This window comes from Heterocephalus glaber, unplaced genomic scaffold (genome assembly GCF_053883595.1).
Source record: "Heterocephalus glaber isolate CG9 unplaced genomic scaffold, H.glaber_assembly_v1.0 deba00000474, whole genome shotgun sequence".
Lineage (NCBI taxonomy): Eukaryota > Metazoa > Chordata > Mammalia > Rodentia > Bathyergidae > Heterocephalus > Heterocephalus glaber.
In genome coordinates this window covers 3,097,023-3,356,838 of record NW_028258146.1, presented here as the reverse complement: position 1 = coordinate 3,356,838, position 259,816 = coordinate 3,097,023, and the positions used below count along the sequence as shown (strand labels likewise).

The 259,816-nt window shown below is 40.3% G+C and overlaps 3 protein-coding genes and 1 pseudogene across 17 annotated transcripts; 3 read left to right on the top strand and 1 right to left on the bottom strand.

The window, feature by feature from the left end:
- The first annotated feature begins 6 nt into the window (after window positions 1-6).
- On the top strand, window positions 7-18,521 carry LOC101711312 (myocardin). Of its 2 annotated transcripts, XM_087204401.1 has the most exons (5): window positions 7-5,781; window positions 7,829-7,972; window positions 9,011-9,139; window positions 12,400-12,457; window positions 14,451-18,521. In XM_087204401.1, exons 1-5 carry the CDS (start codon window positions 4,915-4,917, stop codon window positions 15,020-15,022), a joined length of 1,770 nt encoding a protein of 589 aa, XP_087060527.1. In that variant the 5' UTR covers window positions 7-4,914; the 3' UTR covers window positions 15,023-18,521. The 2 variants fall into 2 exon arrangements, with proteins under 2 accessions (XP_087060527.1, XP_087060528.1); XM_087204402.1 differs by lacking the exon at window positions 9,011-9,139.
- Window positions 18,522-35,767: 17,246 nt separating this feature from the next.
- Arhgap44 (Rho GTPase activating protein 44) lies at window positions 35,768-224,661 on the top strand. 14 transcript variants are annotated; one of them, XM_004870741.3, is made up of 22 exons: window positions 35,768-36,203; window positions 140,533-140,572; window positions 141,276-141,380; window positions 150,969-151,045; window positions 157,393-157,504; window positions 159,877-159,953; window positions 167,590-167,707; window positions 181,967-182,035; window positions 183,918-183,999; window positions 184,434-184,561; window positions 188,729-188,840; window positions 189,256-189,337; window positions 194,665-194,745; window positions 197,483-197,596; window positions 198,159-198,250; window positions 200,101-200,281; window positions 208,835-208,852; window positions 209,679-209,906; window positions 213,741-213,898; window positions 217,365-217,742; window positions 220,760-220,810; window positions 223,191-224,661. In XM_004870741.3, exons 1-21 carry the CDS (start codon window positions 36,151-36,153, stop codon window positions 220,765-220,767), a joined length of 2,313 nt encoding a protein of 770 aa, XP_004870798.1. In that variant the 5' UTR covers window positions 35,768-36,150; the 3' UTR covers window positions 220,768-220,810; window positions 223,191-224,661. The 14 variants fall into 14 exon arrangements, with proteins under 14 accessions (XP_004870798.1, XP_004870799.1, XP_087060525.1 ...); XM_004870742.4 differs by having other exon boundaries at window positions 223,227-223,414; XM_087204399.1 differs by lacking the exon at window positions 208,835-208,852 and having other exon boundaries at window positions 223,227-224,661.
- On the top strand, window positions 61,868-63,058 carry LOC110346934 (phytanoyl-CoA dioxygenase, peroxisomal pseudogene; annotated as a pseudogene).
- Window positions 224,662-225,320: 659 nt separating the features above from the next.
- On the bottom strand, window positions 225,321-247,676 carry Elac2 (elaC ribonuclease Z 2). Its single transcript, XM_013067812.3, has 24 exons — window positions 247,255-247,676; window positions 246,636-246,686; window positions 246,439-246,509; window positions 245,525-245,589; window positions 244,347-244,404; window positions 242,770-242,838; window positions 241,134-241,283; window positions 239,690-239,748; window positions 236,533-236,591; window positions 236,364-236,436; window positions 235,387-235,499; window positions 234,667-234,762; window positions 233,584-233,722; window positions 233,421-233,506; window positions 231,846-231,964; window positions 230,376-230,472; window positions 229,199-229,337; window positions 228,640-228,678; window positions 228,396-228,505; window positions 227,738-227,837; window positions 227,545-227,665; window positions 227,211-227,289; window positions 226,522-226,666; window positions 225,321-225,987 (listed from the first exon to the last, which is right to left on the bottom strand). The coding sequence occupies exons 1-24, from the start codon at window positions 247,479-247,481 to the stop codon at window positions 225,754-225,756; spliced, it is 2,499 nt and encodes an 832-aa protein (XP_012923266.1). The 5' UTR covers window positions 247,482-247,676; the 3' UTR covers window positions 225,321-225,753.
- Between the last annotated feature and the right edge of the window lie 12,140 nt (window positions 247,677-259,816).

Genomic DNA, 259,816 nt, shown 5'->3' with positions numbered 1-259,816 from the left:
TGCAAGCCAACCATTCTATATAAATCTATTCCCTACAAGGTCTATTTTATCACCAAAATTTTTAAAATAAAACTAAACATCAGAATCTGAAAGAGGTTAAATGACAGGCAAGTTAACCAGTATATAAATGGCAAAGGTGAAGCTTGAACCTAGGTGACTGATTTCAAGTCCTTTACATTGTCCTGAGAGATGAGAGGGAAAGGGGAGAGAGATATGCAGTGTGGGGGCCAGGCATCTCCTGAGTCCTAGGAGAGTCACCAAGGGCAGAGATAGGGAGCTTAAAGAAGGAGCAGATGTGAAGCACAGCAGCAAATTCATACTGTTTGCTCTCACTGAATGACAAGATAACAGCAGGACAACTGGGAGAAAAGGTCTACCCAGTTTCTACCAGTAAGAAATTCCATGACATAGTTCAGCCCAGTGTGTTGTCAAGGATGGGGACAGAAACTTGAGTTGTGGTCAATACCAAGAGAGTGAAAACTAGAAAACTGTAGAAGGAGAGTAAAAGGAAGAGTGAGAGGGAAGAAAGGCAGGGAGAAGGGAACAGAGAAGGGGAATAAAGAAAGCACAGGGCCACGCGTGGAGGTGCAGCCCTATAATCCCGGCTACTCAGAGGCTGAAACAGGAGGGTCACATGTTCAAACCCAGCCTGGGCAATTTAGTGACTTACCAAGACTTTGTCTCAAAATAAAAAAATACAAAAGTCTCAGGATGTAGCTCAGTGGTAGAGCACTTGCCTAGCACATGCAAAGCCTAGACTTCAATATGTAGTACTGAAAAAAATATATTTAAAAACATTAAATAATTTTTAAAAATAAAAGAAATGCAGGGTGCAGTTGCACTGGGGGAAAGAAATGAGGAATATATGAAGGTAACTCCCCTAAAAAGTAATTACAAAGGTAAAATAATGAAAGCGATATTTTCAAGAAATAGGCATGTTTTGCCACATTAGGTTAAAAGGGAAGGAGCATAGAGAAAAGAGATTGAGCTTTCATTAAAAATTTATTAATGGTTATCACAGCAGAACTTATTTTTTGCATCCTGTTTCTAAAAAACTGGAGAGCAAGGGAGAGAGAGAGAGAGCAAGGGAAAAGGATGGAAAGCCTGAAAACTGGGAAAAAGTATAACGGATATTAAGAAACAACTGTTCACTTTTTAAAGGTGTGATAATGCTGTTGCACTGTATGTATGCTTTTATAAGAGTTCTTCTTTTTCAGAGATAGATGCTCAAAATTTGAAATTACGTGACTGCTTCAAAATAATCTGGGACAGGTAGGGGAAGAAATATGCTAGGGCATAAGAGAACCAAGATGGGGCATAGGTTGATAATTCTTGAAGTTGGTTGATGAGTATATGAGGTTCATTATACTTTTCTATGTACTCTTATGTATAATAAATGATTTTAAAAGTTATGAATGATTAAGACATCACTGAGTGTAGGACATAGATGTAAATAAGCCCACACAGCAAAATATTCTGAAATTTAAGGTAAGTTGAACTCAACAAGTACTCATTTTATTTTAGAATATGAGCTGCATTATTTAATAATGTAGCTTAAATTATTCAGTGCCAGAACGGATTCTAAAAATAAATGTAGAACTCATTAATTTTACATAATTCAAAATTAGAACAACAATAAGTTGTCATCTTGCACTTTTTGAAACCATCAAATCTAAAAAAAATAGGTAAAACATTATGAGGATTTCCTATTATTGAGGAAATGCATAGTTATTGCTAGTGTAAGTTGATACAATCTTCTGATAGATTTTAGCTTATTATAAAGTAACATATTCACAGTTGGAATATGATAGTGTGTAGAAAAGTAAACAGTATTTTAGAAAACAAGAGTCACAGACTAAGACAGGTTATACTTCCTTATAGATTTAAAATGCAAATGAACATATATTGTTTCACAATAACTATTTTTAAATAATTATGTATCTGTAAATTTCTGACATGTTTTATTTCTTTAATGCATCATGAACATTTTTCATAACTTTTATTAGGTTTTATTTTTAATAGCAGCATATCACTCCACCACCTCGTTAACATTCCAGTGTTGGACATTTAACTAGCTGCCAAATTTTTGTTAGGCAAAATGTGATTTCAGTGACCTTTGTACATACATTAATCTCTCTGATTATTCCTCCAAGCTAACTACAGAGGAGTAAGATTCCTGAGCTAAAATATGTTAACATTTTTTATAGTCCTTGATGCGTATTATCAAAATTCTGTCCTCAAAATTTGTTCCATTCTGTTCCCAGAAACAGCATGCAAATGCAGCACTACTTAAAGGCTGCTGTCCAGTGAATCACCTAGACCTCCACTGAAATGCAGATTCCCATTCTGCAGGCCCAGGGTTAGGACAGAGGTGCTGCATTTCTAACTGGCTCTGAGATATTGTTCACACCCCTAGTCCCAGGATTATACTTTGAGTATGATGATAATAAAGACTTTTCTCTTTTTAAGATATTTATTTATTTGTTTGTTTATTTATTTATTTATTTATTTTGCTACCTAGGATTGAACTCAGGACCTTGTGATTGCTAGGCAGGCAGCAGCACCACTGAGCTAAGTGCATGGCCCTAACATTTTTAATTTTTGCTGCTACTCTACTAACACAAAGGGTACTAATTCATTTGACAATTTGATGAATACAAATATTATGTGTATTTATTTTATTTGAATTTCTTGCATTATTAATGATATACATACATTACTGGCCATTATTTACATTTTATTTTTGTTTATGAAAAGCTAGATCATAACTTTTGCCCACCTTTATATTATCAACCTTTTACTTTTTTATTATTAAGTATACTTAATGCATTGAACTTTTTAACACTATATTATTTGTGCTGCAATTTTTTGCAAGATTTTTATTTGGATTTGCATTTTGTTTATGGTTGCTTGACTTATAGAAGCTTTACATTTTGGTTGTCAATATTTTTATTACTATTTCATTTGCTTTTGTATTCATAAGATCTTTCCCTTAAAAAGCTGAGGATATTTCCCTATTCTTCTGTCTTATACAATTATTAATGCTTAGCTATTCAGTATATTTCCTGTTTTAATAACAAGAGCAATATGTTTATGTGGAATATTTAGAAAACAGAGGTAACCAAAACCATTATTAACATGTTACCGTATATTTGTCCAGATTTTCCATATAGAAACACAAGTTTAAATATTTATGCATATTATTTATGTAGCTTGTGTAAAAAATAGAATCAATTCAAACTTTCTTTTGCTAAATATTATACCATGAACAATTATTCATTACCCAGTGTCAACAGTTATTTAATATCTGTAGTATTCCATCATGTGCATGCTCTATCATTTATTTGGCCAGTTCCCATATTTGTGTATATTTTATAATTTGTAATATGCAAACATTATAAAATACAGATGAATTAAATATATATGAATTAATATAATAATAATAAGCCCATACATTGTGCAACCATCTTCCAAGCTCTGCACCAAGTGTTTTACAAGTTTTAAGCCATTTGTCACAGAAGCAGGTAGATACGTAGGTAATAGTAACCTGTTTCACGGAACAGGCTCAGAGGACCACTGAGGTAATACAAGCAGGGCCAGGGTATGGACGGATGCTCTTATCACCACATTATCTCTCAGTATTTGACTATCACTCAGTCAGTCATTAAAACCAAGACATAAGGGGCTGGGGATTTAGCTCAATGGTTTCGCCGCCTGCTGCGCAGGAGCAAGGACCCGAGTTCGATCACCAGTACCAAAAAAAGAAAACTAAGACATAAATTTTAATGTGGAGCTGTGGCTTTCAAAGTCTGGTCAGGGACCAGCAGCATTACATTCCCTGGGAACTTGTCAGATATTCAAATTCTGTGTCTCGTCCAGAGACCTCCTGACCCTCAACTCCATGGCGGGACCTGTAGTGTGTGTTGCCTCCCAAACCTTCAGGCGCATGCGCAGGTTTGAGAACGAGAACACAGTGGGAAGAAACTTCACTCTGGAAGCCGGGAACCCTGCAAGGTTTAGCTGTGCTTAGAGACTGTTGTTTGAGGGCTTGGGTCTAAACTCAGGCGGAGATCGGTTTTCTCATCTATAAAATGGGAACTGGGGCCAACATGGGGCTTGAAGGGCAGTAAATTAGGACATTTCACTTAACATTTTCTTTTTTTTTTTTCCTTTTCTTTTCTTTTTTTTTTGGTACTGGGGATCGAACTCAGGTCCTTGGGCTTGCGAGGCAGGCACTGGAACCACTGAGCTAAATCCCCAGCCCTTCACTTGACATTTTCTATGACCCTGAGCCCATGAATGAGTGGTGGAGATTCCCCCCTTACAATGGCTCCTCCCCTGGGTTTTGATTTTATGAAGGTATGAAAATCATACGCATTCTGCAAAAATTATATTTCAAATTTTGAATTTTGATCGTCTCCTAGGCTGGTAACGTGCTGTCTGGTCCTCTCTCAGGATGGCAGGCAGCGTCCGTGGTTGTAGCGCCCAGTCAGCCCTGTGTCTGTGAGAACAGTAGGGTGGTCTCCAGCATACTGTGCTGCTGAGCCAGGGTGCTGGGAGGCCTAAACGCTTTTGCAACTTACGATACACTCAGTGTGTGATGGGCTTATCAGTACCTTACCCCACAGTAAGTCAAGGAGCATCTGTATGTGAGAAAGTAAGAAAGAATTGTTAAAATTGTGCAAAACTGATTTATATCAGGGTTAGGAGAAGAAATTAGAAACGTAAAGAATGAGGAATAGGTACCGTAAACTTCCACATGTGATATTTTCAAGCTAATTTAATAATAAATAAGCATTTAAAAATATTAGTATTTGATACACACTCACAGCATCCTTGTTCCTTTAGGTCTCTGAATTAAGACAACAGCTTCGAATACGGGGCCTACCGGTATCAGGCACCAAAACAGCTCTCATGGACCGGCTTCGACCCTTCCAGGACTGTTCTGGCAACCCCATGCCCAACTTCGGGGACATCACGACTGTCACTTTTCCTGTTACACCCAACACGCTGCCCAGTTACCAGTCCTCCCCTTCCACCAGTGCCTTATCCAATGGCCTGTACCACTTCGGCAGCACCAGCTCCAGCCCCCCGATCTCGCCTGCCTCATCTGACCTGTCGGTGGCCGGGTCCCTGCCTGACACCTTCAATGAGGCGTCCCCGTCCTTCGGCCTGCACCCATCCCCAGTGCACGTCTGCACGGAGGAGAGTCTCATGAGCAGCCTGAATGGGGGCTCGGGTCCTTCCGAGCTCGACGGGCTGGACTCCGAGAAGGACAAGATGTTGGTGGAGAAGCAGAAGGTGATCAATGAGCTCACCTGGAAACTTCAGCAAGAGCAACGGCAGGTGGAAGAGCTGAGGATGCAGCTGCAGAAACAGAAGAGCAGTAACTGTGCTGAGAAGAAGCCGCTGCCATTCTTGGCTGCCCCCATTAAGCAGGAAGATGCCATTTCCAGCTGCCCTTTCACCTCACAACAAATACACGCCAAAGGACAAAACCACAGCACGGAGATTCAACCACAGGCCTGCGAAGCTGCTCAACTCCTGCCCCTTGGCAACACCCACTGTGGGGAATCCTCAGGTCAAACCAATGTACTTTCTTCCACATTTCTCAGCCCCCAGTGCTCCCCGCAGCACTCGCCACTTGGAGCTGTGAAGAGCCCACAACACATCAGTCTGCCCCCATCACCCAACAGCCATTACTTCCTGCCCTCTTCCTCCGGGGCTCAGGGAGAAGGACCCGGGATGTCCTCACCCAGCAGCCAGGTGTGCGCCACGAAGGTAAGAGCACCTTGCACCAGCCCCAGTGTTTCCCTTAAGGGAAACAGGAGATGGATTGCCAGCCACTAAAGAGCTGATGTTGGAACTTGCCACGTGAAAGGCTTACTAGAAGCCCAGCAACTAAAATCTGCCAAACTCTCTGATCTAGGATGGAGTGGTGAACTTGTTCTAAAAAGGACCAGGTGGTAAATATTTGGGGCTTCATAGATCATACTGCCTGTGTCAGGGTCACAACTACTCAGCTTTGCCCTTGTATCACATAAGCAACCATAGACATCTGGCAAATGAATACATGATTCCAATAAAACTTTATTTGCAAGAACAGGCAGAGAGCAAAATTTAGCTTGTGAGCTATAGTTTGCTGACCACCACTTTCAGGACTCCTTGATATCAAATCACTTTATCAAGAAAGCCAAAGGGGAGGTTCCCAGACCTTATTCTTCTCTCTATGAAGTAGTATTCACTAAGTATCTATTATGTGCCATGCTCTGTTCTGCCCAATAGGAATTAGTGCTGAACTAACCAAACAAAAGTTTCTCTTCTCTTGGGAAGACAGATAGTAAGCAAAATTTTAACATTAAATTAATGTGTTAGAAGATGATGCATCTTACGGAAGGTCAGAAAAAGGATTGCATTTGTGGGAGAAATTTGCAACCTCAAATCTTGAAACACCAGGGTCATTTAAACAAAACCTTTAAAGAGATAAAGGAGAAAACTTTGTGATGTTTATAGTTAAGGCATTGAAAGCAAAGAAGGAACAGTAAATGCAAAGGTTCTGGGGTCAGAGTATGTGAAGTATTTGAGTATCAGAAAGAAGCCCAGCATTGCTGGAGCAGGAGAGAAAAGTTGTAGGAGATGGCTTAGAGGAGTAACTCAAAGACAGGAGCAACATGATCAGCAAAGATTGTTGTCCACAAAGCTGAAGAATTTATAAAGAAAGTCTAGATAAGTATATCCAAGAAAGACAATTATATTACCAAGGATTCTGAAATCTGTCTTATCAGAAGGAATAGAAAGAAGCCCTATATTAATTGGATACCTGTCAAGTACCAGGTATGCATAGCATGTCAGTAATCTCATGCATTGTACCACAACCCTATGAACTCCAATTTATGATTCTTTATTTGCCATTGAGGAAAATGAGGCTCATTTTAAAATGAGATTCTAGTTAAACTCATTAACCAGAAGTTCACACTTTTTTCTCTTTGAATATAGAAACCCTGGAAATATGAGGTGTGGCTAAAGTAATGAGAATACACTTTTGCCAGCCTACCAGAACAACACATTCAAATGAATGATAACCCCCACCTGAGGGGGCACTCCAGAAGGAATGTGAACTAAAATGAATTATTATCATTAATAAACATTGAATGCCTAGTGTCCTAGGCAACAAAGATAAAAATAGCTGTTAAGACATAGCTCTGGGACATAATTTTCATGATATTGGTGGTATGAAGTAACATTTTATAGTGATTTATTGCTTATAAAACTCTTTGAAGTCATTAACAATTTCACAATGAGAAGAGAACAATATAGATAACATGAGTTGCCTGTGCCTCTGATGTTAAATGCCACACAAAGTAGGTGGTGATGGAAGTAGAAAGATTGATAATAAATGAGTAGAAAAGTCCAGGAAGTTTCTGTAAAGGTTTTGTTGGACTTTATGGAAAGTGTAGTGTTAAAATGAAAAAAGAAGCAAGGACATTCCACATTTACAGACAGTGAGGTAGAACATAGGGAGAGTGTTGTTTGTGGAGGGAATGGCAGAATTTGGGCTTACAAATGCAAACCTCACCAGAGTCCTGATCATTCATCCAGGTCAGATGTGAAGTTCCTGTGCTGTGGATGTGAGAACCACTGGAAGTTTGTGAACCATAAGTGATAGGTATAAAGCTAGGTTTTAGTTGAGTTCATCTGCTAATGGAATTTAGGAAAGTTTGTAAAGTTAGAACACCAGAAATCACAGGGCAAGGACTAGAAGTGTTGGGAAAAGCCACACTCAAGTATGCTGCTGGCCGTTCAACTTGTCACTTCTTACTCTCTACAGAATTCAGGAGCACATGATGGCCAAACTCCAAACTTCTCTCCCCGGTCTTCTGGCCTCCACACCACTTTCTCTGGAGCCCAGACAGACAGTAGTCAAGGTGCTGGGAGCAACGTTTGTCCCCAAAGCCCAGGTGTACAGCCAAAGGTGAGTATTCCAAAAAAGATTTAAACCTAGGGCTCACATCTCCTCTTCTTTCTTCAGTGGTCTTTGTCCTGCAGTGTAAATGATGAAGTTCAAATTGAAGGAGAATAACATTTCATTTCAAAGAGGTACAAGTCCACTTGGAATGCCTTAAAATGGATGTATAGTTATGAGCTAGGAAATATCCTCAGGAATCATTTCTGGGTGTCATCCCAGATGTCTTGGTGACTGAAATGACCATGATATATTTGCAAAACAACATGGACAACAAACCAGTTTCTGTGAAGTTGAAGATTGGAATAAAGGTATATGAAAAAATAATGTTATGGGGAAAAAAGAGTTATTGGGATTCATGGAAAGGACTGGAGAAGCGCAGAAAGTTTGAGTCTGCCATACCTCTGAAGACAAGGGGTGAGATGACATGTTTTCAGCTGGTGTAAGAATCAGGATGTGAAGGTCCAGGATATAAGGAGTTCTTAGGAGCAATGAGATGGTGATAGAAAAGAGACAAAAATAAGACAACCGTGACATAAAACAGCCACATGTCACAAATCAGAGAAGGAACAGAGATCCTGATATGGGCCAGGCAACCTACAGGAAAACACACTCACAATAAACAAAGTGAGTTCAGGACAAGAGAGCCCAGCAGTGCCTCCAATTCTGCAGATATAACCAATTTGGAATGAAATGATCTGAGGAATGAATTACCCTGGAAATTCCTGGACTAACTTCTTTGTTTTGGATTAGACTAATTTTATTTCCTTTTATCATCTTGTTTTCTCCTAAGAAGGAGCATCTTAGAGAAAGAAATAAATCTGTAAGTTTTCCAGTCTAAGATGGTACAAGCCATAAATCCACAGTGATAAGTATCATTGTTAATATATTTTATTAGTTATTTTCGCATCTCTGGTAAATTATCACCAGTATTATTATGTCTTGGGTCAATTTTTCTGAATGTAGTATGTAATTTCTAAAACAAAGGCAGCGACACTTATGGCCCACAAATTGAATGCTCTTCTCTGTGTTTTACCCACATTACAGAGAGCTGGTTTACATTCTTCTGATAAGGTGGGGCCAAAGTTTTCAATTCCATCCCCAACTTTTTCTAAATCAAGTTCAACAGTTTTAGAGATAACACAGCCTCCATCCTATGAAGATGCATTAAAGCAGGTAACTGTGTGATTTTTTTCTTTATGGAAGACTATATGGACTCAATGGACATTGTTTAATATTATTAAACTTCATGCAGTTTATAAATTCTGATACTGAGTGTCAAGTACTTTCCCAACAGAATGAGCAAAGTATCTACACAGTAATTGTGGGAGGTATTGCTTTTGTAGACAGATGGTGCCAACTTAGGCTGTACAAATTACAAGTTGTTCAACTTTATGGTGGCATGAAACAATACACATTCAGCTAAAACTGTACTTGGAACTGTGAACTGTGAACTGGATCTTTTTCTGGGCCAGTGATAGTACAGTAGTGTAGTACAGTCCTGTCTCAATACAAGGCAGTGGCAGTGAGCGTAGCTTCAAGGCAACTCTCCAAACTTGAAGAAACAATCGGTGCTCTACAGTGCGCTGTGTTGCAGAGCTGAATGCTCAGTAGGTTAGGAGTATTAAACGTATTGTCCATTGCCATAGTAGATTTACAGTGTCTCTATCTGGATGTGACCCCAGCATCAGTCCAGGAGCATATGTAGAAGCTAAGTGATGCAGGGAGAAGGAGCTGGGATGGCATTCAGGATACTTGGCCTTAGTGCCAGCTCTGCCACCTGTCACCTGCCCCTGTCACTAGGGTTGGGCACATACTCAACTTCCCTTCTATAAAATAGGGACTGTATTTACTTTGTATGGACTTTAGGTCATCTGGCACTAACTACATTGTTGGGGTTGTTGGGGTACATGATAGGTACTTTAATATATGAAAGCAATTGTCAAGTCAATACTTTTTAAGATTCCTCCTAATTTTAAAATTCAATGATCCTAGAAGAATATTGATGCTTGTTGAAGCTGAGTAATGAATGCAAGGAGATTCATTGTATCCTCTAGCCTCATTTGTACTTGGAAAGCTCTAATGGAGAAGTAAGGAAAAAAAACAATGAATGATATTATATAGTCAGGCCTCAGTGTCCATGAATTCAACCAGCCATGGTTCAAAAATATTAGGGAAAAATTCCTGAAAGTTCCAAAAACCAAATCTTGAATATGCAGCATGCTGAACACTATGCTGATCCCACATGAAAGAGGCCTCCTTCTACATTGGCCTCCTGCCATTTCACCTGCCTTCCATCTCTCTCCAGCTCTGCTTGTTTGAGTTTTGTTAGCCTCACACCTGGTTCATAGATTATGTGAGGCCTACGGAGCCACATCAGTACTTCATATACACAGACTTTTTCGTCATCATTCCTCAAACAGACAAGTGTCCTGAGCCTCTCAGCCCCCTACCCACACAGCAGGAGGCGAGTGGTAGGCAAACCAGTGAACCTTCATCTATATTTACAGTTGCTCCCCATTGCTCACATTATAGCCTGCATCAAGCTTCTCATGGGAGCTTGAACCCTATTGTGAAATGCACGTGCAGGGATTTAGGTCACTTGGTCCTAATTAGAATTTAATAATAGAAATAAAATATACAATGTTATAATAATAAAAACACAATAAATAAACGTGCACAATAAATGTAATGTCCTTTAATCATCCTGAGGCCACCCTTTACCCCTGTCCATGGAAAAATTGCCCTCCAGAAAACCAGTTCCTGGTGCCAAAAAGATAATGGACCAGACCACTCCAATGAAGTGTAACAACTTGTACCAGGTAGCATAAGTAATCTAGAGATCATTTAAAACATACAAGATGATGTGCCTAGGTTATATTTCATATAAAGGACTTGCACAGTCAAGAATGTTGGTATTTCAGTGGAACTGGAAACTCATCCCTTGAGGATACTGAGCAATGACTCTATTTCAAATGGCCTGAGCATTGATATCAGATAGCCCTACATAGATGCTAAGAGCAGAAAAGAAAATCTTGATCAGTTGCTACCTGCCAGCTGGTATCCCAAGTTCAAAGCCAACCAATAGTAAGGTATAAAGATTAAGTTAAATGTTAGGAGATATTATGAAAAATGGGATTTATCATTTCTGAAAAAAATTGGGGATCTGGAAATATGGGAGCCACATTTCTACCAAACAGAAGTGGAATGTGCCTAATGCAAAGCAACACTGCTTCTTTGGAGCACAGCTATTTTTCTACATTCTGCCTCTCTTCTTCTATATTTGGCTCTTTGACATTATCTGCCAGACCTTGTGGGCATATAGTGGCAAATAACTCATTCTCTGAGCAGTGTCCCCATCCACATTGATTACTAATCCCCATGTATATTAGCTCTGGGCTTTCAGAAGAATAAAATGGATAAACACCTTTGCTATCTTTGTAAGGAATTTAGATAGTCTGGCACTACTGCACATGATAGGTACTCAGATATATGAGAGCAATTGTCAGGGCAATACTGTTTGCCTCCGATGCATCCACACTCATGTTAAGTCAATAGAAAAGAAAACACTCCAGGCAATGTAGACTTCCAGAAAGAAGACTCTACTTACCTCAGATGAGCAGAGAAGAGAAGGGATACTCTACAGGAGTTTACAGGTTCCACAAGCACCAAGTAACCAAGGAAATATGAGCCAAGTTCCTGAACCACTTCTACAGAAGCCAAATAAGAGGTAGATTCAAGTCAAAGTGAGAAAATGATATTTTCTGTATATTCTTTTCTGTATATTCTTTATTTTCTGTATATTTCCTAGAATGGAAACCACTTGACTCAACTTACTCTTATTCTGTGCTGGGAATCATTCTGTCTTCTTTTCTCCTTCTCTTTTCATGGATTATTTCATTAAAATTTACACTGAGGTTTAATCAAATGTAGTTCAAAATCCTTCAGCCAGTATATTCAAGTTCATAACAGTGTTATTCACTACAGCCAAGAGATGGAACCAGCCTTTCCTCTTCATGTACGGATGGATAAACAAAATGTGATAGATCCATACAATGAAATATTATTAAATTTTTTAAAAAGGAAATTCTAACACATGCTTCAACAGAAAGTAGAATGGCGGTTGCTAGGAGTTGGGGAAGGGGCAGGTTGGGAAGTTATTACCTGATAGGTACAGAGTTTTAGTTATGCAAGATAAAGAGTTCTGGAGGTGGAAATTAATGATGGCAGCACAAAAATGTGACTGTACTTAATCTCACTGAAGTATATGCTTCAAAAGGGTTAAAATATTGTATTTTCTGTTATATGTATTTTATAATTACTTAAGAGTCCTTGATCAAATCTAGTTCAAAAACTTATAGTGTTATTTCCAATGATTTCCTGCAGAAATAACCACTTTCTAAACTCTCTGTTCTTCTTTCATTAACTTGCAACAGCAAATGACCCGGAGTCAACAGATGGATGAACTCCTGGATGTCCTCATTGAAAGTGGAGGTAAGGCAGCCTAGAGTTTTGTCTATCTGGACCCTCTGCACTTGTGCATACTCCAGAGAATTAATGCTTAGAACTAAGGTCAGAGGTACTCTGAGTCCGGTGCCCCAAGTGGTCTGCGGGTACAGAGTCATTTCCTCTGAGCTTCAGGTACACATTTGACACTGATAAAAGAAACATGTAGATAATTCCTCCTGGTCTTTATCCTAAAAACACTTTTCACTGAATAATGTTAACAGCTTTCATTCTTCAACTCAATCCTTGTTTCCCAAAATGTGTTCTCCTGCTACATCATTCTTTCTACAGTTCTTATCTCAATGCCTCTGTCTTCTTAATTATAAGAAAAAACAACCAAGCAGATAATGAAAGTTCTGTGCTACTTCTTTAAAATTCTATTAGTAGTCTTCCACTGGATGGCCCACTCATGTTTAAATGTTATTCAAGTTAGCAATAAAATGTTCTCCCCCCCCATTAACTCATTCATTTATTTTTTTAAAAATATAAAGTATGTACCTAGAATTTGAAGACATACAAATGAATAAGAGGACCTAAGGCAGATGTGTATAAGTAAAAAGAAGAGCTCAGGGCTGAACATTAAGGTAAGCCACAGCATTTTAAGTTTCAGAGAAGGCAGAAAAGGATGCAGAGAAGGAGTGGCCAGTCATCACAATAGGCTCAGGGCTGCACTGAAGTCCTCACCTTTGTGTGTTTCACAGTCCTGTCAGGGAAATAGACAACAAGGGAGATGGACCACTTACAAAAGAATACGGTTCTTTCATTGTAACAAGAAGGCAGAAGAAAGATATGTGTTGAGATATATGTAGGTGTATATGTTTCATGATGGTAAAATGAATTATGTAGCAACATCAGTGAAGAGTAAGTGTGCAGAAGGGAGTGTGGAAGAGTCCAGGAAAGAACAATCATGAGATAATTACAAATGAGTTGAGCTTTCTAGAGACACACAGTAGGATTGTCAGGCAGTATTAAATGCCAGTGGTGGGCTTGACATTGCAAATTCTAAATGAAACCAGTCAACTTTGTCAAGTCTTTCAATGTTCAGATAATTCAGAGCAGGCTAAGAGAATGCAGAGGCAAGGCTCACTGAGGTGTGGAGTTTTGCTAGGGTCATACTGGGAAAAGAGAGAAGAGTGAGGGGGCTGAGAGTATTTGTAAAAGAGTAACCCTAAGTGTGGATCTGAGAATATGGGCAAGAAAAGGGCAAAAATGATGCAGAAGGAGCTGATGGTCAGTAGAGAACTGGAGTGAGTAAGAGGGATAGGAGGGATAGAACAGTGAGTGGGAAATTTCGCTTGAAATGGAGCTTTCAGAATGATCAAATATTTGAGGATAACAAGACCCAGGGTGTATCCAACAGAGTGGGAATGCAGAATGAAGGAGTTACTGGAGTTGAGGAAGACAAGGAGCTTAGAGGCCAGCATGAACAGTGTATGACTTCTGAGGTAGCTGAAGTCACAGAGTATGAGAAACACAGAAAGGGTAAAAAGGCAATGAACCATGGAACAGAGCTTTTAGCGATAAGAGGGAGAGACCAAGAAACTCAGGGAGGAGGGAGGGATGTGCACCTCAGAACTCTGAGGAATAGCAAGTAATAAATAGGAGGGGAGTGATAAATAGAAAGGGAACAGCTGGATTGCACTGATCCCTCAGCTGCTGGCCCCCATGGAGAGTAGGATGGAGGATACAGTGTGCTCTGGGACAGCCAGCAAAGGAGTAGGCAAAAGAACCGTCAGAGAAGAGAGTTGAATCATCACAAAGCTGAAGCTCCAGAACAAAAGGGTCAGTGCAAGACCTGAGGGAGAAGAATTGGGGATCTCAAGAGTGCTGGGAGAATAAGACTCTGATAAGCGATGAGCAGGGAAGTGTGGCCTTTCCTGTGTCTGCCTAAAGTATAGCTCACTCATTCCAAAGACTCCTCTTATAAAGCAGGGTCAGTTTGAAGTGTTTTTAGCAATTTGCATTGTGCTTTTTCCAACAGAAATGCCAGCTGATGCCAGAGGAGATCATTCATGTCTTCAGAAAGTCCCAAAGACACCGGGACCCTCTCAAAGCCCTACCATCATCCTCCCCAAGCCCTCAGGTTCCTTTGAGCAAGCATCTTCTGGAGGCCAGCTCGCCTTTGATCACTATGTCACTGACAGTGACGAGCACCTGGAAGTCTTATTAAATTCCCACAGCCCCTTAGGAAAGGTGAGTGATGTCACCCTTCTCAAAACTGGGGGTGAGGAGCCTCCTTTCGATGGGATCATGGATGGCTTTTCTGGGAAGGCAGCAGAAGACATCTTCAACACACATGAGATCCTGCCAGGCCCCCTCTCCCCAATGCAGACACAGTTCTCACCCTCTTCTGTGGACAGCAGTGGGCTGCAATTAAGCTTCACTGAGTCTCCTTGGGAAACCATGGAGTGGCTAGACCTCACCCCACCAAGTTCCATGCCAAGCTTTAGCTCCCTTGCCACCAGTGGCCCCAGCATCTTCAACATTGACTTCCTGGATGTCACCGATCTCAATTTGAATTCCCCAATGGACCTTCACTTACAGCAGTGGTAGAATGCCTGACAAATAAGTGCTAAGGAAAACCAATAGGAATTCCACGGGGAAGAACACACAGCCATAAATACTTATGTTATCAAAGAAGAAGATTCAAAAGAAGCAATGCAGACTTCTGTGACAATCAACAAGAACAAATAGGAGTCATTTTAAAAAAAAAATATATATATATATATATATATATAATGTGATATTTACCAACATTCGGTAACTGTTAATCATTTCAACAATGCATTCAAAACTATGCTTTCTCAGATTAGGGATGCCAAAGAAAATTCTTTCACTGCCTTTTCAAATACCAACATTTTTTTCTAGCCCATAATTTTTCTCAGGCATTGGTGTGGCATAAGTTCACACTGTAAGCTTTTGGCATGACTCTATTAGACATACTGTGGGAAGAAAACATTAAAAGTCTTTGGAGAATACAGGGAAGGTTGTTCTTCAAAGGTTACAGGGAACATAGCCACAGTGGATCTTACTTCCCATATCTCTATTATCTAGTTTTCAGAAGAGCAGTCAGGTCCAGCTTCAGATTAGGGACTCCTCAAGGCAGAAGAGAGGGGCAGAACCAATGCATTCCTAGAAAAGTAAATTCAATTCGATGTCCCTCACCGCCCTACTAGAGTGGTTCAAATCCAGGACTTTGTGGACACTCATAACAACTAATTTGCATTGAGTCTAGAGAACTCCAGCTCGAATTTTTCTCTTTTTCATCCAGTCACCCAGAAATTCCCACCATCTCCATTCTAATAAACATTATGTAATAGGTGAGAACCTTGGACAGGAAAACCTCCTGCCATGGAAAGAGGTTCCTTACGTTCTCTAACATAACCCCCTTTGATTCCAAAGACTAGAGATAAGCAGACAGAAGGATGTCTCTAGGCAGAGGAAGCTGAATCAGGGATAATTTAGATAGGACTAGAGAACAGTATTGTTTTTCATATTCTGGTAAGAAATACCACATATTACTATTTCGAGAATGTTACTTAGAGAGGTCCAACTTCTTTTGTTTCTTAATTATGGGAAGAGGGGGTCCACCTCAATTTATCTTTCTTCTACTCTACTTTGCTTTCAAAATAGCAATCCTTTCTTGCTCCTCTTTTGACATTTTTTTTTGTCCCAACATTGAGAGGGGAGGACTGCTCAGTTCTAATAAGCTGCCATACTTCTGATAAAGCCATTTTTTTAGAAAGTTAAAAGTCCAAGTTCTCCTGCAGAACTCATTCCTCACATCCACAGTTCTCTGCAAAAGGAAGTCACAAGAAATTCCTTAGGAAGAAACTGGTGACTTGACTCCAGAGTCACAAACCTTGTTCTACTCTCATTTGACTTATGAGCAATCTTTGATTTTTGCTCCTCTGGGGAAATTGGAAATCATTATATTATGGTATTGTGGTGTTGGAAATCATTATAAATATGGATGACATTTACTGGAGAGAGTATTTCAGGTCTGAGTTTCTGAAAGAAAGTACAACTGTACATTGAAAATAGTAGAAGAGAAAACAGACCATGGTTTAATGAGAATTCCTCATTACCTCGTGTGCTTTGGCAGGGAGTGGGGAAAAAACTCAAATTGCAGGACAGTCTCTCTAAGGCTCACTGTGGCTCCAGTTCACCATTTTATAGTGTTGCATGTGTAGAACATAGCTGTTGCTGTTTTTGTTTTTAATTTAAGTCACTGAGGCACTGTTTTCTTCTTTTGTAAAAATGAAGTTGTTCACTGTGCACTTATAGAGAAAATAATCAAAAATGTTGTGATTTTAGAAGTTCTTTTTTTGATAAACCAGAAATTTAGAAGTCATTCCATTGTTATTGTTAGCTTGTAAAAATGTGTGAACATAGAGTGGTTTTGGTGACTGCTACTCTAAAAGCTGCCAGATCTTATTCAGGGGATGGGTGCATCTATCTATAGACATGTGCATGTTGTAAGTGCGTGTACCTGTACACGCACATATGTATGCATACCTACCCATGTGTGTGTGTGCATATGTCTTGAAATCAGTGTTACAGAGTTCTGTACCAAAAACCTTTATCCCTCAAACTGCTGTGAATGATACCTGGCCTTTCTCACTATGAATTCTGATTAACCAACCAGACTACACATTGCCTCTCTGTGTATGACTAAGGGCTCCAGCCCAATGACCCACAGCCACTTGCTTACCGTGGACAGGCTCCTCTTGGCAATGAGATGGATATGAAAAGACAGAATGGCTCCACCATTAGTTGCTGCCAATGGTAATACAGTCTTTTTTAGAAGAGCATAAAAAAGAATATGAAAATTGCTTTACATTCCTTGATCTGAACTGAGCTTGAAATGATTTGCATGGTAGATTATTTATTTTGCTTCTATGTCAGTCATCAGAACCAAAAATCTAGAGGAAAAAACTACCATGAAGATTAAGTGATGGGGGAGACCTTATTGACACATTCCATGCATTGGTTTATTCCTCAGATGTGATGTTGGATTTTAGTCTTGACAAAGCTTGCTATCAGCACACTTACCAGGTGCCACATTGTGCTATTTGTGTGTTATTTTCTCCTCTTACTTCCTTTGGAAAACAAACTCACATGGCTTCCCTATTCTGAGATCTTGGTCTCAGTGGTAATAATTTTTTCCCCTTGGGAATTTCTATCTGAGGGATTAGACCCAGTTTGGAAGCCTCTGTACTTGGCTAGACTGTGCCTTTTCATTGGGATATTTTTGGGCTATTGCCCAAGTCTAATATACAAGCCTCACAGCAGACAGAAGATAGGATGATTAATCTTTGCTACTGCAAGCCAACAGAGTTAAAAGAGCAGATCCCTGGGTAATTGGTCTTAGGCTTCTCCCTCAGTCTCTATGCACCATAGTCACCCTGTGCCTTCATAGCTCTGATGAGAGGCTGAGGGAGAAAACTGGAGATACTTTGGAGGGAATCAATGAAGATGCCTGTTCCCTGTAGTTCAGATAATTGGTAATTCATTTTAATTCATCTGTCTGCTGCTGGAGATTTTTACTTTAAATTTTTATAGACAGTTGTGAGCTCTTTTGTAGTAACAAATTGGGCATGACTAAAAGGTAAACAAAAAGATGGCCACATGCAAGTTTAATGTTCCTTGAGCCTAAAGATGACCACATGTAGTTAAGGCCCCTGAAGACCTCATGATGATGCAGATATGCAGGCCTGTGCAGCCATTCCTAATGTTGCTACAGCCTAGTAGATTCATCAGTATCCAACGCATCCTGAAAATTCATCTGTGCAAGCATACTCTGTAAGCCGGTGCTCATTAGTAGCTTCTAGCAACATTATTGACATAGTACATGTTCTATCATGGGGAGAGAGGGTGGAAGAGAGAAGAAAGGTCAAAGAGAGAGAGGAAGAAAAGAAAAAAGAAAGGAAGTTGGAAAGGAGGAAGGAAGGAACAAAGGAAGGAAGGGAGGGAGGAAGGAAGGAACGAAGGGAAGGAAGGAAGGAATGAAGGGAGGAAATAAGGAAGGAAGGAAGGGAAGAAGGAAAAAGAAGGGGAGGGAAAGAAGGAAAGAATAGAAGGACCCAAATTCCTAATCTATTCTTAGTTCAGCTAAGAGAGTGAGGGCGAACCTTTTCGAGACCAAGTGCCAAACTGCAGCCCCAAATCCACTTCTTTATCACAAAGTGCCAACACTGCAACTAAACCTGAATACTGAGGTTATAGTTTAGAAAAATAACTCATACATTAACATGTTTTGTCTTAAAAGAAGAACAGTAACACACATGCATAGGCTTGCCATCACTGAGCTAAAATGCAACATTATAAAAAATGAATGGCAAACTTGTAAATGTGAAGTCATTCTTAACAGTGCAATGACTGCAGTAGTACATGTGGAAATCAAAACAGCCTATACCCAAGCAGGCAATGGGTTGTGAACTGACAATTATTCTGTTTTAAATCATTTATTTCCAATGTTGTGAAAAACCAAAAATCCTATCCTAAGCACTCAAAACAGTTCTTTTCAGCTGGGGATTTAGTTCAGTGGCGTCATGCCTGCCTTGCAAGGGCAAGGTCCTGAGTTTGATCCCCCGGTACCAAAACAAAACAAAAAACAACAACAAAAATATTTCTTTTCAAAAATTACTTTAAATTCTCTCAGCTCTTCTAGAGCTGCTCTGGCTGTATACTCCCACATCAAATTTCCTCACCCAGTGGATAATTTTTTGATGCCTACCATATGCAATGCACACATATCATCAGATCTCCAGTACAAAATTGATTCAGCACAGATTGTTCAGATGTAGAATGATAAAGGAGTTGTAATCCCTAAAAGCAAGAACCCTGGGAATCTCCTGATCCTTAGACTAGAAACCTTTCAGCTAATATAAAAATGGGCCTGGTTTTTCTGGAAGGGAGAACTGAGGGTCGCTTTTAGCTGAAAGTTGTCTCCTGTGAAAGGATTATTGTCTTTTTTCTTACAGTCAAATAGTAGCAGTTTATCACTTGGAATTCTGTATCTCCCACCATTTAAAACATGTGAGAACATTTGTTTTGATTTCCAGATACAAAAGTCCCTTGAAAAATAAGAGAAAGGTGGAGAAAACATTTTTTTGTCCTACCCTAGCCTCAGTCATCATAACTGGCTCTCTAGACAAAAGGAACACTTCTGGGGGTGGAGGGAAATGAGGTATCCATAGTGAGCCTGCAACCCTTAAGAGAAAAGCTCCAGAGCGTGAAGACAATTTGGCCTCCCTCCTCCTTTTCAGGCTTTTGTTGCATTCCTCACAGAAGAAGTTCACAAATGCTGGAACATGGTTTGCTATCAGAATGAGAAAACCTGAAGTGAAAGGAATCTAGGGTTTTCCTTTTTCCATGATTCTAATTATAAACCTGCAGGTTGCTCAGATGCTGATATTGCTGATGTTTGATTGGACAGACAATAGACACACAGAGTGCAGGTCCTGGAACAGATGGTCCTATAGTGCCAAGAGCTAGTTGTGTTAAGAAGCCCTGATTAGGTTGAGATTATCCATGGGGAAATGATTTCAAATATGGAGGGATTTGGGAAGAATTTGTTGTCATCCACCAGGCATATTGGACTAGGACACATTGCATTCAGTAATATATGAGTAAATTTCTTTCTGATCCTAGGACTTGGTGATTTCCCCTATGGATTAGGACAAACAACCCCCTAGAGGTCTCCTGTACTTACATTAACAAGCTACTTTCATCATGGACACTGGTGGGATGCATTTCCTATAGATGGTTTAACTACTTTGGGTGTCTATGGAACAGTAATATAGCAATGAGGATTCTGGAAGCTATTTAAATGTTTTCCAAAGGAACAAGACCCACACTGCTCCCCAGAGTTCAGTTCCTGTGGCCTTACAGTGAGGAGCCAGGGCAATAGATTGCTGGGTGCTTAAAATCCTCCCTCAACAAAACCTTATAGGCACTTTATAAAGAACTGAGGAGTGAGCATGCACTCTCGGTGGGACCCTGTGTGGTGTGTGTTCATGCTGGACTCATTGCTCAACTCTACATAAAAAGTACTAAATGTGGGGTACTGGGAAAACCAAAGAAGCAGTGGCTGCGATACCAAAGTTGGCATGTGTTCATTTTTTTAAAAAAAGAAAATGCATATATTTTTAAATAAAATGTTTATTTTAAACAGATGTAAAACTTTCTTTTTCTTAACTGTATGATGTATTTGGGCCCTGAGCTATGTTCTTTAGATGCATTATAGCATTATTTCCTTTTATGTCACAAAGTGGTGCCAGTATTATCCTTGTTTTGCAAATGAAGAAATAGGCTCAGAGCCAAAGTCAGTTGCTTAAGTTTCCCTAACTGGCAAAGCAGCAGAGCCAAGGCTGATTTCCAACCTCCAAATCCCCTGATCTTAAGCACTGTACACTTTGCTTGTGCTTAGTACTCATCACACTAATACAATAAAGCACCTTTGCAAAACTGATTTTACAAGCTACATTAAAATGCACAAACATGGGTCTGGGGGTTTAGCTCAGAGGTGCCCTTTCTGCCACCCAAGCGCAAGGTCCTGAGTTCGATCTCTGGTACCAAAAAAAGAAAAAAAAATGCACACACAGGCGCAAACCTTAGCCAACCCAATGTTTTCATCAGTGTAGCAAGTGAACAAACTAAATAATATGTAGAATAAATTGGGCACCAACATGGTCTATTAGACATGAGCAGCTTCCCCAAAAAGAACCTAGTTCTTACTTGCTTTTCTGTCCTAAATGTAATGTTGCTTATCATTTTCTTTTTGGTGAATATGTAATCCACAAGGAAACACTATGATACCACGACATAACCACTGGACTAGGGACCCAAGCCTTATTTTAGATGGGAGTTAATCTTTCATGGTTTTGCCTTCCTTGGGTCTTACTGTGTGGTGGGCTCATCCCATGGTCACAGTTGCCAGAAGTCCCAAGTGTAGTACAAATAGGTCTCCTATCTCTAAAGGTCTCAGTAGGAAAGGCATACTAGCTTTCAGCGGTCTGCACAGGTTGTCACCATCCCTGAACACATCTCTGAGGTTGTGAAAGCAAGGTGCCAACTCATTCACAGTGCCTGGATCCCCCCGCATGGCTCTGAGCTAAGTAGTGTGATTGATGAATTTTATGCACTACCAGAAGAGAAGGTAAGTTTTCATAAGGAAAAATAAGGGTGCTATTACCAGAGGAGGAAGTGGCTCCTGAAAAGTCAGAAACAAATTTCTACTACATAATCCATGCTTTCAAAAAGTTTGTCCTAGGGCCAGAGATTTATCTCAGTGGTTTCACACCCTGCCTCGCAAGCACAGAGTCCCGAATTCAATCCCCAGTACCAAAAAAAAAAAAAAAAAATAGTTTGCCCTCTAAGAAAGACAGAGACAAATAAATAGGAAATGCAACCGCATCTGATAAGTACATGCTGCTTGGTAGCAGAAGGCCATTTAATAGTCTTATAGAGATAGGAAGACTCTTCAAAGAAGAAGACCATGGAGCCAAGAAATTAATGACAAGAGACTTAGGCACACAGACTGTCAAGGAAAAGAGTATTCCAGGTGAGGGATCCACCTTTGCAGAAAACACAGGTTAACAGAACTGACCCAGATCAGGGAATGTCAGAAGCTCAGGATAGTTGGAATAGAACAAGGGCAGGGATGTTGGGGTAGAAATGTAGGAGGGAAAAGAGAAAAAGTTGGGAGCTATGTTAGTCTGCCAGGGCCATCATAACAAAGTACTGTAATAAAACTGGTGACTGAAGCAACAGAAATTTATTATCTCATGGGTCTGGAGGCTGGAAATTCGAAAACTATGTGTTGCAGGATTGCTCCCCTCTGAGGGTGGTGAGGGAAGGATCTGTCCCAGGCCTCTCGTAGGAGGCTGCCCTCCAGTATAACCTCCCTGTTTTCACATCATCTTCCTTCTGCGCATGCCTGTCCCTGAGCCCAAATTTCCCGTTTGTAAGGATGCCAATCATATTGGATTAGGGCTCACCTAAAGACTGCATTTTGATTAATCCTGTAAAGCCTAGCTTCAAATAAGGCCACATTCTGAGGTGCTGAGGATCAAAGCTTCAATGTATGCATTTTAAGGGGAAAAAGTTCAACACATAGCTGAAGACCAGATCATGAAGGATTCATACATTACGTTGAAAAGTAGGAACTCTCTTTATTTTTATTTTATTTTATTTTTTTTGGTACCAGGGATTGAACTCGGGTCCTTGTACTTGCGCAGCAGGTGGTGAAACCACTGAGCTAAATCCCCGGCCCTAGGAATTCTCTTTAAAACAGTGGAGCATTGCTGAAGACTTCTTAAGCTAGGAAGTGCTGCATTAATCTTCACACTTTAGGAACATGACTCTGGCTAAGATGTACAGTAAGTGGCAAGGACAAGGGTAGAGCAGCCCAGTAAATTTCTATGAATTAGTTCGGTGAGTCATTCTATTGTGTTCTTCTTCTATTGACATGAGAACATAAAGGAAAATGATGAGTGACCAAACACACAGGATTTGGTATATGCAGATGGATAGGGGAGATGGAGGGGCAAGAGTGAAGGTAGCGACTTGAGAGTTGGTTACACCAACCCAGACAAGAGGCCGACACTGGCCTCTGCTAAGAGAGTGGGGGCAGAGGTAGAGAGATTAAGGGAGGTATATTAACATTCCATCCACACTCCCTAGGGTTTTCTAGGAGAATACAATCTATACTATACAATTATGTAATACCTATAATTATGAAAGGGGATTTACATGACAAGATTACAGGATCAGAGGGGAAATAGTCCGTGATAGCCATCTGCACACTGCAGTACCAGAGGATCCAGTAGTTGCTCAGTCCAAGAAGCTGGAAGCCTCCGACAAACAAGAGGAATCAAGGATGAAGCACTAGTTTGAGACAAAAGAACTAGAACCTCCCTGAAGAGTCCGTGGTGTGACTCTGCATGGAAAGGCTGAGGAAGTTGGAATTTAATGTCCACAGGCAATTGCAGCAGCAAGAGACACATCCACTCAGTTGAATTGAGCTCCTCTTTCTTCCCCCTTTTGTTCCATCCAGGCAGCAAGCCTATTGGATGATGCCACCCACATAATCAGGGTGGGTCTTCCTTCCCCTCTTCAGTTTACTAGCCTATGTGCCAGACATTTCTGCAAAACCTCCACAGACACACCCAGATGTGTGCTTTACTAATCTTCTAGGTGCATCTTAATCTAGTCAAGTTGGCAATCAACATTAACTATCAAACCATCACTATAACAAAATACCTGAAACAGGCTATGTATGAAAAGAAAAAGTTTGATTTAGCTCAGTTTTGGAAGTTCAAAGTACAAACCACAAACAACATAGCACAGGCTTGCCAGCTGCACAGCAATTGTATCACCTTATGGCATGGATAGCTGGTGATCATACCTTAAGCTAGGGAGGAGGAATGGAGGGAGGGAGGGAAGGAGGAAAGGAGGGAGGAGGGAAAGGAGGGAGAAGGAGGAAGAGGCAAGAGGGAGGAGAGGGGAGGGAAAAGGAGGAGAGGAGAGAAGAAGAGAGGAGAGGAGGACTAGAGCCCCACAATCCTCACTGAGATCACTTCCTCAGTGACTTAAAGACTTTTCACAAAGGACAGTGGTAAAACAGAATGGTGGCTTTTCAGGAAGAAAAGCATGAGAAAATTTCATTTCTGAGTTCGACTAAGACAAGGACCAAAAATATGTTCTTTTGGTTTAATAAAAAGGAAATGGACGGTAATCTAGATGAAAGCAACTTGGACATAGAAGTGCGGTCAGATGAGTGCAGACTAAAGAACCAAAAGCCGGTGAAGAAGTGGGGGCAAAGAATCCACGGATGTCTTTCAAGGAGTATGACAATGTAGGAGGAAGATTCAAAGCCAGAGCAGAGAGCCAAACATTTAAAAACTGATTTTCAAGAGGCCAGAAATCTGAGCTGGTTTAAATGCTAATGAGAATTAAGTAATATAAAAAGAGATAAAATGATAGAGAATAAGTTCTAGGTTGGTTTGCCTTTAGGAAGAAGAAGACTATTGTGGTGGGAAAGAAGGAAGAAGGTGAGTGTAAATTCAGGTGAGTGTAAATTCAGGTGAGTGTATGGGTGGTCTAGATGTAATGGAAGGACAGTGACAGGGTTCTCAGTTGGTACCTTCTGATTTATGCTTAAAACAAGATACAGATGGTGCCCAACTATGGGGTAGAAGATGTGTGTGCTGGAAATTTTAATAAAAGCAGGAAAAAGCTAAAGCAAGAGCTGTGGCTAACAGGGAAGAGGACTGATTGGGAAACATGCCTGTGCAGAGTTGGAAAAATGGCTGGAGATCAAGTCTTCTACACAATTGGTGGGTTTAGCATTAACAACACCAATAACTCAGTTGCGGAGACACAGAAGGCGGTAGTGGTGGAGATTAGAGGCAAGTGTGCAGGATGTTGCAGAAATAGTGTAAAAGCAAGAGAACAGAATTAAGTGACTCGGGATATGACTAAAGAGGAGGTAAAAGGATAAATTATGAGATATACATTGTATTATTTCAGGGAAAGAAGTAAAGTTTGGACAAAGAAATCAGGCAAATCAAGAAACCAGAAGTGGACCAAGTATTGATATAATACTACTAATAATCTGATCATATTGTCCTTGTTATCACAATAATGTAAATGAGTATCCATGTTTGCAATTTAGTGGAGATGAACAGTAATCTCTCAGTAATGGTTCAAAGTTTCCCACGTGCATAGATTAACCAAAATCCACCTTATGTGGAAACACACTATCACCCTCAAATGTCAAGGATAGGGCTGAGGATTTAGCTCGTGGCACTGTGCCTGCCTTGCAAGTGCAGGGTCCTGAGTTCAATCCCCAGTACCCCCACCCCAAATGTCAAGGATACCCTTGTGTCCAGTAAAGGGAAGAGAGATCCACTGTTCCTGTCTTTTGTAGTGAAACTGAAATAGAAATATATATTCTTGGAGACAAGAGAATTCCATTAGTCAACAAATCGAGCTGTTTGGAAAGGGGCCTTGGTGCCTCCTGAACTCCAGGTTGGGAAATTGGTATCACAGCTACAAAGAGGGAATGAGAACTTTCTGCCTATTACAGCTAGAAGATGAAGGGGTTCTTCAGAAGGTGGGGGTCTCTCGCTCCCTGGTTATCCTGCTCAAGCAAATAGCTTTCTACCAGAGTAAGCATGGACCCTTGGGTTGGAAAAGACAAATGGTCTATTTGGGGTGACCATGTAATTCATCATTTGGAGCACAACATTTTTGTGTGGGACAAGTGCTAAAACCAACAGGTGGCAAAGACAGCAGGCATACCCAGGACCTTGCTAGGTACACTAATGCTGTGACCTCACAAAATGTAAGCTAACTGAAGGTCTTGGAACTCTCTTCTGCTTTTGTATATCTTCAAATATTGAACTGATATGGAGAAGGGGCCTAAGTCACTAGTTGCATCACTTTCTGGCTTTAGGATAATTTAAGTGGCAACTTCATTCCTTGCCTGACACCAGATCTTCTTTACAACCTACCTCCCCCAGAAAGGCCTCTTTTACTTTAAATCTTAAGTCAAGAGCTTGCCTCTTCTCAAAGTCTCTGGAATCTATATTCAAATAGATCCACCCTTCTTCAACATTGACTGTAATGAGAGAGATTTGGAGAAAAAACCTATACTGATCTGGGCAGTTGGGAACAAGTGTTCTCTGGACAATGGAGAACTATTTACCTTGCCTCTACATAATGGAGGGAGTCATGAAATTAAGAAAACTCCATAATAATAAAAATCTCCAAAACAGAACATTAGCACAGAAGGCTTATCATGAGGCACCTTCCTACAGTTGCTAACTTTTATCTAATGTACACTATGTTACTTACCCAATGCTAAATAAATAAGTTCTACATACAATTTCTCATTTAACTTTCTAAATTCTGAGAATTAGATTCTATTGTAATGTACTAAGTGGGGAAAGTCAAACAATTTCCCCAAGGACAAACAGTGAATGGAAAAGCCAAGTTTGCGTAACTTTGGTACATATACTACTGTCTCTTCCATGTTCCACTGGTTGGTGGGGCAAGAATATCTCCAAGCCAGAAGGCAGTTTCAGAGGACTATGTCTGAATTTCAGATTCTGCAGAAAAAGAACTCCATATGAAGACCCAGGGGTGCTTTTGAGATGATTAGCTAAAATGATACAGAGGTGAAAATCACTGGAGTGAACAAGGCTTTACACCAGCATGTTGGGTGCCCAGCCATGCAGACACCAATATAGTCCAATATGGCACCAGGATGTAGAGTGCCAAAGGAGAATAAGCCAAGCCCAAAATTTATCAAGAGTGACAAAGAACTGGAAAATAGGAAGATGACAAGAAGAAGAAAGGAGGAATGTTCTAGGGCCTCACAGTCCCACAGCCCAATTGCCATTTGAGACTGCTATAGAGGTGATTGAAACCAGTTGCAGATGTTGCAGCTGCAGGAATTTTGGTCTACCGTGAGGCAAAGAGGAAGTTTGGAGTGGAGGGAGCTGTGAGAGTTTGGACCAGTAGAGAGGGACCACAGAGCAGTATTTGGATGAAGGTACTGGAGACAATGTAGGATCTGTTGAAGCTGTAGCTTGGGAAGGAACTGAGAATATCAGAGATAATTTTATCTTGTCACAGGGCTACAGAAAGAATTAGTCCCTGCCATCTCTTAGCTGATAGTGAAGGAGAAGTTGCTCATTGAGAATTAATCACAGCCTGGGTAGATTTTGTTCCTGAGGAAGTCCTATTCTGGTGGGCAGTGAATGGAAAAGAGAGAGAGCAAGAGTTTGGGGATGAAAGAAACATGAACTTGATATCTATTGCTACTACTTAGACAACTTACAACAAATTAAGCAAACATTCTAGACTTTAGTTTCATCACTGGAAAAGTTGAGTGAATAATCATGACTATCTCTCAGAATTATGGTACAGATCACTTGGATAATATTTCAAAGGACTTATCCCAGTTCTTGACACATAATAAACACTTGAAGATCTTATCTCTTATTATTTGCAATTTGCAACTAGAAAGTGATAAAGGCTATGTTAGAAGAAATACATGGTGACATTGGGAAATACAGTGGGGGTGATAACATATTTGGGGAAGTGTGGTAGGGAAAATTTCCTAGCTGTTTAACACAAGAAAGATGAGAAGTAAAAAACTTCCATCAGAGGACTTCACATGTGTGAAGACAAAGACATAAGCTATGTTGCAAAAAGCTGAAAGAATTTCAAGACAGCTGGAGAAGAGGACAGTGGCTCAGCCAGGCTTGAGGGAGGCAAGAACTGGTGTGAGCTGGGGCGATCTCTAGACACAGTGGTGACCACACAGTGGAGGAAGATGGGCAGATTCAGAGACAGTCAATAGGTATTAATAGAAAAAAAAATGGCTTAGCCACTGATAGAACTGGAGAGATTGGGACCCATCTTATCCCCACCACAAAACTCCTAAGGGAAGACACCTAAGGGAAGGAAAGTTTAGCATGCTAGTAAGGCACGAGCATTTATAATGGAAAAGAGTACTATAGGTTCAGGCAAATATACAGACCCGAGCCAGTCTTAGAGAGTCTGCTCAATATTTACTGTAGGAGATTTCTGCACTGCCCAAAGTCGACCTACTAGAGGATCTTTGACAAGTACAGATGGGTTGCCTATTGCCTACAATGGCTTGGAACCTATCGAACTATCTCCTACATAGCACTGTGAGAAGCATACACTGGAATTAGGTGGAAGAGAAAGATTGATGAAAAAACCCTGTGGTCTGTAATGAGGATACATACAAAAGCGACCCGCAGAAATTGCATGGGTACCCAGGCTTTGGAGCAGAGAATGGCAAAGAAGAAAGATGCACTTTGCGAGTCTCCAGCCATCCTAGCCCCCTGAGAAAACTGAGTCTCAACCAGGGAAAAGGAAGTGACCCTCAAATGCCCAAAATCACGTTTCTGTTGCTCAAGAGAATTGTTCTCAAAATGCAAAGTTATGAAAAATACATCTGAGGTTGTAGACCGAGATCTGAAACTAAAATTTCTTCTTACTTCTAATGTTACCTGTCTGCCTTCTCTCTTGAACTTGTCCTATATTTGTCCCTTTTATTGTACCTTTTTACTGTACCTTTTTATCAATACATTGTTATATTTTCTTTCCATATTATTCTACTACCTGCATTAATTTATTCCTCCATATTTTTGCCATTGATTTGATACTTCTGCTCCTTATAAACATCTTTAGGTGAAAGCTTAATTTCTTTATTTCTGACAACATTGAAAATGTTTAGGTCTATGAATTTTCTTCTGAGTGCAGTATTAAGATAAAACTATGAGATTCTAAATGTTCTTTAGTTATACTTTTGATTTTCTCTTTGATCTAAAAGATAACTTAGAAGACTGCTTTATAATTTCCAAATGTTTAAATATTTATTTATTTATTTAATTTATATGTAAACACGAATTTTATTTATTTATTTATTTATTTATTTATTGGTACCAGGGATCAAACTCGGGACCTTGCGCTTGCGAAGCAGGCAGCAGAACTACTGAGCTAAATCCCTGGCCCATAAACACTAATTTTAAATTATAATATGTGTGCAGAAAAGTATACAGATTATAAGTGTAGAGTCTGGTTGAATTTTTACACAGTGAATATATTCAGTGTGACCTCCACTTAGATAAAGAATTAGAATATTTCTATTACCAGAGCCATGAAAACTCCCTGAGAGTCCCACCCAGTACTACCGTACCTTCCAAATCCCCTTCCAGGTAAGCCCTACCCTGACTTCTATTACTGTTAATTTGTTGTGTTTGTGTTTAAGCTTTATGTAAATAAAATCACATACTGTACACTCATAGGTATCTGGCTTTTTTATTTCATCTTGTTCATGAGATTCACCCATATTTTTATTCACTAATTAAGTGAACAGTAATGCATTCATTTTCCTTGCAGTGTTGGATTCCATTGTATAAATATACCACCATGTATTTATCCACTCTATTGTCAATAAACATTTCCATTGCTTCCATTTTTTTGGTATTAAAATATTACCAACATAAACACTGTGGCCCGTACCTTTGTGGCAGATATGCACACATTTCTGTTTAACATGTAAAAATGTCTGGATCATGAAATGTGCATATTGCCCAGCCTTAGCAGATACTAGAAATTGTTCTCTAAAGTGTCCTTATACTGATTTCACTCCCACCACAATGTATGTGTTTCATTTTCTCTACGTTGTCACCGACTTGGTTTAACCAGTCTTTTTCAATTTTAAACATTCTGTGTGTGTGAGATGGTATTTTATTGTAATATCACCTCATATATATTGAGTGGTTAAAGGGGTTAAACAACTTTTCATATTTTTAGGACCATTTACATAGACTCTGGAAAAGTGCCTGTTTAAGTCTCATGTTCATTTTTCTTTTGGATTTCCTTCCATTTTTCTATTGATTTGTCAGATTTCTTCTATATTCTATTAAGTTCTTGACAGTTACATGCTTGCAAATAACTTCTATGTTGAGGAGAGTTTTTATATTCTCATGATAGCATCATCTGGCAAACCAAAGTTCCTAACTGTTAAGTAGTTCAGTTCATAAATATTTCCTTTAAAGTTAGCTTTTGTTTTAAGAAATCACTTTCTGCAGTATGAAGTTGAAGAAATATCCCCCCTTTTTGCTTTGTTTTGTTTTTAGTGACAAGGTCTAGCTTTGCAATGCAGGCTGGTCTTGAACTCACTATGTAATCAAGGCTGGCCTCAAACTTGAAGAGATCCTCCTGTCTCTGCCTCCCGACTGCTGGGATTACAGGTATATGCCCATTTAAAATTTTTATTTCATTTAGACAAAAATAATTTTTCACTAGTACTTTTTTCAGAAACAATGGTGGTTGATAAATCTTTCCAGTTATTACATGTCTAGAAACTTCCTTTTTCCCTTATTGGTGAATGTTAGGTTACATGTAGGTTTTTTGAGTTGCACTTAAGTTACAATCTATTTCCATTGAGCTTTGTGAATATTGCTCCAACTTTAATTGTCACTGGGCATTGCAGAAATGAAGTATAAGACAAGTCACCTTCCCTTTTCCAGAGACAAACTTCTTTCTCAAAAAAAAAAAATATGTATATATGGACCTATCTTTGTATTTCAGATGTTTAACGAAGATATAGTTAAGGTTCTCCCCTCAACAATATTTTCTGGCACTTGGTAAACTAATTTTGATTTGGGCCTTTCTTCAGCTCAGCAAAATATTTTTCTAGTATTTTTATGCTTATTTCTTCTTCACCATCTGCTCTGGAAATTCTATTACATGTTTTTTTGGAATGTCCTGAAGAAAAAGATTCCATGTCTCTCTTCCCTTTCTTCATCATTTCATTGCATGAGCTACTTTTTCCTTTTGAATTTTGGAAGCACTCTTCCAACCCATCTTTTAATGCATTAATTCCATTCTGAGCAGTGCAAAATCTGTGATTTCCTGCCTCCGTTGAGTTTCATTAGTTTGGAAGTCATGTGTTTCTTATCCAAGAGCTCTTTCTTGTTTAATACGGCTCTTTTTCATGGCAACAATCTCCTCTTATATTAAAACAATGTTCTCTCAGTTCTCACTAAGAATACAAAGTAGAATGAAAAAATATATTTCTTTTACTTCCTGTAGAATTTTTTGGCTGGAGGCCATCTTTTCTTAATTCTCAGGTTAGTTTACCTATTTCATGTGGGGAATACCCTGTAACAAAAGCATAGGCACATACACATATATATGTGTGTGTGTGTGTGTGTGTATGTGTGTGTATACATATATACACATTAAATAAATCTCCATATATACATATGTACCTATGTAAAATTTTTTTCATTTATTATTAATTTTTAAATTAAATTTACTTTTAAATAGTATATAAAAACATAAAAATTGTACATTTAATGGGAAAACATATGATGTTTTGATACATGTATACATTGTATATAAGTACAGGCATTTGAACTAGAACCACGTAGGTTTAAATCCAGTTCTGCCTCTTGCAAGAGTATTCACCTAAATTGTCTGAGCTTTGTTTTGTGAGATGGATATAATAAAACCCTCATCCAAGAGTTTAAGAATTCAGTAAGGAAATGTCCATCGAGGCACTTATAGTTGTTCTTGGCTATATGATTTATTATTACCACCACTGTTAGCATCATCATTGATCATCATCACTATTATATTGAACTATTGAATGTTTTTCTGTTTGTTCAGTCTCACTTGGAGAAGTTTGATTAGCCCAAATCTGGTGACTGAGATAGTGAGAGAGGTCATTTGTTAGCAATGGTGTAGGTCTCCATTTAATTTCCCCCAGCGGGTTACCACATATAGAAAAACCTGCCTGGCCAGTCCTCCCTTCATTCAGAAACCACCTGTACCATTATTTGCCAAGATTGTGAATGGGATTCACTCATTTCCATGAGTGACACAGAATTTATCTATTATATTTGAGGAGTTATTGCAAATTAAAATTGCAGAAAGTAATGAGCCCAAACTACTGGATTTGGTTATCATCCTGGCACCAAAAACTGAATGTAAAGTTTACTGTATATAAAAGAAATGAACAGATAAACATTTTGGGTAAAAAGATAGTTGAATATTTGTAATCTTTGGGGACAAAGGGTAGTTTCTAAGCATTAAACCTAAGACATAAAATATAGAGAAAAGATGGATGGATTTGCCCACATTAAAATGGCAAAATTCCTGGAACATAAAAATCAACACTACAGATTTTAAAATGGAAATGCCAAACTAGAGAAAATGTGTACTACAAGATACAATAATACTGCTATAATTAACGTGACTAAAGAGCTTTTCAATGTCAATAAGAAAATGTGGAGCCTCACAACAGAAAAATGAGCTGAGGACACAAAGAAGTAAATAAGCAAAGAAAAAGTACTAATGGCCATGAAATGTGGGGGATGTTAATGTGAGAAAAAAACAAATGCAAATTAAAATACCACTATATTGCATTTCCCATCTATTTAGCCAGCAAGATTATGAAAGTGTTAATCCCCGTGTAGGTCAGGGTGTGGGGACAATGGCACATTTAAACACTGCAAAGTATTTCCATATTTTATCCAGAGGATAATTTGGCAGTAGAAACAAAAAGGTTGGAAACATACACTTTAATGCAGAAATTCTAACTCAATTTGGATCTTAAGTAAATAAGTATACTTGTGAAGTTTTAACCACTAACATGTTGATCACAGAGATATTTAGACTAACAGAAGACAAGAAAGAACACATTGACCTAACAAGAGTGTGATCCCAGTTTTGAAATCTATTAATAAATTCAGAGTTATCTTGGTTAGTGTGAATATGAGTGGCTTTCATTTTTAAAAATTGTCTGAAATTTCCAAATATTTCCTTGGTATTATTAAAATGCATGCACATTTATATCTAAACACATACACTGTTCTGTTAGATTTTTATTTAAACTTTATTAATAATTTTTACACTTGTTCCTGTAAGTGATAATGATGTATAGGTGTGTGTGCATGCGTGCACATGTGCTGTCTTCATCAGTTTTGATAACTGGGTTAGGGCAATTTCATGAGTTGGGATGCTTTCCTTTATTTCTGTACTTTGGAACACTTTAAACAGCAGAAAAATGTTCAGTTTCTGGAAGCTTTGACCAGAACTTCCCATAAAACCCTTTGGAAGCCAGGCATGGTAGTGCATATCTGTAATCCCAGCAGTCATTCAGGAGGCTGAGGCAGGAGATCATCATGAGTTCCAGGCCAGCCTGGATTACATAGCAAGACCCTATCTCACAAACAAACAAACAAACAAACAAAGAAACCCATACCCTTTGGACCTGACAGCAGTTTTGGTGGGGGCTGACTACTGTTTTTCAACTTTTGTTTATCTTTGCCAACTTTTCAAGGTTCTTCAGTGTTCTTGGTCTACTCAGACTTCCTACTTATTTTTGAAACACCTGTACCAATTTATATTTCCCTAAGAATAAAGAGTTTATTTCAAAATAAGTAAACATAAAATTGCAAATATATTCTAATATTTTTGCATCTATGTTTAAATTCTTTTCTTCATTTCTGAAACATTTTATGTTTCAGTTTTTCTTTTTCCCTTTCTTTAGATGTATTAATTTTTTTCCCTTTTAAAAATACCCAGTATCTTTCTGCCTTTGCATCCTGAGTGCTGAAAGCACAGGCACACACCACCATGCCTGGCTAACAAAATGACTCTTAAAATTTTGTACTCAGAAGTGGCACAAATCATTTCTGTGGATAGTTGCTGAACAAAGAAAATCACATGACTGATCTTGACCTCAGTGTGAAAGTGCAGTGTGATCCCTTTCCATAGAAATAGGCATTGAAACTTATGGACGATGATATCTACACATGCATCATATACGTTCCTTCTGTCTCTCTCCCTTCCATCTCACCCGTCAGCATCTTTAACACCACACTGTGGACCTTTTAGATTAAGCAGGATAGTATATCCTTCACCATCTACATTAAAGCTCCAAAGCCCATATTCTTCCAACTCAAACTCTTCTTCAAAATCTCTACTCTCCAACATATGTTTCTGAAGTCTGGTTAGAAAGATTGAAAGAGGATATTTAACATCTCTTTGTTTTTCTGCACTCTTATCCATTACCTGGGATAGGAAGCAAAAATGTACTGGTGACTGACTATTAAGCCTATAAGTTGTGACTAAGGCACTACATTTTAAATTTTACTTAATTTCAATTAATTTAAATTTCAAGAGCCACATGTGGTCAGAGCTTACTTATAATGGATAATGTAACTCTAAATATTATCATAGTGTTGCTAAAAGTCAAATAGTGGGCATAGTGTCTCACTACTATTAATGCAGATAAAAGTCATGCATGCTGGCCAGGGATTTAGCTCAGTGGTTTCGCTGTCTGCTGTGCAAGTGCAAGGACCCGAGTTCGATCCCCTGTACCAAAAACAAACAAACAAACAAAATCATGCCTGCCACGATTTTTGAAATTTTAAAATAAAAATAATTTCAGTTTATATAAACATTATATATAGCATATGCAGCTAGTTAAAAGCAAATAATGCCTTCACTTGTTAATTGGCTGGAGCTGCCTGACCTAATAAGCAGAGGCTAAATTCACAATTAATTAAGAATTTCATGTTCATTCAGCCAAGACATGCCTCAAACCATCTTTTGTTCAGCTTGCCAGCAAGATACTTAGAGCCATATTTAGGACATCTTGTGACTATAGTCAACATATGCAAAATATCTAATGTTGAAAAAGTACTTTCATTTATCAGAATAGGAATTCTATCATAGAATAAGATCTTTCATACTAATTATCATCACATTTGCTGTAAATGAACATGACATATTGTACTACAGAGTGATGTATATGTCACTTGGTTATTGGTAATTTAACAGTTTTTTTCTTTGCTATCAGACAGCATTATTTCTCTATTTGAAAAGAGGGAACAGAAGCATAGAGAGGTTAAGTAATTTTCCTAAGTTTATATAACAGGTATGTGGAATTATAGTACAGGAACTGATATCTACTTGATTCAAAGCCTCAACCACCCATAATACTGCTCTTATTTGATATACAGTGACAACTTCTAACTGCAATCACCTACCTTTTCCTAAGGATAGCACTGAACAAATCCACAGCTCCTGTCAAGAAGGAAACCAATGCCAATGGAATGGTGTCGTATAGAAAGCCTGGGGATGCCACAGCTCATGTTCTTGGTCTTCTGGTGGTGGATGAGAAATGGAAATCGCTGAGACTGGAATCTAAGCAATTCAAGAAAGCTGCCCCAGTCAGCATGAGCTGGCAGACACGAAGCCGCTATGATTCGATTCTTTTATGTTGGCTTCTGCTTACTTACCAAGTTTGGCAAAAATTTAGAATAGCACATCTGGCACGCATGCTCTGCCTGGTTCCAAATCTGCTGTCAATCCCTGTGCCTGCCCCACGCTTAACTTTGCACCTCAACATGAATCAGATGACTTTATACAATTTAAAGACCCACCAGCATATATCTGCCTGCCGTGAATTCAGAATAGTTGTGCCTCACATTCCACTTGAAAGCAATAGGAGACAGATGCTCACTCGTTTTATTTGCTGTTGCATTCTTCTTTTCATTTTGTTATTTTTTAAAACAGGAAAATATTTTCTTTCCTAGAATAATGCTAAAGTGCAAAGCCAGGGGCGAAGACGCTGCCTTCTCTCACCACTGTCCTTGCAAACTTTGGACACAGGGAAGGTGGGCACGGAGTGGAGAACTACAAGTCCCAGGATGCACGGCGTTTTCCGCACAGGCGCACGGGGACCCCTGGCCAGCCAGCCAGCAAGCCTGCAGAGACTCCCCAGTCCGCGAGTGGGGCTGGGGCTGGGGTTGGAGCTTGGGGCTGCAGCCCTGGGGGGCCGGGCTGGCGCCGAGGCGGCCGGAGGCATTGCTATGAGGAGTCTGCGGCGTGTGTGAGAAGTATGGACTAGGAGGCAGAGCGGCAGCTGGAGGAGTAGGCGGTGGTGCACTAGGGAGGGAGCCGCGCGCGGGCCAGACGGCTCCCAGAGGCACCGCAGTGCCGCCGCCGTCGCCCGGGAGGCTCCGCGCGGGAGCCATGTAACCCTGCGGCGGGCTCCGGGCTGCTCCGTCCTTCCCCAGCCCCCTGGCTAGCGCGGCAGCGGGGCCACGATGAAGAAGCAGTTTAATCGCATGCGTCAGCTGGCCAACCAGACGGTGGGCAGGTAGGTCACCCCCTGGAAGCCGCGGCCGGTGCGCGCTTGCGAGGTTGCGTCCGCGCCGGGCGCAGGTGATGGAGCCCGCCCGGCCTCCCTGCCCTCTTCGCATCCCTTCCCCTGCTCTGGCCCCATCTGGGCTCCGCTCGCCGGCGCGACCCCTCTATCTGAAGTTCCTAGACCCCGGAGCTCTTTTCTGAAGCTGCCTGCTCCGGGGCCCTGGTTGCCAAGCGCAGTCTGTGACGCATCCTTTACCTGCGTCCCCAGCTGCCCCTTCACCTCGTCCTCCCTGCCTTTTCCCTGGACTCCCTGCTCCCTCTGGCCTCATATCTTCCTGGAAACAGGTGTTTGCTCCAATTGTGCTGCAGGCAGCCGAGCCGCAGTCGGTCTCTGGAGATCGCTCCCTTACCAGCCCCTTTGCCGAGTTCAGGGCTGCTTCGGAGTCCAGGAGAAGTGTTGGGCCTGTTCGGCCTGCCCCTCCCGCCGTGTTTGTTTTCAGGGACCGTGACTGTACTGTACGAGATTCTGGATCACTTTCCTGGCCGGGTTCCTCAAAGCGTTTGGCGATGGGGAGAGGCTGGCCGGTTTGGGGGGTGGGGGGGAGTAGTGGGGAGAGTAGAAGGGAAAGGAAGGTGCTGGTGGCCTGGCGCTGCTTTAGACTAATTTCAGCGGAGGGAGGGAGGCTGCAAAAAGGAGGTCCCACTCCTTTGGAAGATGAGATAAGCGGAGGGTCAAAGCCAGGTGGGGAAGGGGACAGAGACGCCAGGCCCCAGGAAGCTGGACGACCCAGCCTGCGCTCATCATGGTGAAAATGGGCTATATTTGGGCCAGAATTTCCAGGAGTGGCTACGCGAGGTGCCAGTATCTTTTAAGGTTACATAAGGATTCTGGTGGGTCTTTCTCAAAGCTAGACATTCTCTGAACACAGATTTGTTAGGTAGAGGGGATTTTTCATAGCTTCTGCCCCAGGGCAAGGATTTCACACCCCTGCTGTGGCAAAGGAATTCAAGTGTGCAGTTCTAAAGCAGCCCTAAAGCAAAGAGCCCAGCCCTGAGTGCAATTCAAGTACAAGCTCAACACATTGAATCAAGTGGAGTGTTCTCCACTAGGTTTACTGAGAAACCCAATACCTTTCTTGGGTGGGGAGTGGAGTGTGAACAGGCATCTGGTAGGGTGGGAGTGGGGACTTCCTTGGGGAGTAAGTGCCGTCTAAACTCCCCTCTAAGCACACTGCCCCAGTTAAGGTGGGCATTTGAGGGCATGGGATGCGGTGACTTCTCATGCTTCCAGGCAGTCCAGATGGTTTCCAAGTAACAATGTCTAAAATTGACTCGAATTCGTTTTTCCTTCCCAAACACATGTGCTTTAACATGAGGGGGAATTTATGAATAGCAGAGTCAGATTAGCCCAGATTTCTGGTATGATATTGCCATAAATATAGCCTCACGTGGACTCCCTTTGGTATATTGGATACTGACATAGTGTTTTCATGGTATTGGTTGTTTAGCTAATGACAGGCTGACCAGTCTTTAATATCTTGGCTTTTGCATCACCCTGCAGGCTGGTATCAGTCATCACATCAGACCAACCAAGTGATCAGGAGGTCCCTGACTCTACACATAGGGCTCTGGTATGTTGTGGTCCTGAGGTTTCAGTGCAAGGCTATAGACTCTAAATGTTCAGAAGTCTTTATGCTACCTCCCTGAAACATAATTCTGGCTGTTTTCAGGACTTATTTTTAAGTGGTAACATTTTTGAACTAGGAGCATAGTACTTTATTTTTCACCTTCATTCACAGAGGGAATGAAGAAAGGTAAGGGGAAACTAAGTTTCAGCAAAAGTGATCTTACTTATTGAAGGCACATTCTTAGTAGTACAAATAGCTGTTCATTTATCGATGCTTACTAATTGTTGAGACTCGGCTAGATATTGCTGTGTGGATGAATTCTGTCTCTATCAGATGGCACCCATTCTGTCATTCCCCAGGTAAAGTGACAGCCAGACTATCTATTTTGGTGAAATCTCCAGTGAACCTTTTAAAGAACAAATCACTGTATGTTGCCCTGCTGCTTAAAAGCTTCCAATGGCATTTTGTTCCTCTTAGCATTCTTAAAATTGCCAGTGGTCTACAAGCCCATACCTGATTTGATCTCTGTCTCCCTGTATGTATTCTTTTCCACCCTCAGAAATGAGCTGTGGCCACAGGTTCTTCCTTGCCCCAAATCAAGCTCATTTCCATCTCAGGGCTTTTGCTTTTGCTGTTTTCCCATTTTCCCTGCCTGTTTGAGGATGTGCTCCTCCTAGATTCTCTTCCTCATCATTCAGGACTTAGCCCTCCCTCCCCATTTACTCTAGCACATCATCTTTTTCAGTTTTGCAGTGCTCATCACTGAAATGCTCTTATATTTTATGTTTTTTCTTGCCTATCTGCCTCCAGTAGAATGTATTGATTACCCTTGCTTGCCCAGTGTCTCTAGTGCAATGTCTTGTAGATAGTTGATTCTCACTTGATATTTATTGCCAAGATTAAAAGTTTATTCTTGATTTGTGAGAGTAAACCAAAGGGGTAGCATTTCCTTTATCCTATCGAGAAGGTTGTGAGTCATGATCCTGTATTTAAGCGAGTAGAAGGGCCAGGATTTGGTTCTCATTTTCTTAAGTTAGTAGAAACACATAGGATTGGAAGTTTGGACTTTTTGAGATTAGATGTAGAATTATAAAGCATTTGTAGAGTTGCTTCAGCAAGCCACTTATTTCTTGTCCTTGTGTGTTTTGAAAGTGACAGCTTCCCTTTCCCCGGGGGACGACTAAGAGGTAAGGTTAAAAGTTGTTCTTCCTTGTGGCTCTTCACTCTGCTTTGCTGTGAGGGAATAGCTCAGGTCAGTTAAGCAATATCAGGATTGTCCAACTTAAATGTGTTCTGTTTAGTTACTAGTACTTTCCACTGAAGTGCTCCCAACCAAGGAGTTGAGAAGATTTCCACAACTATAAAAAGAGTTGATAAAACCCATTATATTTAACTGGGAAAGGTTTTATCTCTTCCTTGGTCTATTTCTCCAGGTTTTGGACATTTCTTCTGCTCTGAACTTTCCCTTATCTCTCCCTTCATTTCCATTTGATTTATAGAAAGCACTCCTTGGCCACTGTGTGCACCTAATGGTAAGGAGCACAGGCTGTTGAATGACACATTTGGTTTGCTCCTTGGTAATCTGGAGCTTACCTCTTTACACGTTACTTTCCTTATCTGTAAAATGGGCACAGTAAGGGTTATATTGTGGTAATGTGGGAATTGTGGGGTAATGATAATGAGGTTGCCTCTGAAGAGTGTTGCACACAGCCATCTGCACAAGGAAATGCTTACACTAATACTACCTACAGATACCTTTGGGCAAGTGTAAGAACTATTATTGGATTATATGTACCATGCCATGCTTATGTTCATTCATTCCATAAGTATTTATTGAATGCTTACTATGTGTCAGTAGGCATTGCTCTGGTTCACAGAACATTGTAGTATGAACAAACTCCTTGCTCTCTTGGAACCTGCATTCTGAAATTGTGTTTATAATGGCAATTATGTTGAGATTTCAGATTTGTGAAATTGTGTGAATTGTGTTGGAATTTTTACACCTTTCCATTCATTTTTTTCCTGCTAGACTTTAATCTCCTTGGGAGCAAGGACATCTGGCCCAATGCTTATCTTATAGTATATTCCCTGAAATCCTTTGTCAACTGAATGAGTGTTAGCAAACGATCCACATGTTATAGATAGAAGGATCATGGGAAGTAGTGCAAAGATGAGAAAAACTCCTAATGCCGTGCCTCTTCAATTTTGTGATGGGAATGGATATCCAGAGAAATGAAGAACAAGAGTACTGCTGGATTTCGGAAGGATAGAGCAAGATTTTAAAAAGGGTTGAATTCATGCCTGATACAGTGCTTTTTTAACCTTCTAGTAGTTGTGGTGAGATGCATCCTGAAAGATATAGGCTATTTTTCTTAGAAGTGGATTTAGTTTCTGTTGGGTGGAAAAAAGCCCTAAGGTGAAATCGAGCAACTAAGAGACCTACAAAGTGAAAGAGAAAAATGGAGGAAGAAAAATTGGCACCTTGAACTGGTGAGTAGGATCGTTACTTAGTCTGTACCACAGAGGTCCCAGTAGTCCTCACCTCAGAGGGCTGTCAGAAAGTTAGAGGGAGCCTAGCTCAAGGAAGGGCTTAACAAATACAATAGTTGATGAAGTTCATTGTCATTTTTCTCATCTACTTGCCTATTCATTCTTCCAAAATTGTTAGTCTCATAAATATAAAGGGCTTCTTAGAAATGGATCCCAATAGCCACTGCCCAGCAATGGATTCAGATGGGTCTGCACTCTTGTGTGAGAATCAATGAAATTCAAGGTGTCTGAGAGTAGGCAAGTAGTGGCACGTGTGGGAGGGAGCAAGGCTGGTTGGGTTGGTTGGAATGTGTGGTTTCAGGGGCTATGAGTTGGAGGTGGGAGACCCAGTTTTGTTTCCAGAGCCCTGTTTTCTGTTCCTAGACTGTTCAGCATGCAAGGAACTGAGCAGGCTTGTCTGGAGCACATCTTTGCCAAGCATCATTACCGTGATGCGGCTCTCAGAATTAAGCTGCAGTGGTCCAGGCATCAGTCAGTGGTCCCAAGCTGGATGCTGAGAACCCTGGGAGCACCAGCACTGCAGACATTGTGCTCAGGCCAAAGCCAGTAAGGATCTTTCCTTGAAGGTTTCTTGGAGCCACTGCTCTGCCCTTCAGGGGGCCTCCTAAGAGCCAGAATCCAATCAATAGGACATAGGGAAAAGTCAGCACCAAGTCTGAATCAGTCATCAGTCATCTTCATTTCCCTGCTGCTACTTCCCTGACTGTGATTTGGAATTGTCAAAAAAAACACACAAGCCCTGCTGTAGGCTTCCTGTTAGCCTACCAGGGCTTCCCAAACCCAAGCCTGTCCCCCAAAGTTCTTTAGAGTTTTGCAAGCACAGGCTTTTTCTCCTGCTGAGGTCTCTCTATGTGACAGGTAGCAGACCGTAGTAACCCACGGATGGCCATGTTAGCAAATCTGGAAAGAACAGCTTTCACTCTTGTCTTCTAAGCTCCTTTCCATGCAGGTCCTCTGGGATTCACCTTCTGCTGGGCTGCTCTCTAGCAGTCTTTGTGAGGCTTCCTTGATTTCTTGCAGAATTTTCTTGTTCCGAACCTGCAAGTCATTGTAGGACGCCATCCTCTTAAATAAGAATTAATCATTTTCCCTCTCATTTTGCCTCCATCAAAGGAATTCATCAACATCAATTCATAAATTTTTTTATGATGGATGATAAGGAGCATTTTTTTCTCTTTAGAGAAAGTATGTCAGTAGCCATGTGGATAAAACAGTATTATGTGGTTGTTCATTTTACAGAGGATTAGTACTAACATCCCTTTTATTAGTAATCAAGAGCAGATTATTTCAAATGCCATTTCAATAGGGAAGTAAATAATAAAATTATGCTTCTGCTCTACTTTGAAGTGTTTGTAGGTCAGAGGAGGAGGAAAGAGCGGGAAAGTTAGGGCTCCCCTTAGGCACAGGAACCTGGAACCCCACTGCCTTAGGCAAGCTTGTGGATGCCTAGTGATTTATGCTTTCTGTCCAGGAAGCAGATGTTTTTGCTTTCATTTTCCAACTTTAGAGCATATTTTTAGAGTAAATGTTTATTTTCCCACAGAATCCAATTTACTTATTTTAACTTTTTTGGGGTTACATAAGTAGTATTTGTTCATCCTAGAAACATTATAAACTTATGGATGGGCAAAAGGGAAAGGTCATCAATAATCCCAGTATTGGAGACAACAGGCAATATTTTGGATTTAGTCCTCTATGTTTTTAATGGGTGTATGCACAGTCGTGTCACTTAACAGGGATATCATTGGGTGATTTCTTGGTTGTGTGAGCATCTTAGAGTTTACTCACACAAACTAGGATGGCTGTGACCTCACAGATGATGTAATCTTATGGGGCCATCATTGTATATGCACCGTGTCATGGACCCAAGCATCATTGTGGAGTGCATCACTATATATTCCTAAAAAAACCAGAGTAGTGATTATATTATATATATGGGTTCAAACTGTTTTCTCCCTTCATGTTATATTTTGAATGTGATCTCATATCAATACTATATACAGCATGTTTTTCCAGGCTATGTAATATTCTAGTACTATAGTTAACTGGTGTCCTTTTGTTGATCCCTTGACAAAATTTCTCACTGATATACTTGCCTAGTTGAAGTCTTAGCAGTGAGATTGCTGGGTCAAAGAGTGTGAGTTTTAAAAAGTATATGGGTGTTTATGTTTTATATATACAGATACACATGCACATTATTTTTCTGACATTGGTAGAATTGTCAATTTCCCTTCCCTCACCCTATCAGCAGCTAACTTTACAGCTTTGTTAATTATGTGGGTGAAAACAGAAACCTTTTCTTTCATCTCTTTTAATTTTTGGTGGGGTTGACCATTTTTTATGTTTTCTAAACATTCGTGTCTTTTCTGAATTGCCTATAATTGTATTTGCCTTCATAGTTCAGACTGGCCTCAAACTCATGCTGATCTTCTTGACGTAGCCTCCCAGGTGCTGGAAATACAGGTGTGTCCCACCAAGCCGGGCTTGCCTTCTTTTTCTAAAGTCATGCTTATAACTACTTTCTCATTGATTTTTACATAAATTTTAATACTGTATATTACGCACATATGTGCTTTGTCAGGTGCATACACATTTCCCTGTAGTGTTTTTTCTTTTAGATATTCCTTAGATCTTTTTTCCCCCCATCTAGAATCTAATATTTGTAATCTTAGGGTCTATCTATTTATGACTTGTGCCTCAATATTATGTCTGGGAATCCTTTTCTCAGCCTGAGATTATATAAATATTAATATATTTTCATTATTACCTATAATAATGTTATTTTATGATGAAATCTTCAAAGAGTCAGTCATAAATTTTGATGCATGAGTGAGATGTTGCACTTAGTTTTCCTTTGTTTAAAAAAATGGTGTCATTCATATATACTGTATTGAAGTATCGTCATTATAATGCACTAAAAGATTTCATCTACTTGTCTGTTTCTAGGATTTCTAGTTTGTTCCTTGACTTGTGTTGTCAGTTCTGGCAGGAATTGCCACGGGCTCAGCTGCCCAGATGTGCAGTGGTGGGATTAGCCTGCAAGCACTGGATGGGAGGCATAGCAGAGGCCAGCTGGCTCCCATCCCAGCTCCAGTGAGAGCTGCTCCTTAGCTTGGTCATTAAGACTCAAAGCCTTTGCCTGAGGATTTTCTGCGCCTTGACCACAGATAATCTCTGTCTTTACCCCTTATGAAAGGAAGTTAATCATATTTTCTTGGTCATGTTCACTTGTGTATTCTCTTGGTATTTTCTTGAGTGTATACATTAAGATAGAGAAAACTGATATTTTTGCAGTATTGAGTATAATGACAATTCTTTATTGGGGAACAGGGCATATTTTTATTCAAGTATGTTTCTGTTCCTATAAAGAAACTTTTGTCTATTTAGGTCATACACAATTCATGTTTAGATAATTCATCTCTGTTGTTACTGTAGCTTTGGTGATTAGAATCATTTTTTTTTATACTCTTTATTGCTAAAATATAGGAAAGTAATTGATTTTTATGTAATTAGCAGGTGCCTTTATGGACTATCTCATTTCTTTTAAATACATTTTTAAAATTGAGATAAGGGATTTCCTGTGAATAGTTATATCTTCTGCAAATAATACTTTTGTATTTTTCTTTGTTGTGTTTATTTTCTCTAATTACAGTATCTAGGACTTGTAGCACAGTATTAAAATATTGTAGTGATGTGCAGGTATCCACATTTTACTGACCTCAAAGGGCCATGATGATTAGAGTGATTTTGTTTTTTAATCATGTTACATATTACATAATTTTGTTATTTTACCTTGAGTTTTTTTCTTTGCCATCAAAATTAGATTATCATCATGCCTTTACTGATAGTCAAAATAATCATAATGTGTGTTTTTCCTTTAATTTATTGATATTTTCACAGTTATTCCATACAGGTTTACTGAGATTTACATGTTCCATGTATTGTTCTCTGTGCTGGGAATGTATCATTGCTGCTACCGATAAGTCCTACAGTGTGTTTTGGGTGCTTAAGTCTTGATGGGTTCTCTAATATTGAACTCTTCTTGCCTTCCTGTGATCCATCTTGACTATAGTTTGAATTTTTTTCTATATGGCTAGATTTAATTGTTTTATTTAGGATTTTGGTATTCCATATTCATAAATGAGAGCAATGTGCAGTTTTTCTTTTGCTATACCTGCCATGTTTTGATAATAGTCTAAAACTGAATTGTTCAACAGTCTTCTACTATGGAATGATGAGATAGGAATTGCTCATTCTTTGAAAGTTGGGAATAGCTTTCCAAGGACATTTTTAAGATGCAATTCTTTGACAGTTTTCCAGATTTCTGCACTGAACATTGGACTAATCATGTTTTCTCTCTTTTCTTGAGTCACATTGAGTAATATATTTTACAGGAAAGCATCTATTTTATTACGATTTTGAAGTTTTATAAAAATATTTTCTTCTTGAATTTAATTCTAATGTCTTTTCTAACTTGCTTTCTCTCCCTTTTTTCCCATTGACTAACTTTACCCCAGAGTCTCCTCACCACCCAAATTAGCATTTAGGTTTAATCTTGTTAATTAATGGTCAGCCTGAGGTCTAGGGGATGCCCAGACTCATCCTCGCTAGGCTTGTCTCTCCAATGTAGAAAGAAGAGGAGTCAGAGAAGACCAGTGGAAAGCAAAAGTAATTTTATTATAGGTTTTGCAAGAAGTGGTAAAGAGCCACTCTGGAGGAGTGGCAGGGCCCAGAGCTGGGACACAGCTGAATCCGGGTCTGTGGCCCTGTTTTGTGGGGTAGGGGTCCCATCTCCACCCGCTAAGGGTTGACACTTGATTGATTGGTTATTGGGCTTGTTGCTAGGGATTTGGTCTTGTGGGCTATCAGGAGGATGTGGGTAGGCATAGAAACCTGCACTAGGAGGGACAGTGCTGCCGGCACAGAGGCAGGGGTCACAACCACACCCTGGCAGCTTCAACCCACAAAGCTGCTTGAAAACTGCTTGCTGCTCATAGCCACATAGAAGCTGCTTTTCTTACCCTCTAAAAAGGGCCCTGGTCTTTATTCTAACCCTACTAAGGGTCCCTTCTGTCCTTACAATCTGTTCTCATTTGGATTTCTTTCTCATTAGCTCTTAGGTAGAAGGTTTTGTTGTTGTTTGTTTATTTTTTTCTAGTAAATTCTGCCGGGGGGGGTGCAGGTGTTGAACCTAGGGCCTTCTCATAAGCTATATCCCTAGCCCTTTTTAAATTTTTTGAGACAGGGTTTTATTGTCACTGATTTGCCCAGGCGAGGCTTTAACTTGCTACCCTCCTGCCTAAGTTTCCCAGAGTGCTAGGATTTTAAGTATGTACCAACACATCCAATTAAACTCTGCTGTTTATAGTGTTCAGGTTCCTTTCTTTTGATTTCCTTGGGCTTATTTTGTCCTTTCTGTATTCTTCAGTCTGCTGTGTTGTATGTCAGAATAAGTCAGTTTCTGCTATGGTAACACGAGTTCTGCAACTTCAGTGGTTCACCATAGCAAAGTTTATTTTAGACTATGCACAGTGTGTTATGATTCCAAGAGACTCCCAAGAGCAGCTTCCTTCATGTGGGATTTGGGAATCTAGTCTGTATCCATTTTCCCCTCCTTCTCCTTCCTCCTTCAGTGCCGCTAAAGGTGAAGAGAGAATATAGAAATGGCATTCTGACTCTTAAATGCCGTTGGAATTTACAAAGTTCACTTCTGTTCACATTGCATTGGATGGAACTAGTCACAAATCTCCCCTGGATATGACTGGAGACAGGGAGCCTCCATACAGTTGAATCACCAGGAGCATTTTCTCCCCCTCTTCCATGGTCTATTTATCTTTTCATTCCTTCTACACACTCCATGGTCCCCTTTGCCTTGCAGGTGTGAGAAGGTCATTCTCTGCCTGCATTCTAGGAGGTTGATTGTAGATTCTCATCATATTCCCCGGGAACTGGTCACATCTGTCAGAGAGGAGCAACATTAGGCAAACAGACTTCTCTTGCTACCATTCACTGCTACACACACACACACACACACACACACACACACACAGTGGGAAGAATAGTGAAAAGGACAGAAATTGAAACCCTCTTTCTACTACACTGAAATGACACCTACTTCGTAAATGAGATTATTGCTGATGTTAAATAAGATAAGTATAATATGTTTAGAATAACTTCTGATTATAATGAGCACTGAAAAAAATTATAGTTATTATCACTATTCCTTGCTGTAAGCCTCTTTGACATGAAGCATTTATTTTGACCTTATTCATATTCCTGAGTACCTGAAAATTATAATTTGAAATTAACATCCATTTGTCTTTTTCCAAATCAAGCCTAGTTTTTTCTCTGGTTAGCCAAGAGCATGACTGGATCAAGTACCTTGAGGTCTTAGTAATGGTAAAGGCCTCTCTCATTAACACCCAAGCATTTTATCACTGTAGTTAGTTTTAGGTTAAGCTACTGCCCCAAATCTGAGTGTCACAGGGTAGGGCACTCCTTCTTTGCCCAAGACTGCCATGGATTCTGTTCCACTTGTGTCTCTGTGATGGTACAGGCAGGAAATTAGGATGTGATAAGTCTCACTCTGGCTGCTAATATTTTTTCATTGGTCAAAGAAAGTCAGCTGGCTACACCCACTCCAAATGGGGCTAGGGAAGGCAATCCTGCCTTGGTCATGGAAGGAGAGTCACAAAGCCTCATCTCTGCCCTCAGTTGCAGGAACTGGGCTATGTACTTTATGGGATTATTTTAGTTTCCTTACTGCAACAGCTATATGAATTGGGTACAGTTTACAGCCCCATTTCACAGCTGGGGAAAGGGAGGCTAAATGAGGCAGAATCAAATCTGGAGCATTTTAGGTAGGCCGAGGGAAGCAAAGGCTCCCCTACTCAACTCCTCCTAGCATTGTTTTCTCTGTAGCCCTGATGTCCTTCAGGTTATTCTGCTTTAGGTAGCTTTTAGAAATGCTAATTAACTGCTGCTGACTTGAATAAAAAGAAAAATGTCACATTCCTTTAAGATAATGGAGTATCTTGTATGTAGCCTTAACCACAAAAAGCATAAAATAAAATTTCTGTCAGAATATTCTTGACTTTGTTTCCTTATTGCAAAAAGCAGACGAAAGCGCCCTTCAAGGGCTCTTTTTCCTCTTTATGTTGAAAGAAAGCAGTTTCCTATCTGTAGAAGCCTCTATAGACTCCTGCACAGTGTGAGACTCCGACCAGGACCTGAGAAAATACAGTCTAAGAAAGGACTGTAGCAAGTGCCATGGAGCTTTTGGGTAGAACAATCTCATGCACACTGTGTGTGCACCCTCCCTTCAGTTTCATAACTGTTTAAGCATGTCCCACAACAAAGGTTGTGCAATACTTTACAGACCTCCTGTGTAGTCCTTGGAACCACACAAAGTGTAGATTCTCATGCTCCCTCCCCCATTTTCTGTACCAGGCTCAGGGTGGGTGAGCCTGCTTCTACTGCTGGTTGCACAGTTGATAAGCGGAAGTTTTGGGATTTGCTTGTAGATCTCAGGGCTTCAACATCATTGGTGCTTCTGCTGTTATTTAACATTTGATATGAGTGGAATAAGTAAGTAAATTTGTACGTATACACAATTGTACTTATTTTAGTGTTTTCTTAACATTAAAAAAATGTCAGGGTGTAGAGAAATGTTTAAGATAAGGAAACAGGATGCAGAAGTGTGTACAGAGTTGAGATCGTGTACTATTAAAACAAACCAAATAAAAAAGACTGGAAGGAAATCAGCAAAGACTGGAAGGGTAAGCCTGTGGTGTTTATCTCTAGGTAGGATTATGGTGATTTGCTTTCCCTGCTTGCACTTTAACTTCCCAATTCTTTAAAATAAACATGCATCTTATTTAAAAAAATGAAAGTTCTCAGGACTCGAAACAAAGTGGACAACAGAAGTGAGAATTTTTTTATAATAATTTAATGTTGTGGCCTTTAAAAGTCTTAATTATCTGAATATGTTTAACATTCACTTGAGGCTTAGTTTGAAACACAGGAAATCTCTTATCAGTGCTTTGCAAAGGATATGCTGTCAAATCTCAGGTTATGGGATAAATAGTCTGGTATTAGGAAATGGTATGTCAGTATATTTTTAGATCATTTCTGCTATTTTTTGAGGGCTTGTAGATTTTTATTTTGTCATTTTTGTTGGTCTCTATTTTTTTGTAAATGATATATATTTATGAGGTACAATATGATAATTCAGTTACATGCATAATAATCCAATCAGAATAATTAGCATTTTCATCTCATACATTGTTTCTTTTTAATTGATGCATAAAAGTGATACAAATTTATGGGGTACCATGTGATGTTTCGATATATGTGTAGATTATATGTAATGTCCAAATCAGAGTAAGCATACAATTTTAAGTGTTTATCACTTCTTTGTAGTGAAAATATTTCAAAATTCTGTCTTGTAGTTGTTTTTGAAATATATAATGCATATGGTTATCTATAGTCACTGTACTGTGGAATAGAACAACAAGTCCTGTGCAATAGGACACCAGGGAATTAGTTCTAGAGTTCCTCTGCTGGAAGTTGTAAAGATATCACATTGAGGAACATGGTCTGTGTGACATGCAGCTGAAGACAGTGATTCTTCCATGACAAGTTAGGCTTCTCTGGTCACAGCAGCAGAAATAGACTCTGACTAATTTAAGCAAAAAAAAGGAGTTTTGGAGAGAGATACTGCAGCCTACAAGTGATGCAACATGACAGAACAGCCAAAGGGGACTTCCCAATTGTTTTCTGTCACTGGGCCATGCATATGACTCACAGATGAGAATCTAGTTGTTCAAGTTTGGATCACAACACCTAACCATCCCTTAGGCACAATGGGAGAATAGAAAGTTTTCCTGATGGACAGTCCAGAGAGTTAGCAATGGGGGAGAGGTGTTTTGCAAAAGGAAACATGATGGGAAAGATATGATGCCATCCAGTATACCCAGACCCCTAATCAACTACCTCTGCCTCCTATCTTGATCAGTTTATCAGAGATCTACTGATGAATGTTTCCTGGAATTCAAGGAAGTCATTTTTTTGTACCTGCATTTCTAGTTAGTTACTATGAAGCAATCCCTGAATTATATTTTAATGAATTTCTTCTTTTTTGTTTCTGTATGTTAATTATAGTCTCTGTCTCTAACCTTAAGTATTGTATTAGCACCCTTATTCTTGCCTTGAATCTCTGCTTTTCCTGCAGTACAGGTTAAACCATAGTTTTGAATATGTGGGTTGAAAATGGCAACTTTCTTCTTTTTTGTTCTGTGGAAAAATATTCTGGAAGGACTGCGTGAAGAACAATCCAAAGACTGAGAAATTCTGTGTACTATAAATTTCTCTTAGAAACCGATAAATAAATTGTACAATAAAAAAAACCTGTCACGTCATTTGTGTTTCTTAGAATGTTTTAAGTTTGTGTCTTCAGAATGGATTAGACTATAAGGAAATCTTTCATTTTCTTTTTAAATTTATTTTTAATTGACACATAAAATTGTACATATTTAGGGGATGCCATGTGATGTTTTGATCCATCTGTACATTATGTATGTTCAAGTAACAATAAAGAAACTTTATTTCAGATGAGAGGACATCCACAGGTAAACAGAGTTCAAGTACCTTGTGATTTAAAGCACTTGCTGTCTTTCCATTTTTCTTTGCTCTCATTGGCATCTTGGCCTTCTCAGATTAACTTTTTCATGGTCAAAATACAGCTGTTTGCAGTAACTAAAGTGCTTTGCTTTTGTTTTTACAACCAAAGAGGAGTCAAGAGAAAGAGAAACATCCCAAGATCATGGGTTAAGAGACTTTTCCTCTAGTCTAAGTTGGTCTGTTTCACTCACGTGTTTACCCTTCACCATTAACACATGCCAGAGGGAGGGGATGTGGTAGACTGATTGGGCTGAAGCCTGCATCTTTGAACTAGTCACTGACAAGAAAGGTAGGATTATGACTGGCTTAGAGCCATCAAGACTTCATCTGGAATTAGAGGTAGGTAGTTTCCTCTAACTCAAGGGACTATGGGAGAGGGATGGATACTTGGACAAAATTAGATTTGCTTTAGAAAGGAAGAAGAGAGCATTCTGATAAATAGCCAACAATGTACTGTGTAACTTGGCTTAACAAGCATTTTGAGTGTGAAAACCATTTTTCATGGGGCATTCAGTCCTCAAACTTTAGTTTATAGACTGTATCATGGGGTGTGTTTTGTCATTCATTGTTCCCACCATTAAGCTATTTGCTCTCCTTTCTATTTATTTTACTATTCTTTTATATTTCAAAGCAGTGGTTCATACTAATGTATTGAGTAATGTGTTGTGTTATGTTGTGTGGCTAGAGTTCTACATTTATCTGTCTCTTGTATTAATCTGTACATCTCCAGCACAGTGTCTGAAACAGAATAACAAGCGACTCATTTGTCAAATTCATTCTCAGAATTCAATTCACATGTCATCCCTTCTAGTCTTTCCCCACAATTGTTCTTCCTTTGTCTTTCCACCGTACTCTCCTTGTTTTCTTATGTGATTTCCTTGATCCTGCTTTGATTTCTCCTTCCTGTTTTTGTTTTGCTCACTAAGCTGGAAGCTTTACATCTTTGCAAGGATAAGGACTTACTCTTCTCTGTATCCTGTTTGTGTTGTTGTTAGTGTTTTGCAAACAGTAGTAGTAGATCTCATTCGGAGTATGGCAGTGAGGCTGTACATGCTGCTCTGAAAGGTGTCAAAATTGGAATTTTTTTTCCCTTTTTTAAATCACCACTTAAATTGGGATTTCCCGTGCAGCATATGTAGCTATAGATTTGTAATCATGTCTTCATAATCTCCAAGATTTTTCTGTTAGCAAAAATCTGACATGGCTTTAGAGTAAGTCCTTGGTAATTTATCTTTAACTCCAAACTATGATCATTCTTGGTATGGTCATAAGTATCAAGATCAATGTAGAAGGCATGGCACCTTATAAAGTAAAGATATCATTCATTTAGCAGATATTTATTGATCACCGCTGTCATAGGCTGGGTCCCTGGAAAGCAGATATTGACAGTGTCAAGCAGACTACTTATAGGAGGCACTCTTAGCATTGGCACATATGAAAGGCAGTGGAAGGAACAGGACTAAGAAGGGGGAGTCGATGCATTTCCCATGGAGACTTCAGCTGGTTCTGCTTTGGGCTCTGGAACTAAGGTGGATTCAGAGCTGTCCTGAGGTGAGAAGAAAGGGGTGAGTGAGCCTTTATACTTTTGCATTGATCTGTCATTTGAATTGGGCTTCTGTTGAGAAATGGTGTGCGCTTCAGCTGAGGCATTGTCAAGAGGAAAATAGTCTAGGGAGGTTCCAGACTCTTGCTAGCAGCTGGGAATAAATCCTTTATTCCTACGGGGAATCTGGTGTCCACTACACCTACTAAGTGCCAGGCCCTCTGCTACATATATGAGGTTAGGTAGGAAAGCAATTAGGCTGTTACAGTAAAATTGGTATCTCTGATAGTAGATGAGGTGTTCGTAGTGTTCTGAGAGCATAAGTAAGTTTGGCTATAGCTGGAGTTGGAGGAAGTCATAAGAGCCAAACCTACAGAGTAAGGAATTGTTAGCAAGCTAAGGAAAGTAGGAATGGCATGTGTGATTGCCAAGATTAATATCAGTGTGGCACTTTCAAGGAAGTAAAATAAGTTGTCAGTGTCATCGTATCATTGGGAGTTATCACTGGGAGAGGGGATGAGGCTTGTAAATAGGGTGGCCATGTGATTTATTGCCCATACTATGATATTCCTGACAGTAATTACAGAATTCATAATGCTGGGAACAGCAAATAAAGCATCAGTGTAAATTACCAAGTGAACTCTTCCCATAGTTTTTGAGTTATAAGTGTGGATTTAGGTGCTAGATTTATTTATATTCATATGTTGGCTTTCATTTACTAGTTGTTAAATCTTGAACGAGTAATTTAGGTTTTTTAAGCCTCAATTTTCTTATCTGCAAAATGGGGACAATAATAATTCCTACTTTATGATGTTATTTTAATGAATTAATACATGTACTTAATGTAGTTACTGGGACAGAGTAAATCCTCAGAAAGTATGAGCTGCTGTTGTTATTATTATTATTATTTTTTAATAGCATGGGTTTTAGAGTGATCACTCAGGATTCAAAGTAGAGAACCAAATGAAGGCCAGCAAAACTGGGTGAGAGACTAGTTAGTGTATGAAACTATTAACTAGGAAACTAAGTAGGCACTGTGATTTTAATGAATGTCCTCAAAAGTTTCATGTGTGATTTGTTCCCAGGGTGGTGATATGGGAAGTGCTGTGGACTTTTAAGAAGTGGGACCTGATTGGAGGTCCTTAGGTCAGGGGAGGGGTTCTTTGAAGGGGAATGTAGGGCCATGGTTCTTTGTCTGCTTTCTGGCTCAAGATGTGAGCCCTCCCTCTGACTTATGCTCCTGCTATGATGTCCCCAAAACAGTGGGGCTGTCTGATCTTGGACTTGAACCTCCAAATCTGTGAGCTCAATAAACCTTTTGTTCATAAGTAGCCTGCTTCTGGTATTTCACTATAGTGATGTGAAACTGGCCAATACATGAGGAAATCCTAGTGAGATGATAGTCATTTGGATTAACTTGTAGCTATGAGACTGGGAGATACGGAAAAATCCCAGATTATGAAAATGTTGAGTCGGGGGCCTTGGTTGAATGTTAAAAGCCACAGGAGGGAAAGCTCATTATTGCTGAGGTTTAGACTTGAGCAAGAGTAGGTGATTGTGCCAATCACTGAAAAGTAGCCTGTGAGAAATGCAAGGGGAGAAGCCCAGTAGGCAGCTGGGGTAAGTGTTTAAAGCTTAGGAGAGAGATCTAGGAATGATAGAGTTAGGAATCATTAACAGGTAGGTGAAATTGAAATGGGGAGTGTTCTATGAAGAAAAGAGGTCTGAGGATATCCCAGTGGGTGTTGGATGGCATGGAAAAAGGGAATGAGTAGGGCACTCCTATTTTAACTTGGAGTGTTACCCGTAAGAGAAATCCACTGTGCTAGTTTTCAAGTGCTGCCCTAACAAATCATCCTAAGCTGAGTGGCTTAAAACAATATAAATTTATTTTTCCCTAGCTCTGGATCCTAGAAGTCTTAAATCAAGATGCCAGGAGAGCCTTACTCTCTAAAGGCTTTAGGAAAGAATCTGTTCCATTGTAGTATAATAAAGAATATCCTGAGTTTTTCTCCAGTTACTAGAACAGAACTTCAAAAAATCCTTGAAATTTCTTTGGCAAAGGGAATGTCTTTCTTACACTAATAGGGTGTTCATGGTGGGCATCCCTCAGAGGCTTCAAGATGGAACTGTTCACCAAGAAGACCAACTCTGTGATTAAAGGGTTGAAAGTTTGGGCCAACCCAACCTTGAAGAGGGGAGAGGTTGAGTGGACAGCTAGAGATTGGGCTCAGTCCTGTGGTCCAGGATCTAATCAGCCATGCTTATATAATAAAACCCCAAATAAAAACTCTAGCCACCCAAGTTCAATGAGGCTTCCTAGTTGGGGACCGTATGATATGCTTGGTAGGTGATGTACCCCAGTTCCACAGGGAGAGGGCATGGAAGCTCCTGCATCTCTCCCTACTCTAGACTTTACCCTACCTTGTTCTTCCACTCAGGAGTCACTGAGTTGTATCTTTTACAATCATATACCTTAGTGCTTTATTGCTTTGAAGCTTGTCATATTTGGTACTCAGTGCATTTTGATGTGAAAATTTGTACTAGTACTTGTCCTTTGTTTGGTAATCCTCACAAAGTCTAAAACTTGTGGATGTTGATTGTCTCATGGGTCACTACCCTTTCCAGCCAAAACAATTTGTTTGATGCACCGAGATAACATTAAGAATTTAAAAATAATAATTTTGTATTTTTAAATTAAAAAGCTTCTGTACAGGAAAGGAAACAACAGAGTGAAGAGACAACCTAGAGGATGGGGAAAAATTTTGTCAGTTATTCCTAGGACAGAGGACTAATGTCAGGAATATATAAAGAACTCAAAACAATTAGAGTCACAAAATAAAAGAGCCAGTCAAAAAATGAGCTCCTGAAATGAACAGACACTTCTCAGAAGAAGAAATACAAATGGCCAATAAATAGATGAAAAAATGTTGAACATCTCTGGCTCTTAGAGAAATGCAAATTAAAACAACACTGAGGTTCCATCTGACTCCAGAAAGAATGGCTATCATCAAGGACTCAAAAACACCAAATGCTGGCAAGGCTGCAGGGCAGAAAAAGGAACCCTTTTTCGTTGTTGGTGAGCATGTTAACTAGTACAACCATTGTGGAAATCAGTATGGGGATTCCTTAAAAAAACTAAAACAAGAAATTCCATTTTACTCAGCTATTTCCTTTGTATGTATCTTCCTGAAAGAGTTAAAGACATCATATTACAGTGATACATGTATACCCATGTTTATGGCAGGACAATTCATAATAGCTAAATCTTTGAAGCAGCCTATATGTCCATCAACAGATGAACAGATAGAGCAAATGTGATATTATACACAACAGGGTATTACTGTGCCCTAAAGAAGGATAAACTTGAGTCATTTGTAGCAATATGGATGCCCTTTAGGACTATAATGTTAAGTGAAATTGGACAAAGAAGCTTAAATATCACATGGTTTCTCTTATATGAGAAACTCTAAATAAAGAGCAAAATAAGAGATAGATGATAGAAAAAAAATAAAAAAGATTGAGGGAGGGGAAGAATAGGGGGAAAAATTTTAACCAGGAAGGAAGGGAGGGAAAGGGGATGTAAAAAGAATTAAGATGTGTTATGCATATTTACCAGCTCCTCACAATGAATGTAATCATTCTATACTGCAAATATATACTAATAAGAAAAATGAAAAAAAATTGGTACTCAGCTTGCCTCCTGGAACCAATTAACTATGGGTGTCAGGTACCACTGTATATAGTTATATCCTTTACGTAGTTACGGCCGAGTATATAGCCTATCTCTGTCTCTCTTCCTCCCTCTCTCTTCTTCTCTCTCCCCCTTTCCTCCTTCCTCCACGCCCTTTCTCCCTCTCTCTCCTCACCTTCCCTATCCTCTCTCCTCTGTGTATACATATTTACATGTGTATATAGTTATTATATAGTATGGTTATATCCTATTATTATGATTTCACATATGTGATTATAATTGTAAATGCAGTGCTTTCAGTGAGTTTGAGTCATTCCAGTGAATTATCAAGCCTGCTGAATTTCTACCCGTGGAGCCGATTTCTGAGTAGCTTGGGGATACCCAAAACTTATGACTAGGATCTGAAGTGGGGGCAGTCACATGAAGCCCTCTGTCCTGAACTTGTTAGAGCTACAGTCACTTGTATAGTTAGTGTCAGAATTAAATTGTAGGACACCCAGTTGGTGTTTGAGAACAGTGTCAGAACAGATATGCTTTTCTCTTAGCCTCTAGTGTGACTCTCAGTCCTTGGTGTTCTTTGGCACATCCCTCCTGCCTCTGTCTCCAGTGTCACTTGGTGTCTCCTTGTGTGTCTTGTTATAAGGACACTAGTTACGTTGGGTGTGAGAGTCTACCTTATCCCTGTACAACCTTTTCTTAACTGATATATATCTGCAACATCCCTATTTCCAACTATGGGCACTTTTTGAAGTTCCTGTGGTTAGGACTTCATGCTTTTGTGGGGATTGCAGTTCACATCACAACACTCTTGATCCACACATTTCTCATTCACCAAACAGTATTTGTCTTGCCTTTTTTGAGCCCACCTCTGTGTTCGGGGCCTTAGAAAAACCAGAGGAGTCAGTCAGAGTCTTCCCCTCCTTCTCTAGGAGAGAAATTGAGACTGAAACACACTGTAGATATTTGAGGCTGGTTTTTACTTATGCTACAAGATAATATAAAACACTAGAATAATTGAGAGGACAGAACAATCATGTCTGACTTCAGTAATCAGTCAGGATTCAAGGAACAAAAGGTGATTGGAGTTAGTTTATAAGGAAGCATGAGATTTTGACAGCTGGAGATGAGGGAAAAATACAAATGAAGATTTTATGATAGCAAAATGTACAATAGCAAAGGGGCCTTCAGGTCTTTGCATCTGTATTTGCATAGAGTTTATCCTTTAAAAGAGTAGCTCATTAAGTAGACTGAGACATAGAGAGGTGAGACAGTATCTGAATCCAGTCTAAATTCAAAAACACGCACCCATCCCCAAGATATGCTGACAGGGTGAAGAGCAAGGTGCAGAACACTGTCGATTGTATTTGACCTGATTTCTGTAAAAAGCATGAGGTGAACGGGTTCCCAAGCATACATAGTTAACATGCATGTAAATAAATAGAGCACCTCTGGAAGAATATAAAACATTGTCCACAGTGTCTCTGGATAACGAACAGGGATGAGCAGGAGCCTACATTTCTCACTGTACAAGTTACTGGGGAACAGGGGCAAAAAAAAGAAGCAAGATATATCATGTACAGGTACAAATTTCCTGTGGAGAATGTTATTGTTATGTATATCTAAAGTGTACCAATAAAATTAAAATGCAAAAAACCCCTACAAGATCAATAAAACTCAAGTTACTGACATTAAAAAAAACACAAGTTACTAGTCTAACTGACCTGACTTTTACATTTTGAATTTATTTTTCTTAATAAAAACAGTAGACTTGAAGAATCACAGTCATACTATGTCCTGTAAAAGTCCCTGTTTATGGAGAGTACTGCTTTTATCAGTCTACTTACTGAACAACGGTAGGTCCCATATAAATGTGCCATGGTCCTTGGTTAATGGTCCCTAGTTGCCCCAGACTTCTCACTGTTGGCCAAAGTTGCAATCAAGCCATTGTCCTAGGATCTGCTCTAGTCTTGCCCATGCTAGGTTGCCTGATATGAATTTGCTCTGGGTGCAGAGGAGCTGTAGGAGTCATCATTCATGGTTCAGCATGCACAAATGCATGGCCACATGAAGATTTGGCACCCACCACCAAGAAGACCCACCCTCTTATCCCTAGAGTGATGCATGAAAGCTGATATCTGTCCTGACTGATGCTGAGAACTAGTGTGGAAATGGAACTCACGCCAATTCATTCTTTCAGTGGATCACTAGCCTTTGGTGTTAGATTTTGGGATTTCTTCTTAACATTCAGAAAAATAGTTACTTCTTTCTCTATCAGGGTATCAATGATGTTTTATCCTTTATTGCTGATCTACAGCAGTGTTTTCCAGGCTTTCTTAGTCAGTGTTTCTTTTTGGTAAACCTGAGATGATGTGCTCTTCTCAGTGGACTCTTTGAGGGACACACCAGGTCACACACCCATTATTGTCATTGTGCCTGCATCTATTGCCATTGTTTTTGTAACTTTTCTGTATCCTGAGCAGATAGGGCTAGATTTTGTACTTGAATTAAAACTGCAATGAGAGACGAGGAAGCTTATATATAAGTATAAATATGAGCATAAATATATGTATGTGTGCATATATGAGTGTTATTACACGGTTACAAGTAATATACCCCTATGTATTCCTTTTTGTCTACTGCTCTTGCCTTATTTTTACTTCTGATGTGTTCTTTCTCTGTACCTTAAAAAATAGCAAACCTCATTTGCATCTTAAAGAGGTAGATACTCTGACTTATGCCTCACTATTAGGGTCAGGTTATTGTGTGGAAACCATTAAGCTTCCCCACTCCTCACACCCCATCCCATCCACACAGTGCATAGGAAACACCGGTTCCATTTCCGGTGAAATCCCTCCTACCTGCCTTTCCTACAGCTGTCTCGTAGTTTTCCAGAAAAGTGAGGGCAAAGGGACTCTACTGCAAGTTCTTCTGATTTTAAAAAAGGTCCTGGTCTTGCCTTTTTTGATTTTTCCCTGCCTCCTGAGATTATGTAGACTATAATAGAGGAGGGAGGGGAAGCAGGGTCCCTGATGGGTTATGCTGCAGTGTAGGCATATACAGCGTACAAGTTTATTTACAGGTGCCTTTTGTATGTTCTTACTAACATAACCCCTTACTAAAGTGAGGAAAATAAGCAGTTTCTCTTCAGAGTCAGTGAATGTGTATTGTGTTCAATACTGAGAGAAATACAGAAATAGTGGAGTAGAAAAGCCTAGAATAGTGAACAAGACAACATAGCATATAACAATGAGGCAGTGACTTAAACAATCAGAAAGATTCCTGATGGGAGAGTAGAATGACCCCTGGGAACTACATGGAATAGATAGATTAATGGCAGATTGCATATAGCATGGTAGTCCTATGATATTATATCACCTAGCAATGTCATAGTCCAGCGATGGCGAACCTTTTAGAGACACATGCCCAAAGTCCAACCCAAAACCCACTTATTTATTGCAAAGTGCCAACACTGCAATTCAACTTGAATACTGGGGTTTTGGTTTAGGAAAAACAACCCATACATTAACATCTTTTGTCTTAAAAACAAATAACATCTGTGCCTTAGGTACAGCACAACTAGTCACAGTCTTGTCATTTTCATTTATGTAAGCACATTTTGTGATGCTTGCACAACAACAAAATCACTCAAGGACACATTCGAGAGAGTGTATCCCTATGGTTAAGCAACACATGACTATATAAACTATGATGCAATTAGAAACTCTATATGCATTTTTAAGGAAAGGGAATGAGCCAGGAGAACATAAGAAATTTGCCTGAAATCAAAGCATGTAAGTGTCAGACTAGAACTTATTTGAATCCAAGTCCTGCCCAGGTCCCAAATTGACCATGGTTACATATAGATAAATAGTGCAAAAATGTGGAAAACACCCTTCCACCTTTTCTTATTTGCGAAACTTCATGGAAGAGGTAGAACTTGAAAGTGTGCCATTAAGAATAGTGCAGAGTTAAATAAGGAGACAAGCAGGCAGTCTGACAAGCAGGAAGGGAACCAAGTACAGACAGGTGAGAATAGTTGCTGTATTTCATGGGCAATGGGGACCTCTTTGGGAGGAAGTGGGTGTGGCAGTTAAGCTTAATTGTCAACTTGCTTGGCTTGAGAGCCACCTAAGGGATTCATAAAACATACGTCTGGGAATGTCTTGGTGGGTCTTGGAGGTGTGACTGTGGGTACTCTGTCTGGTCTCTGGCCCCTTCCATTTGTGCACTGTTCCCCTGCCCTCTTTCCCAGCTGCCTTAAGCTAAGCAGCTTTGTTCTACCACACTCCTTGGCCATGATGTTCCTGTCTTGGAGCCAGCCTATCATGGACTGAAAAACTCTGAAACTGCGAGCCAAAAATAAACCTCTCCTCCTTTAAATTGTGTGTGTCAGGTAATTTGTTGCAGTACTGGGAGAGTTGACTAATATAGTGGCTACTGTAGGGGTTGGCACAAGATATGTTGTAAAGGCTAGAGACTTTGGAGAGCTGGAGACTGCAATGTGTTCTGTTAGACAGTGGGAGGAACTAAAGGCAGTTGAAAAGGGAATGAGATTACTGGTGTGGTTGTTTTGCAGCAGTACTTTAGCTGCACTATAATAGGTAGATGACAAAAGAGGAGTCCAGGATGAAAGAAGTCAACAAAGAGAATATCCAGTCAGGATGAAAGACGCCAACAAAGAGAATATCCAGTAGAAGACAGATCTGGTTGAGCCTCTAGATTCTTGGGCATATTTGGGCTCTAGGTAATGGTTTTCTTTGTTCTTCACTTTTATTCCTTTTTTCATCTTGAAGCTGTGAGCTTGAACACGGAAAATGACCTTTCTCAATTAAGAAAGTATAAAAGTAACTGTACAAAGCCAAGCATGGTGACACATGCCTATAATCCCAGCACTTGGGAGGATGAGACAGGAGGATGGAGAGTTTGAAGCTAAATGGACTATATAGACAGGTCTGTCATAAAAAAAAAAAAAAAAAGAAAAAGAAAAGTAGAAGAAATTTAAAAAGTAACTGTACACCTTTTGTGAAAATTGCTGCACATGTTTTAGACTAAGAAGTTAATGAATTCATTTGACTAGAATGTGATGAGGGATTAGGGTAGGAATGTGATGTATCTCTCCCCATCATTCTAAGAATAAACAAATCATGAAGTTTTTGAGTATGACTTTTCAAAAGATATGAAAATTGGAAAGGTGCTCTAAACTGTCATTATTTTTAGATATAATTATATATGCAGAAAACCCTCAAATTCGTGCAAATTAATAATTAGAATTATTATGAGTTTATCAAGTTCGCTCAATTCAAAAGAAAGGTAGATTGACTTTATTCATATCAGATACCCTAGACTTCATGCTGAGGACCATAACAGGAATAAAGGAAGACATTGCATAATGATAAAAGACTCAATTCTCTGGGCCAGGGATTTAGCTCAGTGGTACTGCTCCTGCCTCGCAAGTGCAAAGTTCGATCCCGGTACCGGGGGAAAAAATTCATCAAAAAGACATAATAATCCTATGTACATACATCTGAGAACAGAGTTCAAAAATACATAAAACAGAATGTGGGTGAAACTAAAAGGAGAAGTAGACCAAGTCACACTTTGAGATGAGGACTTCAACACTCTTCCCAGTGATTGATAGAATTAGTACACAAAATCAGTAGGGACAAAGAAGTGAACAGAGAAGTAAACTAACTGGGTCTATGACATTTATGGAACACTTCACCCAACAATAAGAGGACACATTCTTTTCAAGTGCTTGGGAATCATTCACCAAAGTTGACCATTATCTTTAGTGATAAAATGAGCCTTAACCAATCTAAGTTTAAAATCATATGAAGTATGTTGTCTGACCATAGTGGAATTCACCTAGAAATCAGTAACAGAAGATTAGGAACCTGCAAATGTTAAACAATGTATTTATAAATAATCTGTAGGTCAAAGGAAATTTCTTGGGAAACTGAAGAACATTTTAACTGAATTAAAATAAAACATAAAATTTGTGGGATGTAGCTGAAACCATAGAGAGAACTTACTGGCATCAAATGTTTTTATTAGAAAAAAAGAATTGTGCTGAACCAATAATCTCAGCTTTTACTTTAAGAAAATAGAAAAATAAAATTACTCAAATCAAGCAGAAAAAAAGAAGTAATAGGGAAAAGTGAAAATCATGAAGTAGAGCACAGAAAACCAGTGGAAAGAATAAATGAAACCAAAAATTGTTGTTCTGAATAAAGGTCAATAAAGTTAATCTAGCTAGACTATGGAAAAATAGAAGTTACAAATTGTGAATATCAGAAATAAAATAGGGGGATAGATAATCACTGCTGACTCACAAGTAACTAAAATAATTTTTTTAAAATACTACAAAGCCCTCTGGGGCCTGAGATTTAGCTCAGTGGTTCCAGCGCCTGCCTTGCAAGCTCAAGGTTCCGAGTTCGATCCCTGGTACCAAAAAAAAAAAGCACTCTGTATATGAATTGAATAACTTGCTTAAAATATAGCAATCTTTTGAAGCCCACAAATTACCAAAACTCACCATAGAAGAGACAAAAAACTGGGATAGTTTTGTATTTGTAAAGAAATAGAGGCACTGGCCCCTCTGGGTCCTTTGGGGACCAGCAGGTGGGGCTGGTTTGGTTAAGTGAGAGGCTGATCGAGCAGGGCGCTGTAGCTCACCCCACTTCAGGGACCATTTCCCTGGCCAGTCTTCATGATCAGCAATTGGATAATGATGTCCTAACCATGGAACAGAGAAAATTTTATGAAAATAATTGGTTTCTTGTCATTAAAAATCTGGTATCTGATGCTGGTATTCAGTGCTTTGGGGATAAGTTTGAAAAAAAATCTGCAGACAGGAAGTGAAAGCACCAGGATTAATGGCAGTGAGAGATGTGTCTATTGTGAAGTCACATTATACTCCAAGTGAGAAAATGATTTCAAGGACCCAGTGTTTCAAAGATGAAGAGCTCTTTAGATACTGGACTTATCTTCTGATTCTGAAATGTGTGGAGTGCTTTACTTGGCCTAATATCATGGCCATCCACACAATGCTGATAAACAAACCTCTAGACACTGGCAAGAAGACTCTGTGTCACTCTTTGCTGGACCATGAAGAGCACACTAACTGGGATAGTGGTTGTCTAGTTCTGCTCCCAGGCACCTGTAAAGGCCTCTTGAAGCTACATAGTTACCCACAGTGGGAGGGAGGACTTAAGCTAATGTTCCCTGGGATCCAGGACTATGAGCAGGGCAATGTCCATGTGCACCTTGTGATGGAGAAAGGAGACACCGTTTTGTTTCATCCTTTGCTCATCCGTGGATCTGGGCAGAACAGAACTGAAGGATTCTGGAAAACAATTTCCTACTGTTATGCCAGTGCCAGTTGGCACTACATTGATGTGAAGGGCACCAGTCAAGAAGGCATTGAAAAAGAAATGGCAAATAGACTAGAAAAGTTCAGTATAACTGCAGATGACATTGACATGAAGGATATTTGGAAATTTCGACTCTGGCTTGTGAAGGAGAAAGAATTAGCCTTTGAAATAGCTCTTCACTATAATTCTTTTAAAGGAAATCAAAAGAAAACAAGGAGTGCAAGGAAAATGTTTTCTTATTGGGATAATGTTATCTTTTCTATCACTTTTTAACAAAATAAGAAACATGTTTTGGGGGTTTAATTGCATAGAGTTAATTTTAAAGTACAATGTTGTGGGTTTAATGGAAGTAAAACTGGTGAAAGTGAAATATTACTGTTTTAAGAGGAACAAATTTGGGGTTACAAATAATAAAAGTGATTGTGTATAATAATAATAATAAAAAGAAATGAGAAAAAATGTCAAGTCTATAGAGTTTCACTAGTGAATTCAGTCAAATATTTAAATAAATAATATCAATTCTGTACAATCTCTTTCAAAAATAGAATACTTCCCACTTATCTTGTGAGGCCTATTTTATTAGCTCTGATAATAAAACTAGGTAAAGACACAGCAAGAAATGTATAGACCAGTAGCCCTCACGAACATAGATGCAATAGTTCTCAAAAATATCACCAAATTAAACACATCAGTATGTAAAACCTCACTATGACCAAGTAGAGTTTACCCTAGGAATGTATGGTTGGTTCAACAGTCACAAATTAAACAATGTAATTTCCTATACTAAACGACTGAGGAAGAAACCTCATATGGTCATATAAGCTAGTATAGAAAATGCATATGGCAAAATTCAAAATCAACTAATGATAAAATATCAAACTAGAAATATTAGGGAATTTAATTTGATAAAGGGCACCTAAAAAAACCCCTCACAACTAACATATTTAATGGTAAAATACTAAATGCTTTTCCCCTAAGATTGAAATCAAAGAGGAATGTCCTCCTTTGCTACTTCTACTTTAGCTTGTATTGGAAATTCCCATGACAGTGCAAGAAGACAAAAAATAAAAAATAAAAATAAAAAGACATACAGATTGGAAAGGAATTAGTCAGTCTCCCATTTGTAGATGACATGATTGTGTATGAAATGTTGAAGTACCTGTGAAAAAGCTCCTAGAACTAATAAGTGAATATATCAAAGTCTTAAGATGCAGAAATATATAAAAGTTTATTGTATTTTTGTGTACTTGTAGTGAACAACTGAAAACTGAAATTGAGTAAACACTACTTAGAAATAAATTGAACAAAGTATATGTAGGATTCATATACTGAAAAATGCAAAACATTGATGAAAGAAATTTTTAAAGATCTTTAATCTCATTGTCAGTAACTCAATCTGATTGTCAGTTCTCTCCATGTTAACCTGTAGGTTTAATGCAATTCCAATCAATATTTCAGCAAGGTACTTTTGTATATAGACAAACTATATTAAAATTTACATTAAAAGGCAAAAAAACTAGAGTATCCAGAACAGTTTTGAGAGAGGATATAGTTGGAAGAACCACACTATCCAATTAAAAAAAATTGCTATAAACGTATTATAATCAAGATATTGTGGTATTGACAGACATATATATTTAGATTGATCTCTAGTAGAATAGAGAGTCTAAAATATCTACACAAATATGGTCATTAGATTTTGGACAGAGGTGCAAAAGCTATTCAGTGGAGAAAGGATTGTCTTGCTAACAAATAGTATTGGAAAAATTAGACTTCACCTACATCAAATCATACAGCTAGATATGTGTACCTGTAGTCTCAGCTGCTTGGGAGGCTGAGGGTAGAGGATCACTTGAGACTAGGAGTTCGAGACCAGTCTGGGTCACAATGAGATCCTATCTCTTTTTTTTGGTGGCGGTGGCAGGTGTACTGGGCATTGAACTCAGGACCTTGCACTTGGGAGGCATGCAACAGCATTACTGAGCTAAATCTCCGGCCTGAGACCCTATCTCTTGAAAAGATAGAGGAAAATGGGGAGAGGGCAAGGAGAAAAAGAGGGGGAGAGGGAGGATACAGGGAAACAGAGAGACAGAGACAGAGATAGCCTGACTAGGAACCAAATCATAAAGCATGTAGTCTTTTGTGTCTGGCTTCTTCAACATGTTATTCTTGAGATTCATGTATGTTGTTGCATATAGCAATACAGTAGCTTATTCTTATTCTTCTTTAGTGGCTCCAGGATACCATGATTGTGTTTATCCATTCACCTTTTTGTGGACACTTAGATTGTTTCTAGTTTTGGACTTCTTTGAAAAATATACTATCAACATTTTCAAGACTCTTTGCAAACCTATATTTTTATTTTTTGGTAGGTACCCAGGAGAATATTTGCTAGATAAATTTTATGAAAAACTGCCAAGCAGTTTTCTGAAGTGTTTGTGTCATTTTATACTCCCACTAGCTGTATCTCTTTGTTTTGTAACCTTGTCAGTACTTGATATGGTCAGTCCTTTTTGTTTTTGTCACTGTAAGTGGGTGGGTTTGGAATCTCATTATGGCTTTAATAAGCATTTCCTTAATAGTTAATTATGATGAACAACTTTTTATGAGTTTATTAGCCCTTCTGATATCTTCTTTTGTGAAATGCCTGGTCAGTGATTTACTCATACTTAATTGGCTCCTTTGTATCATCATTATTGATTTGTAGGAGTTCTATATATATATTTCAGATATGTCGTTTTCTAGTTATGTTACAAATGCTTTCTTAATTACCACCCTATTATTATTACCCCATTGTCACTTGCCTTTTCACTTTCTTAGTATCTTTTGGTGCACAGAAGTTTTAAATTTTGATATAGCCCAAGTTACCATTTTTTTCCTTTCTGATTAGTAGTTTTCAATATTCTGTTGAAGAAATCATTACCTCCCTCATAGAAGATGTTCTCCTCTGTTTTCTTCTGGAGATTTTTATTTTATATTTAGGTTTATAGCTCACCTCAAATTAGTTGTAATACAGGAGTCAATTTCATTCTTGTTCCTGAAGAAAATCCAGTTTTTCCAGCACCATTTATTGAAAACCCATCTTTCCTCCACTGTATTGCAGTAGACTGTTTGTCACAAATTAGTTGACAGTGGTTCTATTTCTGTGTTTCTGTTCAGTTTTACCCATCTTTTGAATGCTTTGGATGTTCTTTTGAAATTACTTAATATTTAATATAGTTTTTAAAAGAAAATAAAAAAGGAAAATAAATAAAAGTTACTGGCCATGGTAGGTGGCAAGTATTTACTTCATTTTTGAGTAAATTAAGGTTCAGATTTACTTCCAGGTTATGACCATGGAAATGGATTTGGTAGACTGTGTTTGGCATTTTTAAGGGAATATATAAATAAATAAATAAATAAGATGAGTCCACTCCTCGAAGAATATAGGGACTAGTAAGAGAGATGCTAGTTTATTGTAAGTCTGTGTTTATAGAAAATCTCTATTTTCTCCCCAGAAGAGCAAAAGCAGTTTGGGGTAACGAGCAAAGCGGAAGGCATACCAATACCTGACTTCAACCTATACTATAAAGCAATAGTGATTTAAAAAAAAAAGGCATGGTACTGGAACAAAAATAATTACATGGAACAGAATTGAGGGTACAGAAACTTCCCCAGACACATTCAACTATTTGATCTTCGACAAAGGGGCCAAAAGCGTATGTTGAAGGAAAGGTAGCCTATTCATCAAGTGGTGCTGGGAAAACTGGTTATCTGTTTGCAGAAGATTGAAACTGGAGCCTTATTTCTCACCATGTACTAAATTACAATCAAAATGAATCAAAGATCTAAACATTAAAACAGAAACATAAAACCTGCTGGAAGGTAAAATAGATAAAACACTTGAAGACACAGGTGTAGGAAACTATTTTCTAAACAAAACCTCAGTTGCACAAGAAATAGCAACAAGAATCAACAAATGGAATTATATCAGACTAAAAAGCTTCTGTAGCGCAAAAGAATCAATTAGTAGAGGGAAGAGACAACCTGCAGAACATGAGAAAATTTTGCCAGCCACTCCCCAGAGGACTCATATCTCAAATGTAAAAAGAACTAAAAAAAAAAGAAATCCATCTAAAAGACCAAATCAAGAAACCAGCAAGAGAAAAGAAGAGAAATGACTTCACAGAAAAAGAAATACAAATGGTTAACAAATACATTAAAAAATGTTCAACATCTCTGGCCATTAGAAAAATGTAAATTAAAATAACACTAAGATTCCATCTTACTCCAGAAAGGGTGGCTATTGGTAAGAAACAAACAATAGCAAATGTTAGCTTGGCTGTGGTGAAAAGGGAACGCTTCTTCATCTTTGCATGTTAACTAGTACAACTAATATGGAAGTCAGTATGGAGATTTCTCAGAGAACTGAATTAGAAATTCCATATGACTCAGTTATCCTCCTGCTAGGTATCTTCCCCAAAGAGCTTAAGTCATCATACTACAGCGATATATGCATACCAATGTTAATAGCAGTACAATTTGTAATAGTTAAATACTGGAAGTAGCCTATGTGCCCATCAACAGATGATTGAATAAAGAAAATGTGGTATGGATCTGGACTCAATATGGCTGAATAGAGAAGGAGCCACATTGGAGCTACTCAGAAAAAATCAACTAAAAACACAGATAATTGGAAGAAAGGGAAGGACATATGTCCTGATGGCAAAATCAATCTGAAATAAGAGACTTGTAGATCAAACAAAACATAGGCACAAGAACAGAGCAGCCTTAGCTAAGCTGTATCTGAGACAGCACCCACTCTCCCTTCACCCTGCAACAAGCAACAATAGAGATGTGCCAATGGGGATGGAGCAGAGGAGTCTGTGCAATGACTGGGAGAAGCCAGCTATACATGGGACTGGGAGCAGTCTGGGCTGTCCCTGACTGATGGCACCACAGCAACTAGAAGAACAAGGTAGAGACAATCACCATAAGGAGACATGGAGGTGGGGAGCCAAGGGACACACAGAAAGTTGCTGGCTGAAGACCTGCCCCAGCCCCCACATCCCGAGGCCAAGATCAGCACCATACTCAGCACTACTACTGCAGACTTGGTGGGGTTACACAACACAGTTTGGGGACACTACCCACCTTAGACACTGACACAGAACTGTGGGAACTAGAGGATTTTTTTTTCTTTCATTTTCCTTTTTATATCTGCTTTATTTTTAGGTTGTTGAGGTTTTAATTTTTATTTTTGTTTTGTTCAACTTGTCTTCTTTCTCTCTTTCCTCGACTATCTCTTTTGATTTTATGATATTCTCATGTGAGTGAACATTGTCTCTTGTGCTTCTCGTTCACTTCTGTATTCTCTTTCTTTCTCCTTCATTCTTTCTCTCCTGCCATCTTCCTCAGTTTCCCAAAGCTTGGGTGATTGTTCTTTATTCTGCAGCCTTGCCTCTACTATATTTCTCTTCATTGATCTCTCTCCTTTGTCCCCCACCCCTTTTAAATCCCTCCCCCATAGGGTAAAATCACTCACTAAAGGGAAACTCATTTTATACAAGTTCCTGGTTTATGTTGAATTTAGTTGTATAACTGTAGATCTTGCTCCTGTCATTAAAGATACCAAATTAATAGTTACCACAGTTTGTCATCTTCTAGGCTGTGCTTGATGCTATTGATGTTGCTAGTTGTGCCACTTTAGCCAGGACAGCCTAACTGTTGTAATCAGTTGTTCTCCCTTGTGTGACAGTGTAATTATCTGCAGTCACAAAGCTTCCATACTAGTGATAAAGCTGTCTGCCATAACAATTTTACAAACATCAACACAGGAAAAAAAATAAAACAAAAAATAGAAAATGAAAAGACACAGAAGCAGATTGCAACCCCAGACCTCCAGCCCACCCAGGACAAGTCCAGGGGACAACAAGATAGAGGAAATTGGGAACCACACACCTGGATTTTCTGATATGAGAGCAGCAGGAGTAAACAAACAAACAAAAAACAGATGAATTAGGCTATAGAAAAAAATCTCAGGTAAAAAAAGAAATGATGATCAAAATGAAGGGTATGTTCAATGAATCTAGAGTAGACACAGATAAAAAATAGAGGAGCTCAGTGGAAACCATGAATCCCCAACATAGGAAAGAAATGGAGTCCATAAAACAGTTTAAAACAGATATCCAGGAGATTAAAAATTCCATTAAAGTATATGCAATTGATTGAATGACGGCAAGGACAGAATATCAGATCTAGAGGACAGGATTGCTGTTAATGACCATGAAAAGAAAGCTATCTTAAAAATAGCAAGGGAGCATGAAAAATCAATCTAACAGCTGCAAGATGATTCAAAGAATAACAACAGAAGATTGGTCAGAGTCAATGAGATAGCTGGAGACAGTGCAAACACTGTAAAAAAGCTGGTCACAGGAGTAATGGTAGAAAACTTCCCAAACATGAAAAAAGAATTTGACATTCAAATAAGTGAGGCATTTGGAACCCCAGTTAGCTATGACCAATATAAATCTACACTAAGGCATATAATAATCAAGATTCCAGAAATTAACATAAGAACGGGATATTAGAAGCTGTTAGAGAAAAGAAATGAATCACCTATAAAGGAAAGCCCATCTGAATCATAGCAGACTTCTCAATACAAACCCTTAAGTCAAGGAGAACTTGGAGTGAAGAATTTCAGGTCCTGAAAGAAAACCTCCAACTCAGATTGATGTACCCTGCAAAACCATCTTTGAAATTCAATGGAGAAATAAGATACTTCCATGACAAAGAAAAACTGAAGAAATTCATAACCACCAAACCAGCTCTACAAAATGTTCTGAAGGACATTTCGAAAGAGATAACAAAGCCCACAACTCCAAGAACACCAGTAGAAAGAAGCCACAAGGCAGAGAAAGGAGTTAAACAGAAAGGAAAGACAGGGACCAACAGCAGGAAAATAATATGACAAAGATAAGCCAATACATATCAGTTATAATCATCAATGAAATGGTCTCAATTCACTAATCAAAAGAAACAGACTGGCAGAATGGATCAAGAAACAAGACTCAACAATATGCTGCATACAAGAGACACATTTAATGCAAAAAGAAATTCATAGATGGAGAAGTCAAAGGATGGAAAACAATACTTCATGCAACAAGTATCTGGAAAAAAGCAGAGGTAGCTATTCTATTTGCAGAAAATGTGAACTTGAAGGCAAGACTGATCAAAAGAGACAAAGAAGGTCACTACATACTTGTTAAGGGAAAACTCCAAGAAAAAGAAATAACAATCATAAATATATATGCACCAAATACCAGCAAACCCAATTATAAAAAACAAATATTAATGAACATGAACAATCTAATAATTACTAACACAATTGTAATGGGGGACCTTAATACCTCACTGTTGCAAATAGATTAACTATACAAAAAGATCAAAAAAGAAATATCAGAACTGAACCAAACCTGTGAACAAATGGACTTAGTAGATATCTACAAAGTGTTCCACACCACAGCATCATTCTTCTATAAAGTACACATTCTTCTCAGTTGCACATGGAACACTTTGCAAAATAGACCACATACTAGCCCATGGAACATGCTTAAGTAAATGCAAAGGAATTAAAATTATCCCATGCATATTATCTGACCATAGTGCAATGAAATTGGAAATCAATAGCAAAAGAAACCACAAAAACTCCAGAAACACATGGAAATTAAATAACACCCTCCTGAACAACTAATAGGTCACACATGAAATTAAAGAAGAAATTAAACAGTATGTACAATTAAATGATAATCCAGTGCAACATACCAGAAATTACGGGATACAGTGAAAGCAGTCCTAAGAGGGAAATTTATAGCAGTGAATTCTCACATCAGGAAAACAGAACCAGCTCAAACAACCTAATGTTGAACCTTAGGCTTCTAGAAAAAGAACAAGTCAAGCCCAAAACACATATGAAGGAGGAAATTATTAAGATCAGATAAGAAATTAATGCAATTGAGATTTTAAAAAATACAAAAGAATCAATGAATGGAAGAGTTGGTTCTTTGAAAGATTAAATAAAATTGATAAACTCTTAGCCAACCTGATTAAAAAAAGGAAAGAAAAGACTCTAATTCATGTAATTAGAAATGAAAAGGGTGAAATCACAACAGATCCTGCAGAGATCCAGAAGATTATGAATACCTCCTTTGGGAACCTGCACTCTATTAAGATGGAAAACACAGAAGCAGTAGACAGATTCCTAGATACATATGCATTACCGAAGCTGAATGAAAAAGATATAAAAATTCTAAATAACTCAATATTGATCAATGAAATTGAAAATGTAATTAAAAACTTACCAGCAAAGAAAAGCCCAGGCTCTGATGGATTCATTGCTGAATTCTATAAGAAATTTAGAGAAGATCTAATGCCATTATGCTTCAAACTTAATGAAATAGAAAGGGAAGCAATACTCCCAAAATCATTCCTGGAAGCAAGTATTACCCTGACACCAAAACCAGAGAAAGATCTAACCACAAAAGAGAACTATAAGCCAATCTCCCTAATGAACATAGACATAAATATCCTCAGTAAGATACTGGCAAATAAAGTGCAGCAAATCATCAAGAAGGCTATACACCATGACAACATGGGATTCATCCCAGGGATGCAAGGATGGTTCAACACATGCAAGTCAATAAGTGTAATTCACCATGTCAACAGAGCCAAAGACAAAAATCACATGATCATCTCAATAGACGCAGAAAAACCACAAAATCCAACACCCATTCATGCTAAGAACCCTGAAGAAAATTGGAATAGATGATAGTTATCTCAATCTGATAAAAAGCCATCTATGACAAACCAACAAGCCAACATCATACTAAATGGACAGAAAATGAAAGCATTCACTCTAAAATCTGGAACAAGACAAGGATATCCACTATCACCACTCTTTTTTTTTTTTTTTTTGGTCCAGGGATTGAACTCAGGACCTTGCACATGCAAGGCAGGCACAGTGCCACTGAGCTAAATCCCCGGCCCTCCACTATCACCATTTTTATTCAAGATAGTTCTGGAAGCATTAGCCAGAGCAATTAGGCAAGAGAAAGAAAATAAAGATAGGAAAGGAAGAATTTAAATTATCATTATTTGCAGATGACATGATATTCTACATAAAGGACCCCAGAAACTCCACCAAAAGACTTCTAGACTTAATAACTAAATTAGTAGCATATCTGGATACAAAGTCAACACTCAGAAATCAATAGCTTTCCTCTACACAAATAACAGACTCACTGAGGGAGAAATTGGGGAAACAACACCTTTCGTAATAGCGTCAAAAAAATGAAATACTTAGACATTCCTCTAACAAAGGAAGTAAAATCTTTACATTGAAAATTACCGTACTCTGAAAAGGGAGATCAAAGAGGATATGAGAAAATGGAAAGATACCCCTTGCTCTTGGGTAGTGAGGACCAAAATAGTGAAAATAGCTGTATTCCCAAAATTGTTATACAGATTTAGTGCAATCCAAATCAAAATACCATTAGCATGCCTCACAGAACTAGAGGAAATATTCCTAAAATTCATTTGAAACCTGAAAAGACCTAGAATGGCAAAGGCAAACCTGGGCAACAAAAGCGCAAGGCAGGGGGAATCACAGTCCCTGACTTGAAATTATACTACAGCGCTACTGTGATAAAAACAGCATGGTACTTGCAAAAATACAGACCTGAGGGTCAGTGGAACAGATTAGAAGATGTAAAAACAACTCCAAACACACTGAGCTACCTTTTCTTTGACAAGCCAAACATGTTCACTGGAAGAAAGATATCCTCTTTAATAAATAGTGCTGGAAAAAGTGGCTTTCTACATGCTGAAGACTAAAACTCATCCCATATCTCTCACCATGCACTAAACTAAAATCAAAATGTATCAAAACCTAAATATTAAAACAGAAACACTAAATCTGCTGGAAGACAGAATTGGTAGAACTCTTGAAGACATATGTGTAGGCAAAGACTTCATGAACCAAACCCCAATCTCATGGGAAATACTACAAAGAATCAACAATTGAGATCTCATCTTATTAAAAAGCTTTTGCAGAGCAAAAGAAATCACTAACAGAGTGAAAAGACAACCCACAGAGTATGAAAAAGTTTAGCCAGTTTTTCCTCAAATGACTGATATCTAGAACATAAAAAGAATTGAAAATAATCAGGACCCCCCCCCCCAGTTTAAAGACCCAGTCCAAAACTGAGCATCTGAGATGAATACACATCTCAAATGAAGAAGTACAAACAGCAAATAAATATATGAAAAAAGGTTCAATGTCACTGGTTGTTTGAGAGATGCAAATTAAACCAATGCTGAGATTCCTTCTCACTACAGAAATAATGGCTGTTATCAAGAAATCAACCAACAATAGGGCGGGGGATTTAGTTCAGTGGTTCTGCCACCTGCCTCGAAAGTGCAAGGTCCTGAGTTCGATCCCTGGTACCAAAAAAAAAAAAAAAGAAAAAAGAAATCAACCAACAACAAATGGCAGGGCTGTGGAGAAAAAGGAACTCTTTCCCACTGTTGGTGAGAGTGTAGACTGGTGCAACCACTGTGAAAATCAGATTGGAGATTCCTCAAAAAACTAGGATTAGAGATCCTATTTGACCCAGCTAATCCCCTTCTGGATATCTTCCCAAAAGAATCAAAAGCATCATACCACAGTGATATATGCACACCCATGTTTATAGCTGCACAGTTTGTAATAGCTACATGTTGGAAATAACCCAAATGCCCATCAACCAATGAATGGATAAAAAAGATGTGTTTTTTTATACAGTGGAGTACTACTCAGCCATAAAGAAGGATAAACTTGAGACATTTCTAGGTAACTGGATGCAACTTGAGACCATACTCTTAAGTGAAATAAATGGGACACATGTGTGTAAATATTGCATTGTCTCTCTGGTATGAGAAACTGAAAGTGTAAATAAGGACCAAAATGTATAATGATATTATGAAATAGGAAGAAATGTTCAAAAGGAAAGGGGAACTAGGGAGGGGTGAGAAGGTATGGAAAGAAAAGAAAAAACAGAAAAGAAGGATAAAATGGAGTTAAAGCTTTGTAAATAAAGAAGGGAAGAGGGGTTGAAGGGAGGGGAGGGAAATGGGAAAAAAAGAGGAATCAAGATATATCATGTACAGGTACAAATTCCTTATGATGAATGAGATCAATCATGTATATCTAAATGGTACCAATAAACTTAATTTTAAAAAGAGAAAATGTGGTATAAAGAGTAACAAATTTGACACATTTGTAAGAAAATGGATTTACTTGGAAAATATAATATTGAGTTAAATCACACACAAGCTTAAGTAGCGTATAGTATCTCTCATTTGATTTTGTTTTTTGTATTTTTGGTACTGGGGATCAAACTTGGGACCTTGTGCTTGCAAGGCAGGCACCGGAACCACTGAGCTAAATCCCCAGCCCTAGTATCTCTCACTTGAGTGAGGCAAAATACAAAGAAAGTGATAAAGAATGGATAGAAGGGGACAAGGGGATGGATCTCTTACAATAGGGAAGTGATCCAAGGGAGCAAAGGATGAGGAATGAGGAAGAGGGGAAGGGGAAATAAGAATAAAGATATGCCATGTATAGTACCCTAATAACCTAAATTAATATAAACATTATATGCCGTAACATGAGCTATGATTAATAATATCAACAATGAAAAATGGGATAGGGAACTGGAGGAAGGGGAAGGGGATCAAAATAAAAGAAGCAAGCTGTAGTATGTACATGTAACCACTCCCCAAGCGATTGTAAACTGCATGAATGGCAAACGTACAAAATGTTCTCTCCATGTGACATAGTGAGTTCACTGAGTCACTGTAGTGTGGTAAGTCATGTGACTGCAGAATTTCCAAGTAGATATCGCTGCCAGGCAGTTTGAATTAAAAGATAGAGCTTGGAAGTCAAATGTAGTGGCACATGCCAGTAATCCCAGCACTCCAGGAGGCTGAGGCAGGAGGACTGAAAGTTCAAATTCAGTCTGGGAATTTAAGCCACTTAGTGAGACCCTGTCTGAAAATTAAAAAATAAAAAGCTCGAGATGTAGTTCAGTGCAAAGACTCTGGGTTCAATTCATAGTACTGCAAATAAAGAAAAAAAAAACAGGAGTGATAATGAGGGAGGGAGAGTGAGGAAAGAAGGAAGGGAATGGGAAGAGAAGGGACACTTGGGAGAGAAGATTGAATGAGAGAGATTTTATGTTATCCTGAGGTGGTAGTTATAGAAGACATGAGAATGTAGGCATCTGAGAAGCAATATCTTTTGTTTCTTTTCTCTGTTCTCGCAGTTGGAGGCTCTGAAGACCAAACCTAAAGCCCTTGAAAAGCGATCAGTTTCTCTTGGCTGTGTGACAGAGGAAGAAGTGGAATGTTTAAATGTGGTTAATTGCCTTAATCTCCATGCTCTTCCCACATGTGCCCATTAGATTTTAGCGAGGCATTTGGGAAGATGTTTGGCATTGACGGTGAGCTCACTGATTCAGAGGATTTAGAATCTGTGTGAACAGCTGAGTTAGAAGAGGCCACCGGGAGGTACTGGCCAAGTCAGAATAAAATCAAAATAGGACACTTGTGCAACCCAACAGGGATGAAAATGTGTAGGCATGGTGATAAGTAAGGGCTGTGTTGACTTTAGGTGTTTTCATTTACCCAGATATTAATGAGAGACAGCAGTGTTTGGAGTATAAGTGAGGATTTGAGACCAGACTATTTTGTGTGGTTTGGTTTTTTTGTTGTTGTTTTTGGTACCAGGGATTGAACTAGGGTCTTTGAGTTTGCGAGGCAGATGGCGGAACCACTGAGCTAAATCCCCGGCTCCTGGTTTGCTTTTGTTAACAGCTTAGTAAGATTGTTCCCAAAGAATTCTAAGTGTTCCTTGAGCTTAGTAATTTATGTGGCCACACATAAAGCAGCCATCTCAGCCTTAATGTGCTTATGGCAAACAAAATGCAAAATCCATTGCAGTTACAATATTAGAAAATTAGTCTTGTTACTTCATGAAGAGTTTCACGAGTTGGACAGAAAACTTTAATGGGGCAAAAAGGCTTCCCTGGGCATCCATGAACTAAGAGTGCCATCCCACTGGGTATCCAACCACTGATCTCAAACTTTGATCTCTAAACACCAACTACAGAAAATAGAAAAGCCAGAGATAGGGTTGCATGTTTTATCTCAATTTCAGCTTAACTGAATTGAGAAGTCCTGCAGATCAGTAAAGTACATACCTGGGTGTGTCTGAGGGGGTGTTTCCAGAGATGCTGACATGTAGGCCATCAAACTGAGGTAGGGGGAGACATGTCCTAGTTGTAGATGGCATCTCCAATGTGCTTTCAGCCCAGATGGGATAGAAAGGGGAAAGAAGAGGAAGTCTGCCTATGCTTGCAAGCTCCATTCAACTTGAATGGATGTGTATCTTGCTACTGCCGTCACCTGTGAACATCAGACTCCATCTTCTTCAGCCTTCCAACACCTACTCATACCAGCACCTTTCTGGGGAAATTCCAGGCCTTTAGTCTCTTGATTCCTCTTGTTCTGATGCTTCCAGTTTCTTGGATTGAGCAATTTACTGTCCTCTCTATCATGAAGATAACCACCATGGACTGTCCCACCTCAGATCTTGTAAACCTAGTAAATCCTCTTTCATATATATTCAGATACAGATATCCATTCATTCTCATTGATTCTGTTCTTCTAGAAGACCCTTACAATACAGAAGCAGAGAATTATGGTTCTTTAGAATGTTTTCTGGGCAATATGAGTAAACTATTTGGATTTCACTTTCACAGTGTTGCTTATATAAACAAAGGAAAATACTTCGCTTATTACAAGTCAGTTGACTTGCCATAGGGAAAGGTAAATGAAACCCAATATTTGCTTTACTTTTGCTTGACACTTTCCAGGATTCTTTTGATAATTCCAAAAGATTTTTAAATCATGTTACCAACTTAGAAAAAAGACCTGGTCCTGATAATGTGATGGCCTTAGGATTTTGTTAGCTGTAGGTGCCAATTCCAATTGACTGGTACATTGCTGGGGCACTGTTATGTCTTATATATAGCTGTCTCACCAAAGCCTCATGTGCTCATAGGTATAGCTTTTAGGAGTGGCTGGGTCATGGGTGTGTGATACTGGATTAAGAATATGATAAATGGATTAGTCCCTTAATTGGATTAGCATAGTTCTAGGGGTAGCTGAATGGATTTACTGAAGAGGGAAGCCCCACTCTGGGTGTGGGTGGCCCCAACTAATAAACTTGTACCCTGGATGGAATATAAAAGGACAGAAAGAAGGTAGGCTTACTGCTTCTTGTCTACTGCCTGCTCTGCCATGGACTCTTTCTCTTCTGCAGTGACCCTCTACCATGCCACCCTGGTGCAGAGGCAGCCAAGTACAGACTGAAACCTCTACAAACCGTGAACCAAAATAAATCTTTTCTCTTTTAACTTGTGGATGTCAGGTATTTTTCTCCCAGCTATGAGAAAGTACGACAACCACTGTCTCTAAAAGTATTGAATCTGAACTTGGATTTGGTTAGGAACGGCTACAGTAAATAAACTTTTCTCTACAGAGCCAGATCTCCTAGGCTTTGAGGAAAACTACTCAACTCTGTTGTTTTAGTTTGAAAAAAAAAGTAATAGATAATGCAAAAATAACAGCATTTCTAAGTTGTAATAAAACTAGTTGCAGGCACTGATATTTGAGTTTATCACAATTTACATATTCATTTACCTTTCCCCTATGGTAAAAATCAAAACTACTTTTGATTTTTTTCAACTATTTAAAAATGTAAAATTTATTCTTAGCTTGAGGAACATACGAAAACAGACCAGGAGCTGGATTTGGCCTGCAGGCCATAGTTTGCCAGTCTATTTGCAATAGATCCTCATCCTGCTATTTACCTGGCTTAAAATTCTGATACCTTAGGGAGTTCAGTACCAAGAGGTCCATGAAGTATAAGTAAGCCCTTAATCTGTTGAATAAACCATTGCTGTTAATTATTCAGGGAAAAAGGAGTGTAAAATGCAAGCCATTTGCAAAAACCAGGATAGAATTGTCTCATTGCCTTAGGTTTTGAGTGGAGGATGAAAGCTGAAGAAAGTCAATTCTGTATCGTGACAGAGCCAGGAAAAAGATGCATTGAATACTGCAAAGATGACTTTCCTGCCTGTCCTCACTACCTGTTCCTCCACTGTCCTCCCTGACTCTGAGGCTGGATGTAGGTGATTACATACTAAGTCTAGAAAGAGGGTAGTTATTCTGCCTATACAAGTTGATTACAAAGCCAACTGGAGGTGTTAAGTCAGACTGTTAAGTATCAAGACAATGATAGTGCTGTACAGATTGTTTTTTATCATCTTTTGTCCATAGAGAGACTTTTGTTTAAAATAGGGGCTTGCTATGAGGCTCCTGGTGGCCTCAAACTCAATGATGTTCCAGCCTTAGCATCTGAGTACTAGGATTACAGGCAAGCACTACCACATCCAGCTCATGAATTCTTAACTCAGAAATCTGCCTCGGTAAAATCTTCAACTTACAGTAGACTCTATAGTATAATGTTCTGTCTGCCAAATCTCTCTTTACAGTGAATATCACCAGCAGCCTGTTTCTTGGGGCAGTCTGATTGTCTTTAGGATAAAATAAATCTTCAGTATGCCAGGAGCCTTCATATTTCTAATCAACTTGCTAATGATCAAATGTCCTGAACTACTTCCTATGATCTTTGTGATTACATTCCACAGATCAACCAAGGTGGAGAAAATGACTCAACAGGACAGGTTGGTCCTGTAGTGGCTGTCCATTGGCAAAAAAAAGGGTTAAAACCCTTAGCAAAACTCCATCAAAGCCATTCTGCCCACCTCTTACCAGGTGGTCTTAAAATGATATATAGCAGTACTGACCAAAACTACACAAAATTAAAACAAACCTTTGATACAAAAGGCATTCATTCCTCCCAAAGAGCCCTGACCCAAGTTCTCTAAAATTTAATGTGTATGGACCCCCTTATCTAAAGCTAAAAGACATTCTGTAAGCCACAGGAAATGGTCTTGTCAAATTGCAATTTAAACATATAATTTTAGGCACAATGCAGGTGCTCCTGGAAGATCTATAAGGCGCTAGATGATACAGGAAAAGACATTCTTTATATAATCTCATTTGCTGCCTAAATCCTTTTCCACATCCTCAAATTCTTTTAAAAGACCCCAGTCTCTCACCTAGATGGTATGATTTTTCTCTTGGAAACTCGCCCATTGTCTCTCTTGACAGTATACTCAGGCCTGATACATTTATTTTTACTTTTATCCTTCTCTGGGTAAATTATTTTTACCACTTTTGTCACCAGCACTCTCTGTTCATCATCCCACCTAGCAGGTACCACTCTGAATTCTTTACCACTAACTCAGATGGGCCCCACTTGCTGCCTCCAGGCCCTTCTTTGGTCATGTTCTTTCATTTCCTAAAACATGACTCTTTCCTTTTCCTGATTTCCTCATACTCCTCCCTGTTCATCCCTTTCCCACATAGCTAAGCTCACCTTCTGCCTCCTAAAGAAGATTGAAGCTGTCTCTGTCAGATGGATGATGTTATGTTTCACTTTAGGTGTTAACTTGATCAGATTATGGGATACATGGATAGCTGGGAAAGCATTCCTTCTGAGTGTCTGTGAGGATATTCTGGAAGAGATTGGCACCTGAACTAGTGAACTTAATAGAAAAGATCTACCCTCACTCAGTGTTGCCTACCGTGCACTACTCGGAGGACCTGAATGAAACAGAAAAAAACCAGGAAAGTTGAACTTCTTTTCTCTCCTTGAGGTGGGCTACACTTCTCCTTCCCTCAGATAACAGAACTGCAGATTCTCTGGCCTTTGGACCCTAGGACTTGTACCAGGAGGACCCTCAAACCCCGCTCCTGGGACCTCAGGCCCTTAGGCTTGGACTGAGAGTTGTATCTTTGGCCTCCTTTGTTGAGAGGATTTCAGACTCAGACTGACTTGATTTCCTTGGTTCTCAAGTTTGCAGATGGCTTTTAGGGGGTGCATCTCAGTCTCCATAGTCACATGAGTCAATTCCTCAATCCCCTCTTGCTGGGTGTGGTGGCACACACCTGTAATCACAGACTCTGAAGGCCCAGGCAGGAGGATCACCATGAGTTTGAGGCCAACCTGGGCTACACAGCAAGATGCTGTCTCAAACAAAACAAAATGAAAAAGTCTCCTGTCATATCCACCCCTCCGCCATATCCTATTGGTTCTCTCTATAGAGCTCTGATACAGATGGAAATTTCTAGTATGAAGCCAAAGACCACCTGTATCTGTAACTGTAACCATTTTCATATTCAAACCTGCTGTAACTTAGAAGGTATTTTTTCTAGTCTTTCTATCCTTCTATTTGTGCTCTGGTTCTTATCTCCTCCTGAACCTGGTACCTTATGCTATCATCTATCACTTCTCCCATCATTTATCTAATCTTTCAAATAGTTTGTTCCATCAGTGTTTGAACACATTTAATCTTTTCTAATTCAACAACATATGGGCCATTACCACCCCTACTTACTTCTCCTCCCTTTTATAGACAAACTTTGGGAAGACTTGTTTGTATTCACTCTCCGTTTCTTTGCTTTACACTCATTGTGCATTCTCTCTAACCCTGTTGCTCTACCCAGATCCCTCTGCCCAAACTTAGGAAAGTAGCAGGCAGTAAGTGCCATATTGCTGGATGCAATAGATGGCTTTGCATCTTTTGTATTTGATGATTTAACAGCAGTTGGCACTGTGGATCATTTTTTTCTTGAAGTACACCCCCCCCCCCCCCGCCCCAACTTTAGTGATTCCATGTTCTTTGGGAGTTTTCATGTTTTTTGGCCATTCTTTATCTGTCTGCATTGCAGGAAATAATGAATTTCCTCATGGATTATTGTATAATCTATCTATGCAATTTCCTTCATGCTTTTGGATTCAGTGACAGTTCCATGCAAATTTATGTCTCCTCATTCCCTTTTGGGCTGCAGATGGGCCTTATGCACTGTAGGAAAGAGTTTGAATTTGAGCAAAGGAGTGATATGATTAGGCTGACAGATTTTAAAGATCCTGCCTCTGCTGTGTGCAGAATAAACAACAGAGAGCTAAGAGTAGAAGCAGGGAGACCTTTTAGGCTGGTGCCTAGGAAAGTCATGGGGACCTGGTTTAGTATGACATTGCCAGTTAGACGTTCAAAGGTACCTCAGACTCAACAGCATATCCAAGACCCAGTTTATGCTTTTCTGCCCAGCTTTTCCCATCGTGGTATCTGGCATCACCAAACACATTTTGGTGAGTCACAAGCCTGCACTCCACTTTCTCCTTCCAGTTCATCATTATGCATGCTGACCCTCTACCTCCCTGTTTGTAACACAGTAGCCAGATTAGTCTTCAGAATGCACATCTGCTCTCATCTGTGAGGTAATTACTTTCAGTGCCTCCCATCACTCAGAGGATAATGATGGAAAAATCTGAATACATCAGTCTCTCCTAATGGGCAAGAGGTGTGTTCCATGATCTGCAAAGGATGCTTGAATTACAGAATGCAAGACCCTAAGGATACTGTATTTTTTCCTATGTATACACACCAATGATAAAGTTTAATTTATAATTAGGAACAGTAAGTGATTAATAGCAATAATTTATGTTAAAATAGAACAATTATAATTATAATAGAACAATGTAATGAATGTTGGGTGAATGTGTTCTCTCTCAGTATCTTATGCTTTAATTTTTCACTTAAAGGAGGCACTTTATGAATCTCCTTGGATTTCCGAATTGCCAGTCTTACTATTCATGTACTTTGAGACCATTATTAAATAAAATGCAGGTCATTTGAACACAAGCCCTTTGATACTGTGAGAGTGGATCTGATAAAGAGATGGTGACTGAAGGGCAACACAGAGCAGGATGCATACAATTTCATCACACTATTAAGAATGGTACATGGTTTAAAACTTATAAATTGTTAACTTCTAGAATTTTCCACTTAATATTTTCAGACCACGATTGACTGAAACTGTGGAAAGTGAAACTGCAGATAAATGGCGCTAGGTACTACTTTTTCCTGTGTAAGGCACTTCACAGGTTGGCCTTGACATACCTCTGCAGCCTCCTTTCCTGCCTCATTGTCTCGTGTTTGTCTACTCTGCTTTCTCCTGGCATTGCTGTCTGCCGTCTGGCCACTTTTAGCTCCTTCCTTCCACTCTTTCCAGAAACTTGGCTGATTTATCGCTGTAGGGGGAAATTTCCCATAATGCTTAGCAGATCATCATATTTTATGTTCTTGTAGAACCAGTTTCTTTCCTTTTGTATGTTTATCTTATTTTCAAAATATGTATTTATAGGATTAGTATTAGATTACTGTTTTTTGTATGACATAAGGGGCTGTATTCGTTAGAATGCTCCTAAGAAAAAGAACCAGTAGGATGAGTGTGTGTATATGTAAATGAGAGAAAGAGAGAGACATTGATCATAACCCACTTAAGTCATTGATTCATGTGACTGTAGGATCTAGCAAGTCTGAAATCTGCAGGGAAGGCTGCTCCCAGGCTGAAGACCAAGGGAAGAGTTAGTGTTGTAATTTAAGCCCAAACATTCACATTTTGTATCCTCAGTCTTTTCCCTTAAAAATTTCAACTGATTGTATGAGGATTGTATGGAGGATAATTTGACTTACTCAAAGTCCACTGACTTAAATGTGGGTTACATCCGAAATACTTTATGGCAACATTTAGACTGGCATTTAGACAAAAGTGGGGTATTAGAGCCTAACCAAGATTAACATATATAGTTGATTATTACAGGTACCATGCTTGTTTTAGTCAATTATTGTACTTCAGTGCCTACCACAGTGTATGGCACGTAGAAGGAACTCAGTAAATATTGACTAGATGTGAGTGTGCTGCGTTTCTCCTTTCCACCTACTGTCAATCAATGCCAGTGGGTATGATGTATTTCATGGCTGTAAGCACTGTTCTTTGGAGCAGTTCTTTGTGTTTATTCTAAAATATTTTGTTCATAAACACTTTTGTGATTCAAGAGACTAATTTTTGATAAATTTGTATTTTTATAATTTATTTATGGTCTCAGCCTGTTTTTGCAGACTCTGTTAGTCTAGTCCCTTAAAAGCCTTATCAGCCATTTGACTGGGTCATTTGATTTGTTCCTCTCTGATCTTCCTTTTCGCATCTTCTTTTCCCTTTGTTTTCTTGGGTTTCATAACCAGAGGCAACTTTGTCCTCAGTGTAATTGGACCATGACTTTATTTCAGGAGGTAATTGCATTTATTTTACCCAGTGCTCTTAAATTTTAGTGGCCATTTTGGCTACAGAAGCATAGTATGCTGAATTTTCTACTTCTAAAACCAAACTTGTTATCTTGGCCCCATCTCCAGAGTTTTCTATTTCTGTCAGTGGTGCCAGACATCAAGACAAGAATGCTTGGAGTCATCCATGACTTTTCCTCCCCCACCCTTCCCATTTAATTATAAGATTCTCTTGATTCTTTCTTCTTATGGAACTTCAAAATTGGTCCTCGTTTTTCCATTTCTTATAACAAGTTCTTATGGGCATGTGTCATAATAATAGATTTATTATTGGTCTCCTTGACACTGGCCTCTCCCAACTTCAATTTATTGTGGCCTGTGATGCCAGATGAATCTTCTAAGTATTACCTTGAATGCACTTTCTTTTCCCTAATCACAGTCTCCATTGTGAAATTTGTGATCTTTTCCGCTTAACAGATTAACATTCAAACTTGATTTCCTTTCCTTATTGGACCTTCAGTATTGAAAGATAAGTTAATTTTACTTCTGTGGTCATGGCATGCTATCATGTTTAGTCTTTGTAATCCTATTGTCTCACTTATTTAATTCCTCTTTTCTCTTTTCCTGTAGAAACAATTTGAATGTATTTTTTTTTTTACCTGTGTGGATTCTTGTAAAATACATATTGTTGTCTTGGTTATCTTATTTATGTGAACTTTACTGCAGATCTCATTTTGTTTTATTTTATATATTTCAATGTGACCATGTAGTCCATTACTTCTAATTGTTGTTTCTCTTTTTATTGGCATCATCTTCTTTATGTATTAGTATAAGGCTTTTTTACATAGAAGTGTTAATTTTTATGGTTTATATTGTTTGCATGAATTATATATTTTTATGCTGATTTTAGGTGGATTTTGCTACTGTAGGGAGATTGATTTTTTTTTTACATAATAACCTTGATGAAGTCCTTTATAGTTGCCTATCTATTAACTTTTAAAAGTATTACATTGAACCATATGGTAATACTAATACTTGATCATTTTGCCTACAAAAATTGTAATTTCACATGGTTCAGCCTAATACGTAGATGATCAGATTGTTTGCAAATAGTATGTGTTAGTTTTCTTTGCTGTGACCAAATACGTGAGAAAAACAAATTAGAAGAGGGAAGATTTATTTTGGCTCCACAGTTTCTGAGGTTTCAGTCCATGATTGGCTGGCTCTATTGCTTTTAGGCCAGTGGTGAGACAGAAGCATCGTAGCAGTGAGGTGTAGCAAAGGAAAGGAAAAGCAAAGGAAAGCTGCTCACCTTATAGCAACCAGAGAGTAGAGAGAAAAGGAAAGAGCCTGAAAGGATAGAGCTGGGGACCAGATGTAGTCCTCAAGGCCACACCACCAGATCCAGCCCCTTTAACTAAGCCCCACCTCCTGTGTTCATCATGTCCTAATGATTAGCCCACTAATGAAGTCCAGCCCTCATTATCCCATCACTTCTCAAAAGCTCACCAGCAACCAAGCATCCAGCACAATGAGCCTTGCTGGGGGACATTTTGGATCCCAACCATAACATAAGGATAGCTTTTTTTCCTTTTTACCTTATGTTTCATTCCCTATATTTGTCAGAATTTCCAGACCATGTGAAATAGTGCTGATAGAGTGTTCTGCAGTTTTCTTGTTAACTGTAATATTTGTTCTAGGTTTTTGGTTCATGTAGGAGTACTTTATCAAGCTTAAAAAGTTACCTTTTATCCAAGTTTGCAATGAGGTATTTTCATTATTTTTTCTACTTAAAGTAAGTATTATTTCATTAATCTTTCTGTGTCCATTGATTCATATAGTTTTCTTTTACTATAGATAACAAAAATGAAAGTATGCACTGACATAACTGTATAGTTTTTCTCTTTTATTATATAGAAACAAAGTGAAGGGGTTAATAGATTTTATCTGTATAAAATCTTCCATTCACTTCATGTATGTATGTATGAAACACATACATATATTTAATCATCCATGGACTACTGAAATAAACACCACTTAGTAATAACATTTTAAAAATATACAGTTGGGTCGATTTAGCTAAGAATTTATTTTGGGATTTATATTTAACATATAAATATATTTCCCTATAGCTTTATTTTCTTATGTGACTTAGGAATCAAGTTTACAAAATTTAGTCTCATTAAGTACATGAAGAAACTTTCATTTCTATTTGCTGGAACAGTTTGTATAAAGTGAGTACTACCTATTCCTTGAGAGGCAGAACTCATCTGAAAGTTGCGCTGTGGGAGTGCAAACTACCTGTCCATCCTAACCTTAACCGTGTCCCCATATCACCCTTCTCATTGAATCTGGCTGTCCTGCCACTCCTCTTTCTATTTCAGCCTGTTTCCTCTTATTCTTGAAATAATGACTTCCCTTTTCTCTGTCTAAGCCCTGCCCTTTAAGTCCCAGGATACATCCGGAATCACTCCTAAACTCTCTCTGCTGCTCTAAATCCTCCTATTTTTGGCTTCCTATAATATTTGTTATTTGTTTTACTCTTTTGGCCTTTAGCACAAGTTATAGTGTGTGATTATTTACTCTCATGTATGTGTATCTAGGATCCTTCTAGGAGTTCTATTCTCCCCACATCTGGATTTTAACCTTCTTACACAGCACCTGGCATTCCTTACAGGCTCTAATCTGTTGGTGGTGATTATCTGATTAGGTCACACTCCTCTTTGGTCTACTTGGCCTTTTCATAATTCCTCAGTCACACCAAACATGTGAATGTCCCACCTTAATGCTTTTTGACCATGTCTTCTCCTTGGAATGTTATTCTGTATCCTACCTGCATTGATTATTTCTTTACCTGTATTAAATCTTTGCTCAAATGTCATTTCTTGATATAGCCTCATTTGATCACCCTATTTAGTCCTATTGCCTCACATCTATGATCCAACCCCTATATGTGGCTTTATTTTTCCCTAAATCACTACTTACTAACTGTACATATATATTAAATTTATTTTCTTTTTTCATTCCACTGTATTTTAAGTTTCTCAATGGCAGAGATTTTGGTCTACTCTGCTTACTGATACATCTTGGTGCTCAAATGAGTGCCTGGGACATATTTAGTATTCAATAAATATTGATATAACTGAATGAAAGGCAATGTACATTAAGAATTTGTCCTGCAATTTAGGCTTCCTACCACTATGTGGCAGCAAAAGAGCATTGGCTCTCTAGGTCCTGGAGGGTTGGGTTTACAGTGAGATTGAAGTCTTATATTTAGTCAAATGCTTTCATTCTTTGCCCCCTCAAAAGCAGAGCTATGCATCTTTTCCTGCTGACTGCTAAGGAACCTGTTTTCTCACCTTGGGTGCTCTGCTGAAAGAATTTTATGATGGTAATCCTTAGAGGAGGCCAGGGCCATTTATACCCCCTTTCTTCCCTGGTTCTTTGTGGCTTCTGGACTCTGCCTTCAGCCCTATCTCTTAGAGGCAGATGGGAGAGGCAAGGGAGGTTGATTTCTCAGAATGCCATATCTTCACTTCTCGGATTGTTATAAATTCATTGTCTCGAGACTCAAATTTCTTGTCAACATTGGAAATATTTCCTAGGTCTGTGTTATACTTTCCTTTACACTGTTAATATGAGTGATCAGTAAGGTATGGTAAGAGCCTGTATTACCAGTCCAGTCACCTGTGGCTGTGGGACCTCCTTTAATCTTTGGAGGCTTAAGACCTTATTGTGAAATGAGGGAATCAGATGAGGAGCCCTGGAAGTTCTTTTTTTTTTTTTCCCAGCACTAAAACCAAAGCTAGGAAATATGTTATTATTGTTTTTCTTTTGATAAGGAGCTATTCTAGACAGCTCTCATCTGGTGTTTTGCTTAATTTATACACAATGATTAATTTACACAAGCTCAGCCAATATCCCTTGGCAACACTTAGTAACTCCCCACAATTCTGTTAGGTGCTTTAAAGGAACATTATCCTGTATATCAGAGCAGAGAAGTGGGGATAAAGTTGACTTCATCTGGGAACACATCCCTTTCTGAATCTGATGTTATTTTCTTTAACAAATTTTTGAAGAAAAAGATCAGCCCTTGCAGGATCTGGCTTTTCTAGCAGAACAAGGCAGGCCTGTATTTTTATGAGTTGAAACCAAATTCATTTAAGAAACCATCCTTGGACAGGTAGGAATGATCTTTATATACATCTAATGCTTTAATTTTACAAACAATAGAGACCACAAAAGTTCTCTCTTTGACCAGACCCTGGTTTTTGCCAAATTGCATAGCGGTTTATTCTTCCTAGCTTTTTAAAGAATTACATATTAAGTTCTTACTATGTTCCACACCATACCTCACCTCATTTGATTGTTCTGTAATTCCCATGAGGTAGGAGTTGCTGTCTGCTTTTTAAGACGACAGCTTGGTCAGTGAATCCAGACACTGTGATGTGCACTATCTCATATTGTTTCACCAGAGTCACTGTTTACCTCTGTCAAAGATGAACGGAACACTAGTTAAAGTGCAAGGGAAAGATTGATCTGTAATATTCCACTGCATTTAGAAAGAGTGCCCAGTGTGTCCATTTGATTGGGCTTTTTAAAGGGAGGACAGAGTAGGAAAGGGGTAGGCAGGGGCTCAGTGGAGTCAGGGTAGTGAAATGTTACAAAAGTTTGATTAGTGATTTGGCCGATTCTGTGTGGAAATGATAGGAATCCAGAGTTTGTCCTTCCCTGGAGACTGTGTGACAGAGACCATTTTTTCTGATAGTGACATCTCAAAGGTGTGGTTCTCAGGTCCTGTAAAAAAAACACTCCTCAGTTGTAAGAACAGAGAACATATTCATAACTGTAAGTCTTTCTCAGTGAAGGGCCTAAGAAAGAGTTGTCAGGGATCTCAAGGCAGGTGTTGGCTAGAAAAACAAAATCCATTTGCAGCCTTGAGCTTTTTCAACCTTGAGGGTTATGGCAGAGTCATCCTGGGTATGCAGCCTTGAGCTCTTAGAAACCATTTTAAACACTGTCACTTCTCAGGGAGGGGTGTACACTGCACCATGCCATGCCACCGGAGCACACAGCTACCAGGATCCTACTTGGATTGTAAATGCTCAGGTTCAGTAATGAATTTAAAAGGCAGAGTTTAAAATAAAAGAAGACAGTTTATTTGGAAAAGAGTGAAGAAAAGAAGATAGACAGCTATTCTGGAAGAGTAGGGAGCATCAGACATGAATACCTGTCGATTTTTGTCTTCAACTCCTTTTTATTTAGGACAGTCCCTCATGTGCACACCTGGAACTTGTTACCATCTGATTGGCTCTCTGGCTTTGTTCCTAACCTGAGTACCTCTATCTACATTCTTTCTGGCACTTTGATTCATTCGATTTTTTCCTGTCCTTTTGTGATGGATGGGGGGTGGGTGGCTTATAGAAAGATAAGTTAATGACAAAGCAAAGGGGACATGTGTGTATCTGATGGTCCAGGTATAGTGATGCTAAAGTGAGAATATACATATAAGTATGTATATATAAGTGTGTGTGTCACGCGTGTTTTATGTATTAAGTAAGAGTCCTTAGGTGGCTGCCCCCTTATCTCCTTTGTATTTTATCAGAGGTGAGTGAGGGGCTGGTTTCCCTGGTCTTCCAAGTTTCTGGCTTCCTCCTTGCTTTGTTAACTCTTTCTATTAAATTCCCATGGTAACTGTTCTACCTGGCACCTTTCTGGGTGTAGTCTCTCTCTCTTTTGTCTTTCTGATTGCTCTAACTGTAGAGGCAGAAGGTACCTCCCTCCCCTGTAAGATTTCCCAGTTTCCCATTAGTTTTTAATAAAGCCTATCTTTTCCTTACCTAGAAGCTGCCTTTCCCTACAGTAGTGTTTGTCAAGTTTAGTAAACTAGGGAGAGGGTTGGATAAGATCATTTTATTGAGAGTCTATAGACCTTAGAGACTGAGGTTGAGCCTAATGGAGAAGAAGGCTCAGAGGAACCTGGCTAGCATCTGGTCAAGGACAGAACCTTTGTCACCCTATTGTTTGTAAAGTAGAAGCCTTAAAAATATGTAAAAGAAGAAAGAGAAAGAATGTTTTAGTATCAGTTCATAAAATCACACCCTTGCCTTATTATGCTGGAAGCCAGACCTTGTATGGGTTGACTGTTTCTTTCCTACTTTGTTTCATTCTTGTTTAAAATTCTGGCATCTATACCCAAGCTCAGTACTGCTTGGGAGCTGCCTGCATCCCCATTCCACTCCCAGGGTGGTGCAGAGTCCAGGAGGGTGTCTTTCCCAGAATCAGTGCAGGGTGGTCATCTCTCTAGTTTCATTGTGTCTGAGACCACAGTGCAACTGGGTGGGGGCAAAGAGCGGGGTGAGAATTTCCAAAGATAATGCTGAGTGGCTAGAATCCTGCCCTGTGTCCATGAGAGCTCTAGCATTTCACGGTTGGGAACCTGATGCCCAACCAGCCTAAACTCAGATCTTACTTCACTCTCTTGACTCTTGTGTGTATTTTGTGTTTTCCTTTTCTGCATCACAGAATTTACATTTCCCTTGGATGGTGTTGCAGACCTTGTTATTTTGAAGAGGCTTATATTTACATGTTGCCTGATGGGCCCCTGAATCATCACTACCAGGCCCAGCTCATCCTTCTTTGAATTTCTATCTTTGCCAGCCCCCACTGTTTTAAAATTTTAAGCACTTACCAAACATCAGGAGCTGTTCTCAATCTGAACCCCACACTTTTTGTATACTCCTTTTGCTCCTGCTTCTCAAGCATCGAATCCTCTTATTGATCTCTTCCTCGTACCATCTTCTAAATGATCCATTCTGCTCCTTACAGTACTAAAGGTATAGATGAGGCAGTTACTGAGGGCATGACCTGGGAAGGATATGTCCCCTTCCCTGGTTCTTCCTCTCTCACTCTACTTCCCAGGCACCACGATGTGAGCAACTTTCCTCTGCTATGCTCCTCTGCACATTGTTTTCTGCCTTGGAGCTAGCTGGCTAGGCTAAATCCACTGAAAAACTGGGAGCCAAAATAAATTACCCTTTAAGTTGCAGATATTGAGTATTGTGTCTCAGTGAAGGAAAGTGATTAAGATAGTGGTTATTCCCACTGTCCATGAGGAATGCATTCTAAGACCTTCAATGGATGCCTGAAACTGCCAATAGTATCTCATACATACATACCTATGATAAAGCTTACTTTAGAAATTGTGAAGAATAAGAGATAATAATGTAGAACAGTTATAACAATGTACAATAATAAAAGGTATGTGAATGTCATCTCTTTCTTTCTTAAAATATCTTGTACTTGTACCAGTTAATCTTGTCACCGTGACTGAATTGAGAGACTTCTGGAGAGGTGACTGGATCATGGATGAGGGTAGTGTATTGTATTCATCAGTCAATTAATTTACTGATCTTCATAGCTGAATGTGGTGTTAGGTGGTTGAACTCTTTTGGATGCAGTGGGTCATTGGGGCCATGCCTTTAGAGGATATGTTTCTCCTTAGCACTCTTACACTTTATTCTGCTTCCTAGCCTCCATGCAGTGAGCAGCTTTTCTCCACTATGCTCTTCCACCATGATGTTTCTGTCTTGAAGCCAGCTGACCATACACTGAAAGTTCTGAAACTGTGAGCCAAATAAACTCTTCTTACATTGAGTTGTGTATGTCAAGTATTTTGTCCCAGCAACAGGAAAGCTGACCAATATAGTGTGCTTACCCTTTTTCTTGTAGAGATGTGAGATGATTCCGTGTCTATGTAATGAGGTGAAGGAAGGTAAGTTGTTATAGGCATTGTGTCATAGCATTAGACTGCTACATAAAGGTTATTGGAACATAAGCACTGTGAGAGGGTGACATTTCTTATAACCGAGATGGCTTCTGAGCACTTTATGGGTGGGTAGCATATACTGTATTGACACACTGGATGATTCATGTCCCAGAGTGGGACACTCCAAGATTTCATCACACTCCCAAGAATGTCTTACAATTTCAGAGTTACGAATTGTTTATTTCTGAAATTTTTCACTTAATATTTTTGGATGGCAATTGACTGTGGGTAACTAAAACTGTGGAAAGTGAACCCACAGATGAGAAAGACTTACTGTGCCATCTCTGCTTAAGGAATGAACCTATTATAAGTATTTTCAGCATTGGGAAGCTAGCCACGTGGAAATAAAAGCCTGGACCAGATGATGAGATTCCCTGACCCACTGAACTAGTCAGTCCTCATTATGTCTCCTGCATTGTGTTGGGACTAAGCATGAAATATGTTTCCTTATGCCGGGGATTTAGCTCAGTGGTTTTGCTGCCTGCTGCACAAGCGCAAGGACCTGAGTTCGATCCCTGGTACCAAAAAAAAAAAAAAAAGAAAAGAAAAAAGAAATATGTTTCCGTCTTTCACAGAATTTATTTTCTAGTGAAAGTAATTTTCTTACAAATATGTATAATATTTGGGTATTGGAGAATAAGATGAAGAAATCACAAGTAGGAAATTTGGGGAACCAAATATATTCTTTGTTTTTTAAGTTTCTATTATAATGCTAGCATTCCCTTATTAGTAATCATAAATGTATGGCTTAATGTTGTGTATCCTATAGTCATATTTAGCATATGAAGTTTCCAAACTATTGTTTGTTCTAATCATTCTAAGTTTAATCGCTTTTAATTATTTTGAGTTTTTAGTTGCTGTGGAGACTAAAAGATAATTTTGCTAAGAGATTTGGAATGTTCTGAAAAACAAAATGTATTTTTTTCTTCATTCAAAGAATCTTATATAAGAAAGATTTGATGTGATCCTGAAAAAGGAAACATCCACTGGAAGCCTTTGTGGCTTCAGGATCTGGTCTTCTGACAAGCTTAATTTAGAAAAGACACATCAAGCTTTGAGGAAAAAAATTCAACTAAAGTATAAATGACCAAATGGTGTCAGTGTTAATTTTAAATAAAAACCTAAAACTTAATTGGATAAAGGGTGCCAACACCTGCAAGAAAAAGAATTGTCTGTGTGTGTGTGTAGTGTATTTTGGGTCACTGTCAACTTTCCATTACTATAACAAAATACGTGAAATAACTTATAAAGAGGAAAGGTTTATTTATGCTCTGTTTTAAAGGTTTTAGTACAGTTAGAAACAATGAAGCTAAGAAATCACTCCTTTCCCTCCATTTAATTACCAGTAGTACCCTGCAGTTATTCTTGCTTCCATTGTTCTAAGAGAGGTAGAAAATAAAACAAAAGTTTGGGAGATCCTCGATGGCCTAGGCAAGAGCAAATGTGCATTGGATCTTCCAGGTGACGTTCTGGTCACCTTACCCTACTTCTACCTCATTACAGGCTCGTAAATATGCACTACATCTCATACATATAATTAAGATCAGTGAATTCTGGGATGCGCATGCATGCTAAGAGCCACTAAGATGCTTCAGCGCCCTGTTAGTCATTCCTGTCACACCTAGAGATTCAATGGAAGGCATCTAAAGCCTTTAAATTCTGAAAGCCTGAGTTATTGTCCCCCTTTTTCTGTGGCTGTTGCAACCTTTGACGCGTATTGTGCTTTTCTATTGCCCCAGCACCTTTGTAGATCTGTGTTATACCTTTGTTGGTATGGACTGGTCCTGGGCACACCTTCTTGTGATCCTCAATAAACGTAGCTGCTTTCCACTTAGTATTGGGTACATGCTTGGCAATTCTTTCCTCATTGTACACAAGAACCTGGAGTGTTATTGGTCCATTCGACTATAACAGTTTTAGTCCATGACTGTTGGTCCGCCTGCTCTGGGCCTGTGAGAGCAGGGATAGTGTGGCAGGGATAGTGTGGCAGAATAAACTGTTCACTACCTCCTCAAGAACAAAAAAGAAAGAAAAGAGGAAGAGATAGTGGTTTTATAGTCCTCCTTGGAGTTGCTCCCCTCTCCGTGACTTTAAAGATCTTGTACTAGACCCCACCTCTCAAAGTTTCCACAATTGATGCTTAAACCCCTGGGCTTTGGGGGACATCCAGATCCAATAGTCATATTTTCACAAGATGAAGAATAAAAAATTTCAGTAATATATATTTGTTTTTGATTATGTTCAAACAAGTTGAAGAATATCAATTTGGATAAATGATAGAAGAGATAAATCTCTTGAGCATGATAATATAGATTGGTAAATAGAAAATTAGATTCCTCAATTACTAGTTGTTATCCATCTCCTGAGAACAGTAATACTCTAACATACAAGGTTAAATAAGCATTAGTGATTTAGAGGTTAGGTTCAGATTTTATAAGAGAATGTTAACTCATTTGTACCATTGTCATCTGGCCTGGTACAGTCACCAAAAAAATGCTAAAGTTTTATTTTTCTTGTATAATTAAGAAAACTAATTGTAAAATCATATGCAGCATAAAAAACATGTAACAGGGCCAGGGATTTAGCTCAGTGGCACTGCGCCTTGGTGCCAAAACAAAAACAACAACAAAAATGTAACATAAAATTTGCCATCATAACCATTTTTAAGTGAACAATTCTACAGTCTCAGGTATAGTCATATTGTTGTGCAAGAGATCTCCCAAATTTTGTCATCTTGTAGAACTGAAACTCTGTACCCATTAAATAATAACTTATTTCCCTCTTTTCTGGCCCCTAGCAACCATCATTGTACCCCTCCCGTCTGCATGAATTTGACTATTTTAGTTGCCTCATATAAGTGTAATCACATACAGTAAGTCCTCAACTTGCAAACATTCGAGTTGTGAACTTTTTTTTTTTTTTTTGTACTGGGGATCGAACTCGGGACCTTGCCCTTGCAAGGCAGGGAGCGGAACCATTGGGCTAAATCCCCGGCCCCTGAGTTGTGAACTTTTACAGATATGAACGGGCCTCACATTATGAACACTTGTCAATGGGAACAAATCGCTGTTGTAGCTCATGTGTCTGCCTGCCGGACATTGTCACAGTTGTGCTGCTGTGTGCTTACTGTACAGTGTAACAGTGCATGGTAGTACAGTGCTCAGTCAGAGCCCAGGATGTCTGGAAGCAAGAGGAAAAGCAATCCCCTACATGCCACGTTGTCGTACTGTACTGTACCACCATTCTGAGATGAAACTAGTTCATTTGCAGTATTTTTTATGTGTGTGTTTGGTTTTTTTTTTATGCTTTACATTGTATATTTGTGTCAAAGGTGTATAATTCTCACTTTGTCGGACTTACAAATGAATCTGACTTACCAACGTTCTCCCAGAATGGAACGTCTTTGTAAACTGGGGACGTACTTATTGTAATTTGACCTTTTTGCATCTAGCTTAGTATTTTATTTAGCATACTGTGTTCAAGGTTCATGCATGTTGTAGATGTAGCAGGGTTTCCTTCTTTTTAAAGTTTGAATGGATATACCATGTCTTGTGTATCTATTCATCCACTGATGGACTTTGAGTTGCCTCTACCTTATAGCAGTTATGAATAATGCTGCTGTGGACATGAGTATACAGGTATCTCTCAAGGATCCTGCTATTAGTTCTTTCAGAAGTAGAGTCATCTCTAAGCATTTTTGTCCTCATTAACTGAGAACTAGACATGGTTTGGTCATTTCTGTGGGCTTCACTTTTGTGACAATCCCTGTGTACATGTAAATTGTTATAAGACTTTTATGCTTTTCTCTTATTAATCAAGTCTTATATTAATTGGGTTCCTAGATCCAGCGAAAGAGCCCACATTAAGAACTAAGGGGAGGGCCAAGGATGTAGCTCAGCAGCACAGTGTCTGCCTGGCAGGCGCAAGGTCCTGAGTTTGTTCCCTGGTACCCCAAAAATAAAAAAAATAAAAGAACTGAGGGGAGTAGAGGGGATGTCTCTTTCCCAGGTAGTTTGAGTAAATGATCAGATTTATAATCTCATATTTGAAGATGATTAATGGGCTCCATTCAGAACCCCGAACCCATCCTTTGGGACTGGGGATGTAGCCTAGTGGTACCCTATGTACTTAGTATGTATGAGGCCCTGAGTTCAATCCTCACCACCAAAATAAACAAATACAAGTTTTTAAAAAAACCTATCCTTTGACTTTTTAAGCATCCTTTCTCCACTTTCCAATCATCTTATAGCTGCCTGGTTTACTCCCCTCCCATCTTTCTTTGGTAATAGGTTAACTAGTGAGTGAGTTATTTTTTATTGATCATACCATCATCATAATAAATATTTAAATAACATTTTATAAAAATATTCGATAATGAAAGAAAAGAAGCTGAAACAGGAGCACCTGAGGCAAGGCTTTATTGGGACAGAGCTGCCAGGTTACCTTGAACAATGGCTAGAGAAAGAGAGGGAGAGGGAGAGGGGAGAAGGGAGGGGGGAGGGAGAGACTAACTGGGGGTGAGGTTTATTATATAGGGCGGTGCAGTGGGGAGAGAATCTTGAGAGTTGAGCAGAGGGACTCTGGGTGATTGGAAGGAGAGGATCACGTGGGTAGCAGGGTGGAGCAACAAGTTAGGTTTTGCTTCTCCAGAGGGGGAAGGTTTCACTTTTCTGAAGTGGCACATTTCCATAAGCGGGAACCATTTTAGGAACGGGAGCCATTTTAGAATGTAGGACCTTTGGGGCCATTTTGGCTGGTAGAGAACTCTATCAGATCATGTTGTGCGTCTTATTTAAGAGTAATTCCTAATATTATCATTGTCATTTAAAATGGTGTGTTAAGAAAATTTCCCAAGACCTGAAAAAGAATTCTTTCCCTGGGAAATACTGAGGAAAAAAGTAGGATATGCATTTACATTTACACATGTGTTCAATTTTGTTAAACATGCCTACATGTAATATAAAGTGTCTGAAAGAAAATCCATCAAGAAATTGAGAAAGTTTTGAATATTTCTGTTTTATTAATTTCTTGAATTTTTCAAATAACCAAATTTTGTTTTGTATGTATAGTCTTTGACTATTATATTCTTTCTGTACTAAGAATTAGTGGTTTCTGACTTTAAGAAGTGCCATAGTCTTACCTATTTTAAAGTAGATTAGTTTATTTTTGGTGGTGGTAGGAGTTAATGAGTTAGAAATAAAATAGCCTTGTTAATAAAAAAATAAAAAATAAAATAAAATTTTAAAAATAGCCTTGTTAAGAAAATTCCTTCTGAACTTGTAGTTTGCACACCAGAAGATTTAGGAGACTTATTTACACACCTTCTTATCTCCAGTTTTGAAAACTAGTTATGATATAGGGGGAAGAGATGTAACTCCCAAAACTACTAGATATCCGAAACACAAGTTCATGTTCTGTAAATTTGAAGAATGAATTCTAGGAACAACGGAGGTTAAGAGTAGGAGAAATTTTTAGAGAAAGGAAGCTTCTGTCTAGGAGAGACAGAAGGGGGACTGGAAAGTGGGCTACCTACCCACCGACTTTTCAAAGATGTTTTATACAGCAAAGCCATGTGGTGAAGCAGTACAAAGTGGGACAAAACTATAAGGCCCAATGGAAATTTACAAAGTGGGCATGAGGTGGGACAAAACCACGAACAATCCATAAGATTACAAATACAGTCACCTGGGTAATAGTGATTAAATGGGGATCATATGGGAAAACAAGTCACACACAAGGAATTTTCCATTTAGACTATCCCCGGGGAAAGTAGTGCCGCCTCTTTTTATAGTGCTAATATAGGGAATGTGCCTCAATTGTTCTCCTTGTTGGCCCCTTGCTGTGTTGGCTCCTGGAGGGCTGGCACCTTAAGAGAAGCCCTGTTTAACTGCCTACAAGATATCTATTTAACTTACCTGTCTACAGTAGTTACACTGGGTTGCTACAATAGTTTGAATGTGTCCCCCAAAAGTTCCTACATTAGAAACTTAATTCCTGGGTTTATATGCTAGCAATATTTGGAAGGGGTGTCTGTAGAAAAGGTCATGAGAAGGGGTCCCCAATGAAGACATTAATGGTTTTGTAAGAAGGGAGAACTGAGTAAGCATTCTTGCTCTGTCTCAACGTGAGATGCCTTGCTCCATGTTATGAGGCAGCAAGGAAGCCCAAATGTTGAACGGGTACTGGTGCCATTTTTTTTACTTCTTGACCCCTGGAAATAACAGCTGAATAAACCTTTATTATTCACAATTCACCTAGTCTGTGGTATTTTGTTCTACAACAGGAAGTGGACTAAGACAGTTATCTTACTTCATGTTCAGTAAGCCTTCTTTCTTTCATTGTGTTCTCTGAGAATTGTACTTGATGGAGTGATAGCAGAAGCCTGACCCTGCTAGAAAGTTCATTCAGGAGCTGAAAAGATGGCTCATTAAAGATTGGCCATTTGTCATGGTCAGTTCCTGCCCATCCAGGTATGCATGTGTGCCACACCACAGCTCCACTCTGCTGTCTGAGCAGCTCACCAAGATTCGTAAACTCGCCCCAATAAAGGATTAAAGGGACCAAGTTTAAAAAGGAAAACAAAAAACCACTTTATTTGTAACAATGGAGGAGAGGAGGGTATAGAAAGCTACCTTGTGAGAAGGTAGGGGCCTCTGGAAAGACGGAGGACCAGTGAGCCCATTGCTCTTGGCTGCTTTTATAGGTATTCAGTGGCCCTTCTTGTACTTGGAATTTGTCATAACTTGATTGGTTCCCTGGGCTGTAGTAGATGGATCCCAGGCCCCAGCACTTCTAACTCCCTGCACCATCACCCACCTGCATATTTTTAAGTGAGCTTTGATTTTCTTTGTCGCATCAGGCCCTATCTCCAAAATGTATGGGTTGTTAAAAGGACTTTACATACAAGGTTGAGTTAGCAATTAAGTAAAGGGAAACACAGTAAAAGAATGTATATATAATGGTACCTCATTTCACCAACTTGATTATTTCCATGATTCTGGTTGAAAACCAAGGTGGACAATAACTGAATCAAGGGCTGGGGATGTAGCTCAGTGGTGCCCCATACTTGCCTGGCAAGTACTAGGTCCTGAGTTCGATCCTTGGTAAATCGCCCCCCACAAAAGAACCGAATCAAATTCAGTGGATAGGGTCAATGTTGACCTTACAGGGAAATTTGATTTGGTTGTCATCCAGTTTGGTTTGCATCCAGAATTGTGAGGAGAATTGAGTTTGTGAGCCAAAGTGACAATTAGTGTTTGGGTGTGAGTATATACAGTGGTACCTTGGTTCATGAACTTCATTTGTTTTACGATTTTGGGGAAGATGGCTACTGTTGTTTTTGTCACCCAATGTGGAATTTGTGAATGGAGGCAAAATTTTGTCACATGTTTTTGTTTGAGAACCAAATTTTGTGAACAGAAGCATTCATGAACTGAAGTATTACTGTGTGGGTTTTGTTGTTGTTGTTGTTGTTTTTGGTACCAGGGATCGAACTCGGGACTGTGCGCTTTCGAGGCAGGCGGCAGAATCACTGAGCTAAATCCCTGGCCTAATTACTGTGTGGTGGGAAGGAGCAACCAACTTTAGTTGGGGCCTCTGCCAAAGCCATGCCGCTTATCAGCTCTCTTGCTTCTCCTCTTCATTGCTCCTTCTAGCAAGGGTTTCACTTTTTCTAGTCAGGATTCTCCAGAAAGTTAACTGAGGCCTTCATCCTATTATTTTCCTGTCTATCTATCTGCCCCCTTTCCCTACATTCCCAGAGTATCTTTGTTCTTCCCAGGGATTTATTTTTCTAAAAGTGGCAACCTTCCCATCTTAAAGCTGAGGACTCCTCGTGTTTCTGTGCAGTATGTGCCTCTTCCACGTCTCTAGCATTTGCAAGTGGGGTCTCTCTGAGCTGCACCCAATCTTCCCCTCAGTTTCCCTATGGGTTGTCCTCTACCATATCCTATGAGCAATGAGATCCAATTAGTTTTAAATAATTTTTATCTGAATACTACGAACAACCATTCATTTTTCACAAAGAGAAATATGATAGATTAGTACGTTCTTTTATTTAAACTGATAAAGACTTGGTTTCAGATATCTTTTATCATTTCCATGTCTGAACTTGCTGAGAATATGTAGATCCTTGGCTGGCAAGGATATTACACTTTAGAGTTTTTCAAGCCAGATAAATGGAATCCTGCAAAGATCTAATATAGGTATTTCACCAGTGACCCTGTGCTTCAAATATTGGTTATTGTTGTTAAAATATGAAGAATTCAGTATTTTAAATTATGAGGATATTATTTTTACTTTCCCCCCAGCTTTTCTTTTTTCCAAATGATAACCTCATCTTCATGCAGGTCACATTTATTTCCAAATTTAGTGAAGAGTTTAACCCAGAAATAAAACAGGGCAAGCACTGATACTTACAGGTTAATAATACGTTAGTCTTTTTTTTTTCTTTTCTGGGACCCAGAGACTAACCTGAAAGTGAAAAAAATAGCCATTTATACTAAGATGTTTATTTTCTCATTTATAAATATTTCAGATATACCCCACTCCAGCTTTCAGAATACCCCCTCAAAACATTAATTTTTATCAAAATATCTTCATAAATTTTGCCTTTTGTCTTTTGCTATGTATTTGTTAAAAGTTATTTCTTAATCTTTCATGATGTAAATTTTCAAAAAGTATAGTAATGAGCATTTTTTTTATGCCCCAATACTTCATTTGTGTGTGTGTAAATGTAGGTACCCCTCCCTATCTCAGCCTGGAATAATACACTTGGTTAAGCCAAGTAAGCACTTTATTGTGGCCAAAAGGTCCTGGGGTTGTCATTTTTAGCCTTTTCATAATGGCACTGCCATGTCTTGGTTTTATTCTGATCTGAGATTTTAAAAGAAGGGCAAATTATGTTCACAGCTAGGGACTTTTAGATCCCTAGCTTTTCTTATATTGAGGGAAAGCTAATACAAGTGAGGGAGCCGAGGTCAGAGAGGTCACTCTTATTTGTCACTCATTGGCTACTGTCCTCAAGTCATCAGTCCTTTAGTTGCTCCCCTACCCCAATTTCTTAGGCTGCAAATTGTATCTCAGGCCATTGTCTTCCATGAGTGGAACAAGCAGTGTCTGGCCTGGGAAAACCAAGTGGGTAAAATAGTGGTATTTGGATGGATCACCTGGATCATAAAGGTAGGAAAGAGAGGGCTGGGAATTTAGCTCAGTGGTTCCACTGCCTGCCTCGAAAGCACAAGGTCTTGAGTTCAATCCTCAGTATCCCCACCCCAAAGGTAGGAAAGAGATGTGCTATTGTTTGGATCTGGAGAATCCTCCAGAAGCTCATGTGTTAAAAGGCTCCTCCCCAGGGTGGTATTCTTGTGAGGTCATGGAAATCTTTAGAGGTGGAGCCTATTGAAAGGTCCTTTGGTCATTGAGGATGTGCTCTTGGAGGGGACTGTGGGACTCTAGGATCCCTCCTCACTTTCCTCTGCTTCCTTGCTATGAAGTGTGCGGTTTTGCTGCAGCACATGCTCCTGCCATCATGTGCTGCTTTGCCACAGGGCCAAAGCAATGAGACCAGCCAGTCTTGGACTGAAATTGCCCAAACTGAGTGAAAATAACCCCTCCTTCCTTTTGAGATAGGGTCTTCTATGTAGTTCAGGCTGGCCTTTAACTCACTATGTAGCCCCCACTGTCCTCAAACTTGCAGAGATCTCCTTTCTCAGCCTCCCAAGAGTTGGGATAACAGGAGTGTACCACCATGCCTGGTGAAAATAACCATTTTGTCTTTATAAGTTGATTATCACTGAAATTTTCTTATAGTGAGGGAAAGATGATACAATGCACTACTCGAGGCAGTAGATTGGGGATCCAAGTCAATGACACCAAGAAGGGAACTGTAGGTGTCACTTGCTCAAGATGCCGCACATAAGGGGAAGTGATTCATGTCATAAACATAACCTCAGAGGGCACAGGTAGGTGAGAAAGTAGGGGTATCCTGGCTGAGTTGTGGAGCTGCAGGAGAAAACCTTGTCTATGTCAACCCTGCTAATGCTTGCGGTGTGAACACACCCTCCTACACCTTTTCCCATGTTTATTGGGCATTCCTCATAAGTTACTGGGTGCTCCTGATGCTGCAGATCAGGGATCAACATTTGAGAAGCACTGGCCTAGCCAGTACAGATACCATGTGATATTGGCTAAACCCAGAATATTCATCCAGTGTGTGTGTGTGTGTGTGTGTGTGTGTGTGTGTGTGTGTGTTTATAGTTATCTGTGTGAAGGTTGATCTCATAGACAATACTGCACTGTTACCAGAGCAGAACTGACATATAAGTGTTGCCAGGAATCAAACAAAACTAAATTGATGGCCACTTCTGCTGAGAGCTCGGCTCAGATTCAGTCCCTTCATTCTAGTCTGAGATCACTCTGTCCACAGTATTGAGAGTTGCTGCTCAGTTCTGAATCTTGGAAGGTCCTTAGAAGATTGTTATCTGAGGTAGGCTTTCTTGCCAAGTCCACTTCTCTGGTTACTCTGCCTTGTTACCCACCCATTGTTCTGCTCTTCGTGGCATTTGTCACTTTCTGACATTCTTTGTATTTTTTTACTTTTTACTCATCTGTTTTTTCCTACCAGAACTTAAGTCCATGAGGATAAGAACTTTGCTTGGTTCATTACTTTATCTTCTGACCTCTAAATCTTTGCAAAGTTCTCTCTCTCTCTCTCTCCCTCCCCCCCTCCCCCTCTCCCTCTCTCCCTCTCTCCCTCTCTCCCTCTCTCCCTCTCTCTCTCTCTCCCTCTCTCTCTCTCTCTCTCTCTCTCTCTTTCTCTCTCTCTCACTTTCTGTGCATGGCCATACTCTGTCTTTTCAATTCTGCAAATGTCAGTGGAATATTTCCCCTGTGTAGGCTATTAACCTTCTCCCTTTATATTTTGTAAGATATGAGGTTTGGAATAGGAAATAAATAGATAGATTTCTTCAATTAAAAAATCTATTTTAAAAAGCATGTCTAAAAATAAACTAGTGAAAACTTTTGCCCTTGCTTTTAAACTCAGTATTTCATCTATCATCAGAATTATGATCTAGGGAGAAGGGTTATTTGTAGGGCAAATGTTCAGCTGGTGAGTGAATGGATGAATTAAAGGACACTTGTAGGCTTAACTCATAGAATGTAACCTTTGATCTACTTAGATAGGAATTAAAATCTAGTAAAAACATATCAATAATTTTTCATTATATAGAATTAGGAAACAGTCACTTTTTAAAAAGTACAAATAAAAAATGTGCATTTTCCCAACTTTGAATCTCTCTGTTTTCTTTTCCAAAGGACAACCATTTTAACAAGTGGACATTCAGCTGTGTACACATCTGTATGTGTGCATGTGTGTGTGCACCTTCCTACTTTTTGAAAAACATAGACAAATGCTGTACATACTTGAACTTCTGTGCATAATTTCATACAATGTGTGGTAGGAAAAATATGGTGAATCTTTATATTAAAAATACTTTTACAGTAAAAGACACAGTATCATTAGTGCCTCTGAAAATACTATCCTTGACTTCTAACACACTTATCTCATTGTTCTTGCCACTTTCTGAAGTAGTTCTGGAAGTCCTCTTTCGTGAGTGTCTTTAGTTGTGCTGTTGTGGCTGCCTCCATGTTCTGCATTGCTTCAAAGTATTTAGCTTTCATGGTCATTTTGACCATGGGAAAATCCAGAAGTCACACAGTGTGAGAACTACTGAATAAGGTGGATGAAAACATACTCTACTGTTTTTATAAGCCTGCCTTTCCATTGGATGGCACTGGGCAGCAGCATTTGCTGTATTTTTTATCACACCTTGTAAAGACACTCACAAATGAAGATTTCTAGAACTGTTTCAGAAAGTGGCAAGAATATGGAGTATGTTCAAATAGAGTATTTTGAGGGAGATTAATGACAATGTGTCTTTTACTTAATAATTTTTAAAAATTGAAGCATTCATTGTATATTGTGATCACCCCTTATATATTAGCCTATATAGATGTACTGTGCTTTATTACTATGTAGTATTTCATGACACAGATACATTAAATACATTAATATATTTAACCAGTGCCCTATGGATGAGCATTTTATATTGAAAGCATAATATTTGAGAGCAAAAACATCTATAAATAAAGCAGTAGTGACAGTTATTTTTGCAGTGTTTCTAATTACCTAATTTCTCTAATTGAAAACCTGAGACATCTTCAGATGCCATTGGCATCTCTCATAATGCCATTCATAGAGGCAAATATATGAGTAGAAAAGACAGAATTGATGAAAAGATAAGATCATGACTTATAATTCAACTGGGAAACTTTTTTATTGTTGACTCAGTTTCTTTATCTAGATAGTTACATTTCTGTTTGAGTATGCATCAGTCATAATGGTGACTTGTACTACAAGGCACGTTGAAGTGATCTCATACCAAGGAACTTTGTGGTGCTGTAGTGGAGTTGAGAATTCTCTATCCTGGCATTTTCTTTAGATTGTTTAAGGTCAGTCCCCCAAGTAACACAGTGCCACCAATGTTGAAGCGATACGCTCCCTTAATAGTGCTTTGACCCATTCTGAACTGTATATTTTTTTAACCTATTTTCAGCTCAGCATAGTATAGCACAAATTGATTTACCTAATTTGATAAGTAAAGTTCTTTAAAATAATAATTAAGGATAACAGAACAGTACAAAGTGTGTTTTGCAGGGCTAATTAGGCCACCAATGATCAGTAAATGGAGAAAGGATGTGAGTGTAGAGTGGATGTTGAATTACTTCAAATGCAGTCTGCCAGTATGTTAATGTTTGGTTTTACTGGAGTTGGATGCTAAAGGAACTCACAAGGCTGTGGGTGGGGGGTTTGGGGATTTTCTCCTTGATCTTTGTGCATTTTGCTTTTACTTAGCGTTGGTCCTCACCTACACTTTCCATAAAGCTGTCACCTTTTTTTTGTCTTTTTAAAAAAATACTTTTGTTTAATATGGCTTTGTAGCTGAGCTAGTAACATCTGTCTTAGAATTGCTATGGTATTATGTTATATGTGAATACTCTGGTTAAGATATGATATAGGTCTACCACAAGCAGTCTTTTCTGTGGGACTTGGTATTTTTAGTGTGCAGTTTTGCATGATGTGTAGTTTTTCAAGAAAATACATGTCACACTGAAGCAAAAATGTTTTGTATTGTTATAAATAACATTGAGGTGATCAAACAGCCAGATGAGTATCACTTAGAATGTGATCTTGAATAAAGACAAATGGCCTGTTTCTTGTTTGCTCATTTCAAGACAAAGAGAATGGAAAATATGTTCACATTCTTTGATGAAGTGTAACATAAATAGCATTCTGTTAAATGAGATATTAATGATGGCTTTGAACTATTAATGATAGTTTTCAGGTTGTCTTTTCTCCTGAGAGCTCTTTGACTGCCTTTTTTGGTCTGGACTTCCAGACTTGGAAGTGACTTGTTATTTCTGCCTGGTAATGCTATCTGCTGCTTCAGCCTCATTGTCAGCATCAACCCACTCATTTCTCACTTTTTAGTAAATTTGTTGATTGGGTATGGAACATGAGTATCTTTTAAATATCCCTGCTAATATATTTCTCCTGTAATTTGTGCTAAAATCTGAAAATTTTTAAAGTCAAAGGATGTTTCTGGAAATTGGTTACCAGTTTTCCATTAATGTTTGTGTAGATCCTTGTCAGGATACTTATACCTCTGGAATCCTTGGTTTGCTTTACCATCTCTACTAGATTCTAAGCTCCTTGGGGGCAGAGACCATCTCTTATGGGGCATTACCACTCCTTCTTAGAAGGAACACAGCTACATGTTTGTCAAGGTAAATATTAACTAGAGTCTGGCATTTAGATTCTAGCCCATAAACATTTAGATTCTGAGTATAGAGAGCATTCAAAATATAATCTTTTATGTTAGAATTAGTCCCTTCTGGTGTTTATGTGTACAGACTTTTTGTCTTTTACTGTAATTTTTTTAATTTAAATATTCACCGTATATTGTGATGATGTACAGTATATAAGGCACTTGTCTGAGTCTATTCAAAAGCAGCTGGGTAAAGCCAACGTGTAACCTGCCCCTGTGTCTGCCTCTGATCTGTTCATCACCTGCCCTGCTGGCCCAGTCCTGTACCACTCTGTGAGTGATTGCCTCATGTTTTCAAGGCTTGATACTATTTACACTTGTTTGTAATCTTGGCCAGACTTGTTAACCTGAATCTGATTTTCTGTTTCTGGTTTGAATCATAGTTGGCTGCCTGGAACCCAATCTTGCAGCTTTTGACGTCAGTCAAGTAACTGGTCTTTTATTCTCTTTTTGGTCTTTTTTGTTGTTTGGCTTTAGTATTTTCATCTTAGATATATTGTGGCCCCAATTGCATCATGCTTTTTTTGCTAATCAGTAAGAAGTCCATAAACCCAGTTTTTAACAGGTTCTTATAATAATCAGTTTTAGCAGTATTTATGAATTCTTGGCTTTCTAAAATATTGAATCATTTTGGATCCACAAATATGGCACAAATTATAAACAATATGTAAAATTTTCTCACTTATAACTTTGCTTTTTTTCCAGCAGCATTTGATGTTGGATGACTGAACAAGACATGATTGTCCAGGAAGCAGTTGAATGATTCTGTGATGATTCAGTTTGTCTGTCATTCAAATGTTTGTTTTATCCAAGACCTAAAAAAGAGGCCCTAAAAGAGCATTATTCATGTTTTCCTTATGCTTCAATTCAAGGGCACCAGGTTCACTTTTGACTGCTAGATGAAAAGTTAGTAAGCATTGCCACAGTTGAAAGTCATTGACATATAAAGACTTGTAAAAAGGATGGCTGAAGTATAAATATAAAATGATGAAATTCTAGAGCCAAGAAAACTCAGAGAGCACCTTCCATCTAGCTTCATTTTACAAACAAAGACAGAAAAGTATAGACAAATGAAGGGAATTGCCGAAGATCCAGCCCAGAGCTTGTGGATAAAGAACTGGAGTGAAGCAGCCTTTCGTAGTCACAAAATTCTGCACAGACAATTGCTTTTCATTGTCTTTATTTAGAGACCAATGGACCCACATTTTAAAGTAGATAAAAAGACAATGAACAGAGAACCATTTTTGAGAAATTAGTCACCTTACTTAGTTTCGTGTGCTCATGAATAGTCTTTTGCCTTCTTGGGTGCAGTGGTAAGACTAGGGAGTCCTTGAGCCCACGTGTCTTGTGTCAAGGGATCAGGAGAACATTGGGGCTTTCTTGTACTGCTTTGAGGAGTTCATTTGTTCTCTGGCTTCCATTTCACCTTGGGTAGAATGGGAGAGAGGATCTCAGGAGCTCTAGAAAGAGTCTCACTCCCCTTCCCCTAGTGACACCAGTTTTCACATTGCCACCTCAAGACTAACACCCTAAGAGCTTGACCAGACAGGGATTTGTGTTCACTGCTGTGTTCTAGGGCTTTAAGACGATTTCTGCCACATAGCCAGTGTTTCATAAGTGCAATCATGGGCTGCAGAGACTTTGTGGTGAATGATAGAACATATGTGTGACAGTAGAGCTGAAAAGTTCCTAATGTGTACTGATGTAGTCATCATAACTTCATAGCTCAGCACATTACTTGTATGTTTATGGTGACACTGGTCTAAGCAAATCTAATGTACTGCCACTCACAAAAGCATATCGCATTACAATTATCTACAGGACATAATACTTGACAATAATAAACAACTATTGTACTATACTCTTGTTATTTTAAGGTATACTCCTACACACAAAAAATGTTTATTGTAAAACAGTATGCTGTGTTATATCAGCAGCAGCTCCACACATTTCATGTTTACTGCATTTCTTGATCTCATAATTTTCTCTCTGCTTGATTAAATCTTCTGTATTGTTCATCATGACCATAGGAAAAACAGACTCTACCCCTGCACACACAGTCCATATAGCCTAGGTATGTTACTACACTGGCTTCACCGCCTAGATTTATGTAAATACACTTTTTATGTTTTAACAGTGATGCAATTGTGTAAGGCTGCAGGGCTTGGTATGAATGCACAACTGCAGTTTGATAGATTGGAACAAACTCTTCTTGACCAGGTGCACAGCTTGCCTGCAGCACCATCTATACCTGATTAGTTGTTTTATCTTAGGGAGAGGTGATGTTGCATGGGATAGATTTATTTTATGATTAAATTTATTTCATCAATGTCATCACTTTTTAAAATTATTTTAGTCAATTTTTTTTTGGTACCGGGGATTGAACTCGGGTCCTTGCGCTTGCAAGGCAAGTGGCAGAACCACAAAGCTAAATCCCCGGCCCTGTTTTAGTCAATTTGAGCTCTTTATGCTTCCAGAAATTTAGCCCTCCCCAAAATACACCCCAAATCTTTGTTTTCATTCACAATATTTGTCATTGTGCCTTTGCTTGATTTTTCTTGATTAGTGTTCGCAAGAGCTTGGGTCTTTTTAAAGAATATGAATTAGCTTTGGTTAATTATGTCTAATGCTTTCATTTTTTATATCATGGCCCTAGAAATATAGATATATATAACAACCTATATATGTAATGTATGTCTTTTTCCTAGGCTGTTTTTTTCTAGTGTTGTAGTTTAAAAAAAAAATTTCAAGGGAGAAATGAGCATAAATTTCATAGTCAGGCAGATTTTTTTTGAAAGGGAAAATAAGAGTGTAGAACATAGGGAAAGATATTCTAGGTGTGAGGAATATTATTTCACTCAGGAAGTACTTTGAAGCATCACCTATGTCCCCGGTACTGTATTCAGTACTAAAGGACCCGCAAGATGCAAACAAATGCACACCATCGGGCCCCTGCCCATGTCTTGCAGGAGGTGGAGTAGATAAAACATAGACTGTTAGAGTGGAAGAAATGAAAAATAGAATGAATGAACATTGAGATAATGGAGGTGAACTATTCACGAGAAAAGTGTTATCAGTGAAGGTGACAGAACTATCGGGAGGAAGGGATGGGCAAAATGGGGGGGATCCTGCAAGACAGGACCATGATGTCAGGTCAGGACTTGTTCTTATCCCTGACCCTTTCTCCTTTATGTTGGCCAGTTGTTCCCGATTACCCAGATCCATTGTGACTAAGATCCTCTGAGACAGAGTGTGGAGTCAGGTTCCCTTCGTTATCAGGGTGGCTTTTGTTGCATGGCGGCAAACCTGCTCTCTTGCACACTTGTTTTGCCACGTTCACTTCCTGCCAGTCTTGTAATTCCTGACTCAGCTGCCTGAGCACTCTGCAGACTGCCTTTCCTTTACCCCTTCTTTCTAGTGGACTCCACCTCCGTCTCTGCCTGGCTTCTAACTCACCTCCTGTTCCAGTTCCCTTTCCACACATGTCCGGGCCCCAGCTCATCCACCCCTGCTCACCTGACTACTCACTTCTTTTACTACCTGCTGTCTTGTCCCAGGCATGCTGCCTTATTGCCTGCAGGAAGAAGGAGCAGGGTGGGAGGGAGGCAGGATTTATAAACAGGTGCTGTGAGGGCTGGGGATTTAGCCCAGTGGCACTGCAACTGCCTCGCAAACACAAGGTTCTGAGTTCTATCCCTAGTACCCCCTGAAAGAAAGAAAGAAAGAAAGAGAAAAAGAGGTGCTGTGAGTCTTGCTGCTAGTGGAGAGCCTTATGGGAATCCTTATCAGATGGCCTCAGTGTAGATGGAAGTAGCATGGGAGGATGGAGGAAAGAGGCAGAGTTTTCAGGCAGTTTCTGCAGGCAAGCATGTGAGTACAAGGAGCATCTTTAGCTACTTAGAAGCAGGGACCCTGGTGTAAAGCTAGTGTGCATTCTCAGTGGTCTCATCTATTGTGTTCTTTCTCCCTGAAGCATACCATACCCCTGAATGGGAGTTGAGAGGGCAGATGGCTGTGAGGGATAGATCCCTAGGAGCCACTGAGGCAAACTTGGTGGGAGGGTCAAAAGTAATGGAACCTACTCTGGATTGGGACACAGAGGAGATGCTTGGTGAATGACTCAGAACTGTGGGTCCTATTTTCTTTATCCAAAGGGAGGCCCTGCCTGCTTATAGGAAGCAGCTTCCCAACTTCTCCTACTCTAATTGTATGGCACACCAGCATAATGCTTTTTGCAAAACTGTCATTCATAAGCCATATCTGTCATTCAGCTACTAGGTACAGTTTCTTACTGCACCACAAACACCATCTTGTTTTATCATGTACAAGTTAGATAATCATTAGGCGTTATTGCATGCAGGCAGTCACAGTGCAGCTGCTGGTATCCCAGCCTTTGAGCAAAGCCCAGGAAAGATGAAGGGGGCTAGACCAGAAGAGTTGGGTGGAGGATGTGGAAGTTAGGAGTTTGAAGGTAGAGGAGCAGTGTTAGAATGAAAATCTGATTAAACCATATACCAACCTAAAAAGTGAATAGTCATTCTTATTCACTTATGTCCACATAAACGTAATGGCTTTTAAGACCACCAGTTTTACCTCATTGGGCTGCTTCCTGGCAAGCTCATTTTCCTTGGGGTCAGAGAAGACTGCTTACTAGGTTTTGTGTTTTTTTTGTACTGGGGATCGAACTCGGGACCTTGCGCTTGCGAAGCAGGTGCTGGAACCACTGAGCTAAATCCCCGGCCCAAAACTGCTTACTAGGAGATGGATTTCAAAATGCTTATTGTGCCTCCTGCAGGTGATGCATACTAACACTGGACCTCTGATTCTGCCCAGTGACCACACCCTCATCTTCCCTGGTCTCGGGCTTGCTGAAAGAGCAGCTGTGCTTTCTGTGTTTTGAATTACTATGGTAATAGAGGCACTAATACCAGATGGTCTGTCAGAGCTGTCCAATTCTTAACTTTTGCCAGTTGTATAAATGGACACAGCCTGCTTGCACCCAGAGGTACTGTTTTCAGTAGTAATGTCAACCCTCCAGAACACAGCTGAGAACCCAGAAGAGAGAAAAGGCATCAGCAAAATCAAACTCAGCATCTGTGAGTGCCACTTTTGTGCCATTCATCCAGAATTTCACTCCTACTGAGATTCACTTTTGCTAAGGGTTTAAATATACTCTTTGTTGTAGAAACACTGGAGAACTGGAAGAGATTAAAGAAAGTATGCTACTGAATGCAATTTTCAAGTTATATCCATTAATGATGATTTTAATATGTTTAGTCTAATTTATTTTCTCTGTATATATTGTAGGTGTAGTTGCTTTTAAGACAAGCGTAGGATAGGGCTGGGGATTTAGCTCAGTGGTTCCGCTGCTTGCCTTGCAAGTGCCAGGTCCCAAGTTTGATCCCCGGTACCAAAAAAAAAAGACCAAGTTAGGGTAATATCATGTATAGTTATGTAACCTTTTTTCCCATTTAGCAGTATTATGACATGTATGTATAAAGATAGATGTACAGAATGTTGATAGGTACATCTTTATAATAGTGCAACATTATAAAGCATTTAAATATCTGCTATAGTTTGGATCCTAATGTCCCCCAGTGGCCCATATGTTGAAGATTGGTCCCCAGCCTGTGGCACTATTGGGAGGTGATAGAACCTTTAGACAGCAGAGCCTAGGAGGTCTGCAGGTCACTGGGGGAGTATTGAGACTGTAGGCCCTTCCCATTTCTCTGTTTCACACTCATCATGGGATGAGCAATTTTCTCCACTACATCCTCCTGCCATGGTGTACTGTGTCACCATAGTCCTTTTAAGGTAGTGGAACCATGTGGGCATAGACAGAAATCTTAAAAACAGTGAGCCAAAATTAACCTTTCTTTTTTAAAGTTGATTTATTTCTGGTATTTTGTCATAGTGACAAAAAGCTGACACATTAACAAGTAGTTACAGAATGGCAAAATGAATGATGATACAGTCTAATATAGTCAGTCGTCACCAACATAACTGGTAAGGAAAGTGAGGTAGGTCTGTATGTAGATACACAGAAAGGTCTCTAAGACATCTGATGTGGAAGAGATCAAGTCACAGACAGCACAGAGAGTATGAACCCAGTTATGTAAAAAAGTTCCCCTTGACATATGTACTTGTATATGTGTATAGATGTGTATAAAAAGAACAGGAAGGCGAGAGTTCAGGGGTTGCTCTGAGCAAAAATATGCTGCTCGAGGTGGATGCTGAAGGAGTTGGTCTAATGCAGATCCACCAGAACCCTTTACAAAAAATTAATCCTTTGTTCTCTACACTGCAAATATTTTCTTCTAATCTGTCCTTTGTTATCACATCTTTTTTCCTGTAGCAGTTTAAGAAATTTGTGTCTGGAAATCTATCTTTTTTCATTATGATTTCCAAATTTGAAATACTGCCTAGGAAGGCCTTTCTCACCATAACATTATATACTACTATCTAAATTTTTCCCTTGATTTTTTTTTTACAACTATTTATCTAATCCACCTGATACTTATTTTTCTGTGTGGTCCAAGTAATGAAATGCTTCCAAACTGATATCCAGTTTTCAAACACCATTTATCGAGCAATCAGTGGATCTAGTTTTGTGTATTTTAAATTCTCAGAGATCCTTGGACTGCTCATTAAGATTTGTCTAGAATTAGGGGCCTCTGTCTACAGTACCCCAATTAAGTGATCCATTGATGTTGAAGGTTGGAGAAACACTGTGTGATGAAATATCTGGAGTTGCTCTGGCACCTTATGAAAGCTGCTATTGTAACACAGAAGCATAAATAACAGAGTATGGATATAAGGCTTTGAAATGCCTGAGACAGGGTGTGTACATAAAACGCCCTACTTGTGGTAGAGTTCCAGCAAGGCCCTGGATTGCAAAAACCAAAACAAAATAAGACAAACAAAACAAAACCCCTCAAGCCACATTAAGAAGAGTTGTAAGGACTGGGCAGTAGGCATGCTCAACCCGAACAGTAACCAGGTTGCCTTGTAGTGGTACAAGCCCTGTTGGGAGCCAGAGCTGCTCCAAAACTGAGGGGCTACATGCCTTGTGTCCTTCTGCCTTTCATCACCCCTTTTCCTGTGCATTTCTCTTCAGAGAGTCCATTGAAGCCACTGGCCCTTACAGGTCCACCCTTGAGTGTTCTCCCCTATTTTAAAATCCCAAGAGAATCTAGTGAATCATGCATCCTCCTCTGTCCAATCCCCTGGGTGCAGGGGTGGAAGTTGCCACATTGACAGTGGGGGTGCCTACATCTAGAGATTTAGGGGACATAAAACTCAAGTCTTTTGGCCTTAGCAGATAAATGCCCTTCCTTTCTGCTTTCCTAAAGCTGGTATAAGAACAATGATTTTTTTTTTTTTTAAGGAGTAAGCCTATATAGAGAAAGTTATTGAAAGTTCGCCCTAGGTAATTATGAAGTAGGTGAAATTTTATTTTTGCTTACCCATCCTTTCTACTTTCCACATTAGAAGTTTTTATTTGGAAGGCACTTTGTGGACTGCCAGCATTTCTAAACTTTTGCTAAGCTATTATCACATAGAAGTTAAAGTCGCCTTTATGGCCAGGCAACTTCCTCATCTGCTTCTCTAAGCTTGGTGAAGTTCTGTCAGTTTGCTAAAATCTCAGTTCCCCTATCAATAAAATGATGTTATTAACAGTCTCAATCTCAGGGGTGCTTGTGAAAGTTAAATGAATATTTAGCTTTAACACTCTTGTGCTTAGTGAGGGCTTAATGAAAGTTTGTTTTGGTGGTTTTTAACTAATAAAGACCCTGCCTGTGATAATGTATTGTTGCTGCACTTTCTGCATATCCCTTATGTCTTGCTTAGATTTTGAGATTTCCTTTGTGTAATTTGTATTCTAAGAATGATCTATCATTAGAACAGCAATGAATAGTCTGTCTTTTTCAAGCAAAGTCTTCTTCCTCTGCCCCTTGCCACATTTTTAAAGAAAAGATTTGGCTCAATTTGAACCTCAGTCCCATGTGCCATTAATCATGGTGCAGCTTGTGTCCCCAGGTCCCTTGCAGTCTACTTCCTGTCCCTTCCCGTAGAAGCATGTTTACATATTCTGATTACCTTCTTCCTGTACAGGCCTAACGGGCTGAGATTTAATAGAGATTTAATGGTCTTAGGGCACCAAAGGATAGAATGTTGAATTGTGGTGTATTTTGAGGAGGCAAGGAATGAATTAATTTGAAATACCAAAAGTTACTTCACATGGGGATCAGGAGCTTAATTAAAAGTGAATTCAGCCCCATCAGAAAATGAAAGTTCATCTTTTTCTGGGTTCTACATTGGCTGGATCCTACAAAGAGTCCTTGAATTCATTAATGGATGACTAAAGAAGATTTAGAGATCTACAATGTAGGTTAGGTCAATAGTAATTTTTAATATAGTAAACCCCCTGTACCCATTGGTTCCATATCCATGCATCAACCAACATTGGATCAAAACTATTTTTTAAGCATATATCTGTACTGCACATGTACAGACTTTTTCTTGTCTCCATTCCCTAAATAATATAATAATTACTTACATCACATTTGCATTATATCAAGTATCATAAGTAATCTAGAGATTATTTAAAATATATGGGAGGATCTTCACAGATGATATGCAAATATTTTGCCATTTAATATAAGGGACATAAACATCAATGGATTTTGGTATCTCCGAGGGGACCTGGAACCAATCCCTTAGGCATACTGAGGAATGATTTTATTTAGATTAGAAACTAATATTTTGTCAAAAAGCCAGATACATGCTGTAGATTGGCTGTTCCAGTTCATAGTATTACTTTCAACCAGTGCTCAAGGCCATCTGTATCTCAGCCGGTCTGGTCAGTGCATGGCCCACAGGCACGTATGAACACTGGGGACCAGGGCATGGCAGATTAGCCATGGCCCAAATAGAATACAGTAGGTTCTCACCAGTGTACTGTTTCTTTCAATAGTAACAGACTCCTGCCATTGAATCCATTCTCTTAGTGTTTTTCTATTTGGATGGATTTGCATTCTCTTGGAGAAAAAGATGACCTTCCAGTGTACCTGTCCCAAGGAGGACATTCTATAATAGCTTGAAGCTAGCTGACTTTTCCAGAATGTAACTTGTGACCATGTTTCCTATAACAGGATACCCCATCTGCCAACATATTAAATTTAGTTTGCTTATTTGTGTTATTTGTTTACATCCTGCTCTGTTCCAGAGGTTACTTGTAGATTTATTCAGCAGATATCACCAAATATTGCTACAGATTATGTCTGATTTGAGACAAGATCTATTTTTAGGGACTAGGTTCAGTAACCAGGGTACATTCAGCCACTGTCAATGAGTTGGCTACCATTAATGCTGCTAATACTTTTACCATTGATACTCCTTGTGCAAGGGACCCAGTAGGTTCTCCTTTAGGTATATTTTCAGATGACAGAATTTACTTGAGCTTGGAAGAAAGTGCAGGAGTAAGTCTTATGCCAAATTGTAGTAAGCCTTTAGCTATGTATTAGCCCAGAGTATGTGGGCACAGAAATCCTATGAATGGAAACTTCTGACCAAGTCTGCTATTCTAGAAACACCCAGATTAGCCAAATACGGAAACCTTGTATACAGCAGCCATGTCCTGTTCTCTTCCTTTACTTGCCTGGCCTTCTGTTAGTTATGGTAGAATTCTAGCATCCCCTTTCTGAGCACCCTGCTCAGGTGCTCAGGAGGGAAGACTGGGAGAATCCCCTCCCTGCCCCCACATTGCTGACTGGGGTTGTGACAGCCTTGGCTGGTATTCTGCAGTGTAAAATCATGCCTTTGTATCTCTAACATCAGGATGCATCGAAACAATCAACTTAGGGCTTTTTCCTGTAATTTAAGCACAAAATCTTTGCTTGGTATTTGAGTTTTACTTTGGAACTTGCAAGAGGTATATGTGAGCTTGATTAAAGAAAAAGAACATTTGGGCCGGGGATTTAGCTCAGTGGTTCCACCGCCTGCCTCAAAAGCTAAGGACCCGAGTTTGATCCCTGGTACCAAAAAAAAAAAAAAAAAAAAAAGAACATTTGAGGGATAGGGAACAGCTACAAGTTGAATTGTGCCCTCCCCAAAAGCTGTTGAAATCCTAATGCTGGTACTTGTGAGTGTAATTGTATTTAGAAGCAAGATCTTTGCAGGTGATCAAGTTCAGATGAAATCATTAGGCTGGGTCCTAACCCGAAATCAGTGTGTGTCCTTATAGAAAGGGAACATTTGGACGTAGAGGTACACTGATGGAAGATGACAATAAGACACCAGGAGAGCACTGTCTAAAAAACTAGGGATATCAGGCCAGTACAAGCTAGGAGAAAGGTATTGAACAGATTCTCACAGTCCTCAGAGGAGCCATCCCTCCTGACACTTTGATTTTAGAATTTCAGTCTCCAAAACTGAGAGGCAATATATTTCTGTAGTTTAAGGCACCCAGTTTATGCAGCTCTAGCAGACTAATGAGGAACCTTTCTTAAACCCTAGAAAGGATCTGCCCTCCTTTTCGTGGAGGATGTGAGCGCATTATCCCATTAGGTCTGGTCAGAGCCAAAAGACTGTCTTATTAATCATCACTTTAAATCTTGGGGTTGCTTTCTGCCTAGATTTTGGGTTGGCATCCAGAGCCTGATGACTGTTCCCAGACTCATCTGTTTATTCTCTCTTGCAACTTCCTGAGTTGTCCCATTCCACTGTTACAGTTGAGTCATATCTTCTGCCTTCTCCTGTAATACCAGTGCACTCAGGACTTGTTTTGAGCAGATGTAAGGTACACAGATGCAAAGATGATTGCTATGAAGGAAGAAGTTTTTATCATAGTCACAGCTACTCGATACAGGAGGCACTGCAGTATACCATGCAGATCCACACAGGGAAGCAAGATGAGCAGACATGGAGAGAGGAGAGAAGCTGTCAGTGGGTGCCTTTATTGCAGTTTACACTGAAAGGAGTGGGCAAAGCAAGGTGAGCCATTAGTACAGATTCTTGATAGGATAATTTGAACAAGTCAGTGGGCTCTGGACAATAGGAGTGGTCCCCTGAGGTCTAGTGTTTTGCTTTTTGGTGATCAAAACAGAGGAATAGCAGTCTGGATTGAAGTCTAATAGGAAGAAACTGGTGGAGAATGTGGATTTCCAGTTAGTTGATTTGTATATCAAAGGAACGCTGGCAGGTGAGTTGGTAGTTACCTCTAGGAATTTGTTAACTTGGGAAGGACTGTTGCCTGAGTCTTCAGGATCCCAAATTCCAGAACATCAGGGATACAGAAAACAAAAAATTATAATTAATACATTATATTCAGTCACACACTTTCATATGACTGCTACCTCTTCCCCTCCCTTAATATACATTTTGAAGAATTCATAACTCTTCTGACAATTGTATTCTCTCTAGAATTTGTAAGATATATAGTACTCTATCTCTTGCAAAAGACAGTCTAGAAAATCTAATTTTGTTAGTCAGCACCACCCATACATAAATGTTCCATTTTCTTTTTCCTTGAAAGCTGTGATCTTCTGAGGAAAGCAAAGTTGAAATGTTGCCTATAGCCTAAGTTTTCTTCCTGGCATGTCTAGTGTTCTAGAAATACATTGAGGGCTTCTTCTTGGAATTTCGTTTGTCCTCACAGAGTGTGGATATTTTTGTTGACTACTTTCCATTCCCCATTCCCCTGGGGACAGCCCCCTATCTTTCTTCAAGGAGCCTCTTCTTGCCAGACTGGGTCCATGTTGTATAAGTGGGAACAGCCTCACCCAAAGATTTAGGGAGGTTAGAAGTCTGCTGTGGATCCCACTGAGCTGAAATCAGGGTTGTCAGCAGGGCAGTATTTTCTGGAGGCCCAGGGGTAGAATTAGTTTCCTTGGCTTCTCAGACTTCTAGAGCCTGCCTTTGCCTAGTGCCCTTCCCTCCCTCTTCAGAACCAGAAACACCTCACATCACTCTGACCCTCTTTCTATAGTCACATTGCCCTCTGAGTCTTCTCTCTTGTCCTTTTAAAGACTTGTGGAATACACTGTAGTCACCTGGATAATCCAGGATATTTTGCTTATCTAAAGGTCCTTCATCACTTCTGTGAAGTTTTGCCATGTAAGGTACTATATTCACAAGTTTTGGAGATTATGAGTTGGTTATGTTTAGGGATCATTATTGTAATTAAACACAGTCGGTGAGATTCAGTTTGGGGGCTTTTTCTGGGTCTCGCCATAGGATAGTCTCCTTCTGTTGGGTGAACATGAACTGTGAGGAGGAGTCTGTCAGAGAAGGGGCTAACCCCAAGCAAAGCAGACCTGAGAGAGGAAGGGAGCAGGAAAAGGTCTCCATGCAGTCCTTAGTGATGCTGAATCATGTTCTACCCTCATACTTTCAGACACTGAGCCAATGAGCTCACAGCCACCATCATTATCTCTCTCCTTCTGAGGCTGGTAACTCAGAAGGGGTGTGAATGATCCTTTCCTTACTTTTTTGAGCACAGGGTACAGCCATGTATTGAAAACATTTGGATGGATTCCCCATTGATAGGATATTATCTGGCACATTCTTCCAGTGGTGGGAATTTTGCTTCTTTCCCTGGGTCCTGATCTCTCTCTGTCTGTTAACCTCTCAAGTTCTCATCAGCTCTTTTATCTGTGAAGTGATGGTGTTGGGTGCACTCTGTGTTCTTAGCATCGACAGATGAATATTCATAGAGCTTCTGAGGAATGGCTGAGCTGGCAACATCCTTTTAAAGGCCATTGTCCCCAATTTCTTTACTTAACAGACAGTGTAACTGAGATCCTGAGGAACTAAGCAGCTTTGCTGGAGAATGAACCATTTGGAAACACCCCAGCCAGAAACAAGGATTCCTGACTGCTAATCCCATCACACTACACTTCTAAAATCCCTTGACCTAGTTAAGTGAATTCATAAAATGGAGTTTTCCCCTAAAATTTGTAAAATATAATGTCATTCCCTGAGATAACTCAAGATATTTTGAGTCTCAACCTAAGAACTGCCATAATATTTAGCAAGTCTTCTTTTGCTAAGTATATTTTTTTGAAATAGAATTATTGTGTTATGCCAGTTTCTTCCCATTATGCCTCTTACTAGCAATCATTTTAGTACCAAAGAAGCAGATGTTTCTAGAATCTTCTCAAAGCCACTCCAAGGAGAGATCTAGAAACAAGACTGAGTCCATGATAAACTAGAAAATTTTGTATTAAAGTATAAATTAAATCCTGGAGCATTTTGAGGAGAACTTGGTCTGAGTACATGTCCCTGATTTCCTCCCTGGAAGAGCAAAGTGAATATATAAAATGCTGGCTATTTGGGTAATGTAATGTGTAGCAAACTACCCCAAAACCAGTGTCTTAAAATAGCAGTGAAATTTATTTTCCTTCTGAATCTGCTTTTGGTCAGGGCTTAGAGAAAATAGCTCATTCTTGCCGTACCTGTCAAGGGCTATAATGGTTTAAGTACTGAGGCTGCTATGTGAAGGCCTCTCATGCCTCTGTTGCCCATCAATAGAAACCTTGGGTGAAGCTGTTGGCCACATACCTTACGTGGCTACTCTGCGTGGCTTGGACTTCTCTCAGCATGGTGACTGGGTTCTAAGACTGAGCATTTCTATAACCTAGCCTGTGATGCCATTCTTGTCCTTTTATTTGATAAGTAGTTACAAAGACTCTCCTAGGTTCAGAGGGGTTGAAACCCATACACTTCTTACTGGACTGGTTGGAAGGTACTAGTAGGGCATGTGAGGCTAGAGGTATTGTTATGGCAGTTGTGTCACAGACCAGGATTTCATCGAGGGTATCCAGAAATGAGGGATGGTACTGGGTTCAGGTTATTTCTTTTTGTGTTTGGGGTTTTGGGAACACTTGGTGTGAGTTGAGAGGCCCGAGTCTTACCCTCTTGAAAACTCAAAGCAATCCCTATTTGTCTTCAAGGAACTATTTGATGCTGTTGACCACACAGATTCAAAGAGAACTGAATTGGAGGTCAAAATTACTCTTGTGATTAGGAAGTGGTCAGTATTTGGAACAAGTCTAGCATCTAGTCCAGTACTCTTCTCTTCTGCATCTAGTACCCTTCTGTCACCTCTCCTAACTCTCAGCACCAGCCTATCTACCGTCTGTTATTATTCCACTACTCAGCACCAATGGCCTCACCCAAACAAGTGTTGAGAGGCACTTACCTATGAGTAGGCAGAGATACTCCTCAGCTCACTGAAGAGGTCTTAGTAATGTAAAGCTATGAGCACTATCTCTGAAACAGCAAGTATGGCTCCTATTGAAGCCATACTGAATAAAGAGATGGAAGAGGACTTTAACAAAATGCAGTAGGAAACGTAATTGAGTGAAAAAAAAATGTTTGTGGAAGTCAAAGCATTACTTCTACATCATGTATTTTTTCAGATATACCAAAAATATCACTGCTGAGAATATAATTAATATAAAGCTAAGGCATTTAGAGGGAAAAGATAAGAAGCTTAGAGGCAGACTCAAGAGATTTAACATAAATAACAAGAGTACTGAGAGAAGAATAGATCATAGTTCAGTAAAAATGGAAGTCCTCTGTGTTGAAAAGTCATGCAGGGTTAATTAATACTTCAAGCTAGATGAAGAGATATTTCCTGGTAAAATTCTGGAATTTCCTAAAGATAAAATTTTATACATCCGGACAGGCAAAATTAAAAGAATTAGACTAGTTTCACACTTCTTATCGGCAGCTCTAGAAGGAGATAGAACATTTTCAGTAAATTGGGACAAAAAGATTGTGGGGCTGAGGGTATGGCTCAGTGGAAGAGCACTTGCCTAGCATAGACAGAGTCCTGAGATTCTTCATCACAACAGAGAGACTAAGGATCCTATATCAAGCTTAACAACCATTTATTTGCACGTATAGCCCATGAAACCCTTGGAGTTTTTTCTCGCAACTTATCTGTTATTATTTGTGCAACATTTGTTAAGGCTATGAAAGCTTTAGAGTTTACTGTTCATGTAAACAGCTGGTAAAATGATATAATGATATCATGAAACTGGAAGATAAGACAGAAAACAGAGGTAGAAAAGGGATGTCAGAAAAATATCTTAAATATTTATTCTCATGGATCAGGGGAGACAGGTGAGAAAGTAAAACAGCTGGGTGTGAGGGACAGAATTATCTATTACAGATATATTAATAAAGAAGAATAGTTTATGAATTTAGAGGTAGGCAGTTCCTTTTTTAATTCCTCTCCTCTCCCGCGTAATCACCACCACAGGGAGAAAGCTGGTCATTAGTATATAACTTGTAGTTTACCTCATTGTCTGCCATGGTATTTTTTTTACTCCAGACACACTAAAGTTTGGCAAACTTACTTTGTTTGGAACAGTCTTCCCCCATAAACCCTTCTATGTTTTATTTCAAAAATGTCCCCATGTTTCATGTGTTTTGAGGTGGAGCTTTTGGAAAGCAATTGGATCATGAAGGCACCGTACTCATCAAAGAGTTCATCCACTAGTGAGTTCAGTAGCTGAGTGTGCTGTTAGGAGGTGGAGCCTGATTAGAGGTGATTCACTGGGAGTGTGGCCTGGAAGGGTATAATATATCACTCCCCAGTTCATCCCTTCACTCTTTGCTTCCGGTGAGCAGCTTTCTTGCACTAAAGCTGTTCTACCTTGAGGTTTCTGTCTTGGAGCCAGCCAACCATGGACTGAAACTTCTGAAACTGAGCCAAAATAAACCTCACCTCCTTTAGGTAATGAGTATTAGGTATTGTGTCCCAGCCATGATAAAGTAGCCAAGATAAACCCTAACTTTGAAAACATCATCACCATCCTTGCCTTTGCACCTCATAGCAGCTGCCTAGACCACATCCTGGCTGGCTTCATTTATCTGCCAGGAAGCCTTCACAGGCTGTGGCAAAATAAAACTAAACTAAACTAGACTGTTTTTTCTACACACTTGGGTTCAACAGCTTGGGCCTTGGAAATTAAAGTGGCAAAAGATATTTCAACCAGAGAAAAGCTGAGTTGGTTAACATACACAGCGTGCGAACATGTATGACAGATGCTCAGTGGTGAGGTACTCCGAGGTATGGTTTTAATTTGGGCTTAGGAAATGTTTGAACACTGAACAATAAATTTGTCAGGAGGAGACAAGATAATGTTAAGAAGGTTTTTGGCTTCTATGGGCAGCAAACCTTGGGAAAGTAACTATCTGGGGGAAGCAATGGAAGACAAGGCAATCTTAAAGGGTTTATGGCAGTCCTTATTTTCTACTTTTAGTCAGATAAGAAAAGCTTAGTAAGACTTCTTGCATCTGTAGATCTTTGCTTGTCTTTGGCTCAAAATAATCCTTATGCCAGTGTGGCTTGTTTTGGGGTGGTGTATTCTGATTCCCTATAGCAATATGGCTTGGAGATTGATTAAGTCATACTAGATAAAGAAAGGGGGGATCAGGGCCGGGGATTTAGCTCAATGGTTCCACTGCCTGCCTCGCAAGCAGAAGGACCCGGGTTCGATCCCCGGTACCAAAAACAAACAAGAAAGGGGGGATTACTGAAAGTAAGAGGAGGTATCTGGAATGTTTACCTCTCATCCACAAGGCAACATGACAGGTCACAGAAGACAGAAACAACAGAATAATTCTCAAAGGGCTCTAGGGATCAGGGAAGGATCCTAAAAGAGGGGATACAGAACACTAGCATTAATGTTTTATTTAGGCATGGACATGTCTCCCTTTTCTGAAAGGTATTCAGAGAATACCAGCCTTCCTAGCAAAATACATTCCACCCTGTGCATCCACAAATTCAACCAACTGCCAAGAAATCATTTTTTTTTCCTTGAGACTGGGTCTCACTATGAAGTTCAGGCTGACCTTGAACTCACTATGTAGCTCAGGGTGGCCTCAAAATTTGAGGCAGTCTTCCTGCCTCAGCCTCCCATGCTGGGACAACGGGCATGCACCACCATACCTAGCCAAGCAAACATATTTGAAAAAAAAATTGTATCTATCCTACACATGTATAGGCTTTTACCTTGTTATTATTCCCTAAACAATGCAGTATAATGACTGTTTATATAGCATTTATGTGGCATTAGGATCATAAGTAATCTAGAGGCAGTTTAAATTATACAGGAAGAAGTTTTTAGGTTATTTTAAATGCTGTGGCATTTTCTATAAGGGACTTGAGCGTGTGTAGATTTTGGTATGGAGGAGTCCTAGATTCAGTCCCCCATGGATATCAAGTGATGACTATGACATTTTATTGGTCTCTCATAACTCTGCCCTGGTAAAGATGCCCTGGGCAGGGGCAGGTGAAGACTAAGTCCATGTTTGTGGTCTTAGTCCTCTCACCATAATGAATTGTCTAAATTGTCCTGAATAATGGAACCCAAAGTAAAATTTGCAAGTCAAACAGGAATTGTGCACCAAGATGTTTTGTCATTTTCAGTATTCAAGATTTACGCCCCAGAGTCCTATATTTATAAGCCACTTTCCACTGGACTTAACCATAGGTTTATTTTTAAGACTGTGTCCACACCCATGGGCCAGAAAAAGACCTTGGCAAATCACTGAGTCCATCCTCACACATTAGAGGGAATTACAGGTCCCCACAGGACCTTTTGCCAATGACATGTATCCAAATACTCTAATGGAGGGCTTCAAATCACTTCACCCTTTCCCCTAGGATATAACTCAGTGGCAGACCACTTACCTTGCATGCACAAGGCCCTGAGTTCAAGTCCCAGGACAGACCAAAAAAAAAGTGACCACCTGAGGTGTCAAAACATTTTCATTTTGGAATGCTTCCTTGTACTTCCACATTCAGTGCTGTTCTGTCAGTCAGCCACCAGAATAACCCTGGGGTGTGACAAACCAGGAACCAAAGCCACATCACTGTGGTCAGGGCATGGAATGCTTCTGACTCTTTTCTGTTAATCAGCCCTTAAAACTACAGAGGTTTCAGAACCTCCAGAATGCACACTAACAATGAGAGAGAAGATGAATATACTCCTGTGTGAGTCTACTCTGGCTACCCCAACAAAGTACCACAGAGTAAGGGGCTTAAACAGAAATTATTTTCTTACACTTCTGCAAGCCTCAGGTCCATGGTCAAAGTGTTGACAAGACTGGTTTCCATTGAGGCATCTCTTCTTGGTTTTGTTTTTTGTTTTGTTTTGTTTTGTTTTGATCCAACTCAGGACCTTGGACTGTCAGACAGGCACTGTGCTGCTGTGCTACCTCCCTGGCCATCCTTGGTTTTAGATGATGCCTCCTGTGTCTTCACGTGGTCCTCCCTCTGCAAGTGTGTGTCCTGATCCTGTCTTTTTAAATCATCATATTGGATTGGGGACCATCTTGAAGACCTTGTCTTAACTTAATCACCTCTTTGTAGATACTCTCCAAATACAGTCATATTCTGAGTTACACAGGGTTAGAACTTTAAAATATGGAACTTTGGAAATGATACAGTTCAGCCCCTAATACTACAGAGATCAGATAACACCAAGACTATTATATTCACATCTGCAAACCACTTCAGAAATCATGGGAAAGCCCACTCTTCACAACCCTTGTCCATGCGCCATATCTGTGAGAGATTATAAACCCAACAGGACATTTTGAGTATGCATGTATGACACATACATACACACACGCATATGCACACCACACAAGCACACACACACACATACATTCTTACTTGAAAAGAGCATAAAATTATTTGGAGGATTTAGAAATGCATAAGGATTTAGTGTAATAAATACCAAGATATTTGAGGTTCCAACATCTTATTTTTGAGAAGGAAATACCAACCTTGGGACTAGAAAACACTCTTGGGAAACATACATATTGTTGGTCGGTCTCAGAGAACAATGAAGAATTGGTAGGATTTGAATTAGAAATTTTAGAATAGCGCCTGGATATTTTAGAACCACCAAGAAGGACTCTTTTGGGACCAGGGAAAAGTAACATTTAGAGAAAATTTAAATTAGATGCAGTGATTTTAAAATTCCTTTTACAAATGCAATCATTTGGTTAACTTCAGTAATAATTAGACATGTATCATGTGGTTCATAAATTTATCACAGGTAATATATAAAATCCAGTGTATATGTTTTGCTAGATATTTATTTTTGACTATATTTTTATTTTTAAAATTGTGATAAAATACAACATAAAATTCACCATCTTAATTGCTTTTGAGTGTGCACATCAGTAGTGTCAAGTACAATCATATTGTTGTGTAATCATCACCACTATCCAACCACAGAGCCTGTGAGATAATCCCCCAGCGTCCCCAGCCCCTTGTGGCCACTTTTGCAATACAGTATACAATATGCATGGTGTTCCTTGTAGAAGAATTAGAAAACTTAGACAGAGGACCCATAGGAACACCTTGACATATACTTTAAATTTTTGTGTGTATGGAAATACATCTGTGTAACTTTGATTTATTATATATCCTGGTTTGCAGCCTGGCTGTTAGTACTTCATACATCTTCCCAATTAGCTTTACATGTCAGATCAATATCATCATTTTTATTACTTAGATGAAAGTCTTTATTTAGATAGCCTCTGGGTTCTTTGAAAAATTACCTTTGTCCCTATCCCTCCCTTCACAATATGGATATAAATTTATACATATAAAAATATATTGGGCCAGGGATTTAGCTCAGTGGTTCCACTGCCTGCCTCACAAGCATAAGGTCCAGAGTTCAATCCCTAGTACCAAAATATATATATATACACACACACACACACACACACACACACACACACACACACTGTGAAAGGCTGGGCACAAAAGGTTAAGTACAAATACTAACCTTTGTAGAGCCATCTTCTGATGACTTTTCTTTCCATATTCAATTGTTTCTCCATAATTAATTCTTCCATTTGAATTACTTTGAGAAAAGTTTTCTACATTTTTAGGCCTGTAATATGTATGGTAGAATTACTTTCTTGTGCCAGATGATACTTTGAGCAGTCATGGATGAGCACACCTGTTGTCTATCCATCCTGCAACCTTGAGGTTTGTCTTTTTTTAATTTTTGAAAAAGAAATAAATGGATATCATTTTTAAAAGTCAAGTGGTGGAGGAGCACTTACAATAAAAAGGTATTAGGCCTCTCACCCTGACCCAGTGCCAGATTATGTCTGGAGCAGTTACTTTCAGTGACTCCTGGTGCTCTGGTGGTTTATCTCCACAGCTCTAACATGCTTATTTTCCACGTGCACACACACACACACACACACACACACAAACACAAACATGCACGTTTTCAACACACCATTTACTTCCTGCTGGGTGAGGTAAGGTTTTGATTCTGTGGTATTATCCACAGACCTTTCCAGGCCCATTTCTTAAATTGTTGTATTGTCCTTTTACCTCTGTTTAAACCTCTGCAGTAGCCAAGGATGCTTTGATTTCTCTTGACCTGCTATAGTGAGTATTAGGGTTGGAGTTCTTCTACCCCTGCTCCCACCATGTCTCCACCTCTTAGTTTTATCAGCTGTTTCATTTTCTTTCCTTCTTCCTTCTTTCTCTCACTCTCTTCCTCTTTCCCTTCTTTTTCCCCCTTTTTATTTCATTTTTTACACATTTGTGTAGTTGATAAAATTTGCATTCATTCTGTCCTGAAATCATCTTGCTTAAATCATCTATTCTTTGTCAGAGGTTAATTCCAAAACTTTAAAAGCAATTAACTACTTCTGTTATGGCAACTTAAAAGTTGTTCATTGTGGCCCTAATAACATGTTGATTACATTTCCTTCTCTGTGATTTGTTCCACATAAAAGAGAATTTTCCAACTTCCAAGACAAAATGGCTTCTGTTTTCTTGTATTTCACAAATTATTCAATCATACATGACTTTAATTTCATCCCTATATGAATCCTAACTTTTTAGGTCTTTTTTTTTTTTTTTGGCCTGGGATTTAATGGACTATCTTGCTTTTTCTATGACAAGAATCATATGCTTTCATAATTTACAGTTTACTCATTCCACCTATTATTTTGACTGTTTTCTGCATCTTGGAGGCCGCTGAAGTCTACTTTGGGTTTACTTTTTCTAACTCTCCTGCAGGTCTGACATCCTGGGATTTCTTCTTGCTGGACTTGAGTTGAGTTCTGTCATTTCTTATTGGGTTACATTTTTATCCCTACTTTTCTGGAGTACTTCCTCAAGGATCTTTCTCAGAAAAAGAGATAGCTTTATTTTACACATCTAAAAATGATTTTGTTTTGTCTATTTTTAATTTCTTATTTGTTAGTTTATTGCACTGCTGAAGATTGAACCCGGAGACACTCCATCACTGAGTGACATCTCCAGCCTTTTTATTTTTTGTTGTTTCCCAAGCTGGCTTCAAACTTGCAGTCCTCCTCCTTCCTCAGCCCCCCAAGTAGCTGAGATTATAGGCATGCGCCATTTCACTTGTCTCTGTCTTGGACTAATACGTTACTATAATAAAAATTTTTATTCAAATGAATTTTCATTCAGAACTTTGGTATTATTCTGTTATATTCCAGGATCAGTTATTGCTGATAAATTCTGCTACTGATCTGATGGCTATAGCTCGATAACTTCCTTCTCTCTGAAGTCTTTGTAAAATTCTCTTCTTTATTTTTCACTGTGCCAATCATAGCCCAGGCCCCTTTCAGTTTGAGGGCTTGAGTGTTTCAATTGTATGAAAATTAAATCAGGCTCTCTCCCGATCAGTCTCTCAATCTCTCTCTCTCTCTCCCCTCCCTGCATCTCTTTATCTCTCCCTTCCATCTCTCAATCTGTCTCTCATTCTATTTTCTCAGGCACTCATATTAGAGTTTACTTCTAGAAGTCTTTCCCCTTTTCTGATTGTACTTACTTCACAGCATCCTATTTTTATCTTGAGGTGCCTTTGTCTTCTTGGATGTTTCAGAAGAAGTGAGTGAAGAATATTTTTAAGTTAAGCATTCTCTGTGTCTAGAGTAGTGCTGCTGTAACATTGTTTTCAACACACAGATTTGTCCCCACATTAGCTCTGCCTCTTATTTCTCCCTACTTTCTTTCTCTGAGGCAGTTTTCCTGTCTTAGCTTAATGCTCTATTTCATAACCTTTTGTTGCTGCGCAGAGGTGGCTCTTGGTGGCTGTTCTGCCTTTTCAGACCTTCTCCTTTGACTGTGCCTGGCAGATCCTACCCAGCCTTCAAGAGCTGCTGCGGCCCACTTCCTCCACTGAAAGCTTTCCCAGTGACTGCCTAAACCACACCTCAGGTGTGTATTTCTGTACCACTTAGTGTATAAGAAAAGCTTTAGGAAAAAGTTAGTAATTAATTGCTCCAGTGATTTTAATACAGGAGCACCTATAGGAATTTCAGGAACATCAAATTGTACTTTTATTCAGAATAAGATTTGTCTTAAAATGTGGTTCTCTGCTGTCAGTGTATTAAGCCAAGATTGCATCAAGCTATAGTAACAGAAACACCACTTAGAATGGTTTTGAGAGGATTTTATTTCTCTCTAAAAGATAAGTCCAAACCTAAGTGTGTGTTGGATTTGGAACAGTGGCTCATGATGTCAGATCTACCATCTCTACAGTTCTCTTTGCCAGTCCTTCATGGGTACATATGACTGCTCACACTCCTGCCACCATGTCTGCATTCAAAATAGGAAGAAGAGAAAGAGCCTGGCATCTGTGTCCTATTATTTATTTATTTTTTCCCCATTTATTTATTTATTTATTTTGGTAGCGGGGATTGAACTCGTGTCCTTCTGCTTGTGAGGAAGGCGACGGAATGTGTCCTATTATTTTTATGAGGAAAGCAAAGCTTTCACAGATGACCCTGCAGCACACTTCTGCTTGGCCTAGAACTGAGTCACATCCAGTTTCAAGGGGAACTGGGACAGTATTGACCTTTTACTTTCAATAGTGGGGGCAGCAAAAGAGAAGGGATGGAGATGGGAATTAAGAGAGTCAGAAATAGAATCTGCCACATTAGCCAGACAGGATAGGGAAAGCATTTTGCCCAATTTTATAAAGGTTTATGCTCCATTTTTACCAGTCTTGCAGACTTCTTGCCATGTCATGGCTCTGTGCTGGATGTAGAAGGTGATGTGCTTCCCAGTGGGGCTTGCTTGGGAGATAAGTGAATGTTCGGTTTGCCTGGAACTCTGAGTGTTTAGGGCAGCACAGGGATAGAGGGGCAGAATGGGTAGCAGGAAATGGAATGGGAAGAAATATGGGCAAAATGTAGAAGACCTTGAAGAGATTGACTTGTTGACCCAGAGTGGATGGGCTCCAGAGCAAGGATTTGGGATTTTATCTCACAAGCCAGTGAATGGTTCTTAACACAAACCAGAGTCACCAGGAGGGATAAAGTAGATTGCAGATCATTTCCCAGAGTTTCTGATTCAATTGGTCTGAGCTGGGGCCTGAGAACTTGCATTTCTAACCAATTCCAATGTCGTGACACTTGCTGTTGGCGGTCCAGGGACCATTCTTCAGCATTTTGTACCCAGGCAATGATTACAATAATATAAAATAATAGTTTCATTTTCTCATCCAAAAGATTGGCATAATAACACTTCCTGCTTGTAAGGAATATGATTATAGTAACTATATTAATCTTATTTTCTGTGCTCTTGTTCTGAGATCTGGGGCCTCTCTGGAGAGGGCTGGATTCTTCCTAGAGACAGCAAGCAACTTGCCTGCAAGCACCAGCTTCATATGCAAACCAGCTAATTCCTTCCTGGACCCAGCTTCCTTGAGGTGCCCAGAGTTCAGGCCACTGCCCTCTGGCCCTGTGTCCTTGCAAGGCCAGGCACTGGACAGTTAGGGGCCATTCCTAGAGCCGCCCAGGGCCTGCTAAAGTGACTAAAACTGCACAATCCCCAACCTGCTCTTTTGCACTCTCCCCCTTCCCCCAGTACTGAAGATTCAATCCAAAGCCTTTGCACTGAGTTGCATCCCCCAGGTTGTTTTTATTTTTTCACTTTGAAGCATAGTCTCATTCATTTGCTGAGCTGTCCAGGCTAGGCTCAAACTTGCATTCCTTCTGCCTCAGCCTGGTCCCAGAGTGCTGGGACTATAGGCATGCGCCACATGCTGGGGCCTAAACCTGCTCATTTTCTTAGCCAGCCTTCCCCGTTCCTTCCCACAGATCCTCTGTAAAGGCTCTTGCCTGCACTTTCTGCTCACTCCCATGCAGCCCTGATGCCTCTTCTGAGGCCTGGGTGGTGTGGTGTGGATGTGCCTAGTGATTGAAGGTCATAAGTATCAGCTTCTTCCTAACAGTCACTTCCACATCAGTGTTCTTAGTATCTGTACCCAACTAAAGCAAAATCCTGGGTGCATTTCACAATAGTAATAATGCTTCTAAAGCACTCACAGACTGCTTTAAGCCTCAGGCAAAAGGGAACCATGTGGAGGGTAGTTTAGGAAGGGTGTCTAAGGGGGCTGTGAAGGACGAATGAGAGGTGGGCTGGAAGGCTGTAGTAGTTCAGGGGGGATCTCTGAGGGACCTAGATTGGGACTCTGCAAGTAGAAAGGGGCCCATAGCTGCTAAAAATATTAGCAATATAAAATTAAGAGGATTTGGTAATATCATCACTGTTGAAAATTGATGTCTTAACTTATGTGAAATGGTTTATAATAAGACTTCCTCTCCTTTATTAAAGCAACTTCTTTGCTTCACTCAGTGGCTTCTCAATGCTTGGTTCTCAGGCCAAATAAATCTCTTTTTATGCTGAGGCCTGAACTCCTAAATAGCATGTCAGGAAGATGTCCCGAGTGAAGATATACTGTCATGATAATTTTCTTCAGTTTCACATTTCCTGCAGTGTGATCAGTACTGGTGTTCATCTGTGCCATAGTTATCAATTGGGTGTCACTTGAAATGTTTTCCCAGTTTCATAGATTGAGAAATGAGAGATTAGCTAAAATTAAAACCATTTTTATTGCAGAACTTCTCTGAGCTTTTAATGTTTGAATGAGATTCTGAATGGAGAGTATAATATTCTTTTTTTTTGTTTTGAGACAGGGTCTCCCTATGTAGTTCAGGCTGGCCTTGAACTCATTATGTAGTCCAGGCTGGCCGTGTTTCTCTAATTCATTTGTCCAAAGAATCTTTTCCTTCAGAATATCTTATAAGTCTGTTTCTTTATGGAATGCATTTTGGGAAATGCCACCGTGACCTAACAAGTTGATGTATAATTCTGGTGACAATCAACAGTTTTGTGGGTGGTGCTGATTGTTCTGAAGTGTATAAATAGAACAGTGCACACTCCTTAGATCAATTTGCCATATCTTTGTTTTGCTTTTAGTGTGTTGAGTAAAAAAATTAAATAATAAAAAAGTCATGACTTGTACCCCAGTGTCACCTACACAGTACCTGTCACCCTGCAGAATGACTTATCCCTTGAAAATGGTGGAGAGTGCTCATTGTCTGGATGAATGATACTGTCTTTCATTTACAAAGATGAAGCTGAAAATACCAGCCTTCCTAAAAAATAAGATCGTCTGTGGGGCTGCCTTCCTTCCTTGAAAGAAGATCGACTTACACTGGCTTTTAATGCCCTAGTGGAGGAGCATGGGTGGAGTAATGCAGGAGAGAGTTGCAAATGAGACAAGACCCTGGTTTGGCTAAATAAGTATCCTCCTTTGCTTCTCCCAACTCAACATTGATGAGTCTCTCAGTCAAAATAACTTTTTCTAGAATTTTCTTAACTCCATATGATCTTCAGGTAAATTTGTGGCCCACAATTTTTAGGAACAAAGCTGAAGCCAAGCCTGGTGGTATATGCCTGTAATCTCAGCACTCTGGGAGGCTGAGACAGGAGTACTGAAAGTTCGAGCCTAGCCTGAACAACTTAGTGACTCACTGAGACCCTGTCTCAAAAGGGCTGGAGTTGTAGGTAATTGTGAAGCGCTTGGGTTCAGTCCCCAGTACTGCCCTCTTCTTCCCAAAAAAGAAAAAATTGAGCAGAATTTGTCTCTGGTACAAGATCTTTTTCCTTCCAAGGAGAGAGCTTGTTGCTCTCATAGCTGTGCAGCTACAATACTTTTATTTATTATCTTAATTTATGTGTAGTTAATATGTGACTAACTGCTATAACTACCTGTCAGGATGCCCTAAAATTGAGCCACTTATTTGTGGCAGGACCCCTAGAAGACATGACCATGGATGCTCTTCTCTCAGAGACCTGTGTGGCAGCTCACTGGACTTCTAAATGTGTGTCCTTTAATAGCAGGCTAATGTTAGAGATTCATCTTACATACAAACATGAGAATCATTTTACAAAGAGCAGCACAGCTTTTCAAGATTTCTTTTTCAAGACTATTATTCACATCACTGGTGGAAGTAGGAAGAAACTGGAACCCTCCCTAACATCCATGTGGGATATTTATCAAACACTCAGTCTGGGCTGTGTGTACCAGGGAATGGTGTGCAGCTACTAAGTTGGGTCTATCTAGGCCCATAGGGAAAGAAACTAAGGAAACTGGTAACATGAAAATGATACACGGATGTGTGAGGGGTGCCTGTATGAAGCATCTCATTTTTAAATGACATATCTAAGATGAAATTCTGTACACATGCTAATGAATCTGTGTGAGAACAAGAGACAGAGACTGAAAGAGGCAGAGAGACAGCCTGAGAGGTGCCCAGCCATTAATGGTGAGTAGCTCTGGTGCTTGGGATGTGGAAAATCTTTCACATCTCTGTTCAGTGATTTTTGAAGAATTTTATGAGTATTGTAATCATATACAGGTCAATATTAAAATTTACCTTTTTTTACTCCCCTATTCAGTAAATTATCCAGTTTTTATTCTTAAAGGAATTGATTGTAAGACAAGAAATATTTACTAAAGTAAAATAAAGAATGAAATATGAATGAAAAATGAAAGAAAGGACATAGTTGTCTGACCCAGTAACCATGGGCTCCCTGCAAAGTGCTTCTCTTTCTGTCCTCTCTGTGTTCCTTTGCTGCTGGGTAGGGAGTGTGCCAGGCCATGAGCTGTTCTGTCATCTCATGTACAAATGGACATGACCCCGTCAACCATCCATTCACATTTCCAGTGGCTTTCATATTACAATTGACTCAGCACCTCTGCTGTTGAACATGAAGTGTTTTCCAGCTTTTCAAAACCAAAGCAGAACTGAAGGGAAAATATGTGTCTATAAATCTTATTGTTTCAAACAGATCTCTACACATAGAATTTCCAACTCAAATGTATACAGGTTTTGAAATTGTTGGCCACAGAATTCACATGTGAGGCCTCTACACTGAAGTGAACCTTAAAGTGGAAGGCAGCAGCTGTCCAGACCCTGTACTGGACACCTGAGGTGAAGGGAGAGTGGAGCAGCCATTGGGGAGGCCACCATAGTACCTGGGAGGGAACCAAGGGGTAGGGAAGCCAGGGCCCAGCCCTCCTGTGCTCCACAACTCAGCTTCTCAGCAAAGTGTCCCATGCTGTGCACTGGACAGATGGGGCAAGTCTGGCCGCCCTGCCCTGATGCTCTCCCTGCAGGTCTGTGGCTCCTCTCTCACTCAGGGACGCTCCCAGTAGGTAGGTCATTGTGTTTTTAGTCTTCTGAGAATTATTTATGCTACATCTATGCATAAATACTTAGTCCTTAGTTTTTATTAGCTTTTCTACATCTTTTGCTCTATGCGTTAATTACAGATATTTCCATATTTATATTATGAAACATACTAAGATGCCATGAACTAAATCTAGAACCAAAACATTACAGTTTCTGGTGATGATCTCTATATGTCTTTTCCAGATTTAATCTCTTTCCCACAGAAAACCAGTATTTAAAGTTTGGTGAACTTCTCTTGCTTTATTTTTGTTTTACTACATATGTATTTATCCTTTCATAAAGTGTTGCTTAATGGTTTGGGTTTTGAGCTTTGTGAAAATAGTATCATAATTTAATTATTGGAGCCTTGTTTTTCTATTTTGTTTTGTTTTGTTTCATTTTGTTTTGTTTTTTGCCAATGTTACACTTCTAAGATTTCACTCACATTGTTTTGGGTAATTTTGTATTGTCATTTTTATTACCACATGATACTGGATGTCAATATGTGAATATGTTCCAATTTTTTTTTCTCTTCTTAATCCCTGTGTTTCAAATGCAGATCCCAACCCATTAGTGATAGTAAAATCACTTTAATGAGCATAGTAGAAAATGTTAGGGTGCATCAAACATAGATTAAGGATTGTTCTATTAAGAAGTTGTCTTAGTTTCTTTTCTCTTTGATGAGACAAAATACCCAATACCCACAAGTTAAGGGAGGAAACATTTATTTAGTTCAGTTTGTAGAGGTCTCAGTTCATAGTCCAAGGCAGGGTGGCATGGAAGAGGGGCATTACAGAGGAGAAATAGTCAATGGCAAGCAGGCAGGGCAGGCGAGAGCACATTAGTCCTCTCATGGTATTGAGTAGAAACCCACTTTCTTTTTTCCTTCATATGTATAAACAGCTGGTGAATACTACTTATTAAATAATTCCTTTTCTCCTCCCCATGTTTCCCAATCATAGATATGACCTTTACCAGCTATCATTTTTCTATATCTGAGTGGGTCTGTTCCTAGCACTCTCGTGTATTCCAATGACCAATGTCACTCCTAATGTATTTTCTTAATTACTGTGATTTGAGAAGTTTAATATCTGGTAGCAAAGCTCTCTCAATTACTCTTCTCAAGGATAATCTTTGGTTATATGTATTCTTAACTCTTTTACATTTTTACGTATATTTTGGGTTGAACTTTAAAAATTTTTTTTTTAAATCCTTATTAAGATGTTTGATTGTGGTGGGCAGGGTGGTGCATACCTGTAATCCCAGCTATTAGAGAGGCTGAATAAGGAGGACGAGAAGTTTGAGGCCAGCCTGGACAATTTGGAAAGACCCATCTCAAAATAAAATTTAAAAGGGCTGAGATAAAGCTCAATGGTAGAGCACTTACCTAGCCTTATGTTCAATTCTGAGTACTGAAAAAAAATTTATTGAAGTCTCATAGATGTGAAGAAAACTATTTTTTATATTTGTCATGAGATGCAACAAATTTTACTAAATAATTTGAATTTTTGAGTCTTGTTTTTATTATTTTGTTTGGCAAAGTGATGAATTACACTTGCAGATTTCTAAACTTAAATGAATTACATTCTGGCAGTTAATCTAACTTGTTCATAATGCATTAATTTATTTTGTTGAGAAATGGTGTATCATTTAAATGTATATGACTGATCTTTCATTTTTCTTGTACTGCGCTTTTCTGGTGATACTTGTCTCCTAAGAGATGCATATTTTTGCTTCTTTTTCTGTTCCCCCTTTTTTTTTTTTTCTGAGTACCAGAGATTGAACTCAGGACCTTGGATTTGCCAGGTAGGCTTGGAGCTGCTGAGCTACATCCCTGGCCCTATTCCTTTTTTAAGAGTTGTGGCTTTATCTAGATGTCCCTCAAAAGCCTCATGCAGTCTTTTTCGAAGGTAGCTAAATCTGGAATGTGTGATGGTAGGATTAAGGGAGTGTGATTACTAAACCACTACACATGAATGATTGGTTTGGCTAATTCTGAGTAAGATAAAAGGAGCAGAAAGACACTGTTAAGCTTTCTTGTTGCCTTGCTGCTGAAACCTCCTAGAACTGTAAGCCAAATAAACCCCTTCACCTCTAACTTTGGGTGTCAGATATTTTGTTTCAACAATGAAAGAAAAGTAGCTAACACAAGAGTGTAAATTTGGAAATTAACACTTCTTGAAAGCTTACCTACAAAACATCTTGGTCCTGTTTTCTTTTTGGAAAGATATTTAGTTGCTGCCTTCATTTCTTTAATATATGTAAGATTCTTCAGGCTTCTTATTAATTAAGTCAATTTTCACTTGTTTTGTTTGTCTATTGGACCATTTTGTCTACATTTTTGAGTAAAATTGTTCCTAAGTTTTATTTCTCTTTCTCATCTCTGCAACTTGTGTTTATATTCCATATTTATTTTTTATATCATTTATCTTTTCTTTCTCATAGTTTTGTATCTTGCATAAATCATGTAGAGGTTTGCCATTTTGTTAGTCTTTTCAAAGAACTAACTTATATTGACTTCTTTCTATTTTAGTAATTTCTTTATTATTTTCTTCTATTTTATTGAAGTTTATTCTATCTACATTTATATTTTTCAGGTACCTTAGTCTCTTTTCTAATATAAGCAATAAGTATCACTCTGCTATCTGACAAGTTTGATAGGAAGTGTTTTCATTGTTTCTCAATTCTAAATATTAAAATTTCTAACAGTAATTCTTTTTGACCTATGAGCTACTTAAGAGTTTAAACATTTTCAAATTATTTTATCTTACATTTTAACTTATTACCTATTTCAATGTACATTGCATTGTTTTTAGAGAACATTATCTGTATGTATCTATCATCCTTTTCTGTTTATTGAGAAGTGCTTTATAGGCTGGTGTTATGGCTTCTATCTAGATGTCTCCTCAGAACCTCATGCAGTCATGGCTGGGGAGTTTTGAAGGTGGCTGGATTGGAGTGTGATACTGGGATTAAGGGTGTGGATAATGGAAGCCCCATCCTGGCCATGGGTGGCACCAATCAATAAGGCTTATAGCCTGTATGGAATATATCCTGCTGCTCACTGCTTCGGCTGTTTTCTACCTTCCTGCCTGCCACGCCATGGGAAGTTTCTCCTCTGTGATGCTCTTCTGCCATCCTGCCCTTGGACCGACTATGGGCTGAAGCCTCTAAAAACTGTGAGCCAAAATAAACCTTTCCTCCTTTCACTTGTGGGTATCAGATAATTCTGTCTCAACAATGACAAAAGTTAACTGAGACGGCTGGTAAAATGATTGGTTTTTGGAAATGAATTATGTGCGTGAGAAGATTTCACCTTCTCTATGATTAGATTCAGAATTCTTTATATGCCTGTCAAATAAATTCTGTTATTTTAGAGTTTTCAAATACCCTATAGCTTTACTACCTCTTGTTAACTGAAGGAAGAATTATGATATCTTCTGTTATAATGTTTAGGGCTTCCTTGAGCTTCTGTCAGTTTGTATTTATATATTCTGTGATTCTTATCAGGTATACCTGAGTTCAGAATTCTCATAATTTCTTGATGAGTTAAACTTTTTTATCACTATATTGCAATTTTATCCATTCAAAGTCTATTATATTAATTAAAAATAGCTTGGAGTTCAGGGTGTAGCTCAGTGGTAGACCGTTTGCCTGTCATGTGTGAGGCCCTGGGTTCTATACCTAGCACCACAAAACAAAAATAGAAACTTGATATTTCCACTCAAAGTCTATTTTCAAAGTTTATTTCTTTTTCTCTTTAAACTTAGGTTATTTATGTCTAACATACAGCTTTTATGATTAGCATCAAGCTGTATTTCTTATATTCAGACTGGTCATCTTTAGTTTTTTTACTGAAGTATTTAGTCCACTGATATTTTTCAATATATTTGAACTTGTATCTACTATTTTACTTTGTGGTTTTTAAATTATTTTCTATTGCTTCACCCACCACTACTTTTCCCTATTTGGTTCCTATCATTAAGCTTTTATTATTTTGCCTGTGTTACTCTGGAAGATATATACTTTGTTTCTGCCTACTTAGTGATATTCTTGAAGTGTTTATCATGTCTTAGTTTAACAAAAACTAAGCTGTTATTTCAGCTTCTTTAAAGAACATTGTTAGGAGCTCAGAATATTTCAATAATTTTTCCTCCTAGACTTACTTGGTGTTGTTGTCAACTCTTAAAAAGGTTTCTATTTTTTTTTTTACTTTAAAAATTTATATAAAATAAAATTAACCGTTTGGGTGGACTTCTGTGAGTCTTAACACATACATAGATTTGTGTAAGCACCATCATAAGCAAAATGAGAGCAGTTCCATGACCTCAAAAAATTCCCTCATGTCAACCCTCTAGTGGTCAACCACCCCACTCCATGTCGCCCACTGCTCTGCTTTCTTTTCCTACAGTTTAGCTTTTTCTTAATGGAATATGATTGGAATCATTATGTATCTAACCTTTTGAGATGGGATTTTTTACATTGGGCATAATGGTTTTGACACTGATTCGTGTCATAACATGTGTCAATATTCCATTCCTGTGTATTGCTGGAGACTATTCCATTGTGCAAATGTTCCATAGTCTGTTTACCTTTTCACCCGTGGGAGGACATTTGGTTTGTTTCCAGATTTTTCAGTATTACAAATAAAACTATCAACATTCTCAGTGTGTGTGTTTGGGGGGTGGTTAAACATAAAATTTCATTTCTGTCAAGTAGCATTGCTAGGTCATGTGGCAAGTGTAAATTCAAGTTTATAAGAAATGATCATACTCTTCCAACAGTGGCTTTGTGTTATGGCGTGTGTCTAGATGTTCCCCTAAAACCTCATGGCGTCATAGGTGGGGCTTTTTCAGAGGTAGCTAGATCTAGAGTTTGATGCTGGAATTGATTCATGGTGCAGTGCTAGGCTCAAGCACTCTAGGATTAAGGGTGTGAATGCTACCTACCCTTAGTATCCTGGATAAGATAAAAGCGGCAGAAAGATGCCAATAAGGCCCCTTGCTTGCTTCCTTTGCTACTTTCTGCCATGCCACTCTGCCTTGGAGCCAGGCCAACTATGGACTGAAAGCTCTACAGACTGTAAGCCAAATAAACTTTTCCTCTTTAACTTGGGCATTGAGTATTTTGTCTTAGCAATGAGAGAAAAGTAACTAAGACACTGTGTCATTATTTAGGGTTTAACCCCAACAGTTTGTGAGAGTTCCAGGGATTCCATCTTCTCCAGAACTTGAGATCTGTGGTGTGTGTGTGGCCATTCTAGTACTTGTATTTTATTTTTATTTTTATTTTTTTTGGTGCTGGGGATTGAACTTGGGTCTTTGCACTTGCGAGGCAGGCGGCAGAACCACTGAGCTAAATCCCCCACCTCTTGTATTTTATTTTGGTATCAATTCACACTTTACTAATGGACAACAATGTTGAGGAACTTTCCTTGTGCTTTTTTGGCATCAACGTATTTTCCTTGGTCAAATTTCTGCTCAGGTTTTTTGCCTATTTTTAAGAGAATTTTTTTCTTATTGAACATGAGAATTCTGTGTATAACTTAGATACAACTCTTTTTTATATATATGATGCACATATATTTTTTCTCTTTTTGGGTGTTATATTTTCATCTTTTTTTTTTTTTTGGTACCAGGGATCGAACTCAGATCCTTCCTCTTGCAAGGCAGGCGGCAGAACCACTGAGCCCCGGCCCCATATTTTCATCTTTTAACAGTGTTTCAAAGAGCAAAAGATTTTCATTTTGAAGAAGTCTAATTGTAGCAGGGTTTTTCTTCTTTTATGAATCATGCTTTTGCTGTTGTACCAGTATCTATGAACCCATGGTTTCAATCAGTATCATGGATATTTCCTCCTATGTTTTCTGGGAAAATGTTATGACTTAACCAAGGCATGGTGGCATGTACCTTTAATCCAGGCATGGTGGCATGTACCTTGCTATTCTGCAGGCTGAGGCAGGAGGATCACAAGTTTAGGGCCAACCTGGGCAACCTAGCAAGACTTTGTCTTTAAATAAAAAATAGAGACATCTGGGCATGTAGCTTGGTGATAGTGCACCCCTGGGTTCAGTTGTTAGTATTGGACACACACACACACATCAAAAAAACCCAAACTTTGTTTTTTATTGAAGTCTATGACTTCATACATTAACTACTATATATGCTGTGGAGAATGGGCCAGGATTCCTATTTTTGCATATCAATGTATTCTATCCCAATTTGTTGCAAAGACTCTTCTGCTCCATTGAGTTACTTTTGTGCTTGTGTCAAGATTAGTTGGTCATATTTGTCTCATATATTTCTGGACTCTATTCTGTCCCACTGATCTAGGTTTCTGTCTTTTGCCAATACTATACTTTTATTTAATTTTATAGTATATCTTAAAATTGGATCTTGTGATTCCAACAACTTTAGTTTTCTTCCTAGAAATAGTTTCAGTTATTTTATTTCCTTTATACTTTAATATCAGTTTCAGAGACAGTCTGTACAGCAAATCCTGTTGAAACCTTGACTGGGATGACATTTAATATATGGTTGGTTTGGGGAAAACTGGCATCTTTGCTGTGAGGGTGTGATTGAAAAGTATAATATATGTTTAAATTTTTAAAAATGTGTCGCAGTAAACAACACATTGCCATTAATACCCCTTGAAACACTCCCCCATGCTTCAAACACACTTATCCCAGCATTCTTGCCACTTTTCCGAAGCAGTTCTAGAAAGTCCTCTTTTGAGAGTGTCTTTAGTTTCATTGTCATGGCTGCCTTGATGTGCGGAATCATTTCAAAGTGTTTACCTTTAATGGTCATTTTGATTTTGGGTTTGACTTTGGGGAAGAGCCAGAGATTGCATTGTGCCAGATCCTGGGAATGAGATGAATGAGGACACATTGTAATGTTTTTACACATCTGCCTTTTCTTTGAAAGGCAAGTGGCAGCAGCATTCACTGTATTTTTTATTACTCATGTACAGACATTCACGAAAGAGGGCTTCCAGAACTGCCTCAGAAATTTGTAAGAACCATGGAATAAGTGTGTTTCAAGCTGGTGGGAAGGTTTTTGAGGGTGATTGATAGCAATGTGTCTTTTGCTATAATAAATTTTTTTAATTTAAAAATTCGCCATATATTTTGGTCACTCTTTTTTTTTTTTTTTTTTTTGGTACTGGGGATCAAACTTGGGTCCTTGGCTTGCGAGGCAGGCAGCGGAACCACTGAGCTAAATCCCCAGCTGCTTTGGTCACTCTTGATACGTTGCATTTTCTAGTCCACAGACATGATACATCTCTTCATTTATGTAGCTCTTCAGTGGTTTCCTTCATAAACACTTTGTAGTTTTCAGCCTGCAAGTTCTTTTTATGGGTCGTGTGTGTGTGTGTGTGTGTGTATTTGTGTGTGTGTGTGTGAGATGCCTATTAAAATTCTTATTTTTTTAAATTTTTATTAGTACTTATTTGCAGTAGATTGCATTCCTTGTGGAGAGTTGGTACATGCACATAACACATCTTAATTCTTTTTACTTCCCCTTCCCCACCTCTCACCCCCCTTCCTCTCTTCTTTGTATGTTTTGGTACACTGACACCTAAGAATTGTATTCTTAAAGTTATTGCCTCTGGTATTTTTTACAATTTCAGTGTTCATTGCAAGCATGTAGAAATAGTTTATTTCTGTATGTTTATCTTGGGTCATAAAATCTTGTTGAACTTATATAGTGATATGTAGTAATTTTATTTTTTTTGTATATTTCTTAGCATTTTCTGTGTAAACAATCATGTCATTTGAGAATAGTGACCTAATACTTGGTTGCCAGACATTGGTGTTACTTGCCCAGACTCAGTTACTGTCCCTGCGTTTGTCTTTTATTGATTCCTTCTCAGATTTCTGCTGCTTTTGCTTGCTTGCTTGGAGGAGGCCAAGGAACATAGATGTAGAAACCTACTTAATTCTGTGACTTAAAAAACACAACAAAACATGTCTGTGAACAAAAGAAGTGTATGTTTGTTGTGGTTAATTCAGCTCCTGATCTATTGCAGGAAATTCAAGAGTATCTTATTTGCCATGTTACAGGTGTTTCTTATTTAAGGTTCCCTATAACTTCCAGAATTGTCTCTATGTTCTCTTGCTAGGAGCTTCTGCTGTTAATGCCTCTGTTTTCCTAATGTTTGCTAAGAGATGAGAGTGGGGAATAATTATAAGACTGTGTTTTTAATATATTTTATTTTTATTTTTGTTATTGATATATTTCTCAATTTTCTCTTTAGGGCAGAAAAGACTGAAGTTCTGAGTGAAGACCTTCTTCAGGTAAGGCTGTCACCAACTATGGGCTCATGTCACCATTTTCCCTTCTAAAATAAAGCCATTCTCCATGCTGTATCAGCTGCTCCTGGGACTCTGTGTACAGACTGCTTGGAGCTATAACTTTTTGTGTTTCACAACAATGGTTTAGATTTTGGATACAGTTAGCCCTCCTGTATATGCACATCCACATCTGTGGATTCAACCAACGGTGGGTCAAAACTATTGAGAAAAAGATTGTATCAGTACTAAACATATACAGACTTTTATTATTGTCATTAATTTTTAAACAATGCAGTAGAGCAAGCATTTTATAACATTTACATTGTATTAAATATTATAAATAATCTACATGTAATTTTTACAGGAAGATGTGGATAGGTTAGATGCATTTACTATGCCTTTTTATATAAGGAATTTGAGCATCTGTGGATTTTGGTATCGACAGGGTTTTGGAACCAAACCCCTACAGATGCTGAAAGTGACTATATGATTTAGCTAAGTTTCTTGAGGACAGCTTTAAAGTCTTCGTTTTAAGGTTAGCAGGAGAGCTGTCGTGTCTCCAGTCAGTCCCCATCTAGCTCTCCAGCATTGGATGATACCTTCCCCAGAGTCCCCGGGAGACAGGGTCAAGCTTGTTCAGGCTGATGACCTCACCTCTCCTGACCTTGCCTTTCCCCCATGGCACCCCCTGTTGTTCTGTCTGCAGGTGGAGAAGCGCCTGGAGCTGGTAAAGCAAGTGTCCCACAGCACGCATAAGAAGCTCACTGCGTGTCTGCAGGGCCAGCAAGGGGCAGAGGCAGACAAGCGCTCTGTAAGTGCCCTTCATAGAGTCCCGGGCAACTCACACTTGCCTCCCAATGGCAAGGATCCCACTCCTCAGGCCTTGTTTTCTGTGGCTATTTATGTACCCACTTAATGTGTGTATGCATTAACCAAGCAAGCATAGCTTCTTATTTCTGCAGAGTGGCAACCCTTGCACTGTTCTTGCCCTTTATCCCTGCCTGAAACATTACCCCTCCCCAGGCAAGGTGAGGTCCTCCTTCTTGAGTTCCCCAGAGTGAGGCTCACAGGAGGGTGGCAGAGGCAAACCTGAAACCCCACCTTGAGGGGAGCTTTATCCTTGCTGGACATCTCACCTGTGATTCAGCTCATTCATAGATTCCATTGGCCCCAAAAGCACTTTAAGATCTCATGGAAAAAATGATGCCATGGTTTTAGAGGTTGTAAGTGATCTATAAAGGCCCTTGAAAATTGTTTTCACTATAATGAAACAGTAAAGAGGGCTTGCTAAATAAAGCTGCTCTAATATCTTTGCTTACAACCTATAACAGTAATAACAGGCATTGTAGAATATGGTTCCATTTCACACTTCTTGGTGTAAACAGTCTTGACAGTCTTACTTTCCTCTTAACCCCTGCTTCCCTCAAGTCTACTGGACAGTAAGATATTCTGAGACATGATTTGGATTCAATACCAGAGATGTGTAATCTGGGAGGACTTTTAGTCCTTCCTTGAGTTTACAACTTACATGTTTATTGTCAGATTTTTCTGACCTAGAGTTAGTGTTGACTTCCTCTTCACATGGCCTCACTGATCCCCCAGCTTGATTTAGCCTTGTCTCTGTTGGTTGTCAGGTCACACACCCAGGGCTTCCTCCTGTCTCCTTCTGAAGTGAAAATACCTGCTCTGTTTACTCTGTCAGTCATTTTTTCTTCTCTTCCCAGCCCTGGTTTCTTCTTTCTTAATAATATATACTTTATCCAATATGTTGGGACCAGCAGTGTTTTGGATTTCACATTTTTTTTAATACTGCTTGCGTATACATAAGAATGATCTTGGGGATGGACCCAAGTCTAAACATGAAACCCATTTGTGTTTCATATACACCTAATACACATAACCTGAAGTTAATTTTATGCTGTATATTTAGTGCACCTGTGTTTGGCTGTGGCCTGTCACATGAGGTCAGGTGTGGAATTTTCCACTGTGGCATCATATTGATGCTTAAAATGTTTCAGTTTGGAGTGGTTGGATTTTGTATTGTAAGATTAGGGATTTTTAACCTATATTCCAAGCAGGAATCACTTGTATGTGGTGTAAATAAAACTCACAGATCTGGAAAATAGCTATAGAAATAATTCTGTGTATGTCAGGAATTTCAGCAAAGGGAACCTGAGTAATCTAAAACAAGAGTTTGTAAAGTTACTTTGGACATAAAATCCTTCTATCTAATGTATATCAAATGTGGAACTCTGGGAGCTATTCCTGAGAGGGGCTTGGAGCCATGCCTGCCTTTGACCCACATCCTTTCTTTTACTCCAGGAAGCACTCTTTTTAAAATAACTGATCTTAAGTATGGTATATATTGATATCAAGAGTACCATCTAACTGTTATCACCAGAGGCTTGAAACCAGTCTTTGGTGTTTATAAGCCAATTAGTACTAGCATTTTTTTTTCTGGGATAAGACAGAGTTAACTAGATTTGTGGAGTTGTCATTGGATTGAGAGCCTTGAAAATTCTACCAGGAAGAAGTTTGGCTCCCTGAGTGTTCTAAAATGTAGTGACTTGCTGGCAAATTTAAGGTATGGCAAGAGATCAGAAGAGACTGCTGTTGAAAAGACAGTGTTCCTCACAATTCCAAAGAGGAGGGGACAGGACAGGCCACACAGGGTCATACAGGGAAGCACCAGGGTGGGTCAAGGAGCAGAAGAGCATGGATGTAAGCAAGAGACTATTACAATTTCTGCAGGCAGAAACAAGTGAGGCAGGGTAAGCAAGTTCAGGATTGCATTGTTTGAGCAACTTCAACAGTATTCACGGTGTAAGGGCTGTCCTTAGTTGCCTAGTACCTGGCTCCAGTGGGGCAATTAGGGCAAAAGAATATTGTCCTGGAGTGCGGGAAATGGTAAAAGAAGTGGCTGGAGTGTAGGCTTTGAATTGGTTGGTTTGTATATGGAAAGTGTGCTCTGATTGAGTTGTTTGCTCTCTCTAGGAATTGTCCAACCCTTACAGGGGCAGTTCCTCCAAAAACCCCAAGGCCCCAAGACCTGGTCAGAGCATCTGAATACAGAAAATAAAAGTCTTCATTACTGACTTCAGCAGAAAGACATTTAACATCTCACTTAACAAGGTGTCTGAAGTAGCTGTTCCTAAACCTTATTTAGCAGCTTTGGGTCACATCTTTGTAATGCTTGAGCTCCCACTTACGGTTGTAATGTGGCTGCTGCAGCTCCAGATATTAGGTCTTTACACAGCCACATAAGCAGGTGGTTAGAGCATGAATTATGGGAGAAAAAAATCTGTCTCAGAATTTATTTTGTGTTTCTTTAGCTGCAAGGGAGGCCAAGAAATGAAAATATGTCAGAGAGATAGGTTTGCCATTACCGGCTGTGATTCACCTGTGAGAACACACTCCATCCGGCTTCTCATAGAGGGACATTGTCAGCCCTGAAGGTTGCAGCCACATGTGTGCAGCAGTGGACCTGCAAACAGGGAACCTGTTTAGTTGACCTGGAAGAACTCTGCAATGGGTATGGTGCCCAAGCACAGGTAGATCAGGGATTTCAAGTCCTAGATCTTGTCAGTGGTTTCTTGGATTTATCAGTGTTTCTTTAGTATCCTATGACTGACTAATAATCAGAAAATCATTTTGTTCTAAAATAACACATCAGGAAGCTTAATAGGAAACGTGACACTTTCAAATTGTCTAAATACTGAAATAATATGTGTAGTTTGTTGAATTTAGGGAAATGTATCGAGATCTATGGAATGGGTGAAGAGGAAAAAGGAATTTTAAAAAGAGAATCTAAAAGAAAATAAATAAGAAAGATCAGGAAAAGGACAGAGGGAGGTCTGGATGACAGACACTAGCTAGGCAGGTCAGGTATCAAGAAGTTCAAGATTGTTACCTATGGAAGGAATGATGCCAACCAACATGAGCAGGTAGGTGAGCAGGTAGGGTCATAGCCTCTCAGTCTAGCTACTGTCATAGAGCCTCAGGATTAGGAGGGACTTTATGGATGTCCACACACCTCTGTGTTTTATTGGAATACTTATCAGTTGTTGTTATTATTTCTCTTAAGAAGGTCAGTAGTTCCTTAGCAGTTTAGTTATAACTTACAACACTTAAACTTTTATTATGTACCTTTAAAAGTTTCAGGCTTGTACCTCCTGGGCTAAGGTTTTATTAGAGAGCCACATGATCAGATTTGTTCATGATTATGTGAATAATAGGTTAATAGGATGGATGCTGTGATAGAAGTGAGGGCCAGTTAGATAACCATAAGAATCATGTGTGCGGGAGCGATAGGAACAGTGAAGAGTGAGAGATGTGCATACCCAGTAGAAATGGGGGAAGAGTATTCACACTGATAATTGAATGGATGTGGAGGTACAAGGAAGGAGAAGGGAGTTCATGTACTTTGGTTTGAGTGACTCTTGAATTCATACAGTTGAGATTCCCTGGGGGGAAAATACAAGTTGAGAAGACAAATGACCATTGAATTAAGAACCCCAAGAGCCGCAGCATTTCAGGCTCTACCTGGAAGGTCTAGCAAAGATCTAACCAATTGCTCCAATCTACAACCAAGATATCTTTTTTTTTTTTTTAAGGCAAGTGCTTTACCAATGAGCCGTACCCCAGCCCCCTAGACATCATCTTTTATTGTTTCCTTTCCATACCCCATAGCCAAGCTCTCTGCCGGCTTTTCCTCCAGAGAAATTCCATTTTGCTTTAACGTGTACCACACTCATTCAAGCATCTGGCATTATACAGTGGTTCCTACGATGTCCTTCCTCCAGCCTCTCCTCCTCCTCCTCCATTTTTCATCTTCTACAACAAGCCAAGTGAGTGTTTAAAGTGGTAATCAGATGATATCCCACTTCTGCTGAAATCTCACCAAAGGATTCCCATTGTAGAATAAAAATCTGAACTCCTTACATTGGCCCTCAGACCCTGGTGATATGTCTTCTACCTGCATCTCTGAGCTCAGCTCTTGCTTCTTCCTGTCAATCATCTTCCTCTGGCTGGGCTGACCTGTTCTGAACCAAATGCTGTACTGTATCCCTCTTGCGAGCCTTTGAGTTTGCTCTGGCCTCCATCTGGAAGCTAGGTAACAGCAACCTCTTATTGTTCAGTTCCTCTTCCATGTCACTTGCTCAGGGAGGCTTTCTCAAACCACCTAATTCATTTGCACCTTCCTCTCCTGTCCTATCACCCTATTTTATTATTCATGACATGTATGAGTATCTGAAGTCACTGTGATCATTGATTTCTGCTGCCAGTGTGTAAGCTCCATGGGAGCTGGGATCTTGTCGCTCTATCAGATATATTTTCATTTCCTTAAAAATGGCCTGTCACATGGTAGGCAGTGATAAAAATAGATCTGTGTCCTGAATGGATGGATGGTCTGTGAGTATTTTAGGCACAGAACCTGCCTTAAACACTAGCACACCAATTTGAACCCTTCCTGTTCTGTAACAGGAAATTTAGCATGATGGCTCAGAGCTTACTGGAATCTGACTACCCAAGGTTGCAGTTCAGCCCTAATGCTTTCTAATTTTGCCTGACCTTGGGAAAGTGAATTACTTCTTAATTCATAAGCCTTAGTTATTACCATTTGGGAAATGGTAATAGCAATAACCAATATAGTTGTTTGAGAGTTCAATGAGGTAATCTGTATAAATGCCTAGCACAGAACCTAAATTATGCAAATATTACAGATATCCGACATGCTGCTGTTAGTAATGCTCCACTGTCAGGCCCAGGTGACCATTTAGAACTATTGAGCCCTGAGCCACAAACCTGGGCTGTGTCTTTTGAGCATTAAATCACACTAGAGCACATTGCCTGGACTTGGAATTAGGGAATAGTAGAAAGCAGTTTTCAGAAATAAGGGATGAGAGAATAAAATGTTTGGGGGAGCAGTGGATATTAGAATGAGACTTGTGTCTGAGTCATCCTACAAATGGTGTAGCTTATGCCCAAGATAATTTTAGAGAGAACAATCATCTCAGGAATCTCAGATTTATGCATTTAAGCCCTGGGACATTCTGTCTTTTTTCTTAAAAGTTCTATCTGAACTCTAGAGCCAGGGAAAATTTTATTTTAAAAACTTCCTTTTCACTCTGAAACATTACTGGCCAGCATGAAATTTGCTGAGATGTTCCCTAATATTCACCAAGGATTGGGACCAGCTCTCTCAGCGTGGATCCTCGGCACCAGAGGGAAACAAATTGCAGCAGCTTTTATAGTCCTTTGGGCAGTTTATTCCTTTGAAAATTGCATGTTTTTATACATGTAGTGGGAATGAGCAAAGGGTTGGAAGGGAGAGCAAATTATACCTTAGTGATAGACAGTCAGGAGGTGATGTGAGGTGGCTATAGTGCCTGGCTTCTACTGAGACCTCAATTTACATTTCATCCAGAGAATTTAGAAATGAAAATAATTTGTTGTCTGCTTGAGGTTATCATCCATTAACATTTTATCTACTGCCTTTGGTTATAGGTTTCCCTATTCCTTTTTATTTTTGGTACCAGGGATTGAACTCGGGTCCTTGTGCCCTATTCCTTTTTGATATAAAAGTAAACCAGTTTAATCCACTTCTTCCTTTTGTCATGTGGCAGCTTCCTTTCCGTTTGTTAATTCTTAAAGCATTGTCATAAATAAAAACTCATTACATTCTACTGAGTTTTATTCATTAACCCTCCTTTTCCTGCACTTGCATCCAAGCCCTCAAATTCACCTCAGCATTCCTCCTAGAGGGGTATTTACAGCGTTGGTAGAGGACCTGAGTAAATACATGGCCATCTTCATTTAGTCATTTATGTAGCTGTTTTAAAGAAGGAAAGACGGCTTGAGACGTAGCTCAGTGGTACAGAACTTACTGGCATGAATGGAGTCCTACAAACCACCATCAAAAACAGAAAACAAGGTAGCACAATAGAAAATGATATATGAAAAGTATTTCTATGTATAAAGGCAAGGCCCAGCTCAAAAATTAAATTGATATAGATAAATAAGTATGATAGAGGTGAAACAGAGAAATCTTCTCTCCTTTTCTTATTAAAATCTTGAGAACCAAAAAACCATTGAAACAGGAATAATTTTCATATTTTGTGGCACTTTGTCACTTAAGACGATCCTTTTTCCCCCTTAAGAACATTGCAGCAGTATCAGTATGAGTGTTAAGTGACAAGATGATGAGAAAATGCTACTGTTTACCGGGCTAAGGAACAAGGCACCACCGGCCATGTTATTTCAAGCTATATTACGCAGAAATGACACTGGCTGCCCCTTCACCACCCTCCCTCCAAGACTGTGTTCCGTTTGTGGCTGTCCTTGTTCCTTTGACACTGATGTTTACCTCATTTGTCACACATAGGCAGTTATCTGCGAAACTCACTGACTAGTCTCATTTTCCATATTTGGATAAACTGTGCTCACCTACTGGTAGATGTATTTCTCCAAAGAATGTCTACCCCTTGGCTAGCAGAAGTTCTCTTTACTCTATGATAGGCAGAATCCTCCCTTGCTGCTTTGTCAAAGTTTGAAGGATTTAGGAAAGCCGAAGTCCTGCCTTGAAGGTAGTAGGTCTTGGGACTGCAAGACCTATGACTGTCTGCCATAAACCAAAATAGCCTTTTTATTAGAGCTGACCAGTATGACTATGTGGTCTGAATTTTAGGTTGGAGCATCCTCACTTTCTGTAAGTTTTAGGAACTTGGAAACTAAATCATTTTCTTAGCCTCAACATTGCTGAATTTCAAGCTGAGAAATTCCCTGTTGTGCAGGCTATCCTGTCCATTGGGGGATGTATAGCAGAATTGTTGGCCTCCACTCACTGGATGCCAGTAGTATCCCCCAAATCGAGACAACCAAAAATGTCTCTAGATAGTGCAAGCTGACCCCAGGAAGACAAAATGAACCCTGGTTAAGAGCAAGTATCTTAACCTATGCCCTTTCTATGAGCCCACACTGGGATATTAAGCCCACTTTTTTGAAAAACATACACTCACATGCAACACTTCTGTGACCAAAAATATGTGATCTCCCCCTGCCCCCACATACACACAAGCAGTTCTTCAACTTTCCAAACCCCAACTGGGTGTCTTGCACTTTAATTCACTTCTGACCCTGTCCTCCTGGTGTTAGTTTCAGATCCCACAGATTAAGGGCTCAGCCCCACAAAACCATTCCCCACATCAGTTGTCAATTGCAAATCCCCATCTCTGGCATTTGTGACCAATGGCTCACAAAACCAAGGGAATGCACTTTGTGTTTACCAGTTTGTTATAAAGGATATTAAAAGGATACTGATGAGTATCTAAATGATGACTCACACAGATGTTTATTATCTGTCTCCCCAGTCGAAGTTAAGTTCCACAAGAGCAGTATCTAGTTTTGTTTGCTGCTGGTGTGTGTTTCTCCTGTATGGAATGCCGCCCTCTTTAAGTATTGGATTTGTAAATGCATTACAGAGGGAACTCTAGTTTATAGTACCAGGAGGCTCTGGACTGAGTATAAGCCAGTCACTTTCCATTTGAAAAACTTTCTATGGCTATAAAGACTGGAAAGCCTGAGGATGCTAGCGGTTCCTACCTTGTTTTTCTTCTGCTGTCTATGTGTGCTGGTTGGTCTTGGCTCTGTAAGAAGAGGGCTTTTGACACATAGTGAGGAGGGGACAGATCGTGCCTCACTCTTCTAATAGTATGTTAGCTATCCATAACTGTGACAAAGTATTTGGGAGTAACAACTTAACTAAGGAAAGGTGTATTTTGGCTCAGTTTGAGCATGGTCAGCTGGCTCCACTGCTTTAAGCTTTAAGTGAGGCAAAAACATCATGGTAGAAGGGGGTAGCAGAGGAAAGCTGCTCACCTCATAGCAGCTAGGAAGTAGTGAGAGAGAAAATGAGCCAGGGAGAAAGGGGTTGGGGACAAGATATAGTCCCCAAGGTCATGTTCCCATGATCCACTCCCTTCCATCATCTCCCAGTAATGCCCCCAATAAAGAGCCCACATGCAGTCACTTCCCCAAAGCCCATTGGTGAAGCCTTCACTAAGATGAGACTTTGGGAGACATATCATGTCCAAACCATAACAAGAAGCTTGGCTCTAACCAAAGTTACCATTTTAAAGGGGGCAATAATCTTAACATTTGGTGCACTCACAATATTGTGCAACTATCATGGCTGTCTAGTTCCCAAACATTTTCATCACCTCAAAAAGGAAACCCTGTACCATTAAGCAGTCTTTTCCCGACCCTCCTTTCCCTTCAGTCTCTGCCAACCTCTAATCTCCTTTCTGTCTCTATGGATTTACTATCTTAGACATTTCATATAAATAGAATGATATAGCATGTCCTTTTAATCTAGAATATTTCACTTAGCATGATATTTTCTGGTTCATACTTGTTGTAGCACATGTCAGGACTTTGTTTCTTTTCAGAGCTGAATGATATTCCATTGTATGGACAGACCACATTTTTTATTTATTCATCTAGTTCAAATTGTTTCCATGTTTTGGCTGTTACTCTACACATTTATGTACATTTTTGTTAGAATACCTATTCTCACTTTTTTTGGGTATGTACCTAGGAATGGAATTCCTGTGCCATATAGTAATTCTGTTTAACATATTGAGTTACTACTGAACTTTTCCACAGTTCAGCATCATTTAAAAACCTTCAATAGCAATGCATTTCTACACATACCTACCAATATTTATGTTCTTTTTTTTAATATTAATATTACAGCCATCCAAGTGATATTTCTTTTTTTTTTTGGTACCAGGGATTGAACTCGGGACCTTGTGCTTCCGAGGCAGGCGGTAGAACCACTGAGCTAAATCCCCGGCCTAAAGCCGAGCGATATTTCACTGTGGCCTTGATTTGAATTTTCTAATGACTAATGAAAAGCATCTTTTCATATACTTGTAAGGCATTTTTGTATTTTCTTTTGAGTGTACCCTTCTTTTGGCACTTCCTTTGCCTTGTAACCATTTGTGAGCACTTTTCTCTCTCAAATGTATGCTACCTTGTTTACAAAATGGAACTAATAGACTCTTCTAGAAAAAAAGATTGATTTTTGGAAACGAACATATTGCTCAAATCTTTGTGAACATAAGTTTGAAATTCTTTTTTCCTTCTTGACAACTTACTTCATTTTAAAATGTAGTATGTAAACCTTAGGCTAACTTTCCTAATTATTGAATTTAATTCCATGTTAATTTTCTGAATTGATATCTCTAAGTCCATTGCATCATTGTGTACTAGTCTTTTAGTTTTAAACATATTTAAAGTCAATTTGTTTCTTAGCTAGGTAGGCATATGACTTTGCTATTTTAGACTTAAATGGTGACTACTGCAAGTAGTTTTCCTTTGCTGTTTGTTTCCTTTTTAGAAAAAGTTGCCTTTGACAACATTGGCTCAGTGTTTGATGGAAGGGTCAGCTATCCTGGGAGATGACACACTTCTTGGGTAAGGTGACAGCATGTGAGAATTTGTGCTCAATCTAGGAAAGTCCCCTTCCATAAAAAGGGGACTGGAACTCCTCAGGGAGTATGTCACACACATGAATTCTGCCTGGGGACTTGTGTGGGAAAGGAGAAAAATATTTCCAGTAAGAAAAAAATATCAATCAAGATATATCATGTACAGGTACAAATTCTGTACAGTCAGTGTGATCATTATGTGTGTCTAAATTGTACCAATAAACTTAATTAATGATTTTAAAAAACCCTCAACTCCAGTGATTGTCTGTGCAGTAAGACAAGTCCCAGTGGAAAAATTAGCATAGAACTGGTAAAAGACAATTAAAATCCCTAAGGCTTCAATAGAAGCAAACATGTAACCTGTCAGTGTCAGATGTCAGAACTCATGGGATTCCCAAAACAAGCCCTGCTGAGTTTGAATTCACAATGAAGCACACTAAAAATAGAATCTTTCTGAGATAGCATCAGCATATTTTCCTACAATCGATAGCAGACTCAGTACTCTTAAGAACTAAAAATAGTAAAATGATATTAAAAGAAATATACAATGATTATTTAAAGTGAAACTTTATAGTGAACAAATGATAAGAATAATCCTTGATAAAAGAACCAACAACATGAAAAAAGAATGGACAGAATTGAGTGAACACCAAACAGAAGTCCCTTCTCCCCCAGTACTGGGGATTGAACCCCAGGGCCTTTGTGTTGAGCTGTATTGCTAACCCCTTTTAATTTTTTCTGTTTGGGGCATTGCCTTGCTAAGTCACTAAATTGCCCAGGCTAAGCTTGGATTTGTGATTGTCCTGCCTCAGCCTCACAGAATACTAGGATTACAGGCATGCACCACCACAGCCGGCTAGAACTTCTTAAAATTGAAATTATGCTGATAATTTTAAAACTTGATCAAAATAAACTGGAGATTATACAAAATAAAGAATTGTTGAACTTGGAAACAGATCTGAAGTTGCCAACTAAGAACACAGTGAAGGACTCTTGAGATAAGAGTGTAGACATTATTAAATTGAGAGGCGTGGGAACAGAATGCAAATGCACAAAATTCTGTCTCATAGAAGATCCTGAAGAAGAAAATAGGAGAAAGGAAGTTTGTGGTTAAATTTTTCTTTTCTAGATTGGAACAGAAACTGCTTTTAGATTTAGACAGCACAAAAAGTCCTATTTGAAATCAACAAAAAGAAATCCATCCCTGAGCATATTGTAGGGAAAATGCAGACTAAAAAAAAGAGAAAGAAATTTAAAATCAACCCAAGAAAAAAGATAATTACCTATAAATAAAAGAGCAGTTAAACTGATAAACTATTCATCAGATACAATAAATGCCAGGAGATTAAGGAAGAATTATCTTTTAAGAATTGAATAAAAACATAAGAAATCTAGAATTTTATGATACCCTAAATCATTATTTAGAACAAGGAGAAAATAAAGATTTTTTTCAGGCAAAAATTTACTACTTGCAAGTAAAGTTAGCTTGCCTAGTAGACTAGTGCTAAAGATTACTACCTGCATGTTCTTGCAGAAGAACTAGATAAGACTACATGAAAGAAACTAAGTCCACAGGAAAGTAGTGAAATGCAAGTAACAAGATAGAATTTAGTGAAAAGTTACTGAATGTGTATTAGGGAAGGAAAGTGCTTCTCTGGCTACCCTAGGTTTTGTGGCTGGGATTTGGCAAATCAGATTGACGGCAGACAGCTTACCAAAATAAGTGCATACGTGTTTTATTAACATGTAGTAAATACATGCACATGGAAAAACACAGAAATAAGTTAGAAGGCGTGATTAGAATGTGGGGTTATGTAGCATTTTGACAAAAGAACAACCATTTCTGGAGAAGTAACAAGACAAAGGGAAGGAGGAGATATGGGAAGGTACATGTATGGGGCATTCATGGACAATGAAGGTTAGTTAATGAAGTTGCTTATATCTCCATCCTGGGGCTGGTAAGGATCTGAAGTTGTCACCAGTATTGAAATATGTTCTTTCTATTAGAGAGGGGGAACACCTTTGTAAATATATTTCTCGCATTTAGGCAAATAAGGGGAGGGGGCAGAAGAGAGTTACTGGTTTTTTCTTTTCTATCTGATTCTCACTTGCCTTTAGCTCCGAATAGTCCTTATGCCAAAGTGATGTATTTTGGGGTGGTATATCAGTATAAAGTAATTATAAATAAGGATTGAATTAAAACCCAACAGTATAAATAATTCATTTAGGGGGATTAGATAACAATAACATAAAATATAGGAGGGGAAACCAATATTTCAAAGCTCTTGTATTGTTTGAAAGGAGGATAAAGGTGTATTACACTTGAATTTACAATCAAGTGTACATATTAGGAAAGTAAGAGTATCCAGAAGAATAGGAATAGAATGTATAATTCCATAAACAAAAAGGGAAATAAATAAAAGGGGCTAAAAAAAAAACAAGACCAAGGGAGGGCTTGAAAGAGAAAAAGGTAAACAAGGGAAAGCATGATAAATAGAAAACAGAATGAAGATGATAGCAATACTGCTTATTTATCGTCAGTCATCACAGATGGAAAAGGAATAAACTGAGCTGTTTAAAATACGGAGCATCTCGGATAGATAAACATGAAATCCTGTTGCATAGTGTTCCCAAGAGACATCCCTGAAACACTGTGATGCTGCAAGGTTGAAAGTAAAGACCACAGATTGAGCACACATCTGACTTTGCTCCCTGCCAAAATCCACCAAAACTACAATAAAGGGAGTTCTTTTTGTCTTAAAAGACTTAGACCCACAATGGCAGGAAAAACAAGGATAAAAGACAACAGCAGTGTAATTTGGTGAACTGTAAATCATAAGAATGACTGGGAATTGATTTGGTGAGTCCCAGACATCTGATGCCCAGTCTAGAAGCAGGATGTGCAGAGATCCAACATAATGTACACTGTGAAATGCTGATGGTACCAGGAATTGGTGGCACCAGAAACCTTGGAAATGTTGGCTCTTTTGGGAGGAGTGTGTGATTAGAATAAAGAATGTGGGTTGAAAGCTTTCCAAGTGCCACTTGGATCACTGAAACATTGGCCAGCCACACCTCCAAGAGACATTCATTTTCCCCACTCCCATCTCAGCAGGCATCTGGAGCTTTACTCTCTAGAATGAGTAAAAGGAAGCATCTCCAGAATGGAGACAGAGAACAAGAGGGGCACAAATCAGTGAAGAAGAGGATCAAGAGATGCTGAAGATACCGATGTGGATGGAGACTTCTCACCCCTCCTCCCTGCTCACAAGGTCCCCAGGTGTTTATCTTCTAGGCGAGAAGTTAGGAGGGTTTTCTAGGGAATCTGAGCACCCCAGAAGGAAGCTCTCAAAAGCTCCAAAAAACATCAGAGAGGGGCATTATGCTGATGAATGGCCCAGCCAAATCATCCTACAGCCAAGCTCACAGCTGACAAACTTCATTTCTGTTCTCTGAGCTTGTTAGTCTCTGCCCTTAAATATAGATGGGCTCAAAAGATCGAAGATCTCTAGACCACTAAAGGAAATCTTTGACCTAAATTGTAGAAACCAAACAATCGGGTTGGGAAGTACAATTTGACGGAAATAGAGATTATGTGGGGGAGAAGTCTCAGGGAAATTATCACGTAGGCTTTTCATACAGTAAGAGAAGAAGTATATCTATGACATAAATACAGGATATTAGTACAAAATGTTATAGGAAAGAAGCATTCAGAAATCCAAAGCAGGCTCATAGAAATGAAAAAAACATATGGAAACAGATTAAAAGTTCTCAATTGAAGGTTTGGAAAATAAATGGGAGGAAATTATCCAGAAAATGAAGCAAGAAGACAAAGACGTGGTAAATAAAAAATCTTAGAAAATTAGAGAACCAATCCAGGAAGTCCTACACCTGAAAACATTTCTTAGAAAAGGAGAGGAAACAGTAATACTATTAATATAAAAAATAATGCAAAAACACTTTTCAGACTTGAAATACATGAGTTTCTGTACAAAAGGGGCCCACTGAACTCTGAATATATGGAAAAATTAAACTTACACTGAGGCGTACCCACATGTATACTGGTAACAAAAGATTCTACAACCTTCTGGAAAAAAAAGAAAAGTGACAGGGTATTTTGGTTTTAATCAGGTACATAGCAAGTGAGTGAAACAAACAGATGGAACAAGGTGATTATTAATTCCAGCAAGAACAAATAAATGTTCAAGAAAGACAAATAATCATAGCATAGTACCTAGCTTCACTCCAATACAGATTGACTATTCCTTCTCTGACGTGCTTGGAACCAGTTTTTCAGGTTTTGGGTATTTGCCTGGTTTTGGAATATTTGTATAGACTTTAACCAATTGAAAATCCCTAATCTGAAGCTCCAAAATGCTTCCTAATCCAAACTTTCAAAAATTTGGATTTGGGGGTTAGGAATACTCGAACTTGTAATATAGAATAAAAATATAAAATAATACAAACACTAGAAATCTACTTATAAAAGTAAGTGGAAAGAAGGGAAATATAAGCATAGCTAAATTCTCATTTTCCATAGTTGAGGGTCACCAGCTAATATTTAAGGTTTTAAAACTTAAGAAGTAGCATTATCACCTATAATATCAGCATCCTGGGAGGTTGATGGCAAGTTTCAGTCTAGGCAGGGCAACTTAGTAACTTAGTAAGACCTTGTCTCAAATTTAAAATGTTAAAAAAAGGGCTAGGGATGTGGAGGAAGGCCCTGGGTTCAATCCCTAGCACTGCCAGGGCGGTGGGGGGGGGGGCATTAAACTAATTGAGGTGTCAGGAAGTCAGATAAAAGACACCATTAAAAAGTTACAAAGGTTAAAACCACAATTTAGGAGTTGACATTTTCAGCAGATATAAAAAAGAGTTAAGGCTGGGGATTTAGCTCAGTGGTTCCACCACCTGCCTCATAAGCGCAAGGTCCCATGTTCGATCCTTGGTATCAAAAAAGAGAGAGAGAGAGAGGGACTCCATTCCATATTCACCTTCCTATGAAAAAATATATAATTAATTACTATAAATGAACTGAAATAAATAGATTGCAATTCAAATTAGCCAAGGAATAGTAGTAGGCATTTGTGGAGGAGATCTTGGATGACCCAAAGCATATAAAAAGATATCCAATCTCACTAGTAGTCAAGGAATCCAAATTAAAAATCAGAACAAGAGAATATTTTGCTTCAACCCATTTGGCAGAAATTGACACCTACCAGTATGAAGGACTGTCAGGGGCATAGTGCAAAGAAAACTCTCATGAGTGTGAAATTCTCACACAAGCAAGAAGAGAATGCACATGCATCTATATTGTGGCACTGCACGAAATAGCTCAAAACTCTTGGTTGTAGGAAAACTTAATAAATGGAGGCACAAATATATATATATATATATATATATATATTATATATGTGCTCATAGAGTGGAATTCCAAGAGCGAAATGATTAATTCTGGACGTATCAACGTGGATAAGCCCCTCAAATAATAGTACAATTCAAAAGCAAGTAGTATAAGAATATATTGAGTTTAAAACCATTTGTGAACACTTTTTTAACTAAATTAAGCAGCAATATTATATACTGTATATAAACACATTGAAGTAGAGAGAGTAAAGGGTTATACTCACTTCAGAATAACAGTTACCTCGGCTTATATATTTGTTGACCTTTAAAAACATTTTACATGATTTTTGGTTAATAGGATACAGTGCAAAAGAAGCCATTTGGAGAGCAATTAATATCTGTGAAATAGTCTGCCATCCTACCTGGGAGTATGGAAAAACTGCTCGTTCAGGTCTTTTGGTATTTGCTTATTATTGATCCACGTTTGGAATGGCTTTTGCTGCTTTTTTTTTTATATATAATTACCTACCCATCCTGTGCTAATTAGGTTTTCATGGCTTAGAAGTAAGAGGGTTTTATTTCTATTAGGACCTATCAAAATTGAATTTTTGGTATATGTTTGAAGATGTTGGTATACTAGTGGCTCAATCTCAGCTAATTTCTCCAAGGCCCCCAGGAAAGAGAGAAAAACACCTGGCTTTTTACGTTTGTGGACTTGGCATGTGTGTATCTGTTTTCTTTACATCTCTCTTTCTTGACATGAATCCCTTTGTCCCAGACACACAGTGAGTACTCAGCACCAGTTGGAAGAATTAGCATTTCAGAAAGGAAGACAGTTGGAGCAGTTCAGTCACCAGCAACTGTGGACATTGGCCAGCTTCCTAACACTGACCTGAGAAAAGTTCATTGAGCAAGGTGGTGATGACAGCATAGCTGAGGCAGAATGTCTTCAAGATATTCAGTGTGTTTTCCCCACTTTGGATGCAGGAAGATGCTGAAACTCTGCGGAGAGACAGAGGACAAGCTGGCTCAGGAGCTGATACATTTTGAATTGCAAGTAGAGAGAGATGTGATCGAGCCCCTGTTTCTGCTGGCTGAGGTAAGACTCGGGACTAAGGCTGGGCCTCTGTCCAGGGAGTGCAGATCAGGAGCTCCCTTGATCATTATGCATCCAGCCACGTTGTTTTCATCCCTTACTCTATTCCCTGACATTGGTTTTCATCAGGAATCATTATCACTGAACCCCATCATCAAGATTCTCAAATATGATGGCCCTCTCAGCTGCATGCAGCCTCCTTCTCTCACCTGCATCCTCCTAAAAGATGCAAATCTGGCTGACTGCGCATCTCCATCCAAACCCCAGTTCCAACTGCCATACCCCGCCCTATCTTTAGTGAAGTCAGTGGAGCCTCCTCAGAAGGAGCCAGGGGATCTAAGTCCAAGAGCCTCTGCAAAGCCTCTTGCAGTTGATGTTTATATGAGTCTTTTCCTTTTGGACCTTAAAGAACAGTGAATTAAACTTTTTTTATTAAAAAGCTACCTTAATGTCTGTATGACAATTTTATTAGCTTCCATCGAGTGAAGTTATATCAACAGAGACAGAAAGTGTTTGAGCAGCTTAATTTACCCGGAACCTGGAGCCTTCCCAGTTGCCTTTATTTGGTCATACAAAACCTAAGCAGTGCTCTCCCCTGAGACCCCTTGCAGTGAGGGAAAAGTTCTACATCTGTATAGTTTGGTAGCCTCCAGCTTCACGTAGCTATAGGGAACGAGAAATGTATTTAATGTGACTCAGGAATTCACTTTTGTTAATTTCATGAGCATTACATAGCCATATGTGATTAGAGGCAGCATTGCCCTGGATCAAGTCTGGTTTCCTCTCTGGGCCACTTCCATTACTTCTGCATACCCTGGTACTCTTTCTATGACAGATGTATAGCTAAACAATTACTATATGCTAAAAAACAATGAGAAATCCTAGGTATAATGCTTTTAACATAGATTGACATAAACCAGCTCTAGGCTTTTCAGATTCTGTCCTGTGGCAGGTTATCCCATAGCCAGGAACATCCTTATGGGCCCCTCATAAGGTAGGCTGGGGCTCTGACCAAAGCCTGAAGCAAATTAGGGGCAAGGCTCATCCGGAAGCAGAGCTGAAACTGTCATGGAGAGTTGTGTGGGTACTATGCTGCCCAGCCCTATCTGGGGCTCTGTGTAGACTCAGGCTGCCAGTGAATAGCTATGCTTCTTCCTAGCAGAAGTTGCTGCCCACACTACATCACTCAGCCCTGTTCAGTAGAGTGAATAGAAAACACGTCATAGAACACTGGGTTTTCCTCACATAAACCCTTATAAAAAAAATAAAAAAAAAAACCTCACAGCCTGAGATGATTTTAGTTCAATTTATGGCCAATTTTCCTTTTTAATTCTCATATCCTGCCCTACTTTTGCTGGGCCTGGAACCAAAATCCTTCACTGGAATGTTTAGGGAAGTCATTTTTAGAAAGAAAAATATAAAAACAGCATCTGCATACAGCCAATATGGAAGAACTCATTGCTGATAAAAGCCATAATGGCAATACTCATTCATGATTTTCTCTGGAAAAAACTTACATTATTTCAATAAATATACAAATGTGCCTGCTTTGTTTCTAGAAATATGCAATATATGTCCTATTAGCAGTCTTCATAGCATCTTAGGTCTCCTGAGACTGGTGCTGCTCCATTTTCTGCTGTTCATCTTTTGATAAGTCTTCATGTCAGGCCTGAGTGCTTGACTTTCTTTATTTTCCCTATTTTCAGCCCTTGTAGAAGTAGATGGAGATGTGATTGAGCCCATATGTTTCCTGGCTGCAAGAGTGGCAGGAATGTGGCCAGGCCCAAGGAAGCAGGAGAATACAGATCCTCTGAGATGGTCCAAGCTGATGGAGATTGGCAGGTGTCCAGAGGAAAGGGAAGAGAGTACAATGCAGGAAAAGAATCAAGAATTTCCTCTAGTGTTGATCTGAGGGTACAGAGTTCCACTTGTCCCACATGAGTAAATTCTGAAGGTATAACACAGCATGGTGTGACTATAGCTGACAGTAGAGCGGTGTGTACTTGAAATTTGCTAGGAGGGTAGATTTTAAGTGGTTTTGTCACATATGCACACAAGTGAGCACACACATATGTACACAAATAAAATGGTACCTATACATGGTGATAAATGTGTTCATTAGTTTGTAGTAATCATTTCTAAATGTATACACATCAAAATATCCAGTTTTACCCTTAAATGTATACAGCTCCTATTTGTTTATAATTGTGCTTCAATAAAGCAAGGGGGGATTTCATCTGAATGTAAAGACTGGGAGACTTCGGGCAAACTTGCTGGTGACTGTTAATAGCTCTGAAGAAGTTGTTTTGAAGCATAGTTCTTAATGTACTTCCCTTGAGCTTTGGTTTGATTACATCATGTCTCCTTAACCACAGGTGGAAATCCCAAATATTCAAAAGCAAAGGAAACATTTAGCAAAGTTGGTGTTGGACATGGACTCTTCACGGACCAGGTCGAGTTTCTTTGCTTTCTTTTCTGTTTCTTTGAAAGAGCAGTGATTACATTTGGGAGTGGGTCAGGTTTTTGCATGGGAGGGTGTATCTTACCATTCACTAAGTTTTTTTTTGACACCTACTGTTCAACAAGCACTGGTGGTAATAGTGGACCACAGATGCTGGGTGTAAATAAAGAGGATAATTTTAGGCAGCCATAGTCATATGAAGAAAATAAAACAGGATAATTTTTAGAAGGAAATAATAGAGAAAGAAGCATTAGTAACTGGTGAGGAAAATCAAAGAATTTTTTGAGTAGACATCTCTTGGTCTGAGATATAAACAATCAGGAACAGGCCCCTATGTAAAGCTCTGGTGCAGGCTGTATAGTGAAGGGAGTGGCATATGCAAAGGCACTGAGATGGGAATAAGCTGGCATATTTAAGAAAGAAGGCTGCTTGGCTGGGGTGGAAGGAACAAAGAAGAGAGTGGTAGATAAGACACAAGAGGTAGGATGGATGTGTTATCATCTATAATGAGGGAACATTTCCAATTCTGAGGATGCACTCACCTTTTTCTGAAGCTAATGATATAGAAATCTCCTTTTTTCAGCCATTCTATAAACCTGTGGCCCTTTTGATAGTCCCAAGATTCCTACAGGGCTGTTCTGCACACGTCTCAGAGTCCACTAGAAAGTTCCTCTTGCAACAGGGGAGCAGTTAAGGCCTGAAATGGCATTGGCTATGGCTGTCATATGTGAAAATTGCATATTTGCCCTTTATTCTTATAGCAGTGTGTGTGTGTGTATGTGTGTGTGTGTGTGTGTGTGTGTGTTTAGAAGTGGAAAGAATACAAGTTTGTTAGTATTGGTATAAAAGGAACTATTTCATTCTAGCTTAGGTCTTTTGCAGGTCAGTCGTAATCATCTCATCTTATTTTAATTTTCTCATAATAAGCAAACAAAACCAGAATGTGCTTAGGCAGAGAGATGCATGATAAAGAGTCTTGCAACAGGACTCAGAAGTTCAGGTACCAAGAACCAGATCAGCTATTTTCTAGACCTATAACCTTGGTCAAATCACTTGGTCTCCTAGAATATTCATTTCCTCACCTGTGCCTAGGGGAAAACAACATTTGGGGGTTGACCAGAAGAGGTCATTTTGAATATCAAAATGTCACATCACTTCCAAAGTGCTGTACAAAAGCAATCCTGTCATGTAACTACTTGGTGCACTGGAATTCTGCATCTGGAGGAATAAGAGGTATTGGGCAGTTTCCCAGCGACTAGAAACAAAACAATTATATCAGCAGAGAAACAAGTATTTCTTAAGTAACTTACTATATTTCCCAAACTTCAATCCACCTGATTGATTTTTGCCATTTGTACCTATACATCATTTTTACAAGTTGATTACTTTTTCAAAATAAGCCTATTTTGGAAAGAAATTTCACAGCACTACTATGAGAAGCAGTGCCCATTGCTACAGATATTAGACAAGCTTAAAAGTGAGCAGGATGAAAGCAATGCTAGTGTTATTAAATTTTAGTTCCTGTTGGCTATGAAAGGCTTGCTTCCCTTTGTGAAAAAGAAAGAGGAGAAGGCATTGGACGGGAGTTAAAATTATCCTGATACATACCTGAGGCCATCTCCCTAGTGGGATTAGAGTGAAAGAGGAGTATGGATTTGCTGTTACTGCAATGGCTTTGGACTTCCTAATTGCATCCCATAACACAAGGGTTCACATATCATATTTTGGGAGTTGTAAACTGATTGAAGTGATGTTGATTGTCCTATTGCTATGACAATATCAGGTGGACATTATGCTCCTGGGTTTGTGGAGTGATTTCCTTCTGCAAGGAAAACCTGAATGTCTAGCATGGAGCTTCTGCTCAGAAGGCAGGATGCTAGTATTGAAGCATGTTATTATCATATCCACTTACATATTTTTGCTTATAAGAAAATGAGTTATCAAGAGAATTACCTAAGAGATAGGATGGATGATATATCTATAAGGAGGGGAGCATTTCTGATTCTGAGGTTGCACTCCACCTTTTTTTTGAAGCTGATGGCATACATAACTCTTCTACAGTCATTCTGTAAACCCAAGGTTACAGCCATGGTCACCTCATGTCTAGTGTTGTGTTTAATGGTGACACCAAGGGGCATGGAGATCATGAAAGCCCTGGGAAGTGTCATTAGGGACCCTTTGTCCATGATGTAACAAACTTTTTTATATCTTTGGGTTATCATCTCTTGTATACCAAAATATGATAAGCAAATATACACCTCCCCATCTATATTTCTATGCTTATAACATTCAAATTGGACTCTTTATAGCCTTTGTTTTTTAGACTAAAAAATAGAGTCCTTTTAAATTATCCTCACATAAACCTGATCCATGTTCTTTATCTCATCAGTGGATTTTCATAATCCACTTTGTGTAATTGTGAGTTTGGGGATAGGGATTACTTTGGAGGGATTATTGGTGGTACAGTTGCCTTAAAAACTCAGCTGACTTTGCTTCACTTCTCTGCTGTAGTGCCTGATGGAAAGCACTACAACCCCAACCTCCGAGAATATGTTGTCTTTTTTACTCTCAGACTAGCCACTTCTAGACGGAGTCTGTTTTGTAGGACCTTGCTGAAAGCTAGAAGAAAAAATCAACTTACTCTAGTTTTCTGTCATTTTTTGTAACACTTTAATCATCATACATGAATACTGTCTCATAAGATCAGCACTGACCAATATTAAATTGCAAGGATCATCAAATACTCTCCTAGAACAGTTGAGTTCTCAGTGCCCTCCCCACCCTTACTCACACTATTTCTCCATGAAGCCAATTGCATATTAGGGTCTCATCATTGCAGCATCCTCACTGGGACTACAAAAGTTTGCTTTAGTCCTTTATGTCCTTTGTAAACTGTTCTGTCCAGAACCAAAGGCATATATTTCACATGGAGACATGGCCTTTCAAGACAGGCAGGATTCTTCTATTATTATCAGCACATCTTGATCAGTAATTCCATGACTGGATCTTTTAAATCTACTGCAACTCTAACGAATACTGTACGTAGCCAGCTAATTTATCCAGTGTTTAATGAGGTCTAAATCAAATGTGCATATTTGTCATCACTCAAGTCAGTCTGGTTTGTCTCCAGTGAAACAGACTTTAAGATGCTCAAAGAAAACTGATGTTTTGAAGATGAATAAAAAATTATTACATTAGCTTTTCAATGCTGGGACGAAACACCTAACACAGCTTTAAGGAGGGGTTTATTTTGGCTCACAACTCCACAAGTTTCAGTCCATGGTCACCTGGCTTCAAGGCAGGAACACTATGGCAGAGGGCATGGTGGAAGAAAACTGCTTAACCCATGGCATCTGGAAAGCAGAGGGCAAGGGAAGAACCAGAGAGGAAGAGGCCAGGGCCCAGATACAGTTCCCAAGGTCAAACCTCCATGACCCACCCAGCCATACACCAATGTGTATGCTTTACTGATCTCCTAGCCATCTCCCAAACCAAGCAAATTAACAATATTAATCATCATAATTATGGATGAGAAAAACAGAGGTAACCTCTAGGAAACTTATGCTGAATTAAAGTTTATGAGTTGAAATGAATGTGAATGACACCAGTATCTTTCCTGCCACTGGTTTGGATTTGGCAGTGGTTGAAGAAGGAGGTCTATTCTTTCCTAAAGCCACCTCACCTTTTCCTAGACATGTACCTTAACATTAACCCTTCTGAGCCCAGAACACATTCTCTTTCTGTTCAACAGCTGCCTCTGGGTTTTAAGGACCTAATTGTATTTCCTCAAAATTCACCTGTTGAAGTCCTAACCACCAATGTGTCTGTATTTAGAGACAGGATCTTTAGGGATAATTAAGTTTAAATAAGGCATAAGGATGGGGCCCTTGTTGTATATGATTGGCAGTCTTATAATGAAGAGAGATCTCTTCTCATGCACTCAGAGGAAAGATGATATGAGAACACCGTGAGATAGCAGCCATCCACAAGCCAGAAATACCTCACCAATCTTCTGGAACCTTCATCTTGGACTTTCAGCCTCTAGAACTACAAGAAAATATGCTTCTATTGTTTTAAGCCATTGAGCCTGTGGCACTTTGTTATGAAAGTCTGAGCAGACTAATATACCTGTTTCCTTTGGAAGAAAATGAAGGAGTGGAAATAAGACCAGAGAGTTTAGGGCAAAGTATTGAGCAGCACGTGAAATGTAAGAAGAAGGTATCTAGAAGTCTAGTGGAATTGTGGAGCCATGGCAGTCTTGAGTACCTCTGGGACTGGTAGTACCTCTCACCTCTACTTCTCTTCACATGCAAGGGCCTTTTCCTTAGATCTGCAGTACTTGTTTCCTGGTGACTGGATGTCCCTTGGTCTCATATCTTTCCAGTAGGAGTCCTCTTCCTTTTGTTCCAGTTTTACCAATGCAAAAGAAGAGCTCTGTTTGTCGGCACCTTATGTGCCCACTTTCTTGGCCTGTTATGTGGCCAAGGTGATGAAGGTTAGGCAAGGCTGTGGCTTGCATCTGGAGCCCTCTGTGAGCCACTCGCTGCCAGGGTCCTGCAAAAAATGGCAACTCTTTTAGACCATGCAAGAGAGCAGGAGTGGAAACAGATACTCAAAATATGGGGGATCCTGGTGACAACAGAACAAAGAAGAATGGACAGATGAAACAGAAAATGTCCACTAAAGCAACTTTCTTGTTTGCCTCCCCAAAATTCTCCTTCTGGACTTCCAGTTTACTAGCTGGAAACATTGGCCTTCCTTCTTTGCTCCCTAAAACTCCACATGCCTGCTTCTTACCCTTCTCCCTCATCTAGCCTATTGAAAGTTGTGTAAGGTCTTCATCTCCCAAGGCTGCAGTCACAGCCTTCTGTTCCCAGAGAACTTGAGTGTCACATCAGCTACTTTAGTGGGAAGAAATTATCTCTCTCTTTGAATGTCAAAGCTCATGTTCTTCTTGGACAGTGTCTAGTATTCCTGTTAAGGAACAGTGCAGCCTTTGAGTTTATTTGTAGAACAAGTAGTTGAGAAGACCACCATACCTTGAAATACATGATTCATGTCACTTTTTGCAACAGATTACTGCCCGTACAATTTTTTTATCCAAATTCTCCTTGATAGTTTGTTACTTAATTTCTGCAAAAGGTCTGTTATTTTGGCATCTTACTGTCATTATGTGACATCAAAATGGATTGTTTATATATTGCAAGTACAATTCCTTGTAGGAATGGGAAAGGTGTATTTTTTTTAAGTGCCAAGATATTGACTAAGGGTCAAAATTTAGAGAAAAATTTAGAGGGAAATAGGAAAAAAAAGAAAGAGATAACTTGGGGAAAATGTCTTCATTTTAATGTACATATACTGAATATAATTCCAGATTTTTAAAAAATCAAATACCTATTTGTAAAGCCACAAAAATCAGGTTAGTGTTTATAGTCACTTTATATATACACATATATATATATATGTGTATATATATAACATTTACATATCACTTGGTTGTTTTTCCTTCAGGTAACATGAGCAGATGGTGGTTATAACTTGATCCCATAATCACCATGGAGATATATTTATTGTCTCAGATATAAATTATAGCTGTAGCATCTCATATTTTATTTGTCAAAAAAAACCCCACAACACTTTAATACTTTATTTGAAATAGTTTGACCTGGGAGGTATTAATCAACTATATCATTGAATAAATCAACACTTTATAAGAAAGAACTATTTAGGGATTCCTAATAGTCCTTTTTTATCCTAACTTTTTAAACTAGCTTTTTTATCCTAACTTATTTTTGTTTAGATTTTGAAATCACTTTGGGTAGAATATTTCCTTTCTAATTTCCCCTAAATTCTTATCTTAGAATCAGCAATGTTTCCCAGGATATGTATCTATCTTCTCTGGAACATCAAGCCAGCTTGATGTCCCAAAGTCTTTTTAAAGTGATTTTCCCATGATTACATTAAGTAAGAGAGAGTCTTTTACATTGCCATTTTTTGCTATTAACAAAGACTCCTTTATTTTCCTTTTCTTTCATTTTCATAGTGTCATTCAGCCCTACACTCTTCTGTTTTTCCTGCAGATAATAAAAGAGAAAATTGAGCAGAGAAAGCCCCTCGTGATTACATTCTTGACTTGTAGGAGAGAGACTTTCCACTTTTTGTCCTTTCCGCACTGATGGCCTGAGTCAGAGCCCACAGAGCTGCCCTGTCTGGTCTGAACATCACGGACCTTCATGATGCTTAGGAGGAATTAGTCTCTTGTCACATTTCATCAGGGAAGTTCACATGAAAATTTCCAAATTCTCTTGTCGATTAAAACATGTAGCAACTCATAACCCACATTCCTAACTGAGCCTCTTCTGCCTAAGCTGAGGATCAATTGTTTCTCCCAGGGCAACTCCACCCATCACCATTCCTCAGCCCTTCCGCTCCCTCCTGACTTCCCAAGACCAAAGCCAGGCTGATTATGCTATTGTTATAGTATAGAAATAGCTCACACATCTCTTTTGCAGGTAGAACAGACAAGACCTATTGGACTAGTTTTTAAGGTGATGGCCTGTTTGGCTTACTACTTGCTGGCCCCTGTGTGCCATTGAGTTCACACACTCACCAGAGGGGGGACCCATTGCTGAGCCCTAACCTAGCTGCTAACTCCCACTGTCATTGGACACTTCTTTCGTGTCTTGCTTCTGGTAATTCCTGATTATGATAAAGACCAGAGGTATTGGTATATTCCCCTAAATGTTTTCTGAGTGGCTTTTTCAGAAGCCAAGATTCTTTCCACAAAGTTACATTTTAAGGAAATATAAATGAGGTATCTAAATGTTAATATAAAGTTGTTCTGTGCTTATCAATAGATATTCTTGCTTTCATATTTGCTTTTAATCTTATTGGTATTTCTTCTCAATCAGCTACATTATTGGCTTTACCCAAGTCAGTGAATTTCCAAACTCAGGTGCCCACAGGAAACATAAATGACAGACACTGTGTTTAAGGACAGAGATAGTTATTTTGAAATATATAATATTTTATTTTTAATGATGATCAGCCTGGTTAAATTTCATAGGTCTCATGGCAAAATATAAGTGAGGTGCTAGGAGGTGTGGCTTAGTGTTGGAGCACTCATTAGCATGCATAAGGCCCTGTATTTGATCCTCAGCACCAAAGAAAATGTGAGGTGATGGATGTGCTAATTAGCTGGATTTAATCACCTCACACTGTGTACATATATCAGCATATCACAATGTGTCCCATGAATGTATACAATGATAATTTGTCAATAAAAAAGGACATTAACTAAAGCAAAAAAGACAGCAATAGTCAAACAGTGATTGTGATCTGCCCTCGGTGTTTGGGTAACAGTAGGGGAAGTGATGCACACTGGGGAATGCTTGTTCTCTGTGGAGGGGCAGCGGATGCTCAGCTTCATTGGGCAGTCATAGCGTGGAAATGGGAGCCCCATTCTCCTGCTGAAGTACTTGGTAGTTTTTCATCTCCTCTCCTTTCAGTCAGAGCATTTCATTCCCTAGGTGATATTTGTAACCAAGTGTTTTTCCCTGCATCCTGGGATCTCCGCAGGGCTCTGCCTGTCTCACCTCTCTCCTCTTTTTCTCCTGTTTTCCATCAGGTGGCAGCAGACTTCCAAGTCTTCAGGTCTGTCCGGCAGCTTACAGCCTGCGGGTTCCAAAGCTGATGCCCTCAGGGAAGAGATGGAGGAGGCTGCCAACAGAGTGGAGATTTGCAGGGTACCTCCCTCTTTGCTCCTCTCTCCCTCCCGGGACAGACTGGGGAGCTCTCAGGGATTTCCTGTTTTGTTCACTGAAGTTCTCTTTAAGCTCTATTAGTGAGCCTCTAGTTACGCTAAATGTTGCCCAGGTTGCCTGATCAGATCTCCAAAGAGTTCAAGATGAACCAGGGAATTAGGGTTCTGGTGGTAACCTAGCCAGGGAGGCAGCATGGGATTATCACTGGTGATCCTGCATGTTGCACAAAGAGAAAATAACCTTTATTTCTCTGAGACACTTACGTATGATATGTAAGTCCCAGAAAATAAATTCTAGGTCACATAGAAAATTTAGACATACGTAAGCCTTGACTTAAATTGTTTCTTTTCTTGTTTGCCTTTTAATATTTCCTGAGTCATTTTATCTGTCCTGTTCTTTCTGGAAGATGCCTCCCTCTGAAGCTGAAATGTTCACTGTAGAGATAATTGCAGAAAATAAATACAAACTTCCCACTTTCAAGAAAATACATCATTCTAAAAATTATGACTCTGGATTCACAGAATGATGTACTGCATTATACACATTCACAGTTCCCATCTACTTTCCCCACACATATTGGGTAGGGCTTAATTAGCAATACCATTCATGACACTCCTTATGTGTGTGTACATCTGTTACATGCATATATGTCAATTTGGATTTCTAAGGAAACTGAAACTATATTTAAATCCAAGGAACAATAATATCATATTTCTATACCTATTCTGGGTTCCTGCTGTCTTAATCACATATAATTATAGAGAAAATTACCACCTTGCATGCAGACATCTCTGTTCTCTGTGGCTTTCTCAAGTCTTGTTCACTTGTCTGTTGGCTTATTTTTTTTTACAACCTCTCTATGCAGGTGGCTTTGACCTCACATTCAAATGACATTCAGAATAACAGAATTTTCTCTGAATTTAGAAACATTAAAATATTTTTAAAAGAATTTATTGTCTCCTAGCTTATAATACTATGGAAACAGATAAAGTGAAACCAATACTTTAGATCCAACATCCATTGTCAGCAAAGCAGATTTGTTATTTGAACTCTGGGATAAATGACAGATATTAAGCCTGTGTGCTATTGCTGAAGTGTAATTCTTCTCTCCTGCTGATTGTTCCTTTTTGTGTGTATTCTCTGTCTGCCATGGATCTGTGTTCTTAAGTTAAGAATGTTTTTTTAAAAATAGCTTTTCCAATAGAAAGAAGAGGGTGATGTTAAGAGGGGAAGCAGAATATGAATAATATATCAAAATAGAAGTGCCATAGCTTTACACATTTCTATGAGATGTTTACATTAGCTGTTGTGCCAAAAATGTATTCTTCTTTACAGATTATAAAAGTAATACGTTTATCATAACCAATGAAAAAATGAATTATAAAAGCACCAATAATTGTGTCCCTTCCTGCCTAGCAGCACATTTCAAAACAAGGTATTTATTAAAACTTTATTTGACAGAGTACTTTACATGCCAAGTATCCACAAAAGTTCTAAGGATAAGAAAACTAGTGTTAGAGCCTGTCGAATAGCCCTTCACACCTTTCTTCATGGTTATGCAAGCACTCAGTCATATCTAGCATTATTACCAGTGTGTTTTTAATAAAACAGTTGTGCTAACTTTATATTATATTAACCTACTGCTTTGTTTTCTAAATTAACACTATAATCTTAGTCTATAAATCTTAATCTTTTAATAAATGCATGGCCTGGAGATTTAGCTCAGCGGTTCTGCTGCCTGCCTCAAAACCACATGGTCCCGAGTTTGATCCCCGGTACCAGAGAAATAAAATAAAATAAAATAAAGTGCATAATATTCCACAGGTAAATGTATATGTACATTTACATACATACATATACACAAATACACATATATATGTATACACATACAACAGACATTTATTTTCCCATGGAGAGATATTCAACCAATGTTTTTTGTTCTTTACCCTCTCCCAAAATGACACTGTAAACTATCCATCCCTCCATCTATCTATCTGTCCATCCATCCATACACCTATCAACCTATCTATCATCCATCACTCTACCCTGGTAAATTTTTTTTCTGTAGGATAACTCCCTCAAAATAAAATTTTTTTGGTACCAGGGATCGAACTTGGGATCTTGTGCTTGTGAGGCAGGCGGCAGCACCACTGAGCTAAATCCCCGGGCCAATAATTTTTTTTTTTTTTTTTTGAGACAAGGTCTCACTGTGTAGTTCAGGCTGGCCTTGAACTTACTCTGTTGCCCAAGCTGGTCTCGAAGTCATGGTGATTCTCCTGCCTCAGCCTCTCAAGTGCTGGCATTACAGGCATGCACCACCACACCTGACTCCCCAAAATAATATTTTAGATCAAATTTTATGTACTTTTTAATTTTAATTGATATTGAAAGCCTCTCTGAAAAGAAAAATTATATTTCACATTTTTCTATAAAAAATCATATAGTTGCCCTCATCTTTACCTGTGATAAGTGTTGCTTCTGTTTTCATTTTTTGCCAGTGTAGTGGAAGGAGGCTCTCTCTATGTTTTTGTAAGTTTATTTTGAATGTACTGTAAGTTTGTTTTGAATATAGTGATGATGAGTATATCTTCATACATTTATGGGAATATATATATATTATGCATATATATAATATATATATATATATTATATGCATTTCCAGTTTGGGGATTTACCCATTTTTTATTAGCAGTTGGTCCAATACTTCTTTTGTTTTTTAAAAAATCAGTTTACAGGGCTGGGGATTTAGCTCAGTGGTTCTGCCGCCTGCCTCGCAAGTGCAAGGTCCTGAGTTCAATCCCCAGTACCAAAAAAAAATCAGTTAACATAAGTTCTCAATATGCATACTAGGGAAATTAAACTTTTCTGTTTTACTACAGGTACAGTATTCTTTTCAGTCTGCCACTTGTCTTTTGAGTTTATGTTGGCTTCTGTCATTAAAAACTTAATCACGTACATTTATTTTCTTTGCCTTGAAAGAGCTCCTATGTGGCCCACTAGGCATCTTCTCCCCCAAAGATGTCATTTTTATATTTTTGTTTTAATATTTTATACATTTTAATGTATTTTAAGACACCAGAAATTTCTTTTTATATATGGCATGAAGTGTTTTTTGCTTTTTCTTTTTATTCAGTTAGACAATCAATTATCCTAGCACTGTTTATTCAGTAAGCACTGCCCTGGAAATGAAATCCTGCTATCCAATTCCTCATATTTTTTGTGGACTCTGTGTCCTATTAATCTGTTTGTCTCTTCTTGGGATAATGATATGCAGTTTTTATTCTAATGATTTCCTACCAAATACAGTTTAACCATTGTAACCCTCATTCTCTCTCATAGTTTTCGTAGCTAGTCAGTGATGTCACTTTGAATGCATAAGATTTGCAGTGATTATATCCAATTAGTAAAGCTCTATGCTATGCTCTAGGGAATTTTTTTCTGGGTTGATGTTCTCACTGAAAGTTTGTTGAAGTTCTCTTCTCACTGTTTTATTTCTACTTCTTTGGTTGCGAGCTGTTTTAAATATAAAAATTGGCCTTTTAACTTCTATTTCTAAATTCATTCAATGGAGTTTCCTTGGTCTTACAGGTTTACCTTTCCTTGGCAGGCAAGAGGAGCCTTTAGGGTCTGCTACTTTTTTTTGACAAGCCAGCAAAATGAGGGCATATAGGCTAAGGAGAATGAGTAGCAGATTGCGTGTGTTTTGTTTAGAGAAAGGACCTTACAGAGAGGACCAAGCAGAGATTCTCAGATCTTTGGGGCCCAGAGAGCTTTTGCCTACCAGGAAAGCCCAATCCAAGTAGATTCCAGAAGGCAAACCTGCTGAGACTTGAGGCAATGGCAGGTACACTTTTTTTTTTTTTTGTCCCGGGGATTGAACTCAGGTCCTTGTGCTTGTGCGGTAGGCGACAGAACCACTGAGCTAAATCTCTGGCCCCTGCAGGTACACTATTGTATCTCTGGGTTCCTACAGGAGCCCATCTGGTTCCTGGCTTGCTTCCATACTTCAAGAAGAGACAAGCTCTACTTACAACTGGTAGCAGATTTCTCTTTTTTATTTTCTGAGCCCCCCTGATAAAAGACTGCTAAACCAATATATCCAAGGAGGTATAAGTAGTTGGTAATTTTTCACTAAGAGGAGAAAAGATAAAGAAGGACCTGTGATCAGTGAAGTAACATTTGAGAAGACAGTGACCAGAAAAGCAACCCACTTGATGGAAGTGGTGTCAGTTTTGTTTTGTTCACATGCTGGTTGCAGTCTTGGGGTTTTCTCTGGAATGTACTAGCCTCTACTTTCACCTTTCCTGCTGTTATCTCTCCATATCCTATCACTTAAATTCTTAGCCTTATTCTACCTACATCACTATCTTTCCCACTTAGCTTCATCCTTCCTCTATCTCTTTTGATTTATGTTTCTTCTTTACCATTTTATTCTTTTCCAATGCATAATTTTTGCTCTTTGAAAATGAAGATTAACTCCAGGAAAGGTGGCAATTGAAGGAGATTCTAACCTATGTTGTCCTCATAATCTGACTTAAATACATATTCTCAGACTAAAGGACAACATCGGGTCTGGACCTACAGCTCCTCCTATGACAGAATTAATGTCATGTCATGCTAAGTAAGTAAATGGGATCAACAGAACCACTGGGGAGCCCTGACATTACTTCAATTCCCTTCTGCCAAAGAAATCTGTCCCTTGATATGTAAGGGCAGGAATAGGCATGCCCAATAGGAAGACAGCTGGTGGCAGTTTCTATGGTGAAGATTTTCCTGAAGCACAGATTGGACTTTCCTTTACATGCAGGCAGTAGAAACACCAAAGAGGTTGCACATAGCCACATCATATACCTAAAGTGGAGAAAAGAGCACGTTACAAAGCTGCTCTCTGATCTAATCATTGTCTTCGTCATCATGGAGAAGCTAAATTGACTGCAGGCATCCTCTGTGGCAGCAGTCTGTCACCACCAAGCTCCATGTGCTGCTGAGTCAGGAAATTTCTATCAGACAGAGTTTAGGGTCTGAGAAGATTTGATCACTGTGGGAATAAGGGGCAAGAAAGAGATGTTCACCATTTTAAAATTTTTTAAAAAATCAATCTTGTATAGATCATTTTTCTGTGTTAGAAAACAATAATATAATCACCCCTCCATACTGTGGGGGTTGGTACCAGGACTCCTGTGAATACCAAAATCTGTGGATGCTTGAGTCCCTATGTAAAATCCTAGTATTTGCATGCACATCTTCTTCTCTAGTCTTTACATTGTTTCTAGATTATAATACCTAATTCAATGCAAATACTATGTACATAGTTTTTCTACTGTACTGTTTAGGGGATGATGATCAAAAAATAGTATGTATATGTTCAGTATAGTTGCAGTTTTTTCCTAGTATCTTTGACCCATGGTTGGTTAAATTTGCAGATGGAAATACAGAGAACCTGTAGAGACAGTGGGGCTGACTGTATCCCAGAATTAGAATGTTTTGGGAAAAGATTACTGATAGTCACAATAAATTTCAAACAACATATCTTAGTGCTATCAGTAAAATTTAAGGAAATAGGAATATTTGGTACCAGTTGATGAAGATGAGATAAAATCACCAAGTAAGATGGAAAGGGAACTGAATGACACTGGGAATTATTTTTTTGAAGATAGAAAGTAATTCAAGTATGGTGTTGCTGTTAGTGAAGACCAGATTGGCCCTACAGAAAATTGAACCAGTGATGTAGAGAAAAACTCAAGAATTTCTTCTAGAATGTTAAGGGAAGAGTCAAAGAAGAATAAAAACAATGAGAGAGGTGATGGTAGATGTTGAAAGATGGACAATGGAAAAAGCTAATGTACAGATAATAAGAGAGTCTGAAAAACAAAAACAGTCAGAGAAGCACTGAAAGGTAAAATTGCCCTGCATCAAAGATCTGTCTCAAGTCTATGAACCTGCAAATCAAAGGTTTTGTATTTTCTTTTTACTTTGAATTGATTTTCTAAATAATAATTTGTTAAATTAATAAAATTTATTTTAGAGCTCTTAATTTCAGAGCAAAATTGAGTGGAATTTACAGAATTTCTGTACACCTCGTGCCTCCACACACAAATACAACCTTACCCCATTATCAACATCTTGCAGTGCAACAGTACAGAGTGAGGTCACTTGATGAAGCTGCATTGACAGTCATTACCCCAATTCCATGGTTCACTCGTAGTGTTGTATTTTCAGGGGGTTTGGACAAGTGTGTGATGGCGTGCATCTATCATTATAGTATCATAGAGAATAATTTCAGTGCCTTATCTGTTTATCCCCTTTCTCCCTTAACCCCTAGCAGCCACTGATCTTTTTACTGTCAATGTGGTATTACCATTCCCAGAATGTCATATAGTTGGAATCTTACAGCATATAGCCTTTTCAGATTGATTTCTTTCACTTAGTATAATTCATTTATGTTTTCTCCAAGCTTTATCAGTTTAAAAGATTACTTCTTTTTAACATTTTCTGAGTGTACTACAGTTTATTTGTCCATTCATCTACTAAAGGGCAGTTTGCTGCCAAATTTGGGCCATTACGAACAAAGATGCTCTTGATACCCATGTGCAGGTTTTTGTATGGACATATATTCTCATTTCAGTTCATTTGGGTAAATACCAAGAAACACAATTGCTGAGTCTTACAGTGAGAATGCTTAGTTTTATAATAAGCTGCCAACTGTTTTCCAAAGTGACTATACTATTTTGCATGCCCACTACAAATGAGTGAACATTCCTGCTGCTCCACATCCTAGCAAACATTTGGTGTTGTCACTGTTTGGGATTTAGCTTTTAATAAGTATATGATGAGTATCTTTTTTTTTTTAAGTTGCAGTTTTTTAATGGCATATTAATGTTGACCACCTTTTTATACATTTACTTGCCATCTGTTCACATTCTTTAATGAAGTATCTGTTCAGGTCTTTTGCTTTTTTTAATTCTTAATTTTAAAAAAATTTTAATAAGTTTATTTTTAAAAGATACCTGATTTAAAAGGAAAAATAGTTACTTTTTTAAAATAGTGTATTCATACTTAAATGGACTTAGATAACCCTCTGTGTAGTAGTTGCATAAAAAGTAGTTGTAAAGTTGTCTTTGGTTTTATAATGATAAATGGAAAAGATTAAAATTCTCACACTGAATAGGTACATCAAGATTTTTATGATGTTATTATTTTTGTTAAAATAGTGGGACAGAGTGACTTCCTGTAATACAAGAGCTGAGTGAGCATGCCACTAGTGGAGATAGGTATTTTCATAGAACCAGTATTTTTCCCCATCCTATCTCCATTTAATGTTAATCAAAACATACCATTGACTATTCAGTTAAATGTTTGAGTGATGATGCACATATGCTACTTTTGGTACAGTAAAGGAACAGAGAAGGAAAATAATAGGAAAACTATACTGTAGTGGTCAGACTGTGGTGGAACAACTGGTGGTTTCCTAATTGAGAATGTATTCTTGGTCTGTAAGAGCAATGTTCTGAGTAAAGTAGCAGGTTCTCTTTTTAGTGGAATATGTCCATTACATCTTCATCCTCCAGTCCTAAATGTGCAAGGGTCTGTTTCATTGATTGGCTGCCCGTCAAATTGGAATGTGATCTACCTTAGTAACAAACTGTCATTGACAGTTGACTTTGTTTAGTTCACTGAGTGGTATGTGCCTCTTCATCTTAAACTGCACCCCAGCCCATACTGCCCCACCACCTTCCTGCTAATATTGTTAATCTCAATCTTGTCCCCGTTCTTGGCCTTTTCATCAGCCTTCTCAGTTGCTACTTCACAAAAGAGGTACATATAAGTCCACACTGAACAAGCTCATCAGCAGCACAGCAAGGGGCAGAAGCAGCCTCAGTTTTAATTGGGTTGTTATTTAGAAATGTGTTCCTTAATCTCTGAGTATTTAAGGATGTTCCAGTTTTCCTTCTGTAATTGATTTCTGGTTTAATTCTATTGTGGTGTGAAAGCAGATGTTGTTTGATTTTATTGTTTTAAATTTGTTAAGATATGTTTGATGGCCCAGAATGTGGTTGATCTTGGTGTCTATTGCACATGGGTTTGAGAAGAATCTGTATTTTGCTGTTGTTAGATGAAGTGGTCCATAGATGTCAATTATATCCAGTTCACTGATGGTGCTGCTGTGTTCAGCTGTTCCATACTGATTTTCTACGTGCTGGGCCTGTCCATTTCTCACAGAGATGTGTTAAAGTCTCAACTATATTAGTGGATTCATCTGTTATTGCCTCATGTATTTTGATGCTACGTATATGCATTATTATGTTTTCCTGGAGTACTGACCCCTCTATAATGTAATGCCCATCTTTATCCCTGATAACTTTCCTTACTCTCGAGTTGGCCATCTCTGAAATATTAATGTAGCAGTTCCACCATCTTCTGAGCGTTATTAGCATGGTATGTATATCTTTCTCTATCTTTACACTTTTAATCTATGTGACTTTAAAGTGGATTTTTCATAGACAACAGATCATGGGTCTTGTTTTATGATCCTCCCTGATAATTTCTGTCCTTTAATTGGTATAATTAAACCATTGATGTGTAGAATGATTATTGGTATGATTAAATTAATATCTACCATATTTATTACTCTTTTCTATTTATGGCCCTTATACTTTGTTCCTGTGTCTTCTGCAATTTTTCTTTCTTGCATGATTTTAATCGAACATTTGATCTGATTCCATGTTTCAACATGTCAACCATTTTAAAATTTTTGATGGTTGATTTAGAGTTTGCAGTATTCATTTATAACTAAGTCCATTTTCAAATAACACAGTGCTATTTGCTGAATCGTTCCAGTACTGTTGTTTTGTTTTGTTTTGTTTTTTGTACCGAGGATCGAACTCAGGACCTTCCTTGCGCTTGCGAGGGAGGCAGCAGCACCACCCTCATTTTTATTTTTTTGAGATAGAGTCTCGCCATGTAGTTCAGCCTGGCCTTGAACTCACTGTGTAGCTCAGGGTGCCCTCAAACTCATTGCAATCCTCCTGTCTCAGCTTCTCAAGTGCTGGAATTACAGGTGTGTGCCACTACACCCAGCCCAAATACCTTTTATTAACAGAGTATCTCTAATTCTGAATAGCCTTATTGCTATTATTTTTTTGTTATCAATTAAGTGGAAGAAAAGTTTTTTGTTTTACCTCCATTTATTCCTTTTGCATTGTTCTTTTATGTATCTCCTAGTTTCAGGCCTATATCATTTGCCTTCTCTCTAAAGAATTCATGTTTAACATTTCTTTCACGTTAAACCTTTTGGCACCAAATTTCTTCAGTGTTTCTTTGACTGCAGAAGTCTTCATTTCTCCTTCACTTTGGAAAGATAATTTCTCATTGTATAGAATTCTGAGTTTGTGTCAGTACTTTAAATATTTCATATCCCTCTTTTGCTTGAATGATTTCTGAGGTACAGTTGGATGTAATACTTATCTTTATTTCTCTATAAGCAAGGTGTTTTTTCTCTCTGGCATTTTTTTTTTAAAAGATTTTTTGTGTGTCTTTGATTTTCTGAAGCTTGAGCATGATATGTCTAGGTGTAATTTTTTCGATATTTGTCCTGCTTGATATTTTCTGAGTTTCCTGGATCTGTGGATTGGTGTCTGATTATTCTTGGAAAATCTGTTACTATTGCTTCAAATTTTGCTTCTATTCCTTTTCTCTCGTTTTCTACTATTACAGGTTGAGTGTCTCTCACCCAAATGCTGATACTCTTATATGTTGGATTTTTAAAAATATTTGCCATGTACATAATGAGATACATTGAGGCCAGGAGCCAAGTCTAAACACAAAATTGATTTACATTTCACATATGCCTTATATACATAATCTGAAGGTCACTTTATTCAATATTTTTAGAGTACCTGGCTCTTGACTGTGACCCATAACATGAAGTTAGGTGTGGAATTTTCTCTTTAGGATGTCATGTGAGCATGCAAAAGAGGTACACATTTTGGAGAATTTCAGAGTTTGGATTTTCAGATTAGAGATTTTCAACCTGTATTTTCATTGTGCTTATATTACATCTTTCATAGTGGTTCCAGAGTTCTTGATTATTCTGTTCCTTTTTCCCAGTTTTTTTTTTTTTTTTGCCTTTGCTTTTCAAAATTGAAAATTTCTGTTGTCACAACCATGAATTTAGAGGTTCTTTCCTCAGCTGACTCTTCTGTTAATGAGCTCATCAGTGGCATTCTTCATTTCAAGTCTACTGGTTTTAATCTCTAGCATTTCTGTTTGATTCTTTCTTAGTATTTGTATCTCTTTTCTTCTGTCATCTATCTGTCCTTTCTTTTATATTGTCTGCTTTTTTTTATCTGCTTAAAGCCTTTAGTACATTATAGGGTTTTTTTAATATTTCAATTCTTAATCTGAATAATTCCAATATTCCTGTCATATTGGGCTCTACTTCTACCCTACCCCATGGAGATACACACACACACACACACACACACACACACACACACACACTGAGCTACATTCCTAGTCCTTTCTTTCTTTTTTATTTTTAGACACAGTCTCACCAGATTGCTAAATTTCTCGGTCTGGGCTTGAACTTTTGATTCTTCAGCCTCAGCCTCCCAGAGTGTTGGGAATAGAGATGTGCACCACCACACCTGGCTAGTTCTGGTTCTTGATCAGCCTCTTTGATGTGTGTGGGACTTGTGTTTTGATTTTTGCTTATCTTTGTTGTTGTTTGCTTATTCATTGTTTGGGGAGGGAAGTGTTTTACTTTGTTTTTTGGTTGTTAGTATAAAATCATGAAGTTTAAGCATTTTAAACTCTTGCTGAAAAAAGAAACAAAAAAGATTGTATAATTTTGAGAAATATTCCTGGATGGAAAAGGGTCAATATTATAAACACTTGAATTATCTGAAATTAATTTGATTAACTGATGTAGTAACTAGTAATAATGTGGTAACTAGCTATGAGTAGAGTAAAGTTTTTCAAAGAATGATAAAAGATTTCTAAAGTTAAATATGGGAGGATTCTAGGAGCATTGAATCACTATCCCTTAAAGTATAACATAGGGCCACATAATTAAAATTTAGGTACTGTTTCAAAAATATAGACCATTCGGGGGGGAGATGTTCCAGCCTAAAGAAAATCTAAGTATATGAGAAATTTTTTCTGGTAAATATGACATGTTCAATCCATAGGCACAGTCTTTTCTATTCATGAACAGTTCTGGGGCATTCATTTAGCTCTTGAGGAAAAAAAAATCTTCCTGAGATAAATACCAAAATGAGTTCCAAATTTATTAAATATTTAAAAGTTATATTGTTTATTGCACATGTATATGCATATTTATAGTGCTGATTGGGAATTTATAAGTATATTACCAAAGGAGGAAATCATAAAGAAAAAAATTTTAATAGATAGCATACAAGATAAAAAGCTACAGTATCTCCCCTAATATAGTAATGCTCCAGAAGGCAAATGGGAAAATGAGAGGAGATATTTGTATATTTAATGAAACCAATTGCCTCTTCAATTGAAAGAATTCTTACAAATCTTATTTGTAAGAAGATGAGCCCTCTTAGGAAAGAAAAATAACACTCCCTATTGACAATGGATAATAAATGAAGTTGACAAAGATAGTAAGTCTAGAAGAAAGTTAACCTCTTGTAAAGATAGAAATTAAAATCATTTTAATTTTGAAGTATTTAATAGTGATTAAGCATCGCTTCTCGGCCTTTTGACTAAGATCAAGTGTGATTAAGCAGAATAAAAATTTTATTGTGGAAAACAAGGAAAACATTTGTAAATTATTCTTCATAGTATAAATGGTGATACTTCTGATTGCTTTTTGGTAGTATTTTTCAAAAGCGCTGATGTCCCAATTATTATTATGTTTTTTAAGTTTTTATTAACTATAAATATTATACAATCAGAATTAATTTTAACCATAGAGCTTATCATAGGGGGATAATCAAGGGATGGATGTGAACATGTGTAAATGTATTTATTCAGGTATCATAGTAGTGAAAAAATAGAAACACAATATCCAACAATAGAAACACAGAGTTTATCCATATGATAAAATATGTTTATCAGGGAGTAATTAACCTACAAAGCAATCTGGTTTCATTTTTACAAACCATGCAATCATTGGACTGGATAAAACAAATACCGTGTGCACGTGGCTCAGTGCCATAGTGCTCATCTCTTCCCGGTGATATGACGAGTGCATTTGGTTATTTTATGTTTGTCTGAGTACAGATTTGTTGCAAAATGAGAAAACATGATTTTTAAAGATATATCAAATTTTAATGGTTATTGAATAGATGAGTGGTTTTTTTTTCCCCTTCAAAAGAAAATTTTCAAATGATTTAGATAAATGGAAATTTGACTTACACTTTCCACTTTAATTTCTATCTTGCGGTATGGCTTGTTTGGAATCATACTATGAGTTTAATAACACAGCAATCTAATCAGACCTTCAACAATCCTTTCACCTTCCTGCTGGTGCACACTGCATTTTTCAAGGTCATCTGTCTGAGAAGCTCCACTGTTGAGATGCTGTGGTGGATTTGATGCAGCATTTAGTCCTTCAGGGGCTCCCTTCCTTTCCTCTGTCTGCCAAGCCATTTTTATCTCTCCACTCTGTTTTTTTCTGTCCTGAAATATCTCCCTCACAGCTGGCAGCTGCTGATGGATGCCTCCTGAAAAGCGCTGCTGCAGGATGAAACACAAGGTGCATCCAGACGAGACTCTTTGTCTCAAACCTTTGCAAGGGTTGGCAGCCTTCAGAGGCATTCGTTTAAGGGGTTCTCCAGTGGCCTCAAGCCTATTTTATTCTTTGGAAGATTTGCCAGCTTTGAGCCCTTAGTTTCCTTATCTGTTCATTTAACAGATAGAGTTTAAGCCCCTACTATGCTGAATATTTTGAGGCAGTAGTCAACACATAGGTAAGATCCTTGAACTCTTGTCACCAACTGATCCAAAACCGGACATATACTTCTCCACGGAGGTTAGTTGAGACTTCTGTGTAACATCATGCTGGGCAGCTAGTCAGGTCGCAGTGAATGTTAATTCATTTTCCTCTTTCTTTGTTCTCTGCAACTGGACTAAGCATAGTATCACCTCATCTGTGCTTAAAGCTCCCTAGAGAACAGATTTCCTCCTTTATGTCTGACTTGGCTCTGTCGCCTTGTATATAAGAACCCTCGAATGATGTTCTCAGCAGTCGCTTGCCTGTCACAGATCCTGGAAAGGAAACAATTTGTTCTGCACATCCAGTGTTCACACTGAGAATTGACTTCCTGGGAGAGGCTGAGGGCTGCCAGGGTGGTGCAGATGGCTTGAGCTTTCATGAAGCAGTCTCTTCCTGAAGCTCTCCTTCACTCTGCATCATGGTCAGCTCTCCTATGCTGCTCTCAGGATTGCCTCGGCCTGCACGCATGGGCTCTTCTCAACTGCATGCCTTCTCCAAGGACCCTAGAGGTCCTGACTTGCACAAATAATTTCAGAGAGGTGACATGCTTAATTATAATTAGTGACAGAGCCTACATCTTGCTCCAAATCTTCACTTACAGTGCGATGCTGTGGATATGTCTCTGGGGGGGTGTATTCTCTGGAGGATAAAACATTCCAGTTTCCAGTGTAGTATAAGGTTATTGCCACTCAAGCCTGAGGAAAGCTGACTGGTGAAGGACTGTTGATGGCACTAGGCTTGTGTCCAATGTGGGGTGAGTCCAGTGTCTGACAAGTTGTGAGTCAGCAATCCTTTCCTTGTGCACCTGTCTTATCCAAGCTTTCTTCAAATTGCTGCATTTCATCTCTTCCCTACATGCTGATGATCAGTACTGAGAATGAAGGAGAGCAGGACTGTAGAATGACCAGAGAGAAGAAATGGTGGTGTGAAGGGAGCCGCAGCACAACCTGTACTCGGTGCTTGCATCAGAATGCTAGTACTAGCTGCAGTGCTGTATGGAAGTAATTTGCACATTGCTTCCTGACAGCAGCTTTGACTTTAACTGTAGATATGGCCTGCGTGTTAAAAACCTTGGTGTAACCACTGGCATAGGTGTACTTTTCAAATTCACTCATTCTCTAATGCCATGGTTGGGATGCATGGAGTCTCCAATAGGAAAAATTATTAAAATGAGATGAAACAGTGTTTAAATGCCCTTCTATCATGTCTGGACTCAGGTATTAACCACCCTATTATTTTATGTTTTACCATGATTGTATATTCCTCTTGCATAGGACCAGCTCTCCGCTGACATGTACAGTTTTGTGGCCAAAGAAATCGACTATGCAAACTACTTTCAAACGGTAAGGGTCCAGAAAGGTGAGATTGCACAAAGTCTCCTGGCCAAAATCATGGTGTAGACAGGAAGAGAATATGGGCATAGAACTCTTGGTTGTTTGAACATATCACAGATAAGGAAGGAATTTGACTTTTCTACTGCTGAATCATTCTGCCTGCTACTACTACTTGTCCAAATTTCTTTTCAAAATCCGAGAATAAATCTGAGAATCCAACTTCATCCCTGAAAATTATTACCTCTCAGTTGTCTATGGCAGTGATTCTTATCTAAGAGTAATTTTGCTTTCTTGGTGGACATCTGGCAGTATGTGGGAACATTTTGGTTGTCACAGCTGGGGAGCAAGGTGGCACAGCATTAAGTAGATAGAGACCACAGATGCTGTGAAGCCCCTTGGAGTGTCCAAGGCAGCTTCCTGCAACAAAGAATTATCTGGCCCAAAATGTCAGTAGGACCAATATTGAGAAACCATGGTGTATAACAGTAAGGACCTGAGATTACAATAACTACCTGACTTCTAGTACATGTTGTTTTTAATGTAGATTTGTGCCAAAGAGAGTAGCAAGTAGGTAAACTATGAGTGATGTGGTCTCTTTGCCTGCCTCTTGTCAGTGAAAGCAGAATTAGAGTTGAGAAACAGGAAGAAACAGAATCTGAGTCATGAAAACTTAAATAATGTAGCTCAGATAATTAGGAGAATAGCTGTTTCCTAAGTAAATGCAAGGCAGTAAACAAAAAGCATTGATAGAGAAATAACAAAAAGTGAAAATGCTCACCTACTTTTTAAGTTGAGAATAAAATCTAAAAGCCTTTTTAAAAAATGATTGAGAAAGAGATGGAATAACAAGGCAGGAGGGTAAAGAGGAACAAACGGAAAAATTTTGGCAAGTTTAAAATGCTTTGTGGAATATGACAGAATGACTGTGGGCTATTAGCAAATTTTCCATCATTGTCAGTCATGGTCCAGAGGTTCAATCGTGTCCTTTCACCCTGCAAAAAAAGTAGATATATGTTACTTCCAACTTGGAAAATTTATTTTAAGCTTTTTTGAAAAGTTTATTCCATGCTTTATTAAACTGCCTACTTGTCCTTCAGATACCATTTATTTCAGTATTCTGGTTACTTTTTAAAATTCCGTATTATTTTTCTTTGGTGTCACTGGACTTCGCCCTCCCCAACAACAGTTCACACAGGGCGCTTCTTTCCTCTCCCTCCTAATAACATGCCCAATTTGAGGGCGGGAAAGGGAGATTTGGAAAATGAAGGAAGTGACTGCTGCTTATGGGTTTTCAGTGGCCCTTGTCAACATCTCAGCTGCATTTTAAGTAAAGGGACACTGACGTAGGACACCTTGAAGGGACTTGTTCTCTGGATCCCATTACCACAGCCACAGCAGTTTTACCTCCCAGCATACTTGAAGAGGATAGTGGCTCAAGTCCTATTTTTTTTATCTGTTCTATATTAAAACTAACTTGATGTATACAGGTTAACTTAACCTGTACATCTTATAGCCAAATGAGTTTATAAATGTTATGAATTTCTGAGGGTTTTTTCTATTTATATCTGTCTATTGTTGTACCTCTCTTTGCTGCCCTTTGCTTTGAGAAAGGAGTACCAGATGCTGTGGCAGGTGACCAAAGCAAGTTCCTAAGCCAGGTCTCAGCTCTGGGGAGCCTCCCCTGTTCCTTAACAATTGTCCGCTACACAAATTTCTGCATGCAGCGATTCCTGTATGACACAGGATAAAGCATGCCCATCGTTGTAGGTGGACTGGAGGAAGGGGCATGGAGGGGCTCTAGCTCCTTCCCCTTCAGCAAGCACTTTCGTGCCACAAAAGCCTGTGTTCTTGTGCATGGTAAAGGGTAATGCTGGCCCTTGTGTTTTCTCAGCTAATAGAAGTGCAAGCTGAATACCACAGGAAATCACTGACACTGCTACAGGCTGTGTTGCCTCAAATAAAAGCACAACAAGGTAAGTATATGCTTTAGGGGTGGGGTGGGGGCTGGGGAGCTGCTTGCCCTCTAGATGAGTCTGACTCGCTGTATTTGTTCACCCTCCCACTCCATTCTTGAAGGTCATGTTTAGATGGGGTGACCAGAACTTCACAAGCTAATGTTGATCCAGTTACAGTGAAGCCAAGCACATCTGTCCATACACACTGCCTCTCTATGGAGATAGATAATTCAGGGTGGGTCACTTTAACTCCACCTTGCTGGATGTAGCTGGCCACCCATCCACCTCTGCTTTCTTTTCCATCATCCCTAAAACCACAAGAATGAAGATTTATTAGTGCCTCTATTTCTTTGGTAGCCCCAGGAGAGTCTGGACAACAGGAGAAAAGAAAGATTTCAACATGAGTGCCTTCCAAGTCACAGACTGACCCCTTTCTTGCTCCTCCCCCTCAGAGGCCTGGGTGGAGAAGCCCTCCTTCGGGAAGCCCCTAGAGGAGCACCTCACCATCAGTGGCCGGGAGATCGCCTTCCCCATCGAGGCATGTGTGACAATGCTGCTGGAATGTGGGATGCAGGAGGAGGTAGGACAGAGCTAGCCAAACAGCCCCAATAGGTCTCCTCCCAGAGTCAGAGCCTATGAGGGCTTCAGTCTTGTGTCATCCCCACTCCAGCTCCCTCAAATCCAAACATGTAGAGATACAGGATATGGATCCTCTTTTGCAGACACTAACTGATCCTGCTTTCTCCCACAGGGATAGTGGAGGATTATGGGAGACTGATATCACCCAGACATGAGAATTATATGGCCATATTCTAGCCATTGTTTCTTCATATTTAATATGATTTGATGATTTTGGCAATCTGCTGCTATTACCATTAACACTACTACCATTGCTTCTACCACTACTACTGCTACTACTACTACTACTACTAATTCTACCTCCTCCTTCACTTCTCCCTTCTCTTTCTCTTCCTTTTGCTTACAAGTTTTCTAATTTTCAAAATAGAGCTCTCAACCTTTTGGATCACAGCTCTTTAATAGAGAGCTTCAAAATCTGATTAATAAAGACATTAGGAAGTGCTTTGTAAGAGCCCTGTGTAAAAAAAAAAGTCTATGAGAAATTGGTGGCAGTTTGTTTGTTTTTGTTTTTTATTTTTTCTATTTAAATCATTTCCCAGGAGATAATTTCATCTTTAGTTTCTTCCATAGGCAATTTTAACATCTTTACTCCATCTTCCTTTGACCTGATCAGCCAATCCTTACTTATTTAGAGCATGTCATGCATTTATTACTGAGCAAAGTATAAGAATGAGATAGGAGCTCATAAAAACTGATTGGGAGAAATGAGTCTAGCGTCTATCCAGTAAGCCTAATTAATCCAAAACAGGCTGTAATCTTTAAGTATTAGTTCAGGTGGAGCATGCTAGGGGCTGTGGAAGAGAAGAAAAGTCAGCGGACATTCAAACCTGTGTAGAACCAAGATACATCATGTAAAGATACAAGTTCCCAATGATAAATGTAAATGTATTGTATATCTAAAATGTACCAATAAAAGCATTTAAGGAAAAAAAAAACCTATGTGGGTTGCTTCCTATGTGCCAGACCTGTTCAAGATGCTGAATATTCAAAAGGGAATGGGAAAAAAATGGGTTTTGGTTTTGTTGTTCATATTTTATGTGTCAGACATTTTTCCATTTATTATAATTACAAAATAAGAATGTGTCTGTAATCCCCAAAAGTCAGTTTCATGGAGGAGGTGAGCTGAATTTTTCATTCCCCATCGTTTTTTTTTTAATTATGGAAAAACTTACACATGTAAAAATAATGAGCCTCATCTCCAGGTCTTGGTCAATCTCATTTTATCTCTTTTTCCATTTCTGCCCCTAATCCCTGCCTTGGATACTTTGAAACACTTTCAGACATTGTATCATTCATAATGTTTTAGAATATATGTGGTATGATCAAAATATATGGTGAATGTTTAAATTGTTTTAAAAATTTTAATACCATAGAAGACACATTACCATTAATCCCCTCAAAATACTCCCCCTCACTTCAAACACACTTATCCCATGGCTCTTGCCACTTTCTGAAGCAGTTCGGGAAGCCTTCCTTAGTGAGTGTCTTTATAAGGTATGATCAAAAACAGTGAATGCTGCTGCTAAGTACCATCCAGTGGAAAGGAAGGCCTGTAAAAACATTACAGTGTGTCCTCATCTGTCTTATTCATGAGATCTTATACTGCATAACATCAGGCTCTTCCTTAAAGTCAAAATGAACACAAAAGGGAAACATTTTGAATCAACTCAGGCCATCCAGGCACCTATGATACTGCAACTAAAGACACAAAGAAGGGCTTCCAGAGGTGCTTCAGAGAGTGGCAGGAGTATTAGGAGGATTAATGGCAGTGTGTCTTTTACTGCAGTATGTTTTAAAAAATGTAAACATCTACCGTATCTTTCAGTTCACACCTGGTATCTCTGAAAGATAAAGATGTTTTAAAATGTAGCTACAATACTATTATAATGTTCAAATACTATAATGTTATAGCATTGTTATAATAATTTATTAGCATCATCAAATATCTAGTCAGTGTAAATTGGCTCTTGAAGAATGGTCTCTTACATCCCTATCTTTTCTTCTGATTTCCCTCTTTCCCTTTCTGCCTCTTTCTTTCTCTCCTTTCCTTTCTACCTCCTTCCCATTTTCTTTTTTCCCTGCTTTTCATTAGTTCTTTTCTTTTGGTGACAAATATGTTCAGGTTTCCTGCACCTAGAAAAAATTTTCTTTCAACCCTTCTGCAACCTCATGTTCCTTTGCAAGTTCATTGGTTTTTTATGCTGCCTGATTTTCTTAAAATAACTCTCAGGATTTGCTGCTTGTGGATTTTTGACAGCACTTATTTACCAATCTTCCTCTTGTGGTATCACTTCTGTCCCCACCCCGGAGCTAAAACCACCATCCCCAGGGAGCCCAGGTTACCAGATCTGATACCCCAGTCCCCACCTCCTGACTATAGCAGTATCTGATGTTACTAATTTCACTGTCTTTGAAGCAGTGGCCGCCTGGGGCTCCTATTCCTTCTGACCAGAACACTGGCCCTACAGCATGCTCTGCTCAGCACCCTCTCCCTGACCTTCGGAGCCTCCCTGCAGTGCCATTGTCCTCTCTTATAGCTTCCCCTCACCCTCTCTGAGGGATCCTTCAATGGGGTGGTTCTGTTCCTGTGTTTGCTGTCATTCTTCAACATTCCCATGCACATTTTCCTCTAATACCCTGAAAACTAGACTCACTATTTCAACCATTCTTCCCTTAATGAAACAGTGTTCTCTGGGTTACACAAGCACAGTCTAAAGGCTTACATAGTATTACCTCCTTACCACAGGGGATATGTTCCAGGACTCCCAGAGGATGCCTGAAACCGTGGATAGCACCAAACCTTACATGTACTATGCTTTTTTCTATACATGTGCACCTGCAATAAATTTTGATTTAGAAATTAGGCACAGTATGTGGTAACAATAATATCTAACAGAATGGTTGTAGCGATGCATTATAATAAGTTATTTAAAATTTATGAATTATTTACTCCTAGAATTTTCCATTTAGTATTTCCAGACTGCACTTGGCCATGGGTGATTAGAATTATGGAAAGTGGAAGTAGGGGGTGGCTACAATATTTGGCAACTCTGCCTCCTGTCTGTGGCATTGTCTATCACCAAATACTCGGCTCTTCTTGCTTGGCAGTGGTGTGGTTTTTCTGAAGATCTAAACCATTCCTTGTCTGTCTGTCATAGCAGCCTCGTAGATACATTAGTTCAAATATGTTTGCATGACCTCCTCACACATATGCCATAAAGCTTTGGACATGCGTTTATCTGAACTTTTCTCTTCTGAGGAAAGAGTGAGCCATTGTAGCAGGTCAAAAACTTAGTATTTCAGACCAGGAGCATTGTCCTCTAAACGATCTTGAAGACTCCATGGACCTAGAAGGTTAAAGGACCATGAAGTAGTCCACCAGCTCATTTCTCAGGCTGTGAACCGATTACATCCCAGAATGCTCAGAGTTGATACGGTGGAGCAAGGTGAGAGGGCTTTGTATCCAGGTTCCCAGGAACTTGGAGGTTCCTTTCCAGCCCTGACCTCCATTTGTCTTTTCTTTCTCGCTCCCCTGTCCTCTTCTCTTTCTGTTCATAGCTTACTTTGCCCTACAAAGTGCAGAGACTCATTTGGATGAAGTGGAGGCAGTTCCAAAATAACACTAAGAATGGATCAAGGAGACACCCTCACACACCAGCCCCAGTCTGCCCTTCCTCTCAGAACAGAGACTTTATTTGTTTCAAAGACTCTAAGTGGTTCTTTATCTGGAGCCTCTTAGTGTGTGTACACACCTGTATGTATATGCTAATATATATACATACACACCCCATAGGCCCTATCCATCTTGCTAGACCTCAACATCTGATCATGTCTCAGTCAAATTATTCTTCAAAGTTTATCTCAAGCATAGGAGAACAAAAAGTCTCATGTAAACCAGTACAATGCACCAGTACAAAGAACCACTTGTCACTAGGTACTGAAAGCTGCTAGTTGCTTATGTCGGAGGGAGAAGACAGAGAGTCACAGTACTGACGCATGGTGTTGAGTGAAATGCACACTGAAGGTTTTGGAAAACCTCCCACCTCTCTGTTTAGCTGTGGAATCACTGAATTGTAGGCCTTCCACTGACCCTCTGTCCTGTTGGTAGGGCCTCTTCCGTGTAGCTCCCTCTGCCTCCAAGCTGAAGAAGCTGAAAGCTGCACTGGACTGCTGTGTGGTGGATGTACAGGAATACTCAGCCGACCCCCATGCCATTGCAGGTGGGTACCCATGGCCTCTGAGCAAGATGCTCTTGGCAGAGACTCCAGGAAAGGGGAAACAAACAGGTTGTGGCTCCATGTCAACAACACCTGAGCCGGTGGCTTCCCTACATGCTTTAGGTATGTCCACACAGGGCCCAGCATTGTGCCTGGTTGCTCTGGCCCCTGGAAGGGAAGTCTCCCACATATTCAGGAGATGAGGTCCTGTGAGAAATGGGGGTGGGAGGGATCAATGCAATTATTAGCCCAGGTCCCACTGCCAAAGCCCAAGCTCATTCATGTGAGAAGCCACCATTGGATCTTGTCATGTTGCTTAGGGGGCCCATCTCTGGTGGAGCCAATGTAGATGATGCAGGCTAGTGAAACTTGGACCTGTTGTGCCATGCCTCATGGATGCTACTGTACTTATGCCCAGGAGCTTTGAAATCTTACCTCCGAGAGCTGCCAGAACCTCTTATGACCTTTGAACTCTATGATGAGTGGATCCAGGCTTCCAAGTGAGTACCTTGTGTTGGGTTATCTTGTGGGTTAGCACTTACTGGGATGTAATGGTTGTCCCTCAGTATCTGTGAACTATTGGTTCCAGGACCACTGGATGCTCAGGTCCTTTATGTAAAATGTATAGTATTTATAAGCAACCTATACATATTCTTTCATATATTTTTGATTACTTATAATGTATTAACTAATACAACGTAAATGTTATGTAAATAGTTTTTATACTATATTATTTAGGAATTGATGACAGGAAAAAAGTCTGTCCATGTTTAGTACACGTATAACCATCATAGGCCTAACAACATGATGCATAGTTCACAGTTGATTACCTCCATGGATGAGGAACCACCAAAACAGAGGACTGGCTATATTTCCTGAAATTATGGAAGTAAATAACCTGGGTTCTAGTAACTCCATTTCTTGATGCCTGTCATGAAGGAATGCTTTTATGTGTTTGCAAAGAGACATACACAAAGATGTTGATTGCAGCATTATTTGGGATAGCAGAAGTCTAGAAGGCACTAATGGTCCTTTGGATGAACTGAGTGGAGAGGACATGGCTTAATAAACTATGGCGTGTGTATCCTGTGACATATTCTGGAGCAGTTAAAAAAACAATTAAAGCTATTTGAGCCAATATGAAAAGATATGGAGATTTATTATTGAGTAAAGTAAAGCAAGTTGATAAGGATGCATACAATATTCTATTTTTGTAAAAAGAAAAATAAACTCCTAACACACTCAAAACAATAGAATTTTAGGAATGCCTCTGTGCACATTAAAGATGGTTCTGAAAAGCCTCATGCAGGAGATGGCAGTGATAAGAAGAAGAGTAGGGCAGAGAGTGTTGCTGAAATAGGAATATTTTAGCAACAACTACTTAATAACAAAAATGTAACATGTGGGCAGTGCACACTGTCCCCCACTCCTGAAGATGTGCCTAAGGGACGGGGCAAAGCCCAGGACCATAGTGGTAAATTAGGGTGATGGAGAATAAAGAGAGCAGACAATGGGGCAAAGGCTATAGGCAAAGCCACCACCCAGTCACATGCTGCCACTCTGAAGTATGGTCTTGCAATTCCTGGTTGCTTTCCTCAGCTTCTACATGCATTAGGAAGGTGTTACATGCTCTCTTTGGCCATAGGTAAGAACCATTTTAAGTAAGTGCTATTATTTGGAGTAATCTGCTTTTACCAAGTCAGTAGACATGTAGAGTGAGGAAATAAACAACACTGGCCCAGGAGAGGGAGCAGGACTGTTGGCACCAGAGTGGTGGCGGTGGAGACAAAGGCAAAGGTCACCCAGGCAGAAGAGAGGAAGGAGGGAGAAGATTTTTCTGAGAGGATGTCTGGAACAAGTAGCTACCTTAGCAAAGTGCCACGAACAGAATTTCTAGAGACCTCTAATCATGGAACTTAGTCATCAAGGACAGCCAGCTTAGCCTCTCAGAAAGAACCGGGGAGAATGTATCTGATGAAGTTAACAATTTTTCATGAATCTTTTAAAATTTTAATTGCCACATAGTTGTGTAAATTTATGGGGTATAATGTGGTATTTCAATACATGTGTTCACTGTGTAATGATCAAATCAGGATAAGTAGCATATCCATCATCTCGAACATTTATCATTGATCTTCTCTACTTCTTGAAGGACTAGGGGCTAAAAGAGACTCAGAACTGGCAAGTGAAGCCAAACTTGACTACTCAGTCAGAGAAAGTCCATGCCAATCAGGTTATGTAACACCTTTTTAAGTGCATTTTTTAAAGGCTGGCTGAATATACCATATTCTTTTTATCTCATTGTGATGAGCGAATGAGTTCTGTGATGTTATTAATAATTGTACCATTTGTTGAGTGCTTATTAGAGACTTGACATTGCAACTTAATTTTCACAACTATATGAAGCAGACTGCATGCCCCCATTTTACAGATGAGTAATTTGCAGTATATGGGTACATGGGTGAATGAGAATTTGAATTCAAGGATCCTGGGGCCAGGGGCCTTTTGCTTACCCACAGCACTTTATGCCTCTCTAGAACACAACTATGGTGCTAGTGAGACCATAGCCTTTGATGGAAACTGCTCCCTTTTTAAACTCAATATATAAAATTTGATGCTATAAAGTTAGAAGGAGGATAGCTTGGTGTACCATAACCTGAGAGATACTCTGGTTCCTTCACTTGCAAATGTGGGTCTCCATTAGGAAACAAGGATGATCCAGATGCTTCACAGTAGTCAGTGTCTTTGTTCCAAGGATAAACAAGGACTTTTTTCTGCCATTGAATGATGAACATCTAATGCCAAGGGCTCTTGGGAATGATAGTACCTGCCCTTTAAGCTCACATCATCTGAAGGAAATAATTTTGCCTAGAACAGTTGTTTCCAAACTTCTGTGTACATTGGAGTCCCCTGGAAAACTTTGTAAAACAGCAGGCCTGGTTCTGTTTTTCAGGTATTTGGGTTGAATTGGTCTGGGTTCTGTGGATAATCAGGACCCTTTGATGAAGCTATGTATCACCAGAGGGCAGCACTCATTTTCACAGGACATTGTGCTATAGGAAACTCAGCTGGATGAACACAGACATGTCTGCCATGGATGGGACAAGCAGGAGTCAGCAGTGGGGCCAGAGAAGCAGCAAAGGCTAAACTAGGGATTGACTGGACACTGCAAGATAGCCTGGAACTCTAAGCACACATCTCTGCAGGCCACATAAACCAAGTGCTTCCATGCTCATATTCTGAGTAGAAGGCCAGAATCGCCCAGGGACTGAACAGTGCCTGCAGGAAGATGCAAAGGGTGAGGGGGGAAACCTCCAAGTCTAGGAACCCCTTTCTAGTAAGGAAACATTGAAGTCTTTGCCCTGGTATGATTCTTCCCTGAGACTTCTGCCCTGTCAGCTCCTGGGGATTTGTTCCTTACCTTAAATGTCAACTCTCCAGAGAGGACTTTGCTGACAGCCCAGGGAAAACCAGAAGACAGTCATGACTTGTGTTATCCCGTCTGTACTCCTCTGCATCCGGCAGACTATGGAGGTACAAGGCTGTGTCTGTGTAGCTAGTTAGGTCATAAGCTCCTCTGGTGATTTATACTTCCAAACCCCTAGGATGGTGCCTGACACACAGTGGGGAGCTTAGTGCACCTTTATTGATTTTCATTAAATGAAAGGTTGAATGTCATCGGAACTTTGTCAAAGACAAAATTACTATAAATTCAGTTTAAAGATTTCATTCATTGTTGGATTCTAGAATTGGACACCAGGCAGCTCCATAGAATGGGTGTCCCCATGAGCAGAGCAGGTGTTATAGTTTAGACCAAGAATGTCCCCCAAATGGCTCACATGTTCAGAGGTTGAGTATCTGGAAGGTGACTGGATCCTGAGGTGCTATACTCATCAGTGGGTTGCGGTTAGAAAGTGGGGGCTGGTTTAAAGAGGCCAGTCACTGAGGCTGTGACTTGGCAGGCATGGCTTTCTCCCTGGCTCCTCCCTTCACTCTTTGCTTTCTGGCTGCCATGCGGTGAGCAGCTTCTCCCACTGGACCCTCCCACCATGCGCTTTCTGTGTGGAGCCAGCTGACTGGGGACTGAACCGTCTAAAAACCATGAACCAAAATAGACCTCCCCTCCTTTAAGTTGTGAGTATCAGATATTTTGTGGGCAGTGACCAGGAAAGTGACTGAGACAGGAGGTGAAGCTGTTTTTACAGGCAGAAAAGGCTAAAGGAGCAGAAACAGGGAACAAAGAGTAAAGTGGTCATTTCAAAGTGACTCTCCTCCAGGTCTAAAGCAGAGGGGACTTCCTTGTCATGCCATCTCAGGAGAAATAGTCCTCTTCTGATTGCTGTGAATCTCCTGCTTTTGAAAAGCTGAACCTTTCTAAGTTCAATTTGATTTTACGATATGCATCACAAGTGAGCCCATTCTGGCCTGGTCTGGTCTTCTGGGGTCCAGGCCTGAGGCCTGTAAAAGCAGTGGCCTGTCGTTCACTGTGCCTTGCATCTATTAAGAAACGTTGAACAGTAGAAAGGGAAGTGGGGCTGGGTGTCATGAAGATGCCTCCACAAATGACACAAGCGGTAACAGTGGCAGCAACATCTGCTGCAAATGCCAGCTTTTTATTTTGATCGCGAGCTTTTAAAGAACTAGCAACAAAGCTGGACACTTTGTACAGACTCTTCTTTCCACTGCCCTTACCAGCTCTATGAGGGAAGCATTGTTATGAACTCCACTGTAGAGACGAAGAAAGTGAGTTTCACAGAGGCTGAAGAATTGGCACAAGATCATAATCAGGATGGAGCTGGGACTCGCGGTCTCCCTACACAAGCCCCACTTTAGTCACAGATACAATGTGTTAGGTTTCCACACTGGTTTCTTAGTTAAAGTTCCTTGTGGAGAATGCCTGTCTCTTTCTCAAGGTTGAGACAAGAAGAAAGAATATTTCTCCCTTTGGTCTGGATTGATGGGGGACCTCGGGGCACCCAGCCCATGTATAAGTGATGGCCACATCCCTGGCCCTCATCCCCAGGACCTAGTGTGTATTAGTGTTTATCTTTCTGTTGTTCAGGAGAAAAGGTTCTTTGAGTATAATGCTTTCCTATCATATAGGCCTTGATATAGATTTAGGTAAAAATATAGCCCTATAAGATAAATATTTATATAGAGAGAGAGAGGGAGAGGGAGAGGGAGAAACCTAATATACTTATAAATGACCTCATAAAGAAACCCTTATAAGCAATAGGCTCTATAAATAAAGAAGTCCTTATAGTAAATCACTTCATACAGTGAAAAATCCTTCAAATAGTAGACACTGTCCATTCTCTGAGTTATGTCTTCAAAGGTCACATTTCTTTATGTCTGTATAATTTACTTATTCGAAAATTATTTACTCAGCATCTATTATCTGCCAGATGTGGAAGAACTTCATATGCAGTAGTGTCCATTGAGATGGACCACACATCCTCACTTTGTGCAGGTAGAATCACCTCCCCAACTGGCATCCTGTATCCCGTTAACCCCATAGCCCTGCACTCCAGGACATGTCTCTGGCCTCTGCCCTCCTCCTCACATGCTAGCCTGGCACATTCACCTGAGACATGTGGTGTGCACTGAGGAACTTTTGTTAAAACAGCGTAGGATGGGACAGAAGAAGAGGATAGACCGGGAAATATGGTACCCAAACATTTTTAATAACAATAGTTTGCTAATGTGGTCGGTCATAATGGTTGGCTCCTTACTGTTCAGTATGAAGATGACTGGCTAGTTAATGTGAATGGCAGTGAGACTTCACTGATTCATGCCCAACCAATGGCTTTTCCTATCAATTTCCCAGTATCCAGGAGCAAGACAAGAGGCTTCAGGCTCTCTGGAATGCTTGTGAGAAATTGCCAAAGGCCAATCATAACAACATCCGGTAAGTGGGTAGTGGAGACATGTGGATCAGGGTCATTTTAAGTAGAAGATAAAGTTTCCTGGGTAAAAGTCCTAGTAACTAGCATGTACAGCATTTTGTGGTAGTCTAGGTGATAATGTCTCTTCTCAGCTTCAAACAACATGTGAGATAAGGTAGAGATAGTTATTACCATTTTTTAGATAAGGAAATGGGCTCCAAGGAGCTAAAGCACATTGGAGACCACCTAAGTAACCAACCATAGGATAGTTCAGATAAGTTCTTTGATTTACAAGGAGCAATGTACGATGCAAGTATCTTTTGTGTTTGTGTGTGTGGTACTGGAGATTGAACCCAGGACTTGCACACTAAGCTACATCTCTAACTTTTAAAATTTTATTTTGAGGAGCCTCACTGAGTTCCCACATTGCCCAGCCTGGGCTCAAACTTGTGATCCTCCTGCCCTAGCTTTCCAGAGTGCTATTACAGGCATGCACCATCATGCTGAGCTTGCAAATATCTTAAAATATTGGGGACTTATGATAAAAAAAATAGATGCTCCAGGATACACAGAGAAGCTGAGTAGTACTGGAGCTGGAGAGGACAGATGTGTCAGTGGACGAGAAGGCAGGAGAGGGGAGAATGTGTTCTGTGCTCCTTCGCTTATGAGACACAGCTGTTTCCACATGCCCATCTTTCACTTTTTTTCCTACTTTCCCTTGCACTGGGAATCTTTTTCCCACTTCTGGCGTCTGTTCCTTCACTGCCTGCTTTCTAACCCCCTTGTCTTGCTGGTGCCCCTCCTGGCCCTTCCATCTCTCCTCCCTGAAACTTAGGATGCAGATTTTCAGCTTCAGCTCCTGCTGCCATCTGCCTGATTATATCTGTTTTCCTGTTAAAAATCCCAAGAGCAGTGATATGGCAGATTCTCAAAAAATTAAACAGAATTACCATATGAGCTGGCACTACCCTCCAAAGAATTGAAAGCAGGGACTTGATTTTTGTGCATCCATGTTCAAAGCAGCATTACTAGTCAAAAGTAGAAGTAACTCAAGTTACTTCAGACAACAAAATAGATTAAAACTCTAGTGTGTGTGTGTATATATATATATATATATATATATATATATATGCGCCATGGAATATGAAATTCTGATTCTTGCTACAGTGTGGCTAGATCTTGAGGAAATGATGCTAAGTGACACAAACCAGACTCAAAAATGCAAATGCTTATGATTCTACTCATAGGAATTATCTAGAATAGCCAGACTCATAGAGACAGAAAGTAGAATGGTGGTTGCCAGAGTTTTTGGAAGTGGACAGCACTAAGGTTACTATTTAATGGTACTGTTTCAATCTGGGAAGATGAAAAGGTTATGAACATGGATGGTAAATGATGGTTCTCCAACACTGTGAATATACTTAATGCCACTGAAATGCACACCTGCAAAATGGGTTAAAATGGTTAAACTTATGTATATTTTTCTACAATTAAAAAAATCCCAAGAACAAAATCCAATCAGTACAGCTCACCACATGTTTATGACCCAGGCCTTTGGTCACTGGCCAGCCTAAGGATTGACTGTCCCATATCCTTGTCCAGTTCTGTGTGGCCTCTTCACAGGTAAAACATGGTTGGGAGAGGTTGTGTGTGGAGTTGACACAGTGACAGCATAGTGACTGCTTGGTAGGATCCCAGGGATGGTCCTCTTTCTGCTGAGCTGACAGAAGATGGGGAGAAAAACCCTCCAAGAAAGTTACTTTATCATGATCCAAGCAAAATGGGGTTAGGACCACAGCTTTTTGTAACTGAGAGTCCTGGAGAAAACATATGCCCCTCTGGATATTGAAGGGCCTGTTAGGGCCTGGCGGGGTTCTAATGTGGTATGCCGGGGCTAACTTTTGCGCCTAATTTGTATATAGCTTCTTCACTGATTATTTTTAATAATAAATTTATTGAGATGCCATTCATATATCATTCTGCTTTTTTAAAGTATGCCAGTTAGTGACTTTTAGTATATTCATAGAGTTGTGCAACTGTCAATCCTATCTATTTTAGAGCATTTTCATCACTTTTGAAAGAAACCTCGTTCCCATTAATATTCACTCTTCATCCCCTAACTCAGCCCCTAGCAACTATAGCTGTACAGCATTTCATATTTATCCATTTATCCCTTGATGACATTTTAGCAGTTTCCACTTTTTGACTATTATGAATAATACTGCTCTGAACATTTATGCACCAGCTCATGTGTGGACTTATTTCTCTCAGGTATAGCCTTAGGTGTAAAATTGCTAGGTCGTGTGCTAAATCTGTGTTTAACATTTTCTTCATTGGGTCTTTCCAGAAAGCCTAACTAAGGGTAACTCCAGAGGGCATCAGCCCTCATGTGTGGATGTCTCAGCTGACAGTACCCAGACACTTTATCACCTCTGCACACAAGGAAGAAAGCAGATGACAGGGTTTGACAATAGGGAAGAAGCTTAGTCATCCTATACTAAGATAAGAGGAAAGATGGAGACTTTTTCCGGCTAATGTTTGCTGAAACAAATGTTGACCTCTGCCCCAGAGAACTGAGTCTACTTTTGGAAAGAGGATACAGAGTTCCCACTTTCTGACACATGATACATCTTCATTAAATTGTGGGGTATATGCGTTCTGGTATCAGTAAGATGTGCTACATGAGAGATGTTTCTGTGCAGTCCTGGGAAGCATGGCTAGTGTCAAGCCCTAGTTAAATCTGATCCTTTTTTCTTCCAGGTACTTGATCAAGTTTTTATCCAAGTTGTCAGAATATCAAGATGTAAACAAGATGACTCCCAGTAACATGGCAATTGTCTTAGGACCCAACCTTCTATGGCCACAAGCAGAAGGGTGAGTAATGGGAGAAGAGGTAGCACGGGTGGGGCTGGATAGCCAGGCTGCAGATCATTACCTGCCTCAGTTATTTTCCAAGTCCTAGTTATTATTCAAGTCTTAGCCTCAGGAAGAGGCATAGAGGTCTGAAGTAAGAGCCTTCTCTGAGCTAATCTAAGTCAGCGTCAGGATGAGAGGAAGGAGGGAAGGGATGTGATGGCACCAGTCAAGGCAGGCTCTTTCAGGCCCCTCACTCTGTCATAAGAGGATACCTCCCAGTACCAGGACTAGGGGGGATGGAGGGCTGTTTCTAAAGAGACCGAGAGTTGGAAAGAAGATGAGCTTGGTAGTGATGAGAGCCACACCTCATACTGGAAGTGCCTTCATGGGTATTGCTCATTTCCCTTGGAGTTGCCCCCATTCAGAAAGGTGAAATGTCCATCCCAGAGAAAGTCAGCTCACAAGTTTAGGCCTGCAGAGTTCAAGTCCATGGCCTCTTCACAGTCTGGGTGGCCAGAGGTTTCTCACTCTTCCTTGGCTGGTAAACCCCACACCCCATCCCCCTGCTCCATCCTTGCAGGAACATCACCGAGATGATGACCACAGTTTCGCTGCAGATTGTCGGGATCATTGAGCCCATCATCCAGCATGCGGACTGGTTCTTCCCTGGGGGTACGTGGTAGCAACCTGGTGGTGGTGGAGAGGGGGCAGAGGCAGGAGCAGGAAGACTGCTGTGAGTTCGGAGCTTTTGAAACCTTGTACCACTCCCCCAGGCTTCTATTGGGTTCATTGTTAATCTTCCTACACACACAAATAGACATACCCATAAATGCAACCATGTATTAGAGTCCTGGAAGCTTCCTTCTCTCTCATCCCTGCCCGAGGGAAGTTCTTTTAGGTCTGTGAATTGTACTGGTCTAATGTCCATATCATGGTTTCTTCAAGTCCATGGAAAGCTGATACAGAAAGGAGAGAAAGTTCTGCTCCAAAGTTTCACTTCATAGATGCAGAGGGATACTGAATGTGAGGTACATGCAGATACTCATTCAGGTCTCACAAATCATGGTTGTTAATCTTGGTTGTTGTTGTTTTGGTGCCCTAACCTATGCCCTTTACACTGCCTTTCGGTACATATAGGTGAGACTCAAGGCAGTGAGATGCTGTTTTCAGCCTGGCTCAAAACTGGGCTCTCAAGGCAGCTTCTTCTGAGGGGGTTTCAGAGATGTTCTGAGCCATGCCCACATCACTGCAGAAGTGTGTCTCTCAGTAGTGACAATTTTAAAGAGATAGCAGTTGTTACAGTAAATTTGGTGTTTGCCCTCTCCATGAAAATCGATACTGTACCTTACGTGTAATAAACATTAAGTGGCAGCTTTCAGCTGTGCAACTACAACCACTCACTCCTGTGAGAACAAAATGGTAATAATTCTGTGACCAATCAGTGCTGACTGACATCAAAGAAGTTTAATTGTCTTTCTTTCACTCCATTTTAACTGTGAGTTGCTGATCTCCTAAGAGTTCTATTATGACACAAAGTCAGATAAATTTAGATCAAGATAAAGCAACAAACGACACAGAGTGGAAGGCAGTAATTCTGTGGGTCCTATGGATGAGCTAATTCATTACTGTTGTGGATAGACAGGCAGAGTTATACGGAACTAATCCATTCTCATTGCTGGGAAAGGATGTATCTATCTGTGAACCAACAGACACCTTAGCAAACTCTCTTACTCTTTCTAACCTCTTTGATTGGTTTTCTTTGTTTTTACAATAAGATAATGTTATCATTCACAAACATTAATATTGACTCCTACTATACTTTCATGACTAATTCCATTGGCTAGAACTGCTCAAATAATGTTAACTAACAATGACCACAGTGTTTTCTTTCAGCAGTATTGCTGTTTTCCTGACTGAATTAGGTCTAGAAACATGAAGTTCTGGGTTGGGGATTTAGCTCAGTGGTTCTGCCACCTGCCTCGCAAGCTCAAGGTCCTGAGTTTGATGCCCGGTACCAAAAAAAAAACCACTTAGAAGCATGAAGTTCAAAAGAGATGATTTTGTCTTTTTCAGAAAGTATCCTTCTGTTCTTGTTTCATTAAGTTTTAGGTCTTTAAAATCACAAATGGACATTAACACGTTCCCAGTAGCTTGAACCACCAGTGGTACATGCATGACTGTCCTACTGGGTGACACAGGACTGTCCCATTAGGTGGTACAAGCCTTCCAATGGGACAGCCATACGTGTATCACTGCTGGTTCAAGCTGCTCAGTAGCGAGACATAAAAATTACAGCTCTATCATGAATGTGTTAAGTGCCAATCTAGATTACCACATATCTTCTCTTCTTTGTCCTATTAGTAAGATGAATTATACTAATGGGATGAATTCCTACTAATACCTTAGTATAGAACTGGAGGGTGGATTTTTCCAGGGGTGAAGTGTGAAGAAGAATCTCTCTCCATTCCAGGAAAGTGTGATATACCAAGAGATGGTGTGTGTTGATTCTTTCTTCCCTGCAGAGATAGAGTTCAACATTACAGGCAATTATGGGAGTCCAGTACACGTGAACCATAATGCCAACTACAGCTCGATGCCCTCCCCAGACATGGACCCTGCTGACCGGCGCCAGCCCGAGCAGGCCCGTCGGCCTCTCAGCGTCGCCACGGATAATATGATGCTGGAGTTTTACAAAAAGGATGGGTATGAGCTAGTATCCCTTTTTCAGTGTTGGGGATTGGGAAAGCTACAGGGAGGTGGTAAGATTGGCAGGAAGGCTCCACTTACTGTCTGCAGTTTGGGTGACTTGGTAGCAGTGAAGTCATGACCTCATTTTGATGTTTTCATCTGCCCTGTCTGAGATGAGTGTCTTTGGCTTACTTCTTTTGAGTCTGAGGTAAATACTGCATTCTTAGTGACACAGTTGTGATCAGAAACGGTTAGTTCCCATCCAAAGAAGTAAAAATCAATGAGGCGAATTAATAAAAATACATAAGCACTTTATTTTCACTCAAAATGTGTAAAAGTGGAGCTATAAGGTGTAGCTCTGTGGTAGAGTATATAAATATATATATTCTTGAATGTTAATGACTTTATTTTGATTAGGGAATGTTCATTTGCATTGTTCAGAAGCATCCACACATAAGCAATATCTTTAATGAATTATTTAATATTCCCATTTTCAATGGCTTTAAAATGGAAAAAAATACTAAACCTTGATGTAGTCCAAGTATAAAATTTTTCCAAGATTTTTTTAAAGATGTTGTTCCTCTTTTTTTTTTGACTGTTATACCTACTTTGATGCAGTTACGCGCCTCATAAATGCCTCTAACTTAGCATGTGAGTGTGCGTGGGAACTATTCTCTACACTCATATTAAATCAGTTTACATAATATTTAACTACATAACACAATTTTCATAACGAGTAAAATGGGCATAAACAGGTTTCATAACAACCCCTGATGACTCATAGTAAGTACCAGCTCAGCTATAACAACCACAGTCTGTGGGCTTAGATAAGTTCAGCCAGCTAAATGCATCATTAGTAGGTCTCACAGTAGGAATGGATTATCTCGGTTGGTCAAGCAAGTTAGGTAAACTTTGGTTAGGAATTAAAAATTAGTAGCATAAAATAAATTTTAGCAACTGCTGCTTCAGGACAAATGGAAACATAAAGCACTCAAAGGGGTTATCAGAAATTCACATAAGCAGCTAAAATTTTCCTCCCCTGATAAATCCTTGAGCGACCAGAAAGATGTGTTTGAAAAGCTTAGGAACTAAGGGTCAACACCTCAGCACTGTAGAGGTGTGGGAGTCTTGCTTTTCAGTCTTCCTTCAGAGAGGCAGTTGGCACTGGAGACTAGAGTTAGCATAGGAGACCTAAGCCTGTCTCCTTTAACAGTGGTGTGGTCTTTAGAATTGCAGTGTCCCTGCTTGTCCCTGTACTCCTCAGTGATCAGTATGTGAGATGAAAAGTGGGATGTTGGTGTGTGTGGTGCTATTGTTTGTTCTCTATCCAGTGGAGAGATACAAATGAAAACTCACATATTCATGTAAGGAAGGAAAAATATTTTCTGTCTATAAAAAGGAGCAAAATTAAAGAGACACAGAGAACAGAGTGTACATTGGAATTTGTTTTTAAATCTTGTAAGTAGTAAAGTTCCTTTGTGATGTTGCTAAGCAGAGGAGATGCCCCTGAAGGTAAATGCTGGCCTGCTGGGTTATAGAGAATGCATCACATTCTGTATAACATGTTGGGCGTTTCTGCATCAATGTGTGCTCCTCCATCCTTCCGCAAGACCTAGTCAGATTCCCAGCGCCCTCAAAGGCAATCCAGGTGGCTTTGATGAGGGAGTTATCACTGCAGGATCACTGGAATATTCAGAGTACCCTGGATCCCCAGAGTATGCAAGCAGATTCAGAAACTTGGACAGTGATACTTTAAACAGATACCTCATCTGTGACAAAGTTCCCATAAAAGAACTGTGTAAATGAGGTGCTTACTCTGTATGCCATTCTGATTTAAAGTTGAGATTGCTACCATCTACTCTAAGGGTCTAGGAGGTATACTACATAAATTATTGTTTTATAAGAAATAAAATATATTACATCTATTTTAAAATGTATAATCAGCATTAAAATAAGTGGAGATCATAAATGTTTAGGGTAACTCTCAAAGAGCTTCCTAAGTCTTAACATTAATATATAATCATGTATCAGATAACATTTGATCAATAATGGATTGCATATACAATGGTGGTCCAATAATATTCTATCACATAGTGATATTATAGCTATCTTAATTTGTGTAAGTACGCTTTGCGTTCTTCATACAACAAATCACCCAATAACACATTTCTGAGTGTATCCTATCTTTAATCAATGCATAACTGTATATCTTTTAAGGTACCATGAACTTATAGTGATCAGTTCTAAACAGGCTTTATGAGAAAGAGAAACAAGTTATAGGGGGATTTTTGGTGGGAGGGTAGCAGTTTTCATCTGTTGAGTCTTATGTTAAATGTGCATCATACATTTTAAATCTTTGGATATCCCCTTCCCCTCCTCCCTTTCCCCCATTCTACATCTTTTTGTTCCCTTTCAGTTTGCAAAAGATCTATCTCCCTGTTGCTTTTTATCATCTTTTATTTTATTTACTTGATTTGTACCCTGGATTTCTCATATGAGAGAAACCATGCGATATCGAAGCTTGTATATCTAATTTATTTCACTTAACATTATGTTTTCAAGGTCCATCCGTTTTTCTACAAATGTCTCTGATTTATCCTTCTTTAGAGCCAAGTGATATTCCATTATGTAGAGATACCACATTTTCTTTATGCATCATCTGTTGATGGACATATGGGCCGCTTCCAAGATTTATCTATTATGAATTGTGCTGCTCTACACATGGATATGCATGTATCTCTGTAATGTGATGTCTTTAACTCTTTTGGGAGGATAACTGAAAGAGGAATATCAGGGTCAAATGGAATTTCTATATATAGATTTTTGAGAAATTGCCATGCTGATTTCCATAGAGGTGGTACTAGTTTACATTTCCACTAGCCCCAGCCTTGCCAGCATTTGTTATTGTCTGATTTCTTATGATAGCCATTCTTTCTGGAGTAAGATAAAATCTCAGTCTTATTTTAATTTGATATCTCTAATGTCCAGCACAGTTTGTTCGAGCCCACCTCCTTGCTGCAGGCTGTGCCTGGGGCACAGTTAGCTGTAGTTTTTTGTCTGTGTCCCAGGATCCAGCTACCTCCTTTAATTTGAGAAGAGTGGAATGTGAAATAATTCTCCAGACACCAAGCTGTCCTTCACCTTCTACCAGTGTCCTAGGACTCCTGCTTCCCTCTGTGCTGGGAAAACTTTCGTGTTCTCACTTCAGAGATTTTTTTCAGTAGTTTCTTGCCAAATGTTCTCTGCCCCCACCTGTCCCTTCTTTTCCTTTACAGTCAGACCTCTAATTGACCCTGTCTCAAGAACTCCCTTTTCCAGCCAGCAAAATCTGACATGGTCTCCAGGCTTTGTTTAGGGACTCCCACTCATGCCCCAGGCATGGTCGCTGTTCTTGGATATTTCTGGTCTTTGTAGAAATGACAGGGCAGAGCTCACTCTGGACCCACTGTTCAGTCTTTCTCCTTCCATTCTGTCTCCAAGGACATAATCCACAGGTCCCTGATGGCAGACTTGGCACTGTCCTGCCATTCACCATGTTTAGCCCCTCTGTGCCTAGAGTGGGGGAACTTCCTGTGTCCATGGTGAACAATGGAAAGGATGCCACTGGGACATAGCGTCCCCTAGTATTTGGGCTTTATCTTTAATTTTGAGACAGGGTCTCACTAAGTTGCTATGTTGCCCTGGCTAGCCTTGAACTTGAGATCCTTCTTCAGCCTCCCAGAGTGCTGGCATTACAGGAACTACATTTTAAAGTCTTCAAACTACCCATTGAAACACTAAAAAATTAAAATTCACATTTTTGATGTTTTTTGGAGAGGTTAAGAAAGAAAATATGAATTATGTATCAATAAGGTGGTTACTTTTTTAAAAAAGGAAGAAAAGTTTGGATAGATAAACTAGATAACATTTGATAGAAACAGCTAAATTCCTTATCAATTGCAGTCATATTTTTCTTGAGCTTTTATGTCGTAGATGTCATATAAGGGAATTTTCTCCCCTCACAAGTTTGTGTCTTTTTAGTTCATGATACAGGAAGCTCAGTTTCTGTAGCAAATTATGAGGTCAGATTCAGGAGCTCATATATACATTTTTGATCATTGTGGTAAGAAGAATGATCTGCCCCCCTCCAAAGATATTAGGTCATAAACCTTTAACCTTTACATATTACCTTAAAAGGATATTTGCAAGTGTGATTAAAGCAAGAATCTTGAACTAAGAAGTGTATTGAGGGTGCAGAGAGCAGAGAGACCACTTGAGCAGGCTTTGTGTGAGCAACAGGGCTGTTTATTTCACTCAGATGCCAGTGGGCTGAGTCTGAAGAGACCAAAAGAGAACAAAGGCTTTACAGGGGAAGTGGTTGTCAGGGGGTTCATCTAGGGAGGAGTTGCTGCCTTGAAGAATTTGGGGGTCAGAGAGAGGGTGGCCACGTGCCTGATAACAAGAGGCAGTGCAGATGAACTCGGACTCTCTGGAACCAAAGATGGTGTAGCTGTACTTGGACTTTCTGGAACTGGGGAGACATGGTGCTCTCCAAAGGCCTCCCCTCTCACCCCGGGTATGACAAGAAGATTACTCTGGATTATTAGGGTGAGCCCTACACACATTACATGCATCCTTATATGAGAATGACAGAGATTTTACTACACTATAGAGAATATGTGGAGCTGGATCAGAGAGAGATTGCAGATGATTGTCACAAGCCAAAAAATGTCACTAGCAAATAGAAGCTGGAAGAGGCACAAAGCCTTCTTCCCTAGAGTCCCCAGAGGGAATATATCCCTGCCAACACCTTGATTGGTCTTAATGTTGCTGGTTCTGCACTTCTGGGCTCCAGAATATGACAAAATACATTTATTTCATTCACCAACTTTGTGGTACTTAATTATAGCAGCCACGGAAAACTAATAAAACCAAACTGTAGCTACCTGAGAGGACCATTATGGTAAAGACAGCAGCAGATGCTTTAGTTATCCTCCAGTTGAGTATTGGGATCTCATTGCTCTCCCTTGAAATCTAAGTTGGCTTTGGTGATTTGACTAGTAGGATGTGGCAGAAGAAATGTTCTCAGATTTCTGAGGTTAAGTCCAATGAAGCCTTTTAGATTTTTCCCATGTCTCTAGGGACACTCACTCATGGAATCTACCTACCACAACTTCAGGGAAATCCAAGTAACCCCTTGGAGAGATATCAAGGCCCCCACCTCTCAGCTGTAGCTGAGCCCTGAATGTCAACCAGTGCAATTTGCTAGCTCTGTGAGTTAGTTGTGAACAAGAATTTTTAGCAACATCCTCATGTCTTTAAGGTAGCAACATACCAGGGCCCACTTTTCTACTATTATGGTTTAGGTGCATGTGATACCTGTCAGGCCCATGCTGGTAATCCAGAGTAATCTTATTTCAAGATCCTTATTTTAATCACATCTACAAAGATCCTTTTAAAGTAATATGTACAGGTCTCAGGTTTACAACCTAATACTTTTGGTTTAAGGTTTAGATGCCATGTTCCCCAAAAGTCTCATGTGTTCAGAGGTGGAGCTTTTGGAAGTTGATTGGATTATGGATCCCTGTAGCTGTTTTGCTGTCAGAGGGTGGGGCCTGGTTGAAGGTTGGCCACCGGGGGCATGACCTGCCTTTTCTCTCTGCTTCCTGGCCACCTTGATGTGAACAGCTTTCCTCTGGCATGCCTTTCCACCATGCCATTTCTGTGTTTTGGCCTAGCAGCATGCACTAAAAATTCTAAAACTGTGAGCCAAAATAAACCTCCCCTCTTTTAGGTTGTGGGTGTTGGGTATTATGTTTCATTGACAAGGAAAGTGACTAATCAGACATCCACTAATAAGCCACCCAGACCAAGCCTTGTCATTGCCACCTGAAGTACTTAATATTTTATCTATTTTTGAAGTGCCATAAGCAGTTGAGCTAATTCTACAAGCATATAACATACTAAAACCAAAAGGCACTGGTCAAAGACAGCTGAAGATTGCAGGAGGTTTCCCTGTACCCTTTCACAGTTTGTTTTTCAGCGAAATTTTTAGTCAAGATAGCCCTTCTTATTCCTGCCTCCTTTGTTGGCTGGATGACCTGGGATTGGCAGTAAGACTTAGGGATGTGTTAGTTAGCTGTCTGTTACTATAAGAAAATAACTAAGAAATCAACTTGTAAAGAGGAAAAGTTTATTTTGCCTTACAGTTTTAGAGGTTTCATTCCATTGTCCTTGGCCTCATTGCCTTTGGGCCTTAGTGAGGCAGCACATCATGATGGGAACATGTGGTGGAGGAAGATGCTCACCCCATAGTGACTAGAAAGCAAAAAGAGAAAGAAGGAGGGCCAAGATCCCAATATATCCTTTAAGGGCACACCTCCAATGACCTAACTTCCTCCCACTAGGCCCCACCTCTTAAATGGTTCACCACCTTCCAATAGTGCCACAAGTTAGAGAGTAAACCTTCAACACATGGGCCTTTGGAATATATTTATCCAAACCATCCCATGGGGAGTTTGTGTTGATCTTCTCATTTATTTCGTTGTTCCTTAACCCTAACATCATCTAAACAGGTGGTCATAAACCAGAACTCAGCCTTTATATTCCCTCCCTCGGGTTGTATTCTCATTCTCTGAACCTCCATCTTGTCATCCCCATGCAACACCATTTGCTTAGCTAGGCTGCCCTCTTCTTGGATACACTCTGTGTTTTTCTCTGTTTTAGTTCATTTTCTGTTGCTATAAAAAAAAATACCTGAGGCCAAGTAATATGTAAAGAAAAGAGATTATTTAGCTCATGGATTAGATTCAATGCCATCAGCTCTGCTCTGAAGGCCCCCTTGGTGGTATTATATAGTAGATGGCCTTACAGTGGGAGTTTCATGTGAGAACAAGACTGGAAGTTGGAGAGAGAGGTTTAAGATCAGACTTGCTCTTTTGTAATAACCTTTGTGATTGACTCACTCTGTCAGGATTATGTAACTGAAAATGTCAGTGAATATTAGGTGTGCATTCATTGTGAGCATTTGATGCTGCCTCCCAGAAGAAAGCCATTTCAGCTGGCATGGTGGTGATTTCACACAGCACAGCAGCCCCTTTGCAAAGACAAAAGTGTGCATTCAGCTCATAGTTCTCATTTGAGATTTTGTCAGTGGTGTTTAGTAGGACTCAGCCAGTATTACACCATGCCCAAGCTGGCTCTTTTTCTTGCTAAACCAGGTCACCAAATGGACTCAAGTCTGAGGTCACTGAGGCTGGATGTGGCCATTGGAAATCAAAGCCATTCCCACCAGCCTTGGCCTGAGGCCCAGCCTCCCCTACTTTCATGAGGGAAAGGTTTGCTAAGCAGGAGAACAGGGCAAGAAAGAGAAGACAGAGTAGGACCGACATCCTTCAGGGCTCTTTTTATGATCCCCATAGGAAACATCTCAATGCCTGCTACCCCTGCCAACCATTTCACCTAAGTGATTGATCAAGTTCTGTTCCCCTAGTGAAGTAGATTTGTCCTTTTTATCCTGGTAAGTTCTGAAGCCCAGAGAGCATACTTTGATAATCCCCTACAGCATACACTGATCCATAGTTTTGGGTAGCCTGTAAGAGCTTTTCTGCATGTCCTATAGAAGGTGCTTATTTATTGATGTTCACACCCAAGACATTTTGAAAGCTAATGGGTTGTGGAAGGAGACATCCCTTCCCCTACTCTTCCATTCCAAGATGCTTCCTGAAGCCATCCAGAGGAGGTGAGAAATACCAATCATGGCACTAAACATAAAAAGTTCTCTGGCAGTCCTAGGGAGGAAAAGCTTCAGGAAGCTGACCCCATTCCAGAAATGTGCTTGGGTTGGCATCCTCTCCCACTGCGTCCCTCTCTGCCAGTCTATCCCAAGGCATGTTTCCTTAAATGACCCAAATCCCACCCACTACAACCAATCTCCGTACCTGAACTTTTATTATATTTTTAATCTTGCCATACCTCTGCAAGTTCAGTGTGATCATTTTTGGTGGCCAGGACTTCATGGTATAACAGGCTTTTGCTTCTGACCAATGTGGATGACCATTTAGTTGAGAAGAGAGAAAAAGCATGTAATAGATCTCATATCTCCATCCCACAGTACATATAACTGCTAGAGACAAATGCTAGCCGCAATGTATTTTCACCCTAGAAATGTGGGCTCTTGCTTTAGTCAATAAAGCCCTTGACTCAGGACCACAGGATCAGTTACCTCCTAGACAGAGGAAAGGGAGCTACCTTCAAAGTCCATGTGAGCAGGGGGCTACTTCTACCTATCTCCCTTATGACTCCCTCTCTGCACCACACAGCAGTGTCAACTCTTCAGTGCTCCCTTCATTCACCTGCATGATTTTTACCTGTATGAATAAAAAAGTCAGTTTAACTAACTAAATTATAATAATTTCATGGCACAAGAAAACCCTACCAACTAAATTGTAATCCTTTCATGGCCAAAAAAAAAAAGCCTGCCCTAGGACTCTGACCATGGCAAGACAATCCTACAAAAAGACAACCTTTATGTCCAAAGGAAGACATAGATTTGTTGACACTAATATCTGTATGTTTCTGTCCCTGCAGCCTTAGGAAAATCCAAAGGTACAGTATCCTCTAGTAGCTAAAAGGCCACGTTCAATCTTCTAAACTAAGCAAGCTATGTCTTAGTGAGTTCTGTGAGAGGGTGAATGTGCCATGTTTGGTTGCTTGGCCGACTTATTTGAAGCTGTGTGCCTATCATTAAACTAAGCTCAGAGCCTGGAGGGACTGTAGTCATGAGCAGCCCCTTCCTTGTTATGCAGACAAGCAGGTGTGGCCTGCAGACCCTGCAGGCCCTGCAGAGGTTGTGACTTGGACAGGGTGCCCCAGCAGTGGTGGAGCTGGGAGTGGACCCAACGTTACAAAAAAATGAGGAGGATTTGTATTTAGATGTCTCCTGCGGTTGGTTCAGTGTTCTAGTTTGATGCCATTGCCCCGCCCCCCTCAATCTTGCACTTGGGAGGAGCAAGTGTCCCCTGCTCCCTAGGTAGGCCACGTTCTGCTCTGAGAACAGATTGGATTTTGCACCCAAGGAGCCTGGCAGCTCTTTGTCCTAGGGCCAGCTGGCTTTGGCAGAGGGTGGAAGCGCAGCTTGGGGAGTCCCAAGCTGCTGCGTTCATCCTGCTGCAGCCTTGCCACAGTGGGAGCACTGCTCTTGCCAAGCCTGGGCTGCAGGGGCTGTGTCTTAGCCAGCCCCAGCAGGCTGGGCACTGGGAGAGTTGCTGGCCATTCCCTGCCCACCCGCTGCACATTGCTTCCCTGGCCCAGAAGGATGCTAAGCCTGCGCTGCTCTTCTAACACGGACCTGCTTGAATGTCTCTGCTTTGGGGGAAGGGAGCCAGTCACCTGTCACACATTTGTAAAAAGGTGTCTTTGTGTCCCTCGCCAGCATGGGTGTGAGGGTCATGGACACATCTTGGGTGGCTCGAAGAGGCTCCTCGGCTGGCCGGAAAGCATCCTGTGCCCCACCCTCCATGCAGCCTCCTGCCCCGCCTGCCGAGCTGGCTGCGCCTCTGCCATCACCCCTGCCTGAGCAGGTCCCCGACAGCCCCGCAGCTGCGGTGCCAGCGCTTTCTCCAGCCAGCGGGGGCCTGCAGCTCGCTGCAGAGCGCACGAGGTAAGCACCGGGCCTACTGTCCCGGGGCGGGCTGGTTTGCCGCAAGGGGTGTCTGGGCTCGCAACACCCATTGGAGCCTTCTTGGCTTGGGACCCACACTTTGCCCCCACTTCTGAGCAGTCATGTTCCACCTTCTGCATCTTCCTGGCACCAAATCAGTCACCCACAGCCCCCTTGATTACCACGTATAATCCTGGCCTTACAAGGATCTCATCCCCAGGCAAATTGTTAAAACAATGTGAAGAATCCGAAGTTCTCCAGCTCCCCATGCCCACCTTCCTATGCCTTTCTGATTTCCCTATTTTGAAATTGAGAATTCCAGCATTTCTCTCCTCTACTTTTGGGTTTGTAGCAGTCATTTTTGCTGCTAAAATGAATGCAGATCAGAGAAGCAGTGGAGGTGACATGGTCACACTGGGCCTGGTGACCTTTGCAGCACATCACATGCTGATACCCATTCTTTTAGGGGAAGTTAAAAAGAGAGGTAGCAGGTTTATTTCATGGCAAGTTCAGCGAACAGTAGCAGCACTTTCTCTGTCTACAGACAGTAAGACCTGATCACTGCCCCTAAGGAGTTCATGTTCCAGTGAGCAAACATCCCAGACAGATAATCGCAGCACTGGACTGGGACACACAGGAGTTCAAGAGAAGGAACCTGTGCCTGGTGGGCATGGTCAGAGCCCGGGGACTCTGGAATTGAAAACTGCACCATGAAATGCTTTTGCTGCTTGTTCCTATCTGTTCTCAAACAGCAATTTAGAGAAGTAGAAAAGCTAATTAAAATGAAGTGCTGCTCTGTGTTCTGTCAGGGGATAGGAGGCCACAGGAGGAAGGCGTGGAGACTGTGAAGCTGAACTTTTTAACTCAGCTCCCCCACACACACTCCAAATCCCAAATAGGGAATTACAAACCTATTTATTTTCTTCTTCTTCTTCTCCTTCTTGTTCTCCTCCTCTTCCTCCTCTTCTTTCTTCTTCTCCTCCTCCTCCTCCCTCTACCCCTTCTCCTCGTCTTCCTTCTTCTTCCTCTTTAATGAATAGAAGATACTTTTCACAATTACAGAGTTTGGGAGATGGACCTGACCCTGGTTGCTGGGGTTGCTGCTAAGGGCTCCAACTCAGACCAGACACCAGGACATCCTGCTGTGCCCCTGCTGGCCTTCAGGTCCACTTGAGAGATGCAAAAGGGGCCAGAGGAAGCTGGAGCAGAAGCACAACCTGACAGGGGTAGGCCAGACAGGCCGGCCAGGGTGGACATGTAGACAGGACACTGGCTGAGATGAGATCCCCTTAGGACACACACCAGCATCATTCTGACTGCTTCCCAGTTTATCAGAGACTCTGAACCATATGCTGTTTGACACATAGATGATATTTATATAAAAAAAATAATGGCTCTTGAGGATGGAGTTTCCCAGGCTCTGAAGGCATTCCAGGAAGAACGTGGATGGGTGGGCTTGCAGTCACTTATGGGCAGGGACTGTCACCCACTGGTTATTTAAAAGGCCAGACATTTTGCTGCAGAGGCCTCCTTCCCCTGGGCATTTGGTTCTGTAGCTTTTCTTCAGGTGTTAGTGCTTTCTTTTGTCCCACTCCATGTGGATCTTTCTCAGCACAAATGGGTGTTCCATTATTGTTTTCTGTTTCCTGCACATTTGCAGCATAGATGATGTTTCCTGCAGTTGCTGGATTTCCCTGAGAAGAGCAGCCCCCTCCCTCACCCCTCCCAGCCCCAGGCCTTGCCTTTAGCTCCCTCCCTTCCAGTCTGGTGGCTTCATCTAGCCAGACTCTACCTCCACATCCTACTCCACTGCTTGGCATTAACACTGACCCCAAGCACAGCTTCTTGTTTTTTGGCACCCAACTTACTGACTGCATCATGTGGCCTCAGAACTAACCTGTCCTGTGCCATAACCACTCCTTCATCTAGCACTCTCCGTAACCACCCTCTGCCTCACCTCTCCCATTGGGTCTGCTGCACCTATGCTGGAGAGAGAGGAGCCAGGCTCAGTAGGTAAATATTTGTTTCTGGGCTGGGAAAAGTGTATCAGGTGGCAGGGGTCAGAAAGAAGAGCCAGTCCCTTGATTCCTAGATAGATACCTTGTCCTGCTAGAGGAAGAAAGACAAGTCTGTGATTCCTCAGAAAGCAATTTTTTGCTTTCCTTATTTGGTGTTTTCCTTGGTTGATTGCTTTAACTTATTCTTGATAGTGGTAGAGATGGGTAGAAGGGGAAATAGATGTTTGACGTAAATGCCTGGTGCCTGGTGACTTTGAGACTAAGGAAGGATAAAAGGTGAGTCCTTGTCCAGCCTGAGAGACACAGAGGTTTTTCTGCTTTTGCTTTTCATTTACAGAATTGAAAAAGGAATTTTTGCTCTTCTGGTCCTTTTGAATAAAATTTTTTTTTCCCCTTGGAAAATTTCTTAGGTATAGGACTCATCCTGCAGGGCAAGTACCACCACCTTGAATGTGGCCGGTCTGCCTGCCTGCCTTCTTTCCTTCCTTTCTTCCATCTTCTCTTCCTTTCCTTTCCCTTCCTTCCTCCCTCCCTCCCTCCCTCCTTCATGGAAAAACTACTTGTGCTTGATGATGTTTCCTCTTCTAGCCCAGTTTTCTACTTCCAGTCTTCCTCAGTGTACGCCAGTGGGCATGGGTGGTATATTCCTTTTGGTACTTCCTCCAGAGTCACATTTGGAGTTTCTACATAAATTTAGGGAAGAAATAGGCTGTGACTGCTTTTGTGAGGGAAGAAACAGCCACTGAGGAAGATTACATTTTCAGACTCCCCTCCTCACACCTTTTAGGGGCATCAGAACCCAGGGAAGACGACCCAGGATGACTGGGAGCTCCTAACATCAGAGCACCTCCTGATTCACTAATGGTTGCCTGAAGCATTTTGCTGAAGGGACTGAAGGCCTATGGAATATATGGGCAGTGAGCACTATCTCCCAGGGATGGCATGTTGGCTGCTGGCAGGGAGTTGTGGACCTGCCGTGTGTTTGTCACACCTGCCTGTGTACTGGAGTTGAGTAAAGTGTTTCCTAATATGAACTTTATGCTTATCAGAGAACCTGAGAAGGAGCCTTGCAGTAAGGGTGAATCCTCTGGTGATCTTACCTTGGATGTTCCTTTGTCACTTCAAAGCTTCTGTGGAGACCAGGATCCCTTTCTGACCCTCACCCCCTCCAAGCCTTGAGCCCCGGGATATGAACTGAGCCACATGCAGGGTCACGGGGCCAACCCTATTACCTGCTGGGACCTGTTACTGAGTTTGAGGATGGGTCCCAGAATGCCTCCCTAACCCCCTATTTGGGGGTGTGATGGGGGATCCATGTAGGCACCTGGAACCCTACGGCCATGAGGTTGGCAGCCTGAGGCTAAGTCATCATCCCTCACTAGCCACACTGATCTATAGAAATCCTCTTGGCCCTGGTGTCCCATGGAGAAGGAAGGAACCAGGACTTTGGTGCTCCAGTTTCAGAGCATCCTGCAGTTTCTGTGATGACAGGATGCAGTGAGGAAGCTCAGCATTCCTGGCCTCATATCATTCAGGTCTCCTTGAGGACTGAGATGTGAAGATGGTGCTGCCAGTGAATGCCAGGTGCCACAGAGCTGGGAGTAGAGCCAGCAGGGAGTAGAGCCAGCCACCAGAGCTCTAAGAAGGGACATTTTGTGGGGCACCTTTGACGGCTTTAATAAGGAAACGAGACAGCTCGGAGCCTGAATAGAGTTGAGCACAACCCAGAAGACATGTAGGATCACAGCTGGCAAGCCTGGTGCTGAAGTTGACTGAACTCAGGGCTTCTCTCTCGTCCTGTGTGCTTGTGTTTCAGCACTTCTAAAAGCAAGGAATTGTCTCCAGGGTCTGGGCAGAAAGGAAGTCCAGGCTCTGGCCAGGGGACAGTCTGTCCAGGGACACAACCGGGGACACAGCCAGGCACCAGCCCCAGCCAGCCACCTTCAGACCAGAGTCCTCATACCCTCCGGAAAGGTGAGTCACCACTTCCTTTCAGGTCAGTCTCAGGCAAGCAGTGGCTGATATGTTCCTGGAAACTCATTGCCCTCACTAGCATGGACATTTAGAAGTTAAACCATGTGGCTCAGTGAGCAATTCCCATTCTAGGCATAGGAATTTTGAAAAGGTAAACAACCTCAGTGGGGGTCATTTCACCATCATTCTTCAGTTTGCTCATCTGAAAAGTGGGCTCATGAGGGCATATACAGAGCAATGCTTTCCTCGTGCCACATGGTTCCACCAGTGCAGAAGTCATTGTCCGGAATGGCATGTGTCCTCCATGCACTTGACAGGCCCTGTCTTCACTATTTAAAAACCAGTGTGGGGTCATCTATGTGATCCCCCCACCCCCAGTGCTGGCTGTCCTCAGCTACCTCCTCCCAGGATCCTTCATATAAGGTGACAGAGAGGAGGGCATTGGGATTTTTTTCCATAAGTACAGGCCTTCCACACTTCCATTTTGAAATTGCTGAGCATTGTTACGCTCACCTGTTGCTGCCCAACAGAATTCTGCCACTGGAACAGGCTCAGTTACTACTCTCTCTTCAGAGAATCACTCTCCAAAACTAAAGATACTCTGCATGGTGGCATTTCATGAATGGGGAGCTGTGCTGAAGTGTACCAGTCTGGACCTTTTTATTTCCACCTCTGTCATCCCCCAGCAAAGCCTTTCCCTTGTCTAAAATCATGTATCATTTAATTTGTTCTAAATTCAGGCCTTCCATACTTCTAGGATTGGCTTTAATTCCAGGATTGGTCAGATAGGGCCGGTCTGTCTCACTGATACATACTTCCTGTGCAGGGCCCTTTCCAGCCTTCCTAGCTCCAGATGCATGATGATTCCTTTTCCTAGTCTGTCCTCACTGGGACCTTTTATCTTGCTTATTCCACACTCGTGCCTTGTGCATCCTACAGATGTTTAATGAGCCTGGCCATGAACAGTGCCCTGTGCTTTCCAGAGGGGTGCAACTGTAATACAAGTATGGTGTCACTGTGCCAGGGGATGGCAGGACCCTGTGGAACACACGGGGCACTTTGTCCAGGCTCAGAAGTCAGGGCTTGCGGTCCAGAAAAAAGGCATCTCAAAGGCTGAACAGGGAGTGGGCCAAAGCGAAGGTGGTAGGATTCGGACATTCCAGGGCTTTTCTTCAGTGCCAGCAGGTTCCCTTGTGGACACTGTAGCTCTTTGGCATGTCTCTGTTTATAACTCCTCCCCCTTACAAGGTAGGGGTGAAGGCTGAGCCATTCTTTTGTCCAGGAGAGGTTGCATAGATCCTGTTGCAGTCAGTCATCTTCCTAATACTAGTGACATGTTGACCCTTTTAGTTTTTGCAGCAGTTTGAGTTTTTGAATCTGTACAGGAAATGTAGCCTAGAATGGCTCAAATACTTTTCTCAAGTGGCATTCAGTAACTCAGAGCTATCATGTGAAAGGCATAACTTCCTTTTCCATTCCTCATCATTGCCCACGAATGGCACATTTAGCTTTTATTCTTTTGACACCTGAGCTTTTTGACTGTGTGCCTACAGTTGATTATATCCTGGTCCTGTCACTACCCAGAGGTGGTATCATCACAGGCATGGTGATCTCACTTCATCCTCCCTCTTGCAGCTCATTTAGTAGAAGTCATGTTCTAAGCACTGACACCCAGGGTCTGCACTTGCTTTGCATCCAGGGGACCGACTCCTGTGTTGCTGACCAAGCACTGTCAAGAGCTATAGTAGCAGCTGCTGGAAAACATAGCCCATACTCAAAGTACAGGTGGAAAATGAAATTGGGAAATGAAGTGGTTTTATTATAGATCATGACTATATGCCACTTTCTATACATGATTCCATTCAATCATTACAATGCAGTAGAGAAATATTATTCTTCCCATTGTATGAAGAGAGTCTTTAAAAAAAAATTTAAGAAAGTTTAAAAAATTGCTTCAGGCATGCAGCAGGTAAGTGGCAGAATAGCAATTTGAACCCAAGTTGGTAGTACTCAGAGGACCGTGTCCTTTTCACGTCCACAATGCAGGCTGGCTGAGCCAAGGGAATACATGAGAAATCCACAGAATAGGTCTAGTGCCATGAAGGGGTGGGGAGTGTGTGGAGAGCAGAGATGGTGGAAGAGGCCCTAAGGCCTCCCTCAGGACTAAAGACAGTATCTTCCAGAATTAGTGATATCCATACCCAGCTGTCACTTTTTTCTGACATTTTGGTGATCATTTTCTCAAGATGTCTGCCCAAGAGTTGGATCTCCTGAATGTTTGCATTTGTGTTTTTTACCAATTCGTTGTCAATTCAAGGTAGCTTGTGTTTACCATCCTTTAGGTGGATTAAGTACATAGAGGGAAATGAAGATAATGCAAATGAGTGCAGTCAGGCTGGGGATGTAGCTCAATGGTGGAGCACCTGCCTGGCATGTGTGAGGCCCTGGGTTCCACCCCCAGCACTTCAAAGGGGCGTGGGGGAATAAAATCACAGTCAGTCTGCCCGTGCTTATGCCCAAAAAGTACAATTCTGGAAAGAAAAAAAGGGGGAAAATAATGAGAGGCTGGGGAGGGGATAGGCGAAGGAGAGGGATGGAAGGCTGGTAGATAGCAAGTCCCCAAACACAACTGGTGGAGATAGAGGGAGGAATAGTTCTAGCATTCAGTAACACAGTTGCATAGCTACAGTCTGTAGCAATTAATTATACATTTTGCAATGACTAGAGAAACAGAGTTGGAAAGTTTCCAGCACGTAGAAATGATAATATTTGAGAAGATAGAAATGTTAATTACTGTGATTTGATTATTATGCATTGTATACATGTATTGAATTACAATATTATATCCCATAAATCAGTACAAATATGTCAATTTTTTAAATTAAAGAAAAAAAAAAGCCCATGAGGCAAGTACACAGGATCGAGGCAGAGAACATAAAGCACTGGAGGTATGAGGTTTCTGTGACCAGAGGATCTGCTCACACACCACAGCTGGGAGCCAAACATCACTGGGCAGATGCAGCCAGACATCAGTTTCCTGCCGCCAGGACCCGCCCCTGGGTCAGGGGTCCAGGGTGACAGCTCGAACTTGAATCATCCCAGCCTTACTCTCAGTCTCACAGTATGGCAATGGCACCTTTTTCTACTGGGAAATGTGCCCACCCCTGTGGATCTAAGATTTGTTATCCACTGTGGCTGGGTGTGTGTGTATAGATTGTGGCAGGAATCCAGAAGAGAGGAGGAGAAATTAGCTAACAGATGGGAAGATATGAAAACTTGCAGTTCCAGGTTCATTTTTTAAACACTGTATCGGCTGTTTGCTATGTGGCAGGAGGCTGGGGGCAGGGAGATGGGGTGGGGGAGGTGGCGACCTCTCTTAGCTGTGAAGGGTGTGCTAATAGGCCATACTGACAGCCCTCATTTAACAGCCTCTGTTTTGCTGTGGTTGTGTTGTTTTCTCTTTCAGTTGCAAAGAAGCTTGCACCAATTCCACCTAAGGTCCCCTTTGGCCAGCCGGGGACTGTGACTGACCAGTCCACTGGCCAGCCATCCCCGGTCAGCCTGTCTCCAACTCCACCAAGCACCCCATCACCCTACGGACTCAGTTACCCTCCAGGGTATTCCTTGGCCTCAGGCCAGCTCTCCCCTGCTGCGGCTCCTCCCCTGGCCTCTCCTTCCATTTTCACAAGCACTTTAGCCAAATCTCGACCCACCCCGAAGCCCCGACAGAGGCCTACCCTGCCACCTCCTCAGCCTCCCACGGTCAGCCTCTCAGCCTCCAGCCCTCAGTCTACGGAGCACCCCATGCTGGATGGCATGTCCCCGGGGGAGAGCATGTCTACAGGTAACCAGGCCACGGGCCCTTGAGCTTTCCTCTGAACGTTAGCAACGACTGATAGCATCCCTCCAGTTCACAAATTCCCATTCACCAGGATGCCATGGGCTTTCTGCACAATGTTGTCTTGGGAAGCTGCCAGTGGAAAGTGGCCTGGAATCAAGTTGTGTGGGAGGGGAGGGTTCTCATGCCTGGGGTCTGAGCCCACCAGCCAATGGTTGTTTCTGATCCTAATTTGGGGGATTGAGCACCCTTGGTCCTCAGGAGAAGCTGGAAGCTGCTTATGATCGCAGAACAGCTGGTGTCAAGCACAGGTGAGATGTTGGGTTTGGGTTCCCCAGGACCGAGCCCAAGCAGCTAGCAGGTACAAAGGCTTACATGGAAAGAGGAGCTAAGCACCAAAGATGTTTTTTCTGCCTTGTACTGAGATACAGTGGTTCACAAACTCAATTCTCTCTGCAATGCTGGTCACAAACCAAAAAGGACAAGAACAGAATCAAATTTTCCCATAAGGTCAACATTGAACCTAACCATTAAATTTGAGTCTCGGTTCTCATCTGACTTGGTTTGCGACCAGAACTGTGGAAAGAAGTTTGTGAACCAAGGTGCCACTGTAAGTCTTGCTGGAAAAATGTATTTCTAGTTATATATTTAGAGAAGGGTCATTTTCAGAAAAAATGCATGTGTGACTTTCTCCCTCTCCACCCTACCATGATTCCTCCAGCGACTAATTGGGCAAACCCACCACTACATAAAGGTTTGTTTTAAATTTAAAAATAAAGATGGAGCTGTCTTCTCCTAGGAAAATGTGTAAGCATGAAATCACACACAGACCACATTTAGCAAAAGTCCATTCACTAGGAAGAAATGGGACATTTTTAAGTATTTTCCAGAGACTTTGACTACAAAAGATTAAGAAGTCCAGGGCAGATTGTCAGTGAGTGGTAAAGCCAGTTGGACATTTTCCTTATTCAGGGAGACAGACAGAATGTTGTACTGCATGTTGGAATAGAGCAGCCCATTTCACCACAGGGCACAGCCTGAGCACATCTGTTGAATGTTGTGCCAAATACCAGAAGGTGAAGCAGCTTGGGGTAGAATAAACACACACACACACACCCCACATATACACAAACATACACCACCCACACATATCATACATATACACAACACAAATATGCCACACCTACACACCATCTACACACCAACACATACACATCACACAAACATCATGCATAAACCACATGTACATATGTATCATTCCCACCTATACCAAACATACACATCTATCACACAACACAGCAAAAACATAGACACATACATATCACTTGTAAATATACATGGCACATATATATACATATACTACACATTTACTACACATGCATACACACCACACACACATATATCATACAGGTACATCCACACATACATACATACATATACACACCATACATAAACCAGGTACCCAGAATGTACAGCTAGATGACAGTGTGTGCTTAGCATGCACAGGGACCTCAGTTCAATCACCAGCACCAAAAACAAACAAGAACCAGTCAAATCACATACCCACATACATCAATCTCATACTACATAGTAAATGTTTAAATTTCTAAAAATTTATTATAATGACAGACAATGCCATTAATTCCCCTCAAAACACTCTCCCTAGCTTCAAACACATTTATCCCATCATTCTTGCAACTTGCTGAAGCAGTTCTGAAAGTCCTCTTTCATGAGTGTCTTTATGAGGTGTGATCAATAATGCAATGAATACTGCTGCTGAGTGCCATCCAATGGAGAGGCAGGTTGGTAAAAAATATATAGTGTGTCCTCATCCATTTCATTCAACACATCTGGCACTACAACTTCTGGCACTTCTCCAAAATCAAAATGACTGTGAAAGATAAACATTTTGAATTGATTCAGGACATCAAGGCAGCCACGACAGCACAACTAGAGACACTTGTGAGAGAGAACTTCAGAAGACTTCAGAGTGTGGCAAGAATGCTGGAATAAGTGAAGCACGGAGGAGCTTTTGGGGGTCAATTGATGGCAGTGTGTTTCTAACTTTAATAAATTTTTAAAATTTAAACATAGTTTTCAAACACATTGTACATCAAAGAACAATGCTGTGCTGGGTTCTGGGGTGCACTGGGTGGACCCTCACAGATATTGCTGTTTTCCCTCAATGTCCTCCAAAAAAAGTTAGATTTTCTTCCCTAGATGAGATGGAAGCCAAGGGCCCATGGAGTTTAGCTCCTTGCTGCCAGTAAAAATACTAGTCAAATTTACAAGTGTTTGTGATGGGTCAGGAAATTTCAATATTATGGAGAAGAGCCATCTGGTGATTTGGCTTCTCTATTTTTGGATGTGATTAATGTTGAATGTGTAGCTACTGTCATCTTCCCTGAGGCTTACTGAACAATTAAGAACACTCCTTCCTGAGAAGTGACAGCACCACTCCCTCCTGGCAGTTCCCAGGATGATGCGTGTTTCCTGAGTGGGCTGTGGCACAGGGCACAGGGCCACTGCCCCCGGGAGAGGCAACACCTGCTCCGGGCAGCTCTCAGCAAGACTCCAGCACTACAAGTCAGCTGACTTTCCCTGCCACCCACGGCAGGAACACAAGGTGTGGCCCATGGCCCATGTAAGCCATGGGATGAGCAGAGGATGTCACTTGGAGAGGCAGAAATGAACAGAATGAGAATTTTGAGGGCAAAAGTGGGCAAGAGAGAGCAAGGAGAGACAGTGCCCCTGTTACTTCTATGACAGGATGATTTGTTGCGCAGGCTTTGAGATTTGCTGTCAGAATTAATGATCTCCCTGGCCCTGCATCCCATTTTGTTTTAATGTTCTCTTGGTGGCATACCATTGTTTGTCCACATGTGCAGGTCTCTGAGCCAGTATAGAATCTGTAATAATGCTTTGGTGTGGCCTAGCGGGACTGACACTTGGTGCAGTGTTTTTGTTACGTTTGTGTTCCATGTTTATTCCTCTCTCCGAATCCTATCATTGTGTTCTTGCAGCTGTTTGACATGAGTGACGCAGTGTGGATACGTGTGAGGGGGATTTTCAGGGTAAGCTGGCCCCGGCCTCACCTCCCTCCACTCCCTGTAGCCAGCCAGGCCAGCTGCCCCAGCTGCCACCTGCCAGCCCCACAGTTCCCCTAGCGCCCTCCTCTCTGCATGTGGCTCAGACCAACCAACGCACAGCTGCCTCACTCTCAGCAGCCTTCCCCAGCCTCAGTAAGGATGATCTGTCCAAGGCCTTATGTAGCCTTTTGATATCACAGGCCCTTTTCTTTTTTCTTTTTTTCATTGGAAGGAGCTGGGGGAGGAACCCAGCAAGTGTCCCAGCTCTTCTTTCCCACCTTCTCTCACCAGTCACCTGGTTTCAGCCCCCCCGCCCCCACCATTCCCCCAGATTAGAATTGACAGGTAACAGATCTGTTTTGCACAGGACAAATCCACTGGAGGCTTTTGTGTCCAGTGCCCCAGGGATGTCCCCATGAGAGGTCTCACCTGGTGCAGCCCACATGGGGTCCACCACTGGAGGCTGTGGCCCTGAGGTCCCACCAGCAGTCTCCACTGTCAGACCCAGATTTCAATGCCTGGCTTCCTCTGGGCTGAGAGACCTGGGAATCCTGAAGAACCTATAGTTTTAGAATGCATCCTCCCCTCCACTCATAACGGCCATTCTTCCTGGAAAGATCCTTTCTTTCCAATCCAGTAACATATTTTGTCAGTATCTACTTGATCTCCCATAAAGAGTAAATGTTCAAAGCTAAAACCGAGGCAAGAACATGAAAGAAGCCAGAGGAATGAGGTGTTTTTGCCTCAGTAAGAAGGAAGGGCCATATTTAACTGGGGATCCCCCCCTCAATTTGGCACATGATGCTACTGAGACTGGTGACAGGGCATCTGATGCCCTTGACAGGTCTCCTAACAGGTACTCTCGGAACTGCCATGGAAAGTAAAATCACTCCTCCCCTTTTCTTGAGAGTGCTGACAAGGGCGTCTCCCCCCAAATCCACCCATTCCCTGTGGGCTCCTTTGTGGGAATATGTCTGCACTCCTCATCACTCCTGTTACTCCTATTTGACTGCTGAAGCACAGGGTGGGTAAGAAGCTTGTCCAAGGCCACATTCTCACTGTGGGACAGGTCTGGACCCTGATAGGGAACACGCCCAGCTAGGTGGCCCCAGGTTGGCACAGCCTCACACACGTGCAGAGAGGAGGGATGGTGCATAGATGTTCTTCAAGGCTCAAGAGCCACCTGCTGGGGGTTAGTGGGAGCAAATAGCACTGCCTGAGCTGAGCCTCGGACTCCTCCCTCAAGGAGCGAATTGAAAACAGGCTGGAATGACATTTTGGGGACTGTCTGGGAGGAAGCTTCCGTGTCTGTATAATGTCTTTCAGGACACTGTCCAAGTGTATGTCTGTACACTCAGTACCATATTCCTCAGTCTGAACATTTGCTCTAAAAAACCGAAAAAACCAAAAACTCATCTTCTCACTGTGGGCCAGAGCTACTCCCTTGAGGTTCACATCCTCTGTCACCTGGAGTGTGGCTCCTGGCCTAAATGATAAGCAAGGCTAACTAAAGTCCAGACACCTAAGCGTGGGAAATAATATGACCAAGAGTAAAAAAATCCAGAGGATCCATCACACCCAGCTCACCTGCAGCCCCCAGGGAGTGAACAAACTGTGCCTTCCAGGCCCCTGCTGGGCAGCAACTACAGCTCCAGGGCTGATTCCAGTGCAGGTGTTCTGCTGGGGCTTTGTTTGTCCTAAGCTGCTGGCTCTAAGGACTTTCTGTCTTATCTTTATCAACTCACAGATGTCCAGATGCTGAGCTGTTTTACTTCTGGTACATTCCTCCTGCTCATTTTTCCAGGAAGAATGTCTTTTGAGTGCTCCTAATAAGGATGTGGCCAGAAAAGGGTGGTTTTCCTGCAAACAGGGAATCAAGGTTACTCCAGCTAGCAGCAAGGTCCAAGGGAGACCCTCCCTCTGGCTGCATCTGCCGACTGTTTCCCAGTGAGGACATTGACTTAGGACTCTTCCACTTACCTCCTGCCTTGTGCCCTGGCCCCAGACCCTGGGGGATTCAATGTAGTCTGAGATAGGTCCCCAGAAGATGTTACTGAGACCTGCCTGAGTGTCATACTTACTGAGAATCAAGTGCAGGGAATATCCTTTCCCCTCTGGGGTCCCTGTGGGCTGGCATCCTCTCTGAACTGCTGTGGCAGAACCTGGAGGCTTTGGTCCTTCCAGCCTTCACAGCAGAAGTAGAGCAGACCCAAGAGCAGACTCAGTGGTGGTACAGTGAGTGACCAAGCTCTAAGTAACTCCACTAGAGTGACCAATCCACCACTTCCTAGCGCTAACCATTTGCCTACCATTGGTCTCTGAGCTGGAAGCACCTTTTCACCTCCCTTTCTCTGCCAACTTACAGATCTTGTCCACTTTGATATCCCTTCCATCCACATAGAGCTGGGATCGACACTGCGCCTGAGCCCCCTGGAGCACGCACGGCGACACTCGGTGACTGACAAGAGGGACTCGGAGGAGGAGTCTGAGAGCACTGCCCTCTGATGCGGCTCCCCGCCTGACACACGTGTACATACAGACACAGGCCCAGGGGACGCACCGCCAGGAGCGGCGTCCCTGAGCTTGCCAAGTATTCTCCATTGGCTTTTTCCTGTCACTTCCAACATAAGGTTGGAGTTTGGCAGAAAATCGCCATCTCTGGTCCGTGTGGCAATTGTAGGTGGTGCAGATTTTGTTTGTTCCTTTTGGGTGGTGACTTTGGCCTTTTGTTTGACCTTTGCCTTTTGACTTTGTGCCTATTTTGATCCATTCTCAGCCTCCATGCCAAGTAGCACCCACCTCTCTGCCCAAGGGCTTGTCAGAAATGTCCTTTGTGGGGTAGGGGGGCAGGAAAAGATTAAGCTGCCTGATCACACCTGAGGGATGCTGCCTTGACTGGGACAGCTGACTCTGGGCCTGCAGGATCTGTCTAATGGGCCAGAGAGGAAGCAGGTGAAGAGTCCACAGAAGTCTTAGGCACTGACTTTTGCCTGCCGTGCTGGGGAGGGCCAGCCCATGAAAAACCTTTTAGGGTACCCTTAATCAGAGGGCTCCAGAGTAAACGGCTTCACTCACAGTTCTGTCCCCTCCACCATGTGTGACTGAAAGCTCCTTTCACTCCTTATCATTTTATCCTTTTGAATTTAAGAGGATCTTGACCATGTCTTTAGTGTCGAAAGCAGTGCCCTATCCCCCCAAACACATCAGACATCCAAGAGTAACTGTCTGTTCTTTCTGGAGGTTACAGCGGAATAGCAATAACTGTTACCAAAAGCAGGCAGAGGAAAGTGAAACCAGCCCATGGAGACACTGGCCCCTGAGACTGGCCTGTGGCGTGGCCTGCTTTGCTCACCAGCATCCATGGCTCATCCCTTCTCATCAAGTCCCATCCAGTCCTGGGGAGGGGCCAGAAGGCCCTGGGGAGCCTGTACACACTCTGGGCTTAAGGGAGTCAGAAACAGACCTGGGCCATGCATGCCAAGTCAAAATTTAAAATTTTATCCTTTTAAAATAGATATAATATACCTATACATGATATAATATTTGTATATATGAAATCTCTATATTTGTTTAATTTGAGCCATTCAATCTAAACGAATGTACAGGTATACAATGAAAACCTTAAATGCTTAGTTATTTTTCCCAACACAGTGTAAAGCCACCCTTCTCTGAGAGTGGGATTTGTAGACTTTTGATGTTACAGCTTTGCTCACCTCCTGGCAAGGGCAGTTCAATCCCCACTTTGTAATGGAGCCCAGGGGTTGAAGGTTATCTTTAAATACATGTAAAAATCGTTGCCAAAAGTAATGTTATTAAAATAGATTTATTATCCCGAAGCTTGCTACATGTTCTCATTTTATTTATTTGGTACCAGGGATTGAACTCGGGACCTTGTGCCTGCGAGGCAAGTGGCAGAGCCACTGAGCTAAATCCCAGGCCCATGTTCTCATTTTAATAAAGCTGCGGCGCAGTTAATGATCCTCCATGATGTGTTAGGGGAAGGCTGGCCACCGGGGAAAGAAGGCCAAGTCCTTGCTCTGTGCCTTTTTCTCTTGTCACCTGGTTTTCCAAAGTTCTTCCCATGTTCTTCTAGGTAAGAAGAACATGTAAACACTAGATTCAGCTTTGAAAATTCTCTTGGATTTCAAGCACTAACCTGTTTTCAAATGCTGCGAGGAGGACAAACTCAGCCCGATGTGACCTTTTCAGTGTTTCCAAAGGCAAAGAGTGACTCATTCTCAAGAGTAAGAGAGAACAAATCGAATGTCTTTAGGAAACTTGTGTTCCCTGATCCGCTGCACTGGCCCAGCTCTCCCCAAATGTGCGAAGCCACTGTTATGATCAGGGCTTTGGTCAAGACTCCGTTATTAAGAGGTGGTGGCTCCCTGGGGACAGGCTCCAAAGATCCTCACTGCCATGGGAGCTTTCCTGGGCATCTGGCAGGAAGAAGACTCTGCTGTGAAGCAGTGTGAAGATAAAGTAAAAGAACTCAGAATTCCAAACTCAATCTTTATTGCAGCTGATTCTTTGGAAATACTAGTCTTTGAGTCTGGGACACTTAGACCCAACATTCCCTGTAACTTGGCTTATCTCTGAGGTGCAGAGGAAACCACTTTGCTGGAGCAGGCAAAAGGTGCCTCCCCTGTGTTTCCATGTGACTAAGAACTGACTTGCATTGGAATTATGGTTCTATCTGCCTTTTTCTGTTAAGCAGCCTTCTGTCTTGCCCAGTGCCAGGCACCAGTCATGGGAAGTGTCTGAAGTCTGGTGCTTACCAGAATCCAGGACACAACATGGCTCTACACTCCTATCACGAGTGGCCTCCTGGCTGGATCATGTTCTCTGGCTCCCATGAGGATGAGGAGCACAGATGTGGGTGGAGTGCAGAAGACACAGCCTTCAGAGTTCAGGGTGGGTCCAGACCTTCACTAGGCTCTGGCCTTCTTGCTCTGTGGGCTGTGCGGCTCCTCCACTTGGGCCCGCTTCTGCAGAGGCTCCCTGTCTTTTGGGCTGCCAGCTGCTTGCTGAGAGAGGAGGGCCGCACGCACCAGCCGAAGCTCTCGCTTCTCCTTCCGCTCCACCATCTCCTCAATGTCCTCAGCAAACAGGGCCTTCAAGGGGGCAATCAGCTTGGGCATCGTTGGAAAGTCTCCAAAGCAGACCTGGAAGGCCAGAAAGAACACAGGGATGTGCCTCAGAGGGGCAGGGTTGAGACAAGGGCTCAGAGTGCCGAGACTTGTGCTTAGACAACAGGAACTAACTCTCCTTCCTCTCAAACCCTCGGACAGCCAGCTGACCACAGCTTGAGAAAAAGAAAAGAGCCACAGGGGAGGGAAGGAGGTAGGAAAGAAGCCCTTCAACAAAGGGGAAATACCACTCCCTGTCCCCCAATTAAGGGCAGCAAAACCAAATGGGCTCAGGAAGGCTAAAGTAGCAGACCTGGCTCTACCACCTGTGGGGTGAAAGCACCTCTCACAGGCCTTTGCTTAGCTGCAGTGGCGTGGCTTTGGGAATGTTCAGGCAATGACCCTCAGACCAACATCTAGAAGGCCCCTGTAGGAGGCACCATCAGAGCCAGAGCAGCTGCTGCCTGGCAGAGTGATGGGGAAGGTAGAGGGCTGAGCAAACAAGGACATGAGAGGAAGTGGGGCCCTTCTCCCTCCCAGGTTCCCAACCCTCAGCCAAGTGACACAGACCTTCATGTGGTCGAAGGCGATTCCAACTCTGTCATTGAAGTCAGGGCTGAAGAGGGGGATCTTGGCGTACCGCTGGCTGAAGTGGTTCAGCATGATGAAGCCAGAATTCATGCGCATTCCCACGCCAATAGCTTGGGAGGTGGTGCTGTGGGAAAATGACATGGCACAGCCACACTCAGCCACAGGGCAAGACTCCAATCTGTCCTGTCCACTGCTTTGGCACCCAGGGGAAGCTGATGGATGTCCTGAATGGCTACCTTTTTATGACCGGCCCTTCTCACACTCCCTGAAGGACGCTCAGACTGCTGGCTGTCAGCCCCACATCAGGGAGCACTCGTGAGAAAAAAACAGAGCTTATGTGGGCCACAGCACTCTTTCCTTCCAACAGCCCAACGGTAACCACACGAGCACTTGCCTCCACATTTCTCTGACATAATATACAGTCTATTTCTCATTGTCTCAAAACACCATGCCTCTCTGCAGAACCTTGCCTAGGGGACTCCATGAAAACAGAGGCAGCAGCCCATGAGACCCAGCATGGGTGCAAAAGCCCTCACAGACCTCAGCAGGAAGCCGGCTGGCGCCATGTCATGGAGGGCAGTCTTTCTCCTGGGGCAAATACAATGCTGCTTGGGCCCCACTGCATGGGAGGGACTGGGTAACAGGGTAGACTAACCAGCCTTTGCTACCTGTGTGTCTTCTCCACTGCTTCCTCCTCCAAGCCATCCTCCAGAGTGGCTTCATGGATCAGGAGGGTGGCATCTTTCCCTAGGGAGAAAAACGGACATGGAGGGAGAGTCCTCTGGCAGAGCAGCACATGGGCCAAGGATCCACAGCTGTGTCCCGACTCAGAAATGCTTTCTACCTTGGCCCTGCAACATATCTGCACACCAGGATGACAGTCAGAGACTGTTGGTGGACACCAAGTCTGATGTCTGCACACATCCTGGCATACTCAATACATGTACTGCCAGCTGCACAAAGCCCATGTGACTGTGGTGGTTCATTTCTACTTCTACTCACCCATTTGGACCAGAGCCTCACAGGGCATGGTGTCCCCCGAGAAGACCACTTTCCAGCCAGACGTGTGCACCAGTGCACAGCCGAAAGCATGCTTACAGTGCCGGACCAGGCAGGTCTGAAACTGAAGGAGCAGAGCTGGAGGGCTCTTTCCTGCTATCCCTGCCCTCACCAGGCCTATGGCTGTGCCCCTTACCTCTTTCAAGTCACATATTTCCAACAGTGAACTGATGAGACTTTCAATAGTAGGATCAGAGACCTCCACCTTTTTCTGAAGGTATTTGGCAGGAATCATACTGTGAGAAGATAAAACATTTAAAAATTATAATGAGCTTTTTAAAAACAGTCATTTAACACCTGGAGTCAAAATTCAGATCTTTGGTGAGAGCCTCAAATCATTCTTATGAAGAAACACAATTTAAATTGTAGTCACTAAGACCAGGAAACCGATCAAATAAAAAGCCAAGTCACTTCCTGTTCACTAAAGAAATCTAACAGGCAAAGGCCCCCTTGGCTCAGGCCATACAGATCACAGCTGTCTCCAGGCAGATGGGCGCCCTCCATGTGACATGTAGGAGCAGCCTGCTGTCACCTAGCTACCTAGAGTGGACATTCTCTGAGCTAGCTACTGCTTGAGTGTCTGGCCATGAAAGTTATCTCATGGAGAAATGCTGGCAAGAGTCTAGAGAGTATAGAACAAAGTGAGGGCTGAGAAGAAATGCTTCAAAGCAGGCAGACACCAAGGGCAAGGCTGCCAGGGGGTGCTGTTAACAGCCCTGGTGTCAGCCTTAAGCTTATGGAGGAGGCACCAGTGAAGGGCAGCAGCCTGGAGTCAGGCAGCCCGGGACACTCACCAGACGTGGTGCAGAACCTCCTGACAATGGTTGTGGTATTGCTCCAGCCATGGCCTGAGCTGGGTGGGGGCTACCACCAGCAAAGGGTGGAACGGCTTTCCCAGAGATGCCTGAAACAATGAGATCCGAGTGCTGAGTCCACGGAGGAACATGTCAGTAAAAAAAGAGTTTGGAGTGGCAGGAGGTTAGACTCATGATGTGTAAACCAGCCAAACTCTAAATGTCAATGAAATTCTGCACTTACCAAAGCACGCTCTCTCTGCAGCAGAATATTCAGCAAACCCTGGGAAGGAAACAAGATATGTATCAGCCAGGTGCAAATTCAATGTCTTCTCCCCTGTGCTATGGTTCTGTGTCTCGTAGAAGTTCCTTGTTCTCTATAAACCACTAGCCCTGGAGCATGGCCACGGTTTGGTTGTGGCCCGTGCTGACTCATGAGTCTGAAACATCACAGGCAGAAAGCAACATAGTCCATGTTAGAAACAGACAGCAATAGCCTGGGACCCAGGAACCCCTAGGATTGAACAAAGTGCAGGCCTCACAGGCACCTATCACATGTCTCACCAGTTTCTTCTGGGAGGCTATGGAAAAGGCAAGATTCAAGAGTTAGGTGAGGCAAATCTGTACTGTCACATAAAAAAGCAAACAGAAAGATAAGCCAGTTTTGTTTAGCACTGGGGTTTTGTAAAAGACCTTTTCCTAATAAGAAATAAGTCACAAAGGCTCCCCAAAAGTTTGGAAACAAGAGGGAAGAGACAGCAGCTCCCTGCTGGCTAGTGGTCTGGGTCTGACCCGACACTCACTGTGTGGTGGTCTGCGTGGAGATGGGATACAAACACAGCAGCAAGGGTGCCCAGAACCCTGTCCACTTGATCTCCATAATGACGGCACAGCTGCCCAAATGTGCCTTCACCACAGTCCAGGAGCAGAGACTTGTCAGGGCTATGGAAGAAGAGTGAGAGATTCACTGCAACAGGGAAGGCTTCTGACAGTTCACAGAATGTTTGCTTTACTGGGTACCAGGCAGAAGCTGTGGAAATTTCCATCTACTATAACCTCTCATACCTTCACTTTAAGAACTTATGTAAAAGCCAGTTAATTTAACCATAAAGTAAGTTAATACCATCCTCTCTAGAAAGCCAGTATGGGAAAAGCAAGCTGGCAATCACCCCTGCATTTCTCAGTTATAAGAAGAATACTGTACTGCCTACAGGTGCAAATATCTGATCTCAGGGTGCATCCTATTGCTGTGTACATTTACTGCATTTGGTTGTTACTTATCCATCACTAGCATGTAAAATGACAAAGTGAAATTTAAACTAACCTGGTATTTCACAGTCTTCCTTCCTATTTGCAGAGGTATCATGTACACTTTATAATGCCTCTGATTAATCTCTCTGCAGACAGATGACCCCAAGCAAACCCGACAATCAACTAAAAAAATGCTAAAGGGAATCTCCGATAAAGTAGATGAGCATAAAATCAATGTACAAAACCCAAAAGCTTTTTAACACACCGGCAATAGGAGTCAAGAGGGACAATAAAATGGAGCAGTTAAGATACCAGTTCAAATTTCAGACTTGCTACTTAATATGCCATGCATCTACAGAGTCAGGAATCTAAGCAGCAGTTTTCCAATCAATAAAATGGGTAATTCTTTCCTATGCCATGAACTAGTGGGAAAATTAAAGTGAGAATTTCTTAGCAAGGGCAAAGCAGACAGTGGTATTAGCTCTTTTTTTTTTTTTTATTTAAAAGTCATAATGGGATGAGTTTTATTTATTCCCAGAAGGAAATATTAGCTTGAGGCTATAGAAGGGAATAAGGCCCATTACTCCTCCTCCAGGACACTCTAAGATGACGAGTTCACAGGGGTTTATAATGTTGTGTTTTCAAATTAGCCTGGTGAGTGGAGAACCTCTGTTTAAAAAATAAGTGTGCTCTCTGAGAAATGGCTGTTTCCTGGGAAAGCAGTGCTACCTTATGTTGATGAGTGTGGCGCTGACATTCCGAATCTTCATAGGGATGGCAGACCCTGTTCCAAGGAAGACGATTTCTGGATACTGGCTTTTTTTCTCTGTGGAAATATATGTACATGTACATGTCCATGACTTTTCTGAGTAAGTCAGTAAGTCAAAAATAAGTCAACACATATTTTTCAAACAAAAGTTATGCTGCACTGACCAGGTTAATATGAAAACACAACAGTATAAAGCCCCAGGAGTTTGTCATCTTAGCCAGCTGTCCTAAGGGAGGAGCAGTGGGCCTTACTCCCTTTTTCAGCCTTAACAGTGAGTAAGCATTTAGCCATGAGAGGTAAGCCATACAGTTAAGCCCAGATTTTCAGAAGGGGCACAGGTGGAGCCTTGGCATTCACCTTCCTAGGAAGGGTTTCCTCATCAGTGCAAGACCATCAAGCTATTTGTGAGAAAAGGGGCATATTGAGGAGAACAAATACATTCTATAGTTCTTCTTTAAAAAAAAAAAAATTACTATAGCCTGGTGTGGTGGTGCATTAAAGGCCAATCTGTGCCACTCAACAAGATTCAGGTGCACAGGGCCAGGTCTCCACAGAGAAAGGAAGAAGCAGAGCCAGGAGTCAAATCCAGGGAGGCTGACCGATTCCAGTGTCCCTTTCTCAGTGGCATCTGGCCTTGTGTGTGTTTGCAAGGATCCCTGCGTTCAATGGCTCTTTAACATATACATCAGACAGCCAATCCTGCATAGAAGGGAAAGGAACACACACGGGCTGAGGTGCCAAAGGTCTCCCCATCTCAGGGGCTTGCCTGCTGCTCTCCTCCACAGAGAAAGGCAAATGTGCTGAAAAATCATTTGGCTAAATTAAAACCCCAACCCCTCCTTCTATTCTGATGTTCTCTTTGGATATCAGCTCATTAAAAATAACACTAGAGGCCAGGGATTTAGCTCAGTGGTGCTGCTGCCTGTGTCAAAAGCGCAAGGTCCCAGGTTCGATCCTCAGTACCAAAAAAAAGAAAAAACAACACTAGAAAAACCAGTAAGCACAAAGGTCACAAAATTCACTAACTACTATTCCTGATGGGGTGAGGAAAACCCAATGAAATGATTGGCTTGGCCCAATATGCTGTGGACACTTATTAGCAAACTCAGGACTAGATCTCAAGTCAGCACAGGCTACTCTCAAAGCTCTCCACAGGATCTCAGAGAGGACCCACAAACTGCTTCACACCACATGTGCCTTGTGAAGAATGCCTGGGCACCACTGCAAAATTGGTCTTGGGTGGGACACATGCATTTGGGAGTCTCAAACTCCACCTGACCCCAAGGCTATAGCTCTAATGCACAGACTGAGTCAAGAAGCCCTGGATTACATAAATAAACTAGGTTAGAATTTGCTCTGTGAATACCCTGCTCAATATTTTGAGGTCCACAGCAGGTGGCAGAATCGATGAAGAGAGGTTGCCCACTCACCTGTGGGCCCTGGGCCATCCTGTACGCTCTTCCTATATTCCTGCACACTCTCCTGGAAATTGGGGCACTCCTGGGCCTCAGCTATGAATTCATTAGGGTTACATGTAACAATGGCATCCCTGCAGAGAAAGAGGCATTTCGAGTGACCAAAATGGGGCGTGAGGCCTCAGCAAGTGCTGGTTTGGATGTCCAGAATCAATCCAAGGGGACCATGTACAGAGTCTTCCTTCAGATCAAGCCTGGCTGCCTCTGGAACCTTCCTTAGCTAAATGGGGTATCTCAGAATGGGTTCTGAATAGCTTGAGCTCCTCGCAGCATCTCTCAGCCTCAAAGCCTGACAACTGGGCACTACTGATGCTCAGGGCCATGTGAGTATTTGTGGTAGGAGCTGTCCTCTCCTAACTACTACCTCATCCCACACTGCAATGGACAAAAATGCCTCCAGACATTGCCAAGTGGCCTCAGCCGAGAAGCAGGCCCTAAAGACAGACTCTCAAACTGAGTACACAGAGCTAATTGCTGGGAACTTTGGCAAAATACAGAAACAACTCAGGAGGTATGGAAGGGGCCTGAGAACCCACTGTTGGAGATAATGCTGGCATTGCTGGTCTCACTACACGGAGCAGCAATGCCTTGGTCTGTTGGCTCTTAAAATCACCCAGAAGTTAAGGTAAGATAAGTAAGGTAAAGTAAAACCCAAGCCAACTCTCAAGATCCTATTTCAACACATCTGGGACAGGTCCCCAAAACTGTAAGTCTCCCAAGCACAAGATGAGTCTGAACACTGGCTAGATGAGTTGCTGCCTGTGTACCAGCCTGGCAGGAGCTGACAAGGGAAGCAGTAGGCCCTTCAGCCTGTGGACCTATGGGCCCAGTCCCCCACCATGGAGGCTCTTCAGGAGCACTAACCCACCGATTACAACTGCATACCGTAATCCAGATCATGGTCTCTCCTAACACTGACACTGTGGAGTGGCCAAGATACTTAGATGACTCCAGATTCAGAGCTCAAAATGTAAAATAAAACCGTGGGGCAGTGAGCACTTTTCAGTCTCCTGGCTGGAGAATATTGGCAAGAGGCGCTCCAGATGGCAATTGATAGTAACCAGGGCCTGGAGAACTATCACACTCAGACCTGGTAATCCCACATATCCAAATTACCTTCAGGGACAGGTTCTATTCTAAGATTTATACAAAAGATATTCCTTTCTTCATTAAGACAGCAAAAAATTAGAAATATCCTAAATGAGTAAATACCCGTATCTGAAATACCAATGAAGTCCCTGTTATTAGAGACTGTTTAATGATATATGAAAAGACTGACAAAAACTAAGCCATAAGACCACACACATATTTTAAATACATCCTCACATACATAAATTTAAAAATATGAAATGTTAAGTCACTCTATGTGACAGGATGATGGGTGAGTTCCTTCAGCATACACTTCCTATTTTCTATGTTGTGAAACAATCATCACTATCACTGTTACCATGGAAAAGTTTCTGAAAAGGATAATTACTGGCCCCAATTCTCCTAACTTTACCCACTGCACTGGTTCAGAATGGCACAGACCTCTGCCACTCCCTCCTGGGACGGAGCTGGTACTTGAGGAGGCATTCACCCCGGACAGTGGGCACACTGAGGGCCAGGTGTTCCTCCTGAAACAGATGAGAATACACTCAACAGCACCAATAGCACAGGAGCTGGGTGGGCGGGGGCTGTTCTGAGATACTACCTTCCTGTGGAAACTGGTGAGCAAGGGGAAGATGTCTGGGTGGATGAGGTTGAGCTGCGTTTGAATCTTGTGGCTGCGAAGGTTGTGGACTGATGCACAGTTCTCATTCAGGATCAAGTGCTGGGTGTCAGGCCCAAACCTAAGTTGAAACCAACCATATATTGCATCCATTTGGGACCAAGTTTACCCAGGGGGCAGCGCTGGAGATCAGAAGCCCTAATAAGTGTGCAAAGAGATTCCTCGCTTGCCCCAAATAGTTATTACATGGCCAAGCATAATTCTGTTTCTTTTGCCTCAAGGTCCAGTGTTCTCTCCCTACTATGGCTGCCCCTGAGGTGTGCTGGAAAGAGTGGTAGAAAACGCCCCCAAAATTAAGATGTTCAGATAGGGATCTGAAGACAACACGAGTGCAGGGTGCCAGAAAAGTCATAAGAGAAACAGATCATGTTATGACTTGGACCCTCAAAGAATGACAGATGAGCACTGAAGAGCAAGAAACATTAGGGCCAAGAGGACAGAGACAAGAAGCTATGTAGGGAGGAGCAAGGGGGATGCTGAGAAGCAATCTGAGGACAACACAGACACACTCTTCCCCCCAGGTGCTGGCCTTGGCCAGGGAAGCCTTGAGAACAGACTGCAGGGCTCTCCTCCCAGTTACTACACTATGTAGAACATCTGCCTCACAGACTTGCTGAGAAGAACCGGATAGTGAAATGTACAATATGTAACACACTAGCTGACATAAGTGGACATTCAATAAGCAGAAGCTACTATTTTATATTTGCAAGTCTCTGACTTAGTATAAGCATGTGGAATCATCAACCAAAAGACTAGTTCAGACAATACCAAGTGTATAAAGGATGTAAAATGATGTGAAATCAAGCCCTGTACAAGTGGGATGCATGTATACACCACGCCACCTAGCGGTGGTTTCTCTGGTACTGACAGGCATTTCCAGAAATCGTAAGGCAGGATTCCCAGAGAAAATGCAGGCAAGTGCAGAATTGAGGGTAGACAGCACTTAAAGGTGAGGAGATACATCACCACCCAGAAAAGTGGCCCCATGTTTGCTAGGCTCCTTACCTTTCCATCCACTGCTGGTACCTGGTGTCCATAAGCACAGATTCTGGGGCCATGTGAACTACCATGGTCACAGGACCATTAGTCTCTCCTTGGTACCTGGTTTAAGGAAAGCGAATGGGACTCAGCTTCAAGAAGTGAACCAAACTCAGTATGTGTACACATGAGGACTGTGCTGCATAGTGCTGTGCCCTGGGAGAAGACTTAGCACACAGATATGTACATAAAAGATTCTACCCTGGATTAAACCTTAACCACAAAACTGGCTAACTTTTCCAAAGGACAAAACAGAGTGGCACTCGGGCCCAGAGGATGTTCCCAGGCTGCTATTCTGCCCCTTAACACAAACTTTTGACCCACAGTCTCAAACACTCTGCCCTACCTCATTAGGTTTGGTGTACATGAGTAAAGGAAACTCATGTAGGCAAAAACAATTCAAATAATGTTAATAATTAAAATTCAAAGATGGTTCTAGAATGTATTCTAGACCTAGAACTTCAAGAATTCTAGTTTATGTTCTAGTCCTCTATTTTACTTCAAGGCTATGTATAACTACCAGCAGTGGTATAAATCTTGCCAGTAGGACAGACACAAGTTTCACACCCAGACCACAGGTTTCCACAGAGACACAGCTCAGTCCCTGAAGCCCTGGGGCCCATGCTGGGCTAGGCTTCCTAAGCAAGTGTGCTCGTACTTCTGCACCCACAGACCCCGCATCATTACCTCTTAAAGGTGGCATTGTCACAAATGGGCTGGATGAATCCTTCATCTGGGCATTCGACCACAATAAATGCATGACCAGGATCCGGGGGTGTGCAGAGCTCTTCAGCCAAAATCTGCAAAATCAAACAGGCCAGCTCACTGGGCCATCAGTGCTCTCCCTAACTGAACAGCCGTCAAGACAGCTTCAAACATTACACAGCCTGTGTCCAAGGAGGCAAAACACAAAATTCACCTGAAGGGCATCACCTGCACCCTTCCTGCTCTGTCTATATTTAAAAAGCCAGAAATTTAGCTTATTGCGATATTTCAAAGGTAGAGTAGGTAGAAAACAAGGCTTGGTGTTCAAGACTCTGCAGTCATTGGTCATCACAGCCTGAGACACTAGATAAAAATCTTGATGAAGAACACAGTGGCAGGGCCGGAGATGTAGCTCAGTGGCACAGTGCCTGCCTGGCAAGCTCAAGGGACCTGAGTTTGATTCTCAATAAGGAAAAGAAACAAAAAGGAACACAGTGGCAAACACTGGATTTGGTGGTACACACCTGTAAACCCAGCATTCCAGGAGGCTGAGGCAGGAAGATCACAAGCTCAAGTTCAAGCCCAGTTTGGGTAACTTAGCAACTCTGTCTCAAAATAAACTAAGCTCCAAGTTTAATCCCCGTACCAAAAAACCCAAAAACCCCACAGTGGCATTCTTTTGGGCTATGAACTCAAAGCTCCTGTGATTTTAGATACTGCCCTGATCTCACGTACAAAGAAAAAGATCCATGCTTGTAGGAGAACCACCAGGTTCCGGACAGAAAATCTACAGACGTGCCAAGCACAGCAGTGCTCATAAGCAGGACGAGTCTAGATAAGCGCTCCACTGCACAGACAACTGCTAGAATTCCAAGCTGTCCCGCTCCTTGCAAAAGCGGGGTCCGTGGGGCCCGAGCCCCCTGTAAGTGCTGAGTCACCGTGGAGAGCTGGTGCCTCACCTCTCTTCCTTCGTATGTGATACTCTTCCCATCCTTGACTGTGGCGATGATGGGCGCGATGGCAGGTGTCCCACTGAAATGAAGATGCAAGGCCCCTGTAAGATGCCTTCTCTTTATGAGCGGTGGGGGCCCATGAGTCCCCAACAGCTGACTCAGCCCTGACACTCACACTGGGAGGCCCAGTTCCTTCGCTTTGAGCACCAAGAAGTTTCCTTTCTTCAAGTGAAGCTGTAACAAAGAGAACGAAGATGTAATTTCAGTGGCTGGGGAGGAAGCTTGGTTTTAGTGAACTTTCTTAGAAGTGTATTTTTCTGTTTTTTAATTTAAAGTTATTTTCTTACAATTAAACTGCAATTCATTGTTTCCATAATGGATACAATTTTCTGAAGGAGCCCTTTAGAACTAAAACCTAAATAATTTAAAAGCGATTTACTGGCCAACATCCACTCATTAGAAATACAACAAATTTTGCTGGTCATGGTGGCACACACTTGTAATCCCAGAACTGGGGAGGCTAAGGTAGGAGGATTACTGCAATTCTGAGGCCAGCGAATTCAAGACCAGTCTACGCTACATAGCAAGGCCCTGACTCAAAAAAATATATATATATAAAATTTTATGCTTTTTCCCATGTCAAAATTGTTTTATCATTCTACATTCATCCATGAACAGCTAGAGGAAAGCAACTAAAGCATTGTTTAACAAGGCAATGACCAAGCAAACTGCTGAGTAACACGATATTCTATTCACAGTGATAGAGTAACAAGAACAGATGGGGTTTTTTTTCAAGTTTTTTGTTTGTTTGTTTCTTTGTTTTCGTTGTACCAGGGATTGAACTCACGACCTTGTGCTTGCGAGGCAGGCAGTGGCACCAAGCTAAATCCTAGGCCCTAGATGGGTTGTTTTTGTTTTTTTTTTTAATCTCCTACATTTTTCAAATATTTGGCAATATAATGTTGTTGCTTTTATACTAGAGAAATTATAATAACAAATTCCCAATATGCTCTTATGTTAGGAAGGCAAACAATAATCCTATCACAAAGCCTCATAATCACTCTGTACTTCTGTTGAAATATTTTTAGGGTCTACGTATTTCACATACAACAGAAAAGTCAAAATTAAGATGCTAACAGATCTTTGCTAAATTATATTTGATCTTTTCTTTTTAAAATCTGGATAAAGAATTTGTGTTCAGTTTTAACTTCCTGAAGATAAGAAGTTACTCTTAGAATCAAATCTCAAATCTGGATGCCAAAGTCTCACTCGCAGGATTCTAGAATGCTCCTTCCATCTTAAAAACACTGTCCTAGAGGAAGGACAAATATCGTCCTACAGGACTGCAGCTTCAGTGTATGCATAGCACACAAAGATGCCGAGTCCAGCCGACACTTTTAGGTGACATTAACAAGCACTGTAGTGAACAAGTATTTTCTCCACAGACTCAAGTGGATCTGAGGATGGAAACTAAGTGTTTCTAATGTTAAAAAGGAACTTGCACACCTAAGGCAAGCTGCACTCGACCCATACAGACCTTTTCCCCATATGAGGAAAGCAGACAATGCAGAAGACAGATGAGAACTACACAACCCAACAAGACCTGAGAGCCATCCAAGAGTGGCCTAAACCACACACTGTTCTCTCAGATGTGGTTTCTCAGCCCTTGCACCCACAGCTTCTTTTCTCTGACCACCCAGAATTTGAATTAGCTCAGTGCACTGCTTTCCAAACCCTGGCTGCAAAGCAGCAGATTAACTACAAGGGGAGGAGGGGATATTGCTGACCCTGTGACAGCAGCTCTCAGAAGCGGCGCCAGACAGCAAGGGTGGAGAAAAGCCAGGGTGAGCAGCCTGCAGATACTTAGCATCAGGGCCTACAGCACCCAAATAGCTGCCTGAGGACAATGGAATGGCAAGAATGTGAAGAGCATCTAACACAATATAAAGACTGCCATGTGAAATAGTTTAAAAAATTAGATTGGAGCCTAAAATCTCAAACACACAAGTAACACTGACAACAGTACTTAACTTCTATAAAAATTGTAATTGTCATTCAAACACATTGATAGAAATAATACTAGCAATGATCTAGTAATTAAATTCCAAATGTATTTTAAAATTAATATTACTTTAACCGCCCCCAAAAAATCAAACCCACAAAAAAATAATGTAGTCTTACCATAAATTAGGCAAAAACACTTGTTAGAGGTTATAAAATAAAATTATAAAGTCCTACTAAAAGTAGACCATTAGTCAGTTTTTAAAAATAGCTTACTGTGGGCCAGGGATTTAGCTCAGTGGTTTCGCTGCCTGCTGAGCAAGCGCAAGGACTCGAGTTCGATCCCCGGTACCAAAAAAACCCCCCAAAAACCAACAAAAAAACAAAAACAAAAAAACCCTCAGTGGCCCTAGAGGCTTAAAAAATAATTTAAAAAACTTAATTATATCATCATAAATAAAATGAATTTTTACAGTTTTATGAAGATATCACTGGTTTATTTTAAAACTATACCTAGTTAGGCCTGCTGTGCAAGCACAAGGACCCAAGTTCGATCCCCAGTACCAAAAACAAACAAACAAACAAAAAAAATAGCTTACTGTAATTAAAATCTCCCAACCAACCCAGTACTTGGGGTTAAGTCCAGAGCCTCTGCACTGAGCTACATCACCAGCCCTTTTAATTTTTTTGAGACAGGGTCTCACTAAATTACTATGTTGATCAGGGTGAGCCTACAGTGGTGGAACTATAGTTGTGCGTCACCATACCTGGATGGATGTAATAAAAATTCTTAATGGAATCTGATCAATTGCATTCTGTAGATTTAGAGCTGCGTGAATGGTACTAAATCTGATGTTAATACCTTAATTACTACAGTAAAATGAAATAAATTAGAACAAACTTGAGGGAGTCTGAATAAAAGCCTTCCTGATTGGGAAGAAAACAAACACCGCCTGTAACTCCGAATTCCTGAAGATCCAATCAGGCAAATATAAAATGCATATGCAGGGCTGGGGATTTAGCTCAGTGGTTACGCCACCTGTCTTGCAAGCGCAAGGACCTGAGTTTGATCCCCGGTACCAAAAAATAAAAGTCTAAAATGCATATGCAGACTGACAGAACACTGGAAGAGACCGAGGTTAAAGGGATATAATATAAAAATGAGGGGTATTTTGAGAAACAGGTATCTGTATTTCTTCTTGGGCAAGGTAACTTAGGAGCTGTTATCTTTAATTACTGCGAAAATGCTAACTGAAGGTTCCAAACTACAGCAACACCTCAGCTACCCACCATGTGCTTATTACAGCATGAGTCTGGAAAGACGCTCTTACCTTACATACAAAAGCAACAACCAAGGAAGGGTCCTTGCCACGTCTTTTCGGGCTAACACCTGAGGGAAAACACAGTTGATTACAAGCTCTTGGTTGTACAGGCTTCACAAATTCCCACCATTTGATACCTAATTTTACTTTCTATATAAATTAAATAGACATTACCATCCCAACCCAAAGGTGGAAGAAGACCCTGATATTCCTCAGCAGGTCAGTTCTCTTTTTATTTTGCTTATGTTGAGCAAACAAAAAGTGCAAAATTTCAGCCAGAAAAACTTAGCAAATAACACTTTCTAAGGGACCGACTTTACCTAATGGTGAAGAAAACAAAAAATAAGTTGTCATGTGCTTTAAAAACAAAACATGCAAAATAAGACAAAAGCTAGAAGGCCTGCGGGAAGAATGTAGACGACAGTCTTCATCCCTTGCTGGCCAAAAAAGGATGGCACTGAAGGGCTGCCTTCGATAGGTCATCAGACCAGACGCTCTCCGGGGAAGAGGATCTGAGTGAGTTCTGCCGGACACTGGACAACAGAACCCTTGAGCAGCCCAGTTCTGCAGCTACATCTGGGCCTGGACTTTTAACTGCTTCCCAGTAGGATGTCATTCTGAAAGAAAAGGTTCAGATCGACTCACTGATGCAATGGTTGTGTCAGCTTTAGTAGTCAGTTTCTGCATTACTGAAAAACTAACTTGTATTAACATTCCAGTAGTTCATGTAAAACACAAAGGCCCTCTGTATGACTGAGTTTGCCAGGCTCTGCTTTCTTCTGGATAAACTGAACACAAGTTTTGGGGCTACCCAGGGTCTTTAAAGCTCAATACTGTCACCTTTCTGACAACTATTCTCACCTTCCCCAAGCCAAGGAAGCATTATGTGTCAAGGAAAAAGTATCTGCACACATAGAACATCATTAAAAGGCAAAGAATTCTCATTTGTGACACCATGGATAAAACTCAAAGTCACTACGTTAAGTGAAATAAGCCAGGCACAGGAAGACAAATTCTATATGACCTTACTTATATGTGGAATTTTAAAATGCTGACATCATAAAAACACAATAAAAAGGTGACCAGAAAGCCATGTGTGGTGGCACGTACCTATAAATCCCAGCACTTAGAAGGCTGAGGCTGGAGGATCCCTATGAGTTTCAAGGCCAGCCTAGGCCCTGAATTACATAGCAAGATCCTGCCTCAAAAAAAAAGATGACTAAAAGCTGGGAATAAGGGAGAATGATGGGGAAAGTGGAGATGTTGATCAAAGTTTCAGTCCTTAAATGCAAAAATATAAATTGGTGAGATGACCACTAAATTAACTAGCTTGATTCAGTCTTTCTACATAGATCAAAACATTTCTTTGTACCCCTTAAGTATATATTATTATTTTATCAATGAAAAATAAATGAATCTTGAACAAGGGCAAAGCATAAAAAAATGCAAGTACCTTTCCAGCAGGGTTTGTTTATACCATTGGCATCTCGAAAGTGCTGCTCATTTTCAGCTGATCCAGAGTCAGAAGGCTGTTTTGGACTCAGCCTGTGAAGAGACCTTTCCGGGCTCTGCGATGGCTGGTGCTTTCCATGCCCCCGTTCACCTAGGTAGCACAGGAATCCATCAAATTACACACCACACAAGGGAAGCTCACTGCCGAGCCAGGCGGTCACACACAGGAATTCCAGAACACCAAGCAAATCGGCACACAGTTTACTATAGCGGTGTCTCACTATCTACTATTGTTTGTGTCTCACTCATCTCTACGTTTCTGCTTAGCCCAGAGCCTTGCCCACAGTAACGATTCAACAGTGTTGGCTGACAGTAAAGCATGCAGGCTGAAGGCTGGTTCATTCATTACCATTACCCTCAGAAAACGAACAGGTCAAAAGGGTACCCATCTCCACGCACAGAAGCATCATGGGGCAGTGAAGTCACAAAGCCAAGCAAAAAAACGGCTGCTCGGAGAAGCTGAAGCACAGCCTCTGGTATCAACAGAACCACTCAATGATCAGCAAAAGAAAGCCAGTTAAGCAATGACCACACGACACATAAACTGTAAAGTGCAGTAGGGAAGAACACGGGCTAGAGGAAATGGAGAGAAACAACAGAGGGAGACAACTGGGGTGGGGGGCAGTGTAGGTCAGGTTAAGACACCTGACCAGGAGTGAACCAGGTAAGGAGTCTACTCAGAACATCATCTCCTGGCCTATAAGCACTTGTGCCACAGCTCCAGCCCCACTCTTTACACTCCATTCTACCAGTGGCAATCTTTTTTTTTTTAAGTTTTTTGAGACAGGGTCTCATTATGTAGTTTAGGCTGGCCTTGAACTCACTATTTATTCCAGGCTGGCCTCAAACTCATGCCTCAGCCTCCCAAATGGTGGGATTAGTACAGGCCTGCCACTGTGCCTGGCCTACCTGTGGCAATCTTATCTCCTTATCTCCTCTGGATTTCTCTGGCTTTTATGCTCTTATCTGTGGCCTTTCAGCACTTGGGAAGCTCATACTAGTTAGTGCTAAAAGTCCCTGCTACTACTACTAGGAATGCTCTTCCCAAGTAGATAAAACTGCATACAGAGCATCTGGCCAGACTCAAGCACCACAGAGCTTCTCTGTTCCCAAGTCAAAACATCATCCGGCCCTGGTCCTGACAAGCTTTGTTGGAGCTTCTCAGACCCTGATAATACTTTTTCGTTGTAGTTATCAAAAACTATTAATCTGAACAAATCCCTCAGGAATCCTCTTATCAAAAAAGAGAGTATTTATACCTGTGGCAAACAAAACTCTAACCCTCAAGGATGAATATGCAAATGTTAGTGCAGGCTATTTTCTGATAGCACTTGATTAAAAAGTGTTCCAAAGCAAGACCACTATTATTATATTAAGTACAACATCTGTTCACAAGACCATAAGCTCTTTGAGGGCAGAAAACAAATCTTAATTCTTCAGTTAAATTTCTTAAACATACAAAGGATACAACATAGGGTAGCCAAAGCAAGTATGCAAACAGTTTCTGACTTCACCCACACTTTCCATACTTGGGACCTATACCATTCTCTCCTGGGAAATCTGGCTTTCATACTCACTGTATATGGGGACCTGGTGAACTGTCATGGTCTCATCTTTGTATTCTGGTGCTGAGTGGGGCCGCACAGCTACAGAAAAGTCACAAGTTAGGAAACTGATTGGATTAGTACAGACACATGAAAATGAACTTTCAAATTGCTTTACAAATTTGGCAGAAATTTCCCACTAAAACCAGAATTTTTTGGTGTGTGTGTGTGTGTGTGTTACCAGGGATTGAACTCAGGACCTTGTGCTTGGCCTGTGAAAACCAGAATTTTTGAGCAGATAAACATATTTAGGAAAAAATAAAACTGTGTTTTTATCATTCATATTTACCAGTCAAATGAAAAGACATGCTCATTGCTGAGAATCTATTAGAAAAAGAAAATATAGAAAGAAACAGATACCATACAGTAAGTTTCCGACTTAGAAATATTCAAGTCCAAACTTACACAGATACAAACAGTCTTCATATTTGTTTTTTTTATGCTTTACATTGTATATTTGTGTCCAAGGTGTAGAAGACTCACTTCATCAGACTTACAAATGAATCCAACTTACGAATGTTCTCCTAGAATAGAACTTGTTTGTAAACTGGGGACTTACTGCACTCCAATTTAAGAGCCCTGAGTTAACAAACAGGATTAAGAAGCTAAACAATTTATCATCTCAACTATTTGAACTGGTTTACATCCTGAAGTAAGATATTCATGTTTTTATAAAAGAAGAGCACTAAGGGCTGGGGATTTAGCTCAGTAGCACCACACCTGCCTCGAAAGCGCAAGGTCCTGAGTTGGATCCCCCGTACCAAAAAAAAGAAAAAAGAGCACTAACAAGCCAAAGATGCACATTATCAGCAACCTAAGTTAAGTCTCTTCCCATTAGAGGCTGTGAGGCCCCAGCACAGGGACAGCTTAGGATCAGCCACAGAGTTGGCCATGAAGCCTTCACTCCCTCTCTTCCTCCTGCAGAGAACTCAAAGCACCAAGAATCACTGCTTGGGCTGGGGAAGGAGCCCCAGGGCCTGAGTAGATGCTGTTACACCTCTGACACACTTGCAGACATGCATCAGGTTTTTAAAAATTTTATTTTAATATAATACAAGTAGATATTAATAAAGAAAATATACAAAGCACTCATATAAAAAAATCAAATAAAATTTCCTAATAAATAATTAGAAAATAACAATTGTAACATACTCTTGGGTTGTCTAGTCAGTAATTCTGTGGCACGAGGTGGGGGGCACAGGCAGTGACACAAAGCAATATTTTAAAATCCATCTCAATGCTGATGAAGCACTTGATTTTAAGGTCTGATCTAAGAGCTGTGTTTTGTTTTTTGATACTGGGGATTGAGCCCAGGGGCATTCTACATTGAGCAAATTCCCCAGCCCTTTTCATTTTTTTATTTTGAGACAAGGTCTCCCTCAAACTGCCCTGACTGGCCTTGAACTTGTTATCCTCCTGTCTCGCCCTCACAAGTAGATGGGATTACAGGCATGTGTCACCTTACAGCAAATTTTAGTGGACTCTAATTTGAAAAGCAGGGTGAATATGAGAAAGGAATATTAAATAATGAACCACAGTCAAAGACATACCCAGGTCTATTCCTTTCAATGGCCCAGAAAATATTTTGATTGCTTCCAAGTACTTTTCCTAAAAAATATAAATAAGTGAGTATTTATAGTTCAACAAATATAGAACATAGCAATGTATTCAACTATGTAAGTGGGGTCAGATATCAACAGGAAAAAAAAACTTTAGTAAGCATTTTGAACCTCATCTATACAAATTGTGATGGGTCCCCTATATACGCAGAAGCCAAAGACTTAGCAGTACAAAGGAGATGAAGTCCTTGCTTTCATGAATCCAAGGGAAGAGATAAAATTGAAACAAATGGTAACATAAACAACTTAGTGCCAATTATGCTAAGAGCCCTCCAAGAAAACTAAAAAACACAGGGCTCTGGAACCAACTTTTCTGGCAAGGATAGCTCCAGAGGAACTAACTTTTTAGCTGGTCCCTGAAAGTTCGGTAAGGACAGAGGCTAGGATGATAGGTGGCAGGGGAACATCAGCCCTGTAGCTGTAGCTGTAGCTTGATGATAAATACAGAGAGGAGTGTGGGCAAGGGCCAGGGCTTATGGGACTTGTAGACCATACCAAGTTATGTGGGTTGTATTACAATGGAAACACCCTGAAATGTTTTAAGTTGAGAAGTGACACAATGCATTTGTATCTTAAAGAGGGCACTCTGGTGCTGGGTGGCAGATGAATTAGAGGGAAACAAGGACAGATATGAAAGGCTACTATAGTAGACAGACGTGGTAGAGGATGAAGGCTTCAAGGAGATGGAGACAAATGGATGGACTTTAGACAGTATTTTAGAAGTAGAATTAATAGGACTTGGTGACTGGTATGAACATGTCTGATATTTAATAAGTAAATAAGAACAAAAAGCCATCATTTATTAAGTACTTATTTGGCACCAAACATCTAATAAACTAGTGCTTTGGTTGTGTTACCTCATTTAATCTTTAACAACTTTACAAAACATTACAGTATAGCCATTTTATAGATGAAGAAACCAAAGCTCAGAGAGGCAAAATAACTCATTTAAGATCTTACTAGATTTTGAACTCATATCTATTTAACTTGAAAGGGGAAGTGTCTACTACCCATAAAGGACAAAAGACCGATCTGCATAAATGAAAATTTTTGTCATTTACATTGAATAAAGAGGAGTTACTTTTGACAGGTAGTCAGGAAAGACTCACCAATTGTGGAGGTCCAGAAAGTACACACTTTGGAACTCCAGTTTCTTTTAAAGTAAGAATCATTCCTAAAGAGAAAGAATAAAATTAGATCTCTTATCAACCTGAGTTGTAGTCCCTGTCAGGAGCAGCAACACTACCTCCTTATGTAGTTACTCATCTACGTCTTCACTCAGCTCCTAAGCAGCCATCAGGCAGTGAATGCAAAGCAGCAGAAGTGATACTAACTAGAGGTGTAAGGGATACAGTGTCCTCCCCACAGGCTTCTGAAAAGGGCAGAGTTGACTGTCAGGTGAGGCAATGAGGCACCCGGTATGCAAAATGTAAGGAGGGGACTGCTTTACATTTTGTTTGTTAGGCACTTCACAACCACCACCTCACACTCAGCTCTCAAAATTGGGATCAGGGCAGTATTCCACTCCTTCCTATCCACATCCTTAAGCTTACAGTCTGACTGCAACACAATCTTAACCTTCCCAGTTAATGAACATGATTAATTCGGATAGTAGATATCTATAAGTGGCTGATGTCGTTCGTGATAAATATGCACGCTTTCATCACCACCAATACATTCTCCAGTGAAAGCTCTGACACAGCAATCCAAGAAATGGATGCTAACACTTGGACAAAATAGCCATGTTAAAATATGTTCTTCTAGGGCCGGGGATTTAGCTCAGTGGTTCCTCTGCCTGCCTCTCAGGCGCAAGGACCTGAGTTCTATCCCCGGTACCAAAAAAAAAAAAAAAAAAAAGGCTCTTCTGAGTCACAGCTTTTGACGCTCCATACTGCAGCTGACTGGACTGGCACAAAAAGAATTCCAGGTCCCCTGGACTCAGGAGAGGGGCAAAATAAGGGCAAGACACATTAAAATCCCAGAGGCTTCCACCAGCCTCTGACCCTCCAAAGAGCACACTCACCACACAATCCCCCAACATTACACCAGTGCATTCGCGTCAGGAATATGTTGTCCAAGCGGGCAACCTTCAGTCTACAAAAAGAAAACATTTTAGCAGGATAAAATGGATAGGCCACTTCTGCTATAAAAACACACCTGTTTCTCACAGCTTACAAGCCCCACAATCATCTCCACCCCGAATACCAATTGTTGACTCACTTGTGTTCTTGCATGAGTCGCTGGATGCCTTCTCCGCAGTTGAAGAGATACCTGTCAGAGGAACGCAATATTAAGAAGAACCTATTTTGTAAAATCTCTGACACTATACTGATAAGATACTTTACTACGGACTCTGAACCAAACAACTAAAACTCAGTGTAGTACAAGCCAGGCAGTGTTTCCATTGGGATGGCAGGTTTGGAACTGTCCTTGAAGAGGCTAGGAGGAGTAAGGGCATGTATGTATAAGCCAGCGGGGGGAGAAATGGAACCTTTCCCCAAAAGCTCATCTGACCTGTCTACCCCACCCAGCACACACCAACTAAGAGGCACGCTTTGCGGTGACGCGAGGAGGACGCCGCTCAATGCTTACCAAGAGTCAGCCCGTGACACAAGAGTTAGGAAGAAAGAGGACGCTTAGACTCACGACCGAAGTTCTTCACAAATCCCCAGAAACCGTACGTACGAAGGCATACGAGCAGTCTAGGATCCCCCACCCACTAGTTTGGCAGAACCCATGCAACAGTCAAATCGCACACGTGTGGAAGTGGGAGAAACCGAAGCCCCAGGAGACGCCGCGACGCAGAGGCCCACTCGGGCTCCGAGGATGGTACACTGACCGGTTGTACTCCGAGAAGACGTAGAGCGCGGCGCCTGAATCCCGGTCGCCGGCCGCCACTACCTGCAGGTACACGGTGTTCGGGCTCCTAGTCCCGGAGGACGCGCCACGCTTCTCCCGCGTGCGCAGGTGTCGCAGCGGGTCCTTGGGCGGCCGCTGGCGGCGGGCGGGTCCTTCAAACATGGCGCGCCTGCCCACAGACTGCAGGAGCGAGCGAAGGGCCCACATGTGTTCCTCCTTAGCTCGGCCGAGAAGACAGCCGATCCCCTCGTCTGCTTGCCCCCAAGCACCTTCCCTCCGCTGGGCAGAGAGGGCTGACCCAATCAGCGCGCCGAGAAACAGGCAGCCCGCCTACGCGAGGCTGTGCATCCAATTGAGAAGAGCCTTGCGACGGGGCTAGTCAATCGGCGGCGGCCATAGAGTGCAGGAATGCTAGAGCGCCAGAGCCGGACGACCTGATCCCTTTCCGGCTTTCTCATGTCAATTTTTTTTTTTTTTGCCGGAAACTGCCCTTCGCTTGGGATTGCACTTCCGGGAGCAGAGTGACCAAAAAGCGATACTGCCCTGTGCTGGGATGGGGGTTGTTCTTAAGAGGTTAGAGTTACGCTGTAAATTAAGTATTGTCACCTCCAGTTATGAGCCGTGCCTTTAGGCAGGTCAGCGCCTCAGAATTTTGCTTTGTTCTTGTTTGTGGTGATTTTGGGCATTAAATGTGAGGAAGGAGATAAATTATGGCGTAGGAACAGTAGCATATAAGAGGTCTGACCACTTTGATTTCCCTGGTAATTGGTATAAATGCATGTTAATTGATCTTAGTGGATTTTGAGGAAAAAGCAAACATAGGGGTTAATAAACTCTGTCGCCAGGGAGGCTTGTGTCATTAGCTGAGTATTTTGACCTCTCTCAGCTTCTGTTTCCTTGTCTGTAAAATGAGAATTGTTATCAGGACTTACTTCAGAAGATATTTATAATTAAACCACCTACTATTATATTGACAGCGATTTGAGCAGCACTGCTACAGAGAGGCAGTCAATAAATGTAAGTAAATTAAAAAGAAAATGTTTCAACCCACACAATATACTTAAAATGACTAAAATATGCTGAGCAGAGGCGTCACAAGGTTAGATGTCCCAACATGTGACTTTTGATAAGCAAAGACCTACCACATCCTTAAGTAGTTAATGAGGATTTCTCCGTGAGAGCTCAGTTAAAGGCACGGACAAATACAGGAGATGCCCTTATATAGGGGAGATTATTTACCTGGAAGCTATATTAAAATATGAAACTGGTCCTATGAAAGATTACTACCCATGTGTGAAAATAAATTCTGTACATGAAGTAACCATTTTTGTGAGAGTCAGGAAAACTGCAGATTTACTTTATACCTTTAGAGGGTTTATGCATTGGAAGGATTATGATACCACTGTCAACCTAGAATAAAGTCAATCCAGTCAAGCAAAGAATAATATTTACTTGAAGCTAATTAGGACTGCAATCTGGGAAAACACACATTCAAGCCATTTTAAAAGCATGTGCAGAGGTTTTACAAGATGGTGGCTGGATTTAGAGCTTTAAACTGCAAAGAGATGGGAAGTTATAACAGGAATTATGACTGGTATTGGCAAAAGTTGGGGTCTTTTGTAAAAAAGGGACTAGGTGTGGTGGTCTCAGTCTCTAGGTAGTTTTGGGGAAGAGTTCCCTTGTACAGAAGGTCAACAGAGGTCAATGTTTCAAAGATCAACATGATGGTAGGGTGGACTTAGCTACAGACTATTTCAAAAGTTGAGCTGCACAGTATCTGAGATATGATTAACAGTTTTTCTGAGGCAGGAGATTAGGGTGTGGCAGGCTGGTTGGGGAGATAGGTGTGACCTATTAGTTGCAAAATCCCAGGACACTATGAAGAAAAGTTCAAACCCCTGCACATGGACTTATGAAAATAATCCAACAAGTTCTGGATAGGCCTAGATCTGATATCAGCCTGAGGAGTGAGTGATACAAAAAGTCACCATTGAGCTCTCTCTGCTGCTGTGGTCTTTCACAGTAGTTCCCACTCATGCCATAGAGTGTACTTTTCCTGCTTTTACTTGGCCAAAACTGTCTGTAGAGCCTGTTTCTTTTCTTTAGTCAGTGTAAAACGGTTAGAGTCGGCAGGCTGAAGGTATTGTAGATAGGTAAGTTAATTAGATATCTTGTAGGCAGTTAGACAGGGCCAACACAGGAGGAGCCAAGATGGAGGACAATTGAGCCAACATGGAGGACAATCAAGACACAGTCACTGAAAGCCAGCATTGTAAAAGAAGAGAAACTACCACACCCGCATAGCATGAATAGCAGTGATTGATATTCTACAATTTTTTTTTTTTTTTTTTTTTTTGGTACCAGGGATCGAACGCAGGTCCTTGCGCTTGCGCAGCAGGCAGTGAAACCACTGAACTAAATCCCCGGTTGATATTCTAGATATCAATTACCACTGAAAATCCTTGCTCATTCCTTGTACGCTTGCTTGTGACTTGCTTCCCCATTGGACCCCCATTTAATCATTATTACCTAAGCAACAATACTTGTCATAATCTTATTTGTTGTTCATAGTTTTATCCACCTTGTGATTTCTCATTAGAGCAATATTACCTAAGTGACTGTACTTGTAATCTCACTAGTTGACAACAGTTTTGTCCCACCTTGAACCCACCTTACCTCGTGGCTTTGTCCATAAAACACCCTTGGGAAGTTGAGTGAGCAGGCAACCTACTTTACAGTTCCCCTACTGTCTCTCTTAGACAGAAGCTTTCTTTCTCTCAATAAATTTTTCCTATTCTTAACCTCTGTTGTTCCTGGAATTCATTTTTCAATTTTAGAATGTTACACCCAGTGAGAGAGAACTAACCAGAGACCGATATTAAATCCACACAGTTTATTACTGGCCAGGACCCTAATGGAGCATAAGACTCGAGCCTCAACTGGGGGAGATTAGCATATTTTCTACACCTTTGAGGCCAGCAGTTTCTAGGCCCCCCATGGGATAGAACTAGTAAAGCCAGCAAAAGGTACAGAAGCAGAATGTCCTGCTGTTAGAACATTTGTAGAACAATAGTTGATTAATTGTTGTTTCTAAGAGACTCTAAGGGGAGGAGGTTTCTAAGCTTCCTCCTTTTGAGTTCATCTACAGGGCAGGCAAGTAGGTCATTCAGCAGCAATATGGAGTCTGTCTTGCTAACTAGGGTCCTTCAAGAGAACATGAACTCACATTTCAGATACCTAGCAGGTTTGGAAGTTACATCCATTCCCCCTATATCAAAGGGAGGCTGGGTCAGGCAAGATTCCAAAGAAAAGAGCACACATGGAGCAGACATAACAAACAAGAACAAACTTTATTTTTCAGCACAGCACTTATAGTAGTTTTTAAAATCAATTTACTGAGACATAGTAAGACAAACATTCTGGGTGACCCTGCAGGCTGTGTGGCACATGCATGGTTGTCTATGCTGATTCATTATTATATAATGAAGCCCCATGGTTCTTTTTTTTTTTTTTTTTGTACCAGGAATCAAACTCAGGACCTCACACTTGTCAGGCAGGTGCAGCACTGCTGAGCTACATTCCTGGCCCATGAAGCCCCATTGTGCACCTGTACTAAATGATGGGGTTGTGTCCTCAGGTGCCCTCAGACACCCTCAGATGCCTGGGCTTTGACACATCTCACAGCAGCCCCCTACAAAAACTTTGCTACTTTTTGTGCTTGTCCTGACTAATTCTCTGTTCAGGACAGAAAGAACCTAGAAACCACCTGTAGAGGAAGACTCCAGCACTCCCAAACCTGGTAACATTCCCCCTCCATTTTAAGCACCTCCAACCAATGCCGATCCCTTTTGAGTTTTTTTCTTGACATGACCATCCCCATAAGTATCCAAAATAAAAAAACAAATACTAATCTGTTGTTTAAAAGTGTTAGGAGTCCAATAAAAAATTGATTTTTCCCATCATGACTACTTTGATCCTTTTGGGGAGGTTTAAATTTTTTTTTTTTTTTTTTTTTTTGTACCGGGGATTGAACTCCGGACCTTGCACTTGCAAGGCAGGCACCAGAACCACTGAGCTAAATCCCTGGCTCCAGAGGTTTAAATGTCTTATTCATACAAAAAATTTTGGTTGCTCCTTTTCATTGGTGTCTTAGGTACATATCTGTCAGGTAATTCCAAACTACGTACATCTTTAAAAAATAGGAAGAACCACTTTTGATCATATAATTATATAAAATTGTGAGAGCAGGATGAAGATATTATGGCAAGCTTGGCTGGTGAGAAGGTTATTTCTAGTGCTTGGTGTCCCTTTCTACACTGATTCCTGGGATCATATTTTTATTCCTGGCATATGAAACAAAATTTGGGCTTTTATCAATCTAAGAGTTTACTGGAATATAAATTCCATGAGGATAGGACTTTATCTGATCCTTTGCTGTGTTCTGGCTTATGATTTTACCAGATTTTGGAGTGAGGATCTTTACTCTGAACTACCCCTAGTCCTTTTTAAATTTTTTATTTTGATACAGGATTGCACTTAATTGCCCAGACTGGGCTCAAACTTTCAATACTGCTGCCTCACCCTACCAGAGTGCTAGGATAACAGATGTACACCACCACACCTGGCTGGTGTTACCAGACTTTAAGGTTCATAACGATCGCTGCTCAACTGAAAGGCTTAGGAGATCAAAAATAAAAGTAGAAGGAACAAAAGCCACTTTATTGAAGTGGCTCTGTTATCAGGTCCTTCTAAAAATGGCTCACCAAATAATGTCACTAGGTAGCTCTTTCTAGAAATAGCTTGCCAGATGAAATTACCAGGTTTTGTGGTGGTCCCATCTCCTTCTGGAGTTGATTTCCAGGTTCTTCTCACCTTGAACAAAGAATTGGACAAAACAAGTAAAAAACAGTATCAAAGTTTATTTGAAAAAGTAAAAGTGAGGCGTGAGGGAGAAACTGGCTCTGCAGAGCAAACTTGGGGCTAAAGAAGAGAAAAGGTACACCCTGGAGGATACAGGGAGAGCTATTGTGGAAAGTCACAATAGAACACCCTTCTTGGCTGGGGATTTAGCTCAGTGGTGCCAACACCCACCTCAAAAATGCAAGGTCCTGAGTTCATATCCCCAGTACCAAAAAAAAAAAAAAAAAGAAAAGAAAACTCTTCTTGGCATCTGTGTCCTTTTATACTGTCTAACTTGTGAGGAAACCCATGAGAATTTCTACATACAGGTCCTGAGAGATGTTGCTGGGATCTCATGCCTCAGGCTGATATCAGGTCTAGGTCATCCTATTGAAAACCTCAAAATTCCAGGAAGGTGGCAAAGTGGTGAACAGCAAAGAAACAGTCTCTCTGAGATTTGGTGTACAATGCTGGAATATAGCAAAGCAAGGAGGAGAAGAAGGAGGGAAGTGGGTCCTCCAGACCCAGCAAGGATCTGAAGTGAGAACTGAAGCCCATGGGGAGAGCAAGGAGAGAGACATCAATGAAGAAGAAGGAAGTGGCAAGTGGCACTTTCTCCCCGAGCCCTGACTCACGGTGTGAGAAGGGCTGCTCTAACCTGCAGACACACAGTGACTACTGGTGACCCCAGAGACCTCCACAGAGAAATGCACCAGTGGAACAGAGCAATAGATGCAGCAGACTTCAGTGGCTGGTGAGTTATTTGAGTTGACATCCCCCAACTGAGCTCAAACACAGAGCAGCTGCTGGCTGAGGAAGGGTGAGGAAGAACCAAGTTTAAGTAGGCAGGGGGTCAAGGAACCAAGTTCAAGCCATCAGGAGACATGTGGAATATTGCAGGCTTAACAAATTGGGTTCCAGCCTTACAGGCAGAAATTAGCCTGAGCTTCAGAACTAGAGGTGCAGGCTTGCTGAGATTATCCACTACCCCACCATAAATTTACAGCTGGCTTGTTGGGATTAATCAACAAGGATCTTGGCTTTGTACGCCCAATGTCTACCAGTGACAGAAGAGACACACCTTGAAGTGAACATTTTTTTTCTTTTATTTTTCCTTTCTTTCTGTTTTGTTTTGTTTTTCCTTGATTGTTTGTTCCTGTTTTTATATGTGTGAACATTGTTTCTAATTTTCTGCTGTTGTTCTCTTCCTATTTTTATTTCTTCCTTCTCTCTTTCAAATCTATCTTCTTCACCAGTTCCCCAAAGCTTTTCTAATCTTCCTGTGTCCTCCATCCTTGCTCTTAATCCCTCCTCCTCCTCCTCCTCCTCTTCTTCTTTTTCTTCTTTTTATTATTCCCCCCCCCCAATTCCTTTAAATTTTCTTCCTTGAGGGTAAAACCACCATACTGAAGGCATGTTTACAATTTTCTAGTTTGTTTTAGATTTTGTTATATAACCACAAATGTAGTTCATACAGCTAAAGGTGGCAAGCAATAGTTACTTATAGTATATACATATCAATACATATATACATCAATACATACATGTCAATAGTTACTTATCATTTTCTAGGCTGTGTTTGATGTTATTGTTATTACTGATTGTACTACTTTAGCCAAGGTGATATAATTGTTCTAATCAATTGTTCTTACTGACACTCCAAGAATGAGATTTCCTAAAGATCATAAACAATACTATAGACAGTGCAAAAGAAGCAGAGGGTAGGCTAAATAGGCAGCAACTTCTCTTCCTCAATAAATTGAAGAGGTAAGATCTTGGAACAGACTCAAAAGCCAAAAACCAGCTACACCTGGAAGACATCTCTGAGAAGCAGTCATTTCTTAAGGGTTTTAAATATTAGCAATAAAGCTACTTGCTATACACAATTTATAAGCATCAATGCAGGAATTAAACAAAACAACAACAACAACAAGAAAATGAGAAGACATTTAAGCAAGATGCATCCCCAATCTTCCAAAGGCAAACCAAGGCAGCAATGAGGTGGAACAATTTGAAACCCACCCACCTGGACTCTCTGAAGTGGTAACAAAAGAAGTACCAAAGCAAATGAATGAGGCTCTAGAAAAAGTCAAATCAGAAATAATTTCTCAGATAACTACAGAGATGATGACCATAATGAAAAAACCTGATTAGTGACTCTAGAGCAGATACAGATTAAAAAAGAAAAAAAAAGAGAGAGGCTTAGGAAAATTATGGAAACCATGAACACTCAACATAGAAAAGACAGGGAATGAAACAGATTCAAACAGATATCCAGGAGATTAAAAATTCCACTGAACGTATACACAGCAGAATGAGCCAATGTGAGGACAGAATATGAGATATAGAAGTCAGGATTGCAGGAATGATAATGAAAAGAAAGATCTCTTAAAAATATCAAGAGACCATAAAAAAATCAATCCAACTGCTGGTAGATGATGCAAACAAGAATAACATAAGATTGATCAGAGTCAATGAAAAAGCAAGAGAGTGCAAATGGCATTAAAAACCTATTCACAGAAGTAATGACAGAAAACTTCCCAAGCAGAGAAAAGGAATTTGACATACAGATAACTGGAGCATATAGAACTCCAATAAGCCATGATTAAAAAAATTACACTGAGGCATATAATAGTCAAGATTCCAGAAATTCAACACAAAAACAATATTAAAAGCTGTTAGAGAAAAGAAACAAATCACCTATAAAGGAAATCCCATCAGAATCACAGCAGACTTCTCAACACAAAGCCTCAAGTCAAGGAAAGCTTGGAGTGAAATATTTCAAGACCTAATAGAAAACTCCCTAAACAAAGATTGATGTAACCTGCAAAACTAACTTTCAAAATTGATGGAGAAATAAGATAATTCCATGATAAAGAAAACCTGAGGAAATTCATAACCACCAAACTGGTACTCCAAAATATTCTGAAAGACATTCTAGAAAGAGATAACAAGGACTAGAACTCTATGAACCCCAACAGAATGAATCCATCAAGCAAGGCTGCCAATTAAATAGAGGGGAAGAAAAATGAACTAACAACAAGAAAGTAACATGACAAGGATAAGTCAATACATATCATTTATAATCATCAATGTAAAAGGTCTCAATTCACCAATCAAAAGAAACAGACTGGCAGAATGGGCCAAGAAGCAAGATCCAACAATATGCTGCATACAAGAAACACATTTGATTCAAAAAAAATTTCCTAGACTGAAAATCAAAGGATGGAAAACAATATTCCATGTGACAGGAACCCAGAAAAAAAGCAAAAGTAGCTATTCTATTTATAGAAAAAGTGGATTTCAAGTCAAGACTGATTAAGAGAGACAAAGAAGTTCACTACATCCTTGTGAGGGGAACAATCAAAGAGGAAGAGATGACAATCATGAATACATATGCACCAAATATTAGAACAGTCATCTATTAAAATAAATATTAATGGACTTGAAAAATCAAATAAGCACTAATGGGGGACCTCAATACCCCAGTGTCACAAATAGATAGATCAACTAGACAAAAAAATCAACAAAGAAATATCAGAAGTGAGCCAAATTTTTGAACAAATGGACTTAACAGATGTCTACAGAGTGTTATATCCCACAACATCAGGATACACATTCTTCTCACCTTCATATGGGATATTCTCCAAAATAGATCACATACAAGCATAGAAGATGCTTAAGTAAATGCAAAGGAATTGAAATTAGCTCATGCATATTATCAGACCATAGTGCAATGAAATTGGAAATCAATGGCAAAAGAAACCACAGAAACTTCATAAACACATAGAAATTAAATAACACCCTCCTGAACAACCAATGGGGTACAGATGTAATTAAGGAAGAAATTAGACAGTTTCTACAATTAAATGATACTGCCAATACAACATACCTGAACTTATGGGACATGAAGAAAGCAGTTCTATGAGGGAAATTTATAACAGTGAATTCCCATATCAGAAAAACAGAGCAAGCTCAACTAACAATGTAATGTTGAACCTCAAGCTTCTAGAAAAAGAAGAGCAAGTCAACCCCAGAGCGCATATGAGAGAGGAATTTATAAAGTTCTGTGCAGAAATTAATGCAATGGAGACTAAGAAAACAATACAAATAATTAATGAATCAAAGAGTTGGTGCTTTGAAAGATTAAATAAAATTAACAAACCTGTAGCCAACTTTATCCAAAAAAAAAAAGGAATGAAGAGACTCAAATCCATGCAATTAGGAAAGAAAAGAGTGAAATCACAATGGGTCCTGCAGAGATCCAGAAGATCATCAATAGTTACTTCGGGAACCTGTATTCTAGTAAGATGGAAAACACAGAGGAAATGGGCAGATTCCTGGTTACATACGAATTACCAAAGCTGAACCAAGAAGATATAAAAATTCTGAATAAACCAATGTCTGTCAATGAAATTGAAGATGTAATTAAAAACCTACCAGCAAAGAAAAGCACCAGCCCAGATGAATTCACTGCTGAATTCTACAAGAAATTTAGAGATCTAATGCCATTATGCTTCAAACTCTTTAATGAAATTTAAAGGGAAGCAATACTCCCAAAATCATTCCCGGAAACAAGTATTACCTTGATACCAAAACCAGAGAAGGATCTAACCAAAGAGAACTACAGGGAAATCTCCCTAATGAACATAGATGCAAAAATCTTCAATAAGATATTGGCAAAGAGAATGCCACAAATCATCAAGAATGTTATATACCATGACCAAGTAGGATTCATCCCAAGGATGCAGAGATGGTTCAACATATGTAAATCAGTAAGTGTAATACACCATATTAACAGAGCCAAGGACAAAAACCATATGATCATCTCAATAGATGCAGAAAAAGCATTTAACAAAATCCAACACCTATTCATGATAAAACTTCTATAGAAAACTGGAATAGATGGTCTTTATCTCAGTCTAATAAAAGCTACCTATGACAAACTGACAGCCAACATCATACTAAATGGACAAAAATCTCAAAGCTTTCACTCTAAAATCTAGAACAAGACAAGGATGATCACTGTCACCACTCTTATTTAATATAGCACTGGAAACATTAGCCAGAACAATTAGACAAGAGAAAGAAATAGAAGGAGGACCTTTAGGCCTCTCTTTGTAAGCAAAAGTTTTAGAGATGACTGAGCCCTGGTCTAGGAGATGGGAATCTCTTTTGTCTTACTCAGAGTTTTTATTTTCAATTTCTGGTTTTTATAAAATCAAATTTATCTGAGACTACTCTTTTGAGTTTATCCATGCTATACTTCAGTATACAAAACTCATAACAAATGTGATGAGCTATGCTTGGTGGGTGGGTCAGTGAGATGTTTCTTTTTTAAGTAATTTTATTGAGTTACAATTGAGGTACAATGAACTGCACATATTTAAAGTATAAAATCTGACAAATCTCACATATGAGAACACCTTGGAAATTATCACCCCAGTGGTGATTGTTTTCACCATTTTCCTTGTCTCTGGGACAAAATAGCTGACACTGCTAACTTAAAGGAGGGGAAGATTATTTTTGCTCACATTTCAGTCTACGGTTTACAGGTTCTAAGATAGGAAGCCCTGGTAGAAGAATCTGGTGGAAGAAAGAGACTTCACTCACTGTGTTCAGGAAGCAGAGAGATGAGAGAGCAGCTGGGGAGGAGATACCATACATAAAAGTGTCATGCCCACATTGTCCCTCCTCTTCTGACCAGGCCTCATCTCCTAACACTAAGTCAGCAGTAATGCCCCGAAATCTAGTCCCCTTCCAAACACATGAGGTGTTGAGAGCCATTTTAGATCTAAATTATAATAGTGATGATGAACACATACCTATATTACCTTCAAAGTTTTCTTGTGCCCACTTACAATCACTTCCTGTCCACCATCTCAAGTAACCCATATGCTTTGGGTCCCTGGTGGATAGTTTGAATTTTCTAGAGGCAATGGAACTGCAGCCAATCAGTATGTAGTGGTTTTTGTTGTTTGTTTGTTCTTTGGTAGGGTTTATTCAGTCAGTATAATTATGGTGAGTTACATGTATGTGGCATTTTATAAGTAGTCGAGACATCATATGCTGTTGTGTAGATGAACCACAAATTGTCCATGCATCTAACTGCTGATGGCCATTTGTACTGTTTCTGGTTTTGACCCTCAAAAGTAAGGGTGCTATGATTATTCTTGTAAAATTGTATGGATATATACTTTCATCTTCCCGGGCCAAATACCTAGCCATGATGTTGCTGGATCACATGGTTATGTTTAACTTAGAAAGTATTGTGATCTGTCTGTTATGGCTTGTATTCAGATGTCACTGCAAAGCCTCATGGAGTTGTGGATGGGGCTTATTCAGAGGTGGCTGAATCTAGAGTGTGTGATTCATGGTGCAGTGCAAGGATTAAGGGTGCTAGAATAAAGGGTAGATGATTACTAAATCAGTCCACTGATTGGTTTGGCACTGCCATAATCCCAGTAGCCAAGATAGAGTATTAAAGGGGCAGAAAGAAGTTGTTAAGGTCCTTTTGCTTACTTTGCTCCCTTCTGCCTGCCTTGAACTGTTTCTCCTCTCCAATGCCCCTCTGCCATGCTACCCTGCCTTGGAGCCAGCCAACTATGAACTGAAACCTCTACAAAATGTGAGCCAAATGAACTTTTTTCCTTAACTTTGGGTGTCGGGTATTTTGTCTCAGTGATGAGCAAAGAACTAAGACACTGTCTTTCAAACTGTTTGTTCAAAGCAGAGTTTGATATATCTGGGTTTTCCTATGAGGATTCTTAAATCCTTTCTTCCATTTTCAGCCTTTTCTGATTCGATCTGATTTTGTGCAATCAGCCTGAGGAAAGGCTATTACATGAAACAAACAGTTTTGCCTTGGAGATAACTTAAAAACACACACACACACACACACACACACACACACATCACCTATAATCTGACAACTCCAAAAGCTTTTACCTTTTTTATTTGTTTGGTTAGTTTTGAGTACTAGGGATCAAGACCAGGTCATTCTATCACTAAGATACATCCTCAGGCATTTTTATATTTTATTTTGAGACAGGGTTCTGACCTTGAACTTGTGATACTCCTGCTTCAGCCTCCCAAATAGCTGGGATTATAGGCATGCAACACTGCACCTGACTTTTTGCCCTTTTTGTTTTTGCATATGTGCTTTAACCCATATACTTTCCATAGGATTTACCTTACTCATAATTTAACCTTACTCAAATGTCAGATATATGGGTTATTTTAATTTTTTAAAACTTTTTCAATGAGATGGTTATAAATATGCTGCTAAATATATTCCTCCAGGATTTGGGAATTTTAAGGCTAAAGAAATTAGATCATTATTTTTCTTCTGAAATTTGTATATTTACTTACTTTTAGTGGACAACTTGTGGATATATTTATGGGGCACAATGTGCCGTTTTGATCTATGTATACATTGTAGGGCCAATAGAGTAATTAACATACCATCACCTGACTTACAATATTGGTGGGTGTGTGCGCATGTGTGTGTGCACGTGTGTATGTGTGTATGTGTGTTAAGGACATTAACAATTTATCTTTAGCCATTTTAAATTATGCAATACATTAACTGTGGTCACCATACAGTACAGTATATCACCAAAAATTTCTTGCCCATTCTATGA

Coding starts and splice junctions, on each gene's coding strand:
- Arhgap44 (XM_004870736.4), top strand. CDS start 36,151: ATGAAGAAGCAGTTTAATCGCATGCGTCAGCTGGCCAACCAGACGGTG. Junction 140,573..141,275: donor TGAGTGAAGACCTTCTTCAG/GTAAGGCTGTCA, acceptor TTCTGTCTGCAG/GTGGAGAAGCGCCTGGAGCT. Junction 151,046..157,392: donor GGAGATGACACACTTCTTGG/GTAAGGTGACAG, acceptor CTTTGGATGCAG/GAAGATGCTGAAACTCTGCG.
- Elac2 (XM_013067812.3), bottom strand. CDS start 247,481: ATGTGGGCCCTTCGCTCGCTCCTGCAGTCTGTGGGCAGGCGCGCCATG. Junction 233,507..233,583: donor TCACCAGTTTCCACAGGAAG/GTAGTATCTCAG, acceptor CATCTGTTTCAG/GAGGAACACCTGGCCCTCAG. Junction 229,338..230,375: donor GCCACACTCATCAACATAAG/GTAGCACTGCTT, acceptor CTTCTTCCATAG/CCCTGACAAGTCTCTGCTCC.
- LOC101711312 (XM_087204401.1), top strand. CDS start 4,915: ATGGACCGGCTTCGACCCTTCCAGGACTGTTCTGGCAACCCCATGCCC. Junction 9,140..12,399: donor ATGAAGATGCATTAAAGCAG/GTAACTGTGTGA, acceptor AACTTGCAACAG/CAAATGACCCGGAGTCAACA. Junction 12,458..14,450: donor TGTCCTCATTGAAAGTGGAG/GTAAGGCAGCCT, acceptor TTTTTCCAACAG/AAATGCCAGCTGATGCCAGA.